The sequence below is a fragment of the Psittacula echo genome (assembly GCF_963264785.1).
Source record: "Psittacula echo genome assembly, chromosome: 3".
Classification (NCBI taxonomy): Eukaryota; Metazoa; Chordata; class Aves; order Psittaciformes; family Psittacidae; genus Psittacula; species Psittacula echo.
The window spans coordinates 51,079,702-51,319,233 of record NC_137736.1 but is presented as its reverse complement, the minus strand read 5'-3'; the positions used below and the strand labels follow the sequence as shown (position 1 = coordinate 51,319,233).

At 39.2% G+C, this 239,532-nt stretch overlaps 2 protein-coding genes across 3 annotated transcripts; both read left to right on the top strand.

Moving 5' to 3' along the window:
- Positions 1-213: 213 nt before the first annotated feature.
- WWC3 (WWC family member 3) lies at positions 214-103,893 on the top strand. The gene is made up of 23 exons (XM_080614468.1): positions 214-474; positions 41,864-41,973; positions 46,720-46,923; positions 49,968-50,044; positions 52,363-52,442; positions 58,587-58,716; positions 64,401-64,550; positions 66,631-66,704; positions 75,446-75,688; positions 78,854-78,943; positions 80,056-80,630; positions 86,520-86,640; positions 87,412-87,486; positions 88,496-88,582; positions 90,861-91,053; positions 95,164-95,331; positions 95,925-96,076; positions 96,844-97,003; positions 98,008-98,172; positions 99,450-99,542; positions 100,565-100,792; positions 101,549-101,676; positions 103,117-103,893. Exons 1-23 carry the CDS (start codon positions 257-259, stop codon positions 103,181-103,183), a joined length of 3,588 nt encoding a protein of 1,195 aa, XP_080470594.1. The 5' UTR covers positions 214-256; the 3' UTR covers positions 103,184-103,893.
- A 17,442-nt stretch (positions 103,894-121,335) lies between these two features.
- On the top strand, positions 121,336-146,322 carry CLCN4 (chloride voltage-gated channel 4; the record flags this gene model as incomplete). 2 transcript variants are annotated; one of them, XM_080613422.1, is made up of 11 exons in its annotated part: positions 121,336-121,482; positions 121,807-121,906; positions 126,502-126,689; positions 131,935-132,057; positions 133,674-133,880; positions 133,973-134,053; positions 134,579-135,124; positions 137,253-137,439; positions 139,969-140,367; positions 144,049-144,265; positions 146,232-146,322. In XM_080613422.1, exons 1-11 carry the CDS (start codon positions 121,339-121,341, stop codon positions 146,320-146,322), a joined length of 2,283 nt encoding a protein of 760 aa, XP_080469548.1. In that variant the 5' UTR covers positions 121,336-121,338. The 2 variants fall into 2 exon arrangements, with proteins under 2 accessions (XP_080469548.1, XP_080469549.1); XM_080613423.1 differs by lacking the exon at positions 133,973-134,053 and having other exon boundaries at positions 121,393-121,482.
- Positions 146,323-239,532: the final 93,210 nt, after the last annotated feature.

The window sequence follows — 239,532 nt, the reverse complement described above, 5'->3', positions numbered from 1 at the left end:
AGGAAGCGCGGCGGGGCTGGTCCCGGCGTGGAGCGGGGCTGAAGCGAGGGAGGATGAGCCCGGTGCGGAGCAGCCGGAGCCCCCCGAGTCCCGCTCCCTGCGGGGCTGTCTGTTAGTGCTGGAGGAGGAAGAGGAGGAGGAGGCGGCGGGCGGCCGCGGCCCGGGCGGGACGGGAGCTGCCCCGGCGGCGGCGGGCGGAGAACGGGTTTCGGCCGGAGCTGGGCGGCGGCGGTGGCGGCCCGGCGGTGGAGCGGCCATGCCGTGGTTGAGCGGCGGGCGGCGGCGGCGGCAGCAGCAGCAGCAGCAAGTGGCGGCGGGACAGGGCGGCGGGCCGCCGGCGGGCGGGCAGCGGGGCCGGGAAAGCTCGGAGCTACCGCTGCCCGCCGGCTGGGAAGAGGCGAGGGACTTCGACGGGCGAGTCTTTTACATTGACCATAACACCCGGCAGACTTCGTGGATCGACCCCCGCGACAGGTAAGGGGCGGAAGCCGCCGGTGAACGAGGGAGATCGCGGGGGAAGGAGGGCCCGAGCCCGGTTCATGCCGCCGGGCGCCAGCCCCGCTGCCGGAGAAGGCGTGAGGAGAGGCCTTTCCGAGGCCTCTCCGTCCCTTTCTCTGCGCTCCCTCTCCCCTTGTGCGGCGGGGCCGGGCCCGTCGGCGACATTTTCCTTCCCCCGTCCGTGGCCGCAAGGGAGGGTGTGGGCGGCGAGGCCGCCGATGCCGCTGACGGCGGGGCGCTCCGCCTCACCTCCCCCCGTCCGGAGCGGGAAGCTGGGCCGGGATGGCGGGGAGGGGGAGGTACGGGACCCTGTCACATCGACCCTCCTCGGTCCGTGCGTGTGGAGACCTGAGGTGCAGAACCCCTGCCCCAGGGGCGGGCGGGTTTGCCTGTAGCGTTAATGCTAAATCACAGCAAGAAAATAAGGGAATTACGGCGCTTTTTGCCGATGGTGGGTGCTCAGACCAAGCTCTGTCTCTTTATGGGGGGAGACGGGGAGGCTGTACCATACTGCTTCTGTTTATAGTCCTCAAATATTGGACTAGCTCCACTGTAATCCAGTGTCTCGGCCATCCTGATTTATTAGCCGTGCTGAACTAATTGGCAGCAGCAGGCTGGAGGCATGCTGAAGTAATTTGGAAGATTACCTCCTCATAAAAGATAACGCTGCGTGGAGGTAAGCAAGCCGGTAAATTCCTGCAGTTAATTTGACAAATACGTGGTCTGTTGCAAATTAGCCGTCTGCTGCGCTCTTTTGGGATAGCATTTTCACATCTCTCAGGCCTGGCGGTGTGTGGTGAGCTTGAGTTAGGCCTTTTCATTTTAATTAGTGTGAATAAATTTGGGCAGGTTCGTGTTTTTCAGTAGAATTGAGTTATAATCAATATTCAAGCATCCTAGCTTAAAACGGGTGGAAGCATGGGCTATCTGTAGCGACTGCTGCCCGGTAAATACAACCTCGCTTGGAAGCGTTCGCATAAAAATTGCCACGCGGGGTTAGTGAACACAAGTGTCAGTATTCTAGGTGTCTGTGAAATAAGAAACATATGTCTCTGTATATGCTTTTCTATATTAAACAATGTTTTTATAGTAAGTGAAAGTTGGACAAGGACAGTTTGAACCTCAGCCAGAGCTACCTTGCCAGAAGTATGCCTGGAATGTTAAGAAGGCCACAGAAGCATTTAAGCACAGTCTGGGTTAAAGACTAGTAATTTGAGAGATTTCTGTCGTCTTGCACAATGATATATAACTGTTTAAATGGTCTAAATATTTACCTACCAGATCAAGATTCTTTGTCTCATTATTTAGACGTACTTATGCATGCACATATTCTTTTGCTGATGCATTAAATATTTGTTATGTGTTTTAGATAGCACATTTTTCCACATTAAAATGCGTAGCAATGTTGTTAGTTTACTTGTAATGTGCTGTTCCAAAGGTAACCGATGATATAACAACCTGTCTGTGGCTTCTCTACATATCATCCTTTCCATTGAATTTCAGAGGTTATGTGGTTTTGTCTTCTGGAATATCTTGCATACAGACAATAATGAAAAAGACAGCCATTTACTACAGTGTTTAAAGCTCGTTTCTATTCATCTTCAATAGTATTGATAAAATTATGACTTCATGCTTTGAAGAAATAATTGAAATGCCCCACAACGCTTGAAAATTTGTTTAAATATTTCACACCAATGTTTAAATTTAGATTTATTTTTCACACTGGGAAAGAACAGGCTGTAGAGCAAAGATTGAGATGTTTACATTGGGGCAGATAGAAAATGGTGTTTTCATGAGAACTATCAGTAGTTTCTGCAGAATTCAAGTAGCAGGAGCCAGTTATGTGATTGCAGAGTTAATCTCGGGTTGAGAACAGGCTGGTGGTGTTACATCAGTGAGATAGAAGAATAGAATGGTTAGGGTTGAAAGGGACCCAACCTACCTGCTATGCCACTAGACCAGGTTGCTCAAAGCCCTGTCCAGCCTGGCCTTGAAAAAGGTCAAGAATGCCTGTGTTTTTCTGCATAGTAGAAAGTGACCAGCCTTTTTGGCTTTCATTCCAACTATTTGCATTTCCATGGGCAGCAGCAAAGTAAGAAAGGATCAGGTTAGTTGTGTTCTGATGAAGTTTGGGAAAGGAAGGTCAGAACAGTAGGAAAGGGTACTGAAGATTTTTTTTTTTTTTTTTCCCCAAAAAGAAGTTGAAAAAGCGGAGGGCAGAATAATCTATTTGTATGATATGTAGCTCAGCATTTTGAGTTTGGTGTAGGGTGACAGAGATCAGCCCCCCCATTTGTGTGTTTGTGTGGTCTTGTTTCTATCCAGGAGGAACTGGACAAAACTATGGGACCTTAGGCCATGCTGCACCTCATCAAGGCTCTGAGAATCAGCACCTCGAAGCTTTCCTATGGGCAGTAGTCTCATAGGAATCCTCACAGGCTCATATTTCCCTGTGGCTGGCACTTAGTTTGTTTTTCTTTTCGGAATTCCCCCGTGGGAATTCTCAGCCTTTTTTAGAGTTGGTTAGTGAATTTAATTTGAAGCAGTTATTTGATTAAAAAACAAAACAAAAATCTCCTGCTCCCTCACCAGCGTTTTTCCAGTTGAAGCCAAGAAGAGAAGGAAATACTAATTTGAGAAGTTGAGAAAGGAGAAATCTGCTCTGTAAAGGATTTTGGGGTTTGGGAAAGAGAAGGTAATGAGGGCAGGGAAGGTAAGTCAAAATAATACAGAGTGAGCAGGGCTAAAGGACTTGGAAGTACATCTTTAATGAATTTTGATATAAAAAAGTGGAATAAATGAAGAAAAAAGGGAGAATAGCAGATGTGTGATAAAATTGGCAGATTTGAGAAGCATCTTTGGTATCAAATCAGTAACCTAACCAGGTTGGGGAAGATACTGTGTGATCTGTGTGGATTGTGTGTAATGAATAGATTGTGAATGATCGTCTAGCAGATCCTGTAAATCTCAAAATGGAGCCATTCACTGCATGTTTTAATCTCTTAGAAGCTGTCTTTTATCTTCATAGATTGTAAGATCTTAAGGCAGCAAACTGAGTTCTTTATCTTGTGTTTGCAGAGTACTTGCTATATTGAGATTCTGGTCAATAACTGAGTATTGTAAATGGTCTTATGAAAGACTGATGATGTTTGTGGTTGATATTGATGATCCTTGTGGCACCAAGGATTTTGTTACTGTGGCTGTTTGTTACAAGACTGTGTTTTCAAGTGATTAGAGCCTAGCCAAAACTGTTGGTATTTGGCAAAAGCTTTCTAAACTGGTGAGTCTTGTTAGATTTGTTGTATGTGGAAACTTCAGCTAAAATACAGTGTTGGTTTTTTGGAACGACTCTAGGGGAGAGGGAGTGTTTCCTTCAGCTTCCTAATGTGGGTTGCCTTGTTTGAAAGTTTAAATCATCTTGCTTTGAAATGAGGGTTTTAAACTTGTAAAGTATAGGAGTGTTTCTGCCTGGAGAAATCATCCATTTGGGCCAATTTGGGAGGATATTAAAAAATTGGTATGAGCTAGGTAAATACTTAAATTTTAGCATCTGCTTTTACAGGAACTTCCTGCAAACTGGACTGCTGGTACATTAATTGTAATCTGAGAGGTTTTCTGTCCTGTGTCCTCATCAGCATCCTAATTCCAAGACCTAAAATGTACTTAATTTGTGCACAGGAAAAAACTGTGGCCTTGTAGAGGAGGTGGGTTGGAACAAGCAGAATGGGAACAAGTAGGGTTGGCCTTGGAGTTGGACGGGGTGTAAAGGGCTTTGTGGAAATCTTTGTTAGGTTATGGAAAGCAAAGCAGTCAGGAGTTGGGGGTAGGGGGAAGGAGGATGATACCTAAAGCCTGGGAATTAAAAAGTAGGGGAACTGGACTGAAAACCAGTAGGGCAGGGAAAAACAGGTAGGAAGAAACTGGTCTGGTGAGGGTTCAGGGTGTGAGGGTTTCAGCTCTTTTCTTGGCTGTACATGGAACCCTGAGGGAAAAGAAGGAGCACTGAGTTTGGATGAGGAATCTTCAGATTTGGAAAATACGCATATAGGGCAGCATACAAAGTCTAGGTGAAGAAGGGAAGATGAGTGGAAGGTGAAATACAAGAACTACATGTGAAATGTAAGGATGGGGGGCAGGAAGTGTAAGATGTTCTGGACTGATGGAAAAATTGATGAAATTGATTAAGATTGATGAAAAAAATCAGAATTGTAGAGAATGAAAATAAGCAGGAAAGGCTAATGGGCTTGAAACGAAGAGTCAGCTTGGGAAAGTCATGAGGCAGGTATCTATGTTATTAGGGTGCAGAATAGAAATGCTCAAGGGAGTAATGGCCAAAAAGGTCCAAAAGTGCTGTCTGCTTCTTGCTGAAAAATTTCAGGACCCGTTACTCTCATTTAATTGCGTTTGCAAATGTCTCTATTACCCCGTTTGCCTCTTCTCTCTGTCGGGTAGGACAAAGGCTATTACTACTGTTGTTTCCTCTGTTATGGCAAGGGGCAAGGCGAGGTGTTCAAACCCAAGTGCCAGTGTGTGTAATGCTGCACAATGTGATTTCTGTTTCCTCAGTTTGGTTTTATAAAGGAATAGAAGGTTGCAAGTAAGAAACTTAAATGGAGAGAACATTCACATCTGATATTCAAAGCTAGAAAATTCCAGACTTCATCGATAAACTACTAGTTTTAGTCTCAAACAACCTGTTCATATATTTTCTTGCCTTATTTGATAACTGGAGAGGAGCAGCTCTGAGGCCGGATCAGAGGGCTGTAAAGTGATAAGAATCAGTTCTAATTTTTTTTGCCCAAATTGGAATATGTGCCTCTCTAGTGAGGCAAAGGATCTTTTGCCACACCAGTGCATGATATGGTTAGAAACGCAGTGATCACTTTATCCATGCAAGAAAATACATTCCTATACACTAAGGAGATATCTGTCCAGTTGACATTACTCAGCAACCCAGAGACAATCAGAAGAAGATTTTTCACAAGCAGCATTTTTCTGGACCTGGCTTAGACCCCTGCACTGAGAGTTGCAATTAGTGTCATTTGGTATTAGAATATAAATACTTCTATTGCAAAGCATGAAAAAGATGAAGGCAACAGGGTAGTTAGTACCCTTGCCAGTTTTGAAAGTTTGCATCAAGTTCGTATGTGTTTTCAGACTTTTCATATCTACTTCCTTTTTGCTGTATTTTGATAATCAACTCATAATTTTGTTTTGAGCTAATGCTATTTGTGGAATGGGAAGAAAACAAAGTGATGATCATTCTTTTAATATTCCCTCTGAAAACATTACGATGACTGGACAGATTTACGTCGTGTGCTTTATTTGACTGTTGTGCAGACTGTTAATGTAAGGCATAAAATGTAACCTATAGGTCACAAATCTATTCTTGGAAGTGATGCTTTGAAAATGTTTGAAGGGAAGCACTAATTTGATCATGATTTTATAGATTGGGTCTCTAGGCTGTCAGTGCCAAGCTTGCAAGAGATAGAGATGAATGTAAAGGAAAAAAAAAAATTGAATGAGTATGGATCTGGAAAATATGCTCTCCCATGAGAGCAAAAGAGCTGAATTTATTCAATTGAAGAGGTGTTTTGGAAGTGGTTTGATCATAAAAAGAGATGATACCAGAGACTTAAGAGCTTTTTGTCTAGTTAGATACGTAATAGTATCTGATAGTCAGAAGTTGAAAGCAGAAATACGATATGTTTTTAATAGTAAGAGATATTAAATGTCAGCGTAGTTCTTCCACTCCTTTAGTTCTTTAGATCAAATTATGTAGTTCAAATTTTTTGCCTGATACAAGTCAGCTATTGCTTGAGGTCCCATTGTCTATGACCATCTATTTTTACTGCCTGCATTGCATGATATATTACTTGACCTATATATAATATATATGGCTAAATATATCTCCTAGGGATTGGCAGAGCAGCCATTCTTTCATTAGGAATTGGGGGGCCTTTCTCTCTGATTGTTTCTCTTAACGCAGCAAGGAAGAAAATCCACATTATCACCATCACTTGAGGCATCTGGGTCACTGCAGTTGCATCATTTGATTACCTCAAGTTAGCAGTGAATACAGTGGACTTGATAAACTTTATGTTAAAAGTATTACACATAAAGTAGTACTTGAAATCCAGATGTTTTGAATTTTCAGTGCAAATGTCAAGCCTGACTGCAAGACACAGTGTGGATGGGAAAGCTATGCAGCTGTGCGACTGCTTTCCTGGCATGTGACTGGGAATATTTGCTGCAGCACATGGTATTGAGAAAGGGCTGTGGTGCCCTAGGCCTCCTTGGGCAGTCTGCACATATTTGTGCTTTAGTTCTTGATCAGAATAATTCAGTAATATTTTTAAAGGCATGCTGTAGCTGACATTTGTTTTGAAAGTTTCACATGTATGTATGTCATGATAAATCTACTTCTCTGCATTTCAGGAGGGAGATACATTCCTGTTTTGTTTGGTTTTTTTTTTGTTTGTTTGTATTTTTTTTTTTTTTTTGGTTTTTTTTTTTTTTTTTTTTCATCCTGGCCAGTATCTTCAAACAGGCAGATATTTAGCTTTATATTATGAGCAAATCCCATGAAAATGTTTGTGATTAAAAATGAATGTGGTGCAAGCTTCCTAGAATTAATGTTAGCTGGTATTGGGCATGTTTTTCAAGCTTAGTCTTTCATTTGATTGATAGATTCTGATTACAAGTGAATGGTAAATAATTCTAAATTATTGCCACCCTCCTCCCCTTGACTCTAGCTGTCTGATTGAAATGTTTTTTAAAAAGTAGCTTTTAATTCTGTATCAGGTATATGTTGCTTGGGGAAAAGCAATGCCTGTATGAAGTGATCATTCATGTTTTCTTGCTATTAAACATTGTTAAAAATGAGTGCTACATATCTAATCATTGAGGATTAAAAATGTTTCTAGTTGTTTTTCAGCGTCTCAGAAGGTAGAGGTGGGAGACATCCACTCTTTCTTTCTAAAGGTGAAAGGTTTTCCTTATAGTACAATAATAGTGAATTATGGTTTATTTAATTGATCTTTACTGGTTAAAAAACATATACTTTGAAAATCTAGCTTAGGTAGCATACAGCTGCAAGACCTAATGCATGTATGCTAAAGATCAAAACAGGTATTGAGCCACAGTAACTTCATTACCAAAAACTGCTGTTAAGTTGCTTACTGTTTTGTTAAGGGTGAAGGAGTTTTTTGTGTATGTAGTTTTTACCTCTAAATGGAAGTATTTTCAGGAATTAGATAAGAAATGCAGACATCTGCCTTATTGTATTTATGTGCATGCTAGAAAGGTTTAAATTAGCGCTTGTGTCTTCAGTGTATTACAGCAATGCAGTGGCAGATGTTCTGAGGGCTTTTGCTTGAAGGGTTCTCTTGACTGCCTCATGTATGAGTTGGGTCTTATAAACTGAGGAACTGTGATCTATGTTCACAGTGTTCAAACTGTCGAAGAAGGTACTTTCCTCTTTCTTATGTATAAATCAACTTACATCTGAGTCAGTATAGGCATAATGGTTGTATTTATTGTCATTAAGCAGCACCAAGTATTGTTAAAAGAAAACTGGGTATTTGTATTAATCTGTCTTCTAAAGGGTGTGTGTGTGGGAAGTGTCTGCTTTTCAGGATCTATAATCTGCACATGTGAGAATGCAAGATTTGAAATGTCACAAGAGTAGGGCTGGGTTTTAAGTTCTACTATCTGGAGAAAAAACTCCTATTTAGGCTTGGATTCTAGTGATAAGTTTAGTTTGCGAGATAACAACTTAGTGGTTTTAGTGAATGTAAATACAGTGACAGCACTGTGCAAACAGAAGAACAAATGACTTGTAGGCATTAAAAAAAATTAGAAACTTATCTGTAGCAAAGTCCTGTTAACAAGCTTCACAAAAGTGCCCATTAAATGTAATGTTCATTTATTATTTTGTGTTTTTACTGGAAGGTAGAGCTTTGTAAAGTTGTATGTGAGGCCAGACAGAAATATTTAGTTGATCTTTTGGTGAAACAAAGTAAAACTAATACTTTTTCTGCCTACACTTAAAAATAAAACTTCCTGAATATCTTATCTGCTGCAGATGTGACAGTTCACATTCACCAGGAAAGCCAGCCAGTGTTGCAGCTTTTAAGTAATCTTCAACTTGTTTCTGGTTGAAAGAAGCTAACTAAAGAAAACACGCTCTAGGTGCTTTTCCTACCTCTCTGCCTGCTCTGGCAGAGCAGGCTGCACACTCAGCAAGGTTTCACAATATAGCACCCTTGAGCTACTGGTTAGTTGCTGCCAAAAGTAGCAGTGTCCTCCCCACCAGCTGCATGGTCTCATCACTCTTTTGCGCTGGTACCAGTGTTTACTTGACCTTACAGTAAGACAAATTGGCAAAATAACTCCTATGCAGTATTTTATTTCTCTCTTCTTGTGGAGGTTAGTTGTCAGCTGGTTTAGTTCCCTAAGCTGACTTAACCTTTAGGGCAGATGGGTATTTAAGTGGCTTATGTCAATGAAGTTTAATTCAGTAAGGAACTGGATTAGGCAAAAGCGATGAATCAGTTTAGAAACTTCTTTGAGTAAATCCTCTTTGTGAATGGCAGTCTTGACTACTGATTTTTAAAATACCCCCATAGTAAAATGCATCTCTAAACAATCTTCAAGTTACGTTTAAAAAGGAAGGATTCACTTTTCAGACACCAGATGGATATATAAAATTCAACAGAAGTTAATTAAGTATGTGTAAGTTTTTCAGCTGAGTAGCAGCACTGAAGTTGCTATTAAGAAGTGAGAGGGCTACAAGCAGCAGGAACCAATTTGGCTACTGAGTTTGGGGCATCAGCAGCAGCTTGGAAACACTCATGAAATGTTTGGTGAAGTCAGTGGTAAGCATTGCCATCTCTGGCAGGGAATGAAGTTGGTGCATGAGGGAACTGGATGTGGGACCAGACTGGGGAAAGTATCGGCAGTGTGGTACCTTGGAGGTGTGTGAGAGAGGGAACTAAGTATAAGCCAGATGTGGGGAAGATCTTGACAGTAGAGTGCTTCCAAGCAGGATCTCGGTTGGGTGTAGAAGCAGTAGCGTGTAACTGCGAAAGGGTGGAGTGTGAAGAGACATGTCAAGGTAATAACAAAAAACACAAAGCAGCTACTGGGGGGCTTTGAAGGTGGCTTTGTCACCAGTGTTTGGAGCTACAACTCATTAAAAGATTGTGGCAGTGGGACTGTGAAGTCTTCTGGAGATGTGAATGGGTCAAGGTTGAAAGTGCTAGGTGTTAGAGGAGAAGGCTGTAATATTTGAATAGGATGATCAAGATTTTTGTCTCTGCTTATGGAGAGGAGCAGGGACTCTGATACTGTATTTTTTTCCTCGCTACCAATCCCAAGCCAATTTCATTGAGATAAATCACTTGGTTCTTAACTAATGGCGAGGGCATGGAGATGTAAGCCTTGTTCTGTCATGCTAGAAGGGTCCTGATCATTTCTTGATTCTGTTTCAGATAGGAAAATTAATTTGGACTTTGTACAATTAGGGTGTGCTAAAAGCATGGCGAGACTTGGATCTGTCACTTCTAGTGGCCCATTCAGTCATTTGAGTCAGCCGTTTAATACAGCCAGCCTCCTGGTGAGGCTTGCTCTAGGTATATGTTGCATGATCAAACAAGCTGAAGTATTTCTCAGTTTGTTTCTCTGCCTTTTTGTGTATTTGCTGGAGTAGGAAAGGCTTTTGCATCCAGTGATGAGCTTGGTGGTCTCCCTGTGGTTTGCAGAACGGAGACAGTTCTGTGCTATACTGTTAGCTCTTTTGGCAGAAGGAGCTAATTGCCATCAAGGGCTGAATTAGTGAATATTGAAACTGAAGCAACTAGGTTTTTTATTTTTGTTTTCAAAGACTTCTATTTCAGTGTATCTAACTGGCAATGGGAGAAAAATAAAGTACAGTGATATTAACATCCTTGAATCAGCAACGGAGAATCAAAGGCTATCTTTCATAGCTTTCTGAAAGAGTTATTTTCAAGATGAAGTATCTATGGAGAATCTTGTTGAAACTATTTTGATTTATATTGTACTTAGGCTGAAGCTCTTTTTACACACACAGTGATTAGGATTCTTTATGGCAAAATACAAAGTTTGCTATCAAAGCTGAAAATGCATCATATTTCAAAATTAATTTATTTAATCTTGAATTACAGTTTAAACAGCTAAAAATAAGACTTTTAAAAAACCTTAATGCACAGCATGTTCTTAGAAAGTGGCTTATCCATGTTTGGAAAGGCAGCTGATGTACTGCATAATTATCTAATTCTATAACATAAACAAATAGTGGCACACTTCGCAGAGGATACAGTCCAAAGTTACTTGATTTGAACAGCAATTCCATGCATGCTTAAAAGAATTTCAGAATAAAAAGTAAACTGTCATTGTGGTGGTTGGGATTTTTTTTTTTTTTTTCAATATAGGTATAATTAGTAGATGGAGAAAGTATTGCATGTGTTTGGAAGTTACTGCTTAAACACTTGAATGTCTTCTGCTTTTTCCAGATGACATCTTTTGGATAAGACTAAGACTCATAGTGTTAAAGATGTGATATGGCACATAGATAAAAATCCCTGAAAACCAAAAATAAAAAGTGAACCGTAGAATCCAATTAAAATTGATTTAATGGCCATCATGGATGTTGGATCATAGATCAATTTTAGTAGTATCTAAATAGTCAGCAATTATAGTGTTAGAAACTAACTCGTTAACCTGATGATTATCCGTTATGAGCTAGAGAAGATATAACTGACGTCTCATTTGTATAATAATAATAAAACAATTGGAAATGCATGTAAAGACTGAAAATACAATAATTTGTCAAAATTCAGTTACAGAACATGTATATTCATATTGCATGTTAATATGCTTATTTCCAGCTGTATTTGTGTCCTGAGTGATGGCATTTAAGAAGAAAAAGTGTATGTTACTTTGTGTTGCTTTGAGATGTTTTATCTTTGCTTTTTTGCCAGATCATAGTTTATTCAAGGGAAAACCTAGCAGTGCTCTTGTGGTTATGGGTGTATTGAGATTTGTGATAAATAGGCGCCATGTGCCTTAAGAGTCTGCACAGGTATTTCAATTCTACTTCTGTGTTTAATGTAGCTGCTCAGCTGAGCCGATTGAATTTATAGAATAGAAAAACATTTGCTAGTACCAGGTTGCAGAAAGATGGGTAAAAATGCTTGCCTTTGAAATGATGGTTTAATTTCTCCCATGTCTTGAGATTACTCTTGAGTAATCAAATCCAGTCCTTCCATAATCATACCTACACGTGTGAGCTTCCAGTTTCTTCATTTGATAATGCTTCGTACAATGGATTCTTCTTTTAGAAGTACTTTGATAATCCATTGTAGCCTCCGTAATCACAGTTTGATTAGAGCTTCTATCACGTCTTCATGGAAAAAGACATTGTTCTGACTAACTCTTCATGTTTCACAGAAGTTTTAAAAAATTACTTTCCCCAAAAGAGAAGTAAAAGCTTTTTAATTAAAAATCGTCAGGTATTTTTTGCATCAGCTGTATTTTGCACCTGGACTGTCTAGATGTAAATTTGTGTTGGCTCTAGGGGAACTTTGGGAGGAAATCTCATGTCATCAAGAGGAAGATCTGTTATGAAAACTTTTTGATTTCACACAGTTCTCAACCCTTGGAAACTGCAGCTTAATGCACACATGGTCCGGGGTCTTAATATACTAATTTACATCTAAGACTTCAGAAAGAAGTGACTCTTTAGTTACCTGTATCAATCAAAAGTAGCTACAATATACTTATTTAGGAGTCCAAGAACTAACTGCTGTCTGAATCTTTTTGCCTTAGTCAGAGAAGAGCATGCACAGATACAGAGCGAGAGGTCAGAGGGCTTGGCCTGATCCTTCCTTTTGCCTTGTGTTTTAATAGTTCTCTGCACTTTGAGAGTCTTGTGTATTGATGCATCTAAACTTCTTGATTTCTCATAACACCATGTAATGCACTGAATTTAAGAAGCATTTTCTTTGATCTTAATGAGCAGCCATTTCAGTTAAGTCCCTTTGAATTGTTGTGCATTGTGAAGGGTCATTACAGTTCTTGAAGTGTGTTAGTTAAGTGCTTTCTATTCAGGAAGAAGATGATGGTGTTGAGGGGAAAAAAAATTAACTGCTAAACTCTATACTTGTCTTAAACAGTGTTAAAGTGGTAAATTGGGATTTTTTTTTGTTTTGTTTTGTATGGGTTGTTTTTGGTTTTTAATAGGGTATAGCTACAATTTTTTTTCCCCAAGAAGTTGTGAAATAAACTCCTTAATTCTTGCTTTCAAACAAATCTTTTCCTTTAGCCTGCTTTTCGGCGTAAAATGTCAAGATATGTATCATCAGGTTGACTTTCGGATCCTGATTGACTGTGGGATGAAGACACTATATTTCCAATTCCAGAAGTTATTTTCTTATTGTAAAATAAACTGCTTTGCAAATTCCTGGTTGTTTTTTTTTTTTTTTTTTAGTTTTCCATATATGCTTATATGAAGTTTTGGAGAAGTATTATAAATTTCTTCAGGTGGCTTTCAGAGCAAAAGCCCTTTTAGATCATGGAACACGAACATATATTAAAGAACACATTAATGTTTTGTAAAATGTCATTTAACCATCTGAAATTTCAAGTGACTTACTATCTGCAGTATTTCTTATAGCTATAGCCGCAGTGCTTCTGTAGGTAAACATTATTCCAGCTTTACAGGCTGGAAAGTTGGAGGTGAGAAATGCTTGTGGGAAATGATCTGCGGAAGGTGTGCTGATCCATGATTAGTTTTTTGTGTAGTAGCACTGTAGCATTTCATATCATTAGTTCTAAATGTTACTAGAATTGTTTGTGCTGGATCTGTGCTTAGGGTGTCTAGGATTCAAGGGCATCTTAGAGAATTATCAACTACTTTAATTTTTAATACATTTTCAGAAACAGCTTGTGGGAATTTTGGCACAAAGTTTGATATCCCAACTTTTTCTTTTCTAGGAGTGTATCATGTGCTTAGAAAAAGAAGTCTTTAAGTTTTCACAGAAGGGCATTTAAAAAGCAACTTGAACATTTCATTAAACTTAGATGTAAACTGGTTTTCATGCTCAGTCAGGTTATAGAATGTCCTTCTATGACTTAATAAAAGCAAAACTCTAGATGGTTTGTATTGATGAAGATACATGGTGGGTTTTTTTTTTTGTTTGTTTTTTGTTTGTTTGTTTTTTAAACAAGTATTCATCAATTTTGGCACAATATTCTGGAAATCTGACAGACTAGGTAAAGCTACAGTGGCTATGGAAAACAGTCCATTTTTGTAAACTCCCATCCACTGAAGTAATATCAAGTTCTTTGTATGTAGACCTTGTTTCAGGTACAGAGTGAACTCTTTTGTACCAGTCTGCTGTAATATCATGTTAGGTAAATTACTTCTGGGAGTAATCTTGTAGATCTGTCTGTGCCTGTTTAAGGCTTTTGCTCAATAACAGTGATGATGTAGCTGATCTTGTTCTCTGGGTATCTGCCTGCTAAGGGTGAGCTGTGTCCTCTGTTCTGCTTCACAATATCTGCCAAACAACTCTGAAGTGGTAATACATTTTCATTACTATTGACCAGGACTTGATTTGGATCCTTGAGTTCAAGCTTATTTCTCTTTTCCTCATTTCTCACTTGCATGAAACTTTTTGTCCATTACCTGATTCTTTTGGACGTAGTATCTGAAAAAGGATATTGATAATGCTGTTTTTGTTTGTTTGTTTTGTTTTGTTGTTGGGTTTCTTTTTTCTTCTAACACCTTACATGTCAGGGGTTCAGAAATTTTAAAATGTTTTGTTATTTTAAAATGCAGCTGCATCATTTTATCATTAAAACTCACTGTAATAAATTGTGTAATTATGTATGGTATGTGAACATCTGGGGTTTTGAAGTTTTGCACATATGACTGACCATTTGCCTACAGTTCTTCACATAGTTGTTTTATTCTTTCTGAAGTCAGTTGATAAAGAAAATAATGTTTATTTTTTTACATTAATCATAACCGTAAGTTTCTTCTATTTTCTTTACATTTAGAGTCTGTGGGACATTTATAAAGGACTTTTCTGTCCTCTCTAAAAAATAAATTAACCGGTGTTCAGAACTCTGGTTCCATTAGGAACACCCCAAAACTGATGTCCTGGCTGTGGAATTTTTTTCCCACCCTCCAGTCCATGAATAGTGTTCTTTAAAATGCAAGTCTTTCGACATTATATGTTCATTTTTCTATCTGTGGCCTTTTAGATTTTCATGTATGTGCTCTGAAGCTTATTTTCCAAAGTAAATGAAGATTTTAATACTAATCTCTGTATGCACATACTCTAAGGATATGTCTTCTGTAAAGAAAAAAAAGTGTAATGTTAGTACATTGCATTTAAAGTGAAATAGTTCCACTTTACTGTGATTTCTGTCTCAAATTAGGAATACATCGGGATTGTTCCTTCCCGTTAGTGAACATGGTCAGATGTCTGGACTATTAAAAGAATAATTTCCAAATAGTTGTCACAACACTTTGGTTAAAGAATTTCTGAACATTTTATTTTAAGGTACTACATCTGATAGAATTTAAAATAAATGAGTTTTAGTGGGGTTCTGGGGGTTTAGTTTTTGGTGGTTTGTTTGTTTTTTTAGGAGTGGGAAATCTGCTATGAGTAGAATGATAGTGTAGGAGATTTTCCTTGAGTCCACAGTTTACTCATTTTATATACTCTCTGTATGGTAGCAGGCATGCTTTTAAAATGTTGGGTTGGTTGGATTTTTTTTTTTCTTAATAGTAAAAATAGCTTGCAGTTTATTGAAAAACAAGGCAGACCTGTGCCTCAAAATCCAAATGAAACTGCTGCTTAGATGAGGCTGTAAAGAGGGCATTTATATGTTGTGGAATGAATGGCATGCCTGCACTAACTCCCGCAGGCCGGATATTTCCAAGGTATCAGACGAGCTGCATATATTGCACCCTTCCCCCTTCAGATCAGAAGGTTTCTCCCTTGGCAAGGTCCAAAGGACCCTGGCCCTGGTGGGAAGAACTGAGTTGGGGATGGGGTGGATGGAGTGGGGAAATGAAAATGAGCATGGTGACTGTGTGTGTTTTATTTTTATATTTCCCAATTTTCCATGCAGACTGTGCTGTGGCAGTTCATAGGCTCCTTGTACTTCGTGAGCTAGTGTTGTTTTTCTAATCATTGTTCTTTGAACAGTGTAGTTAGGAATTTCCTGTTCACGTTTTACTACAATGGTTTGTTTAAAATGATAGACCACAGTCTTTTTCCTGACCTAAAAGTAGATTAGCCTTGAATGCCGAAGAGAAGTCAGGCAAATAAAGAGGATAGACTGTATTTGCTTATGTCATGGAGAGAGGCCTTTTAACCACGGGCTCAGTTATATCAGATGCCACAAGCCATGTTTCTTAAGTATTTATTAGGGCAAATAAACATAGTTAGTGTATGAACTGGCACATCTCCAGACTTCTTTTTCTTTGATTCTCATGGATCGGTCACTTTTAATCAGGAGAAATATTTTTAATCAAGACGCTGATATCTACTGGTTTATTGAATTTAGCGTTACCTCAGTTCTCCCCTTTTCCCACCCACTTGTTGCATTTGCAAAATGAAACAAAATAAGTCTCAGCAAAATTCAAGATAAAAAAATGCAGAAACAAACTACCAGGAAATAAATTCGGAATGAACCTACCTTTTGTCAGTACATCTAGTGCCTGTGGTAAAGAAAAAGTAGCATAGCCTTTATACGTATTGCCATATGTTTGCATATTTGCAAATATTTCAAATTTGCCAAAAAAAAAAGGCCCCCAAGCCTAGCAGTGTTAGGTGCACAAGGAATTGCAGCATCCTTATTACACAATTTATGTTGATTTAGGATAAGTTCCTTGTATAACACTATTAATAATAATATAATATACAAATATATATAATATTATATAGAATATAATTATATATAATAATTATATTATTATATATAATGATATAAATAATGCACACCTGCATCAATGAACAGCGCAGGTAATAAAGCGATTGATTTTTATCTAGAAAGAGATAAAATTCCAGTGTTAAACCCAAAGTGGAAGTCATATATTGTTTTTTTATATTACAGAAAAATTACTGCAATAGAAATTGTATTATGGTGTGGCACAAAAGTTTTATATAATTCTGGAGGGATGGTGTATTAAGCTGCCTCAGTTGGCTGCTGAGATTATTGCTGACAAGCGTCACGCTCGTGAGTATACACTTCATACAATGCTCTTGGGTATTTTTAATTCAAGAATGTCTGTGAGCATGTGCATGTGAAATTCTGAGAAACCTGCTAAATTAATTTTTCAAGCTGAGAGATGTCAGATTTGTAAGGTTGTGGAGCTGATATGACACAGAGGCATGTCATTACAAGGGTGTTGCCAGTTAAAATACTCAGCTGTTACGGTATTTCCAGCTTAGCATCTAACTTTGTTCCACCCAGCAAGTAGTCACATAAATAGGACTAGCTGTGGATTTTTAGATGAAATATTTAATGTATTTTTAAAGAAAATAACATTTGGAAGGGAAAACATTTGAGCAGCTTGCACGTGAATGTCTAGGGCAGGGCAGGGAGATGCCTTGCAGGGTACTGAGCTTGGTGTGCTACAGAAGCCTGCAGGAGATGTTATGTGGAAAATGTTACCATTTATAGAAATAAGGTATTTCTGTGAGTACCAGAACTGGTGAAGTCTGATTTCCTGGGGGTTTATGTCTTACAGCTGATTGACTTCACTGTCTGGGAAGGTGAAAGTTCTGACGGACACTTTTTGCCTTGCATTTTGGCAATTCACATCCACTTGCTTCTGAGCAGGTTTTCTAATACCTGATTAGGTGTAAACATGGACTGCTTGCTCTTACTTTCATAAGCTTTTAAAGGTGTTTGAATTATCTCAGGGGTTTCCCTAAAATTTGAAACTCATCAATAGCACAAAAAGCAAGTAGACTTATGTCTGTTAGTTAATATTGTTATTAATAAAATCACATCTCTGTAGTTTTATAGGAGGTGGCACTACAAGCCTTTTTATATTTTTTTTTATTGCCACTGTTGTTTCTTACTTTCTAGTAGCCAATTCCTAAAAAACAGATGGGTTTTTTTACCTATTAAAGAATAAAAATATATTTTGTGATGACTGTGCCAGATTTTATGGTACAGGCTCGGACTATGATTGTTCTGTGGTGTATGTCCGATGAATGTGCTATTGCTCTACACGTGAAGCAAAGCGTAAGACAGATCTAAGCTTCCAGTGTAGCTGTTGGGCTCCATTGCATTTGGTATGCTGCCTGGCTTTTAGGTTTTGTTTCCAGCATGCATGAGCAACCAGTGCAATCCTAAGTAGGGATCCAGAAGATTTATCAGTGAGATACTTGCTATTAATGTACCTCCTGGAGCTGTTAGGAAGCATCTTTTGTTTGTAAGGATTGGAGATTCATTGCATGAGATACTGTCAAGGGTAGTGGGTGCCATTGGCTTTCCTGACAGCAAAGATTGTTCACTTTGGTTTTGACCTTATTAAACGTAAATTTTTCTACCTGGAAAAGCCAGAGTTCAGTAAGCTTGGGTGTGAATAAACAGGACGCTTGATCTTCTATGTGAATGTTTTTCATGTAGCAATCCGGGTGAGTAGTTTATTCCACTGGGTGATGTAAGTGAGGTGAATAAGGTGAGTAAGCAATTTCATTATGAGACACTCTCAGTTGTGTCTAAATGCTATGTTGCAAATTCGGCTCGTGCTTTGAGCTGGTTGGGAGCCAGGTGGCTGTGGTTAATTCATCACTGAACCTGAGTGAACAAGCCCTGTGCAGGCTAGGTTATATTAGATAGAGCTCCCTTGGTGCACTGAAGTAGCTGGAAGTTGTGTGCATGAGAGCCAGTGCAGAGCTGCTGTGATTCTGCAGGAGACATCCTGTGTAGACAAACTCTAGAAGTGCTTGTGTGAAGTAATTAATTTACTGTATGAATTTACAGTACCTTTTACTGTAATGTTGCTCTCTTTGGAGATCAGTTAATTTTGTGCAAGTTGTAGGCATTAGTTATTTCTCATAGGGTTGTATTTATGAACACATAAAATGTGTATTATCATAAGGTGTATCAATAGTGTTAGTTAAATGGATTGTTAACATTTCTTACCTGTTGGTTTGCAGCAGTATAGCATTTGGTATATAATAAAGTTATCTTAAGCACAGATCTTTGAAATAAAGCCATGACTTCAGGAAGATTTCTAATATAATCCAAACACAATAGCTACTTGGAAGGATAAGCTCGGTCTTCAAAGTAGACAATTAACTTAATCTTCTCAAATACTTAAAAGAAACAGAAAAACGCCTTTGAGTTTTTCTTCCTATTTTTCTGAGATCTGCTTTACATTTGTTGCTCTGTCTCTCAGCTGTATTACTGCCATGTCTTTTCTGACCTCTTCTTTTAATTGTTGTGAAATGCCAGTCCTAAAATGTTGTTTCCCTATTTTAATTATGCCTTTCCAAAAGAAGAAAGTGTTGTTCAGTGGAAATTTGGGAGATTGGGATTCAGTGCTCTGCTCTGCTACATGGGGTTGTTTTTTTGTGTGCTGTTACTTTTACATGCCTTGTATCTGATGTTCAGGTGGGTACTAATTATGGTGTTTCTTAACTTTATGGTGGTGTTCTGATTCTGAATGAATAATGTGATCGTATGACTACATATAAACCAAGAGTAATGTAAAGATTAATTTTCCTTATTTTTGGCTTTCTTTGCTAACGTTTATGCTTTTCCTTTGTAAAGCACTTCCTAAAATTGATAATACTTTGACACTGCAAGGTACAGCCTTCCAAAGGCAGAAGACCTCAGTTAATGAATCTTGTATTCCTTTGCATAAATATTTGAAATAAAGATTTGCTGATGATATGAGGCAGAAGTGTAGCATTGAGAAAACTAGATCTGAAGGTAGAATGGTGTGGACTCTCTTACACTTTTCTTCTTTCCTTTGTACCTTGCTATCAAAGGCAGTAGGTATAACGTTCTTTAGGATCAAAATAGTTGGAGTTTATTATTTTCATATTCATATTGCCATTGTGCTTGCCAAGCACAATGCAATAAGTGTAGATGTTTCTGATTATCTGCAAGTGTACTTTCATGTGTTCAGTGATGTCTTTTAGCTATGTGGCTCGAGTTAAAAATCTTTGTATTAGGTTGATGAGGGTGAGTAATAGGTGTCTGCCACAGTACAGCATGGTTGGCAGCTTAGCCTGTAGCTGCTTTGTTTGGGGAAAGTAGTAGCCATAAGGTCATCAGAATAGTTTGGAAATTAATAAGATGTGTGTGGCTGTTGTTTGTGTGAAGAGCTTGTGACAGGAAAAGCTGTATTTATAAATGAGTGTCAAGTAACCCTCCAGTTTCTCCTCCATGACAGTGCATCATGAAGCTGTCAGCATGTGCTGCTCCTGTGCCAGCTCCTGAGGTGGGAGCTGCATCCCACTCTCGAGCACTGAAACATGCTCAAGAAGCAGGTGCCATGAGGCAGTGCGATGATGATGGTTTGGTGCTTATAGAGGTGCTGCTGAAGCTGGCCCTCCATGCATAGGAACTGGCTGCCCCTCTGCTCTGGGGGATTGCAAGAAGGCATCTCTCTGCTTCCAGGAAAGAAAGATGGAGACAGTACTAAGCAAATATTTTTGTCGTTGTCCAGATAGCTATGTATTTTGTGCAGTCAGAATTCACACTTACAAAAGCTTGTGATAAACAGTATTGTAAAGGGATCAGAGTAATTTTTGCCATTAATATGTGTAAATATGTGTATGGGGAAGCAAGTGTCTGGTCTGGAAGGTGTGTTTGAGAATGCTTTTGTAGTTCACTTGTTTTGGAAATTGGAGATCAAAGTGGTGTAGGTTCAAAACAATGGAAGAATGTGCTGGGCTTGTACAAAATACATGAGGTGAGCTCTTTACTGAGGACAAGGTGAGTTCATTTTCATGGCTACTTTTGAAGGAAGCAAGAAATAAAAATAAAATTGATCTTGAATCTCTGAAGACAATGATTTTGGTTTTTTTTCCTCAACATTAAAGTTTGTTGGATGGTAAAAACTGCCAGAACTATTTTCTGGCAGTCCATGCTTTCAGTGTCTTTAATACCTGTTAAATTAAACCATGCGTTATACAAGCACCTACTGAAAATAGCGTTTGTGTAATTTGTTTTCCTTCTAAAAGCAATTACAGTCCATATACAAGAGCTCTTTAAACATTTTTTGTTATTTACTTTTATACTTCTTGGATAGCATAAAATGTTACATTGTGAAATCATTTTGGCTCAATTATCAATAAATAGTGTGTTATACTTTTAAGTGTTCTGGATTTATGTTATGGCAACAATGATGCCATCCTGTTCTTTGCCTCTGTCAGCATTCATTTTCTGGGAAAAAGTAAATGCTGCATAGTGCCCCTTTTATGCATTTGCTGGAATTTTGAGAAGGACAGATTATTCAATCAGAAATGTGCTTGCGTCCATGAACGTACGCCCTTAGCACTGCTGTAGTGCCACCTCAGAAAGCAGTGTGGTTTAAGAGATGTCTTGGATAGTTGAGACGCCATCTAGCATGTTTCCTTCTGGTTTAGAGAGTTTGGGGTTTGTTTTTTATGGTTTTTTTTTGGGGGGTGGGGGTGGAGGTTGGGTGGGATTGGTGTTCTTCCCCAAATCAGCATTCTACTTGAGACTTGACTGGTGTTTATTACTGCTTCTTTGTTAAGAGGAGCTAGGAAAAATTAATCATCTCCATGAAACTAACTTTTGCAGGATTAAGAAGCATTAACTCATTCTGAGTAAGATGTATTGCTCAATATATAGCTAAAGGGAAGGAGAGGGTCTAAACCAGTCATATCTGTAAACCTTAGGGTTCCATTAAAATGTAGCACAGCAGCAGTGTTTAACTGGGTGTACACTGAGGCTCCTTACATCAAAAAGCAGTTCTGAAAAGAGATTGAGGATGATCAGATAGGCTGAAAAGCAGTGCTGCTAAATGGTGATTTTGATCTTTTTAATTTGGGGGGAATAGATTTTATGCAATGTGATAACAATTTATTTAACCTGTGGTATCTTTATTGTATTCTAATTAGAATTTGAGGGCAGAATTGTCAAGCAAATTCGTGAGGGTGTTAAAAATTCAGGATCAGGCTTGCGACTATGATGATGAGTAGGGAAGGGATGGATTGAAGGCCTTTGCTTTCGTGGTAACTTCCATCTTCAGTAAGTCCTTGTTGTGGTGCTGCAGCAAGATGAAATAAGAAAATCCAAATCCTGTGAATAAGAATCCTGTGGATTTAACACTGGGAAGAGCTGAGAGTGGCGATGTATGTAAACATCTGGGTTCACTTATGGGGAAGTAAGACCTGCAAAAGGAAGCTAGACGAAGGGTGATGGCAGAAGACAGGCTTTCCTGGCAGCAGTGGCGGTCTAGGAAACAGTGAGGAAATCTTTTCTTCAGATCAGTAAATCAGTTGTGGCCTAAAACAAGATGGGGGAGAAAAGAGGGAGTACTCCTGTTTCTTTTTCCACAGCTGTCTTATGAGAGGCTGTCTTCTTGCTTAATGGGTAATTGTAAAATGTTTTTAGAAAACGATACAACGTGAAAATGTGTGGAGCAGAGTTAAGTATGTAAGAGTCATTACAACATTTTTCTGGGAATTTCCTGTCATGCTTGCATGCTGTCCTGCCTTTCTGTATGGCATAGTTTCCCTTTCAGGTCACTCAGGTTTCCTAATGGCCTTTGAGAAGCTGGTGGTAGGATTTTAAAGTCCTGGTCTCTTAAACAGAGTTTAGTCACAGAGTATTCACACATTAGGCATCTGCTGTCTGGAATAGTAGTTGTGGTTCTTCATATCCTCCTTTTACTGGACCTCCTGAAGCATTGCTCATCAACCCAACTAAGCAAGCAGGCTTACACCACTTCTGAGAACTGTGGATTTTTTTCTCTTTCAGGTACTCAGAGATTGAATTGGTAGATCTTTCAGTAGCTGGGAGAAGGTTGCTGCCCATCCCAAACTTTGCTGATCAACTCCTAAGTTCAGGAGACAGTTCTACCTGCCATCCTCACTTCCAAGACTGAGAGGGTCTCATTGATGTTTACGTCTCACCCAAAAATAATTTTGATTAAAGTAGGTAAATTGGAGTTCAACTAAAAGTTTAGATGCTTCCTCTGCTAGTAACACAATGGACTGTGGACTAGTTACTCGAACAGGGCTTCCTATCATTTCTGTGGGCAGGTAATTTTCTATAGTTTAAGTAAAGGAAACATTATGTCCCTTTGGCTAGAAATGAGAAGAGTTTAGATTTCTAACATGTCAGACTTAAAGCCCCAATTCTGTTCTGAATCCATCCGTCCAACCTGCTTGTTACTCAGCACCAGACAGGCCTCTTGGAAATGCAGATGTTCTCCTTCCTCCTCTACTTCTTCTCCTGCAGTTCATTTACTCTGGATTTCTGATGTCTTTGTGGTTTCTCTGTTGTTGCATGTGAGTGCTGTCTGCATTAAAAATCAACTTGATCTTATTTGAGAGAACAGAAGCTGGGTGGAGATTTTAATTGCAGTTACTATAAAAAAGTAGGTTTTTGTGAGCATATTTTTGAGGGTATGTCTCAAAACTCTCAATAGCAATCAACCATATTTTTGGTTGATATATAAATTGGTATGTTTTGGTTGATATATATATTGATATATTTTGGTTGATAAATAAATGCTTGGAGTAATGTAGAGATATTCCAGCCGCTCCAGCCAATGAGCCGGCTTTATTTGGAGCTCGGCTCAGATGCATCTATACAAATGCCTGTAGCATGGGGAACAAGCAAGAGGAATCAGAGACGTGTGCATGTCTACAGGGGTATGGTATAATAGGTATCACAGAAACATGGTGGGATGGCTCCTACAACTGGAGTGTTGGAATGGAAGGTTACAGGCTCTTTAGAAAAGACAGGCCCGGCAGACGGGGAGGGGGAGTTGCTATTTATGTTAGGGATAGGCTGGAGAGTATGGAACTCTGAGTGGGGACAGGTGAGCAGTCGACAGAGAGTTTGTGGATCAGGGTTAAAGGGAGAGCAGCGATGGGGGACATTATTGTGGGGATCTGTTACAGACCGCCTGATCAAGAGGAATCTGTGGATGAAGTGCTCTACAGACAGATAGGAACAGCCTCATGCTTGCAGGCCCTTGTTCTCATGAGGGACTTCAACCACTCTGACATCTGTTGGAGCGATGGTACAGCCCGACACAAGCAATCCAGGAGGTTCCTCGATTGTGTGGAAGACAATTTCCTTCTGCAAGTAATAGAGGAGCCGACAAAGAGAGGTGCCATACTTGACCTCGTGCTCCCCGACAGGGAAGGGCTCGTTGGAAATGTGATGCTCCAGGGCAGCCTTGGTTGCAGCAACCACGAGATGGTCAAATTCGAGATCCTCAGGACAGTGAGAAGAGCGTGCAGCAAGCTCACTGCCCTGGACTTCAAGAGAGCAGACTTTGGCCTCTTCAGGAACCTGCCTAGGAAGGTTCCATGGGATACAGCCCTAGAGGGCAGGGGGGCCCAAGACTGTTGGTTGATATTCAAGGATCACCTGCTCCAAGCTCAGGAGTGTTGCATCCCAACCAGAAGGAAATGCAGCAGGAGGGCCAGGAGACCTCCTTGGATGGATAAGGAGCTGCTCAGGAAACTTTGAGGGGAAAAAAGAGGCTTATAAAAGGTGGAAGCAAGGACAGGCGGCCTGGGAGGAATACAGAGATGTTGTCCGGAAAGCTAGGGACCAGGTTAGGAAAGCTAAGGCCCAGTTAGAATTAAACTCGGCTAGGGATGTTAAGGATAACAGGAAAGGGATTCTATAGGTACATTGCAAATAAAAGACAAGACTAGGGACAACGTGGGCCCTCTCCAGAAGCTATCAGGAGAACTGGCTACCCTGTATTTGGAGAAGGCTGAGGTTCTTAGTGACTTCTTTGCCTCAGTCTTCACTGGCAAAGGCTCTGACCACACCACCCAAGGCTTGAAAGGCAGACACAGGGACTGTGAGAATGAAAACCTTGGGTCCACTGTAGGAAAGGATCTGGTTTGAGACCATCTTAAGAACCTGAATGTGCACAAGTCCATGGGACCTGATGAAATCCATCCGCAGGTCCTGAAGGAGCTGGCAAATGAAGTTGCTAAGCCACTGTCCATCATATTTGAAAAATCATGGCAGGCAGTTGAAGTTCCCAATGGCTGGAAAAAGGGAAATATAACCCCCTTTTTCAAGAAGGGGAAAATGGATGACCTGGGGAACTACAGACCCATCAGTCTCACCTCCGTGCCTGGCAAAATCTTGGAGCAGATCCTCCTGGAAGGCATGCTAAGGCACATGAAAAACAACGAGGTGCTTGGTGACGGCCAGCATGGCTACAACAAGGTGCTTGGTGACCGCCAGCATGGCTTTATCGGTGACATGGACAGTGGGATTGAGTGCGCCCTCAGCAAGTTTGCCGATGACACCAAGCTGTGTGGTTCAGTCGATACGCCGGAGGGAAGGGATGCCATCCAGAGGGACCTCGACACGCTTGTGAGGTGGGCTGATGCCAACCTGATGAAGTTTAACCATGCCAAGTGCAAGGTCCTACACCTGGGTCAGAGCAATCCCAGGCACAGCTACAGGTTGGGCAGAGAAGAGATTCAGAGCAGCCCTGCAGAGAAGGACTTGGGGGTGTTGGTCAATGAGAAAATGAACATGAGCCGGCTTCAGTGTGCGCTCGCAGCCCAGAAAGCCAACCGTATCCTGGGCTGCACCAAGAGGAGTGTGACCAGCAGGTCAAAGGAGGTGATCCTGCCCCTCTACTCTGCTCTCGTGAGACCTCACTTGGAGTATTGTGTGCAGTTCTGGTGTCCTCAACATAAAAAGGACATGGAACTGTTGGAACAAGTCCAGAGGAGGGCTGTGAGGATGATCAGGGGAGTGGAGCACCTCCTGTATGAAGACAGGCTGAGAAAGTTGGGGGTGTTCAGCCTGGAGAAGAGAAGGCTGCGTGGAGACCTCATAGCAGCCTTCCAGTATCTGAAGTGGGGCTCTAGGGATGCTGGGGAGGGGCTCTTCATTAGGGTCTGTAGTGATAGGGCAAGGGGTAATGGATTCAAACTTAAACGGGGGAAGTTTAGGTTGGATATTTTCTGTAAGGGTGGTGAGGCACTGGAATGGGTTGCCCAGGGACGTTGTGAATGCTCCATCCCTGGTGGTGTTCAAGGCCAGGTTGGACAGAGCCTTGGGTGACATAGTTTAGTGTGAGGTGTCCCTGCCCATGGCAGGGGGTTTGGAACTAGGTGATCTTAAGGCCCTTTCCAACCCTAACTATTCTATGATTCTATGAAAACAAAGTAGGTGTCTTCTTTTGCACACCTTTCTTTTAACGGTTGTTTGGTCAGACAGTCATTACATTTGTTTCAGTAGTTCATTTCCTTCATGACTATCTAATTTTTTCCTGAGTAGCTCCTCATGTGTGTTGTTTATTTTTAACCAATCTTAACAGGTAGATTGGTTAATTAGGTGGTTTCTAAATATCTTATCCATCTGAGGTTTCTATGTTGTTAGATCTTTTTATGAGCAATGAAGGTAGTGTTCATGTAGGGATTATTGTAGGAGCAACAGTGCCATTGTCTAGCAGTGGATATTGAAAGGTGCTTTTGAGGTTTTCATTTGCTGTACACTTGACTTTCTCAGAAAAGTATCAGACTTTTTAACTAGGCTTTGTTCTTCCCTCCAAAATTTAGAAGGCACTTTAAAATGTGGATCCTGGTGCCTAAATGTACTCTTCCTAACTGAGATACTTTTGTGATGCATATGCAAGGCTTTTTTGTGTTTATTAAAGTTGCATAGCCAAATATAGACTCATTCTAAACCACCAGAATGAAGGTCTGCATTGTTATCATTGCAAAATCATACTTATGTGGCTGCATTCTGGTTTTGTTTGGGTGGGTTTTTTCAGTGTCCCCCTGACACCATGAGTGAGGCTTAGTGTACCCATAGTACACTGCAAACGGATTAATAGGTTTTTACAAATAGTAGGAGATACTGCTCACCTCCCTTCTCCTTCATATTGCCTTTTTTGCTCATCTGCTACCAAAGTAAACTTCAGTAACTTCCATTCAGTAACCAGGAGAAACCCCTCAAATTACTACTTCCCCCCTTCCCCATTACTTTTTTTTTTTTTATCTGCAGTCCTGGTGAGTTGAAGCATGTGTACTACTAGCTTACTGTATGATCAGATGAGTGTCAGAAGTAGTAGTGCTATGAAATGATGGGATTGTGCACTTCACGGCAGCAGAAGGGGACGCATTTGAGGACAACAGGGATCTCTCCATTTTGAGAGTACCAAGCTGTTAATGCTTGTTACTCTCATACAAAACTGCAGGCAGAGTTTATGGCATGGTTGGAGTGGGGTGTGCAGGGAGGACAGAGCCATGTTCAGTGTCAGAGCTGAGGGATGCAGAGGGCAATGTCACTGGCTAGTCCCATCCTGTCTCTCCCCATCCTGCTGGTTAGGCTGTGGGCTTTTCACACTGCCCCCAGTCAGTCCCTTCTGCTCCAGCTCTGCTGTTAGTTCTTCTCCTTGTGCTTGTCCTCCTCCTCTGTCTGCCTACCTACATCATAAATCATCAAAATTTATCGTTTTCTGATTGCTGCCTTCTCTTTGTCCAGAACTTGATTCCCATACAGCTCATCCTTCTGCATTGTGGCATGCCTGCTTCCTTCTTTTTCCTCCATGTTCAGGTGCTACCATGGATTGCATTGTGACTGGAAGGAGAAACTGGCTTCCTAGTCTCTTTTCCTGGAATACAAGAAGCCAGGGTTGTGCTGCAGTTGTTTTTCTGGAGCTGTTCTGTGTAGCTGGATCGAGCCTCAAGATGTCCTGGCACACTGGGGTTGAGTGGGTGTGTAGCTAGGACAGGTCCTGAGAAAGCTATCGCATATTGAGTAGAGATTGGATTTGCATAGAACAGGGCTTCTGTACTTCACAGTTATGCTGAGCATGTGCAACAGTATTCCCCTCTTCCACTCACCTGTGCCTTCACCAGACTTGAAAGTTCTTCCATGGGGATAGTGGGAAAACTAAAATAAAAATAAAATAAAATCAGGGCCCTGTGTTAGTAATACTGAGATTATCTGGGAGGCTGCTGTAGGAATTCCAGCACAGGGGTGGGGAGGGACAGCATTTTTTCCTCTGCTTCATTGTTTCAAATGTCGGAGCTGTTTTAATTGCAAGTTCTCACAACAGATGAGAATGGGGCACACCCTCAGGAGGGAGAACATCAGCCAGAAGGACTTCAGTCTAGCAGAATTAGAAGCCATCAAAAAATTGCCTAGTGAGGCAATGCCTAACGAAGCATACCAGACTTCCTAATGAACGGGTGGCAATGCATTATAGTAATGTGTAGATAATACAACTTCATACAACAGCAGTATTTGGATACCTGCTACTTTTGTTTGTTGATACGCAGTACTTCCAGATAAAGAGTTCAGATACTTACTCTGCAATGTACATCTTTGTCAGTATAAACAAACACTGCTCTGAGCACTATGGAAAATATGCTCTAGATCAACCATGAGATGTTAGGCTAGATGCGAGAATTACCAGCTGAAGTTTTATGGCCTATATTGTGCAGGAGGTCGGTTAGATGATGACAGTGGTTCCTTCTGACCTTAAAATATGGACCTGGACAGCTGGGTCCCATCTGTGCTCCCATGGTGGAAGTTAGAGGCTTCCTGCAGCTGAGACTTCCTCGAAGGCTCAGGGCCGAGGGAGAGGCAGATGAAGCTGGCTTTTTTAGGCTCTTAAGTGCTCTTTCCTAGTGCTGGATCTGCTCTTGGAAATGGGGGATTGAATGCTGTGTGCTGAAAATATCTGTATTTGCTAACGGTAAGGAATGCATAAATATAGGAAAGTATGCAAGATTACCCGCAAAATATGTTACTGTGTGGTGCAAAGGGCCTTTGGGTAAGCAATGTCCAAAGGGAATCTTTGGAAGAGATACCTACAACTTCCAGAGGGATTTGTCATTTACAAATGATAATAATAATGCAAGCCACAGAAGTCTGTTTCCTGAGTTGCTGTAAATGGAAGTGTGTTTTTAACGCTCTTTTTCCAACACAAATGTAGGAAGCTGGCAAAGTAGCTAATTTCAGTGCTCTAGAAAAGTTAAAAGCGAAATAATCTAAGGAAACGGAAGCTTCTATTTTTAACCTTCTCTGTCATGGGAGATGGGGAGGAAGAAGGGGAGGCCGTCTACTGCTGAAGTCTCTTTAGTATGTTATTATAAATTTAATCTGATTTCCACTCTTGTTTTAGTGAATAGGTACTTGTCACTTGTGGGTGTTCGATTATGTTCAAGTTAAGATCAGTGTAGGTTTCATGGCATGGTGTGGCTGCTGTAATTGTGTTTTATCTCCTATTAATTGTTTTTTACTTTTTTTTTTTTTGGTAGATCTATAATTTTTATACTGAAAAAATACATTACTTGTGTTGCCTTACTCCCTAATTCAGTTTATTCTACTGAAAATGAATTTTTGTATTAGCTTTAAGTATTTTTTTAATATTGGGTTTGAGCAGGTTGTCTTAAGATGTTTTTGTCTTTCTTATTGCACTAATACTATTAATAAAAAGTACATTATCTGGCTGGATACCTCTGGATTTTTCAGAAAGTATTTTCTATTCTGTATTTTAGCAAAACCATGGCAGTGAAATCATGAGTAATTCCTTGTGTTACTTACGTGGAAGTACTTTATTGGTCTAGTTTGAAGCTTAAATATAATATATTGCACAACTGCTGGCAACCATAGAAGTAATAGCATCAAACTTCATACCTTCAACTTCTTAAAGGATTTCAGATGAACATAAATCTGTAAAACTGTCTTTTTTCTTTAGGATATATTACTAAATTACTAATATTCATTGGGTAATACACTGTATTAGTTTGCAAGGTCAGCATTAAGGAGGGCTGCAGAAGGCAAGTGTATTTGGGGAACTGGAATAATACTGGGATAATTAGATGTTGGGAGAAGAGGGACTAAGTTTTCCCAAAAACTTGAAGATTCCTGGCTGGCAACAGTGTCAACCTGGAGTGTGGAAGTAATTGTAAGAGTATGTATTTTAGGGAATATTCTCCCCAATACCTGTATCAACACTGTGTATTTGTAGCTTGCATGAATTTGTGTTTATGTATGATAGGCTGTGAATATTGAAATATTGGAAGCCTAGAAATTACATAAACTAGCATGTAAAAAAATTGTAAATAATTTGTCAGCTATGTCTGTAATTTTACAGAGAAGAAATGTAGCAAGGCTGCAAATCATTGTAGAACCATTGTTTTTTTCCTTAGCTAGTTACTGGCCTTTGAAGAAATTACTTAGCAGGGGGTTGTTGCTCTAGTGGTATAAAAGAAGCAAAGATTTTAGGGAGATACAATTCCTTTTGTTAGATCTCCTGAAAATGTTTGGAAAATAAAGGACACGTTTAAAGCACAGTTTTCTTTAATGGTTTTATTTTTAGACCACTTTTAATACCATAAAGGTAAGCGTTAACTGTTTTTTTTAATACCAGTTAAAATAGAGAGCTTTTAAATAAGTGGGTAGATTGAGGATATCTGTATGTGAATATTAATGTATACAGTAGGCACTAGTGACTTGTCCATCACCACTTCTAGGCAGCTGAAACATGTACCCTTATGTGCTTGTCTAAGGGTCTCTTAAGTCCTGGAAGAGCGGAAAAATCTTAAATAATGAGGTGACTGCCATAGATCACCACTTGCAAGAAATGGACTCTGAAACCAAAAGCATCAAAGATCCTGTCAACGTATTTCCACTTCAGTTGCTTAGAGCTAAGTTGAGCTTAGTAACTCTTCAGGCAAGTGATTGAAACAGTGCCCTTGGATTGTGTGTGTCACATTAGTTGCACTCCTCCATTCCCACATCAAGTATTGCTTTATTAATGTATTTCAGAAACTTGAGAAGCAGTCTGGAAAGCTGGCCTTAGGGAATTGTTTTTTTAAGTTTGGGCAGGGGTCTGCTGGAGCACAGTGCAATGCTCTCACTGGTTGCAGATTTCACTCTGTGCCTGTGGGCACCCACTTCACTGAAGGGGGCTTGGGATCAGGGCTGTGACCTTTTCCAAGGCAAAATTTTTCTGCTGTACAGGCAGAGCAGTGGCATGCTAGAAGCCATTACACAGAAAATGGCACAAAAGTCCATAAAACTTCCAGGAATGTCATAATTGAACACTTCAGAAATGTCACATGTGGTACTTTTAGGAAAAATATAGGACAAATGTAACACTTTTTAAGTGGAGTAGAAGAAAAGGGGAAAAAAAGCTGTTCTGAGAGGTTAAATGAGAAACTCTCGAATTTCTAATATTAGCTGGCAGTGTAGACTTTTCTTAGTGTGAGGCATTTGTTTACTTTTTACCTTACAATTTGTTTTTAATAGGATGTATGTGAAGTCATGGTATGCATATTCTTCTGGCACTTATCTACACTTCACTTTGTTCCAAGACTTGAAAAGAATGGTCTCTTGAATATATATTTTTCCAACCATTGTTTTATACTCAGTCCTGTTGCATTTGCTTTTTCCTCCCATTGTTTGTCACTTTCTGCTTTATTTTTCTAGAAATGGTGTCTGGTAACATTTGAGTTTTCTCTTATATTAGTATCCTTGAGTAATACTTCTTGGTGGAAATAGTTTAATGAAATAAATTTCAGTAAAATTTAATTGAGTGTACTCCAAGTATAGTAAGCTTTTGGAGAATTTGGGCTTAAAATATTTTAAAATATCAAATTACTTAGATTTTCACTGATAGCAGTGCTGAGCTTGCTTGTGCACACAGACATGCCAGATGTGTTTGTTCCTAATCTCATTAAACTTAACTTTACCTCTAGGGGAACACTAGTATTTAAGTATAGTTTGGCTACTGAGTATTCTAAAACACTGTGTCTCCCAGACTACAGAAGTATAAAATCCCTTTAGCATTATGTTAGTTGTCATACATTCTGACACGATGGGCCTTCTCAGTGTATGAGTTTTCTTTGGTTAATAAGCAGTTGTAGACCACATCAGGATATAATTGTGTATATAACTCAAGATTCTGCTATTAACTTCTGTTTGTCTTCAACAACTTGTCTTCTAGTCAGCCCAAAGATTACCATTTAACATAAGATACTCAGTTTTACGGAGTAAGACTTCTCTGAAGTGATTTAAAGTGTTCACAAAAGTGTTTTACAGTGCTCTCTTAATTGAAGAATGTTTAAGGTAAGCCTCTGTCATTTGAGACCTTAAATGGTGTTTGGACAAATAATTTGCGCACGTATGTATGTACATATGTATACACACACAGGCGTACACACACATACATTTGTAGTTATTTCCAATATGGCTAGTTGGTAAAGAAAAATGATAAATTTGGGGGGGGGATGACTTATCTTTTTTATATAAGCCTGAAGTCATCTTGCAAGAGTCTGCAAGAAATATTTCACAGCATGGTAGTGTTCTGCAGTGTTTAAGACCATTTTAGTTACTTGTGATTGAGATGTAAAGCTTCTTTTGATGCCTCCTTCTATCATGTAAGTCTTCATGGATTTTGGAGTTTTATGCCCCATTTTTATTCCTCGTTCTCTGTTGGGGACCTCCCTTTTCCTGTCTGCTTAATTTTCTTCCTGCTTTGAATTCCTCCCGTTATTCTTGTTTGTGTGCTTATGGCTAAGAACTTGCTTTTAAGGTCTCGCAAATATACCTTTTCACCCTTGCTCAGATGACTTTCATTAGGAAAGTACAGGTGTTTCCTCCTTAACTGGTACTTGCATACAGAAGTTGTGACCAGCAGTCAGAAGAGAATGATTTTTGTGTGTATTTTTTGTGTATGCATATGCTTACACACAAGCACATACATAGTCCTCTGTGTGAGGGTGTATCAATTCATCCCTTTTGCAGTGACTCTTCCACAATGGTTTAGTTAACTGGTAGAAGCAGTTGTGGCCAAGCTAGTCAGAAATTTGAGTTCTCAAACCAGAAGAGTCATTGCAAAACTAAGGATAAAACTGCCAAGCAGTTTGTTAGACTGAACAGAACATATAAATAGGTTTTCATATGTACTGAGGATGTAGAAATCTGACAGCTGTGTGACTTGCTTTTCTGCAGAAGGTTGCGGAATTGTGGTTTGCAGGATGGAAGAAATAAACAGCTGCAGGGCTGGCCTTTACTAACTGGGACCTTAATGACCAATAGCATGTAGTTGGAAAACACTGTTATGACACAAATTACTGAAGCAGTTAGAAACATTGAAGTTAGAACACTGCTTTACTTGCCCAGCGAAAGCTGTGCTGTGTCTGGACAGATGTAATCAGGCTTCCTTCACAGGTGGAAGAATTCAGCCTGCTTCTCAGATTCTGAAGTTCCCCATTAAATTTTTCTTTTAGTTTAGGCTTTTTTCTTTTTTTTCCTAAGCCTCTTCCCAATGTGCAAGTCCTTGAGAATATCCTGTAAATATTTAGACATTTTGAGTAACAGAGAAAGCTTTATTAGGATTGGCAAATGAAAAGTCATAAATATCTTGCTTGTTACTGTTTGTAGCTAAGGACATAGTACAAAGGTCCAATTTGACATCAGTTTACTAGAAATGTGGTCTCCTAGTTTCCCCCCCTTATATGTCTTATCTGCCGCATATTTCTGCTGTCTTCTTTTTATGGCTTACTCTCAGCTGCCATATGTAGCTGTTTTCTGGTCTAGATGTCATGTCACCTGCTGTCCAGACTGCCTTCTTTCAGCCGATCCCTCCAGCCATTGCTTCTGCCCTGCCACTGATCGTAGTCTCTGGCTCGTGCCTTTGTACAGTTGTCTGTAAATTTGGGTTGTCTGTGCATACACAAAAAACCAAAATATGTTTTAAAGAGCTCATGGACAGTCTTACTTAACCCCGATGCCCCATTTTTTTTGTTTATCCTTTGTTTAAAAAAAAAAAAAAAAAAAGAGAAAAGCAGTTTTCTTAAAAGCACTGACTTTTAACCCAACTATGATTTTTTTAAAGGAGAAATTACAGTCGTCTTGATGAAATGTGGATATATTTTCAGCAAGAATTTCCCATAATATTTGTGTTCTGAATTTGGATATGGATCATAGCCATTGTTAAGAAATGGATAGCTGCTTGGAAGACTTGGCTGCTTGTGTGGAATTGTTTCAGCAGTTTTTGAGCAGCCAGACAAGTTATGCAAGGGCTGCAATTGGACATACTATTTTACGTTTCAACATACTAAGCCAATATTTCTTGGCTTTTTTGGTTTGGGAGTATGGTAAAGGATAAAAACAGAAGTATATTATTTCTCTGTTGTTGCTTGTTAGAAAATGATTATTGTTTCTAGAATAGTGAAAGGAGGCTAGATGGTGTCCTCAGGTCCATTTCGTGGTGGTGGTTGTAGGCAATATAAACTTATGTTACTTCTAAGTCAAGAGATCATACAGGTTATGCCTTACTCATACATGTAGCTTCACATACATTTTGTATCACAAAATCTAATTGTCAGGGTTTTTTCATGGATACCTGCCCTATTAGCATTACATGTAGCAGCGCACATGCTGTGTACAATGAACAGTTCTCATATAATATGTGTATGATACCTTGACCATCAGAAAAGTGTTAGTGAGATTTTTAAAAATATAAAGGGACTGCCTAGCATGAAAAAGTGAATTCTTCTTGTTTCGGGTTCATTTATTTAAATGTAGTGCACAACACAGGATGTGATGATCTGAAATGTTTTGTAGGAAGCAAAATTATTCCATTCAGGTTTTGGGTGCCCATATAGAGCGCTTGTGCATTCTGATCCATCTGTTGAGATTTTATAATGTTATTTCCCCTTTTCCAGAATGTTTTTCCTGAGCACAAGGTCACAACAGAGGTAGGTAGCTGATACCACTTACATTTCTTGACCTACATAAGCTGAGGTGGCTAGTGGCTATAAAAAAAGGGCAGTTATGGACTGAGGAATAGGATGGATGATGAGGTTACTGCCTATGCTGCCCTGTTGCGCAGATATTAGAGCTGCTTTTTAACCAGCTCCTGAAGCACTGTAGCTTACAGAGTGGTCTTAAAAGGAGCTGCCACCACCTTGTTTGCCCTACTATAAACAGTGGCAAACCATGGCTCGGGAGGTGGTGATCGACAAATAAATATATGTGGGAGTGACATGCTTGTCAGCTGTCTCAGCGTAGCTTGTCCAGGTTTGTAATACCATGTGTTAAAGGCAGTTTCTGTTAAAAAAAAATAAAAAAAAAATCTAATCATAAAGACTCATTTTTGACTCCGCTCGATCACCCTCACAGTAAAGATGTCGATTACTGTAGTGAGCTAATGCCGTCTGTGCTTTCTGTTTTGCGCATTTATTTATGTTCCATTGGGTTAGATTACTGTAAAAGAAATTGCACTGATTTGACACTATTAGCACTCTTTCATGTGCTTATTTGCAGCTGTTAAAAAAAAAAAAAAAAAAGAAAATTGCAGCAAAATGCAGTGCAGTCTTAAAAAGACTGTATTGCAAGTGACCTTTAGAAGAGCTGGTACTGTTATTTCCTTGCTTTAGGGTAACGTTTTATTTCTAAGGGAAATGTATCCCAGCAATAACTCTGAATACAAGTTACCTTCTTTAAGGCTTTGTCCTGAGCACAGAATCTCATTTGTGCAAGTTTCTCTCCGGCCATCTGTATTGTGGATTTATTGTAATGAAGGATTGAGTAGATGTTCAGTAAGTTATTTTATTCAGAACTCAAATTATGCAGTAAAACAAAGATATATAATTTAAGTTAAGAAAAAGTTATAATGTATTTTTAGCTTGAAAAGATACATATAGTTTGGTGGACTTTGTTGTACTTTTCACTGAGCAGTCAGTATGTAACTTGCCAAACCTTATTTCAAAATCCAGCTTGTTTTTATGACTTGGCTACTTGAGGAGAGCTGAGTCTATGGTAGAGGGTAGGCAGTGAAGAAAACAGTGGTGTACTCCACAGTGCTGTTATAGGGGATCAGGAGTTCCAGGTGGCATTAGCTGCAGTCAGCCCAGGCCTGGCTAGTGTTGTGCTGCCACAGCATGAGGCTCTGTGGGTCTAGTTAGTGTGTGGCCTGAGCCATGGAGGAAGATCCTTGCTTTGACAGATGGGCAGCATGTACCTGCTGTGTCCCTGCCATGCTTGGTGGGGTGTGAGGCAGTGGCTACCAAGGATGGGGGTGCTGTCTTTGGGGCAGCCTGCTTGGAGCAGCTGGAGGGATTGGGGCTTCTGGGGAGTCGTGGCACAGCTGGGTGACCACAGATCCTCTTTGAGTCTCACAGAGGTTAGAATCACAGATTACCTGAGGCTGGAATAGACCACTGGAGTTCGCCTAATCCAACCTCCCTGAACAAGCAGGGTCACCTAGAGCATATTGCTCAGGACTGTGTCCCAGCAGCTCTTGAGTGTCTTGGGGAAGGAGACTCAACAGCCTCTCTGGGCAACCTATTCAATGCTCAATTACCCTCACAATTAGCAGTTCCTTTTCTTGCATCCTTCACTCTGTCTCCCCTAGACATGGTGGCTTTTCTTCAGTACCTGTGGGGCTGTTTTTGTTGTTGTTGTCATCGTGTCCGTCTGTGTGTGCGTGTCGTTCCCCCACCCCCCCCGCCCCCAATTAGCCTTCAGGGTTAGTGCTTTCCTCTTAACCCAGGCCCATTTTGGAAGATAAGGTGACCCTGGATGAAATTTAGGCATCCAGGCATTGTCTGAGAGATGACATCCAGACACTGTCGGAGTTTGCAGCGGTGTTTCTACTTTGGAAACACCTTTTTGATTTTCTGGTCAAGATCTTACAAAAACAGACTCTGTTTGTCTTAATTTATTTCCTCCCAGGGGAAGTTTTGCTCAATTAGACCTAGAGGTTTCAAGCAGTCAGGGCCTTCTGATGTGGCATCAGGCATGTGGGAAGACTGAGGATCTTATCTAATATTTTCTATGCCTTGTGTTTTTAGTGATCTGATTCTCTTCTTGAAAATCCATGACAATAAAATTGCTGCTCCGTGCTATTGGTCAAGCTGTGTTTTGGAGAGTTGAAGAATGCCTTTTGTTGAATCCAGTAGCAATCCTTCACTATTTTAAGGCTGAGCATTTCGGGGGGGTGGGATGAGATGTGTGAAATTGGATTCTGTTGACAAAATACACTAAAGCTGAGAGCAGTTGTGCAGTTATACATCTAAAATGGCATCTAGCCATTGCCTTTTGCTGTCTTTCCTTCCCGCCTAGTCTTGACCATGAACTGGTGCGTTCAAGAAATATCTGTTGGTGCTGCGTATTCAGAAAGCTGTCATAATGTATTCTGGCATCCTTCTGTGTATGGGTAGTAGATAAATGCATGAAATAAGGAGGAAAAGCACCTCTTAGTTTATTCAGCTCTTCAGTTTTAATTTGTAGTTTGATTTCTGTATTCTGTTTAGCTTGATAATTGATGCAGAGAAAATATTAATAAAACTTGGATTTTCAGATATGTCTGTTTTACTGCATGCAAATATCACACTTCCATCTGTTCTTAACAAAAACATTTAATTTGGGCAGAGCTAGGGGTGATAGATCCAAGGCGTGTGACAGTGATCAGAGGTATTTTTTCTCAGTTTGGTGTGCAGGGTTTGAGTTATAGAAGCTTTCTTATGTGCTCTTTTATTTGCTTTTGAAGGATTTCAGAGTCACAAAAGGTTGGGTGCCTAATGGCTGAACAGCATCATTAATTTTGGAGAGAATAAAAATTTGAAGATAACGAAGAATTAGCAAATCAGTTAATGTGAAGTTAGGGTTGGCTTTTCAGATACTTGCAAAATTGGCCCCCGAGGACTTGTACCTGGGCTGTAGATCCAGTGGCCACAGGCAGTTAAAGTTGTAAACTGGTCCCAGAGGAATTCTGTCTTCAGCTGGAAGTTCAGAACCATCTTATTAGAGTCCCCCAGTTGTCGGGGGGACAAGAGGTGATCACTGGTGACAGATAAATTGCTTTAGTTACTCTTTATACTGTAAATAGCATAGTTCTGGGCAGTCCTGGTTTTTATTTAATTAAAGATGGAAGCATTTTTATTCTGTCTTTCTGTTTGTAATGCTTCAAAAATGGTTTGGGATTTTTTCTTTATTTAATACTTTGAAATGTTTTAACAGATGTGCCTGTACTTTGTACAGTTCTTTATGTAGAAGCAGAAAAGACCTGTCCTATTTTGCAGTGCTTGAGCTAATTAAACTCCCCAACAGAACAAAACAGAGGGTAAAGCAGTATTTCCAGGCAATACTTAATTTCAGCAGTCTGCTGCTGTAATTTGTGGCTGACCTCCAGTATCCATATCTGCATTTGCTCCATTTTGACTTTGTATTCTGGAAACTCTTAGTTTTCCTTAACTGGAAAATAAAAATGAGAAAGAAACTTCTCCTTTGAGTTGTGCTGGTTAAACAAGAAATACGTTTTTTCAGTTGACTTAGTTAAACCAGTGCAAAACACTGAGAAACTTCCAGATCTTAGTTTAAGCTTTGCATGTTTTGACCTAGGTGAAATGAATGAAGAAGGTTCAAGCTACATAAATACAAATGTGAGTGACTTGAGAATCAATGTAACATAATGCTTTGTGTGAAGGGAATCCAATTTGGAGCAACTTTGAATTCAGTTTAAAATGAGCAACGTCATGTTCATAATGGTCTGAATATCTGGAAGACAGCTTTTTACATGTTCTTTTTCTTACAAGCTTTCTTCAATAACAGGAATTAAACTCTTCATGCATGCTTTATAACATTGGAAAGAAACCGGTTAGACCAGATGTGTTTGCTTTCTTCAATCTTCCTTATCCAGAAAGCAAGCGTTGTGCTTGTCCTGGAAGTCTGAGCCCTGATGGGGTCACGGAGAGCGTTGAATTTAAGTTCTTGTAGCGTGAAAGGTTAGAGTATCATGTGCAGGTTATATTTATGAATAAAGGGTGAGGGTGTGTTTGATAAGAGGCAGGCATGTCTTATAACTCATTCCAATGAAAATCTTGTCTATGGTGTGGTAATTTAGGAACCAATGTCTAGACAACTTTGAGAAGTTCTAAACGTGATGTCTTCAGGACAAAACCATAGGAGTTTAAGAAAAAATGATGCACATTCTATTTTTAATATTTGACTGAATTCCGGGGAGATCGGAAGTATTTTGGCAGTATTTTGGTCTCCCTGACTGCTAGGTGAATGTCAGTCCATGGTAACATTTTCTTTTTTGAATATACAGCAGCTTTGGATTTATATGATTACATGATGTAAACTAAGTATTTGTCAGTAATAGAAAATTTTTACTTTAAATAGTGGTGTATCTTCATCTTATTAAACTGTTTATACATATTTGAGAATCCATTACATCTGATCAATCTGTTATTTGACCTAAGCAACTTGGTCTTCATAACTGCTGTACAGAGCTGTTAAAATATTACATTTTGTGAGTAAGGATAAATGTTTTTATTCTACTACAGTTAGTGTCAAACACTAAACTTGAGAATGCGAAAATAGTTTTAGGAGGCAGGTTAAATGCAGTTTTTCTCTTTGCTGTGTGTGAAGTCATGTGGTTTTTGTTCGTGGTTGAATGCTGTCCTTACTGGCCCATTGGAATACCTAGAATGTAGCCATAGTAGTATTTCCATCATTTGAGGTCTTTACTGTTGGATTCTTCTGGCTGGTTTTGCTTTGGGGTGGGGAAAAACTTCTGGTTCAAAAGCAGACATGTTTCAGTTCAGACCAATTTGTTGTTATATGCAAGTTGAAGTTCAGTTACCGATCATAGAATCGTAGAATAGTTAGGGTTGGAAAGGACCTTAAGATCATCTAGTTCCAACGCCCCTGCCATGGGCAGGGACACCTCACACTAAACCATGCCACCCAAGGCCTCATCCAACCTGGCCTTGAACACCGCCAAGAATGGCGCATTCACAACCTCCCTGGGCAACCCATTCCAGTGCCTCACCACCCTCACAGTAAAGGATTTCTTCCTTATATCCAATCTAACCTTCCCCTGTTTAAGTTTGAATCCATTACCCCTTGCCCTGTCACTACAGACCCTAATGAAGAGCCCCTCCCCAGCATCCCTAGAGCCCCACTTCAGATACTGGAAGGCTGCTATGAGGTCTCCACGCAGCCTTCTCTTCTCCAGGCTGAACACCCCCAACTTTCTCAGCCTGTCTTCATACAGGAGGTGCTCCACTCCCCTGATCATCCTCGTGGCCCTCCTCTGGACTTGTTCCAACAGTTCCATGTCCTTTTTATGTTGAGGACACCAGAACTGCACACAATACTCCAAGTGAGGTCTCACGAGAGCAGAGTAGAGGGGCAGGATCACCTCCCTCGACCTGCTGGTCATGCTCCTCTTGGTGCAGCCCAGGATACGGTTGCTTTCTGGTCTGCGAGCGCACACTGAAGCTGGCTCATGTTCATTTTCTCATTGACCAACACCCCCAAGTCCTTCTCCGCAGGGCTGCTCATCTCTCTGTTCCGCAGTGTATTTGTAAGCATAGTCCAAATCTGGTGTCAGGAAACCTTTATTGGGTATTATAACATATGAACAGAATTTCCATTTTATGGTATTATGCCATAGGTTATGCAGAACTTGTCAGTCTCTAAATTAATGCATGTATTTAATCTTTGCAAAGTTGTTGTCATTCTAGGCATTAGAAATGCTTCACCAAATAAATATTGAAGGTGTTTTATCTATATCCCTTGTGAAAGCTATATTGATAGCTTTTCAGGAAAGGAATTTTATGGCAGCTTTTAGAGGAAGACATTGTCTTGAGGGTTAAGTTATGATTGAAATAGTGTTTTGGGAAATAAATGTGATTTAACTGAATATGAAAGCTTTTTTTTTATTTGTATCATTTATTCTTCGTAGTTTTCCATATAACTTGATGTTCTAGAACAGTGTTGGTTTAGAGCCTTTCTGTAGGATTTATAACCCAGTACTTTCAATATTCCTGTTAATATTGAAATCGCTGGTTTGGTTTTCTGTTACCCGCTGGTCTTTCAAGTTGTTTGCGTAGCAAGGGAAGTGATATTTTAAGTTGCTAGGTAGCAATGCTGTTACTTATTAGTTACTATTTCTGCTCTAATGGCTTCAGAATGCTTTAAAGATGTTTGTTTAGAGGAAGTGTAGAGTCCTGCATCTGGGCAGGAACAACCCCAGGTTCCAGTACAGGTTGGGGAACGATCTGTTAAAGAGCAGTGTAGGAGAGAGGGACCTGGGGGTCCTAGTGGATGGCAGGATGACCACAAGCCAACACTGTGCCCTTGTGGCCAAGAAGGTCAATGGCATCCTGGGGTGTATGAGAAGGGGGGTGGTCAGTAGGTCAAGAGAGGTCCTCCTTCCCCTCTACTCTGCCCTGATGAGACCACATCTGGAATATTGTGTCCAGTTCTGGGCCCCTCAGTTCAAGAAGGACAGGGACCTGCTGGAGAGACTCCAGCGCAGGGCAACTAAGATGATTGAGGGAGTGGAGCATCTCCCTTATGAGGAAAGGCTGAGGGAGCTGGGTCTCTATAGTTTGGAGAAGAGGAGACTGAGGGGTGACGGTGACGGAACACTGGAACAGGCTGCCCAGGGGGGTTGTGGAGTCTCCTTCTCTGGAGACATTCAAAACCCGCCTGGACACATTCCTGTGTAACCTTATCTAGGTATTCCTGCTCCGGCAGGGGGATTGCACTAGATGATCTTTTGAGGTCCCTTCCAATCTCTAACATACTGTGATACTGTGATACTGTGAAGTCATTTGGATGTGTCTGGACCAAGAGAATATCATTAATAGTGAGAAATATATACTTGAAAAGAGGAGAAAGCTATTATTTAGTGTTTTTTTTAAATTGTACCTCTATCTGTGTGTATATATATATATATATATATTTTTTTTTTTAAGGACAAACCACTATACTGCTTTGACACCTTAAAGTTTCTAGTGATTTTTAGCGGTGGTGAACTCCAGCTTCATGTTTGTGTTCTTTGCAGTATGTGAGAAAAACTGGCAGGACTGCATGCCATTGTAATTAAACTGTTAAACATAGAAACTTGAAAGGAGAAGCTTGTCTTACCTGTTTGGGTAGTATCTGTCAGCATATTTAAATGAAATTTTATTTTGAAACTGTATGCTTGTAATTATTACTACATTCCTTAGCAGCGTAACTGGTTTGTGATCAAATGATGGAGGTATCTTCAAAACATGTAATAATATTTGTTACACTATAAACTCTGTACCTTTTGTATTTATTTGTGTTATTTTTATTTCTACAGGATTACAAAGCCATTGACATTTGCTGACTGTGTTGGTGATGAGCTTCCTTTAGGATGGGAAACTGTTTATGATCAACAGATTGGAGTTTATTATATGGACCACATAAATCGTAAGTAGATGTATGATTATTTTGAGGAATCCTAGCAAGCTGATCTTTACTGATGGCACTAACTCTGTTTCCAATGCCATTTATACACCTCATGCTGCAGTAAGAAAATCTATGCAAGTAATTTCTTGCAGTATCTGTTTTCTTATCTTTGAAGTGGGGGCATAATCCTTCCGTTTGTAATCAATTTTACAACCTAGGCTTGAGTTACAGTGTATCTAACTTCTTTGTTTTGCTTTATCATACTGTGGAGTATCAGTAATTTTGTTGTTGCTTTTTGTCCTCTGTCAAGAAGATTTTCATGCTATACTCTTATTAAATTTCCTATTTTTCCACTCATCCGTGTTTCACTCTTCAGTGTTGAAAACCAAAATACACTCTGAGAGAAAAGTGCTGACTTTTAATTAGGAGTACCATGAAATACAGTAATCTGCTAGGCTCTTAAGCAATGTATGTTTTATGCCTTGATACAGTACAAAGTGCTCTTGAAACAACAACAGATGTCCTTTTTGGAAACTAAGAGGGAGAAATTTCCAACATTTTCCTTTTTGGACTATTACTGAGCTTTGTATCACCATTGTCCGGCACATTTGCCAGTTCTACGTAGAAAAAAAATGCCTTATCTTGACAGCTTTGTACTACTGCTGCTGTTACTCTTGTGCTGCTATCATTCTTATCATCAATGAGTGGATGCTTTCTATATTGTAGGAATTGGCAGATGGCAGGGAAGGAGAAAAGAAAACAGTAGTTATATGGGCTATCACAGCAGTGGTAAATAGTATCTGCAGAAACAACCTCAATACTATCTACTTGAAATCTGGTCAATTAAAAAGTAAAAGTGAAGAAGTAGCTTTTGGCTTCCTGCCATCATTGGAATTCCGTGTGTATTGTGGTTTCACAATTACTTATTTTAAAAAAACCCTGACAGAGTAACAAATGTTCCCATAATATTGTTTGACCCACATAGGTACTTTATTTGTTGTGAAATTAACAAAGATCACAAATGAAATAATAAACTTTAAAGAACTATTAATGCACTGATCACAAGGATAGACAGCCGAGACAGCTGAAAGGCAATAAATACAGACTGTTAGCTAATTCTTACAGTAACTCTGTTTAAAAGAAGTAGTAGCTTAATGATTGCTGTTTAAACTGTCATGGTGACTTTAGTTAACGTTGAAGCTTAATAAAAAGTGAAGTTTACATCAGAGTACAGTAACAGAGTGCACTTGTACCAACATATGTACACGTGCGTGAACGTACATAGTAAAAAAACCCCAAAACCAGCAACTCCCCAGACAAAAAAGCCTAAATGAGCATATTGGCAACTCTTTTTCTTGAACTTTGAAAAAGGCGTTAGGAGTCCCTATAGATATAGAGCAGAACATGAACTCCTATTGCAATGCTGTAACTAAAAAAGCTACTGAAGCATCCTACCTGATAGGCATCTTTGGTAGAAATGGCAATCAGCATCATGTGCAAAATGAAATCGCTTTTGCTTTTCAGACTTTGTTATTAGCTCCTTTACCACAGACATCAAGTTAAAACTTACAGAAAGGATATTAATCATTTTAGGCATGTCAGATCTGGCTGGGTTTTTTTTTTTTTTTCTATGCATTTGAGAGTAAAAACTGTAGAAGATTGCCTTTTTGCAGGGAGAACTGAATTCCCAAATGCTCAATAGGAAGGCACAAAAAGAGAAAATTAATATAAACTGGTCTGGGAAAGCAAAAGTAATTGTATTAGGAATTAAATAAAGGTAATATATGAACAGAGGTATAGAAACTTTGTAGGGCCAGTGCTGAACTGAGTGAAAGGAATCATTCTGCAATTAACAAGGTTGCAAAATTTGTCTCTTTCATGATAACTAATTACTTGCAGCCCACAGATATTATCCTAAATGGTAATTCAACCGTCACAGCAAAATGGGTTTGTCACCCTTAGGCTAATACAGTGCTTGCATATACAAGCAAGTTTTATATTCAGAGGAAAGACACAGTTGATATTATAGCTGGTATAATATACCAGCTATATAATATAGCTGGGTAATCATTATTCAAAAATTAGTAGGGTAATAGGTCCAATTTTAAACTGTGGACAGCAAAGGTACCAATCAAGACTGCATTAACCTCCTTTGTAGAAGTAAGAACTAATGAGTAGATAACCATGTGTATCATGAGATGGTGTCAGGCAAGTGGCAGGTATGGGTTAGGGACTGAAAAAAAATGTTTTTCTGAAATGAGTCCTTTGTATTTTGAACTATTTCTACAATACTTGCAATAGCAACTTCCATGTGAAAACATTAAGACTGCCTTTTGTGGCTGACCAGATTAAATGCTTCATACAGCCTTGGAGTTCTGTGTTAATTGACAAAACAGAAGTGCTTTCTTTCAAGAAACACTGAAAAAAAATGCAAGGGATACTTCAAAGCGAGTCTTTCTATAGTTAGGCTTACTAGGAACCTCTCATGCTTTGTGCACCATCTCAAGCTTTTTGCCTTTGCACCTTCTAAAAGAAAACAGTAATGCATCTCATTTTTCCAAGCCTCTCACTATGTTTGTTTATCCAGAAAGTAATAAAAAGATTTCTAGGCAATAACTTTCCATTTATATTGAAAACCTCCATGAACGGAGGAATCTTCTGTAAATCTCAGTGGTGCTTCCAACCCTGATCTCCATCTTGTTCTGTAAATTCAGTACTTTGTTGACACCCTTACAAAGCTGCTCTTGGCTCTTGTCCAGCCATTGCTTAAAAACCTTGGCGGCTGCCGACCGCAGAATTCCTTTCCCTCCTCCTCAGAAGCTTGGGAGCCTTTGAAGTCTCCTTTAACCAGTTGGGCATTCCCCAGTGAGGAAATAATATATTCTCTGCATTTGTCTGGAACTGTTCTTGAATTGTTGTATTTATTTTTTATTTTTTAATTAGTTATAAAGAAATTAAGGAACTGAATTTTGTCATACAACATGGCTTTAGTTGTGTTGTTACATGGCAAACTTGTGTGGAAATCCAGGGCAAAGGGAAACCTCTGTACTTTATAAATCAGAAAAGAGCATCACTACTGTACTGAAAGTTTTCTGCCTCAGAAGAGTGCTGCTAGCTCTTGAGAAGCTTCTGAAATAATTTCATAAGAGACACTGTGCCCTGTAGTACAGGTCCTTAGAAGCTTAATGTGGGATACAACGTAACATTTTAGCCTTGGTGTCTGTTGAGATTAGAACCATTAATTTCCTGTTCAAAAAGAGACACTTCCTGGGTTCTAACTCTTCTGACTCATAAATATTTATTAATCTCTACATAGTTTCCATAGGGGATTAGCAGTTTTAGGAATATTAAATTTATACAAATTTCAGGAATGCTTATGGGCAGATGAGATAGCATTGGAAATTATCACGCTCTCAGTAAAGGATGGGCTGCAGTGTGAATTCTTACTTTCTTCTACTTGCTCTGCAAGCAGGGAAAGATTTAAGAGATTGGAACAAGCCGCAACACATCCTGTCCTGGGCTGCAAAGGTAGTTGGGGGCAATGGAGCCAGAAAGTGCTGCTAGGAATCAAGGGTCTCTGGGATACGGGGAGAAATTGCAGAACTATAGGCACGATCTTTATACCTTTAAAATGTGAGAAGTTGTGGGGAGATAAAAGTTACAGCTGTTGAGAGAGAAGGTTATTAGAAACCTAATAGACAAATGTGGAAGTACTGTTCATAGATGAACTTTGTTTTTGTTTATGTACATTTCAGATGGCTCTCAAATGGTAGAGCTGTCAGCATGACCTTGACAGTAGAGTGACACTAACGTGTTGCGCTCAGTCTTTTGCAGTTTCCTGTATCATCACTGATGCCAGTTTACTGAATTATGTTCACAAGATCAATACAAAATATAACTAGCTTTCATCTCTTGTGAGAAGCAAAGTTTGGGAAGATTACTTACCTCCCGACTGTGCTGCAGGTTCTGCCACTACTTTGAACATTGACATTACATCTGCAGCAACTTCTTACCAATAGAGCCTCAATCAGCAGAAATTAGCATTCACTTAAACATGAAACTTTACATGGACGTCCTTATGTAAAATATTTGCTAGCTTGAGCAGCACCACAAAAATGAACTGATAATTTTTTTTTAGGATATTAATGCATGTGTCCTCCTTAAGTGTCTTTGCAGCTCCAAGGAGATTGCTGTATGATTATAACTTTGAAAACCTGTATATATGGGAAAGATTTTGTACTGGAAACCTGTTTTTGATTTGTGTTCGAATGCAGGCTGTTCTATACCCTGGAAAAAGAGAGCATGAGAATGCTATTTCATAAGACAAAAAAGAAGCAGTTGAAATGTTTTTGTGGATTTGGGATTAAAATACTAATTTCTGTTGAATTACATTATTCTTAATTACACAGGTGTAGTCACTGACACTTCAGGATGTTATACTTGTGAAGTATGTAGTGGGTTTTTGGGTTGTTTTTAGAATTTTCAAGTTGGCTATGAGGGACAGTAAGAGTCAAAACACAGTTTTTGTTGGGTTTGCACTAGTTTGTAAGGAAAATAATAAAATTTAAATGTCTTTTATATTTGAAAGGGATTTTCCTGTTCTTCCGCTCTGCATCCTTCCTTTTTTTTTGTCCAGGCTGGAGTGATTTTGAGCACTATAGTGTTATGTATGCTAGTTGTGAACAGTCTTTAACCAAATAATTTATACTTTGTGGTACGCAGCATCTTACTTTTTTTTTTTTTTTTTTTTAATGCTTTTCTCCTTAGAGCTCACACAAATTGAGGACCCAAGGGAGCAATGGAGGAGGGAGCAGGAACGCATGCTAAAGGAATACTTAATTGTTGCCCAGGAGGCACTCAATGCCAAGAAGGAGATTTACCAAATAAAGCAGCAGCGTTTTGAGCTGGCCCAAGAAGAATATCAACAATTGCACAAAATGTGTGAGGATGACAGCTGTTCTTATGCCAGCTGTGAGTTTGCTAGCCTTTTCTTGATTTGCCCACCTGCCTTGTACAACATGTGGTGTAAGAAAGTGTGTGAAGTGTTTCTATCACTTCGTTCTCCTCTGAATGAAGATCCTGACTACAGAAGTGAGGTGCTGTCCTTTGACTGTTATTCAGAGAATTCCATTTCCTGTTAGGTCTATTAGAATATGCCTTTTAATCAACATTAAACAGGGGTATATCCCAGCTACCATCTCTAGCCATCACAGAGCCAGGTGTAATAATGATTCATGTAAGGCAACAAAGACAGGACTGATTGTTGATGATCAGTCACGTACTTGCCCTCCTAAATTCATGGATTATTCCACTCTTGACAAGGGGAGGCACCATCATCTTAGGGGAAGCCTTCTGAGGATCCATGGTTGATTTATTGCTATAAAGAGTTAGGGACAAGGTGTTGTGGTCAGGAGTACCTGTGACCACAAAGTGGGAAGTAGTGTTTCATTAATGCACCTCATTCTTGACTCTCAGCCTGTGATTCTAGCACTGGTGATGTAGGTTGTAGAGCCTTGATTTCTTGCCCTTTTCATTCTTCAGATATCTCTGGTAGCTTGAAAGTAGATGATGGACTTTTACTAAAATCTGATGTTGTTGCACTGCTGTCATGGCTATTGGCTGGTGCAAGTCAAAACAGCTGGTGCTGAAAAGTTAAAACAATCTAGTTCAAAGTGTATCAAATGGATATACCCATTTGCCATGTGAAAGTGTGGTGTTTCACTGCTCTGGTAGCTTTTCAGTGGTCATCATGTGTACAGCAATAGTTTAACTGAAGGCTTTGCTGATAAATGCCAAGTACTTCGTAAGTATGGGAAGCTCTCCTCAGCCCTTTCTGAAAATGTTCAAGAAACCTGACTGTGGAGAGGGGAATTAAAGCAGGCATCTGGGTAGAAGTGTTTAGCTACTCATCCAGTAGTATTTATGAATTCAAGGTAATTCATAGGTATGCCAAAATGTTTTCTGGGGCTGAGGTGTCCCAGATGGTCTTGACCAAGTGTTCCTTTACTCTTGAACTGGGATTATCTCATCTTTTTGTTTAGTTTTAAATACAAGAATTGTGTGATTTATTTTGTGACGTAACTGAACAGTTGTGGCTAGTCTTATTTCTCCCTGTTACATTCAAGTTTCTTAAGAATTATTAAGAAATTTTTTTTTTTCCTTATTGAGAAAGTAATTTTAAAAAAGAAAGTCTTGTTTAAACAGAGTGTTTAACTACTGGTTAAGGACTTGCAATAAGATAAAAGATAATGTGATCATTTTTTCCCACGGATTATAAAATCTGAATACGCATGTATTAGAATACTTTCCTAGGAGCTTGAGCTTTTGGTATTTTGAAAATTTGCAATCATTCTGTGGGATATTTTGTTACATTACTTCAGGTGAATATACAGAGAGAAACTGTTGATGGTAATACACTAAAAAACCATAACCTGTTTTTCATCTTTTTAAACTTTTGGAAAAACAAATTGCTTGAAACAGCAGCAAAATATGACTGAAAAAATGGAGGTTCTTTGTAGCATGTATGCAAATGCTATGTCAGTTGACTTTTAGGTTTCCCAGTCCTCTGATTTTTTTTTTTTTTTTTAGGTATTACTGTGAAATTGATAATGAAATACTGTAAAATGACTTAAAACCTTTCACTTGTTTTGAGGTGACAAAAATACTTTAATTTTCTACAGATGTGTTAATATATTTTATATTGGTTTAAGGTCATATGCATCTGTTGTGAGAAAATGATATGGGCTGATTAGTCAGATGAGCTGTTAAAAAAAAAATAAAATCCCTTTGGGGATTAATCATGCTGTCAACTCAAGATTCCCCAAGGCTTCTCCGCTTGTTTTCTTAATTCAACTTCACTTCACTCTGGAATGCTTGCTGCTCAATTTATTGTACAGAAATTCTAGGCTCCTAATTCAAGTGCAATTATATGGCCAAAATTAGGTGCTCATATTGACGATTCTCCTGCCTCCACCACTAGTTGTTTCAGTTTGTTGTGTGAAAAGAACTAAAACTTCACAACTTTCGTCTTTGCTTGTGGGTGCTGCCATTGCGTCAGTGTCGTCTGCTCATGAGTGGGAGGTGGCGTGAGCTCAGCGGTCGTGGGTTGGCAGGGAGGTGCCAATGCAGCAGTTTTGTGACTCAGTTGTGATCAGCACTGTTTAAAAAATCCAGAGAAAATCCTGGATTTAGAGAATTAGTCCAGGCATGACTACACATTTTGGCAAGTTCCTGCATGCTTGACATGACCTTGGCGTAGCAGTATTCTTTGGAGAGTCAAAAGGTTCAGTGCAATGCAGATACGGGTTTCAAAGCAGCAGCCTTCAGCTCTGCAAAGGGATGGTAGATCTAACAGCACAACACCATCCCTTCACATACCAGGCGTTTTTCAGTGGGCCAGTGCTGCTGTGAATGGCTCACTCAGTAAATCATGGTTGGTCTTCGCCAGTCTATCCTGTAGTCCCTTTACTTCATCTGTGTAGGCTTCAGCTTGTAATGCCACACCTTGAAATCATTGCCTGACTCTAGATGTGCAGTGTTAAGAGCTCACTTGCTAGAGGTTGATCTGTATTGTCGGTTCCCTATGTTGTTGCTTTAGGAGGCAGCTTCTCTCTGTAGCTGATAGAAAACACAAAACCTATTGTCAGAACAAAATTCATTTTTTACTTCAGTCCCTATCATACTGTTAATTCAACATACCTAGGAAACAATTAGCAATTGTTAACGTTACACAAATTGCTTGCATCAGTAAATCCTGTCATGGAAGCTGGTTGCTTTTAGGCAATATACAGTGCTGCTATATAAGGTTTTTGTTTTTCAGAACAACAAAAAATATAATTCAGGCACACCAAATGTAGTTCTTCAGTTGTACTTTAAGCTCAGAGGATTATTTTAAAACCTAGTGACTTGTGACACAAAGAATGAATGCAGTGGTCTATTAAATAATGCCACATCTTAACAGCTGTATTAAAGAAGTAAAAAAAATTAATGTAAAATGCTGTTTTCCATCTGTTTAGCGTTCTCTGGATTTTCAACTAATACCAAGTATGACCCGTATCAGATCAAAGCAGAAATAGCCAGCCGTCGTGACAGAGTGAGTAACTTTTTTTGTTTTGTAGAAATATGATTTGGGCATGGGGAAGGAAGGGGTCTGTGTGTTTTTATTTACCCTATCATTTACACTGTGTGTACATTTTTAGAATAGAGTACTGTAAAACTGCTTTTCTACTTTGTCCTGCTGTTCTGTTAAAACAAATCTATATTTACTACATTTCAGTAACTTGCAAAGTAATGCTTTTTCCATGTTAAAAGCATAAAGATTTTTGTCACAGATGTCAGAGGCAAACTCAGCCAGGCTTTCAGAACTGGCACAGCTAGTAAATGCTCTGTAGCCCAATTCTTCCTTGAGTAAGTGCAGTTCAAGCCCACTGGCTTCATAGTTTCCCATTTACCCTTTTTCAGTGGGGTTCTGTGGATGTCACTGAATTCTAGATTCAGCCATTTAGAAAGCTGCTTGCAATTTGGTAGACATGTTGGCCAGATAGAACTTTTTAGGTGATTTGACCAGGGCTCCTCTATGAGGGGGTGCAAGCATTCTGACGGTGGCAGGCAGTAGTGATAGGCAGTTCTGTAATAAAAATGCTCCTTTAAAAAAAAATAATGCTAGAATCATGCTTTTGGTACTGTCTTGGTTGAATAGTTTTCTTGAATTTCTCCCATTCTGCTTTAGCAAAGAAGTCTGTGCATTAGTTTCAAGCAAATTGATAGAGCAGTTCTAAAAAGCAGTTTATAATATCAAACTCTAGAACCTTTTTCCAAATGGTATGTTTCTTTTTATTAAAGGATAAAATGGGATTTAGCGTGCCAGGCACTTAGCTCACAAAATAAATAAAAAACACTTATCTTTGCAGGATAGTGTTCCATTTTTGTTGTAGTGACCACTTTTCACATGAGTGCCTCTGAAAGTAAATCCTGTTCACCACCCTTCAAAGGCATTTATTCTATCTGCGTATGTTTACTACATGCTGACTAGTGTTTGCTTGGTTTACATACTCTAAATGCCAGCGTGCTCTAAACGAGAAAACAAGCCTTATTTATTTAAATAGTATTTAAAGAAATAAACAAAGTCTTCACTTAAATGGTTATTTCTCTTTCCCTGCATTTTCAAACAAAGCAATCTTCTGAGTGCATAGGATAACTTGTTCAATTGCCTATGTGCATAGGCATTGAGTTGCTTCAGGCAATAGAATAAAATATGCACTGAAAAGTGTTTGTGTGTGTGTGATATTAGCGATGTATTTTTTCATTTTACTTTTGGTGAGTGTTGAAAGAGCTGGTGAGGTTTTAGGCGTGTTTTGGGGTCTGGTGCCACGCCCCTCACTCTTGGAATAGAGCTGACAAAATAAATCTATGCCTGGATATGGATGGATTTTTTATTTTTTTTTTTTACTCCTTTTTTTAGTAATGGTTTTGTCCTTTATTGACATACATGTAAAAATCAAGAGCACTGGATTAATTTTAGAAAAGGTACCAAATTTGATAGTTTGAGAAGAGAGAGCTTTTTTCCTTCCGTGCCTGCCTTTCTTTGAGCTCTCAGTTCAGTCTCATGGCTCACTGGCACACACTGAAAACACCTTCATTCCACCCATTTGTTTGTAGTCCCTTTCATCCTTCTCCCCCCATTGCTCTCAGTTATCTGTAAGTTTCGGAGGGCAAGAAGCTATTTCTTTGCAGATCATTCCTAGTGCTGATAGCAGTCTTCGAAGTCTGCCCAACCTACTTAGGCATTTGTTTTCATAAACCGATAAAATTATGTTTTGGAGACATCTCTGCTTTGTCACTTTTGATTTATGCTCACTGATTGGATTAAGGTAATTGGCAGGGAGATTGAGTGGGGAGGACAATATGAAAATAATGTAGAAAATCAGGCTGCCATTTCTGGGAGAGAAGCCAGTTTTGTTGCCAGTGATTTTTGTTTTCCCAGATAGAAAAATTAACAGCATTGTATGTTCAGAGGTTTTTTACGTTGACTAAAGAGTTGAAGAGAGTTGAGAGGTGCCTCTCAGCTATAAGGGGAGAAGAGAAACTGTATGGATTGAAACTTGCTGATTGTTGGCATAGGCTATTGGAGAAAGGAAATGAAGAAAATAGATGAGGAAATTGATACTTTGCAAACTGAATGTTGTGACCACTGTTTGATTGGGTCTTATGATATTATGAACAGAAGACTTAAGACTTATGAACAGAAAGTCTTCTGTTATTTTAGTGCAAATTTTAAAGCAAAAAAGAGAAAGAGAACTTAGATTATCACTTCCAGTTTTTTTAAGTAACCTAATATTCTGTATTTGAAAAATAATTATTTTATTATGAAAGTTTCTGTTACATTTTATTACTTCATTTTGTTATCTTTAGCTTTCTAGGCTAAAACGAGAATTGGCGCAGATGAAGCAGGAGCTGCAATATAAGGAAAAAGGAGTGGAAACTCTGCAAGAGTAAGTTAAGAGTTTGTGGGAGGACCTTTTTTTTCTTTATTCACCTTGGAATAATTTCTTAGAAAAGTATTGCCAAAAAAAACCCCAAAATGGTTGAAACCTCTTAATTGCTTTGATTCAGAGTTTTTGCTGTGCTAAGTGATGCAGGGGGAGAACCGTGTGAAATGATGGAAGGAGGGTTGGACAGAAGTAACTAGAGACTATAGATCCACATACAAACCCAGTTTTTATAGCCCCTGTTCTGTCATTGTTCCTGAAGATGCTGAGGTGGAATTAGATTTAAAAAATATTTTCCAAATGTTTTTTGGAGATGTGTACAGCCTGAAGCACCATACAGTAGAGTAGTTTTCCTGTGAACAGTACCAAGGCTTTCTGGCTGGGCACAAATATTCCTTGGGGTAGGCTGTGCACCACAACGCTGCTTCTTCCTTTTATATGATGGTCAGGTTGTCTTATTTCTGCACAGTGTAGCAGTGTAGTACATTTGTGTGTACTGTAAATCTGACAGTCTGTGAGACATTTGGTTTTTTTGTTGCATAAGTGCATGTAAGTGTGAGTCCTTGTCTGCTCCCTGTGAGGAAAGGCAGCTCTGGGCAATTTACCATTGCTCCCAGGGCTTTTAGGCAGCCTGTGCTCTGTTTCCTCTGTGTTCACTGGTGGCAAAAGTTGCGAACTGTTCTGGTGACCCTCTCCTTGCCACTTTTCCTGCAGACCATCAGATGGGAACTGAGTGACTTCCATCTGTGCAGTGCTTAGTCACCTACACACGTAGCAAGTACGCGGGATGCCCAGTGGAATAGGGAGAGAGGTTGCCAGGCCATGGAAAAGATGGCAGGTAAACACAGGTTGTTGTGACTTCCAGATCTGTTCAACAAGGCTAGGGGCTAGACCGTGTGTTGAACAGCTCGTGGATTTGCCTTGGACATGTGGCTGTGCGTTTAGAAATCTTGGCCTTTTTTCCAGCATGTATGTGAATGAACTGCTTAATGCAGGCGCTTCCTGAAAATATTGGAACTGTTGCATGTCTAATGTATTTTGCAGCGTAAGTACGGTATCCATGGAAAAATTCTGAAGCTTTGGATTTATTGTGTTGGTGCTACAAAGCATGGACGCACGCTTTTGCTTCAGTAATTCTGGCAAAGTTCCAGGCATCCTAGAGAAATGAGGTTACTTGTTTTCCAACTTCGATTTTGTTTGGTATCATGTTAACAAAATGGTATAAAGGGAGACACTCAGATTTTGTTTTTAAAGGAGGGTGAGTAGTGCATGCACTTCATATCTTTTGGTGGTTTTGTTTGTTTGGGTTTCTTTTTAAGCTTACAAGGTTCTTGTGACTTACAATGCATTTTAAAAGATTCAGCGAAGTATACTTGTTCAGCTAAAATCCTTCATATATTGGCAGATATAATGTAATCATTTTCAGGCATAAATACGTTTTTATTGACTTCCAGAAGCCTTTACAGCTAGTTGGTGGAGTTGTTAATGTATGATACTAGCTGAAAATTGGTAAAACAAAGCACTCAGTATATTTCATCAATAGCTATTTTAAGTAATCTAAGTGTAGTCGATGTTTTAGGATGGAGGCCTACATACGTAAGCAGTAACTGAACAAAAGCATTTTAGTCTTAAGATTCTTAATCATATTTTCTTTAAGTGAGTAAGAATTGTTTTCCCTTTTTTACTTTCTGTGTTTGGTTTCCTTCTGGTGTATTGGGTTATTTTAAGGGTGTAGGTTCAGTTGTTTTATAAAAAGGACTAACCACTTGAACAGGATTATTAAAGTATTTGACTTGAACAGGATTATTAAAGTATTTGAAGGCCATTTGAAACTCAAGATTGTTTTAATTAATCTAATTCATTTAAGATAATCCAACAAAGTAGTGCAACTTTTTGAAAAGTGAAGTCTGGAAATGATTAAGAGTACAAATGTTAGTCTTGGCTTTTAGCCCAAGTGAAGTTGCTTGTACTCCAGGATGGGTATATAGGAGAGACATTCAAGAGAAGAATTAGTTTAAAGCCTATCTGATTAGTCAGTGGTCACTCTAATAATTTAGCTTAAAAGTTCCAGCATGACAACTCAGAGCTCTGGTGCTGCTCATTGCTGCTGTTACTATGGTCACTCTTTGTCCCATTGGTGTACTAGGCCATTTGTTGTTGCTGGCTGAAGTTGGGGAGAACATTTTGCTGGTGTGTTACCTGGCATTGCAGTGAGTTTCTGTCAGTGTTTCTGCCTTCAAAGTCAAGTGCAGTGACTTTGCTTGCACCAGAGGCTGGTGGGTTTGTTTGCTTTTTATGTTTTCAAGTAATTTTTTAATTGCCTTTCTGGTGAGATCCATGATTTCTTTGGAGCAGTTTGCCACTTTGCAGAGCACTCACACTAACAAATGAAGAGCGAAGTTTTTCTAGCCTTTTTGTGTACTCAGGATACAAATTGGACTAAAAGCCTAACTGTGCTGTAGGTTGTCCCTGAGTGATCTCTCCCCTACCCCTTGTGTTTGTGAGGAGAGAAGGGTCACTCAAGTCAAGTACCAAAGCTGAAGTATTTTCTCTTTTACGTATCCACAAAGTAAGTATATTGTCTGAAAAGAAACAGCTTCTGCTTTAAAACAAAAATGCTGATATCCCCCCCAACACACTTCTTTTATTTTTCTTTTCCAAGTTTTTTGCATCTCAGAGATTTCCCCCTTTTCTTACCTTTTCTACATTTTTGGTCAGCATAGCTTTTATTCCTTCTTGTGCCAGGTCAAATCTTCAGTTACTGCCAGACTGAGAATAGTATGCATCCTGTTCAGCTTTTTTTTGAAGCCAGGTTCTTAACTTTTATTTCAAGTATAAGCCAAGAACAGTATTAGGAGCTGTCACACTTTGAGCTTTCCATTTATTTGAAAGCTTGCTTTTAAAGTCTGACTAGGATGGGTTATGAGCAGGTATCAGAACCTGCTGCTGTATGACTCTTTGTGCAACCTCTGCTGGCTCTAGCTCTCAGAGAAGAGACAAACTTTATGTGAAGGGTAATTAGGTTGCTCAGTGTTTTCATCATTTTATGTCACTGATTCAAATGCCTTCGTTAAATGCAAATCACTTGCATTGACATTTTCTGCATACAGTGTCTGCCTTGGACTGTATTTTGTTTTCTGTTCTTTTTAATTTTAGTCAAATGGCTTAAGCCATCTTTGAGAATTAAAAACCAAAAAAAACCAAAACTACAAAACAACTAGGGAAAAGGGGGGTGTTGTGAAAGGATTGAGGTTTTTTTAAATACCTCTACAACTCCCGTACAGTCAGAATTTCAAACTTTGTAGTGCTGCAGCTTTTCATTAGGACTGTTTTCTACAGTTTCATCCAAATTTGGCAATGTTGTGATAAGCCTTCGGACATCGCAGTCTGCCGTTGCCCAATGGAGACTTTCTGGAGCTCATCGTTTAAAGCCTGCAAAGATTTCACCCTGTGTGATGGTGTTTCTTGGCCTCCACAGACACCTTTTCCCCGAGGTGCGGCTGATCTTGTTGCAGTCCAGTTACAGGATTAAAGATGAGCCTTTCCTGGAACAAACTCCTTCCTCTGACCTGGCGCCAGGGACTGAGAACGAGGAGCAGTTCCTCCTCCCCTGTGTTTTCAGTGGCCCTTCTGTGTGCCGGCAGGAATTTTGGCGGAAGAAGGCATTTAGCAACAAAGGAAATGAAAACTCGGCCAGTTGGCCGAGTGAAGTGAACACTGTGGGAAGTTAGGAGAGACAGGGAGTTAGGACTGACTAAACAATTTGTAGCTGCAGACTAGTTTAGAGGATATAAGACCTGACAAAAGCTTTACAATCAAATATTAACTCAGCTACAAATCCGTGCTTTGGTGAGGACAGGGAGAGTCTTGCATTGTTGAAAGCATGTGGAGGAAAACAGAGCAACATGGAAACTGCCCTTCATGACTGAAACTATTGCAAGTGTATTGGTAGTTTTCCTTCAGAAAATGCATACTTTATTCATAGTTTTGTGTATTATCTGAGTGTTCTTTCTGTTCATACAAACGTCTAATCTGTATTTGTATCCTGTTCTTTTTTAGTAATAAAATGGAAGATTCCTGTTAACTCTGTGGCTTTCAAAACTAGAGCTTTATGAAAGGAGGAAATAAAATTAACAAACAATTAATAGCAAATATTTTTCTAAGATACTTAAGTCACTTTAGGTTGACAGAGATGCTGATTTAAGCTCAAGTACTTCTGGCAGTAGAAATTTTTCTGATTCTTTTCTTAAACGAATACCAGTTTATGATGCCCAGATACATGAATCTTTCGGTAACTGGACAAAAATATGGTTGAAATTAAATAATTTCCTGAAATGCCATCTTGGACATGGCGAGCAATATAATGAGCAGTTGTGTAGGAGGCATTTTTGGGTCTAATGTTTGGGTGGAATCTATGTTCTTAGCATTAAGGTAACCTTCAGAGAAAACCACATTATCTTTTTCATGTAACTTCTAGTGAATTGGATTCATTGTTTTATCATGGCTTTATCTAATATTTTCAGGATTTTAATTAAAAATTAGTGAAGACTTAAGTAAACATCTTAAAACCAAACCCAACTGAACAAAAATCCAGCTTTCATGTGTATGACACTTAAGTCCTTTCTTGTTTTTTGAATAAAAAACTGTAAAGGCTTATATATTTTCTTATTTAACGTGGGGAAAATTGCATGTAAGTGAAAAGCTTGCTGGTCAGACTTACTTTGTGTTGTCTCCAAAAGCAGGAACTGTCAGAAAAAAACCCAACCTACTTTTTTTCCTAAATATTATGAGCTGTATAATTAAGCCACAGTTTTTTATTCAAGCCTTTTGAGTTTTCATCTTAATATTTTAATTTTGAAGCAAATAATTTGCTGGCAAAACATGCTGGTGAGTGCGATTGACGCTTGTAGCTTAACATAATACCTCCTTGAAACTTTTAGTTATTCTCAGTATTTCAAATAGGGTATTTTTATAATAAATAATAAAATATTATAATAATATTTTAAATTGGGTATTCTTGTAATTTATGTATAGCATACTCTCTTCTACTACATCTTTCCATAAACTGATGTCCTGTTAAGGACTGATGTGTTTTATGTCTTACTTTGTAAAGCACAGACCCTTTCTCCTGGAGTTGTTAGTACTTAGCATTGGCTTAAGAACCATTGTATACATACTACCTTTTTTTCTAGATGCACGCTTTCCAGGAAGATGGAGGTTTTCTCATTTTAACAGGAATTCAGCAGGATTTTCTCTAATTGCTGTTGGTAGCCAGTTAAAATCACATAGCCGTTTGTTATAAATCCATGACCAGATGGTGGTTCTAGTAAATTCTGTGGTCTCTGGTCTTGTTCTTTATCTAAAAATCAAAGCAAATTATCAAGATGATGCATTAGACGAAGCTTCTGCATCCCAATCTGTTGTCCTTTATTATTGCAAACTGCTGGAAAAAAGTTGAAAACTCAGTGCATATCCACTTAAGGTGAGAGATTGTTGTGTCAAGATGGAAACGTGAGCACTACTTCAGCCTGAGGTAGTAGTGTTAGCACTCTTGCTCCTTGCAGAGTTTACATTTGGAATCTTCTGGGATGGTACCGTGTGATATTCCTTAGTGTGGGACAAAGATGTCTTTAGAAAAGATGCTCAATGATGCCCATAATGGCAGGAAAGCATTTGCAATAAAAGTTTAGGAATTGAAAAATTTCTTCCCAAGAAAATGAAATGCCTTTTTTTAGAAACTTTAAGGTAAGATCAGGTAGAAGTTGTGGAAAAGATGGAGCGTGTAGTGGTGCATGGAAAATATGACAGCTAGACTGCTAGTATCTTTCTCTTTCGAGTTATTACCATGTAGGTTAGTTTTAGGTTGATTTTTACTTCTGTTGCATGAAATGGTCCACAGACATTGCCTGTAAGCTGTTTATTAGGACATTAAAACCAGAAAATTTGTTGGTTCTGCAGAACCTGGGTAGATAAATGCATTGCTTTGTCTTTAGAGTGTACTTGGCACAGAGTGCTGTGTTAATTCCAAGCAGAGTGTCATTTATTCCTGGAAATAAAGTGGTACATGAATAAACAAGAGATTGTAAAACATCTACTTGCTTCCTAAATACTTAAAAATTCCTGACTTTGTCTTAATATTTTCAACAGGATTGATCGTAAGATGTCAAGTGCTCATACAAATTATAGGCTGGATGAAGCACAAGCTATAATGAGTGAGCTTCGAACCATAAAGAAAGCTATATGCACAGGTGAAAAAGAAAGGCAGGACCTTATGCAGGTAAGAACTACATAACTGAATAAATAGCTGCTAAAAAATAATAAGCTACCTCTATTTTCTTGTTCATAATTGCATTAGGGTTACCAAGTTTAAATAAGCAAGTGAGGTGGCTTAAACTGATTTTTCTGTTTGATAATTACCAATAGCAGGCAGCTCTGAAGAGGTCAGTAGTCATTGCCTATACTGTGAACACAAGACTTCAAAAGCAGTTCTGTTTTCTTGTTTCAGATACCGTACTATCCTTATATTTAGGTCAATGTCTTTGTTAAATACAGCTTTCCGTTGCTGCTGATTGCATCAAAGACTGCTATGGAGTAATTATGCTGCATTAGAAAAAATACCTTATAGTTTTTCAGTATTTGTTTTTCTTTCTGTTTAGTGTCTCTCTGTATTACCTATAATGAAGTAGGACTAATAATTCATGTGGTAAAATGTTTACCAGTTTGCCTATCACATTTTGAGTTTTATGAGCATGTCACAAAATTAGATCTCTGTCACTATGCCACAGTTTAGCAGTTTTCCTGCTTTTGCCCTGAACATTCCTCTTAAGTACCCATATCAAGATATATGTTGACTTGAAATGTTCTCACAAAACCCTCAAAGGGTATGATTTAACACAACGTATACAGAAACCATAAATGCAAGCTTTGAATTATTTCATGAATTGGAGCACAGGGAGCAAGGGAAGATACATGCCTGGGAAGTGATGTAACTTCTGAATGGATTCTGCATCCTGCTTCAAGCTTTCAGTTGCTGTGTCTGTGTTATTAATGTGATGGGAGCTTGATCAAAGAGCCATGAGCCTCTGCCACTTCAGGGACTTCAGTATAGACTTACCCAAATATGCTGCAGATAGAGAGGTGTGACAAGAACAATTCTCTTCACGTACTCTTCAAAGTACTATATGGTAAAAGGCATCTTTGTTACCTAAATTTTAGGGACCATACTAAATTAATATTGCCATTCAAATATTTTCTTTCATTTTTCTCCACAGTAGTGTTCTGGTGTTGGGTTTTTTATTATTTTATTATTGTTAAATGATATGGGTACTGTGTAATTTACGTATAATGATTTTCCATAGTTGCACAATTACACAGTTTCCAAAGCATTACCCAAAGGTCAGCTGATGGACCACAAATCCTTGTTCAAGTAGAAAGAATACTTAATTCACTTTGAAAAGTTTCTGCATTGGCATCTTTTAACCTATTTGATATTTTGTGTTGGCTGAGTTTTAAAGCAGTTCTCGGTCTTCTGTGTGCCTGGCTAGCAAGAAGGCAGTTCTTCATGGATGCAGTAACACACATTTTAGCAAAGTAACTAGTAATTTGAACATGAGTGTGTGATCTTGGAGCAGCTTAACTACTCACCTTGTTTTGACACCCCTAGTAGATTTATGCCCCTCTTCCCCCTTTTCCTTACATTTAAATTCCCCTGTGGCACTAAATAGAGCTGTAAACTTTGAGATGCCCTGAAGTCGTGTGTTAAAGCAACGCTAGGTGCACTTGCAGTTTCTTTAAATACAGTATTGAAGAACTTAGAAGTCTAGGACCAAACTTAGCACCGAGAATTGGGCAATGCTGGCAGCACCAGAATGTAGAAATTGCAAGAGACAGAAGCAAAAATGAAAGGTGTTGCCATTGTTCCTTATGGATCTGTGTGGCATACAGGAAATACTAATCTAGGAGGTATCCTTTTTGTAACCGGTGACACTCAGTTGTGATAGCATCCAGTAATAAACATGCAGTCCAGGAGAATCTAGCAAATAGTTGTTCCACACAGGCCTAGCATGCAAAACAGTTCTGCATGTTTTGTTGCAATTGTAATAAGGGACTAAATGCCATATTTAATAGTTCACAAGATTTGCAGTTGTAAAAATTGTGTATTTCTGCCAACTTACTGTGCTCTGGAAAAATACCCAGCTTTTTGCCTGATAGTTTTTAAATTTTTGACCAAAAAAATACTGGTTTTGTTGTCACCAAACTTTTCTGGGCTTTCCCTTTTTATAATTAATTGAAGATTATTGTTACAGGTTTATTTACCTTTGTCAAATAAGTGCAAGTCTATTTTAAGTATCTTCCTAGTAAGATTAGAATGTGATTTTTAATCTCCTATCGATTTTGAAATTGTTTTGCCCTCAGAAATGCTACATTTTAAAGCTGTTGTTGGTAAGACAAGCTTTCTTATGAAAACCTTTTTGTTTTGAAAGCTGTTTATAGAGGAGTTAGAAGTATTGTGTAAACGGATGGGGATTTATTTCTGAGAAAGGAAATAGACAATTTCTTACTATTTCTTAATTTAAATCTGGCCAGTGTGAGCCACAGAACTAAACATAGTGAAAGTTACTCAGTCTTGTGTAGGTGCTTGGAAAATTGTAGCTGTCAGAGAAATATGATAATGGACTGAGTTGTGTGGGAGAGAAGACTGACGAGGTAAGGAGAGGGTGGTCAGATTCAAACTGGGTGCTGTAGTTGCAAGTAAAGCCAAGTGGCAGTATCACTGCTCAAAAAAAGTGGGCAAACTTTTTATACAAAGTTGAATAATCAAGTTGCATGGTCAGGTTCCTAAAAGCAGCATGTGGGTGTCTTTTCCCCTCCTTCCCCCCTGTACTCCCCCAAATCCCTTTCACACTTTTGTTTCTGTTCCAATATATACATATGCTTTTAAAATGTTGCGCTTTATCCTTAGTAAGCACTGGAGGTTTTTGTGGTTTGGTTTTTTTTTTTTTTTTGTCTTTATTAGTTAAACAGGCTAAATAGGTTATGTGAGAGCTGCACAAAAATTGTATGTGGCAAATCAGATAGTAACAGACAATGATGAAATGGCAGTGCTCATTTCACTCTTTCTGTGTAGCTCTGGGCTGGTGTGCCTAGAACTTTACATCCATACAATAGGCTGGTTTGGCAGTTTCTGTGGGATTGCCATAAATAATCCATAAACCCCAGATTAAAGATGGATTCCTCCATATAATGTATAACTGGGGAGGATGTTACTTCTAGCAGTAATATAAATTGTTTCTATCTAAAAGTATGTGAACTAAGGTTGTAATTTTCCGTGTTAGGATTGCTGGAGGCTGTGCTTTCACTCATCCAAGTAGAAGGACTCAAAATGGATGTGCTTACCCTAGAGCATAGTCACCTATGCACGTAGTTGTAAGTTAAGGTGATGCTACTTGGTGACTGCCACCTGTCAAATGCTGTGTAATTTTAAAGTAGTTAAATCCAGGGTTCAGCAACTGTGCCCAGATAGGAAGCCTGGCCAGCAGCCGAACAGCCCTTCATTATCTGCCAAGGAGATGCTGAAGGCGTCAGGAGCACACCAGGAGTGTGTGTGAAGTAGCTGAAATACAGGCAGAAGTTTAGACTGAAGTTCTGGCATCAGGACCTTTGGTGTTTCATATGCCTGTAACATAGTATGCATTAGCCAAAGGCGACAGATGGGCCATAACCTATCTGGGATAAACCTTGCTTTCTGAATTCTCAGTTTTTGTTCTTGTGACTGGCTCTGCTTTACTGGGAAAAAGAGGACATGTTTGATGTTTGTGTAGCTATGATTTGAAACTATTGTTTCCATGTTACAAACCTGTTAGTGATTCATAGAATCATATCACAAAATCATAGAATAGCTTGGGTTGGAGGGGGCCTTAAAGATCATTTAGTTTTGACACTGCCAGGGATGGGGCATTCACAGCTTCTCTGGGCAACCTGTGCCAGTGTGTCACCACCTTCATAAAAAATTTCTTCAGTGTGTTTTGAAGAAGGGAGTTAAGCAGGAGTCTGCAATTTTTAATTTTCGTAATGTGGAAGACACTCTGGTTTTCTTTTTGGCCTGCATGGAGCAGTTCTTTTTGCAGCAAGTCTTGGAGGATAAAGGGACACTAGCTAGAGACTTCTTGACAATATAATTTGAAATAGAACTTTGCTGTCTCAGGACTGAGAAGGAACTATTTTGTTTGTCCTTCATACTAAGATGGTACAGTTCAGTTGGGAGGTGGCAGAAGAATTGGCTTTTTTGGAGGACCCAAGACAAATTGAGGTTCTGGAGGCACGTAGTTGTAGCCTTGTCCCACTGCTGGCATGTCTGGTATGTCCTCTGTCACTGCTAGTGCTGAGCACAAAATCCCAGCCCCACACAGACCTTGTAGTACCATCACACAGAGCATAAGGAGGGAGCAGCACATGCTGTCTGGCATGTGGCATTGTATGTATGTCTCTCTCTGCCTTTCTCCTTTGTTCATCTGGCACCAGGCTGGATATTCTCCTTCTTTTTCATCATTAGTGGAGGCAGGCCTGAAGGAGCAACTGGTATATAATGAGAACAAAGGGATGGACTGTGTAGGACAGAAGTGGAGGCTACCAGAAAAAGCTGTTTTTTCTGACTAGTTTCAGGCCTGCTGCAATTCCTAGGGATGCTTCTTAGACTCCAAAACCAGATGCCTCTGTCTTCAAGGTGGCCATGCTGTTCCTCTGAGCCACAAACAGTTGCTGTTACACAGGTTTGTCTTCTTGACTCCATTAGTTTGATTTGTTGTCAGAAAAGACAGCATTGATGTCTTTTTTGAACTGCACTTCGAACACTGAGAAATCTGATAATTGGATGTGGACAATAACTGGAGCTTGTTGCAAATCACCAGTTGTCAGAGCCACTGAGGTTTCTGAGGGCCAGCCTTTTTCCAGTGCAGTACATTAGGTTTGTCTCAGATTCTGTTGCTTACTGGAGTAAGCAGTTTTGAGAATTTTTACATGTATTTTTAGAAACAAATGGTTTATGTTATGATTTATAAATCGAAACACAAGTTCACATAATTTGATTATCCTTTATCTGCTGGTGAGGGGCCAGAATTTATTTTTTTAAATGAAAAGAAAAAAAAAAGTTGTTTTTAAGCATAATGGTTATAAACAGCAGCCTGTACAGTGGTTTTGTTATTGTTACTGTCTGTAAGTTTTGAAAAAGAGAAGAATGCATGATCAGAAAATAAAAGTGATGTTAACAATTTTATCCTTTTTTAAAGAAGTATTACCAGCCTGTCAGCTAAGCTTGTATCATCAAACTATTGTTACTTTTTGTGATTATGCCTTCCTCCCTTTCCCCCTTAAAGACTGCTTGAGGTTTCTACCCTCACAGTTTGTGTCATTAGGCATCTTGGAGATGTCCCTTGCAAAACCCGAAGTGTAAAATATCTCTTAATTATGTGAATCTTGGATGAGAGAGTACAAGGGTGAAATCAGCTGTCATAAAAATATAATCAATACAAGGTGTTCATCAAGTTGGAAATGACAGCAGTAGTGGCTAAGGAATGTAACCTGTGCACAAGATGGCAAAAGGGCAGATGAATTCACATTTATCTTCCTTATCAGCTAACCTGAAAGCTGATGGCTGCCAGATTTAAAGAACTGCAAGACATACAAAAGCTGAAATGGTCATAGATCTAAAACAAATAACTTAAAATCTGGTTACTGTTAGATACATCTTTTAAAATGAGAGACTTATTTCAAAGCAAAGCTTCTACATGTTAGTAACAGTACAGTAAGTTTTACTTCCTGTAAATAGCTCTGATAGACAAGCTACCTGTCATATTTCTAAAATAGGTTGGTCGGTTGGTTGTTTTTTTTTTTCCTCTGTTAATAAAATTATAAAAATCAGTTCATCTAATTTTTTTTTTTTTTTTTAAATCTCTTCTCCTGTAGAGCCTGGCCAAGCTAACAGATGGATTCAGGAATAGCTGTTGTATTACGGATTCCCTGCAGGATCTCCAGCACAATTCTAGTTCTCTCAGTGACTCCTGTTTACCTCAGCAACATTGCGATGCTTGTTCTCAAACTGACATCACTGGAGAGGTATGCATTCCTATGCGAGACATTTACTGTAGAAAAGAAGCTGCTTTTGTACTATAGTGATACGTCGTTACTTCCTGTTTTGTTTTAAGAGGTGTTGGCTGTACCAGAACAAAAAAATCCAAAGCAGTGAGGGACTTGTGTTTGCTATTGTTTACAGAGCACATGAGAGGCACCCCTGAGTGGTGATGGGCTTTGTGGTTCTGCTGCTTGAGCATGGCACCAGGGTATATCGATGTGCATGCAGGTAGTGACAGGTAGAATCACCTTCTGGACTCAGCCAGCCCAGCAGAGCACTTATCATGTCATCACTTTGGTGACCTCAGGTTCATCTCTTAAGTAACGGCTCTTGCTGAGGTGTCCACTGACCTCTTCCTTTCATGTCACTAGCTCTGACCTACTGATACGTGTAATGATGCAAGAAGGAAGAAAGCACTTTAGCCAGCTTGAAGTTGAGACGTGGTTGTGCAACAGTGTGAGATGTCAGTATTCTGGTAGTAGTGATAGATGTTTTTTGGTGCTCTTCATTTGATTTTTAAAATCTTGGTTTTATCATGCTTGTCATCATTGTTCATGTACATCAAAGATGTAAGGTAGACCTATGCTCCTTTTCTCTGAGACAAGAGAAGTGTTGGTTAGAGTCTCAAAGTATTTTTCTTAAAAACTAACAAAAATTCTCATCTGACATACCTTTATGCTCAAACATGCCATTAAATGTAGTATTTGAGAGGAGCATATTAGCATTCCCTGGAAATAGTTCTGTGTGAAAAAATTATGTATTTCAGATAATAAAAATTTGGCTTGCACTAGTACTATGGCAGCCTAGCTGTTCTTCATCAATAAAATTCTTGCTTCTGTAGATGAGATTAAAAACAAAGCAAGAAGACAGACAACCTGTTTGTAGTTTGTTGACACTATAGTTTGGATGTTACTCCACATTTGGTTAGGAATTTTTGTTGAACTATGTAACTTCTTAATTGGGCTTTTTATCATCCCATTTCTCCTCTTCTTTCACTTGCTGACTAGTTGCCAAGTTGGATACCTCCAGAGGGCCTCTGAAAAAAGGAAATCTGTGTTTTCAAGAATATATACTCCTAAAGCATCTATGAAAATTTAGCTAACACTAGGCCATCTTTCAGTGTGTTAGGTAGATGGTACCTTTGGGATGTCATTTTTCGACTGATGGTGGATGTGATCATTGAATTCCAAAACCAAAAGGGGCATAGCAGCGTTTTCCCATTCACAGTACATATTGAATGCCATCCAAGAAAGTCAAGTGTAGTCTGAAAATTGTGTTTATCGGGCATCGTTTTCTTGTCAGGAAAATAACATGAAGCAATTATGTTAATGGTTTCTCTGAATTATCAGTAGTGGAATATGAGAAGAAAAGAGGTGGATTTTTTTTCAAATGTGATGACGAAGACAAGAAAAGCAGCAGTTAGATGAGAAATCCAGAGATACAGCAATGCAGTTAAGTAGGGACTTGGGATTAACCTATTGGACCATACACAGACTTCTGAAGAGGGGAACTGCTGATGCTCTAAGAAGGAGAGAAATTGCTGTACAAACTGGACTGAATATAGTGGGAGTTTTAGTATAGATGCATGTTCTACAACTGGTTCAGGTGATGTTTTTGTAATAGTGTTTAAAACACACTAATGATCTAAGTGCTGGGTAGCACATCACAGTACAGGGAAAGTTAATGTGAATTACTTCTAATTAAAGTCCATAAAATAGTTGTATCAAGTAGTAAAATATTTCAAATACTCCTTTTATTTTAGGCTCGGATAAAGTTGAAAAGCTTGGACCATTCATTAATGTTTCAGTTTGCTAACCCTTGATTTCTGGGATCGTAATTTATTGAAAGGGCTCATTTATCTCATGTATGTTTAGCAATAAACTAGTTTTGTATTTCTAAAGCATAAAATAGATTTTTATTACGTTATTACCTAAAGTATTGAGTTTTTTTTAGTGAGTCCAGTGAGTTAGACTTAATTTATACCTTTCTTTATTGTGAGAGTGTTTTTAAATTATTTCTTCCTCTCTTTTTCCCCCTCTCTTTGCTCTTCAAATCTGCAAAAAGTTTGGGTTTGATGACAAAACAAGACTTGTAGACAGAGTAAGACTGAACTGGCAGTATGAAGAGGCCAAGAAAAGGTAAGTAAAAATAAATCTGTTGGTTTTCATTTTTACTCTTGTGATTTAAAATTTTCAAAGTAGAACTGGAACCAGCCTCCTAGCTGAAATGTCTTTAAGAAGACTAATTTGCTTACTGTTGAGTGGTTCACAGATAATAAAGGCTTAGATAAACATAAGCCTTTATCATAAGATTATTAAATTTGTTTGCAGAGATAAAGCTAAATGTCAACCCCATTCTACACTTGTATAAACAAAATTGCAGTAGTTTAATTGAACTCTTTTACTTTTTCCTCCTCTTCTTAAACCTCAGTGTAAACAGTTTTTAAATTTACATATATCAGCCTGGTCTGTCAGTACATTTGAAGCTTTGCATACCTGTGTTCTAAGTTCAGCGTACTGAAGCTGTGAACTCAGTGTAAAGAAAGAATGCAGAACCTCTTGTGAGATAAATGAAGATGTTCACAGCTGAACAGAAGGGTACACAAAAAAATAAATTATGAGAATGAAAAAGAATCTGATGGAAAAAAAAATTACTTGAATTAGATTAATTCCTCGCTTGAATCTAATTGCTTATGCTAAGTATTTCTTTTGTTGACGTCAGTCTTGCAGTGTTTTTTAATGGCTTTGTAAAAGCAATCTGTTCTTATTTAGTAGTGTGGGTATAGCTGATGACTTGAACACAGTAATTCTGTGCATTTAGGGTTATTTTAATTTGTGCTGATAGGACATTCTCTTATTAAAATTGTCCGACACTTGAAACATTATGTATGGTCAACTTCAAAAACCTTTGGTTTTAATTTTTTTTCGTTTTCAAATTTGTCTATTTTGCCAACTTTTTACGTCACGCAACAAGGGTTAAAAAATTTCTAAACTTTTTGCCTCCTTTTTTTCATGTTATGGTTTTTTCTTTGGGGAAATCATAATGCTGTCATATGGCTTGGCAGGGGGTGAAAGCTTTATAGGCAATTCACTATTTTGTTGTTCCTGGAAAATGTGCTCACATTTGAATGCAATACAGGCTTAACAAAAAAAAAAAAAGAAAGAAAAAAAAAAAGGAAATTAAATTGGTGCAAGTGTGTTAGAGATACCCAGTTAAATTGTCAGGATTTGTAACTGGACTGAAAGTCTGTGTTGTTAAATACTGCGTGTGAATACCAGTGACTGTTACCTAGTAAAGGTTAAATAATTGGGCAAAAAAAAGGCAAAACAAAAATCTGTCATTGTCCTGTTTGGACACAGGCGTAACGCTTAGCACTTCATAGCCCAGTGATAATTTAGAGGTTCATGATAGTTGCTGAAGAAAGAAGGATAGAATTTAGTTTTGTACTTTTTAGTTTAACAGAGCCACTGGTGCTGTTAAGATTGTATTACATGGTTTTAGTTTGGTTTTCTGACATAACTTTAGTGTTTTTCAAAGCAGTTCTCCTCTCATGTGTTATTGCAGGGAAAAGATGGAGTGGTAGGGCTTTTCGGGGGGGTGTGGTTGGTTTTTTGAGATGTGGGTTTCTAGTAGCAGCATTTCTTAGCTGGAAATACTGAACATTTGTTTCTGCATGGAATGCAGTATTTTTGAACATCAGAAGTGAGCTGGGGTTTGATGTTAATTAAGTGTAGAAAATCTGGGTAGCTAACCTTCTAACTAGAGAATAGTAATTGCAGTAAGGGTAGTTTTGCTGTCCCAGGATAACAGCTCTGACAATGGTCTGTTATTTTGCAAGAGCATGTTAGTTGTTTTAAAATAGTGGCCTTATTCTGCCCAGTATGTTGTACGGAAGTAATCAGCTTTCAGCTTCTGAGTGGAACTGCACAAAGCTCATTGCCCCTACCAGTTATCTCTGTGGTTGCATTCTTCATTTATCATGCATTCCTTCCCCTTAGCTTGCTGGCATTTCTGTAGGGCTTTTGTCTCTACTAAATATCTTCGTGTTTGTTCTCCCTTGGCTGGTGAAATATCTACTGTTACTGCACAGTGTGGGTGACAGAATGTGCTGTGATGGATTAAAATCTACACAGTAGAAAATTAAAATGCTACACTAAGTCATAACTGTAAAGCAGTATATTTGGACTACTTGCTCGTCAAATGGGGTATGGAAACATAGCAAATAAGTACAACAGGCAGACTGTCTTATTTCTAAGTTTAATGGCAGACTTTTAAAATACACTGTAGGAGAAAAGTATGTCCTTTTACTTTAAAGGAAAGAAGGAAAAAAGCCCCTCAAAATAAAGGCAGTGTGTTGTATTTTAGTCACTCTTGCGCATCTAACCAAAAGATCATACAGCTCTAGATATGAGCAGAATATTTGATGTATGTAGTAAAGAAATTCTTAAAAATGAAAGTATATTCTCTCTATATGGAGTGTGAGCAAGAAAATGCAGTGTTGGGATTTTTGAATGATCTTGAGGAATTCAGGAGATGAGACCCAGGGATACTAGGAAAGTTGGCTTATGATCCCAAAATCTCTCTCCTCCATCATTAAAGATAATTTGATTTTAATCCTCCTTCAAAAATCTCTAACTGCTGAGTGGTTTGGCCTTTGCATAAATTGAGATGTTCACATAGCTATTTTTTTTTCCCCTTCAGTTTCCTGCTGGAAGGAAGTTGGATAATTTGCAATTTAATTTTTCCCGTGGGTATTTCAGATGTTGTGAGCTGTGGGTTCTGACATCTTCAGCATGCTGGGGAATATCATGTCCTTTCTCCTGTGTCTGATCCAGGCTCTGGGAGGAGGCACATCAATTCTACTATTTAACTTACCCATCATGCTGCTGAAAGGCTCAGTCACTTTTCTTCTGTTCTTTACTCTTCTCTTCCCTTCCCTGCCCCCATTATTTTTAAATAAACTGTACCTTATTTCCATGAAATTTCTCCCCTCAGATCTGTCCGTGTGGCCCTCCAGAGAAGCAAGAGGGAGGGAGGACGGTCTTTTTGAACAGCCCCAAGCTGGCTGGATAAATAGCAGTTTTAGTTTCAGTTGCTATTTCAGTGAGACCACCTCTCATGAAAGCGTTTGCTCACTGGAAAGTGTACCCCTCAAGCACTTCTCTGAATAGACTGTTTCATAGAAAGAGAAGTCAAAAGCAAATTGTTTTTCTTTGATAGTGCTTAAGTTGTGCAGTTCAATATAATGACTACATGAAGTATATTAGCGAATGATGCTGAAATGTCATTGCTGTAGTGCCTCATATCCTGTGAAGTGTATTAATCAATAGATGAAAAATGATCCCTCGAAAAAGAAGCACCTAATTTTTTAACTGTGATTGTTATGTTATTTGCCAGTCTGATGGTAGCTGACTTCAGTGAACTAATATATCCATGCATCTTCAACCAGCTTATCTAATTTGGGTGCTGAAGCGGTAATTTGTATATACCTTCTGTAAATCTTAATTAAAACATACTATTTTTCAGTTCAATTGTTGAAATCAGACAGTGGCCGTCAACAAATTTATTTTAGCCTTGGAAAAGCTTCCTCCTCAACTATGCTTAATGCTTGTACATCCCCTTTAAGACTGTTGCTTCTTTCTTTTTGGTATAGTTGCTGAATAATTTATTTGTTATAAACTTGTTGTCTGATTGCCAAAATTCGTTTTCATTTGGGCTTTAAAAGCAGTAGGACAAGCAGAAGTGTGGGAGTGCAATTTGTGCTTGTACTGACAAAATACACCTTGGTTGGCTATTGATAGCAACATTCAGTACTGATACAATAACAAAGTCAAGTATTTTCCTGTTAAAGTTCATCTGGTGTAGGCAGATTTCAGGGTGTAATTGCCAAATTTCTAGTGCTTTATTCTACTCAACTAATCTGAAAATCTGATATAGCGATGAAGTATTTTGTCTGATATCACATAAATGTCTGGCTCAGGCATGTCAGCTAAACCTAAATCTCCCAGTGTCAGTTTTAAGCATAAAAAACCTTTTCTTTGGGCTATAAATGGAGCTGAGCCATGCTCTTGAACTATCTTTAAAGTTTTTATTATACCGGTTTACCTGGGAATTGGGGAAAATACTAATTTCTCTCCTCCACTGGTTTTAGCAGGCTTTGCAATTTTCCTAAAGGTGAATACCGAATTTTATATGCAAAATGCCAGTGGGCTCTAAGGGTTTCATGAGTGTCTTAAGCCAATTTAAGACCTCCTTGTTACTGAATTGGGCTGCCAAGAGGGCTGGATATTCTACAGAGCGTACTCGTGTTGTCTGCCAAAGCCTCAGTGGCACATACGTGCAGGTACAGCCAAAGTAGACACAGTGGAGAAATTTTGTGAGCATTTGGCTGAGTTCCCCACCTTCTTGTTCTTTCCATTTCTTTGTTCCCCTTTCTCTAGCCTTCTCTTCTTTGGATATAAATCATAATTCACTTTCAAGAGGGTCTACAAATACCAGAAGTTACTGAGTTCTGACTCCCTTCATTATGTGTCTTCAGTACCACAGCCACCTTCTCTGGGTATTGCACGTGAGATAAGTTCCCTGGTACCTGAAGCGGCAGAGAACTTGCTCCAATTATAAGCCCATTATAAGCCTAAGGAAAGGAGTAAGCTGGGCTGACTTTTGTTGATCATATCTGCATATTTGTGTGATTTGGCCACTGTTCCCCTCCAGATTATAATTGAATTTTCATTGTATCTTCAACAGTCTCCCCATTTGTTTCAGGTAACAAAAGCCTGAGCTATAGAGTAGTCTGATATGTCACCCAAAAACCTAGGCATTTACATGCAGAGGATTACTGGGTTGGGCTTTTTTCCTTAGAAAGCTCAAACAAAGTAAGTTGGAAGAGCTTGTTAAAGCTAGAAAGACCAGAGTTTGTAGGTTACGAAGTGCCAGCTATAGGATACTCGAAATTTGTCCATTTTATGAGCATGAGTTAGGACTTTAGTATTGCTTTGGATTATTTTTGTCCTCAGGACACCTGTCTAGTTCATAATCTGAGTAATGGTCTAAACATGGGGTTAATTGTAATTGTAAATCAAACATCTTACATCTCACAGAAAGTGATTTTTCTTTTAATTTTGCTTCTCATGCCGTGTTTTAATAAATAACTTCTTTTAAACATAAGTGTTTTCGAGCTCAGCGGTATAATTTTGTTTTGTCTGTGTGGATACATAACAATTCAGATATGCTGTAAATTCTGCAAATACATGTCTTTTTTTACCCCCATGGTGTAGTTTGTGTAGTAAACTACTGGCTGTACTGATCTCTACCCTCATGCTACGTCTACATTATCCTGGGCTAGGCATCATTCTAGCCACATTAGTATGGGCATTTCAGAGCGTGTTTGCCATTTCGAATCCATATTTAATTAAGATCCCCAGGTTAAACCTTTGTCATCCCATCTGTGCCCCTCCTGCTTTTCTGCTTAACAGGGCCTGTTACATTCATCTCCATTTGAAATTTTCAAATACTGAAATAAGCAGCAAGTTGTTCTGTCTACCTAGGAAACCAGTCATTTGCTACCACCTACTCGAGCATGGAATGCCAGCTCCTCAGCACTTGTTATGCAAGGATGGGAATGGGCAAAATGCCTGGAATGTTGATGGCTCAAAATTAACTGTTTTTTCCCCACTAGGGACCTCAGGATCTGGCATTAGGCCAGATAAAATTACCCTTTTACATTGACTACACTTAAAAAGTACTATCTTAAAAAATACCCAAAAGGAAGGAAAAACGTATTTTGAAATCAGAGGCTTGATAAAGCATCTTATTTATTTTTTTTTTTCTTAAAATGACAGTCAATGCCAAGTCATTGATTTATCTGAGTGTTTAAGGTAGGTGAATATATGCACTGAGTCTGAAAACACAAAACAAATACTTTTTTATAATATACTAGCAATGAGAATGTCTGGTGTGGTTTAGGTATAAAATCTGGCATGGATAAGCACAGTGAAATTGCCTTTTTTTTTTTTTTTAAATCCATTTATTGTGATTGGAAAGAAAAGCTTGTGTTAGGAGAAGACAAATGCAATTATGAAATATGCTTAAGAAGATTTATTATGTTTTTAGCAGAACTGAATGTATCTCCTCAGATACTTTTCTTACGTTTGAGTGAGTGAGACCATAAAAGTCTTAGGCATATTTTCTAGCCATGGAGATAAATTTTAAAATGTTTATCACTGGTAGCTTTTGGGAACAGTTTACCATACAGAGGGAGTCTTCAGTGGAAAGCAAGCAACAAAATTCCCCCAAAACTTATTTTTATTTGCAGGAAACACAGGTTGCAGAAAACTTGGCTTGTTGGTGCTGAAGTTCCCTTCCCAGCAGATTCCTGTATTATGTGGTGGTTAGCAATGGCTTTTTCTTTTCTTACAGGAAAAACATAGAGACAAGAAGAACTAGCTGAAATGCTGAGTGTTAGGGGAATCCACAGCAGTACTTTTCTCTTTAATGAAGTATAACTAAGTTACTGTACGATGATTTACTTTCAAAGCATCATCATAACAGAAATTGAGAAAAAACCCCAAACTTTAAACTGGAATGTCAAACTAAAAGGGAGTAACGTGTTCTCAGCAAGCTCAGGAGTCTAGATTAAAACCTCTTGTATCGAGAGTGGTAAAACACCACTCTCGATACAAGAGCAGATTCAGTGGTTAAATAGCACTGACAAGGGGGATCCCATCTTCCCCTCTTGCCTGCTGGTACTTCTCTCTTCCGTGTTGCCTGCATTAGCATTTATTTGCTTCTGTGGTCAGCATCTTAACCAGCTCACCCTGCATTAGAAAAATAGCTAGCAAAGCAATCGTAAGTGTTAAAATGAAGAAGAGGGTTACTCCTTCCAGTTGTCTTATAACCCAGTGACTTAATCAGATACATGTTAACTTCTTTCATCCACAAGCCGTGTAAGAGCTTATGAACATGGTCATTCATATACATTGCCAAGGGTCACCCGATTCACACTTGCCTGCAAAGCTATGATAACTCAGTTGTATCTGAATTCTGTAATTCTGTTGAAAGAATCTCAAGTCCCCATTTGTTTCATTTGGCACTGAACACTTGAAAATCAAGTTGTATGTGCCTTCAGGAGTGTTTACTGGATCTTTAACAGCGTAGCAGTCTGGGTAAGGGAGAGGAGGGGTCCTTAATGCTCACTTTTCCTGGCCCTGACGTCTTGTCAGTGGGGCGAGGTGTTCTTCAGGAAGCTGCATCTGGAATTCATGCACAATAGCTGAGGCATGAAATACGTAACTATGTGTATCGATTCACAATGGTGCTTTCAGCAGTTATTGGCAGGAAGTTGGTTATTAATGCAAGGAGGAGGAAATGGTATTGAAGGGCTTGACAAAGTATTCTGCTTTAGACTAAAATGTAACATAATACCCAAGTTCTTTAGTTGCTATAAATGAAATCTAAGGGGAGAAGACCCCTTGGACAAAATTTACAAAAATTCCTATTTGTATATGAAATTCCTATTTGTATATGAATGCACTCATTGCGAAATGATTTATACTGATACGTTATTTCCCTTCCCCTGATAATAAGATGGCCAAATACTTTCCACATGTCAGTATGAAATAAACATTGCATGAGGTTTTGTTTTTAGATGGTGAAAACCTTACCTTTGTCGTGTTTATGCTGCTTCTTTTATCCTTAAACACGTTATGACACTGTGGATCTTCTGCAGATCTGTTTTGCTTGTTATGTGCTTTTACCTTACTGTGTTATTTTCTTTCTTACCAGATATTTTGGAAAACCAAAAAGAGTAATGTACCAAAGGAATGAATGCATATTCCATTTTTATGGCTGGCTTTAAATGTGCTTTTATCTATCTATCTATCTATCTATCTATCAGGTGATAATCTCTTATCGTGCTTTGAATGCTACCATTTTAAAGTGAAGATGAAACTGAGGTGTACAACTGTGTAACTGCACAGTTCTTTAGTTTCAAATATTCAAAAATCAGACAGCTAGATGTTCTCTTATTTACTGTTCATTTTAACTGTAACATTCTAAAGTGTCTGAATTGCCTATTGCAAAAGAAGCATAAATACCTAGCAGTAGTGTTCTCCCTCTTAATGCTTATGTCCCTTTAGAATTTGCCAAAAGAAATATCTGTGAAATTTCTAGCTTCAGTCTTCTTTGTAATATTTATAGGAGTTCAAAATTTGTTTGTAGCAAAACATTTTCTTAAAATGTCTTATTTTTGCAACCATTGTTTTGTGTGTGGGTTCACCTTCCTGAGATGCAGGGTGTAGGAGACTAGTTTTGACTATAAAGCCTACTACAAAATAAAGTTAGCTTATTTAATTGCTTGATCTGATGATGGATCTGTCTAAAGCCACTTATATTTTGCAACCACTAGATCCTTTCTTCCAGACTTTTTTTGTTTACTAACAGCTTATTTACTCTTAACATTCTGCTGTCAGTCAGGACTGCCTAATATTTTCAGCCCCCTGAATCATTCCTCTGTTAGGTAGGACATGAATATACAGACCTATTGTCACGAGAAAAACATCTCCCCTTTATCTCATGCACTTTTGAAATCCCAAGTTAAAATCTGATAGTGGAAGAATGAGGAAGGAAAGGATGGTCAACTTCTTCAGCTGTACAGGCAGCAAACTTTCAGTTCTTTAATGTTTTAAAAATACCCAAAACAAAACCCACCCCAAAATGCAGAAAGACGTAACTCTTCCAAACCCCTCTGAATTTTTTTGGTTTGAAATTTAGAAGAAGAAAAGTCACAGAAGTCAACAGGCTTCACCTTTTGGTGTTTTTCCTCTTAATTGTTTTCATCTTTGTTTCTTCTGCTTTTTGAAACGTATTTATCTTCTTTTAGAGTTTCGAATATACAACAGCAGCTGGCCTTGCTAGATAATGAATCTTGGCCAGGAATGGCTGAAGCGGACAGGGACCGTCTTCAGCTCATCAAAGAGAAGGAGGCTCTTCTTCAGGAGTTGCAGCTCATCAGTCAGCAGAGAAGATCCCCAGAAGACATTGCACGTTTGGAGGAAGAAAAAAGACGCTTGGAGGATGAAATTCAGCGGGCTCGAGCAACGTCTGCTCATGGGGCCACAGAAAGGTTTGGGAACTTAAATTGTTTTCTTGTCTATTTTAAGATCCATGTAAGTAGTTTCAAAAGAAAGAGTGGGGAATTTCACTGTGTTTAAGAAAAACAACAAAATGTTTCTGGAGTAAGTTGCTTTCAAGAAAGGAAGAGGCTGCTTCTGACTGGCATTTAGTTCTGACTGTCTTGAAGGTTTCTGAAGGAGAGTTAGAGTGGTAATGACTAGTTAGTTTTCCTTTCATTCCTTTCATTTGTCTTCTGAATAGAAAGAAGAGATCAGAATAGAGTCACAAAAGATGCTTGGAAGAAGTCTGAGTGATGTTGTCTGATAATAGAGACATGAATAACAGTAACTGTAGAGTGCAACATTTTCCTCTTGTTTTGCAGTGAAGTAATATTCATCTCCAAAAACATCAGAACAAAGATGCTTTTCCTATATTTGATTTGTGCCTTTCAACAGGAAAGTTAAATGATGATTTTACTACCTTTTGTATACAATTTTTCCTTTTAATTTGCAATCTCAGCAGTGGGAGCACATCCCAACTCTGACATTCAGAGAGCACAGTGAACAGAGTCATTCTTGAAAACTTAAATTAAATGTCAAGTTACATGTAAAAACAACCCCCCAAACTTATTAATGGAAACACTGTGTTTATTTCAAAGTTGCCCAGTTTTTCCTATAGCCAGAGAAATGGACAAAACCTCTTAACCTCTTCTTGTTACTATAAACCACTTCCAGTGAAAGCACTGAAAACTTGTTCTTGCTTCCTAGACTTGCTTCTCTTAAACAGTGATAAAAACCCAGTTTGACACTTGAGGAAAACTACATGAACAGCTTTAATGTGATTTCTGTAAAGGTTAATATTTACATAATTAAGAGACTTCTACAGTATTTGAAAGTGCCTTGCATACACAGATTTTGAGAACTTCAGTTCCTTTTAAAAGACTTACTTCAGACAGTAAATTCAGGCAATAAATAGAAAATTCACAGCCAACCTACAGTTCAGTGTTCTATATTTTGCAGTTTTTGCAATATCGTTACATTGGCTTTCCAGCTTAAACTGACAGAAAAGGGAGTTCACTTTACACTGCAGTGTACTAAGTTTTACTTGTTGGTTTTGGGTTCTCAGGTAGCGCATGCTATGTTGGCAAGAAAGCCAGGCTATTTTTCCCTGTAGTTCATGCTGTGGAAACCAGCGTTCCAGTGTGATACTTGATATTTCAAATGCTAGCAAAAAGTTGAGCAGAAGTTAGAATAATATTGAAGGGCAATCTATTTTTGCATATTGAATTGGAGGAAAGCTTAACTATTAGTAGCCCATTTATTTGTTTGTCTTAGGCTCAAGAATAGCCAAAACCATTCCTAGTTCTGCTTTTCTTTTTCTACTTTCTCCAAATTGTGGAATAAAAAGAAGCTTCCTCTTTAAATAATTGTTGGGTCTGCTCTGTTTCTGAGTTGTACAGGAACTGAGTTATGTGCAGATCAGAACTAACTAAAATCTGTATGACAAAGATTGGAGTTTGTTTTGGTTTTGGGTTTTGTTTTTCTGTTGCTTTTTTTTTTTTTGGTTTAAGATGTTGGCAGCCTTAGTTGGAGGCATCTCTTGCCCCTTAGCACAGGTACCTACCTTACAGCACTGATGACTGTGGAGTGTAGGTTCCTAAATTTTGAATAATCAGTTAAGTTTCTTGCATCAATTTGTCCTTTTCTTTTTGGTTCCTGCATGCAGTGCCTTTATCATGAAAGTTTACGTAGTTGAGCTGCAGCCTTCCTTGCACCGGTTGATTAACCTGGTCTGGGGTCCACAGAAGCAGGAGAAAAGTTTCACGCTTGAACGCTGTCGGGTGTGCAGCTTCTGCTGTGTGGTTGCAATGAATGGTGCTCCCTGGAGGGTGGTGGGATTGTTGGGAGTGTAGCACTACAGCGCCTTGCCAGCATATGAATTGTTGAAGTTGGACGCCAAAGAAGTTGAGAGATTTATGTTTTTACTGGTAACAGAGACGTGTTTTTTTCACATCTTAACCATCCAAAGTTTATTGACACTAATGCTGCTGGTTTTTATCCAGAAGGACTCTTTTTCTTCTTTTTTGTTGACTTATTTTTATTTTTTAAATCCTGCCCATTAAGGTGTTGAATTCTAACAACTGTCTTTGCAGTTGAGGAAGGTCTGAAGCATTCAGATAAGTTTGATCTGTTTTCTCCAAACTTTCTATCAGAATCCTAATTTCCAGCCAGCTTATGAAAGCAGGGCTGGAGGAGTACCTTTCCTGAACATACAAATGATGTCCAATACAGAACATGTTAGCACCCTGATTTTATTCTGAAGTTCAGTGATTTGGCTTGGAAAAACAAAGCACCATGAATACCTGTAATTCTGGATTCAAGAAATTAATAAATGTCATAGCAATAGATAAAATCTATTATTTGAAGTTTTAAGATTCTCAAAATACAGAATTTAAGGTATCTTATAGGTGTCTGAGACTGACAGCATTGAAGGTACGTTCCATTTGTGTTGTGGCAGTGGTACTGAGTAATTCAGATGCTTGCTATTAGAATGGGCAAAAAAATAAGTCTCAGAGATTTGCCATAGCTTAGCATTCAAAATGTATCAGCAACTTAATTATATAAAAATGTACTTGAAACACGTAGAATTAGAGCTTAAAGTTGAGTTTTATGGCTGCTGCTTAACAGAAGTCCTCCAAAAATTTTCCATTTTATCTTTGAAATTTGACACTAATTAGCTTGGATATTAGGGCTGTTTGGAATATTTCTTTCCTGCCAAGGCAACGAAGGGCATAGTAGTTCTCTGTATTTTACTGGCACAATCAGGTTGATGCAACGGAAAAAAATTGTTGTAAACTGATGGGGTTTTTTTACCTAGGACTTTATAATTTTGCTAATTGCTGTGATGTATTTTCAACATCATGACTCCTACACTGTGCCTCAGTTACTTTCCTTGTCTGGGAATTCTCCTGGAGTCTTGGTTCGTGTGTTCTTGCTGAAATTACCATAGCTACATATGAGCTGGATGAATTAAAACTTTTCATTAAGCAGCAAGACTTACTTTTATATTCCAAACTGCAATGCAATGATATTTTTCTGTACTTGGAAAGCTCCTAGCACTTCTTGAGCGCTGCTGTATTGAAGAAAAATAGTAATATGTATCTGTTGAATTGCAGGATACTGTTACAGGAAAAGAGAAATTGTTTGCTTATGCAGCTAGAAGAAGCTACACGTTTAACCTCATATTTACACTCCCAGTTAAAAAGGTGAGTTATGTAAACCCAGGAGGTTTTGAAGTTTTAACTGCAGCAGAGAAGAATATTAATAATCTATAAAGTTATGTATGCCAAGTAAATTCATTTTTACTAAATTTATACAGTTTGGTCTATGGAATGTGATGACTTGGATGGAGTTTTATAACTAGTAATAGGGATGGCTATTTCGGCTACATTATTATGTGGGAATTTTATGTTACCTTATTTTTCTGAAAAGATACATACTTAAATCCTTTCATAATATTGTCACAGTTTTCCTAATATGAAGATAACTTTCTTTTAAGTTCTGTGAGATTTTAATATTGTCCAAAGGAAGGGGTTTTTGATCCCTTGTGAGTTGACAAAGTTTTGCCATTTAAACACAAGAATGTGCTAAGACCCACACAGAAGCCCAGAATATTTTGCATATTCAAGCTTGCAGCTGCCTTTTTAGATTCAGCTCTTGGGGATTCCCCAGCTCAACACCATGCCAACATCAAAAGCTCAGTTCCTGCTGTGTCTCACTTCATCTCTCACTGTCACTTGTATTCTTCTCTCCCTAACTGTCTGAGAGTGGTAAGAGGAACTGGAATAGGATTCATCATAAAATCTTTTTTATTTTGCACTGGAAAAACCTGTGAGGGCGAGGCTTACACAGCAGTTTGTTAGGACTTTCTAGATCCCTTCACGCTTCTGCCTGATACGTTTATTACCCATCATTAATACAAATTCAAGCTGAATCATGGTAATTTACCCTTCCCCTCTTTACATTGAAGGGAATTGATTTACACCGATCCAAATCCTGCTCGGGCCTCTCTTCTGCCAAATTATGGCTGCTTACGTGCTGGAAGAAGTAGCACACGTGTCTTGTGGAACCATTTGTCTTCAGGCATTTGGTCCTAAATGTGCTTTTCAATTGCAGTGTTCCAGTCATGGTTGTGCTTGAGACCAGGGCAAGAGACATGAGCTAGACTTTAAAATACCAAATCATGTCTCTGTGTTGCTGTACTGAATACATGTAAAATTCCTTGTGTAATCTGGATTGACATTTTTATGTCTGAGTTGGTGTATGTGATTGTCTTTGAAAGGGCCTTTTCTGTTTTCTCTTTCTTTGCCTGCTGTAGTCTGTCAGCTAGCACCCTCACAATGTCCTCTGGCAGCAGCAGGGGATCCTTGGCCTCCAGTCGAGGATCCCTGGCCTCCAGCAGAGGCTCCCTCAGCTCGGTCAGCTTCACGGACATCTATGGCCTTCCACAGTATGACAAGTCAGACAGTGTTACAGACTATGGGCAGCATCTACGCTTTGACATAATTCCGTTCGAGTCTCTCACAAAGGATGTGCCATATGCTGATCCCATTGGACACTCGAATTTCAATAAGCAGCGGAGGTCTCTGGATACCCCACAGTCCTTGGCATCCCTGTCATCGCGGTCCTCCTTGTCATCGTTGTCCCCTCCAAGCTCGCCTCTGGATACCCCGTTCCTCTCTGCATCTCGAGATTCTCCCTTGGCTCAAATGTCAGAAGGTTTTGAGGAGATGGCGAGCATAGGAGCCCTGGAAATGCTCAGGGCTCAAACCACAGCATTGGGTGATGATGAAACACAGGGAACGAGCTCATCTCAGACATCCACTTACCCTGTGGACAATGAAGTGTTGCGAGAAATGGGACCACAGCTGACTGCTGTCCAGACTGGTGGAGGTGAGTTTCTGGACATACTGTTTTGTCACATCATCATAGGAAATGTTACACAGACCTAAGCATATTGGCATAGTAGAGATTGTTTCTCAGTTTGGCTTGCTATACTATGAACCACTAATCACTCAAAACCAACAACTTGTTGTTTACCAACTACCACACATACCCACACTCACACCCACACGCACTCCCCCACACCCCCCAGAAAAACCAAACACAAGACCAGGCATGAGGTGATGATGCTGACAGTGCTTGAAGGCTGGCTGACTCCATGCTGAATGCGTACACACCCCAGACCAGATTCACGTGTCTTAAGTTCTGCGGTGGAGCAGAAGGTGGCAGCATGGTGGTCATGAGTGCATGGTGCGCTGTACTTCTGAATAGAGTTCTTTGTCAGCCAGGGAGCATCCTTTACAGGGGTGTGTGAGAAAATCAACATCTGCTTGAGTGGTTGTCTCAAGAGAACCTGTGCTGTATGATTCTAGAGGAGCAATGTGTGCAGTTACCACAGCACACATGCTGTTGAATTTTTTTCTTCTGCTTGGTTGTGAAGTTGATAGACTTGCTTTAGTTTGTATTGGTGGAAGCTTCTGAGGCACTATAGTTGAGAAATGTAAATTAGAAGGATCAAAAAAGGAAACTTTTTTTTTAAAAAAAAAGGAAGTTTCCTTTTTAGAAAACAAAACAAAACATTTAAACCCCTGATCATACAGGCACATGACATTTCTTTTCCTGTTTTAGTCAATCAAACTCAGAACTGCTGTTACAGCGAAAACAAGTATTCCTCCATGATGATGTTTTTGTGTGTTGGCTTACTCATATGTCTAGTAAGACCATACTAGTAGAGAAGGACTTTTACGAGTATATTTTTAATATTGAAGATTACAATTTCCATCCCTTTTCTATATCCAGAATTCTGTGTCCTTAATTGCGTATAGTGTTGCATTCAGGACTTAGGATGTCAGGAGTAATGTGAAATACAACCACAAAGGTATATTATCCTACCAAAATCTTATTTGTCAAGCGATCAAATGAGAAGGAACACTGACAGCTTTCAGCTTTCTATTTTTAAAAAGAAAACTTCACCAATGTGCTAAAAAGCTTTTATGGCTCAAACAGCATTTGAGTCTAGACTCACCTGCTTTCCTTAATGCAGCTGGCATTGCCAGAAGATACTGCTGCAGAATTTGTATTTTCTAGATGTAAACATTTCTAGTGCCCATATTGTAGCTTTCAGACCAAAATAAACAGAATTCTAGAGACCAGCATGTAAGCTTGTGCTTAAATTAGTGCCATGAAGAAGCTTCCTGAGGCTTTCTTTAAACCTCAGATCAGACCACAGCATGTCTTCACCCATTGTGGTAAGTGAAAATATATAGTAGTTCATTTATAGCTCGTACATGTTTCCTAGAACTGAAAGCCTAGGGAGCAACAGGATGAGAGTCAAGTTCCTGCTTTGGTTTTTCCTTTTCTCCCTTCTGTGTCACATGTTATAGATTTCACATTTCTTTGAAAGCTTCTGGCAGAACATGCCTGTACTACCTGCTGTCACTGATGTGGTCTCCAGATCCTAGTCAGGGGTTAGACTTTTCCCTGTGTACAACAGAGAGCTTTGTGTTCCTTTTTGGGGAAGAATGTATGGTTAAAAGGTAAGCCAGGCCGTAGTGCATTTTTGTTTTGTTGGTTGGTTTTTGGTTTTTTTTTTGTTTTTTTTTTTTTTTTTTTTTTGTGTGTGTGTTTTTTTTTTTTTGTGTTTTTGTTTTTTGTGTGTTTTTTTTTTTTTTGTTTGGTTTGGTTTTTTTTGTTTGTTTGTTTGTTTCTTGTTTGGTTTTTCTTTAGTTTGAAAACAGTTTCTTAAGAAAAATTTCTGATTTTTGGCTGGAGTCATGACTACGTTGAGCTTCACACTCATTAGCTGGTGGGTTTGCAATTGTAATACAGTTGTGTGCAAGTAGCAGTTGCAAATTCCTAAATAGTGTTGAGTTTGTACTCTGTTTTTGAAGAATATGGTAGAGCATCAAGCTTGTATATCCCTGTTTGGGAACCCCCAGGTGTTGAGGGGTTCTGGTTTTCACTAAGGTACTATGCATTGTGCTTTGCTGCTGCCACCCAATGGCCTGGTAGCATAACGCGATGCTGGAAAACAGTAAGTCTCAACTCTGACAGATCTTTTGTCTGTTCCTTCACTAGAAACAGAATGAGGTAATAGTTGCAAATTCTGGGTGCCTGGAGGATTAACACTGAATAAACTGCACATACTTTGCACTGAAGCAACACTTGAGCAAGTTCAAGGAGATCTTTCCAGGTCCTTTCCAACCCCAACTATTCTATGATTCTATGATTCTATCTTCAGGACTTGCAGTTTTGATATTCAGTTGCTGATCTGCTGTTTTATCGTTCTGTATCTATCTTGGACATACTGTGAAAGATGTTAACAAGTGTGAATGGAATGAATATGCTTGAGAGATTAAATCTATCATATTTATAAAGCTGGGAGTGAGAGGAAACATGTTATTAAAATACTGGGCTTAATATCTTCACTATCTCTTGCTTTCTATCCTAAAATAATCTTTCAAGTGCTAAGTTTCCTTTAATGCCTAAATAATCTCTTGTTTACAAAATATTGCCATAAACCTAAAAGATGATTTATCATTGTGTGCTTTTCATTTTGTCTTGTTTCTCATGCGGCACAAGAGAAAAAATCACTGTAAGTGAACCTGAATTCCTACTTACTGTGCTGGTTTTAGCCTGTAATTCCAGTGTGTTTTTCTGTGTGAAGTGTTGTTGGTTTTTGGGGTCTTGGTGGGGTTTTGAGTTGCATGTGAAGAAATAGGAGATTTTGCTACATTTGGTTTTGTTTGATATTGTGTATCTAAACAGCTGTATCTGTTTAATCATTATGGCATACTTAATTTTTTGCTATGACAACTAAATAATATATTCATGGCTGTAGTTAAATTCCTGGAGAAAGTGTTCTGTGACCTTCAGGTTTGTTATATTATAGTAATGCCTGACAGCATCACAGTAGGTAAGGTCTGTTTGTGGCTCTGATTCAGTTTTTATGAGTGTTTGACTCTTGTAGAAGTGCATTTTGAGCTGATGTGCGGTATTTGTAATCTTCTAAGCTTGTGAAACATGCTTATGTATTATTTAGCTAATGAAATCTTGTACATCAGCATTTCCTTTGAAGTTCACTTTTTAACTAATGATACCTGAGAACAGTCTTTTAATTGGGGCTGCCTGATACTTATCGAGATTTGCCACCTAGTAGTTCTGGAAATTCATACATATTGTTCACTGATTTTGTTGCTTAAGTAAGAAAATGACAGGTAATTGTCTATAATAGAAATTTTATTTTTAAACAATTCTTTCAGCATTGGAAGGTCTGCAGCATGTGCTGTAGCTTGTTCTGTTTAAGATCTGGTATTTCTTTCCTCTTGACCAGTTTTTCCTGCTGACACCACTTCTTTTATTTTTTTTCTTTTTTTGGCAAGGGCATGTTTTGGCGTTTGCATCTCTCCCAAATTCACTGGGATTGTCCAGATGTTATCAAATGCTTCCATGGCCTCTAGGCAGTGAGCAAATCGTTGTCAAGTTACAACATTGTTGTAACATGTCAGTTTTTCATGAGATTATATTGGTGCTTCAGATCAATTTTTCCTTCCAGACAAATTGAGAACATGAACCTCCAAAGGAGAGAGCCCTGGAGGTCTTTCATCCCTTAAATCTATACAAAGTGTTCACAAAGAGGGGTGAGCCAGAGGCCTATTTACAAAAAAGAAGTCATCCTACTGTAACTTGTTGAAATTAGTGCAGAAATTATGGAAGCACTTTCATACAAAACTTAAGTCAATTTTGTGAAGTTCGGCCTCTTTCCAGTGATGTAAAGTTACTGGGAAACTTCCGCATTAAGATACGTCTCTAAGAGTGCTGCTTTTTATTCTGCATAAATACCAGTGACAGAACTCAGAGGTGGGCTCACCAAATACAGTTTCTTTGCTTTCTGTGAGCTAGCTTGAACTTGGCTCTCCTGTGTGGTGAGGATGACACAGTAGTACTGCATGATGTGTGGTGTACGGTAAGGGTGGGATGCTGTAATTGGAGGGGTGGGAGGATGGTTCTTTGTCCAGGCACAGAAACAAATGCAGGTTGGGCTGTTCTGGTCAGCAGATTAATTTTTTGCATAGCTGAAGCTGACTAAATCCTTCATTGAATTTGGAGGGGAGGTCCGTAGGGCTACTTAAGGATCCACAGGTACAGAGAACTGGCTCCGTTGATACACAGGAGTTTGGAGTTTTAGCTCCTAACAGGACTCTGATTTTTGGGATTCTCAGCTGTTTGTGGCCTGATAACAGGAATGTACCTCAGGCTGGCATAGGACTGCTGGCCTCAGTGCATCCTGTCTGCCAGTCACATGGTGGGTTAAATCTAACCTATTCGGACACTTCTATTGACAGCAGTGGCGTGGTTGTGTTAATTTGGGGGGGATTTATATCAGGCTTCAAGCCCTCATGTCCTGTCCTGGTGGTGCTTAGGTGGGAGGTGAGATGGGTTCCATGCAGAGGGGTTGCTCACTGTCTGTACCTCAGCTAGGTGCTGCAGGTGGACCTCAGGCCAGGGGCTGGCCTTCTGCTGAAGGAAACGTACTGGTTAGGTATTAGCATTTGATTTTTGGTGCCTTAAGATAGTGTGTAACAGAGGTATTTGATAAGTTTTTATTTTGAGTAAGATGTGTCTCCTCCTTAGTTGGGGGCAGTAAGCTATAAATGTCAGCTGGTGCTTGTCTCCAGTGTGGTGCACACTGTGCTACTGTCACTCCAAATGCTGTGCTGAAACTGTGAATGCTTCCATGCTGTTTTAAGTTTCTGAGCTTGAATAGAAGCAAGTAAGATGCTTTCTCCACTTTTAAATTGGTATCTCTGACACTGCTTTTCTGCTTTGAGGATAATCATTGAGCCTTAAGCAAAAGAAAGGCAAGTCGGTGAAAGCTCTTCACTGCACAGTGAAGAAACTGCACTTCCACAAGTCCATTTAATGGTTTGCTCTGGGATTTGAAGGAAAACAATTTCAAGTTAGGAGCTATCATTGAAGGATCAAAACCCTACCTCTGCAGTTCTTGAGCATTACTATTTGTGCATGTACTTTAAAGGATTGGTAGCTGCTATACCTACTTGCCTGATGTTATACATCATTTTTGTTACTACACTTAAAACATGAAAATGATTGCTGAGTTAGCTATTTATGGTGTTGCTGGTGATTCAGGGAAGGGTGAAAGAGGGGGTTGAATATTACTTCCTCCTCCCCCAGCCAGTTTTCGAAGTCATTCACCAAGAATTTGAAAGAACAGTGGTCTGAGTGAGTTGGAAAGCACTGGTTCTTTTTGATAATGCCTCTCAGACTGTAAATAAAAGCTGCTATTATGTGATGGTATAAACAGTATGCTTTGAGACTTTGTATTAGGAAACAAATGAGAACAAAACCTCACATTGTGTTATCTGATAACTTCTTAAAAGAATTAGTCTCTGTGTTTGTTTTCAGTCTATTGTTCATTCAGTAGGTAAATGTTAAAAGTTTAGGATATCATGTGTATATATGTTGGATTAATGTAAGTCTTCCTTCAGGAGGGATTATTGTACCAGAAAAGCATTTAGTAACAATGCAATTGGTTTATACTAAGTCCTGTCAGAGAGGAATTAGCCACAAACTTCCTTCCTTAATTCTCCCACATAACATCTCCGGTCAATTGTATTCTAGGTTTTTAATTTAAAGTTGGATGAGAAAAACAATGAACTGCATTTGTGCTATTTTGCCACTGGTTTTGATGCAAGAAATGTTTCTTTTTTAACTTTTGAGAGGTTGCCTTGAGCTGATGTTGTCTTTTCTCCATGACAGCTGTAACTCTGCGAGGAGACAGTGGCAGAAGATCGGAGAGGAGAGCCAGGCGAGTTTCAGCATGTCTCTCAGATCATTCACTGGCTAGTGACAGTGGCGTGTTTGAAGCTTTAAGCAAAAGGTCAGGTGTATAAATGTGTAGTAAGGTGGAAATATTCCTGTTCTACCATATGGTCCAAAAGAATTTGTTGTGAATTTCTGAATAAGCTTTCAAAATTGCTCATTCTTAGTAACTTAAAAATATTAGATTGCACGTTTAAAGTAGCTTTTTACATGCAGTTCCACTGTCATCTTCACAAGTGCCAAGTGCCTTTTGCTTTGTTATCTCTAACATTTTAACACCATACACTTCTCCCTTGAAAGATAGTTTTCTCAGCTCATGAGAGTCATGAATCGGTAATTTTCTTTCAACCATTTATAAAAAAATAAAATTACACACAGTGTGACTTACAGTTCTTGGTAGTATGTGATAAAAGTATAAATGCAAGGAAAAAAATATATGAACTGCTAAAAATCTGAAAATGTGTAGGTTGACCAAATGATTGAAGGATGGAATTGATGATTGTTGCTTTATACAGTTGTTTTAACACAATAAACAATAACTGACAAGAAAAGGTTTTGAGGATGCTAAAGAGAAATGGAAGACAGGATTAATATTAAAATAACCTAAGTGTTTTGAAAGACATATTCGAAACCCTCATTTTTTTAAATAATGAATTACTACTTCTGTGTGTGTTTGTAAATAGATATTTCAATTCTTTCTGTATTACCAATCCCTCCTGTATTGCCAAACAGTTGCTTATGTCCACACATCATGAGATAATTGTTTGTTTCATTATGTTTTAACAGCTTAGGTCAGTATGTAGTTTAACAGTACTTTCTGTTCCTGCAGGAATGAAGATCTGGAAGAGCCTGTTTATGGTGATGCTGCCAGTAATGAAGAGCCACAAATACATGTTGGATTTCTGTGAGTATTTACTTCTCTTTCTCCCTGACAACTCAGGATTCTTGAGTTTGGTTTTTAACTTTTTAATAAACTAAACTGCAGTTGATAGTTTTAAGAAGTTTCTGAACTGACAGCCAAGTTTAGTGGATGTACAGATTAGTCAGTCACAGGCCACTTCAATGCTGGTGAGTTAACCACAGTTCAGTTTCTTTTCAGTGTTGGCTGGTAAAAGGGCCTTCATTACTTCTTTCAGTAGGATTTCTTTTTGTTCTCTGGGCCATTAGTGTGAACATGGATATAGGGATATGTCTCTCTGAGCAAGATCTCTATGCCAGGTAAAGGAGGATTACCTTATGAAAGTCACAGGTGAAGACACAGATACAATTACAGTTCCCAAATACAGCTTTGAAATCCTGTGCTTAGGGCATGCTGCAGTTGGTATTGGGAGTAGCGTGGGGACAGACAGATCATAGCAGTGCATGGCAGGATGTTGTATCTTCAACATCTCTCTAGAATCTCTAAGTGTTGGAAAATTAATTTCCAAGCTTGGCAATTTTCAAATCTCAACCAGGTTTGTTAGTTCCATTTCAAAATTTGTGTGAAAGAGTAGAGGGTTTTATTTAATTTCATTAACCCATGAAAATAATGCAGACTGATTTTGTCTAGTGTAATTGATACGTTATTACACATTTTGTGTACACACACATATATACATATGGTGTAGCTGTTGAAACCAAGCAATGTATTTTATAAAACCTGTTCGTTATCAGGAGTCACAGTAAGGAATGTTGTTCTTTTCAAATTGAATAATGTTTAATTCTCTTAGTTTTGATAAGCTCCTTGCTGTAGCTGATAATAATGTTCTGTTATTAGATGTGATATGTGTAATTGCTTTTGATTTAAACTGATTTGTGTAAGAGATTTAACAGCAAAAGGTGCTTTTTCTTGCTTAATGTTTTTAGTCTATCATCTCTAGCTGTTAAGCAAAATATTGATGCTTGGTGACTAACACAGGAAATTTATTTTCCAGGCATGACAGTGGAAGCGAATGTCTGTTAGTCCATGTATTGCAGCTGAAGAACTTTACTAGTCTAGTTGTTAAAGAAAACTGCAAAATGTAAGTTTAAATTTCACCTAAAGTCTGATCATTGCTTGTTTTGTGCCTTCTATGGTATTTACAGTTGTAAATTTACAGTTGTAAATACCATAGATTTGTTTGCTTTCATGAGAATTAAGCCATTTCTGGAAAAGCTGGTATGTTGTAGTGTACATGAGGAAAAGGTTAATTTTATGAACACAAAGTGTCCCATTTTAGAGCCTCTTTCATAATGGTCAGATAACAAGCACAGTCTCTAATGACCCATGTTCTTATGTGTTTATTATGCACAGGAAAGTTTGCAGACATTTGTGGCCATTACAGCTGTCGTTGAATTATCTGTGAAACACCCTCTGAATATAATTTTAGCACAAATACTAGCTGAGAATCAGTACAAACAATTTTTTTTTCTTAGCCTATAGCAGCCTGTGCTATTTTTTTTTTTTTTTTTTTAATTCCATGTTGCATTATGTAGAACATTGCTTAGTTTATTCTAATAAATGTTTCTTAAACAATGGTAATGTTGCCACAAAACGCCATTTTATCTACTGATATGTATCTTAACGTATTTTAAAGAAATTCAGCACATGCAAATTGTTGATTTTTATCTCTGGGAGAGGTTGTTTATAAACTGTGGAAAATGGAAGTATGATAACATTGTTGTATCTTAAAATTAAAAAAAAAAAAAAAAAAAAAGTCATTCTGTTAGGGATTTGTTAGATTGACATGCATCTCACTGAATGAGTTGATCTTTGAGAACGCTTAATCTTTCTAACCCTGAAAACTTCAGGAGGAAATTCTTCCTAGGTTAGTGCATTAGTGTTGGTCTTTTGCTTGGTTTTCAGTGTGAGTGCAAGGGCACATGATAGGGAAAAAAGTGTTGAGTTATACTCAGCCATGTTGCCTTGTGATTAGGAAAAGAAAGAAGCATCTTCTGAAGAAAGCGGAGTCACCAAAACAAAAAAAATTGTTTGGAATTTGTTTTGGGTTTGTTGAAACTTGTCATCAAGCAATTGGGCATCTAAATGACTCTCAAAAAGGCCATTCAGTTCCCTCTCCTTCTTAGTTAACTACCTGGGCTGAAATCAAAAAAACTGCATGGCTGTAGTGTAGGTCAGCTGGTTTGAGTATTCAAAAAGCTTTATCTTACAAAACAAGAAAAGGCTTTTAGCCAGTTTAATGAACTCCTCCATGCAACTGTATGTTCATTGAATCAGTTGTTGGAGGCAGCAGGGGGGAGGTTACCTGCAGCAGTCAGGTCATTCCCTTTTTACAGCATGTGAAACTGTTTAGCTGATTGATACTCCACACTCCAGTGCTGCAACTCCATCATAGTGAGCTCTTCCAGTTGTCCTCCAGCCATTTATTTGGATGTCAGTGTCAACCCATCTCTGCTGCTGTAAGAGTTCATGCAGCTGCGTAGACAACTTGAGCGAGCTTCTGAGCGGGGTTGGGTTTGTTTGGGTTTTTTTTCTCAATCTTGAGGTTTTGGGGAGGTTTTTGGTAGCTCAGACAAGTTTTCTAATCTAGTTCACAACACAGTTGCAGGAAGCTGTTTGCTGGCACAAGGGAAGCTATTGCAAAAATCAGGTTATTACAGGTGCTGTACAAGCAGTCAGGACAGGGAGAACATAGGAACACTTCTCAAGTAGCTCTGCTGCCTTCTATCAGATTAAAATGGTTGTGGATTTTGCTTGTTTTGTTTTGTTTTTTGTTTTGGAGTCTCAAATGAGATGGTACCATGTATTTAACTATGGGGTTTTTTTAGGATGGCAGATGGGTGCAATGATTGCAGATTTCTTTTGCCATCCTTTTGTGCTGAGTTTCTTAAGGGGAGGGAGAGGAAGGTATGCTTTGTGGGTGGAAGGAAGAAATGGATCAGTGACACTTACGGAGCAATTCAATAGCCTAAATGTAGGCATATGTTTCCATTTGAAATAGCATAGCACCTGGCCTCCAGCTGCTGCTGCTCGGGAAGGCTGTAGCTCTCCCGTAGACCCTGTGTCGTATCTGCTAGCCCAGTGTAGATGCCTTGGATAGCTCAAGGCATCTCAAGTGCCACTTGGTGCCTCTCCTTAAGAACAAAAGAAAAAAACAATTAAAAAAAAAAAGGCATTTCCAAACCAGCTTTGCAGATTGTCCGTGTTAAGAATACAATGTAAATTCCTGTAATGAGGAGATCCCAGAGCTGATTCTTAAAGTAGAAGTTGCATTGATGTTTTTGCTTAGCTTGATTTTGAGAAATGCAAAATAGCTTTCTTTGTCTGAATTGTGCTATTTGTCTACTTTGTGTTCCCAGTCATGTGAGAGTTTATTTGCCACCACTTGAGTCCGGCACACCAACCACTTACTGCTCTAGAGCTTTGGAATTCCAAACTCCATTAATATTTAATGAAGTTTTCCAAATCCCCGTGCATTCAAGTGTTTTGAAATTAAAATCACTGCAGCTGTATATCTGTTCAGTTGACCATCAGCAACAAGAAGAATTATTGGTAAGTGGTCCTTTTTCTTAAAAACCATTTGGTATGGGAAATTAAAGTTACTTTAAGAGTAATTTTAATATTAAAAAGAGAAAGTGAAGACTTTTTTCATAAGGATTGCTAGTACACATGTTAATGTGTGTGTTTTTTCACATATGTAAGTATAGTTCTGTTAATAAAAAAGGTGGGAATTTTAGAAAGTTGAAACATGTGCATTTAGGTTACATAAAGTCTTGGAAATGATTGGCAGAATTAGCAGAGGTTGAGGGTTGGAGCATTTACTTTTAACACTGCTTAAATGTCATGCATTGCAGAGGCACGTTGAAAATGGATATAAGGTTTACATTCATTGCTGTGGCATATAGTAAATAAGGAGTAAACTTTTTATTTCATGCATTTTCTTACAAATGTCAGCTGTGGGGAAAGTTGAAAAGTCTGCCATTGCTAAATTTTGGTGCAAGAAGGGAAAGCATTATGTAAAAAATGAAACCTTTCCCCCAAACCTTCATCTTGACAGCTTTTAGACTACATTGTGGTCAAGACTTCCATTTCTGCATGGCACTGTAACACGTAATGAAACAGTATTATTAAAAAATTTCCTAATAAAAAGGTAACAAATATACACCCTTCCATGCTATATAGCTGTAACAGCAGGCAAAGAAGACTGCTGTTGTATCAATAGTAACTTTGTTACTGGATAATAGTGGGCCAAGCAGGTTTCTGCTAGACCAGCCTTTCACTTAAAACTGATTGAGATATATCTGATGTAGATATATTTGAATAAATGTGGCAATTGTTCAAATAGGTTACACGTATTAACTGTGTTAACTTTAGATGTGGTGTTAGCTTCATTTATCTATTGCAAATTGCTTTAATAAATCTGTCTTGGGGATGATGTCATGGCTATTTTGAAGTGAATGGGCTGCCATTTCAGTGAAGGGTTTGAAAGGGTTAGTGAAATGTTTTGTTGGGGTATTTTTTTAAGCCTATCATAGAATTATAGAATAGTTAGGGTTGGAAAGAACCTTAAGATCATCTAGTTCCAACCCCCCTGCCATGGGCAGGGACACCATCGAAGTAGTTAAGAGGTACAGGCATCTCACTGTGATGCTGGACTGTGGAGAATAGGTGTTTATTTGAGCAAATCTGGTCAAGAATGTGTGTTTGTTAGTCCACCTTTAAAACTAGGTAATGTCTTATATAAACAGTGGTCTTAACATTGGCAGAATTGGACGTAAGGTCTTGTCTGCAGTAAGTTTTGTCTTTTTTACACTACGTTGTAATGGTACAGAAAGCATCTCAAGAACAAGCTGGCTATATTGGTGTAAAATGCTTTACACTGGTATATCTTCTTCCTCTGGGAAGCAGAATAGCTATTTCACTGTAAAGCATCCTTATATTGACACAAGTGCATCTAATTCGAGGGTGCTTTCATTTTAACTGCTTCTACTGAATTAGCAGAAAAATTATAGGTCTTCAGGTTGTGTTGGTAGGAATTTTTTCTCTTTCTTAGTGTAGTTTTGTCAGAAATGTCTTTGTTCACAGTAGGTGGTAACATACTCTAGGAGTAAGTTAACAGTGCTACTTAAAAAGAGAGAAACAAAGCAATGATTCTTAAGGTAGGTGTATTGAAGTACATATTTAAACAATATGTTGTTGCCCTCTTGCTATAAATTTATTATGTAAATTATGTAAATAAGCATTTTCTCAAATAGCAAAATCATTTGCTACATCTCTCTGGAACTGCTGTGATGGCCTCTGTCTTTTAAAGTCTCTTCCACTGAGATTGCATTTTTTTCCATCTATTTAATCATCCATACATCTCTGAAGTTCTTGATGACTGCTTTCTTTTCAATTAGATTGTGCCAGTTTAATGCTTTCCTAAATGCAGAAGCCAGGTTGGACTTTATCCCAAGTTACAGAAATATTTGTACATTACAAGGAATGGGAAAAAAAAATAAAATTCAGGAAAATAGTTCTAAACTTCACTTACATAGAGAACTAAATCTACTAAACTTGTGGGATGGTCTTCCCATTCCCTCAAACTTTTATTCTTATGCCCTGCCCTGCTGAAAGATCTTTTTCTGTTTTCTTACAGCTTTCTGAAACTGTGCTTCATTAAGTTGGTTTATTTCTTCCCTGTTGGCTTCATCAATGTTGAGGATAAGGGAGTTGTTATTTTCCGTGATTAGCATCTATGGCTCATGTTAAAACATCAAAGAAACGTGATTGCCTTTCTTGCAATCACATGACATTGCTGTTTCACTCCCAGTTTCTGATCTTTTACAGCCCTGACAAACCAATTCCTCCCTATGTCTTAATTGAATTCTTCTTGAATGTAACTTTTCCTTTTTCCTTTTTTTTATTTATTTCAGAGCATCTGTCCCATTTTTTAACATAATTTTAAATTCTGATCCTTTCCTCATAACTTTCACAATCCTTCTGTTTGACATCACGGAGAGCTTCATAAATGCTTTCACTATTCCACCATCCAAGTTGTTAACAAATACATCAGAACAGGCATATGACAGGCAGCTACCAGACCTACCTGGATGCCTTCATCCTTCTGAGCGAGCTCCAGATCTTGAGGTGGAGGTGAAAAATTCATTAGTCTGCTCAATACTGATAATTATTAATAGGGTTTGTTGGTGATTTTCTCCCCATTTAGTGATTCACTTTGTAGTAACAGCTTCTTTGGCCTTCTTAACTGCTTAATAAATGCAATCTATAGGGCAGTGTCAGACATCCTAAAAGTCAATATATGGTTTTTCCAGTATTGATGACAGGAAGATAGCTTTACCTTCTTCCTCTGAAACTAAACCCAGCACGTCTTTTCCAGCTCTGATGCGAAAGTGTAACTTATTTGACGTTTCTTTATAACCCTGTGTCAAAACCAGTAATTAGAAGACATCTCTGTTGTATATATAAAAGGCATCTCTGAAACCTCCAATATCTCAGTAACATGTTTTATCCTGATATGACATTATTTTGCTGCTTCCAGAAACTTTTCTCTATTGTCTTTTATACACCTGTTTAAACAGAGCCCCAGGGAACAAAAATCTTGGAAAAACAATACAAACATTTTTGTTATTATTAGTCTTTTCTAAATAACTGTTTCTTTACCTGCTTAAAGTTGAGCAGAGTTTTCTGCATACATTTCCTACTGCCTTTACAATTAGAATCATTGCATCCAGCTGTTTGTTTTGGTCCAACTAGTTGAATGGATTGAAAAAAAAAAACCCCAAAATAAGCATGGATTTGCTCACAGTTGTTTTTCATTTAGGTTACCACACAGAAATTTCTTATGTGACTGTTGTCGGATGGAGTAGGGATTCTTTAATGTGGGAATACTTTTAGTTGGAAGCCTCCATTGAACCTGTTTTCACCTGAATGTAAGGATGTAAGGGAGATGTAAGGATGGCTTGGAAGATAGAAAAATGTCTTTATGGCCTATTTGACTACCTTACGAAATAAATAGGCAGAAAAACATGTTTTCTTTTTTCCCCTCTGGAAGATGACTCTGAGGACCAGAGAATGGAAGGGTATCTCAGAATATAGTTCTCTCAGAGGAACACAGATTCAAGTAATACTGTTAAAGTAATATTAATTTAAGCAGATTTTGAAATCAGATATTAAGAAGGTTGTTTAATAAAATATTAACAATCATATCTACATCAGTCATGGAAATTTTATTTTTCAACTTAAAAAAAATTGAATATCTACTCTGATCCTTCGTGGAAGCTGGCAAGAGACAAGAACACAGATTCAAGTAATACTGTTAAAGTAATATTAATTTAAGCAGATTTTGAAATCAGATATTAAGAAGGTTGTTTAATAAAATATTAACAATCATATCTACATCAGTCATGGAAATTTTATTTTTCAACTTAAAAAAAATTGAATATCTACTCTGATCCTTCGTGGAAGCTGGCAAGAGACAAGAAATTCAGTATCTTAGATACCATAACACAACAGAAAAAAATGTATCTTTTTAAGAGATGCTGTTAAGATTTGATAAAGTGGAGGTTTTACACTATAATTAAAATATACTGCAAGATAGACACCTTCTCATTTAAGGAGTATGTTTGCCTTATTGTGGTCAATGATTCTTGTTGTTTACAGGGCATTGCTCAGATAAACCTGACTGATGCAGAGAGTTCTGGTGAGATGCAGCTTCACTGGTACGCTGTTCAGATCTTCACTGGTTCAGACCCCCAGAGAGCAAAGAACAAAAACCAGTGTGAAGAAAGTATTCCCCGGTCTTCTGGAAATGTAACTACAGTTAAAACAGTATGGCTCTAAAAAAAAGTGATTTGTTTACTTTGACCTGCTTAGTGGGTGGTTGTGATCTGATCTCAGGTGTAGAGATCTTGTGGCAAGAGCTGGATTTTAATAAAAGCTAGATCGTGTCTGGGCAGGTGACTGAAATTATATTCTGTGTATGTTTGTATGCACACTTCCAGTCCAACTAACTAAAATGTATTAAAAATTTCTGCCACTGCACTTCAAGAGGTTGTCAAGAAAGGCTGTACAGTTTCCACCTTGGAGATACGTTCAGCCTTTGGCTGGGCCCAGGGCAACCTAATGTAGCTATGAAGCTGGCCCTGCTTTGAGCAGGACATCGGACTAGGTGACCTCCAGAGGTGTCTTCTGACCTAGCTTGCTGCATGATGCAAAGAGAGAGAAACTTTGCCTGGTTTCTCTGACAAGTTGCATGCATGGAACACCACATACTTTTTGATCATTAATATTCAGGACAGATTTTGTTGACTTGTATTTTTCTTAAAAAAAAAAGGCCATGGTTTTATTTTGTTTTCTCTCAATGATATACATTAAATACATTACTTTTCTCAGTTTTATTTGAAGTCTCTTTTACTTTTCAGGATGCAGTGACAGCCCTGTTAGCCAGGACCACTGCCCAGCTGGAAGCAGTTGAGAGAGAGTTAGCAGAAGAGAGAGTGAAACTGGAGTACACAGAGGAGGAAATCCTGGAGATGGAAAGAAAGGAAGATCAGGCAGAAGCCATATCAGAAAGGTAAAAGTAGTTTAAATACCTCACCAAACATCCGAATTATATTTAGACTGTGGGTATAGTCTGAAATATAGCAGGAGAAACCGCAGGTCCTTATTCTGAGATCTGTTTCTGGTTAGTGTTAAGAGTATAAAATTCTATTATTATGTGATCATGTGCAAACAGGAGAAAACCATCTTTGGGTAGCTGTCCGAATTTAGAGGACTTGGAATTTGGAAAGCGGGAAAACATTTTATCAAACTTTGCTAAGGAGGCAACTGTAATGGGTTTGTAGCAGCACTGTGCTAAAAAATAAATAAAATTTTGTGTGGATATTGGAAAATGGCAAATATACGCATTGCAGTGCTTATGGAGAGAGCATGCAGCACAGCTCTTTGCTATTTCAGGGCTTATTACAATGCTGTTTCACCATTTAATAATACTCCTAGTTTGTTACATGAGTTGTGTTGTTCTTTTTGTTACTATTTTCTTTGTATTTTTTATGAAGACCAGAGCATAGACTTTTAGAAAATTAGGGAAGATGTTTTTTTGGGGTTTTGGGGTTTGTTTGGTTTTTTTTTTTTTTTTTTTTTTGCATGAAATGTGTTTGCTTGTCTGCATCTACAGAAGTGCAAGGTGGGCTATGTTCTCCCTTTGAAAATTCTGTATTTTCACTGGAGAAATAATACTCTTAAATGATAAACTGTCCTGGATAATGAAATATATAAATGATGCGTAACTGCATGAGTTTTTTTAATACCTACAAGACTCTTGTGGTGTTCTGATTTTAGAAGTTGGCAAGCAGAATCTGTTGACAGTGGATGCAGTAATTGTACCCAGACTAGTCCTCCTTATCCAGAGCCATTTTGTGGGGATTCGTTGGCTGGACACACATTTGCAGCTCAAGCAGGCCAGTACAGTTCTGGAAAAATGCAGCCTCTGCCACTAAAGGTAATGAGAGAAGACAATGCCATGCTGGCTGGCGGACCCAGAGCGTGTTACTGCTGCTCCTTGAGTTTGAGTCTGAGTTGATCAAGACAGAAAAGAATCAGAAATTACATTACCAACATTATATGAGCACAGCCTTCATCACAATGGTGTGCCTTTAAAGTTGTTAAAAATCCCCTCTTTAGGGCTGGGGGTATTTTATTTGCTTTCTAATTATTTCTGGCAGAATTAGGTTTTTTTATATCAAAAGCAAGCTAGTTTTACTGTGGTCTCTAATCTGTAAATACACACTTATGTCAATGTCTGTGTTGACATGAAATTGTAACAGAAGATATTATGTTTGAATTCCAGTGCTCTTAAAAATAAGAAAACTTGAAGGACTTGTGAAGAAAGAGGCTTACTGCTTTATGACTTGTGTTGTCATTTCAGTGTTACAGTAAATACAGCTGAAATTTTCAGAACAATTGTGCTGAAAGTGATATATTTAAAATCTTTTGTATTCAAGATATGAGACATTGAAAATAATCCCAAACAAGCTGAAATCAGCATATTTCCATTGAAGTAGATGAACATAAGCTGTTTATATTGCCTTTAGGGAAGATTACACCTCGTGTCGAGGAGTGAATTATCTTAAAGTTTGGAAGCTTTGCTAGAGTAGCATATGTTGTCTGTATTTCTGAATATTTTAGTGTTCTTTTATCTTTGTTTCAACAGTCTCTCAGTTCCTTTTTTTTGAGTTTCTTTTCCTTATCCTTCCACTACCTAAAGGGGCCTGATAATTGTTACTGTTGCAGCAAAGGCTTCTGGAAGGTATTCTTACACTTTTGAATGACCTAGTTTTAGAACTCTTTAAAAAGGTGATTCATCCTCAGTTCTCAGTGCTCATTCAAGCTTGAACCTAGCAGGGCAAATTGTTTACTTTTGATATAGTTGAAATGCCTGATTGTTTTTGGTGAGAGAGAGAAAATAAGGAAAAAATAAAAATTTTTCCTTCATTGAAATTTTAGGTGGATAAGGAAACTAACACTGAGGATCTGTTTCCTGAAGAAGTTGCTATTCTTCCAAAAGAGAGAACTAGCCGCAGGCCACGGGGTTCTGCTTTTGTTCGCAGCAGCACTATTGTTCGTTCCCAGACCTTCTCGCCTGGAGCACGAAGTCAATATGTTTGCAGGGTGAGTAAGGCTTAAAAAGGAGGAGAGGGAAAGGGCCTCCACACAACTATTTTGTACTTTTTTGATAAGTTCTTATCTTGCATTTATAAGAAACATATGCTGCTTTTAATACTAATGAATAATCTTTCATTGCATTTAAATATTGCAGTGGGGAAGAGGTCCCCTGGTTCTTTTTAAGAGTTTAAACCTGAATTTATTTCATTTAAACTTTAAGGATCTGTGGCAAATTAGATAATAAGCTCTTTCCCTGACAACCTTAGATGTTAAACTAGAATGATTGATTTTACAGAGGTACAGTGCTGTCTAATATATAAACAGTTGGCTTAGAAGCTATGTTTAACTTTCAGGTACGTAAGATTTTGGAATAGGGGACTGAATGCGTAATCTTAGGGTTATTGCATAAATACTGTTACGACTCTAGTTGCTGACATGAATGTCAGTCGTAGGGTGCCTGTTACAGTGGGGTGTTGGATTCCCAGGTGTATTGGTTCAAGTAATTGGGGATCAGCACAACAGTTTTTAAGCTTATGTTAGTTGATTGCTATGTTTAATGGCAAAAGGCTTATAAGCAGCTGGTTCACGGTATTGCAGATCAATACAAATTTGCAATATTGGTGGAATGCACATGGCTTTATTTTTACTCGTTCATAAGCTTTTGAGAGCTTGAGTTTAAAGGCACAGTAATGATTTTTAACTTTTATGCATTTTCCTAAACCAATTTTTGCTTTTTTACTTGCATTGCATGCGGTGCACCCTTCATATTCTTCAGTTTGATTTCTGGATTCCATATCTGTTTGTTATATAGGGAATCTGAGTAAAGCACCCTCACACACCAGAATAAAGGTAGTGCAAGAGGGGAAAGATTGTTAAACATCCTCACTTAATCTGAATTTACTTAAAATCAGGGGGGAAAGTGGAAGGCTGTGGTTTGTGCCCACGATAGTAAGTGCTTTAGAAGAAATATAAATGCCTTTAACTACTCTCTCCCCTGTTCTGTTTTTTTTAGGTCACATTGTCCTGAATATGTAATAGAATGTTTGATGAAACTTAGCTGTAAAACATTGATGGTTTTTAAACTTTCTTAAATTATTGTAACTATACAGCATGAGCACTATTATATATAATTTTTTAATAAAGCTGAAAAAATCAGTTGCTTAAAACAAGACAGTTTCAGTGAATTAAAAAAAAATAGATCTCAAAAGCAAAAGAAAAAAATACAGATTTCTTAATGTAGATGACCTTGTAAGCAATATCTTTTCAATATCTTGTCTAATCAGCTGTATCGCAGTGACAGCGACAGTTCAACTCTGCCAAGGAAATCCCCTTTTGTCCGGAACACATTGGAGAGACGTACTTTACGGTATAAGCAGGTATACTTTGGAAACTTGTTTTTGCTTTTCACGAAGTTGCTAGAGCAGTGGTACTTTTATACCTGAGCTTTAGTTGTCTGCAGGTACATTCTGCAGTTTTTTGGAAATGTATAAGGCTTCTGTAATGTAATAAGAGGAGGGGTACCTTTTTGGGTTTGGTTTGGGTTTTTTAAGCTGAAACATAGACATAGGGAGTGAAATAGAGTTGTGAACAATTACTGAGGAGGGGAAAAAGAGGTGTGGCAGACAAAAATTAGTCTAACGGGGACTGAATTAGTATTGATTTAGATGTAAAGCCTGTTACTTTAAAATCTAATTTTATGATGCAGGGTGCAGGCTGAGAGAACTGTGTGTGAATGTGATGCAAAACATCCAGCTCTCCTTCCATGTAGCCTAGCAAGCTATAGTATTTGAGGCCTAATTATTCAGGAATGAATAAGTTAATTTGTTCTCTTGCCTCCATGTCACCCTGCACGCTGCAGAAGAAGAGGGCAGAGAAGGGCAGGTAAAGCATTAATGCCTTGTATAAAAAGTGCTTACAGTTTAGCCTAGTCAGCAGAAGTTAGTTTCTTGCTGGTGTAGCAAGTAGACAACCATGCCTCCAGTTTTGATTCAGAATGTACCATAAAAGCAGTATTGAATAAAGCCCTTTAAAAGGGGAATCTTGCTCAGTACAGTATTTTCTGACATCGTGGCTCCATTTGAGTTTTTCATATTGTATCCCTTGTGTCATCATGACATGAAAAGTTAGCTCATAATCATAAATAGTTATAAGCCAAAAGGAGACTGTAAAAGGAGGTAATAGGAAACATTAATTGAAAAAGTTTGTGTATGGTACAGAAAAGCCCTACAGCTAGTAAGCAGAATTTCACTGTGGGATATAAAGAATGTCTTCAAAACTTTGTGTCAAGAAAGTCTTTGTGTGTGAAGTATACAGAAAATGTATGTTCTATACAGCTAAAGATAGACCATGTTGAGAGTAATATATTGTGCATTTTATTTGCACCCTAATAACTCAGCAGTCCTGCAGATCATCTTTGGCTGAGCTTATGGCAAGGACATCCTTAGACCTGGAGCTGGATCTCCAGGCATCCAGAACTAGACAGAGACAGCTGAATGAGGAGATATGTGTTTTAAGAGAGTTGAGACAACGTCTGGAAGATGCCCAACTCAGAGGGCAGACAGATCTGCCCCACTGGGTCCTTCGGGATGAGCGATTCCGAAACTTGTTGAAGGAAGCAGAAAGGCAGGTATGGTAACATGAGATGAGCACTCAGCGTGTTCATACACTTCTGATTTCAAAATTGCTTAATAGTGACAAGATGCCTAAAGAGCTGTTTGTTTATACAGAACTTCAAACAATGAATGTTGCTTATGTAGTCTTGAAGTTAGCACTTTACTAGTAACAATTGCATCAATTATTACCAAACTGTGTATTTATTTGAGGACAGTTACTGGAGAATGATGCTATTTGTCAATGACACTTTTGTTTCAGTTTGGACTTTTTTTTTAGATATTTATTATTGGAACTTTAATAATTTCCTTCTGATCTTCGAAAGAAGTAATTGCTGATTAGATACTTAATTTTTACAGGTATTTGGAATGTTCCCTAAGTATGTGGGTGGGTTTTTTTGGTTGTGGTTTTTTTTTTTTTTTCTGTTGGAGAAAGAAGTTATAGGCAAAAAGTGACAAAAACTGCACATCAAACAGAATTTGTCATTGGATTATCAGAGAGGAAGAGTGAGCCTAAATTTATTCTGAGGTCTTGTTTGGCAGATCTATTTGCAGTAAATTTCAGAAATCTGATACATGTATGTCTGAAGAGCATTAGGAAATGAAACAACACTGTCAGCATCTTGAATTTGTAGATCGCCTATTTCAGACAATGTATTTGTGTGGGTTTACTATGGTGAGTGGGCAAAAAATCCATTATTTTAGCGTGGATATTAATTCTTGTGTTTTATTTATTCACACAATCATTTTAACCATTATATTCTTATTTTCAGACCAGGCAGACCAAATTTGAACATCACCAAGAGCAAGTAGCTGAAAAGATGCTGAAGAAAGCATCAAAGGAAATATACCAGTTGCGTGGGCAAAATCAGAAGGAGCCTATTCAGGTGCAGACTTTTAGGTAAGTGGTAATGTGTACTGAAATAGCAAAGCAACATTTTGTTAGAGAGGTTAAAGCTCTCTGAAGCATTAAGCTTAAATTCTGTGTGTCTTCTATATAGCTAGTAATTTTTAACTGTATATTGATTTGGACACATGAGTTTCCTTTGGATTATTTGTAGTGGAAAGCGCCAAAGGTAAGGTAAAATTGCACTGTTATGATTCTAAAACACGTGAGATCTAAATAAAAAAAAAAATGGTCTTCAAGTGCAACCATAGCTTAGGTGATTTTTTCAACTTAGCCTACTCACTATTAAGTTCACATGATTTGTCAGTTCTTCAAGCCTGTGGGCATATTTTGTTTAATGTAATGCATATATATATATTACTAGTAACACTCTCTCCCTAAATATGAGTAATATTCCAGCTTTTTCTCAAGAAGCCTTTTCTTTGGACTTTTTTTCCTATTTCATATGTGTTCACATGGTCTGTGTTTTCTCTTAGCTTTATGTTTGGGGTTGTTTTTTAGGACTGTTATTTTGTGTAGAAGTGGCATTGATGAACAATATCCATTTCATGGAAAGACTTTATTACTTAAGCATTAAATTTTTTATAATTCTGACTGGGAGAGTGAGAGTAATAAAATATTAGTGCAGCATAGATGTGAAGGACAGCTCAGCTACCGTGTTACATCATGTTACTATTTCATGTTACTATTTCATCCAGTGTTTAGATTTTTAGATTTTTTTTTTTCTAGGGAATACTTAAAGTGAAATGAAAATGCTGTCTGTCCTTTAATGTACTTTTTCCCCCCCCCCAAATTATTGCAAAGGCTTTTTCACAAAGGTGGGGAAGGAAATAAGAGGAACAGAAATTTTAGGATTGCTTTTACATCTTATGTTTCTGGTACGTTTGGTGGTTTGTCTGCTGAGATATAAAAAGCTGTGGAACTGAATAAAATGAAATGTAGGTAATGAAGCAAAAGCTGTATTTCTTGTTTAAATTCTTGCCCTTTTTATTCACACATCTATTTCTTATGAGACTTTGCAGCATCTACTGTTTGCTCAGTAAAGAAGCAAAAAGACAACTGAATGCCATTTTTTTTCCCCCCCTCTTTTTTTTGGTAGGCATTATTGCAAAATGAACTTTGCTTTGCAGAAGGGGTTTATTCAGGGCTTGTCGTGTGAAACCTTTTACAGTCAGCTGTAACAGATGTTTGATGAGTTGTATAAAGCCTCCACCTAATTTTAAAAAATAGTAGTTGTGTTCAACAGAATGTTGCCAGAAGTATACAGTGAGGTTCAGTAGTTTGTATATGTTTCTTGTACTCAAATAACCATTAGTTCATTATGTAAGGAACAAATACTAACCATTAACTAGAGTAAAGAAACCACATTCTTGGGAGTAGAAAAATGTAGGCATATGTTTGACTTGCTTTCTTTTTATCTTGTTTTGATCACAGAGAGAAGATAGCTTTTTTTACAAGACCAAGGATTAACATACCTCCTCTGCCAGCTGATGATGTATGACATGTTGCATTGTAAACATGAAGTATTTATCGCTTTTATTTTAATGAAGTTATTAGGTTAGCCAAGTTTCTTAAAAAAAAAAAAAAAAGTTGTGCAAAAGCTAATATACACATTTTGTAAAAAATAAAAAAAGTAAAAAAAGTAAAAGTAAACAAAACCATATATATAAATATATATACATATATATTTTATAATAGCGACTGCAACAAGGCTTGGGTTTTCCTTGTTGTGAAACTGACATCTCTGAAGACAACTTATTTTATAAAAGATCGACTATCCTGTTAAGAGCGTGTACAGTTTTTATGCTGTTTTATTTGACTTAAAGGCTGGAAGACAGAAACAAAGTGAGTTCAGGCAAATTCACTGTAGTGTAATTTATTTATAGTGCCTTTTTTCCTTGAAGGAAAATACCTACTTTAAGATGTATTTTAAGACTGAAATTTTGTTCTTCAGTATTTGTCATACAGTAGAATGGAACCATTGAGCTGGTTTTGTTTCTGATACCTGAAATGGAAATACTATGTTCTAAAATTGTCACTTTTTTCAGCTTTATTACCTGTAGCTTATTATGTACATTGTATCCTTTAGCACTGTCTGTGTTATAGCAAAATATTATCACCTGCAATGTCTTTAACACTGATTAGAAGTGATGTTAAACATTGCAGAATTCATTTGCATGTTCTTACTGTGCACTAATAGATTGTTTTCATTTCAGTTGTGTCTAAAGTATCTTTATATTCTTAACTAGATTCTCAGTTTAAACGGAGGAAGGAAAAGGGTGACAGGTCTTTGTCTTGCTGTTTAATGAAAAGGGAGTTAAAAGAGCAATGTGAGCTAGCTGTGTGGAAAGGCTGCTAAAGGAATATGATTGTAATTTCTCAATTTTAAAGATTATGAGCTGATTCAGGAAATACATATGTGCAGATTCCAGAAAGCAGCTGCTTTAAGGAAGGGTGCTTAAACACGTGTTCATCCTGAAGAATGTATTTTGGGGTTACTGCATGCAAGTTCTTTTGAACAGTGACACTTTCCAGGAGGAAGGTGTATAATTCTGGAAGATACAGCTCACTTGATTGCTAGTTGGACCAGCTAAAATCCAGTAAGAAATATTTTTACTTGTGACCATTTTAGTGAAAGACTGTCACCCTAAATTCCCGAGAATGCCAGTTTTGTGTCCTTGCATCCTGCAAGTATGTAAAAATACTTCTTTACTAAGCTACTATAATAGAGTTCCTCATATTTTTCTAATTATATGTTACCTATAAAGAGAGGTGCCCAATACAAGACTGGTTTTGCAACTTGCTGGAATCTCTTAAAAGGAAGATCCCACTGTCTCTTCATTAAAGTAAAGGTTGAATTGGTTCCAGATTTTTGTATGTCAGGAAATGAAAGCAACAACAGCCAAAACCTAAATGTACTACCAGAACCAACCAGAATATTTTCAAGTATTTTGTAAGTGTTTTTTGTGGGATTCAAGAGCTTATACTCTGTTGCCTGTCAAAGATCAGGAAACCCTGAAACTGAGTTGCTTTTACTTGTTTAAGCTGAGGCAAAAAGTAATAGGGGAAAAGATTGTAAACCTAAATCATTAATCAATGAGGACGATTACCACAGACCTTTAAGGTAGTATTCCCTGTTTCCTAGTATGGCCTATAATCATTGCAGGCATCAAGTGATTAGATCGTACAGCAATATACGTGAAATTAGAGTATATTTAGCGTTTATCAGGCTAACCATCCTGAAGCCTGTTTTTGCCAGTAAGCTTCAGTGGGCGTATATTGGGTTCCTTGGGCACAACCGAACATACTCAGAAACTATGCAGATAAAAAACAAATCATGTAAGAAATTTATAGTGTTTGGGTGAAAGTCTAGGGACAGCAAGCTTTTCAGTGCTCATTACTTGAAAAGAACAGTTTGTCAGAATTTCACATCTCATTTTCAGTGGAGGACCTTACATAGTAGTGTTTATCAAAAGTTACCATGCAGGGACACTTGCAGAAGTACTTGCTGTATACTAAGAGCAGCCACCACCATATGTCCCTTGAGGGTGCTCAGATACTGGAAGAGATTGCCCAGGGAGGTGGAGCTCTCTGTCCACGGAGGGGTTGAGGACTTCACTGGACACATATCCTGGAGCATCCTGGTCACATTAGGCCCACTTTGAGCAGGGTTAGCGTAGGGATCTCTCTTCCTCCCTAAAGTAGTCTGTACCTGTATAACTAAGGGGCAATATCTGGTGGCCTCTCTGGCAGGGGTTTCAGCTGGTGTGTGACCACTGTGAGATGTTGTCAGTGTACCTTGTGGGTCTGTGATTCTGACTGCTGTAATGAGTTCTGTCTTGATGTGGTAATGAGTTATAGTATTCAGTATTCATCTCTCGGTTTTGTCACAGTTCTGTATGATTGTGTCATTTTTGTATTATTTGAAAGTATTTCTTCTACAAAATAAAATAATTTGCCATAAACGGAAATAGATTTTTGTTATATATCAAAGTGTAAGACATGTTTTGAGTAGTTTATACTTGCCACATTCATGATGCTTTTGTAAAGAAATTTTGTATTTTGAATAACTGTCATTTAGGTTAATGTAATGAATTTTCATGTAAAAGAGGAAATACGTGAAATCAGAGATACTAGGGAGGTTACACTGAAGACCTGAAAGGGATGCAGAGTGTAAGGAATGGCAGGTATGTTTTCCAATGTGCTTATCGCTTGTGATAAGCTGACAGCTGTATCAGAGGCTCAGAGTTGAATATTCCTGGAATTCATATGTAGCTCACTTACAACAGGTTGAACTGCTGTCTTTACCTACCTAGAGTTTGTAGGTTTGTATTGGCAGTAAGTTGACGTTATTTCTCTAATATCTTACCTATGACTAATTCCAAAGTGGAAGCCACTCAAAAGAACACTGGTTAATTATTTTAGGCTGAATTTCACTGCAGCTGGAAATGCTAAACCTGTGTAATTACAGAAAGGCAGTTTCACAGTTTCTCTCTACAACCCTAAGCTGCAGGAGCACAGGCAAAATTGCAGTACTGACATGTGACTCCTGCCTCTGCGCAGTGGTTGCAAGGCATTAAGGGTATGACAGAGTTTAGGTTATTTTTAAACAGTCAGCTAGAAATAGTAGTTTGGAACACCAATCGTCCCTGTCTCGCTACCATCAGGATCAACAACAAAAGCTATAATGGGTATGTCGGTGTGGGGTTTCTGTTACAAGAATGAAGTCTTACATGTATTTTTTGCTGCAGTTCTTGTAAGCGCTTTGCAAGACTTAAAGGTAAGTGCTGGATGAAAGGAGCAATTTTATTTATTTTTTTTTAATTAGATGAACTCTGTATTTTGTATTCAGTGGATGCAAAACTGAAGTTTGAATTCTGAGGGAAGAGGGCACTTTACAGCTCATTCTGACTCCAGTCTCCTTTTTAATTATAGTCATACATCTTTGAGAGGAGGAAAAATGTATTTACAAAGAGATTTGAGAAATTACGGGCTAGCAAAAGCAAGAACAATCTTTTCCAAAAGATCATGTGAAGAGTGTTATCTTTGTCCTGAGACCGCGCAGCTGACTGGGTATCACTGGAAGAAAATACCAAACAGTAAAGCTGATTGGTTTTGGAATCTCTAAATGTTAGTTAAGTGATTTGCTTGCACTTTGGAAAATCTCAGTATTCTTGGAGTTAAAAGCTTAGGAGCTGTTTCTGGTTTCCTATGATTTCTAATAATGTCTTAAATTTTAACATACATATCTAGGTTGCAGAAACACATTTTCTATAGAGAATTAGGTATTCTCTCCCTTTAATTTGTTTTCAGTTAGACAATCCAAGTAAAAATACACGTTTAGCAGGAGACTCAATGGGGTCAGCTCTGGTAATAGACAAGCTAAAATTAGGAAATGAATTTAGGGAAGTTTATCCAGGAGACAAATTGGGAATTGAAACCCCTGTGCTCATTTGGTGAGTGCTAAAATTGCTATTCTGTGCCTAGGGTATGGTGTTTTTGTTACATGTATGTTTTGTGGCACAGAAGTTCCAGGTTCAGGTGTTTGTGTCTTACCAATTAAATGCTGCTTGCTGTTTTCCATGTTTTCCTCTCATAAACTGATTAAGGAAAATTGCAGACACATTATCAAGAAAATAAAACCTAAGTGCTCAGTGGTTGCTTAACTTCTGCCCCAGAATTCTGTTGGCCTATTAATACTGATTTTAATGGGCACGAAGAACAGTCACTGGCAGGAAGTTAGGACTTCTCTCACTTGTCCACGCTTCATGGTTATTATAATAGGCCTGCAGCTCTTACAGCTCTGAGTGGTGAGGAACTGCCATCTCCAGATCAGATTTTTTCCCTGAAGGCATGTTCCTCACTCCAGAAAGGTGTGGGAACTTCAGGTGGAGCAAGCTCAGTGTTCAGATGTCACAATAAAATCCAATGTGTTGCTTCTGTACAGGAGGTTTTCAGCTAACAGACAGGATTTGGGCAAGCTGTGTAGCCATTCTGAAAAAAGGTTTTGGACACCTCGAATCAACTGGTTTGCTTTGCTGGGCTAGGCTGCCCTCTTAGTGCACCCATAAATACCTGCTCAGGCACAGTGGGACAAAAAGATCTTCAGAACTGCCATTCCTCAACCTCTGGAGTGAGTGGAGGTCAGGCGTGTGCCTTCAGTCACCCAGGGATATTTTCATGGGTGCTTGTGCAAAGTCTCCCCCTTCCTAGCCATTGCATCTCCTTAGTAATACAAAGCACGTGCCTGGATGCCCTGAAGGATAAAATCAGCTCCGAATAGGGGAAAATGAGTGGGAAGGTGAATGTCCCAAAATAAAACACATTGCACAGGTACAAACATGTACATGATCTTCACAAAGTACAGTTATAACCTCTGCCTTGTGCAATGCTATCCTAGTGGCTTGTAGAAAATTTGTACATCAGAAGTTTAGAAATTGTTCGTTTTTTGCAGAACTCACATGCGTTGTAGAGTATAAAAAAAATTCTTAACAAAACCAACAACCCTCAAAATCCTCCAAAAATAGGGTTCCGAGATGTAATATTCAGTTAACCAAAGTGGGGATCAGGCTAATTGCCTGCTTTTCTTTTTTTTTTTTTTTTTTTTCTTTTTTTATTTTATTAAAACATTTTGGGATGTTCTAGTTTTTAAATATTCAATGGGAAAACTGCATAAGTTTTGAAAAGTAGGCTGGCATATAGGAGAGGATCTTTTAAGCTGTGACACCTGCATTGAAAAAAAGGCAGAAGGCTGCAAGTGAAGTGATGGGTAGATGGTGGGGCGAAGTGAAGGTAACAGAAATCAAACCTCTGAGTTAAGCTTGTGAAGCTTGAATATGATGGAGAAGATGGCGGGAAGTCAGTCTGGATAAGCTTGAAATGAAGCACTAGGAGAAGGAAAATTGCAAGGGATGGTGAAATCATGGCTTGTCTTGTTTCCAAGCTGCTGTGATTATGTGTTTCATAGAGATGAAAGAAAATCTGATGCCTGGGTGTTGCTGCAGAGTCAACAGGCACAATTCCTGGGTTGCACACAGCACGCTTACTGTGCTTTTTCCCTGTGAAAAATGTGATCGTTGTTGCTCTAGCAGAACAATCCACAAACCCTTTTAAAAATAATTAGCTCAGGTTAGGGGCGGGGGGAAGCAGCCTGTGTTCTGAGGGTGACCGAATAGGGAGGGCAGGGTAAAGAGGCTTGGAGTTTAATCCTGCAGGCTTACAGACTGGTCCTGCTGCCTCTGGCCGCGTCTCCTATCAGATACCCTATAGAGGGAGGATACAGTCACATGATTGTTACTGCTTCCTCCCCATGACATCATCGCTTCTGCAGCCATACCACCCAAGGAAGGATGCTATTAGAATCTTGGGGACTGAGCTAAATGATGTTGCATCGCAGGTAAGCGACACAATGCTGCGGAAAGCGTGATTTGCCGCTTGCTTTTCTCGTGTTGCCATGCTCAAGTCCCAGCTCTGTCAGGCAGAGTTTCTGCTGGAAGAAAACAGAGCAGCTCCTGCGCAAGCAGAGGGCTCGCAGGTGCAGAGGCTGCTGCTGCCTCTGTGCTGAGCTGCCAGCTGACATCTCCAGCAGAAATGCTGCCAGATGGAGCTTTCAAGCCGAAGAAGGCCCTTTGTCCCTGTTAGTGTGGTATGGCCCCTTCGGGTGTCTGCTGAATTCTGTATGTGACCAGCCATCATCAGCCGGTCATGCAGAGACAGCGCAGCAATACTGTTCTGCTTGCATTCCCTGCCTTTTCTTTTTTCCTGGATGCCTGAAGGAAGTTGTACGGATAGATGTGTCTAAGCTCATAAAGGAATGAGGATTAACTTGTATTTGGGGAAAGAGGCTTTTCCTCCATTGTTAATTTTTGCTGACGCGGTTTGAAAGTACCTAGTCCAGCAGGTTTCCTGCATAATTTGCTGTAGTGCAAGGCAGGTTTTGCATGTTGTCCAATATGAGAATGAAAAATCCTTTTCCAAAAGGAACACGCGAGATGAGAAGCATATTTTTACTTCTTACACAAAATGCCAGTCTCCAAAAGGCTGAAAATCCCACGCTGAACTGCTTTTTTGAACTGTTGGTATTTATATAAGCAAAGGCCGGAGTCGCTTTTCTTTTCCTGGTGTGGGTGTTTAATTATGTGCTCTGTACACATATGTGAAGACATATATATTTGTGGAGTGAAAATGGGGACTCTTCTGTGGTGGGTTTTGGGTTTTTTTTCCTGTATTGCTTTTTAAATGTATTTTAGGGGTTTTTAAAAAAATATTCTATTACTTTAAAATTATTCTGATTACAGATGTTAGAATGCAAGAAGCCGAATCAATTTTTGAGCTCATAATAGAAAAATAAAATAGTACCTTTTTTTCCTTCTTTTTTAAGAATTCCAGTAGGTAATTCTGTGCCTTTGCTAGAGAACAGAGGATGACTCAGCCTCAGCTTCATCAAGCAGGCAGTCAGGTGACTTTTCACACCGAGCCTGCAGGAAGTTGTTTTTATTCTTGAAAATCCTATTCTTTGTTCAAGTAAATTGTTCCCACTCTTGGAAAAATCTGTAAATTTGGCAGGTCTAGGGTCTCACTGAGCACTCCAGGGGGAGGATTTTGGATCTCCTGTGCTGAATTAGGTTGTACATCCTAGTGAGAAATGAATTGACAGCCTTGAGAGAGCTGGGTTTGTTCAGCCTGGAGAAGAGAAGGCTCTAGGAGGCCTTATACCAGCCTTCCAGTACCTAAAAGGGGCCTACAAGACATATGGAGAGGGACTTTTATAAGGGCATTTAGTGAAAGAACAAGGGGGAATGGCTTTTAACTGACAGACGGGAGATTTAGATGAGACATTAGGAAGAAATTATTTATTGTGACGGTGGTGAGGCACTGGCACAGGTTGCCCAGAGAAGCTGTGGCTGCCCCATCCCTGGCAGTGTTCAAGGCCAGGTTGGATGGGGCTTTGAGCACCTCATCTGGTGTGAGGTGTCCCTGCCCATGGCAGAGGGGGTTGGAACTGGATAATCTTTAAGCCCCTTTTAACCCAAACAACTCTATAATTCTGTGATACAAATTCTGGTTTCCAGGGAACAGGTATGCAGTAGTGTCAGAACATAAGGGTGGAAAAAACCAAAAGTATATAATGAATGATCAAAATGAAGTAAGAAAGGGCGCCAGTTCTTCAGAACTGAAAAGAAAAACAGTTTTCAATTTTATTTTTTTTTTTCTCCAACAGAACCTCTGGGGTTATTTTTTTAGGGTTTTTTTGTCTTTTTTTCCCCCCCAAGACTGAGCCTCAAAAGTGATAGAAATACACATCTTGTTGTATGAGGTGGCAGGGGGGCTGCATCCTAACGGTGCCCATGCCACGTGTCTTCTCCTGGCTCCCTCTGAAATCAAGGCTAGATCAATTCTCTGCAGCACTGGGTGTGAGTAGAGCTGTCCTCTGGCTCATCAGGCACGTGGGGCTTGGCTCTTTGCCATTGCAGAGCTTACAGAAGGGATGCAACATGTGAGTTCTGCAAGCGCAATGTGCTTCCCCCCCATCCCCACCCCGCCAATCCCAGGTCTTGTTTGAATGCCTTATGGAAGTGTGTGCTGGGTCGTGGTGGTTCTCCTGGTCTCCTGAGTTGAGTCAGGCATCTGTGTGCAACAAAAGACAAGGTGCAAGCCTGGAAGGTATGCTGGGGCAACTCAGAAATTAAGGACTTAAGTCCTTTAACCATTATTTAGTGTATTTAGTATAAATTATATATTTAGTATTATTTAGACCCTGGAAACATCCCCAGCTGGAGGGCTCTCTGCCCAGCAGCACCGGGGTGCCGTGTCCTGGGTTCAACATGTGGCTGTATGGGTGCTCAGCCCCTGTGCACACTGAGGTCTGCCTTGTGAAGGTAGAACCGTTTCAGAGATAGTGGCTGGTGGCTTTTAAATGAGGACTGGAAGAGGAGAAGGGGATGGTGTTGGAGGGGAGCATTTGCCGTGGGGTTGGGTCTTCCGTCTTCCTGGAGCAAACAGGGCTGTCCAGAGTGCTGTAACCTCCTAGGTCTGGGAGATGCTTCGTTGTGAAGCCATTGTTGGCTGGGCTGGAAGGAAAAGTGAGGGGGATCATTATTACAGTTCAGTGCTTGTGCAGGGGTCCATCCGGGCCATCTTGTGTGTGTCGGTGATCAGTGTTGTGTTGCAAGAGCCTCCCTCAGGTCTGACGGGCTCTTAGCAGGAAGCATAACCCTCAAACAGCCATAGTGCCCATCTGTACCGGTCCTTTTCCAGTGTGCTTTTGCCATCAGGCTGCAGCTTGCAGAGTGCCAGAAGTGTTGATTTTTCCATTTAGTGAAATGGGATCAGGTTGTGGAGCAGAAGTCTGATTTGCGTGTGCATACATATACACCAGGTACTGGGTTTTCTCAGATTTCTTCATCTGTAGTCCAGCAGAACCAAAAAAACCCCACACACGATCATTAATGCCAAAAGAGAAACTCTGTCAGGGTTACGGTGAGCTGCTATTGCTAAACCACTTCTAGCATGTCGCTCCAAACGTCACCCCAAGGAAAAGTTTTCCCCATCTTGCAGGTGGGAGAGCTTCCTCTCAGTGGTATGAAGTAACTCATCTGTTACTGCACAGCCCATCGGCATCAAATGCAGCAGTGAAAACCAGTGCCTTGCAAACAGGAAAACATCCTCCATCTATGTGAAAATGGCTTACTGTCTCCACTCAGATCATGGGAAGTGACATGGTAGAACAGGCTAATGGCTTTTTTGCTGTAGGTTTATTACTGTTATTTCAAGCTGGAGGCTTAAAATGTTTTCAGCAAGAGGTGCATTTGATGCCATTGAACACCCCATTTAAGGGGAAAGCTTCTTAGGGGTAACTGTATACCAGGGTATTTCCCTTTTGACAGTGCGGGTCTGTTCTCTTTAGAGGTATTTGGCTTTTTTTGCAGTCCAAGAAATGTTTTTCCTGCTCTTTAACCCTACCACTTTCTGAGTGAGGAGACAAATAGAAGCACTGGTAATCCAAACCTGGTGCTGCAAAGCTTGGCTGTGTGAGGAGGAAAACTGTACAGCACCCCTGACCCTTCAGCCCCATGAAGCTCTGTGGCAGTAAATCCAGCTGCTCCAGGAGAGATATTCCCTATTTTTTTTGGGGAGGAAGGGGCACTAGAAGGAAATCAAGAACAGAAAGTCTGTGTGTGCTACACTGGTATCCTGATCTCCAGTCTGTCCTGTCTTCTGAAGCTTAGTTTCTCACCCCAGATGCTGAAGGCTTTCTGAGTTTTATCTAATCAAATCTTGTTTCCCTCAAGAAGCAATGATGTGTGGGGTCAATGCAGGCCCAGGGAGCTCCCCTGCCCAAGCTGATGGGCTGTTAGCAGGGGGGCATCTTTTAATAGAGATGTTTCAGCTTAGTTGGAAAAACCCAAATGGATGTGCCAGAGCCAACTATGCTTCCCTCCTGCTTTTTCCATAGCCCCAGCATCTGTGTTAACAGCTATATTTATTGGAGGAACCTTTAAGACTTGCTGGAAACAGAGATGTGAGTTTAACATATTTTTTTTTTTTATAAGGAGCCAAATTTTAGTTATGTGAGTGCAAAAATTCCACTTGAAGCTTACGGGGAAGGAGCTGGGATATTTTCCCCCCCTTCCCTTTCTGACATAAGTCAGCAGCTGAACTAATTTTGCTCAGACTTTCCAAGAAAACTCAAGGAGAGATCAGACACATGATATTTCATACCAAAATAAATTGGTTTGTAAAGAGAGAGTCATCCTGGGAAGGAGCAGGGAGCAGGATACCGGGGTGAGGTTCACCCCCTTGGAGGAAGAGAAATGTAGTGATCCAGGGGTTTCCTAGGAGGAGAGAAGGAGAAGAGGGAGTCAAGCTGTAGCCAAAGGTGTGGGAAGACCTGATGGCTGGTTATCAGCTCCTGGGGTACACTGGTGCACTCCACATCTCCCCATGCCTGCCTGGGCTCCTGGCCAGCCCTGTTACCTGTCTCCTTTGTGCTCACCCCAGGAGCACATCTGGTGGTTGAAGGCTGTGGTTTGGTCTGGAGGAGCCCTTTGTGCCTCAGTTTTCTGCCATTTATCCCAGATGTTCCCTCCTGCCTTCCCCTTCTCTCCCAGGCCCTCTCCCTTGTGATCTGGTGCCCTGTGTTTTTTTGAGCTTTGCTGTGGCTTCGTAAGTTTTTCCATAGAGGTTACTCAGGGTAAGGCTGCACATCAAAGATGTGACTGTATTCAGCTTTCCTGCACTGTCAGAGCAGGAGACGCCTTAATGTGTGGTGGAGGGGCCATACAGTAAAATACTGCAATATTTTACAGTATTGTTTCCAGTACTGCAGCCTGCCTGCACTTGTGTGGCAGGAGACTGAGGGTTTGCAATGCTATGTGCTTGCATAGGGAGGCTGTGCAATTCAGCCCTGAATTGTAGGAAAGGCATTTGCCAGTTTTAATACCCTGCCTTCCGCCTGTATCTTCCCAGTTTAACTATACTTCACTTTTTATGTGCCATAATATGTTTCCAAAAAAGGCCTGTAACTGAGTTCAGCATTTTCTTATTCTCACAGAATCTGAACCTTGTTCTGAACTGAGACCATTTTAATGTGTTTCGAACACCATCATTAAGACAGAAGGTCAATAAATCAATCGGCTTGTTCAGGCTGAGGCTGAAGACTAAGGTGAATAAAGACTTAGCTTTAAGACTAAGGTAAATAGTCTTAAATTTCCCACAGGCAATTTTCAGCCTGCAGAAAACCACCTGTTTAACTTGCCAGTGATTCTGCCTGCTTGCTTTTACTGAAGAGATCTTCCTTGTAAAAGTACCAACCAACAGCATCTTCTTGCTTAGAAGAATGCTTCATAGCCATTTACCTCCCTCCTCTATCCTGTAGGGCACAATGTCACATCATTGTTTCTACATCATCTTCTACATGGTGGGTAGTGGAAGACGAATTGCATCCACATCCCTTGGCCTTCCTGGCTTCGGGCTAAACAGAGCTTCTTCTCCAACCTCTCCTCAAAAGACATGGACTCCTAATCATCTCCATGTAATTTTCATTCATGTCTTTCCAGGTGACCCCATTAATAATCTTGCTTGCTGACTTCCTGATCTACAAGGCCCATTTTCTCTGGCTGGGTGGTACTAAAGACCTGTGGTATAACCATGCTCAGCTCTAAAAACTCTCTCTCAGCCTTAACCTCTTATGGCTGTTTCTGAACACTGACATCTTCAGCTCAATGACCTCCTAACTGCCTGGATCTAAGGGCTGGGTGGAGAGTGCTCTGCATCCATCTTTGCCAGTAGGTCTAAATCTTTTTGGATGGGGAATGGATGGATGCTGTCAGAGCACCCAGCTTTCAAAAGAAAGTGCCTTTGCTTGGGAGATCATGTTGTGCAGTTAATGGCCATGAAGCTGGGGTACCATGCTTGGCTGTTTTGAGAAAACACTACTGGGAATGGTCAATACAAGTATTATGGGCTTAGAGAGTGGCAAATTATCCGTCAGCGCAATGGGGTCTTGTGATTATCATAAATTATAATGTAAACCAGTAGATTGTATTGTTCATTAATGGGTACTATATGGAAAATAAATCCCAGGGATTTGCACAACCCCCACCCCATGCTCCTGAGTTTGTGCAGTACCTGCTGTTACGACATGCCATGTGAGCACAGCTAACCTGACCAACCGTTCAGATCAGTGGCGTGCTCAACTCTGATGGAGGCAGGACTGAAATGACCATGAATCACTTCAAAAGCATTGTGTCTGTACTAGGATCTCTCCAGTTTTATCATTGTATGTATATTGGTACCAGAACATAGAAAAGTTGTGAGGTGCACTGTATTCTGCTTTTGTGTGTTGGCTACCTACACCACATGTGGAAGAGATGGAGCAGGTGACACTTCAGATGCCATGGAAAAGTCACTCCAAACAAATGTGAACTGAGGAACTTGCAACTGGCCTTTAGGCTTCTGCTTTCTTCCGCCAGCCTTTTGCCAAGTTCACTTTTTCCTTATGCTGCAGCAGAAGGGTCACCGCAGAGGTATGCTTTGCTGCCTGTGACCATTATGTTTCACAGAGCAACCCACACACTATTGTCTTCACAGAAAGCAGCATACACATGAAAGCATGTAGGTGAATGTTCATCTGCTAGAAGCATTTGAAGTGTTGAGGTAATTCAGTAACTGTGATCTGCTGAAAGAAACTTGAAACTTGCTGGAATTACATTAAAAACTGTACTGCCTGCCTGAGTGCAATGTGTCCAATTAAAACAGAAAACAGGATGAGGAGAGCGTAGCATGGAACTAACATGTCTACTAGCAATTGACGAGGGCCAAAACTTTTCCTTTGATGACTGTTCAACTAGTTGTTTCCCATCGGTATACTTTTCAGCTTCTTTTGAACCAGGGGATGTTTTGGTCTGTGCTTGCAATGTCAAACACATTTCAGATCCTATCAGTCAGTCAACATAATACCTAGAATGTCAGTTCACCGGCAGAGCTATTCAAGCTGTGGCTTTTGCATTTGCACATGCTGTAACAGTGCTATAAAGCTGAGAGGTTCTCAGTGTTTCTATTATAAAAGTAATTTATTGCTCTTCTACAATACCTCACTCCAAGCTGCAGTGTATCATACAGCTGGTCCCAATCACATGATAGGTTTACTTACTACGAGACCTGCAAAAAATCCCCATGGTCTTAAATATGATGATACTACTACTTTTGGTTCTTTCAAAATAACTCAAAGTGAGTAAATGTAACAGAAGAGACCTGCAGTCAATGCAGTGCCTGCTGTGCGTGCTAGGGTGTCCCGGCCTCTCTGGCAGCTGGCTGTGTTCACACCCTGGTTTCTGTAGGTTGTTTGCACTAACTTCTTATTCACTTTCTGGACATAGGAGGCTTCAGTGATTCCTTAATTAATAATTATCTGGCTTTATACACTCATCAAGCTTCATGGGCTATAGACTTGCTCTTTTGACTCTCACCTCCACCAAGCATGGCTCAGAGATCAGGCACTGAACGTCAGGCTGACCTGGCCCAAGGTTTCTGGATGGTATCTAGGGTTATGTGGCAGCCAGAAGAGTCTCTATCAAGAGGCACGATTGCCTGTCTGGCTCTGCGACCTCTCTCAGTTTGTAAATTGCTCCCTGACAAGACCTTGCTCAATCTACAGGACTGCAGTAGTCTGGCATAGGTCTAATTCCAGAGAAATCTGCTAACCAGAACCCTCTGAATTGAGGAGATAACATAGTCAGATTTGTTTCCTTGTTCAGTTTCCATCAAGAACCTGTTTACAATTATTAAGGCAGAGCGCTGACAAAAACGTTTGGTTGTAGATATATTAAGCTAGTCAGTAAAAATGAGATCACGCTGTTAAGAGCTGAGGAAGGCTCTCTACCATATTGCAGGGAATAAAATGGCAGATGTAATTCAAAGTCATTAAAGCAATGGGGAAAATGTCCCTAAGGGACCATGGAATAATGGGCTCCAAACCGGCCACTTCCTCTTATGGAGCATAGCCTGGAGTCATAGCAGACTGCTGAGTGAAAATGTTGGATGTCTGCCCAAGGAAAAGCTGATGGAATGCCAGGAATTATTAGGAAAAGAATGGGTAACTAAGCAGGAAATGTTTGCCCTTGCACAAATTGTGTTGCATCAGCATCTGGAAAAGTAGTGGAAAGGATAGCAAGGACGCCTAAGACATAGAATGACAAAAGGACAAAATATGTATGTCAGACTCTTACTCAGCAAGATTCAACACCTTTCTGTGTAAATAAGGTCTGTCATTATCCACGTCTCTTAGATACTCAGGTGTTAGGTGTGACTATGAGCTGCATCTGTTACCAATTCTTCATGTGATGGTATTGCAATGTTTTCTTTCAAATCGGTAGTGTTGAACTCATTTGAGGAGATGTGAATGTCTACCTCTGATATCTCTTTGTAATTAGTAAGCAGAAGTTGGCACTCATGAGAAAGAGTTTATCTCATTCTAATGTAAATATCTGAAATACATCAGATAAATTGCATGGGAACAGAGTTTACTTCCTCATCTGCTGTGAAAGGAGTCTAGATTTTAGCGTCCAGAGTCAGATTTCTGAGGGTAGATGAGACAGTTTGCACTATAAATGCTCATACATCCTGCAATCATCAGAGTGGATTGCTGAAGTACACCTGTTTGGATGAAATTAATTTGCCCTTAACCTATGTATATTAAATTAAAATGTCTGCAACTGAGTTATTTGTGTAAAGGCTTCAGTTCTGCTGGTGCAACTGGAAACATCTCTGCAAGCATCTCTAAGAAAGAAGTCAGGTCAGTTTATCCTGAAATGAACTTTGGAGATTACTTCAGATGCCAAAGTAAAGGGAGATAAATAAATGCAGAATAGAAAGTGATGCTTAAGGCACTTGGTTCTAGGATGTAGATAGGAAATCTGTAGTACTCAGTTCAAAAGTGCTGTAGCTAGGCTTTATTTACTAAAATCGGCTTTTGCATAATCTGATATCACATCTTTCCTTTCAGAAGGGTAGTACCTGAAGTGAACTTTCAGGCTGATAACCATCCAGCCAACTGCAGTTTCCATGTGTTGGTGAGCTTACCTAGAGTTCAAAGTGTGTTTGTTTTCTTAGTCTTCCATGGCCCTGTGGTCTCTAGCACATTTTTCTCTCCCTGGACATGTTGTGTAGCACGTATTTTTGGGGTAGATTCAGGCTGAGATTATAATTATCCTACATACTTGTGGTTTGGCCTGGTATTATCCATCACAATACTGTCATGTGCTGGGCATCGACAACATAATTAAAAAGCTATTTTTTATGTGATATAACTCACATGTTGGGTAATTTTCGTGTAGTATTAAGGAAAACTTGCCAACGTTTTCAGCACAAGAGTTCCCAGAGGTTTGTTTCTGTAGCAGGCGGGCTGCATTGTGCAGGCAAGCAGTCTGAACTGCATGTTCTTTACAGGTTCTTCTTTGCTGTATGGGAAGAGTGGGATGAAGTAAATGATCTGCAAAATGTCACAGCGTTACAAAATAATAGCATGGTCTAATTCTTTCACTTCATTTCAGCTTCCCATTCCAGTTCTCAGTTATGGTTTACAAGAAACTGAACTCAAGATCCACTTGCGACTTCAGCTCCCTAGTGTCAGCCACAGCCACAGCAACCCACTTTCGGACTCTCATTTTCCTTAGCACATGTAGGAGCCTGCTTTCGTCTGTTTCCTGAAGTGCTGCTATTCTCAATTGCCACTCCTCTAAACTGATGTTTTTTAAATTGCCTCAATCCTGTGGCAGCTTACTTGTGCTCAGCAGCGCTGCCTGGGACACCTGCTCTGCATTTGATTTCCTTCCCCGGGCTGCAGCTCCTTTGATTGATTCTCTTTGAGACAAACACGCCATGATGCTTGGAGATCACTTGATTTCCTCACTTAAAAGGGCTTCTACAGCATTATAATGGTGACCTGCTGGTTGCCTCTAAGAATGCTTTCCTTGGCTGCTTATGCAAGCACATTGTCTGTGTCATCGAAGAAGTCCTAGCTGGTGGAGTGCAAAGAGCAGACATGACAAAGCTGAATAGTCACACTTGTTATATCCCTAAAATCCCCACCAGGGAAAAAAAATAAATGGAAAGGATTCAAGTAAAGCAGTTAATAATGGATAGAAGAGGGGGAAAGTGGCAGTAAATAAAGGAGGCCAAGCAGAACAGCAGGGTGTATGGACAGTTGATTAAGAGCTTATCTGCCTCTTCCAATTACAGAATTGGGAAGTTTCCTCTCAGATTCAAAGATCCAAATTCTTTACTCATGAAATCCCTGTTTCCATACCTGTAGTAGTCCTTAGTACCATGCTAGCCTCATCAATGACATGCAAAAGTTACCTTGTGTCTGTCAAGGACCTGCAGGCTCTGCACAGTCAGTTCTATAAACCCCCTGAAGTCTGTACCTGTCCTCATTTTTTTTTTTTATATGTATGTTTTCATGTGATTTCCTTTTTTTTTTTTTTCCTTTTTTTTTTTTTCTTTTTTCTTATAATCCCCTGTTAGCTGGGGTTTTCTTTTTGGCTTGCCATTTCAGGTTACAAACCTAGGTACTCTCTGGAGGACTCCCTTTCCCAAGCACCTATTTTATGATGGATGGCATTAATCACTTTCTAGAGCAACACTTTGTTAAGTGATGTAGAAGCACATGGCTGCTTCCTCCAGCCCAGGACCCTCCTGCCCAGCTAGAGTCCCTGTCCACAGCCTGTCCACACCATGGACCTGGGATCTCCGGACACACTGAGGGAAACAGCTGCCACTTTCTCATGTGCAGGTTCAACCAGTAACAAACCTGAAAAGGCGTCCCAGAGGCACACACACCATTCATAGCTCTTCATTTGGTGTGAGTGGTGAGGTTTCTTTCTTGTCATGGTCTCCATGCTTGCTTTGTCAGGCCTGTGTCTCTGTGTATTTTGTTTCTAGTTTCCCCATAGTTTCCCAACTGACAAGGTTCACAATCAGACAATCTTGCTGGAATAGACATTCTCACACTGCCATGTGCCCTCATCAGTGAGCATGACTGACCAGCTTTGGTTCCCATCTCTGCCTCCCTTATTACTTGTGTCAAATTTGTGTCCCTGTATGTTCTTATTCAGGCTTCCTTATTTGCTTTTTATCCCTTGTTACATTAAAAAAGGTCCTTGACCTTACCTTTGAAGGAGCAGACAGTCTCCTGCTACACACCCTTACATCTTTGTCTCTAGAGGCAGCCTAGGTTGTTCTTACAGTCCAAATACCGAATGTTCTGATGGCCAAAGTTAAGTTAGATGAATCCAACCCTGTCTGCCTAAGCTACTTCATTTAATAGTTTCTCATGCTACTAAGGGCCCTTCTCATTGGGAATGATGTCAGCCATTTCTGGAGCTTGTCATATTAGTGACTACTTCAGGACCTGACCTTTAAAGGAGATAACAGTCATTTTTGCACCAGCCAGATTTTGCTGAGCTTACTGTGGGAAAGAGAGGTACAGTGGTTATGAGCTAACTTCTTCATGCTTTCTTATGTGGACTGCATGAATAAGGTATAGTTTCCAGGGCTGCAGAGCAATGGGCATCTGTGTTTCTCTGTTTTAATATCTTATTATTTATATTATTAATATATTGAGCTTTGCCTTCTGAGCAGTGGAAGGAAAGTGGATCAGTGTGGGGAGCTTTGAGTGTGCAAAACTAGACAGCACCACAGTGCTATGACTAATGTTGCCATGTAAAATCTGCAGTTCATGATGAATGGTGAATTCTACTGTATTTGTTTTCTGAGCTGGTGGGCTTGCCTACTCAGTGATCTCCCTGCAGGCAAGGCACTTCCTCCAGCATGGGGTGAGGATGGGCAGAAGAAGCCCAGAACCACTCTGGGGTTTGGGGCTCTGTTTTCAAGAAAGCTGATATTCCTGCACTCGGATCCTCTAATTTTTGTGTGTGCCTTTTAGAGTTTGCTCAGCTACTGAAGTAGTCTTCAGCAAAACACTTTTTCTAGTGGCAATGTATGTATTTCAGTAAGTGCCCACCGGGACTGCTGACTCAGGCTCTCTTGAGTCTGTGGTTTGTGGAGGTATTTTGGAGAACTTAGTTCTGAAAGATCTGGCAAAGCTGCATGAACTTATTGACTTACGTGGTTTTATCTCTACATACAGACCCTAATATGGTCAATGCAGGAGACATGAACGGTTCTGGCAACCTGATGGATTTTCTGGATGAGCCTTTCCCTGATGTTGGAACTTACGAAGATTTCCACACCATTGACTGGCTGCGGGAGAAATCACGCGACACTGACCGCCACAGAAAGGTAAAGCTGTCAGGCCTTGATGTGTTTCAGCCCCTGGGTTACAGCTGTCCTGGTGGCAAGAAAAACAAGCAGTTCTACAAAGTTACTGCTTCCTGCCTCGTTGTATGACTTGAGGAGCACTTTTAAAAGTATGGATGTGGCATGTCTTTAGTTTGTAAATAGGAAAGGGCTTCTGACAAGTTAATCACCAGAGCTTCTCTGAAAAATGATTGAGTAGAGAAATTGTGCACACCTTCTAGGAGGCTGAATATTTTTTGTTTTAAACACTATACCAATAAAGCAGTGTTAGCCTGCATTGGCAACATGTCTATGTTTTAATTTCAGATTACAAGCAAAAGTAAGGAATCCATATGGGAGTTCATCAAGAGTTTGCTGGATGCTTGGTCAGGATGGGTTGTAATGCTTCTGATAGGACTACTGGCAGGTATGTGTGTGTTAGCATTACAGTTATGCTCAGAACCATCTCAGCCAAGTTTGCTGTAGTGCCATCTACTTCTCTTTTTACTTGTGTCTCTCCACTGACGTTTCAAGCTAAAAAGGCAGCTATGCACCCATGGAGTTATAATTCTTAATAAAAATACCCACTTGCAAAGTCTTCTGAGGATAGCTGACTTGGAAAAAATGTTATGCACCAGTAGAGGGATTTTTCTATTGCTTTTGGAAACATGCATCTGATTGTTTTACACTTGATGGGCTACTTTGACTTCCTGAATCTTAGATGCACCAAAATCAATTTCATTGTTAGGATTTTTTTCTTGTCTTCACTTACTTTAATTCTGCAAGCAGATATTATGATGTGGGGAAAATGTTGGTTGTATGCACTCAAAGGGGAGCTTTGTAAATTGCAATATCCACTGGGTTATCTTCTTTATATATGTATGAAGGGATAATACAGTTTCAGTCTCAGTTTCAGATCTGCTTCCAGGCCAGACAGACATTACACATTTAACAGCCTGCTTAAACTCAGATGGCAAATTCATTAATTTCCCAAACTTCTCCTGTCTTCTGCTCAGTTTAGCACATCTTCCAACTTGGAAAGCTGCACTTCTCTAACCAAGCTGAAACAGCTGCCATTTCTTACGGTTTTTCGGTGATGTCAGAGTGCTCTTGTATCATGCTGCTTGGTAAAAGTATGATGTGAAGTTGCACAGTTTCTGCACAGGCAGAAGCTACTGCTGCTCCAAGGGGAGCTGTATGTTTTGAGTAACACCGAAGTATATTGAAAATGTAGCAGCAGCCATTTAGGCTCAGACCAAAGTTTCACGAGTGACTGTGGACACATAAATTAGCTTGAGTGGAGCCCACTGCTGCTGCTGCAGTCTGATACAGTTAGCTCCCAGGCTCTTTCGGAGACATGTGCCTACAGGGTCTCGAACCCTTAGGTGCTACATGGAGGGAGAATATGGTGTGTAACTCTTGTCCAGTGGCTGGAAAGGCACTAAGGAGCTTCTGGAAGTGAGGTCTTAGGAGCCAGAGCTTGCTCATTTCAGGAAGGGGAAAAGAGCAGTAACAGTAATGAATGCTGTTTGGTGTGGAGATCATATGAAAAGTGCTCACACTATGTGCCAGAAAAAGATGCTGAGCGCTACCTGGGCCAGTCTTTGACAGAAAGTTTATGCTTTCTGAAGAAATATAAAGCAACTTATGGGGAAATGAACCTAAAAATTTTAGGTGTGGGTGCCAAATTTTTAAGGCATTTTTCATCTGTAAGGAATTCTGAGTTTCTACAGTGGCCATCCTGCCAGCAGACCAGTGGGCATGCCTCCACCTAACAATTATTACTAGCCAACTGAACGTATATGCTATATATAGATCACCAAAAGAGTCTGTGTTTTCTAAACTGTGTGACATAAAGTACTATCATACTAATGCTGAAATGCTCTGAAGCTGATGGTGGAAAAAATCCCCTTTGCAATTCAGTGCTGTGCTACTTGGGTGATGCTATTTTCTGGCACAGGTGCAGCAGGAAAACTATGTTTTCAAAGCAAAGTTTTAACACTCTTATTAGGGCATTGTAAAGGATAAGTATTGGCCAAGGATAAGTATAAACTAAAGGAAAAGGAGAGATGCAAAAGGCTAAAATGAGATCTAAAATGAAGTTCAGCATTTCCTAACTTTGGAGTGCTTTGTTGTTTTTCATTCCGGGCAGGTTACATAGAAGGAGGAACAAGTTCAATTCCTTTAGCGGGAGAAGCAGGGAGTTAAACTTATGCTTTATTGCAGTCTAGACAGCCATGGTAAGCACAATGAACTAAAGGCTTGACTTTCTGAGGTGCTGAACAGTCTGCAACTCCCATTAATTTCACTTAAAGTTGCAATGACTCAGAACTTTCAAAACTCTAGTCCTGGTCATGTGTCTTGTGAAGGTTCACTATTGCACTATTATCTTGTAAATGGTGGCCCTCCCCTCTCATTAATTTTTTCTCTGTAAAGCATGTGTAGTAAATTGCATGTTGCATTTTCCTCCTTATGTGGATCCCAAAGCATTTGGCAGAAGGGATTAGATCAGCTGCAAAATTAAGTACGTTTCCTAGAGGTACTGGGGTGCATGTGAGCTTGTTATATTACAGAACTGAATTCTTGTTCCTCACTCTGTTTATTAACTTTATTGGGGAAAAACATTCAAAAGCCTGCCTGCCTTTGCACCTTCTTTGCACTCTATGAAGCATTAATACTCAGTTGCCTGGTGTCGTGGTTTAAGCCCAGGCCGTAAATCAGAACCATGCAGTCTACTCTCCCCCTGCCCTTTCTTCCCCCCACTCACGGAGGAATGGGAAGGAGAATTGAAAGAATGCAACTCCCACAGGTTGAGATAAAAACAGTTCAGTAACTAAGGTATAACACAAACCACTACTGCTACCACCAATAATAATAATGATAAAGGAAATAACAAGGGAAGAGTATACAATACCACCTGCCAACTGACACCGATACCTAGCCCCTACCCAGCAGTGAACTAACCATTCCAGGTAACTGCCCCCAGTTCTACATCCTGGCATGATGTGCTGTGGTATGGAATACCTCTTTGGCTGGTTGGGGTCAGGTGTCCTGTCTCTGCTTCCTCCCTTCTTCCCCTCCTCCCTGGCAGAGCCTGAGACTCACAAAGTCCTTGGTCAGGGTAAACATTTGAGCAGTAACTAAAAACATCGGTGTTATCAGCGCTGTTCCCAGGCTGAAAGTCAAAAACGCAGCACTGCACCAGCTACTAAAGAAGGAGAAAAAATGATTCCTGCTGCTGAGCCCAGGACACCTGGTTAAGTGTGATGTGAGCTTTGAAGATTGAATCAACTACAGAGGATGATAAAGGTCCATGGAGAGATGCAAGAGGCACAGCATTTGGTGCTCATGTCCAGGGGATGAGGATTCTTTGTACAGTTTCCTGAAACTTTCAGAAAACTGGAAGGGAATGTAGAGCTTACTGCAAAGCTCAGTAAGCTGTGCACACTGGCATTACCAGCAACAGAGTGATTTATCATCATCTAAGAATATGGTTCATTGTTTCCATAGAAACTTGGGAAAATGGAAGTGAGTAAGCAAGAGAAAGGCAAGGTCTTCATGAAAAAAAATAATTGATACAGACATCATTACTTCCTTCTGCAGCCTTTTTTGGTGATCTTGTCTAGTGTATATCTTAATTCTTCAGAGTATTCTCATACAACAAAAAGACTTCACTGTTACCTAGTCATGTCGCTGGTCAGTGTGGGGACAAGGATCCTTAAGGGGGTGAGAATATCTACTTATATGTAACCCTCTGCAAACACTAGGGTACATGTGCCTGAATTATTTGAAGTGGTTTTCTTTTCCTCCTTCACAGAAATGAAACTCAGAAAACTTTAGTTCTGGGTCAAATAAACTGGCTCCTGAACCCACCTGTGTGCCCCAGCTGCTAGGAGAAAGGGGATCAGCCCCCACCACTGCTTCATGTAATTGCATTTTAGCAGGAGCCACAAAGCTAAAAGTTTGGAAACATTAAACCATTTTGCATTTGCCAAAGCATTGTTTTTCAGTGGTTTAGCCTCAGTAAATTCTTTCAAATCCATTACTGGTTTCCTGAAATTGTATTAAAAATGACTTTCAAAAATAATGATGACTTCTACTTTCCACTGTATATGAGAAGGGTGTGGAAAACACTAAAGGACTCTTCAATCAGTTGGTGGCTTAATGCTTTCCAGAACCTCTGGACATGGAGACGAAACACAAGTCTGCCATTCTGTGTTCTGGCTGCTCCCAGCCTTCCCCTTCCTGCTTGTGCTGGACTGTGGAGGACACATCTGATCCCAGGGGATGGGAATTACCGCTGGTGAAAAAATGCCCCAGAAAAACAGGATTTTCTTTTCTTGTGTCTGGGCCCGTCAAGTTTTCCCGTGTCTGTGACCAGTGGCCACCGGGTGTCACTGTAGCTCTGTATATACTGGGGAAAATCTGCAAGGAATCTGTTGGCTGCAGAGACGATTTGAAGGGTAATTTTATTCTGCATTCTCGGATTGCTAGTGAATGTACATATCGGGAGCCCGATTCTGTTAAGTTCATAAGTCGGAATCCATATTGTTTCTGTCCTGAAATCATCCTTCTAAAATGTTGCAGTAAGGCTATAGGAAAATGTGTCCTCTTTCTCCCATATACCTGAAATACAGAAAGCGGTTTGAGACCTGCAGCTCAGGATGCATGTAGAGATGCTGCATGAAGTCCTCCTTATCTCAGTCAAATGGTACCCCTACCTGGGACAGACTGCAGGATCAGGCTCTATATCAGTTACACCTTCTCTACTTGACAGTCAACATGAAAATGATAACATTTAAAATAAGAAGTTGATGAGAGAGTATTGAAGGTCAGACAACAAGCTGGCTGTTTCTCTGCACACATGTTATTGCCCTCTGTTCTTTGGTATGTTCATGCTTATATTGCAGCTGCTTCCTCAAATCATGGGGTTTTTTTGCTGTTGTTATAATTAGATTTATTTTCCTTGCAACTTGATATTTTTTAATGCCACAGTTTCTTTTTCTGCATTTCTTTTGCCAGGCACATTAGCTGGAGTGATAGATTTAGCTGTGGATTGGATGACAGACCTGAAGGAGGGTGTCTGCCTGTCTGCCTTCTGGTACAGCCACGAGCAGTGCTGCTGGACGTCTAATGAAACGACATTCGATGACAGGGACAAATGTCCCCAGTGGCAGAAATGGTCTGAACTTCTTGTAAGCCAGTCTGAGGTATGGGAGACCTGATTAGGTTGTTGTCACAGCAGGCCAGGCAATGCCTTTTTTCCTACTTGCTGATGTTCTCTCCAGAGAGTTGCTCTGAAAGACAAAGTAATGAACCAAGCACACTGTAAAAAACGACATTTCCACAACCATTATCTGCTTAACTTGGAAGAGGTCCTATTGTTCCAGTGTCGTGTATGATGGAAAACTGCAAGATCACTTTCTCTTTTTATCAGTATTGAACCAAAAGTGTTTCATAACACTTATAATCACCAGGGGACCTGAGCTGCTGTCCATTTTTTGTCTTTTAAACACAATTTTGTGGGACAAAAATGGTGATCCCTGACAAATACATTTAAGAGGAAATGTTTGGGATTGCAGATGGTTTTTATGTATTCAGATGCTGTGAGTAGTAGTGGGAGCTGTGTAAGATCTGCAAAACAAAAATTTAATATGACATGGAGGTGGGATGAATGTGACTTTGAAGAGAACTGGCTTAAGTATGTAATGTGGCTTTTGAAAAAATATCTGGTAATGCAGTTTGGTCAGTAATAGGAGAAGAAAATATATACTTCCGTGGTATAGATAATCTACAGCCAGGCAATTAAAAAATGGGTGACACAGAGAAGTTGGCTTGGGTCTTCCCCTAGTATGGAGGTAGTCTGGTGCTGCAGAATGAGGGCACCTTCATCACCATACAAGTTTGTCATTCATGTTTCATTCACAGTATCACAGTATCACAGTATGTTAGAGATTGGAAGGGACCTCAAAAGATCATCTAGTCCAATCCCCCTGCCAGAGCAGGAACACCTAGATAAGGTTACACAGGAATGTGTCCAGGCGGGTTTTGAATGTCTCCAGAGAAGGAGACTCCACAACCTCCCTGGGCAGCCTGTTCCAGTGTTCTGTCACCCTCACTGAGATTCAGTGCTGCTTTAGGTTTACGGTACTAGCAGTGTCTGTGAATATGTATGGCCCAGTTTCCATAGTTCTGAAAAGCCATAGTGAAAGCAGTTGAGTGCTCACTCTGCCTGAATATTCCCACCATTTAATGGCAGGCAAAAATCTCTGCACCGTTGCCAGTCCACAGCGCCAAGCTTCCCTTAGCCAGAGGTTTGCTAGGTTCGCACTAGCCTTCATCAGCAGATGGTTTGCGTGGTTGTGTCTGTAACAGTGAAGAAATATTACCCTGGTATAATGTTGCAGGGCTGGGAATGATGTTGTAATTTAAGAGGACAAAAAATATGTGGGAAGGGGAAAAAGAAGAGACTGTTAAAATTGTTATGGGATTTGGAAATCCTGTGCATGTGTTTGACACGCTGTTACTCCGAAAGGCTGGAATATAAAAACGGAGCATATCTCGCAGAAAATTTATTGCTTTTGGCTGCTACTTGAGATCAGCAGTCATGACTGTTGTATGCTGTGGCCTATAGGGAAGATATCAGCTAGGAGGGCACTGTGAAACTTCACTGTGTTCACACTGAGCATCTCATGCCCTACTCATGGTGAAAAAAAAATAAGGGTTCATCTTGGCTTAGTTTTCGGCTCTTTCTCAAAACAAACGGGCCTCTAAGATCTGTGGGGTTTTGGCTGCCATGGCCCAATGAATGCTATAAATATTAATAATACAGCTGTCTATTGCTGTTACACTGAAATCACAGGCAAAGCCCAACAAAAATGTAAATATGGAAAGTAAAAATTCTGTTTGGTAGCAAAAGTCTTAGGATTTGGAAAAGTTTTGCATGATTCCTGTAGGACTTGAGGAGGGGTCAAAATGCACTGAATTTGACTGAGATTCAGGATAATTTTCTGGATTTGTTTTGTTTTGCTGTTTTGTTTTGTTTTTTTTGTTTGTTTTGTTTTGTGGGTTTTATTTTATTTTTTTTTTTCTAATATTGCTTCACTTTGTGCCTGACATTTGCATAACACTGCTTACAAAACAGCAGTGGACGGAAGGACTGATTTGGAGCACATTTTAGACAAAAGCGCTTTGGAACATTTTCCCTAAAGGTACTTTGGTCAGAAATGTCTTCTCATCATAGCCAACTAAATTGACATTCTGAGGACTAAGATTTAGATCAGTTCTTCCATGTGATTTTGACAACTTATGGCTATGATAAACAACGTGCGCATGTTCTGACTGAGAATTGTGACATGTTCTATGGTATCTCTTGAAAAATGTTTTTAGTCCTATAAAATGAGCCCAAAGCAGAGTCTTGATGTAAATTATTATGGAAAACATAATAGCACATCAGACACGTACCAGGCTAAGTTTTCTTCCCTAATCACTGTTCGTAGGTGAATCATGTACTTATCTCTCTGGTCCTGAACTGCTTTCAAAGAGCAGGTGAAGTGGGTTTTTTTGATGCAAGATTGTTTCAAACCCTCAAATTCACTGGAGGAGTGGATGTGTTAAAACACATCAGATGCCACCCACTTCAGGTAAATCTCTGGCAAGTATCTGGTGACCCGGACCTTCCCCTTTTCTGCAGATTCAGCTAGGTCCCAACCTCAGCTTCACTAGAATTGAGGACCACATTTCTGGTGCCTTACAGCTATCCAGGGTAAAGGAAAGGACCCCAAGTCTTCCATGTCTTGTGATGCAGGATCCAGCAACAGACTGGATTCCCATCTCAGGGCTTCTGGATCTCCTATCATGAAGCTGAGACCTGCAAGACAAGAAAGCCTCTTTATACCTTGAATCCACTTCCCAGTTTTGCAGCCTTTAATCTCTCAGTCTTGAGGGCCCTGAGAAGACACATTGCTCTAACGTCCACAGGAGGGAGTCTGCAAACTGTGAGATTCCCCAGCCGAGTTACAGTAGAGATTTGAGTCTCTGGAGAAAGCAAACATTGGATAGCATCCTGAGGGATGTGGTTTATTTCAGCATTCTGAGTTTGTGAGGGTTGTTTTCAGTTGTGTTCCATTTGTACCTGAACTGGACTGACACCAGATCTGGAATACTGCTTGGTCTTGCAAACTAAAATACAACATTTTTCTCAGTTCCCGTACTTGCTTTAGTACTGTTGTTGCCAGGGTAAATCCTTCGAGCCACTAGCAGAATGGAAAAGGTCTTGGCAGGATCATCTTTACTGGTGAGCTTTTTCGGTCTCTGATTCCGGTGTACATGCCTAAGACTGATTCAGGGCCTTAGTAACGAATGGCATATAATGAACGAGAAATGAGCCATTTGCTATACTGAGTTATTATTACTTCACTTCCCAAAGGTTTGGGTTTTTTCATTATTATTAATCATTATAAACTGCTGCGGTTTGACCTGCAGAATGCCAGATATCTGGAAAATGTAACAATGAGATTTGTCCCAGTGGATAAGACTGAACTCACGATATAGACTCTTGTGGGGTCCTGCCAGAGTGTGCTAGGTGTATACGTGACTGCAGTAATACATTGATGTAGTATTTGTCAGATGTGAAAGAAGAAATAGTAAAAAGAAACAAAGTTAATTTGAGTCCAGTGAATTTAGAAACAAAACTACAGCTTTCACTCAACGTTGTAGGACCAAATTCTTGTAACGGCGTTGGTCTTTGGAGTTACTCCAGTTCACACTGACAGGAGAATTTTGCCCTGGGGCAACATGTCCAGAATTTTCTCTACAGGAAGAGTAAATATTGTCATAGCTGTTTGTAATTGAAAGCACTAGGAGAAGACATTCATGAAGACAAGACTGTCTTCAGCTGTAGCAACAAAGATCCATGGTTACTACAGACAGATGTCAATCACTGTAAGCATGGGATCCATGACTGCTCAGTCTCAGGGCATTGGAGGATGGCATTGTATTGCTGCTGTTATTCTGCTGTTATCAGCAAAGCCTGCTTCAGCAAGCACAAGAGGACCTTAACAAATTGTCGTTCTTCCAAATAAATCCATAAGGATAAGGGCAATGGTTCCCTTACTGCCTTTTCACATGGACAGAGACCTGGAAAATGAGGCTAGCAAGCATCCATGTTAAAGTTGATTCCTTGCAATTTTGCAAACAGGGAGTCTTCTCAGCTCTAGATTTTTTATGACTGGGAACTGGGTTTTGCCAGCTCTGTTAACTGAAGACACGATACAACTGAGTAATGCCTGTTTTCCTGCTTGATTTATCATAATGTTGATATCCAGGCTGCTGTCCTGCAGAGCAAAGATAGGGGCCCCCATGTTCTCGAGCAGCTGGGATTGCATCCGGTAGGAAGAGTTCACTTAAAGGTGAAGGATTCATACCAATTCATGCACTGAAGTTCATCTTGGTTTTTATTCTGTAGTGTCATGTTGCTAGAGGAGATTGTTTGAAGGCTTAATCTCCTTAAAAAGGCTTAATGTGTATCAGTTTGATGCCTCTGACTAGATTCTATCTTGTATGTGTAGGTAAAGTGCTTGAAATTAATCTAAAAAATTATGCTTGTGAATAGGGAGGGGTTCTAAGCCAGATTTTAACAACGGTTTTGACTTGGCCACTGGAGACAGGTAGAAAGCTTGAAGGTCACTATTGACTATGCCTTCACTATGGCACTGCACGGTCAACTGTTGCTAATGATTATTGGCATTTCCATTCTGTCAGTGAAGTAAAGCTATTCAGTTTGAAAATAGGTTTTATTATTGACTAGAATGCTTTTAAAATATCAGGGCAAAAATGACTGAGATGTGTCTGAATGGGATCTGCCAAGCTATTGTGTTTGTAAATGTTTTTCAACCCTATCTTAGACAGCATCATGTAGAAGGAAAGGATTTATTTATGGTTTTACCCTTACCATTTGTGAACTGAACTGGCTGCTGATATACACAGGGGTGTCGTTTTAGGAGATCAGCATCTGCATGGAGAGGTAACCTTTTGATACCAGCCCTCAGAAAAAGATGTATCCCTGTCACCCACCATGGGATGAACACAGCATCTTGCATCATTAGGTGCTTTTTTTATCACCAATTATTTTTGCCCTTATGACACATTTGTTTGACATTTTGCAACTTTTTGTGGTTGGCTTAATTTTTAAGTCCTGGAAAGATACTTTTAAGATATTTGGGTCCCTTGCAAACAGACTGTATGGACAGGGGTAGGTATATATTAGAATGCTGCTCCTTTCCATGAGTGATAAAATTGTTGGACTGTATGAAGTCATTTCTTTTTCCTGAGGAAAAGCAACAGCTATCATGTAAATGAAAAGACCAGGTTCCTTGCCATCATAATCCCTAGTAGAAGCGTGAGTTTTACCAACCTGCATTTGTCTAACAATGTTTGTTACTGTTATTTTTCTAGGGTGCAAGTGCTTACATTCTAAACTATTTTCTATACATTATATGGGCTCTATGTTTTGCTTTCCTGGCAGTCTCCCTGGTCAGAGTGTTTGCTCCCTATGCTTGTGGCTCTGGAATCCCAGAGGTGAGTTTCTCTTTGTGGGTGGATATCCAAATACCAAACAAAACAAAGAAATAATAATTTGCCACCTTTTCCCATTCCAGAACTGTCCTGTGAGATAGTATAGGAACAAGAAGATTGTCTTTCCGTCTCATCTGCCTTCATTCCTCTAGCATGCTTTTATGGTGCTTATAGAAATTCTTCATGGTAGAAAATGTTCAAATGCCACTGTGGCAGGTTAATGCACATCATACTTCACTGCCAGAGCCTGAGTTACGGATCAGCAGCTCCCAGTCATCACTTTATGGACTCCAAATTTTTGTGGCTGAGACACATACTCACTGTAAGATTCTACAGAATTTTCTTTGGGTTAAATTACTTGGGCCAGTTACAAACTCAGTCATTTTCTAGTCTAGGCTTTAAACAAAACCAAAATAAAATGAAAAGGGAGGCTACAAAGCTAAGGCTTCCTAAGCTGCTGAAGATGCAAGATGCCAATCATTTGGGATGCCTGAAAAGCGTCTGGCTTTCATCTTCTGCAAATTGTGTCCTTGTAGACAATGTTATGCTGTTGTGCCAGCATTATGGCAGCCAAAAATCTTACTTGCTTTTCAATATTTTACATACTGAGTGTCAGCCCATATTTAAGCTGTTAAAATGAGGAATCCTGTAATTCAAGCAGCATAACTACTCAAGATTTTTTCAATCAGAGAAGTCTTCTGTTAGAAGTGCTATAGGATCACTGGGATTAGTAAGAATCTGGCAGATAGAATCAACAGCCCAAATTTTAGAAACCTTGGCATATTTTTTTTTTCATCTCTAGGAGAAGCATTCAAATATTTCATAGTCGATTAGGACACCCCCTCCCCAATAATTTCAAATATTTAAATAATTTACATGTTTCAAATTAGTCATATATGTGTGTTTGTTACATATTTGATATATATATTATTGATATATAAGTGGTTTTAAAAAGTGGTTTTAAAAAGTTTTCAAGGTTAACTGTAAATCTAGTTTCTAAGTGATAAATATCTCATGTGAGGTGATGCTCAGATTCAGCCTGTTTCCAGGGCTACAGTCCAAGCCCAAATCCCAGCCTGTGTGTTATGCATGTGTGTCATGCATGTACATTGTGCTGTATTCTAGCCACTCATATGCAAAATTAAGAAGAAATCTGTAAAAATAAGATCTCCTGGACTTTCTCATTTCATAACACTTGCACGCTTTTATGTCATGACCATTCCAAATACCAAGACCTTTTTTTTTCTCTCGTTTTAACTGGGAAAAGTCTGTGGTTGTTTATTTGCTTCTTTTTCGGCTTTGTTAAAGTTGAGTCTAGTTTAACTCTGATCTATAAGCCAAGGAGATACTTAAGAGTTTCATATTTCTATTGATCTCTGCGAGACTCCTTACCAAAGTGGAGGACCACCCGTAACAAGAGTAAAAGTGTGGTCTGCTTAACCCCTGCTCAAGTATCGCTGTGGGAAAGTTGCCCTACCTACAGTTACTTTTTCTCCCTGTCTCTTTTCAAGCAGTCTGCAATTTCTTTATTTTAACTCCACTGGAATTTTAACTCCATTTGCAAGTTCAGAGTAGAAAAGGTTTCTTAAGCTCTTCAACATGTTCTTCCTGCTTTCCAGATAAAAACCATCTTGAGTGGGTTCATTATTAGGGGCTACCTGGGAAAGTGGACACTTTTAATCAAAACAGTCACCTTGGTTCTGGTGGTATCTTCAGGCCTCAGCCTTGGGAAAGAGGGGCCGTTAGTCCACGTGGCCTGTTGTTGCGGAAACTTCTTCAGCAGCCTTTTCTCAAAGTACAGCAAGAATGAAGGAAAAAGAAGAGAGGTGAGGTTGACTTCCATCATCTCTAATTTCCCTCTCCAAATACTCCGTGCTTCAAAGGACTCATACCTTGTATGCAAATATTTGCCTTGTAGGTGCTTTCGGCTGCAGCCGCCGCAGGAGTTTCTGTTGCCTTTGGTGCTCCAATTGGAGGTGTGCTTTTCAGTCTGGAAGAGGTGAGACCTGGCAGTTTGCTTGTTTCAATAAATATATTTTCATTTGATACCTTTCTCTAAGACTCCTCTTTATTTTTCATAAGTTTATGTGTTCATTTTTCTTCTGAAGCAAAAATTATCTTTGATTTCTAGTAGTAAGAAATAACCAGATATTCTAGCCTAATTTGAGTAGAGCAGCAGCATTGGCTTTCTGGAAACAAATGAAATGAATCAATTTGGAGATGTATCCCTGTGCTAAGGTTTCTTTAGTTGCCACATGGGCTGAGCTGTCAAGCATCCTTCTTACCATCTCTAGCCAGCAACTTTGGATATTGGTTTATTGATTTTTAACTGATTGCTGCTCCCTATCTGAAATCTAGAAATGCTTTTTCTCATACCTTTGTGAAAACATTCTGGCTGTGGTAAGGACTAGTGCTTCCAGTAAAGTCAGATGTAGAGCCACAGATGAAACACATGGTGATGGTAATTAAAGCAAACATTCTCTGTCACACTCATGAAGTGTTTACGGTCTCTGCTTGGTTTTAGGTCAGTTACTACTTTCCTCTGAAAACTCTCTGGAGGTCATTTTTTGCTGCTCTCGTGGCTGCCTTCACACTGAGGTCCATCAATCCTTTTGGAAACAGTCGGCTGGTCTTGTTCTACGTGGAGTACCACACCCCCTGGTACATGGCTGAGCTCTTCCCCTTCATCTTGCTTGGTGTCTTCGGCGGCCTTTGGGGGACCCTCTTTATCCGATGCAACATTGCCTGGTGCAGGAGGCGAAAGACCACCAGACTTGGGAAATACCCAGTCCTGGAGGTCATAGTGATAACGGCTATCACTGCCATCATCGCCTATCCCAACCCCTACACGCGGAGGAGCACCAGTGAGCTGATCTCGGAGCTCTTCAATGACTGCGGTGCACTGGAGTCCTCCCAGCTCTGCGACTACATCAATGACCCAAACATGACCCGGCCAGTGGATGACATTCCTGACAGACCTGCTGGCCCTGGAGTCTACACTGCCATGTGGCAGCTCGCCTTGGCCTTGGTGTTTAAAATTGTTATCACAATATTCACTTTCGGCATGAAGGTAAACTGGGGACAGGCACAGAAGCTGTCATGAGCACAAGGCACAGATGTGTTGCCATCAGCAGTTGTGGTCTATCTGGCAGGGCTTATGCGCCTCTGACCTACATGTAGCCATGCAGGTGTTGATGAGATATCTGCTGGTTCACCTGCCTGCCAGTACCTTGCTTTATGGGCCCCTGTTGCAGCAGAGGGATGAGCCCCGCTTTTTGACTTTCTAGTCATCTGCAGTTTTATTAAGTGAAACAGAAATCTGGGTGGGAATTTAAATCCATTGTTGCCAATAGGCAAATTCAAAATGATTCCCACTGCAGTAGTCTTTCAGTTCTCTTGGGGATATCGGTTATTTACACTGCTGTTTGTCTTGTTGAATTAATGTGCTAATGTGCCTCAAGGTAGCTATGCTTGGGGAAATGATAGCTTTAAATTTACTGATTTACACATTTAAAATCTCAAAAAAATATAAAAGTAGCTGAAAAGCTCTATTTTTTAATCTTTTAAAACACTGTAGCTTGGAAAAAAGAAGGAATGAGTGGCAGGACTTATGGATGTATGATTTCATTGTTCTGAGTCTGCAACCTTTTCCTTGTCCACCCCCCATAAATGGGTGATAAAAGATCCAAGAACAATTTATTCAAGGTTTCAGTATATACAAAACTGTTAGTGGCGAGTTTTGTATGTCTGAATTCTAGAATCTATATAAAACACATATCTGCCTGTGGTTCCCATTATCTGTGTATTTAGTTCTTGATCTGATTGCAGCAGACAATGGGAAGTTTCTCTAAGTTGTACACTGTAGTTTATATCACACTCAAAGCTAAAGCATCTCATCTTTCTCTTAAACACTGTGCTTGAACTGAGGATCCATCTTTTAGAAGGTTTTTTAGTTGAAATATAATAGGAAATTGTTGGAGTTTTGCTTTTCTTTTGTGTTTCTCCATCTGAAGATGAGAACTACTGAATGGTAGAAGGTCACTCAGGACCAGTGACTAAGTAAGTCCTGCTGATTTCTTGAGCAGGGAGAACAAGTAGGAGCTTAAGAGAACTTGGATGTTGCAGATAGATATAATATTTCTGGAGAAGGACTTGGAATGAGATGCCCTTCACTGCAGAAACTGATTATGTCTGGCAATCAGTTGGTTTGCTTGTTCGTTTGTTTAAAAGCTTCTGAGTTTGGTTCTTTATTTAATATACGATTCTTTATTTACTCTATATATTTAACATTTGTTAGAAGCAATTGACAGTTTCAGTTACTGTGCAAAAGAACAGACTAAATATCTTTACCCACCAAATGCAGAAGACTCGATCCAACTGTGTTAGCCAAATTAACACTATACAGTGGGGGAGATAGCGCTTGCTGTTATCAGCCCTAAGGCCTCTGCGCCTTGCTGAAGTTTAGTTTAATTCTCGAGGAAGCTCAAGGCATATTTTCAGAATTAAAAAGATATAACCACCTTTCAACTCTAAAAACAATAAAAACTCCATGCAAGCCCTTGCCACAGCAACTTAATGATTCATAGAGCTTCCTGGAAAATATATAACAAACTGAGATGAAGAAATAGCTGCCTCTGGGCTATCAGCGTCCTTTCTGTGAATTTTTATTCTGCGTTTGACACTTAATTTAAAATCTGGTCTGATTTAGCCTGAAAGAGTAGCAATGAAACTATAAAGTACTCCGTGTGGTAGAGGGGGTGAAACCAAAATGTGATTTTCAGTTAAGCTAATTCTCAAGCCCATGACAGAACCATCAGCAGCTCCCATCTTCCTGCTAAGAAAGCAACAAAGGCAAAACCAAGAGCATCTTGGCTTTAAAAGCAGACTAGTACTCAGAAACACCGTTTAGCTATCAAATTCACTGTAATGAGGCAGGTAGGATTCAAAATTACATAAAAAAAAGCATTAGTATTTTATAAAGCTGTTAATACACATGTAGCCATACAAACTTAGTCACTGCAGAAACCAGTCTTGGACGGCAGGAAACATCACTGTAGGCTGCTATAAGGTTATGGCTTTCTGAGCTAACATTTAATAAGGAAATGTGTTCTCTTACCACTAATTGTTAATTGTTCGATCAACAAGTAAATTACTAGTCATTTTTGTCTAGGTGTTTATGTGTCTGTGTTTTATTCAAGATCCCTTCAGGCCTTTTCATTCCCAGCATGGCTGTTGGAGCCATGGCTGGCAGGATGGTTGGGATCGGAGTAGAGCAGCTGGCGTATCACCATCATGACTGGATCATATTCAGGAACTGGTGCAGACCTGGGGCAGACTGTGTCACACCAGGACTTTATGCTATGGTGGGAGCCGCAGCTTGCTTGGGTACAGTACCTGCTGATCATTGGTTCGTGCATGAATAACACTGATGTTTGGAGACCTACAAATTGTTTATGAGGGCTTTGTGTCTGTGTTAGGTGCTATGCTGGCATTTCTGCATGTAATAGAGGTTGAAATCAAGATGTGATCGGCTAAAGCATGGGCAACTTTCTCTAGAGTGGTCTATCTAGGGATCTGCCAGGCAGTTAATAACAGAGGCTTGTAGTCACCAATGCCTACTCTTTGTAAAAAAGACTCCTGCCAAAAAACCACACAGAAATAAAGAAAAAAATTGAAGTTAGGTGACAGGTTTTCAAGGAAGAGTATTTTTGCTCTTTTGTTTGTTTGATTCGGTTTGGAGGTGTTTTTTTGTTTTGTTTTTGCTCTTTTTATGTAGTGAAATCCACTGTAGCTGGACTAGAGCTACTTCCATGTTTAGACTGTGCCTCTCAGTGCAAGAAACAAAATTCCCAGTTCTGGCCAAACTTTAAGCTACACAGAAGTAAAAATTATGGGTCTTATTTTGGCTGTGTGTCATATATGGTCAACTGGGCTATATCCTGGTTTAGTTTTGACCATAGGCCAATATCTGTTTGCATCCAATCAGTGGGATTTATTGAATATAACAGGAATGATCTGTTAACTATTAAAGCAAGATCATTGGATAATACCTGACATATCAAATTTCTAGTCTTAGATGCAACAGGAATGTTACAAGCATATCATCTGAACATGTTTTTGCCTGATCATACTTTTCCCCTTCTGTACTTGCATGTTTTACCTCCTCTTTTTGTTGCTGTTGACACAATCATTAGATGATGAAATTATAGTGGGGAAGTACAAGACATGATTAATATTATTGAGTAGATTTGAAATGGAAGATATATTCAGGGAAAAGCTAGAAAAATTTCAGTCTTGGAGTCTCATATTTGAAAAGCAGGATCACTTGTGCAGTCAGTTATAGAGGAAGAAAGGAAAGGTGGGATTTGCTTGTCTGAATTTAATGTCTGTAATGTAGACATCAGCATCTGAGCTAGCTGTGTTGATAACTTTCATAGGCAAAACAGAAAAATGAGATACTGGAATGATCAGTATTATCTGGCAATAGACATCTAAAACCAGGCAAATTAGCAGATGAAAAGATTTTTTGGCATCAAAAAAGCCTGTTTTCCTCTAGAGATTATAAAGGCAAGCTGGATCACCCCTTTTGATGTGAACACCTACTGCAGTGAAGGCACATTAAATAGCTAGGATGAATCTTACTGTCAAAACCACTAAAACACTTCCTCTTGTCCATAAATGATCTTAATGTTCATAAAGCAAATGATGCACAAAAATTTTGGTCTGATATTGCATTTGATCATCTAGTCAGCAATCCCTTTCTCTTCTAAAAGTTCCAAATCGAGGTGCAGTGACCTTAATGGTATGGTGAGACATACAGCAGAATGGTCACTGCTCATTCTTAAGCTCAAGACCTGTCTCGCTTAAAGTAAGAGATACAGAGTAAGTGTTAAATGCTCCTTACTCTAGTATCTGCTCTCAGCTTTTCAGAGTCAGAAGTTTAAGGCATTCCCCAGATGAAAGTCATATCCGGATCATCACATTAAATAATCAACAATTTAATTTTCCGGTATGCTGCTAGATTAAAAGCATCTTTTAATGACCTGTTTCTGATTTCTCTCATCTAAAATGGTGCTGTATTTTGAGGCCTAAAAATAGTAGATTTATTACATTTACCTTTTGAACAGAGGCAAAGAAATGTTACCTCATAATTCAGTGGTATACACATACTTGCCTGCAGTTATGTGATTATTTTTATCCTTTACTATAAACTGAAGGAGTAAGGAGCTTGCTTATGAAATTAATACATAAAGACTAGGCTGAAAAATACGGCTACAAGCCTGTCTGCAGCTGCATGCCTAGATGGCCTCAGAACAAGTTGTATGCAGTTCAAACTGTATGTTATACTGGTATCAAAAGCTAGGGTTTAAGCTGTAACATAGCTCTTGCAGTGGCCCTAAACTATCCTTACATAGGATTTTGTAACTGTGTCATGCCCAAAGATAATGCTTAGCTTTCACTCCAGTATCAATGCAATTGGTTAATCAATATGAAGTCCAGCTCCCAGTGCTCCTACCTGACCCCCTCATGGTACTCAGCTGATTCTTGGAGTGATTTCAGAAGGCTAACGGCAGGATTCAGTTTTAGATTCTCAAGTATTCAATATAGCTGATTTTTTTTTTAGCATGCTTTCTAGTTTGATAGCTCATTCTTTTAGCATTCATTGTTTGCTTTTCAGTGTTATCATCTTTGGCTTGAGCAAGTTCACTCAATCTTTTTGATGAAAATTGCAGTAGATTTAATATTCTCTTTCTTCAGTGAAATGAGCCCCAAAATACTTCACAAAGTATAAGGGAAAGTACTCAGCATGAATAATCTCATGCCTTTGTGAGTGTAAGGCTCAAAAATGTAAATGAGTTGCTTAGTATACTTCAAGAGCACTGAGGGAAACTTGACTGCTTTCCTTGTTGGCAGGTGGTGTTACTCGAATGACGGTCTCTCTGGTGGTGATTATGTTTGAGCTAACTGGAGGCCTGGAGTATATTGTACCTCTTATGGCCGCAGCTGTCACAAGCAAGTGGGTGGCAGACGCCTTTGGGAAAGAAGGGATCTATGAAGCTCACATTCATCTGAATGGCTACCCGTTTCTGGATGTGAAGGACGAGTTCACCCACCGAACCTTAGCAACCGATGTCATGAGACCAAGGCGTGGTGAAGCTCCTCTCTCTGTTCTGACACAGGACAGCATGACAGTGGAGGATGTTGAGACACTAATCAAGGAGACTGACTACAATGGCTTTCCAGTAGTGGTTTCGAAAGACTCAGAGAGACTTATTGGGTTTGCACAGAGACGAGAGCTGATTCTTGCAATAAGTGAGTAGAGTATCAGTGTACTGTATGTTGGTGGGGAAATTGCGTGGAGTGAAGATGTGGAGCCCTCACTTTAAAAGCAGAAAGATCAGATGCTGTCTGAAGCAAGTCGGAGAAGTTTGGGCAACTGAATCTTTTGATTCAGGTCATAAATGGCAACACGGCTGAATGGGCCTGCTAGGCGATGTGTGAAAATGTCCAGCTATGTACTGACAACAATGAAATCAGTTAAAAATAAACTCAGCAAATATTTTAGATCAAAACACTTTCCTGTTCGAAAACTGTTTCTTTGGCATCCACATTTTCCAGAGGACAAGGTACTGTTTCCTGATCAGCTCTAATTAAGAACATTCATAAGATCTAAGGCAGAACTGAGACTTAAAAATCAAAACCTTCTCTGCATACATTAGTTTTCTTAAAATCCCCAGCTGTCAGGGACCTTTGGTGACCCTTTTTCTCTTTGGTTGAATATGACAGCTCCTGATGTCATTCTGTGCTGACTCTGTGATAAACAGTTAATCTTTCCAGTATGGTTTGTGTCTTTGTGACTTAAAATCTGGATTTGGTTTCACTTTCCCAAAAGACATAGTACATGGTTTCAGTACAGGGCAGGGCAAAATAATAGTTCTGTACCAGGCTAACAACTTTTTGATAGCTAATCCTCTCTCACTTGAAGGCCAAAGTTGCTTTGCATTTATTGCAGAAGTCGTTGCTGCTCATTGCCACAGACTAGCTAATGTGTTGCAGACCTTCATCTCAGCCTGCTTCATAGTTGTGTTCGTGGAGCCATACACTAGGTCTTCATAAACTAAAAATTACTTACGAAGAGGTAAACATCACATATGGGAAAGCATTTTTTATGTTCATGTTCTTATTTCCTGTTCAGGTTCTTATCTCCTGCTCAGGTTCTTATCTCCTGCTCAGCCTGACAGCATCCAGAGATATTGGAGGGATGTCTGTGAACAGTAGGAGCCCCTTTTGTGCAGCACTGTAGCCAGGGAATGAGATCTTCCGAAAAGCCCACAACACTATTGCTTCTTTCAGTGCATTATGCCTGCAAAATGCCTTCTCAGTTTGAACTAGAATGACAACGCATGACACTACATGGAGATGTGCTTTCAGCCAAGAAGCTTCAGCTTCTTTCTCTGGCCCAATACATTGTGCATCAGCAGTGTGGTGGCCCAGGGAATACTCTGCAGACGTACTCCATTTCCTTCACACAACTGACTTCTTGGATGAAGGCAACAGCTATTGAGTCTCACATCAAAAGCTGGTTCAAACACTGCTCTGCCTCATGATTTACCCCTATGTAATTTTTTTCGTACTGGGTGGAGGGGTAAGCATGCTCTCGAAATGCATCTGGTCCCTGTAAAGTGAATAGCAATGCCACTTCCGATTGCTCAGAAACATCTTAAGGAGGACTGTGTCCTTCCACTGGTCTTTGTTGAGCAGGTATGCAGGTCAGGTCGGCAAAGTCACCCTCTGAGAATAGGCATCTACATTTAAGATGGCACCTACTTTACAGTCTTACGAAGGTGTGTATTTGACCCTGTAGAACTGCTCTTAAATTTGGCCAGCTTCAGAGGCATTGTAGAAAAGTCAGAGTCTTGGACACAAGCCAGGTTGCCTGTACAATGTACATTTCCCATTGTGGAGTTGAGAGAGCGATGTAGTTAATATAGGCTGTGAACTGTGAACTCCTGAGTATGAGAGGCCGTTTTGCATTTGGGAGAACTAATTCACTGTCTAGCTATGACAAAAGCCTTCTGCATAGATTACTTTGTAAAAACAGACATCATCATCCATTTTCTTTGCCTTTCTATTAAGCTATGTCTGTTTTTCTTACCTGCTGACTGCAAAAATGATCTGTTCTTCCCTTTTACCTTTACCCTAACTCGCCCATCCTGTGAGACTGCATACAAAGTCCACCATTTTTCTGATGCCACAGAATCTGCTCGATAGTACTACATCATTCAGATTTCTCCTGAGAGATGTTTGACTTTGAAGAGTGAAGTCATGGCTTTGGCTAATCACTGTTGTCCAGGGTCATTGCTGCCTTGGGAACAGCAATGTGGTAACTGAAATGCTTGGGCCTATTGCTTTGGGTGCAGCTTTGGAAAGGAAATACCGAGCTGTCAAGGTTTTTTATCAAAGGGCGGGAGTTACCTTCAGTTTGATTAATGTTACCTCTTAGCACAGATCATATATCAAAGAGTTATGCAGGCATATTCACACTTGAAATTAGATGTATGAAGCAAAACAAGATGAGACAAAGTTAGCATCATTCCTATAAATTGCAATAGGCCTTGTAATATGTAGGGTGAAAAGGTTGAAAATCATATACTGTACTGATATTAGGCTTGAGCCAGCACTGATCCAGTTCCAGAAATATTACAAGACAATGATCAATAAAGGGAAAAAAATGCAGCTGGAACATGTTGGAAACCATTACTGTCTACACATTACAAGTCACAGGAGCAAGTTTCTGCACTTTGATTGATGGCAATGCTCTCCAAGAATATATACACACGGTTTGAGTACATCTGATTTGCTGTACCTCTCAAGAACAGGAGCAACGTATATTAATCAAAGATAATTCTTCTAACCATTTCCAAGAATTTATTTAAAAAAAAAAAAAAAAAGAAATGGAAAAAAAAGGCAGAGTTAAACCCTTAGAGCCAAACACAATATGCTTATTTGGGGGACAGGGAATTTGTCTATCATTTGGAAATCCATCTCATATATTTTTTGTGCCCTGTTGTATCAAGTAGAAATCAGGTAAAAAATACAAAGAAAATAAACTCCTTCGATGCTAAGAATTCTTCTTGGAGCATACTTTTAACTAAAAGGCTTATATTGTTGATGTAAAGTCCAGATGTAGTGTGAATTTCACTTCACACCTTGATCAAAGTATGAGTGGTAGCTTTTGAACTTTCGAAAGTTGTCAAATATGTACCATTGAGGAAAAAATGTATCAGAGTCATTTGTTGGTATGTATTGCTCCTGCCTTTACTATTTTCTTTTAAGTAAGATGCTATTTTTTTCTGCCCTATTAAAATGTAGATATGCAAACACTACTTCAGGAATTAAGTACAAACCCATAAAATCGGCCCCGGCATGCCAGAGAGATTTGCTGGTCTAGAACAACACCCACACCAACCCACATCCCTGGGATGTGAATTGGTCTTTCCTTAGCTTTGTGTTCATAAATCCATTCACCATGCCCAGATTTTCCCAACTCCACTGAGAATGTCTGGGAACAAACATACTGCTCCAAGCCAGCTGGGACCATACACAGCTGCTGACTCCATTCCTCCCGGCATATAATAGAAGCTTCCGTTGTGATTCTCACAATGGAGGAAATGACATTATAATCATTTGAGTTTGACAGAAACTGAATTAGTGATGTTTGTGAATGCAATGAGCTGCATATTTATTCAGAAAAATATTATCCTAACCAAGAAAAAATATGTGTTTGTAAAAATATCACTCATGATTGCTTCAAGGGTACAATGTCTCAGGGAAACTCAAGTTTGCTGAGTAACCTGAACTTCTGGGATCTCAATACATTAAAGACAAAAAGCATCTACTACCTTTGCTTTCCAAAGGTTTCCAAAGGAGGGTATTTTTTTGTTTTGTTATCAAACCTAACTCACTCTCTGCCTTGAACTTTCTATTGTACAGAGAATGCCAGGCAGCGTCAGGATGGGGTAGTGAGCAACTCCATTGTGTACTTCACTGAAGACCCCCCCGAGCTGCCACCCAACAGTCCCCATCCACTGAAGCTGCGGCGTATTCTCAACCTGAGCCCTTTCACTGTCACTGACCACACACCAATGGAGACTGTGGTAGATATTTTCCGGAAACTCGGGCTCCGGCAGTGTCTTGTCACTCGCAGTGGGTGAGTAGATGCTGAGTCAAGCATGCTTAGAGAATGTGGGGAGATTTTCTTAGCACAAGACTTATGAGGAAAAGCTGAGGGAATTGGGGTTTTTTAGTCTGAAGCAGAGAAGGCTCAGGAGGGACCTTATTGCTCTCTACAACTACCTGAAAGAAGGATGGAATGAGGAGGTGGCTATCTCCCAAGTTATAAATGATAGGACAAGAGGAAATGGCATCAATGTCAGGTTTAGATTGGATATTAGGAAAAATCTCTTCACAGAGACGGTAATCAGGGTTTGGAACAGGCCTCCCAGGGAAGTGGTGGAATTACTGTCCCTGGAAGAGTTCAAAAACTGTGTAGATGAGGTGCTTAGTGACATGGTTTAGTGGTGAACTTGGCAATACTGGGATAAAGTTTGGACTTGATGATCTTAAAGGTCTTTTCCAACCTAGCTGACTCTGTGATTCTAAATCCACTGTTTTTCCTGTTTAAGGCCAAGTATAGACAGTAGCTAATTAATTGGCACCTTTGAGACAATCGAGACTATTTTAATTTTGTCTGTTTCGTGACTAGAAGAATAAGGGAAACTCACCTAGTGTCTCTCCAGGGTAGTAAAAGAAGTCAGATTCAGAAGCAAAATGGCACTTGCTGGGTGTCATGTTTCATTATGATTATTTCTCCGAAATCCTTAGTGTATTGTCATTTAGATAAGGTAATGATAAATACAAAACAAACTGTTCTGGCTTCCACCATCATTCAGTTTTCAACAGAGGCAGATCTGGCAAGTAACATTGTTTGCAAAGAATGTGTGTGTTTCTAAACACGCATTTCTAGATTAGATGCTTGTGAAGACTGTGATAATGATGTCAGTGGAAGAAAATTAATCTGTTCAGCTTTCTTTAATGGAAACCGGAAAGGCATATAAACCGAAAGTCCACAAAAACCAGCTGAAGAAGTGAAGGCAAACATAAAATTAGGAGAGTAAAAAGCTGCACTGTGAGCACCAGAAATAACACCCCATTATTCCCGTGGGGTTTGAGCTATTTTGGGATCATTGCTCATCTCAGGATCTAGTAGTAAGAAGAAACTTTACAACAGGATAGCAAAACCAGAGCAATAATTATTAAATGCAGAACACTAAAATTCAGTCTTCTGCAAAAAGCCTTTTTTTTTTTTTTTTTTTTTAAAACTCAAAAATACTGCATATCAGCTGTTGCTGTCGATGCAGCGTCCTCAGTATTAAGAAGATAGGTGCCTTTTTCAAGACACAGGTCGGTGCTGATTCCGGGTACCTGGATTTGGAAATTTTGATCTTGAGTTCTAGCACTTTCATGAAATGAAAGGTGGAAAAACTATAACTATTACATAGTTGCAAAATTCAGTGCCTTGTGAACTTCAAAGACTGGAAATGAAAGCCCTTGAATGCTGTAGCTTAGGGAATTTTTGACTCTTGGGGCTAGACATCCCACAGGCCTTATTTTTCTTGACAGACATATATATATGTAATTCATTTAGGTTCACATAAATGAGAAATTATCACTCAGATTTGAAGGAATTATGCTGCCAGACAGAGAGAGTTTATGAAAGTAAGCCTGTGCTTTATCTTAGCTCTTGTGTTACTAAACCCCATGCCCTAGCTCAGGGCACTGGTGCCTTGGTTTTTTTTGCTGTTAGTCCTCTGCAGCCTGTGCCTAAGGAAACTTATTTTGTTGTACAAAGTGTCAATAGTTGTAGCTCCTCACTCAATCACGTTCCCAATAAGAAAAAGTTAACAACCCAAAGTATTTCACTTAATGATTATGACTGGTGTAAAAATACATGAGGTGAGAATGCTTTTTATAAAAGATAATCACTGGGGAATGGATGAGACGGGCAGTGCTATATGGAAGCTCTTTACAAAATGTCCCTGCAGTTGAACAGGAAAAAAAAAAAAGGGATGATATATGAGATGACTGTTGACCTTCCCTTTCCTTTTCTCTTCTAGGAGGCTGCTGGGTATCATAACTAAAAAGGATGTATTAAGACATATGGCTCAAATGGCAAACCAGGACCCTGAATCTATCATGTTTAACTAGACTGGTAAAGGAGGAAGAAAGTAACCCCAAAGGAATCCCTTCTAGATTAACGCAAAGGCTATGTTTGGTGTTTCATTTTGTTTGAAGAGAAAATGTAATGTGTATGAAGAATGGCCCAATATGCCTCTGACAGAGGGAGCATATGCAGGATGGCACTTATTTAATGAGGAAGGCAGTTTAGAAAATCTGAACAGCTGCAGACATCAAGCTGTGTTTCCTTAATGAGATTCCCAACAGCTCAGTTGGAGCATTGGTGGGAGTAAGTGATGTGGTGCTTAGAGACAAAGAGCCAGGAGCACCAGTGGGATGCATCAGTGTTCAGAGTAACTCTTGACGCAGGTGTGAAGACTTGCAAGACATTGTCTATGTATAAGCTATTTAAGAGATATAAAGATCTGTGTTCCAAACTAGAGTGTACATGAGTAATCTCAGTTGTTTTTGTTACTGAAGTCATGGCTATTTATATGCTACTGAATTATACCATTTTCGTGAGGGAAAAAATTGTCATATTTTAAAATGAAAAATTTTGTCATCTTCATTTATTTTTGTAAAAGTTAAGTGAATCAAGACTGGAGGTAAAGGAGCAACAGCACACTTCAATTCACTTTAAAATGCAGTGTCCCCTGCTCCCTGCTTTAGTCCTTTGAATTTTATACAGTTTAGCATTTATGTCAATCAGCCTCCCTTTATTAATGTTGAAATGTGACTTATTTGTAAGGATTTATTATTTCTCTATGCAATTTTGCATACAGGTACTGTAATATTTAGTATTATGTGGTTTGCTGTGGCTACAGGAAAAACCATAGACACCCATGGAGGAATTTTCAAAGGCACTAAAGGGAGACTGGTATCCATCTCTCATCAACGTTAATGACAAGACATGAGATCTCCCACCTGTCTCCCCTTGTGTACACCATCATTTTTCACAAACTAATGAAGTTCTGCATTGATTCCTCATTCTCCGTTTATTCTCTTTTCGTCACCACTGTTTCTTGGCATTTGTCTGCACCTGTCAAGAGATTGCTGAAGTTAGTTTAAGTTATTCTGTACCAGATCTGCTTTTTATGCATCTGCCAGTCACAGGAGTATGGAAGCCTTCCCCATAACACTAACGCTGGGTAAGATCAAAGGGCCTGAGAATTCAAATGACAATAGCAAAGCTTTAACTACTTATCTGTTTGCACCAAGAACACAAGATTTAACAGCCCATGGAAGGGACCTCCAAGTCATTCAGGTAAAAATGGTAAATTGCCCTAAACCTTGTTCAGGTTCTATGTAAGATGCACAGAACCAGCGTTTTCTGTGTTAATACACTAGCACTTCGGTCAATACTGCTATCAGTTACAGAATACCAATGCTCTCAGTAACACATAATCCACACTGCCCAGTGTTTGCTTTATAAGCTTAAAGCTTGGAGAGAGGTTGCATCTTAACTTAGGTGCCCTGTATCTCCTCCAGACCTTCTGAGAGTTTGGTCCCTTCATTTAGACATCTAAGACTTCTGTTATTTTTATTCAAATCCATACAGATACTGGTAGCTCACATCCATTGCATCCAGATGGTCTTCATGGAAAGAGATGAGTGGAGACCTCTCATGCCAGAAGAGCCTGTTTCTTACTCCAGACAAAAGCCAGACTGTTGATCCAACTTGTAGGCAATGTGCATGATAATTTTGTGCCTGAACTGAGACAACTAGCCAGGTGTAGCCTAAGTTAGATGCCTGAAGGTACATGTCACAAATTCCATCTCTTATCTCCAGTAACCCTGCTTCCTTCTGGCATGTCCCAGTGCATTCACACAAAGTATGGCCCAAATTGTTTAAGTAAAAGAAACGGAAGTAAAGGGATAATTTTAATCTGCTAAGTACTCCATTTAACAATAGTGTTCACAACAGACTGACATAAGTATACATAGCTCTGGCCAAAGCCCATAAATATTTCAGTGTATACTTTTCGTTAACTGAACATCTGCAGTACAATGTATTATTAAAGGGATATTGTTAAAACTATGTAAACTACCGAACTAAGCAACCCTTTCCTTCTGAAAATAGGAAATACAACAAAATATTGTTGTTTCTTATGTTTTTCTGTGAAGTTGTCATCATTCAAACTTGTAAAAACCAATCTAGTCAACAATCAAGCTCATAAACATTGGATTTCCTCATTTGAACAGAGATGCTATCGTAAAATAAAATTGGTTCATTTCCACATCTAAACCCAAGTAGGGCTTAGTACAAAAGTCAGTTTCTACCCAGAACCACTAAAATCTAAGAGATTTGGGCTGAGATAAATAGCAACCTTTTACATTTAGATTGCTATATATATATCAGTCTTTGAGAACAGTCTTGTTCTGAAATTAAAGTGGAAACTGTGTTCTACTTTTCACTTTTCTAGCTCTTGATGTTAAGACATACATGTTTGATGAACACTTCTCCATCTTCCTTTATATTTACATAGGAAACAAAAGGGCGTACTCTTCCCACTTGAACACTTCTAAATACCTCTCTTGCTCATAAGCCAAGAGAAGTAAGTTGGGAAGTGAATTCATCTGCTATTTGAAGTAAAATTCAAGGCTTCTTATGTGTCAGGAGAAAGGAGAGGTCTAAAGCCTTCTCTGTTAGTGAAGAAAATTTCAGTACATGTGGCATTATAGTGTAGTCTATAGCAGAGCTAATTCTGAAGAGCATTCACAGTACTGAGGGCAATGTTTGCTAACAGGAGCCAGGATGCTCTATCAACACTGAAAAAAATTGTCATTTCCAGAGAAAAAGACCTGGAGTCACTTAACTGAGGTTAAACGAGCCCTGAATACAAACTCACTTGGGCATTTACTTGAGTTATCCGCTTAAGCTCAGCCTGTGGCTATGCATAGGCATAAACTTGTGTGGCTAATTCCCATTAACACCCAGACATCCGATCCACTAAAACTAACATTCAGCCCTGTGATAGCCTGTTGCCTTGTCTCATTAAACTGCATATGAGGAGCCCTCAGGGCATAAGAACAGGATCCATAAACCCAGCATAGTGGTTTGTAAGAAACAACAGAAGGAATTGAGATTTCTGCACTTACTGTGATTGCAGTTTGACCCTGGGACTACTACCCGAGCGGAAGGCAGGTAAAGGGGTGTACAGCTCTTTTCTATCAATTGCATTCCTCTTTAGATGGGATGGTTTAAATATCTAAGGGGTCAAGAAAAAAGCTTTGGATGTGTAACTGTGCAATGCTGCTCCAACAGACATGTTCCAATGTCTGTTCAAAATATATTAGGCCCCTTTAGAGCAGGGACAGATATTTAGATTTCCAGAAATGGCATAATCATAGCTAACTTCAGCTGCTCAGCATTATCAAGGCTGAGGTGATGCTAGAATGACTTTGGAGGGCCTTTGAAACTGGACAGACTTTGCTAATTAGAAAGCCGCCTCCATGCTACAGTCTTCATTGCTCTTAGTATGAGTATCTGAGTAGGGAACACTCCTAATACAAATTAATAACATGCTTTTCTCAGAAAATACAGTTATGATGTAATGATTCAATGTATTTCCACATAACAAACCCATTATCTGTCACTTTTTTCCATCTGTATTCCCAAATATGTCTCAGAAGTTACTGACTAGACTCCAAGAGACATAGATCTCAGCCTTAAGTATTTATTTGAAGTTGTAGAGCTCAAGATAGTCACGTAGCCTGATCAATCTTAGAGTTACAGAAGTACTTCAGTATATAGTGCTCACTTTATGCAACCTCAGCTCAATCCTCACATTCAAGCAGTTGGACTTCAAAGATGTCTGGCTAAACAAGAAAATAAAAATCTTTGAATGATGCAAGTTCAGTATTGTACCTTTGTTTTGCATGAACTATGTTCTGTTACATTCAGCTTCTGATGTGTATTTGAAGCAATCTGTACCAGAAAGTTTATCGTAGAAGTACAGAATATGGATTATACTAGCCAGAGCCAGACCCTTTGGCTGTCACAGAAATACTAATTATTAATACTTATGCTTTGTTGAAGCAGAAAAAAAATGTGTAAGAATTACAGGAGACCCACTGACTCCGTGTTAGAATGACAATATGAATACAGTATTGCTCTGTTTTCAGCTGGTTTTTTTGGTTTTTATTGTAGATAACAGTATATATGTGGCACTTTATTGAAAAAACAATGTTTGGACTCTATTTTTTAAATAAAACTGACTTACAGGACTGGAAACATTTTGTGAACTTATTAATTGGAGAAGTATTTCACTTAATGTCTCTGTATGAATTTGATGTTTCCTTGTCCCAGCTATAGGGATAACTCAAGCCTGATGAATGGTTTAGGATATCTAATTCAGTTATGGGTTAGCTAATACTAAGTAGGGAGTTAGGAAAGTTTATGCAGTAGACTTCAAAGAATCAGCCTTGACAGTTGACTGTTTAATTTTCAGAGAGAAAAGTTGGGGTTGTTTTTTGCCTCTCCCCCTTTATTTTTTTTTCCTTCAGCTTCATAAATCCTTTATTAAAGAAAAAAAAAATTTCCTGATAGGTTGTTCTGTTTAAAATACTCATTAAATATCTTTAAAGCTAGATATTGCAAAGCCCTGATGATTTCAGGTTTTGTATATATTTGTCAGTTGCAGTTTAGTTCAGAGCTAAGCTCAAAAACTGATAATGGCAAGTTCAATTATGTTCCTTTAATTGTATGAAACATCCTTTAAATCTCTGTCAGAAGCTAGCTTTTAGGTAACTAGCAAAAAATATGGGCTTAATCCTGACTGATGTACTAACCAAGTAGAACGAGACTGTGGCTTTGTGCAAATGGGACGTTAATTAATAGTTTATCCTAAAGAAGCATTGCAGGTTTCAAGACATGCTCCAGAGAACAAGTTTGATAAAATTGATATATCAGCAATATCCTAGTTTAAGTTAGGGTTACTCATTTCAGAACCTGGTACAGGAATCTTCAGGCCTTTACCTCCAGCTTCTTCGATGGATTTCCATGGCCCTAACATGACTTAATGCAGCCACCGAAAAGTCAGGAGGCATCAGGCATGCAGAAACTTAAGTAAGTGGTAGTAGTTCCTATAGCTTGTTTTTGGTCACGAGGGACTGAGCCTTAGACCTACCTGTCATCACTTGTGATGGCACAGCTGGGAAATGGGAATAAAAATGGTCAGAGAATTCAGCTGTGCACCATGTATCCTGGCCTAGGTACTCATTTTGTCTAAACCAAACAGCCCACTGCCATCCCTGTGCCTTTTTGCTCCTTTAGGAAGACCTTCCTCACCATATATTTCCTACAAGTGACATTATTCACCCGTGCTATCCTGCTCCTCTTACTCCAAACGCGATCTTGCTTCCAGCTCCTCTCCACTGTGGTGGCCTGGATGTCGAACACACACAATCTTAAAGACACTGTATCCCACACAAGAAAGGTGGTGGGTGGGCTCCTCTTATGGTGTATGGGATTTTGTATCGCTGCCTGTTGGAGGGCACGACAAACAGGATGTTAACTTGTATGCTACACTGAGTTTTTTTACTTGCTATCTTAATGCAATACTAAAAAGATTGACTTTTCAGAAAAATAGCTGCTACATTTGCACAGATCAATCTATATGTGTTCACCATCTCAACCAGTAACTACTGACTTCACAGTGAAGGCAATCAAGAACAGGAACATGACTGAGAAATGTACCCTGAAGCAGTTATGAGCTCTTAGGCAGAATGAGACAGGAATTGCTGGTCTGTAGCTGCAGCATTTGGTCATGTCTGCATCCCTCCTTTAATCTTTCTTGCATTCTAAGCATAACTAATATGCTCAGTTTGAGCACATTATAAGCACAGTTTGAACACAGTTAATGATTTCAACCCTTGCTATCCTCAGAATTATCTTGTATACTCAGGGTCAAAACAATCTGAGTGTTCCTACAGATACAGTGCTTTCCCCAGCCACAGCAGTTAAGTGGTTAGGAAGACACTACCATATGTAACAGCCAGACTGCGGAGAGTTAGTATTTGGCACTTCAGCTGTGTTTCATTTGAGAAATGATGTTGCAGCTTGAACAATCAGTGCAGGGCTCTTTGTGGGGATTTGCAAAGCCCCTGCGGTCCATTCCTGGCTTGCACAGCATTCAGAGCAATGTCTGTGTGGGCCAGCCGTGATTATAGAGCACATACCCTACAGATTAACCAGCCTTTTTTAATCCACGAAGATTCAGTAAGGGGCACGGAAAAAATGTGCAGACTGCTTAGGAAACTAGACAGTTGACTATATTAGCTAGAAAGAGTTGCTTTCTTTCCTTGAAGTAACATCCATGGGGGCATCTAACTCTCAGGAGAAACATCCCCTGCGATGTGTTCGCTGACTAGTTTCATCACTAGGAGGAAGTAACGCCTAAAGTAAAGGTAAAATCACGTCTATCAAGTACAATCAATGTTACTGTTTTTTCTTTCCTAATGTATTCTAAAAGACAACTTTTTCCTCCTTCGAAAGTAAGCTCTTTCAACAGTTTCTAGTGAGAACTGGACTGTGATTGTGCTGCACACAATTTGAGTGCTGCAGGGTAAATGCATCAAATGCTAGCTGTGAGTTTATCCTTTGATAAATGCAGAAATGAGTGGCTGTGATAATTATGCCATGGGAAAGGACAATTCTAAAAAATTAAAAAGTGAGATGAAATGTAGCTGCCTACTTCCACCAGGTAACTTGAAAAGTTATTTCCCTATTATGAAGCCTTATGATTTATAAAGCATATTTAGATCATTGCTAAAGTTACATTTTTCCTGGAGACAAATTTTACTCACCTCTCAGATTAGATTACCATTAGTCACCAAAATTTCTGTGTGAATTAAAGGGGGCAACCAGACTCTTGAAGTCCGCAGGCCTAGGAAGAGAGACATGTAAAATTTGCTGCAATTCAGGGATGAAGGGGAGGACACGAACTCTACCGACGGCTACAAAATGGTTCTGGTCTGCACTGAATTCGAGGAAAAAAAACCCAAAGTAAAAGAAATATCATCACCAGCCCTTTCCTTTTTAATAGTAGCCTCATGATTAGAGGCTGTTGGGATCTGGTAGTGATGGGATCCAATTACAGCATTAAGTAAATGCCCTAATCCCCCTAATACAGGTCTTTGAGGTGTTGACTGGGCACCTGACCTCCTGCTGTAAGCGCAGCTCACTTACCCCAATGCAGCTCCCTTACCCCAATGCAGCTCCTTCTTTGCTAAGTGTTGCTGTGTTTGACTTTCAGGCAAGCTGGGACTGTTGTCCTTCAAGCGTTTGTAGACTTCTCTTTGCAAACGTCTCAGCTCCCTATTCTGAGTGTTGGGATGCAGGCTCTGTACAGTTACAAGACCAGAATGGACAAAGTCTGAGTTTGCCTCTGTAAAATTCCTCACTTTTGAAAATCCTGGTTTCCAGACTGCTAAACAGTTGGTTCACAGTTTCTGATTCCTTAAGGTATTTCACCAGCACAGAATATTCCAATGGTCAAATGGCTGAAAAACCCAACAAAACAAGGTGAAGGACAAAACATCTAACATGCATTTGTCATTGACCAGAATGTTTAATCTTCTATGCAGTCACTGCTTGAGACCAATCATCGTTTGGATTATGGTAGTAATTAATGAGTTTTAATCTCTGTCCTATATTTAAGCACTTGTTTCATCATCATATTTATTTACTCAATTAACTAACTCAAGTGGTAATTTAATTACAGGTAGAATAAATGTGGCCAGCCCCTCAAGGACTAGTACGGAAGCTGCTTTTCTGTGGATCACACGATATGGCTCTGCAAAAGTGTGAGCTCTTTCTTCCCGCTCCTTACAGAAGGTTACTCTTTCTTAAACAGAGAATTGCAACTCACTATTGTCACAAGGTAAGGGAAAAGAAACAATCAGTTGCCCCTTTCCACTCCTGCCCCTGTCGAGGTAATGCCTTCATACTGTATACTCCTCAGCAATACATTGATGTGTTCATTCACAGAATCACAGAATCCCAAGGGTTGGAAGAGACCTCAAAAGATCATCTAGTCCAACCCCCCTGCAAAAGGAGGGTAACCTAGGGTACATCACACAGGATTGTCTTGTCCAGCCAGGCCTTGAATATCTCCAACGTAGGAGAGTCCACAACCCCCCTGGGCAACCTATTCCAGCGCTCTGTCACTCTCACAGTAAAGAAGTTTTTCCTGATGTTCACATGGAACCTCTTATGCTCCAGTTTACACCCATTACCCCTTGTCCTATCACCGGGCATCACTGAGAAAAGCCTAGCTCCATCATCCTGATGCTCACCCTTTACATATTTGTAAACATTGATGAGGTCACCCCTCAGTCTCCTCTTCTCCAAGCTAAAGAGACCCAGCTCCCTCAGCCTCTCCTCATAAGGGATATGCTTCACTCCCTTAATCATCTTTGTGGCTCTGTGCTGGACTCTCTCCAGCAGGTCCCTGTCCTTCTTGAACTGAGGGGCCCAGAACTGGACACAATATTCCAGATGCGGTCTCACCAAGGCAGAGTAGAGGGGGAGGAGGACCTCTCTTGACCTACTGACCACCCCCCTTCTAATACACCCCAGGATGCCATTGGCCTTCTTGGCCACAGGGGCACATTGCTGGCTCATGGTCATCCTGCTGTCCACCAGGACCCCCAGGTCCCTTTCTCCTTCACTACTTTCCAGCAGGTCAACCCCCAACCTGTACTGGTACATGGGGTTGTTCCTCCCCAGATGCAAGACTCTACACTTGCCCACAAAGACCCTCCAGCAAAGCCCAATCTGCACAACTCCTTTCCCACAGACCACCAGCACACCAAAACCTACACAGAGAAATGCCAGGTACTCTTCTCTACCTAGAGTGACATGCAAAGAGAAGTTGGAACTGCAGGACGGACAGCTCTCCTCCAGTACAGCTGGGGGCTGCCACAGCCACCACCTCCTCTCATCTCCATTGTCCTGGCGCTGTAAAGCTCTGAGAACAGGAACGCAAAGGAAAAAAAGTGAAGAACTGTGATACTTGGCCAAGGATCCTCTCTTTTGGGACCAACTTTTCACCTGGTCCTCAGAAGGTCTGACTGGCCATTTTCTTCCCACTGCTCCTTCCTACTAAGCTCACAGCTTGTCAGGGAAGGAGTACTCATGACTAATTGCATCACACTACACAACCGTACCAGGAATTGCAGTTAGCATATTTTCTTACAGACGCACACGGTCTGCCTTTCTCAGATCAATGGAAAATCAAATTCATTGTTACATCTACCACAGCTCCATCCGCACTGAGCAGGAAGGGCTGTTTATCACAGCCACCAGCCACCGTCTATCCTCACGTCTTTCCTGCAATGCCAAAAGGTTCCCACAGTTCTCATTGCATGTAGATTTTTCTATAAGCTTCAAAGAGAAGATCTTATAAATTGTAAGGGTATTCAAGTACCAGAGGACACTTGAGAGAAGCCCAGCTCCTTGTGTGCATGAGAAGAACTAACCAGCAGTGGGGAATGGGTGCTCTGAGCTGCCCCTGGACCAGCAGGTGAAATTTCATGCAGCCCTACAACACGCTGGGGCAAACGCTCCACCATCTGCTGCTGCTGCTGCACTGACTACTCGGTGTATTTTGTGATCGACTGCTCCAAGCTCTATATTCAGCAATATTCGTTAATCAGCGTCAGACTAATGAGCAGGGGTTTAATTTAATGGCTCCTGTGGGCTCAGGCTGAGAAGCCCACTGGGTGGCCTGCAGCAACATTGGTGCCACAAGCCATGAACAGGCTGACAGGGCATGCTGTCCACTGACTTCTGATTCATGCAGGAATCACAGCTCTTTAATTTTTTGCTCTAAACGCGTAGTTTATCTCATAAATTTTCTTAGATATGCCAATTAAAAGTTTGTTTTGGTTTTTGTGGTTTTTTTGGTGGTTTTTTTTTTTTGTGTTTTGTTTTTTTTTTTTTAGCTTGATATACTGATAGGAAAGAAAGTGAGAGGAGAGAAAGAAATCTTTTTCTTGGTTTGGACTATTTGGCAAGGCTAAAACATAACTGTCTGCTTTGGCTTCTTAAACCACATATCACATCTGTAAAAACATAGTGGCAAAAGGAGGAAAAAATAATCTGCAATGCTTTCCTGGTGGTTTCTGTAAGGCTTTCATGTAACCAATACATTTTCATCAATTATGCATTTAGGTCACGTGAAGAGTTGGAAGAAGGAATTCTTTTGCCATTTCAAAGTGGGTGTTTGGAAGAAAATATGGACAAGCTGCTAAAGCTATAAGAAATGGAGTTTTGTTCTGTCTTGATATTTTTCTTCTCCACTTTCTTTACCGTCATTCCTATTTGCACAAGCATTTCCCCCAGTATAAGAAAATCTGTGTAGGGAATGCACAGAAGCCCTTGGAGCATGGAAATCTCTTACTTTGTAATGACAATCCTAAAACATATGTAAACACCATTAGAGAATTAGGTAAAAGGCTTGTCCTGTAAAGCATCTGGACAGATCTAGAAAACAGTATAGACTCCTTGGTGGGCAGAATCACCATATGTAAAGTTTAGGCTTCTGTGCAATTTACAACCCCAAGTTAGGTGCTTAAATACCCTTTTCAAAGCGTAGGAAGAATTAAGTGCTAAGGAAGAGGTTTCATTGTAGCTACCACACAGAGCAGGCAAAAATTGATGTTAACTACTGAAAAAAAACAAGAGAAGACCTTGAAATCTCACCTCTTCCCTGTGCTGGAGATCACAGGAGTCTCCTGTGCTTCAGGGTCATATACCTGAGCAAAGCCTCAGAGAACTGGCTTAGTTTTTCTTAGGAAAAATGTCTGAGAACTTGTGGAAATCCTTCTGGTGCTGCCTCCCACATCTTACATGTACTTACAGCAGTGAGCAGGAAGCAGAAAATGAGGGCTCGGGGCTTTCCAGCCTGAGATTTTGTGAAACCTCATTTGAAGGTGTAGGGGACAAAATTACTTATTACAAAACAGGTACTCTTAAAGCCATGGGCTGATACTCTGCTAAGAGTGAAATACAGATATGCCTCTTCATTGCCAGAGCAATTGGATTTCATTTTGATTTCAGTTGATTTCATTTTGGAACTGAAAATGCTAAGAGCTACTTCAAAGGTTATATTTAGCATATTTGTGCTATATATACACAGTCATTTGGGATATTTAATTTGATTCTTAAAATAGATTCCCCAGTAAGCAGAAAAAATCTAAGTGGCTTAAAAGAAAAAGAAAAGTCTTAAATTCTGTTATAATTAAGGTTACACATGCAAAAGTTAATAATTTGTGTATGTTTAGGAAATAAATCTGTCCTGTGAGCCAGGGCATCTGGAGGCAAGGCTCTTTCATGCCTTCCTCTTGGAGGTGTCCTGCTTTCCACAAATACCAAATATGCATTTCGCAGGTTAGAGTGACTTTCTGGAATAACCTCTAGGACTTTTATCTAAGCCCTATGGTTCTACTGCTCCCTAGCTTTCTCTAGTAAATTGTTAATTACTTATTCAATGTTAACCAGGAAGGATAGAGAAAAATAAAGTTCTCTCTGATATCATCTGCTAGTCCTGGAATTCTTCTGAGGATGACTCCTAAATCACTGGGCTGCTGACTAGCATTAAAAAGCAAAAATGGCATTTCCGAGAGTAAAAGTCTTCATTTCCTTTACTTTTCTTCCAAATACAATGAAGTGAATCATGCTGAATGAAAGAAAAATCTTTTTGTGACATTTTTGTGAGGAAAAAGCACTCAAAAATATTGCGGTCTCCCCCTACTCCAGAATTCAGTTTTATTACTTAGGCAAAAACATCAGTCATTTCTACAGCCCCGCTTAACCCCTTGCAGGCGCTTTAGAGTCAGATCTTACCATTTCTTCTAAGGCCGTATCTTACTAAATTGGGGGAATAAAATTTTGTCCTTTGTTAGAGTAAGTACTAAATCATCTGTTTACTTTACGGGGGCCTAAGATTTAGAGCCTGTTTATGAAAGATAAGCAAAATCAGGCTTTGAAATGCCTGTTGACAAATTTTGCAGCAGTGAAAGTCTGAGCTTTGCTCTTCTAGTCAATTCCTTTGTATTGTTACTAGTTGAAAGCAAACTCTTCTCACTTTCTGTTTTCCAGCATTGCTATCAGCTAGAATTACCTTTACCCCTAGAAGTTTTTAATATTTCTGTGCAATAGTATATATTAGAGTGTGTTAAGTGCTTTTAAGCCATAGACTGGCAGGTGCTATATAAATATTTATCTTTGTTATGATTGCTTAAAGCAGAAGACTCAGAGGTATATAAAAGAAAAAAATTAAGTAGTCCCACCTTCTGCCCTTGGTTTTCACATCTATTTCATAATCAATTCAGCGAGATAAATCCCTCATAGAAAGAAAACACTCAAACTGCCTTGCAGCACAAGAAAAGGATAATTTTAATCCATGTTTAATTCCCAGATTTACAGTCACAGTTGATTCAATTTTGAAATGGCCTTTAAAACCATTTATCCCAAATAAATGTAACTGAACGGTTCCACAATAAAACCCACTTTATAGTCTCTTCTTTGTAATCAATCCAGGTTCTTTTTTGCTATTGTTGAAGTGGTGTTCATTCAGAATATTCTGGCTAGCTGAGATGATGGAAATGGGAAGGATGTCTGTCTCTGGGGAAAAAGACTATGTGACACTCAGCAGAATGTGTGTTTTCTGGACCATTCTCATGCTATTGTTCCAGGACCACTAAGGTTTGCTTAAAACCCCAAAAGTTTCAGAGAGGCCAGGTGCCTTATATTATAACCTTGAATGTTCCTTCCTGATCAAGTTGCTTTTTCCTTTTTTCTTTTTTTTTTGTCCCATTCCCATCTGAGGTTTCTTTCCTGTTCCTTTTCATTTCACCTTAGCTTTTCAAGCAATGACATCCAAATAGAAAGAAACTGTCATTGCCATGGCTTTCACTCTAAACCTGAACTTCCTGGCTTTTATGGCATATAATCAATCCCATCATGTCCTGTGATTTCTATGTATGAGTGGAAAGAAGCAAAAGGGAGTTTATTTTGCCTGTATGCAGACAAGCCAACTTTCACACATTAGGAGCAGCAACTAATCATCCACAACATTTCCTAAAGTTTATGGTGCTGGCAGACAGCTGTTTTCATTCTGATATGATGGTTTCTTTGCAGACTCCTGCTGCCAGCAGTGTCTCAACCACTTTACTAGTGCTCCATGCACCACACATCCTGAGCTGCTGGCTTTAAAGCTCCTTTTCTACTCTATACACACAAAAGCAAACTAGACTGCCAATAAATAGTAAGGAGACAGACATTTGTTACTACAGCCATCTGCTGTACCAAGGGGAAATTTCAGTTATCAACACCTCGAACTAAATGCAGAAAATGACAATATGTAGGCATGCATCCCAGGTCCCTCAATAAAAGCTTTTAATTTATGTTTTGATTTGCTTTTTTTGCTTCTTCCCCTTTTAAGTCTTGGCCTTTGAAGGTGTAAAATGCATTAAACTCTACCGTTTATGATAAACAAATTAAAGAAAAAAATTACCTATATTACAGAATCACAGAATATTAGGAATTGGAAGGGACCTCAAAAGATCATCTAGTCCAATCCCCCTGCCGGAGCAGGAATACCTAGATGAGGTTACACAGGAAGGCGTCCAGGCAGGTTTTGAGTGCCTCCAGAGAAGGAGACTCCACAACCCCCCTGGGCAGCCTGTTCCAGTGTTCTGTCACCCTCACTGAGAAGAAGTTTCTTCTCAAATTTAAGTAGAACCTCTTGTGTTCCAGTTTGAGCCCACTATCCCTTGTCTTACCATTGGCTGTCACAGAGAAGAGCCTGGCTCCATCCTTGTGACACTCACCCTTTATATATTTATAAACGTTAATGAGGTCACCCCTCAGTCTCCTCTTTTCCAAACTAAAGAGACCCAGCTCCCTCAGCCTTTCCTCATAAGGGAGATGCTCCACTCCCTCAATCATCTTAGTTGCCCTGTGCTGGACTCTCTCCAGCAGGTCCCTGTCCTTCTTGAACTGAGGGGCCCAGAACTGGACACAATATTCCAGATGTGGTCTCACCAGGGCAGAGTAGAGGGGGAGGAGGACCTCTCTCGACCTACTGACCACCCCCCTTCTAATACACCCCAGGATGCCATTGTCTTTCCTGGCCACAAGGGCACATTGCTGGCTCATGGTCATCCTGCTGTCCACCAGGACCCCCAGGTCCTTCTCCCCTACACTGCTCTCTAATAGGTTATTCCCCAACCTGTACTGGAACCTGGGGTTGTTCCTCCCCAGATGCAGGACTCTACACTTTCCCTTGTTATATTTCATCAAGTTTCTCCCTGCCCAACTCTCCAGCCTGTCCAGGTCCCGCTGGATGGCAGCACAGCCTTCTGGCGTGTCAGCCACTCCTCCCAGCTTAGTGTCATCAGCAAACTTGCTGATAGTACACTCAATTCCCTCATCCAGGTCATTGATGAAGATATTGAATAATACTGGCTCCAGCACTGACCCCTGAGGCACCCCACTAGATACAGGCCTCCAACTAGACTCCGCCCCATTGACCACAACTCTCTGGCTTCTGTCCTTCAGCCAGTTCGCAGTCCACCTCACCACCCGACCATCCAGTCCACACTTCCTCAGTTTAGCTGTGAGGATGCTGTGGGAGACTGTGTCAAACGCTTTACTGAAGTCAAGGTAGACCACATCCACTGCTCTGCTGTAATCCAACCACCTTGTTACGTCTTCATAAAAGGCTATGAGGTTGGTCAAGCACGACTTCCCCTTGGTGAAGCCATGTTGACTGCCCCTAATGACCCTCTTATCCTTGATATGCCTTGAGATGGCACCAAGGATAAGGTGTTCCATCACTTTCCCAGGGATGGAGGTGAGGCTGACCGGTCTATAGTTACCTGGGTCCTCCTTCTTGCCCTTTTTGAAGACTGGAGTGACATTTGCTTTCCTCCAGTCCTCAGGCACCTCTCCCATTTCCCAAGATTTGGCAAAGATGATGGAGAGTGGTCCAGCATATTCTCTGAAAGTCAATCAATGTTACCGTAACTACATGTATCCCACTTATGTTATAAAAGTATAGAAGTTTGGGTCTTCCCTAAGTAATTGTCAATAGCAATATTAACAGCTCTTTAATATTTGACTTGATTAATGTGGAGCTTAAGAGACTGGATGTCATCTCTGCAATGCTGGCTGCACAGCATTGTCTGTAATCTCATATCTGCAAACTTTTTTAAATGCTTCTTGTCTTCAAAGACTTCAAAGGTATGTTCTTGAAGCAGAGAGTATACCTCACTGTCAGCCAACAGTCCAAGTGTCTGTCTTTGAACAAAACTGGTGTTAGAAGACAGCATCTTATGCCATGGATAGCATGAGGCTGCATGCACAAATACTGGTGTGAGGCACTCAGAAATGCTCCCTTTAACCAGTTCAACCTGAAGATAAACTTTTCTAGAAATGATACATGGGGAAACCTCAACTAATCCTGCAATTCTCTGAACTGCTGTCAATTGTTAAATATGGGAGACGAAAAAACTGGACTGGGGGGAGGGAAAGAGTTCCCTTTAATCCATCCCTTATATAAATATTTATGATCTCTGAGTAATGAGGTATTAAAATCAGAACATTTGATCTATATTCACTTTCTTTCACTCCCACTGATACAAACACATTTGTAATCATGCGTATTTGTTCAGTCCAGTCGTGCTGTTTTTAACTTCCATCTAATTATTCTTTATAGGATTATAGTTCCTAACAGCCCAGTCACAGACCAGAAGGCTACCGTGCTAAGTGTGGAAAGCACGAAAAAATGTCTAAACCACCCAAAATTATGGAAATCCACCCATTAAATTCAATGTTGTTTTCCCAGCTGGTTTTATCATGCTTCTAATTAATCTGCTACACAAAAAGTAGCAAGCATAATTTATCAAAAATCAACACAAAGAACATACCTCAAACATGGCATGATTTGGCTAAACATTTAAATCTCTATACTGCTCTGACAGTATAATGAATGTCACATTTTAGAATTCATTAAAAAGCTCTAAGTATTCCATTAAAAACCTTACCAACATAGATTCAGTGAGTAATAGGTGAAGACATTATTTCATTTGTCTTTTATATGAGTGATTGTGCTGATAAGAAAAAAAGAGCAAGTCCCTAAGGTGGGAATTAGAGTGAAATTCTGTGGGGTCTTCATTATACAAAATCTCAAACTTAGCAGATGTAATAGCCCTATCCTGAGTTACATCTGAGGCATATAGATTTAAAGAAGATGAAATAAATTAATAGATAATGCTTCTTTTTGAAAGCACCTGATTCACAAAAGAAAACATTGTCCCAAAAGTCACCGAAGAGCCCTTTTCTCAAGCAGCAAAGAGCTGCTTGGCTCTTGCAGAGCTGCTGGGAAGGGTTGTTAGAGCCTACTAACTGGATGTCAGAGGATATCCTCTTTTTAGGTGACTTCTCTGATGACTCAATGGCACTGCCATAGCTTTTGCCATGCTCCTTTCCATGATAACAATGGAGTTATTGTGATTGGGCAATATCCCCTGCCTCAGCTGGAGAGCAACCTTTAGTCTCAGCAACATCTACTGCAATCTAATGTTATAGTGATGATGGGTTTGATAACCAGATAGAATGGAGGAAAGAAGATAGATCATAGCCGTGTTTTAAATGTTAACTGCAGAGTACCCTTACTTGTAGGTGCAAGTCTGGTAAGTACAGACAGGCACTGGAAACCAGTTAGCTATTAACTAGATTCCTGTTAAATACATTAAGTGCATTCATATTGGGAACTTATGGCTTGTTTTAGGACTCAGGCTGCATTAGGCAGAGCATCAATCCAGCCCCCACAGAGATGCATCCACTTGGCAAGCCCAGCAAGTGCAACAACCCTAGCAGCAGATCTGCTGAGACTGATCCATTCCTGCTCCCCTCATGCACTTCACTTTCAGCCAGTGGGCAGATTTCCCCACTGTTCTGAGGAGGGCAAACATCTCTTAATAGTTCCTTCTGAAATCTCAGGGGTTCACCTACTGTTACTTGTCTGCCTGAGGAGACTCACTATGGTCAGTGCTCCAGCAGAAGAAACATGGGTGCAGAATTAAAGGCAAGAAGCCATCACAGCTGAGGCCCTCTTATAGGATCATGTAACAGCATGAGTCCTATCGGTCAGCACAAAGCAAGAAAGATAACCCTTGAGAGGCAAATATTCACAACCTTCAAGTCAGACACCCAGCCTGGGCACCTGCACTCCTGGAACCCTCTTGCAACCCGAAAGACTGTAAGCCTCTCCTCTGAACTGTCTGCTGGATGTACATGCAGTTTTCTGCACTGGCTATCTAGAAGCCTGCATTCCTCATCTGGAAACATAAAGGTCTTAAATGCCTTAAGTAGATCATGTAAGCAACTCCCTCCTCTGCTCCACCTCCTCAGTGGGTTGGCAGTTGATGGCAATGCACACAGGTAAGAGGAGAACAAAGGAAAGTACCTTTATTTCTGGAAGAAGAAAAAGAATGTTCTATTTTTCTTTAAAAGTACGCAGGATTACTGATTCATTTATTCATAGTACTTGGTTTTTAATCTGTCAGGGAATAATGACCCATTATTTTATACTTACGGGAAATGACACTTTCTAGTACCCGGTATTTGCAGCTGTCAAATTATATATGTCAGCATCTGTCACTCTGCAGTGGTGCTTAACGAACAAGTTTTGCATATCCCAATGAGCTTCTACTAGAAGAGAGGAAAATATTAACACCTTTTCTGGCAACTGCAGGGGCTGACTACTTTTTTGGCATATTCATTTCTGCTCCATTATAGCCTTACCACATACAGCCTGGACTGCACAGCCTCCACGGTTGTAACAGGCTGATTAAATATACCAACATACAGATTTCTGCCTGTAAACCGCAGAATAAAATGTCTTATTTTCCTAATTCAAATGACTTCATGAAAATGAGAAAAATGAAAGTATGGAATCTCTAACAGCATGAGCTGTCAACGAAGATTTAAAACCTTTAGGGCTTTGTCCAGTTAGTTTGGAGTAAAGACAGTCCTCTAAGACCCTCAGGCCCTCTGTGAAGCTATCTTGTCCAACTTGCACCCAACACTTTCCAAAGGAAAAAGCAATGAGTCACTCATCATGTCACAAAAATGAGGGGGAAAGCAGCAGATGATCACATATTTTCATTTGTGATGTTGCATAAAAACTTAATTTTTCATAAGAAACTAGGGAATTATTAAAGAAAGCACTAAAATCCTATCCCAGTTCAGTGTGGCAATGCAATTTTTACAGCATCAAACATCTCTACAGACTTCTTCATGTCTCTAACTCTGACCAGCTTCAACAATTTTAAGGAGATCGTGTCCAGCTCATAGCCGATCCATACTCAGAAACAAGACTCTTCATTGGTAGGTATTCACACAAGCTCACAGAAAGAACCTTCTCATTTTTCCGCACAAATTCTTCTATTTCTGCATTGCAAACTGATACCTATTTTACAACAAATTATCTGCTGCAAAATACAACAGTTTAACTAGACATTTAACAGTGTGAAGTGGGCAAGCACATCACTAACACACAGGAACAACTTTGCTTATAAGGCTTATTGCATTACTCTGATTTATGCAGCACAAAACCGACAGAAGCCAGACGAATCAGACAGCAAGGAAAACATGATGCTGCTCTGGGGAGGAAGATGTTGTTCCCCCACTCAGAGGCATATTAGTCTTTTTTTGTTTTCTTTTCCTTAAAAAAAATAAAAATAAGAGAGGCTCCCATGGCAACTCATATTATTCACTAATGAGCTATCCAGGATTGCCAAGCCTTCTGGCTCTTCATGCAGTTCAGGGGCAGGACCCTGGGTTTGTCTTAGAGACACAAATCCATCCTCTGTCTAGAAACTTTAAAGCAACCTGGTCTAGTGGAAGGTGTCCCTGCCCATAGCAGGGGTGTTAGAATTAGATGATCTTTAAGGTCCCTTCCAACACAAACCACCCTACGATTCTATGAAAGGGGCAACATATGGGACTTTGATCTAGGCCCTTTGTTGCAGGATGGGCCATAACTTGACACCTTGATTTTAGAGAGGACAAATATGGTATATTAAAGCAGCTGTATTTTTCAATATTGGGTTGTGTGTGTCCTAACTTGGTGCGTTAACTTTTCTCACTGGAAATTCAATGGGGGAGAAGTATTATTTCCTCAAGTGAGTCATGCAGAGGAAAGTTCATACTGAACTTGTATGACCAGACACAGCTGCTCCTCATATCAGATATAAAACCTAAGTATTTCAGAATCAGAGTCTTAATATTTTAGAGAAGATACTGTTCACTGTGATTCCCTACCTTGGATGCATGACAGTTGCCAAATCCCTGTGCACTCCAGGCACTTAAAAAGTCTGTGAGCCTACACATTTTCCATGGCTGAACAAGGAGTTAGCAAGAATTTAGAACGATTTGTCAGAAGCCTATTTCTACCTTGTTTCTTGCTTAGGCATACTTTTCTACAGTTCAAATAGGCACCACAAACAAATGCAAGTTACTGAATCTTTGCTTAACCTGAACAGAAACTGGTATCGGCACAGTTGAGTCCTAGAGATTAAACAGAGCTTTCTGCTGATGACACTGGTGGGTGTCACCACCAGGCAAGACAAATCCATATGCTGCAGACCCTGTGTAAGGACAGCTGGGAGCTGAAGGACAAGGGCAGTGAGATTAATCATTGTGAATAAAGTTACAGAAACTAAAACTGACTCCTAGGTCCAATTTACTCATACCCACAAATATCTCTATTGTTACACAATACATTTAATCACAGAAATAATTTAAGTTGTTCACTTGTTCATACCTTTTTAATAACTTAGCAGAAAATCAGCCCCAATATCACAGTATCACAGTATCACAGTATGTTAGAGATTGGAAGGGACCTCAAAAGATCATCTAGTCCAATCCCCCTGCCAGAGCAGGAACACCTAGATAAGGTTACACAGGAATGTGTCCAGGCGGGTTTTGAATGTCTCCAGAGAAGGAGACTCCACAACCCCCCTGGGCAGCCTGTTCCAGTGTTCCGTCACCCTCACTGAGAAGAAGTTTCTTTCTTCAATATCTTTCTTTCCCCATAGTATTAAGTATGAAACAATATATGTCAATGAGCTAATAGCCAAAGTGGAAAGCCAAGCTGAAGATATAGTGATACTACAAAGGAAAATAAATCAGTGACGTCACGAGTTCACCAAACACTGTTGTTAAAGAAGAAAAATTATCTGAAATTCTTCTTATGTAGTTCCTTTAGCCAAAATTTGTTATCTGATTCAAACTCGTTATATGAAATTAATTTATTCCATGAAAGTCAAGTTTTCAGTAAAATTGCTATTCCTAAATAGCACTTCTTGGTCTACTTAAAGCTTCCTAGAATTGTCTGATGCTATTAGTGGAATTCACTAATAGCAGTGATTTCAGCCATTTGTTTTGGAGATTGATTTACAAAATGCTTTATCCCAAGCCCTTCATTTATGCTTGTATTGACAATAATAAGTACCAGTATTCACTGTGATTGGAATATATCTTAGCAATATTTCAGGTATTAGCCATGGGATTAATCTGACTAAACAGACCAAAACAGAGGTTTTCTATATCTGAAGTAATCATCTTTGGCTTCCTCTAGATGGAAAAGTATAGAGGCATTACAGCACAACCCACCTCATCCTAAAGTCAACATCTAAAATACATATCCAGTAAATCTCACCACGTATCTAATTCTGTCTGTTAATGAAGGAAGAAAACAGGGAGTAACGAGATGGGCTGCAAGCCTCTATGGGACAGAAATCTAAAGTAAAGTGAGAGGAGTTCCATCAACAGGAAATATTAAGATGAACATGAATCAGGTTGCATTCAGATTTATAGTGATCTGCTCAGTCCTTACATGGAAACCTGTGTCCTCATTGCTTCTTTTTATTGAATACTGAATGTAGTACAGACTATTTGAGCTGAATAGTCAATTGGGAATAACAGAGTTTTCTAGATCAATAAAAATAAGTAAAAAAAACATCAACAACAAAAATAAGTGTGTGGAAAATTGAGTGCATTTGGCAAAGGCTCAAATTAAAGCACTTCAGTGAAATCATGATAGTAACCCATGAAATTAGAGCCACTGATCTGAAGCACAGGCTAGACCTGGCATCACAACACTTTTACTCTTCTAAAATGCTTAAAGATAGTCTTTTCTGTTTTAACTATTCAAACATTAATTCACTTTATTTTAGTGCACTCACAAAACCTTATTCAATTGGGCAAATCACCAAAGTAGAATAGAAACCAGCAGTGAACTAATGTAGTTTGTGTGGCATTAAACAACATGCATGATAAATTTTGGGGTTTAAATACAATAAATCAGTCATTTAAATTTAATATAAGCTGCATAATTTCATTCTGCTTCATTAGCCTATATAAACACATTAAAATCTGTCAAATGCAAACAAAGGGCTTCCTAGAGGTGATATTTTAATTGTAATAAAACTGTCACCTAGATTAAGAGGCCAGCTGAACAATTCATTTCTTCATAGAACTCAATGCTGCTCTAGAAAACGACCATTAGGTTTAGTTTTCCTGATGTGCTTGTGCACAGGAAACAACTTTCTTTCTGCTGTTTAATGCAAGCAATCTGCCTCATGGCCCCAGCATCACAACAGAAGAAAAGCAAGGGGGGTGAAAACCAGGCTGGGTTGCAGCGTGAAACTGATTCTGCTGCCTCTTTCAAACTATTGCCTTTAACATCAGTGAGAGATTAGCTTAGAAATGGGATTCAGGGGAAGGACTTCTAAACATCCTCCAAAATGCTTTAGGCAGGTGGGAAGAGGGGGTTTTCCCTGATACCCCCTCACAGATCAGGACACCACAGATGCGTGCCCATCCTCCCTTGGCGTATTGCCTGTGACAGGAGACCCTGAGCCATTCCCCTAACCAGTGAAGGGAATTACCACTCACCAACACATGCTTGCTGACAAAATTGTACCCACGTTTCCTTCCTGTTGCCAGTAGGAGGGAGTATCTTGTTTTTCTTTTTTATCCCCTAAAATGTTAATACAACTCGTGGCTTATTTTAGCTGGCTGAGGAGCAAAACACTCAGGTTTTCCACTGATTGGCTTTAATTGCTTGACTAGATGTCTTTCAGCTGGTAACTATGAAATATTCACAAGTGGCATAATCTAATTCCAGCTGGGACAGTTGACTATCAGAAGCTAATTTCACTGGCTTTACCTCCCCCCTCCTTCTCTCTATATACATTCATGCTGCTCTTCTGTATTTTATTACTTCAGCTGAGACCCTATGCAGCTTATAGAAGGAAAAAAAAGTAGTGAGGACCTCTTTCATCAGCCTGTTGTGAAAACAGCAACCTGCGCTGAAGGGAAAAAATCATCTTTTGCTGTAAAGAATTATGTGAAGTTATTTACCTTATCATTTGAATTTTAATCCATAAAACCATTTCCTCCCCCAAAATAGAACTGCGTACTTTCTAAGCCATTTAGCAGCCAGACAGAAAAGCCACCAATGTGCTTTTGACTGTGATTTCTTAATGCCACATTTTAAAAAGAAACATCTCAGCCGCCTTTCTGAGTGATGGAAACCAGATAAAGCTTTAACAGGGGACAAGCATCATCTTAGTTTCTTCACTGAAGAAGAGAATCCGCTGGGGATTTTATGGATGCATTTACATTTTTCCAAAACTACTTCTAAAAACTGTGTCAAGTCCCTTGTATTTCTTCATCCCTGCTCTGGATATCTGTGCTGTATGCAGGGGTGAGTGGTCACTCTTATTTGACTAATTGGGCACCTGCCCCCGCCACAGCCATCAGCTGAAGCATTCGTAGCTGGGAAGGAACAGTTACAGCTTTAATTTCTGAAGGCTGCAGTTTTTAACACTGAAGCAGTACTAGCATTATGGAGGAGATGTCTCGGGGCAGAAACACTTCCCGCAGGACCCACGGCTGCCCCAGAGCCAGCACTGCTCCCTGCATTTGGGGAGCTGAAGGGGTATTTGCAGAATTGCCCATGGAACAGGTTAGACATATCCTGATGATCACTACTTCCCCACAGCATTTTTGTTTTCTGCCTCACACAAAATAGAGCCCTCCCTGCCAGGTACTGAGTCTTGGGGCAGAGAGGTTATCCATCTGCCTACTACTCAGCTGGACATTTTTAACAGGAGAAATATCTTGGATCAAACTAAGTTCCAGAATACAACATGCCGTGTTGGCCTTACTAGAAAAACTAGTGAAGAAGTCTTTCACACATGTAAGGTATTTAATGAATCCAAACCAAAACATTTCCATGTCCCTTTGAATTTCACTCTTAAGGTTTTCTTGTCCCCCAGAGGACTCTCTAATGTTCAGAAGTGAAAGGCCAGTGTATTAAAATAAATATCTTGAGGGGTTACCAGATTGCTGGATACCACCCTTGTTTTGTACTTGAAGGAAGGGAAAACACAGTTTGTTTGTGCTAAGAAAAAAAGCTTTAAGAGACAAGGACAATTTTAACGAGTTCAAGATGATGCATCTCTGTTCCTGAGGAGCACAGCCAGACAGCTGGGGTACACAGCATGGGGAGAGGAGGAAAGCTCCCCACTGCAGCATGCCATCGTGCTGCCTCGATATACCTCCCTGAGGTCACCTCCTGGTAAGTCCTCTGTGCTCATTTCTTTGCTCAGCACCAGGTGAGCACCCACTGGGCTGGGAGGATGGAGCGGGGGGCTCGGGCATCCCTTATGCCTGCATGCCCCACTCCACCAGCATGCACCAGAGGCACTCCAGAACCACTGAACCAGTCCCAAATGTGTTTACATGTAAGCCTGAATTTCAGCTTCCAGTAAAAACATAAAGGCCATCTCTAAACTGGCAGCACCCCAGTTCCAGGTGAGAATGGGGTGCAGGAGCATACATCAGCCCGTACCCCTTCCTACTGCAGCCTGTCCATCTGCCTGAAGACACAAAAGCTGACACATAGCTGAGATACACAGGATCACAAAATGGTCAAGGTCATCTAGTCCAATCTCCCTGCCCAAGCAAGGTCACCCAGAACACGTTACTCAGGACTGTGTTCAGAGATGCCTCCAAACAGGTCTTTTTGCAGCCCTTGGGTGCATCTGCACAGAGAAGTACAGCAAAACCAGGATGCCCCTGTTTTGAGGCAGCTGGCTCCCTGAAACCAGCCTGGATCCAAAAAGAGTTTGCTTGACATATTTCACCCAGCATCTTTTCAGCTGACATGATTGTGTAGCTTTCGTAAGGGAGTTTGTTTTTAGCTAGCCACTTCAGCCAGGAACCTGTATAAAGACAGCCCTGGGCAAATATATATAGCCTGTGTAAATATTAGGATATTATGCATGCAAACAGCCATATCATTAAGTTCTCTTCAAAGTCAAAGGTCCCTGGAGCAAACATTGATAGTTGCCTATGTGAGAGTATGATGTCATTTTTCCAGTTGAATTTAAGGCAGTAATGAGCAGCAGTAGAACTCAGCTTCCAAAGATTTGGTTTCAGAAGGTATCGTCACAGAGATAATCAAACTGTGGTCATTTTATGTGGAGCTTGTAGTGGTTTACTACAACAGAAAAGAGATCAATACAATTAGCTAATGTCTTCGGACTTTATGAGTGTACTATCTGCTTAAATAAGTTGTTTTAAGTCATTCATTAAAAGACTATAATTAGAAAACGTTTTTCCCTTTCTTTGTGCTGCTTTTATTTTCCTGGAGTTTGAAATCATCCTGTTTGTGTGGGTCTTTCATCTAGCAAGAGAGAGATGAAATAATTTCTGCACCTTTTTATAGAAGGAAGTAGTACTGAAAATAAATGCAGTTATAAAGCCATCATAAGGATTTTAAGTTTGCTGCATCAAGTTCTTCCTAAAATAGCTATGAGTCATTCATGCTCCCTTTGGCATATTACAATTTTTAACCATTGGGAATCTTCAAACACTCACTCACATACCTTTTGATTTTATACTAGAATCCAACCAAAGCAGCAGGCCAGCCTCCAGCCATTTCCAACTGGTTGAAATTCAGCAAGTTTTTACTCTGATCACTTAACATTACTGCAAGTCACTTGATGCACCTATATAATTAATCATATGTTCGGCACTGTTAGGTAGAGTACCAGGATTGATGCCTTTAAAGACTCTGGTAATTGTATCTTCTTAGGCTTTAGAGATATAACAAGATCTCTTAAATGTATAATAAAATTCATTCGGCGTCACACAAACCCATGTTGCTCTGCAGTTTTGCAGCATCAAGGATTTGTTCTGCGGTTCAGAAGAAATATCCCTAGCTATAGCAGGCTAACTAGGCTAGCTATTACTTACCTAACAGAGAGGAGGTTTTTTCCTGTTGTAGGACCTCCAGATAAAAGTTGAAATAGTGACATCTAGATTAATACTTATGAGAAGTCTCTCCTATCTTTTGGTGGTAGAGAATCATATTTTTGGATATTCAGCAAATGTAAGATATGATGTAAGAGCAGCTCCAGCTAAAATCAGTTGAATATTTTTTTGTACAGGCATCACTGGATCAAGATTTCACCATTATGTCAAACGTAACGTCATCAACAAAATTGAGAAGGAAAGTTTTTCCCACCCTTCTGACCATTTGTGAGGTTTTGGTTTGCTTTCCATCCAAAAAGGAATTGGAGAATCATATTTTCTAATAGTTCCATTGTCCAGTAGCTCGAAGAATTTTTGTTTGGGCAGGGAGAGAAGAAAAAAAGGGGAAAGAAAGAAGATTAATAAAATGAAACCAGGATATTGGCACAAAACTGGCACAAATGTAAAAAGGCAAGGGATGTAAGGGACTTTTAAATATGATCTAGTCCAAATCCTATGCTATGGGCAAGGACACCTTTCACTAGATCGGGTTGCTCAAAGCCCCATCTAAACTGATCTTGAACAGTCCCAATAATGAGGCATCCACAACTTCTCTAGGTGACCTGTTCCAGTGCTTCATCAACTCTCGCAGTAAAGAATGTGCAATCTGAATTTACACTCTTTTAGTTTAAATCCATTAACCCTTGTCCTATTACAACTGGCTTTACTAAAAAGGGCCTAAAAAGTTTGTTTCCATCTTTCTTATAAGCCCCATTTAAGTATCGAAAGGCCACAATAAGGTCTCCTTGGAGCCTTCTCTCCTCTAGGCTGAATAACCCTAACTCTTTCAGCCTGTCTTCATAGCAGAGGTGCTCCAGCCCTCTGACTATTTTCATGGCCCATCTCTGGACCCACCCTAACAAGTCCATGTCTTTCTTGTGCTGGGGCCCCAAGACTGAATGAAGCACTGTTTTCTGACCAAAAAAAAAATAAAATCTTTTTATTAGTTAACTGCATGAGAGTGCCCCTGTGTAGGATGATTCTAGGAACAATGGAAGAGAGAGCTAATGGCAAGGCTAGCATTTATTCCCTGGGCTTTTTCTAACCTTTCCCAGCATCATATATGTGATAAAGGGTGTATTAGCCTCTCTCAGAAGAACTGGTTCTGTCTATTGATGCTGAAAAACCAGCTTTTAATTTTGCATGTATTCATAGAGATATTTCAGTTTCAGCTGACTTCAGTATGGCTTACTGGGTGCACGTGAGACTAGAATTTAATGGCAAAATTTTTGTGTATACAACGGGAGTACAAGAAGGGAACGTAGGTCAAAACCAACAAAACCTAGCTGAGATTTCTCCTGGTTTGTTTTACCCCCACCTTTTCATGGCACAGTGCACAGGAAAACTCCTGGACTCAAACCAGTTCGCATCCATCATCTAGGAAATGTAGAAGCAGAAATGCTGTGGGAAAATTCAAAGGTCTGTTTTTTTCCACTGTACTTGGATTTAACAACAGCTGGGATTTCCCTCACAGATAAGCCAGTGAGAAAAAAAAATAGACAAGGAAAATTTGGGACAGATACACTGGAAAAAAGAACTAAAAGTCACATATCTATAAAATATTGGGTCTGCTTATATTAAAGGGAAATGTAGTTTTATAGCTTTAGAGCTGTAAATTTCATTATTTCCATAGAAGCCAGTTACACCAACTTAAATTACTTTTTAATTATTCATCAATTTTACCACAGAAGGGTTAGAAAATCCTTAAAAACCTTTTAAAAAGGTATATTCAGGGCCTTGCAGTTGTTCTAAAAATTTTCTTCTGAATCCAGACACCACATACTTTATAAAAAAATGACTTCAAGGCAGCTTGTGTGTCTTATGTGTTCTACAGTAGCCAAGTATCTGTCCAAGAGAAAAAAATGGTTCTTGAAGAATAAATACCTTTCTACTGAAGAAAATTAAGGTTCATATGTCATTGAATGTTATTAAAGCCAGGCTCAATGCCATGTTTTCCTTGATCCTTCAGATTTCAGTAAGCTTGATTGGTTTTTCCCCTACAATTAAACTCCCCTGCTTTCTAACAATCAGTTGGTTGAATGATACCAGTTAGACTAGTAATAAATTGCTTACAATTTTTTGCCCATGACTTCTGTTGATTTTGTAACACTAAGCATTTTCTTTCTTTTCTCTGTCATGTCATGTCTCTGTCATATATTTTTGGCTAAGATAAGCCATACAGAGAGTGACATGTATTTGCTGTATGAAAAATTTGCTGTTCTTTGGAAAAGCACACTGGCTATGTTGGAGGTAGGATGTGTGGTCAGGGGCCACCATTCTGTGGCTTTACCTTCAACTTCTGCTGGTCATTGCTCACAAAGACAAAAAAAAATAATTGCAGACAAGGCTATTTCTTTGAAAATTGGAAGTGTTTTTCTTTTTGTGGAGGATAGAACAAAGTCCCCATCAGAAAAAACAGCAGCACTGTGTAGGGAATAGTTGTGTGTGACTAAACGAATGGATGCACAGTTTATTTTTCCATCTGTGAAGCACTACTTGCCATAACCCCTTTAATCTTTAGCTTTATGCCCACTGTTCTTGTCTTCCTCTTCCACACCTCTTTGTCATTTTCTTTGAGTAGTTCATTGGAGCCCTTGGAGAAGGTGCCTCTCCCGAGATGGCTCCCTGAGCGCTGCCTGTGGTCAGTGCAAAGAGGGAAAGAGGGAGAGCTGTAACTCGAGTGCAGTTCAACAGGTCCTAAAACAGGTGTCCAAGAGAGGTAGCTGAGTTGCCCTTTCATGTTTCTAGCATTTCTTTAAGCAAAGCCTGAAAGGTTAAACCAGCCCTTCTTTTCAGCAAGTGAAGATGGTTCCCACTTGGTATAAGCAGTATGAACATAAATAACCTGTCCTGAACTGGAAAAGCCTGCTACAGTGATTCATGTGTGCTTCAGACAAACTGAGTTATAGAGATCTGGTTGTCATAGCACACGGAGTTGAGAAGAGCTTCAAAGCAGCTATTTCCCACTTAGACTTTAGTACAAATTCTAAGTATGAAGGTTTGCAAATTAATAATTTCCAGATGGCATGAGAAGAGCTGCTAACAACATTGTTTTTTTCTTCTTCACCTCTGTAGTTATAAGTAGAGCATGGATAACCAGCTCAGACAGGGCATCTAACCTTCAAACTGATACAGTTATGTCCATTCTGTTATCCACATTTCTAGCTGCAAGACAGCCTGGCAGCAGATTTGGTGAGTCCTGCATGCAGAGTGACTGTCATCAGATCTGACCTTATCTCTTACATCAAAGCCATAATGGTCAAAAAAACCTCGTGGTAGGAGTCAAAGACCAACTGTGTGGAAAATTCAATGTTTTTCCTCCGGCCTTAATGTAGTCCAATCTCTTTAACCTCTGTCCTGGGGCAGTTAGGAAATTTCATACCTCCCCATATCAGTAGTTGCTGGAGTGGCTGTCATCCTCTCCTGCTCTTCTCTGCAGCACCTTGCATGTGTTGAAGAGGTTGTACATTGGCAAAGTATTGCTGTTCACACAGCTTGCTTCACTTTCTTTCCATTAGTGTAGCTGTAAATGTCTTAATTACCTATTTACACCTATAGAAACCTCAGTAAATAAATTCTTTCAAAGACCAAGTGAGGGAGAGGTGAGTGAAAAACTGAGCTGCTTTGTTTCATGTTTCTTCAGAGATGGGCGTACTTGAGCTGTGGGAGCTTGGGCTGGACAAAACTTCCTGGTGATAAACTTCTGATCTTGCACAGGTTAGGATTGCTGGCTGAGAAACAACAGATGCCTTTGGCTGGAAATTGCTGCCCTAAAGACTATTTCAGCACTTCATGTTGTTGCAAACTTTCCGCTTGTATTCCTTGTGTACAAAGTCTTCCATAGGAAACTTCTACGTCTTGTGTTAGAAAAGCAGACTTGTGTACAGGCTGGGTACTGAAATTTGCATTGGAGATCTGTTTTGGTTTGTGTATATTTTAATAGCTCATTTACCAAAAAATGTGGGGATATCAACTGAATTCCTGTTCTTCCTCTTTGCCGCACAATTCAGGTGGCTCCAAGACAACTAAAAGAGCACAGACAGAAAACAATAAAAATTAACATTGCTGCAAAGGCTAATGCAGTCTTTAGTGAGTAGTACCATAAGCCTCTTCTACACTCATGCATATTCCTTTTTAAAATGCATGTGTGAAAATGTGTGTGTATTCTTTCTCTCCTTACCCTTACAGCATTGCTGCTTGCATTAAAAATTCTGTTCCTTTGACCATTTTTACACATAGTCCCCATAAAGGAAAGAAATGAGGGGGGGGAAAAAAAAAGAGGGAAAGAAATTTGGAAAAGGCTCCAGCCCTGTCATCTGGGGGTTATTAGTTTACAAACCCTCAACCTTTGACCTGGTATTTTTGCCGAAGTCTGAGTGAAGAACAAGCTCCCTTTGAAGCTCTCCGCATCATGTACTGAGGAATGCAGGATTGCCAGCACTTTGACTGTTTAAAGCCCGGATGAGTTATTGTAGCAGGTTTCACTGGCTCAGGATGGGGGCAGGGCTCTTTCCCCTCATGATCAATTAGGAGGAATTTATCTCATCTAATACTTTTTCCTCTGTAAAAGCTGTCTATCTATTCTCAGTATTCATCAAGGTACCCTCTATGGAGACACGTAGGCACCCCGAGAGGGCACTTCAGCCGACATGATAGGATGTGCCTGGAGGTGATTATTTCTCTCTACTGAATGCAGACAGACCATACAGACAAAGCCTGATCAGATGAAATCAGCCAAGCAAAGACTCCAGTTTATAGACAGCCATCTCAAGAACACCAAAATCTTGTTCCTTCAGTGTTTGCAAAACCTCTCTGTTACCCAGCATCATCACACTCAGCCTTCCAGACAAAGGATTTGTGAATGAAGACTACTTCTCCCAGAGAAATGTCTTTATCTAAACATATTTAGACAGGTTTGGTATAAGCCATTAAATATAAATTATTCTTCTTGCTCCAAATAGACAAAGACAGCTGAGGAAGCCTTACGTCTTAAAATAGTCAATTAGATTAGCAAAAAATTAGTCAAATCTTGGTACCCTAAATAGCAATGCCAACTATCACAATTTCTGACAGATCTCATAATAATTCACACTACTTATAAATGTTTTGAAATCATCCAATATGCAAGACTTTTTTAAAGAAGAGAAAATAGCCATTATGGGTGATGAGAAAAGTTAAAATAAGTGTGAGTAAAATGCACTATGTACTTTAAAATGTAATGAATGCTAGAATATCCTATATTAATTACAGTGACATGTTCATTCTATTCTATTTTGTTCTGTTTGGCTTTATTCTATTTTACATATTTAAATTAAGATTGAGCCAGGTGGTAATGTCTAAATGTTTTCTGAACAGTGAATAAATTAATTAAAAAAAAGTCAAGATCACAAGCAGTACATATAAAAGCAATCATGCATGAAGAAGTAAATATATTCCAGAAGAGATATGCAAGACTAATAGCAATTTCCCAGTTGCTTCACTGTGTATTTTAAATATGCTACTCGAGGACGTACTGATATATGCATTTTCCCACAAATGTGTATATAAGTAAGCATATTTTTCAGAGTATGAACTTCATTCCTATAGGTTAGTACAGAGAGTGAAGAAAAAGCGTTGGGTGAAAAGAATTGGAGCTGCTGTTTGGAATGGCATATTTGTAACCACTTTGCTATACTGGAAAATTAAGAATTTGTACTTGCATTATTCATGCTTGCTTTGAAAAATGACAACATGTCTACCCTCAAACAAGGACCTAGCAAGTGAATCGTACCCATGGAAATCTGGGACTGACTGAGTTTGAAAGAAGAGTGCCTTATTGAAAAGAAAACCTCCCGGAGTGCTTCCCACTTCTCCCTTCCTTGTTCAAAAGGGAATCCTAATTTAATGTGTTGCACTACATGAAGTTAAACAGCAGAGGGGCAGTGGGCACAGGAACTCTGTGTGATGGGACCACCACAACCCTGGAGCAGTACAGTCAGCCCCTGAGTTGCTCTGTCCAGCCCGAGCCAGCCTGGGACAGCAGGCAGCTCTTCCCTCCTTGTAGCAGCTCTCTTCAACCGCTGTCAGGTATAATAAGGCTTCCAATTTGCAGCACAGCCTGAATGACAAATCATCTTACATTTTACCCAGGAAATATCCCCAAACCAGACAGAAGTTAACTGTGTTGCACAAGGCAACCTTGCTAATGCACTGAGGCTGAAATGGAGATAGAGCTGTCAAATGTGGTAAAGTAAGGAAAAAAGCTTAAAAGGCATCACTTTTGGGAATACTAACAGAGAGGATGCAGACATGCCGATGAGTGCAGCTGAACACTTTTCAACCACCGGGAAGCTGGGAATATTAACAATGTCCCAGAAGGCAAAAAAATCCCTTATCTACTGGGATTTATTTGATACTACTATACCTTTAATATAAAACGCAAACAAAAACTGAACAAAATGGTGGCCTATTATGTTTGATTTTTTTGGTCAAGTGTGCAGTTCTTGCCAGAAAGGGAGAAAATAAGGATCATGGTTTTGAATGCAGGTTTGATAGCAGGTAACTATAATGTATTTACCCCACCCTTGGCACTGTGAAATTAGCACTGCTTTTACCCTCCACGTTGAAACAGTGTGCTTCGAATGAGATTTGTTAGCTGGAGTACACTGTCATGGGCTCATCATCACTGCTTTAGAATGATAAAAGATACGGATGAAAGGCTCCTGTCTTAGCCGGAAATGAGGACTGATGGTGCTTCTGTGGTATGATAAGGGTAATGTGTTTTCCGAAACTGACTCTCAAATTGGGATTCATCCTGCCTGAGATATCTACCATAAAATCTCTCACAGTTGGGTTGCTCATCCATACTTCTTTTCACAGCCAGAGAAAACAAAGAGGTACTGCTAGGATTTGGCTCTTGAAGCAGGCATAGAAATACATCTTATGAAGGAAACGGGAGGAACCTATTTCCAGACAAACTTCACCAGTTACGAGTCCTTGCTAGGTAATACTACCAGATGACCAACTCAGATGTAAACATCTACATCTGGTCAGATAAATCACATTTGAGTGTCCTGTTGACTGAACTCCTAGCGTAGTGTGGAAAAAATGCATTGATGTCTGCAAAAAGATGAAAGGGTTTAGAAAATAACTGGAATGTTAAAATATGCTTACCTCATTTAGGAGTACAAAATCAAGTTGCTAGAAACAAGTCTTCTTTCCTGGTATAAGGCATTTCAACATTTCCCCAAATGTCTTATTTTATCCTTGATATTTGATTACATATGTAAACTTGTCACCCTTTGTTGGAAGCCTTTAGAAAGAAACCTTCTGTTGTTGAAGTGAAAATGCATCATGGCAAGAAGACATACATCATTGCATTTTGTGCTCCTGAATTGTTTATGTAATTTCTCTTTCAAAAAATCTACCTATTCTCCTAAAAGTTTGTTTTGTCCCTGACTTGTTCCTTGATAACTTGATGGCAATATGTGATTACCATCTCATTTTAAAACCTGTAATCCAAATGCAGTAGACAAATGGCTGGTGTAACTGATAGGTCGGTGCTGCATACACTGGATATGGTCTCTGAACGTGGAATATTTATTCTGACATTGAGAATGCAGTTTTGCTGCTGTGCCTGCCCTGAAACTACTGGAAGCAAATCCCCGTGTCCTTAGTCTGTTTCATCACGCTTGTTACTGAACCACTTCTGTCCTGCACTGAGACTTCTTGCTACAGCAATACATTGCTTTAGAACATAACATTCATTACTTAAAAGCACATGTACCTTACATATTTCTAAATGAAGTCCCAAGAGACTTTGGCTACTTTTTTCTTTTTTTTAGTTATCTCAAATGAGTTTTGTTCGTGTGTTTCCAACTTTTTGTTTCATACTATTTCTTGTTTTACATGACTGTGTTTAGAAGCAGAGAAAAATCAATATAGAGTGGTTAGAGAATAACGTTTAAAATGGTAATATTAAAGAGTTAAAAGTAACGTACAGAGAGAAAAGTATTCAAAAGAAACAGACCAGGTGAAAAAGAAATACAGTGCATCATGCACAGAGAATGTGTTTATTGGAGTAGTCCCAATTGCAGATCAAAGATATTACAATAGTGGCTGGAATCAATATCATGTTTTCAGTGCCAGCACATGTTTCACAAAGCCATGCAGGGAGGTCTAGGATGTTCTTTTTCAGTATCATGCTAAAAGAGGAAAGAAAAAAAAATAATCAAGAAACAACCCTGACCAGAAGTCGTTAAAGGTCTGATCAGGATTTCCACTGCACTACAATGTGCTAGAAGGCAGTTCTCTCATATACAAATTCTGATGTGAAAGAAATAGGAGAAAAAAAAAAAGTTGGAATAAATGCTGTCTGCTGAACAGCAGCCAAACACTGTAGCAGGAAACTTGATACCAGAACCATGAGCAATCTCACATGGGTGCACAGCAGATCTAGGGAAAAACTTTGAAGCAAGATCTTGTGCGTGTTTAATGTGACCTGGAGTTCTCTCTGGCTGAGAGGAGAAAGGAGTCCAAAGCAAAAATGCGGGCATGCTGAAAAGGTGTCTAGAACAGGGCATGAATAAGGCCTTATCAGCTGTGTTGACTTTGGCTGTGTGCATACATGATAGCTAGAAATTATAAACCTGTCAATAGAAAGGATGTGAAAGATGAACTGGAGAAGTCTGGTGCTGGAGTTTCTACTAGGCTGCCAATGTCACTTTGGGCTACTAGAATTAAATGTTAAGGAAAGAGGACTTATGAAATATTTCTTCTTTAGCAGTGGACAAAAATATGGACAAACAACCCAGATGTACTAAAATGACATGATCTATCACAGCAGACCATGAGAACTGCATATAAAAGAAATTGTCTCCATTCACTATGCCTCATCATGCTCCCTGTTTCTTCTACAGCTTAGATCAGTGCTATAGAAACTAATTTTTTTATCATGTTAAATATCACTTTCCCAGATGAACATCAGACACGCTATAGAAACTAATTTTTTTATCATGTTAAATATCACTTTCCCAGATGAACATCAGACACTGGCAACCTCAAGGAATGTAAGCATAACTACTATGATTTTACTATGTGTTTGTGGGATGGCTTTCCCATTTCCCCTACTGTCCTCTCTTTGATCACTTGTTTTTGATATCAGAGTCAAAATATCTTTGCTTGGGAACTTTATCTATTTATGGTGCCAAAATTGCTTCTTGTTCCAAACCTCTCTGTGGTACTTGGTGTCTACTGGAAGACAGAGAATAATGTGACTGAAACAAAGAGCGTGAAGTCAAAGCTAGATAAATTATTGCACACTGCTAGATTTGATTAGATTGAATGTACCATTCTGAGTTTTAAAACTATTACATGGCATTTTAAATTTTAATTCATCTCACCTAACTTGGTATAGAGAGAGACTTCCAGGGACATTTGTCACTTCCAAAAATGGATATTTAATACAAGTAGCACAGCTTTAGGATAGGAAGACAGACTTTGACAGCTCAGCAATGGAATATAAAATAAGCGTAGTAAACAAAGTCAAACACTGATTTTTTTATTTAATTAACCTAGGGTGAAATGTGTCATCCTTAAATGCCCAGCTACATCCCTCATGGACAGTTTTCAACAGTTGCTTCCAGCTGCTCTCTGGAGCTGAGACATATTCTGTATGCTGAACTATTTGGAAATATTCCCATTAAAAAATCATTCAAAAATGTGGTATGTTGAGGTCTGAAAGTCTTTGAAAGACTTTGGATTTGATGAGTATTTGAAAACAAATACAAGATATGGTTTCTGAAGTAGTTTGGTCTGGACTTCTAGCTGGTTGACCATCAAAAGGTACATTGTTCAGACCAGGCACCCTCTTTGCACATATGGTATTGCTATGACTAATTAGGCTGGGATTGTTTATTTTAGAGGAAGTTTAGGAAAAACAAAATTTTCCATGAAAGAGCTCTTCAGTTTCTTGCCAGCACTAGCAGTATGGGCTATATCACCAGTTATCATAAAGCTTTTCTGCCCGTTTATGTCTTTAATACAAGAACGCATTCCTTGAGTCTGGTACTTGCCATTATTAAAAGCAGGGCATCTTCACAAGTACAGTATATTTCAGTGAGATTCATCTCTCCTGTTTCTGGATAGTAACAATGAAGATACCTGCACCTGAGATTACTGAATCGCCTGAAGCTTCTTTTGCAGTCAATAGAGAAAACCTCTGGGGTGTGATTCATTGTGTTTATTTGAGATTTTACAAAACCATGAATTGCATTTAGAAGAATATCTTTCTCTCTGTTGACTGCAAAGTGAGCTGGGATGTTTACCCGAGATGTAATTATCCAGTGCTATGCTTGTATCATAAAAGAGAGAAAGAAGGACAGAGGTGTCATCTTGGAATAAAGCTCCATAATGCAACGGCCAGTACTGGCCTCGTGACTAATATCTCTGATTATGATCTTTATATATAGGACTCGGTATTTCTGCTGCTTCTTTGTAACTTCTTTATTAGGTCACTTGTAAGAGCTCATTAGGTGCACTCCCTCCTCTTCTGACTATTTTTGGCCCAATTTTTCAAAACTAGTAGGATCTGATTCACAACCTTTCTTGGCCTCTCATTAGGATTACAGTTGGGCTCCAGTTTATCAGCAACAGTCTGAAGCAATTTTAATCAGTGCTGACCCCCATAGCCAAGCAAGCAACCCTGTTAAAATTAATGAGATGGCAACCCTGTAAGAGCAAGCAAAACTGACTGATGGGGAAGCTACCTGATGCCAAGCAGAGTCTCTTGACAAATCAGATGCACTCAGGTGTCTTGTCAACTTTGTACTCATTTTATTTTCCCACGTGAACCACCAGAAATAGACACATCTGCTTCATTACACCTCGCACTCACTTCCTCAGGGTACACAACTGCCCAGAGCAATCCAGTTCTATTACTCTCAAAGGATCATATACGAATTATGCAGCTATGCTGTGGCCAGGTAATTCTGACAATTTGAAGGAACAATTTGTAGGATAGTGAGATGAAAAGGAAATGCTACAATAGGAGGTGGAAGTTTCCTTAAAAAAATGTTATTCCACAATATATAAAGAAGAACATAATTTTTATTCTGTATATTTGTAAAAGCAGAATGTTGATTGTTTATGTCTGTTGAAAGTTCTTATCCAAAATAGTATATCTGGTACTGAAGAATGTAAAAAATCTGAGATAGCAGTGGTGTCTCTGGAGAATTGCATTTGAGCACTTCATGCCCCTCTACTCAACTGGCCAAGGTAATTTTTCTTCTAAGAGCACCCCATGAAGGGAATCATTTTCTACTGAGGAATAAGAAAATAAGGGATCATGGAAATTAAGTCTGATAAAGAACAAAAATTAATATGAAAATGTTTCAGATTCTCATAGGTGTTGTTCTAAATTAAAGCTTTACAAAATGTATTTAATTGAAAGGTCTTTCTCTCCCCTTCCTTCCTCTCCCCCCCAGAACAGGGAAGCTCTGTCCTCACGTATCTCTGGCAACCATGTGGAAACATCACAGAATGGTCTACAGATCCCATGCACATACAGCCCTGATTTACCATCCTCTCAGATGTCTTCCATGGCTCAGCATCCCAACTCATTAGGTATCACATGAGACAAAAGAAATAATTTTCAAAGGACTATGCTAAAGACTCAAGCCCGTTCACTCTTAGAAGAAGGTTGCGTTAACTCCACTGTAACTAGTGAAAAATGCCTCACATGTTACTGGGATGTAATTCCGAGCCCTCAGTGTGTAAGAGCCCATCACATATTCGATGTTGGAAATTCATGTTCCTTGGCTGATCATAAGTGCTGCTGATTGGAGAAATCCTCTGGTTAGCATCAGGGACAAAGCTGGTAGTCTCTGGTTTTCTTCAGCTTTAATCCTTTAGCTAGTCAGGAACGCTGTTTCAGAGAGGATTAATGGGAAGAAACATTTAAAGTGAAGAGAGGCCTCTGTGCTATGCGGCTTTCAAATCCTGAGGGAACAGACAGGTAGGCTGCAGGGGACATCTGAAAGGGTGCAATTTATAGCAAAACTGTCAAAGCTTTCATGCAGGGGGACTGGCTCCATTGTAAACTGGTGAAGAGCTGGAGAAGTAGCTCAGAGCAAAACCATCTTACGTTTCTTATCAAACACTCAATGGTTATCTCAAACAGCCTCATACATTTGTGCTGAAGGACTCCATTAAGTGAGATTCCTTCTGCAACAACCCACTCTGGCTACAGGTTTCTCTCAATAGATTTTTGTTTGACCTTATAGGTAATTGCACATGACCTATAATTGCAGAGTTCTTTATTTTCTTTATTTTAATCCAATGAACAAAAGTGTTTGGCTTAGGTTTTTGAGATCCAGCGTCGCATTTTCAGGGGCTGAAATAAATGTTAAAATTAAGAAAATAAATAAAATAATAAAATTAAATATTAAAACAATATTTAAATACTCTGTGGATTGGGTTACATTTATATTTTGTACATAAGCCATACAAAAAGAAGAGGAAGCACAAAAGCAGCAACTATGAGATTACTTTCAATTTTAATATAAGATGGAGCATGTTTAGACACCAGTACTTTTTGCAATTGTCTTAAAAAGAAACTTCCTTAAATATAGTATTAGGCTTAATATTATTTTTTCAAACTATAAAGAAAAATATCCATCACTGATAGATGCAGTGACCACGCAATTTCACATACAACTATAACACAGGCAGCTCCACTGCCAGAGAAATACTATCTTTCAGTACTTCAGACTGAATACTTACAAAGGCTCAACAGTATCACATTAGATATTTTGCAGCTCTATTTGTTAATGATCCATGGAATCAGTTGTAGCAACCAAGCTCAACCTTGATTATAGAAAGAAGGACATAACAGCCTGGGAAATTCTTTACAAGCAGCAAGGAAAGAAACAGAATCATGTTTCTGCAATCAGGAAAGATAACAGGACAACCAAAGATAAACATGGAGGACTTAGGCAATGTTTTGCAGCATCTAATAATAGTTTGTCCCCTGCACCTGGAGAAAACAGAATTGTGTTCTGGGGAGACAAAGCATGGAAGGGATAGAAGGCAAACGGTGACTAAAGGCTAAATCTTATGTTTCATAAGATCTCCTTCTTTCTTCTCTTGCTTCCAAGCCTGTGGTACTTAACTTTGCTTCCTTCAGACATTGTGAGACAATCTCCCCATCACCCACACATTCTCCCTCTCAAAGTTAAGCAAGGAAACAAAAAGACAGGAATAAATTCTGTCATTCCTAAAGATGGGAAAGAGGAATGAGGTAGTCTTTTTCTCCATAATGGTTTTTTTTCCAGCCATCTCAGATCTGGGATATTACCACAGCCTAGAAGCGTGAGTTCTCTGCTGTTGGAGACTGAGCCAAGCTGCTTTGGGAAGGAAAGCCTGCAGAGCACTGGTGACTGGTGTCATTAAAATGAGCATGGAAGTGGAGAGTATTGTACTGTGGTGGGACAAGGGACTCTGAGTGGCTACCAAGTCATATGACAGCAGCACCTATGTCCTATGTCCCTTTTGCTGCTTCATCCAGTAAAGTCATTACTCAGGTGTAAATAAGAGACACTGACATGAAGAGTCAAAAAAGAAAACAGGAGGATAAGAGCAAAGAGCATGCAAAATATACATCTAGTATATACTTAAACTTGTCGTGAGCCAGAAAAAAAATCAGTGAGACAACTCGTGCCTAGGTATTATGTTTATTGTACAAAACCCTGCAAAAATATGTCTTGTAACCAACAGGACTCATGGTACAACTAACAGTGGGAGAAAATATACGTGGATTTGACAGGGTCTGTTCAAAGGGCTGCGGGAGCCGTGGGGTGCTTGTGACAGGCTCCTTTGTGACAGCACCAAAATTTCAGCACTGCAGCTCCTAGACACTTGCTTTGACAAAATGAGAGAAGCAGAGTCTCACAGTAACCCCATTAGTGCCTTTCAGGGCCAAGGCAAGACAGCTGAGATGCAGCTAGCATCAGTTGCACTGAGACTATGGGAGACTGCAGTGGTAATAAGAATTAAAGTTAATAGGGATTTGTCTAAAATAAAATTAGTTTCCTTTCTGCCAGGCTCCAATGAGAGACTGGGATCTCTTAGGATACAGGAAAAGGAGAAAGAAAGCACAAAGCTCTTGAAAATCTTAACATCAGTTTGGCTACTTCTTTCTCAACTAATATGTGGGTGAGTGCAGAAATGAGGGAAGGAGAGGATGCGATCAACATTCTGCTGCTAGTAGTGAATAACAAATACCAGATTATTGGCATTGATTTTTACGATCAACTCTTACTCTCTTCTTGGAATCACCAGTGTCCTGGGGATTTAATGTTCCTGAAGCCTGAGATAGTTCACTCCAATATTTTAGAATAAGATTAGGAGTGGAAGGAATGCATAAAAGCAGTCTGTGTTGATTTGTAATATCATGTAGTCTTATTGCCTTTCAATATCTTAGGAAAAAATCAGTGTCAAATATTTAAAGTAGTTTGCTTAGGTTTGGGTGAGGGTTCTTTGGTTGGGGTTTTTTTGTTTTCATTTTTGCATTTTTAAGTGCACCAAGTTAAATTGAACTATGTATCTCACTGAATGTTCTGATTTATGGTGTTGGTGTTTCTGAGGGTAATGCGGTTATCTGCATTGCAGTCTCATCTTTAAACAGCATGTATACTTTTTATACTTTTTAGATCAGAACTCAAACTAAACATTTTACGTTACGAAATACTTGCAATATGTGTTTTTATGTCAGCATTTTGGCCTGACTGTGGGTGTTGGATATTTGTTCAGAATGTTTTTTCCTGAGTACTTCTCCTTACCTCTTCATATCCCTCTCAAACACATATACACTCTGCAGACTTTCCAGGCAGGTTTTAAGCCATTAAAGGTAGCTGCTCATTCAGCTATGACAGAGAGCTCTTAGTAATGATTTCTTAAAATAGTTAATATTTACTAGTTGAATGCCTGATGAAGTCATGCGTTCTTCCTCAAGTGCATAAACTCAAGGAGTGAAATATTTTCCTTTATTTAGAAAAAAATCATAAAAGTGATACTAACCTGTCTGCAAGGAAAGACAAGGAATTTATTTAAGTCCCAAAAGTCTGGCTGCCTATTTAGCCCATTACACTGTGTGGCTCTCTTCAGCTTCAAGCAACATGTAAACTATCAGCATTTTGCATAAAAACCTAACAGAAAAAACAAAGTAACTTAACCAAAGTAACTTACCTGCATGCCTGACAAAAAACTACTAGTCTGACTTTAAACAGTGTTAATCAACGCATACATGACTGTGATTGTTTTCTATTTTTCTCTCTCATCCTTGTTTTCCTTCCAGATTACTTCCTTTTCTTCTCCCTTATTTCTTCCACTTTGTAATTCCCCCTTGTACTTCCCTTTATCTGATTACTGTGGGAATTAGTAGCTACTTGATCTGTTTCCTTACAAATATATGCACTTATATCTAGATTTAATTCTTTTCTCCACTTTCTGACAAAGGGACACACTATTAAATTGCAGACTTCATATTTCAAGCAGCTTCCAACAAGCTATAAGGACTCAAAAAAAGACCTCTCCAAAGCAGCTTTGCTAAGAATTTGCTCCACTTCCTCTCCATGAGACTACCTTACAAATAACATGCAGACAGGCCATCCCAATGAGCTGTGGAGACCCTGCCCAATGCAAACTCGTCATGCCTACTTAGACAGATAGGTTCTCTTAAATCACACAAGGTATTTCTCCAGTATTCAGTGTGCACATTTGCTTATTTATTTCTTACCTGCACAAATGCCTTCAGCAGACAGGAGAGACATACTCAGTATCACCTTCTCTCTATCCTCCTAAATGGTCATCTGATTGCAAATGGATTATTGAATGCCCACTCTGTGCTGCAGCCTTATGTTACTTCTTCACCTGAGATTGGCATCTATTCATTTGGCCCAAGATCTCACCTTTTACTAAAGCTCTGATGAAAATCAGACTCCAGAAGCTTCTTTTTCACATCATTGAACCATTCCTTTCTTTTTGTTTCTTCAAAATTTAGCTTCTTTAAGGTATTTGGTCTTCCTCTTACTTTGTTATCTACTTTCTTTTTTTTTTTTTTTCCCGTGAAACCGTAGGAAGAGGTATTTTGTCCTCTTCCTTTTCCAATATGCCCTAAAATCCACCATAATCCACTGACATGACCCACAACCTGGAAAGACCCAAAGCTGTACAGGTTTGAGATGGCACTGGTCCTGAGGATCGCTTCAGTGTCAGGCAGGTGATAGCGTTAGAAAAGGAAGAAGTGCTTGTAAAGACTCTCTGAGCTTACTGTCTGGATCAAGCTCAGTGGAAGAAACTTTTTTTGTAAGCAGCACATCCAAAAGTTTGTTTTGGTTTGGCTCATTGGATGGAAGGAGAAGCAGAGAGATTTCCACTCAGCAGGTCATAAGCAAGTTCCTTTCCTGTGATGGCAATACACTGCTGTATGTGAACTTAACAGGGATCCCTCCAGCCAGGCAGCATGGTGGGACAGCTCCCGGAGGAAGTTTAGAAGTGCTACATGCCTACACTCACACTGTATTCAAAAAACCTAATCAAAGAAGAAATTCTCTTGATTAAAAACAAGTGTTATGAATCACAGGCACTTACAAACAACTGAAACTCTGTTGTTTAAGGCTTGGAGCTAGAATGGGAAACTGGAAAAAAAAACCCTGAAAAAAGAAAAGGGTTTATGGACTCTTGCACTCTTTCTTTTATTATTCAGCTGCTTGATTTAAAAAATGTACTGTTTTCTTAAGACAAAGGATCTTTAGCATGTGGTGAGAGTGTTTACCCTGAGCATACAGAGCCTTTTATGAAAGACTTAGGTGCATTTCTCTGAAGATAGCAGAAAATGAGGTTTTAAACAATTTGAACGGGGTAATGCACCAGAGTATTTGCAGCCTCCTTTATTTTTCTATGTCAGGTCACTAATTAAATTCACTTGTTCACTTTCAAAACCAAAGTTCCTCATAGTTTAAGACAATTTAGTTCTCTTCAATAACAATTCAGTGCTATAAGCAGTTAAGTTCAGAGGCAGAGAAGTATATATTTAATATCAATAAAATCACATTCTGAAAAGATATAATCTGAAAAGTGATCTACTTCAGAACAGTGCATTTTTAATAGTAATGACTGACAATCACACATTATATTTTATGTATTTAGAGACCTGTACATCATATCATGTAATGAGATCAGTAGGGATTATTGTCCCTAGTCTGATAGGTGAGAAAACTACAGCATAAAGATGGTAACTGACTTATATGATATGATGTACTATACAAACATAAAACTTGCCAATAGCTTTTTAATGCTCTAAGCATGAAGGATTATCTATGATAAAAGTATCTTAACAATTAATATTTGAATTCCCTTTAAAAAAAAGCTAAAAAACTGGGGCCAGTACCCATTAAAACAGATTAAACAGTATTTGTGCAGAAATTATTAAATCAACCTGTAAAAACATGAAATACTCAATGGTGTAAAATTCCACCTAGGACCTTTGTAGAAAATGTTCATGAGGTGCATCAGAGACGTCCAATCCAGAAAACCTTCTCTGTCAAGTAGACATCTTAGGTCTGAACATGTTTTTTGAGTAAAGTATTGCAGCTTTCCTGATTCTTGTAGTCAGCCACAAAAAACTTCCTGCCAAACACCCACAATGTTTATAACTATTCATTTGGAGAATTATTTCATAGCCATAATTGGAACAGTAGGTGAAATAAACTCCTGGAAAGCATGTTCTTTAAAATATTATTGTACATATGGATATCTAAAATCATAAAATAGAATCATTATCAATCTACTCCACATTCAGTAAATTAATATTAAAAATGCAACTAAAATAGTTAATATTAAGGCATGCGGGCAATGCTATGAAGAAAAGTACAAACTCAATGTCCCCAATGTACTAACATTTTCCAGATGTTGACACTGTCTCAGATGACTAGACAAATGCTAATTCCAACACAAATGGCCAACCAATGAAAAAATGCAGAAGCTATCCTATCGCACCCAGCCAAACCATAGATGCAGAGCTGACAAGAACATATTTGCTCAGGGAGAATAAAAAAGCCAGAGGAAGAGCCAGGAGTTATGTCTCCCCTGTGGTAGGCACTGTATACCCTTGTAATAAGAAGACTCTCTGCAACTCAAAGGGCTTATGTTTCACGCAGTTTGGCTGTAGACAGTTAAAAATAGGTTACTTCAGCCTTGTGAGGTTCCAATATTGTCCAATTCTTAGAAATTCTAGAAAAAAATCACCATGCTTTTAACTACTCACTTTAAGAGTTCTCAAGAAGCAGCATAAAAATTATGACATTTATTTTTTTTAAGTCTTGAATGCAAGGAGGAGCATAAGGAGGGCCGTAGTCAAGTTTTAACACACCTTGATTTTGCCCAGGTCAAAACAGTTATTTACTTCACACAGTACTTAATAAGAAAAGTTAAACTTATTGCCACAGGATGTTGTAGAAACCAGAATCAAATTTGACGACAAACAGACTGAGAAATCAATGAAGGAAAAAACAATTGTCGACCATGAACCCAGGGTAGGACAAAATGGAAAGAAAGTATATAAAGCTTCAGGACAATTGTGAGAAGATGGTTTTAGATGTCTACCTTACACATGATTCAGAGTACTTCACGTTGAAACATACATCCTTGTTTAATCACCGGAGAGAGCCAGGTGACTTCTGAAGGTTATTCGGCTGCCTGAAGGTAAACTGTGCAAAGCCACTGGGACAAGTTTCATTACCACAGAAGATCAGTGCTTTTAGTACTCTATGCCCGTGTAGCTAAATGGATATCCTAGTTTTGGCTAGGATAGAGTTAATTTTCTTCCTAGTAGCTGGTGAAGTGCTGTGTTTTGGCTTTGGTCTGAGGACAATGCTGATAACTGTTTTAGTTGTTGCTGAGTAGGGCTTACCCTGATCAAGGACTTCTAAGTCTCTCATGCCCTGCCAGTGAGGAGGGGCACAAGAAGCTGGGAGGAAACAGAGACAGGACACCTGACCCAAACTAGCCAAAGGGGTATTCCATATCACAGCACGACATGCCCAGTATATAAACTGGGGGAGAGTTTTGTTATTTTGCTTTTCATTATATTACTATTAATAGTAGTGTCGTATTATACTTTATTTTACTTATTAAACTGTTCTTACCTCAGCCCATGGGTTTTACATTTTGTTCAGTTCTCTTCCCTTTCCCATAGGGGAAGATGGGGGTGAGTGGCTGTGTGGTACTTAGTTACCTGCTGGGGTGAAACCACGATAATAGAGAAGCAACAGTTGAAAGACTTTGATAAGAAAATTCCTTTAATTTTTTTGCTTCACCCACCAATGCCTAAGTCTCTAGTAGGAAAGTTGTATGAAAATAGCCTTTATCTTTTTTCACTAGGTGCATGTGCTAGTATTTTCATTATGCAGCTTAATAAGCAACTTCCCTCTTCCTGCAAAAATCAACCTCTCCAAAAATTCATCTACATGGTATACAGATTTAAACATACACAAAGAGTTTTTTTCCCATACAAAGACAATTTCAAACGTAACCATATCATACCCGTTCAATAAGAGAAGAACTTTCATGTCCAGTGTAGGAAAATGCAGTCATAACAATTTGTTTTCTGTAATAATTACTCCTTTAGGCAAAGCATAATATTGCCATGTGCTTCAGTTTAACGTATTCTAGATTTGCCTTCCTTTTTCTGTAAAACATTAAAAATAGCTTATTCTTTCTTTGAGTGGACAAAGTTTACAATTAGGCTGTAAGAATTTTCCCACTTTTTTTGATAAACACCTTCTTTTTCATTTAAAGAGCTAAAACTGTAGTCTAGGTTAATCAGCATATAGATTTGGACTTCCAGATGTAGGACATGTTAAATCGCTGCAGCTTTTAAGTATCCAGGAAATCCTTTTGCAAATGCTTAGTGCATATGGTACTTTTGAAGTTGTTCATTTTCTCCCTTCTCCTTCCCTTCCCCCCAAAATTTCTCCTATGCTTTTTGTTCACATTTTATATGCCCCTTGGACGGTAAAGCCATGGACCTTTTACGTCCATTTAATTGCCTAAATACAAGCACACAGTTCTGTGTTAGATGACACTGTTTATCCAAGGTACATGCATGGCAACAGCAGGCGTGACACAGGTCCCCTAGGAAACCTGCATCTGGCTGGAGTAGCAGGACGTAGGTGAGACACCCAACAGTGCCCAAAACAACACTGCATGTCTACCTTCAGGCAGCTGAATCCTGCTGTAAATGTTGGCAACATACCACAGTGTACATCTACCTCTTATCTGAATGTCTAATCTCACCTCATAGCCAGTGATCAGAATTAGGCAGGACTCTTTCCGCTCTAAAGCTGGCATCTAAAGCGCTGTGAGTCATGCCCAGATCTGCTTCTCTTTATTGACTGTGAAAGGTGCGAACACCAAAAGCAACTGATGCCATCTGTGAAACTCCTGGCCAAGTCAAGTGTTCCTTTGCATGAACACAGGAAAATTTTGCCCTGGATCATCTTATTTTTATTTAAAATTTTCTGTGATTGATTGCCATAATTAAATTCTTTTACTTTCCCTTAATTAAGGGAAATGAAAGGTTTTCCTCTTTTCCACTCACACGTTTATTCGGCTAAATGCATTTTGCAGGACTGAGCAAGCAGCCCACTCTAATTTGCAAATGATATAAGTATTCTGGGTTATTTAACATTTCAGGCTCTCACAACCAGTATTAAATTAATTCTAGGTTCCCACTACAAGAATTTTCCGTTTATTAATATGTTTATGTGCCATGATGTGAATAGGATGCTACATGCTCTTTGCTGGGTAGTATGAACTGCAGTTCATATGGTACAAGTACTTCTACAAACACTATAGTCATTGAAAAGGTTTCACAGATTGAATTTATATGAGATCATAGAGTAACTCATTATATGAAAGAAGCTTTAATATACTGCAGTCTTCAATGTTGTTATATGAAATATGACCTACACTTTATGTAATGTATATGAAACATATGTCTGTCTCATATAAGAATTAAGGCTGCAGTTCTTTCACTATGAACACCTGTTGCCAGTCTATTTAAAATATGACGAACACAGGATGTGAAACCCTTTGCTCTCATGGTGACTCTGTGACATGTTGCTATCCCTATATTAGAATATGGGGACAGCACAGCACAGGTTGACAAAATGACATCCCAAGGCCACAGGGGAAATTTAAGCTAAAATGGGTGCTGAAAACTGTCACCCATCTTATCCTGCATCATCCATGCTCTTCAGTTTCCAAAAATATGCATCGTTTGCTTCTATCTCTTCCTTTTGCAGGTTATGGCATGATTTCTTCATCAGGAGTCTTATTAAACATTCTTCTAAAATCTTATTATAACATCGTCATAATCTTAATCTTTGGCACATGTATTACATGCAAGAAAATGCTTACTACTTAATTTTTATGATCATAAAGTATTCATAAAGGAACAATTTAAAACTACTTGCTTTTAGAAAAAGTTTGCATGCATTAGTAATTCATATGGGGTGAATATAAGAGGATATTGAAGTCAATTAATAATGCTGACAAAAGAATTCATTGGTTTGCTCTAATCTGGACAAATAAAGGTAGGAAATCATCAGTTCTGCAGTGGCCTCCCTTTAGGAGTGAATGGATTAAAAGCTCAGCTAATTTAAGGGTGGTTGCTCAGTTTACCAGAAGGATCATCTGAAACGGCAGAGGATCAGACTCAGTGATCCAGGAAGTCTTTTCCAAGCCTTTACTTCTCATTTGAACTTTTGTATTTCCTGCTGTTTGATTAATTTCTTTTTTTAAGCTTCTTAAAGGAGGCCTCCAGAATTTTGCTTTCTAGCTTTTTATTTTTATTTAGAGGGGGAAAAGATTATGTTTAAATGTTGAAGATGGGATTCACTGAACTGTCTTCTCTTGATTCTGTGCCTTATTCTCTTTTGAGTCCTCTTCTTTATGTTGGTATTTGTCTATTTCTCATTAATTCACTCAGTTCCACTGCGTAGCTTTTCCTTTCAGTTCACTGCATTACTCATTCTTTCAAGGCATTATGCATCTGTAGGAGATGAAATATAATGCAGCTTTGGTGAAGCACTGTGGTTTTTCTTCCTGTCATCTTCTACTCATCCACATGATGCATGTACCTAGGACACCAGCAGAAGATTTGAGGAGTTTGCAAAACTGGGAAAGTCACATTCATAAAAAAATCCAAGATAAGTCACTTTTATTAAAACCAAGCATCTGGGATTTTTATTTTTTTTTCCTTAATCCAGGAGAGAGGATTCATGGTCAAAAATCAGAAGTCAAAGGCTATGATTAATTCATCTTTGTCAGGTCAAAAGTAACAAAACTTTCCCAGAGACAATCTGAAGTATTAGGACCTTATCGCTCAGTGTAGCTGATTAGCCCCAAGTGCCTTGAAGTCAGGCAGAGACTCCAGAGCAGGAGCTCCTATGACAATCCACAACACTTCTGTTCTTGCTGAGGAGGCAGAGGATGGTGGATCTGAACAGTCTGAATGAGACTGTTCCAGAGTAACCTCTTTTCTAATGTGGCTTAAAAGCAACAGGCCAGCTGCAGTAAGAATATGGTCCAGGGCAGGTCTGAAAAGCATCAGCTGGATCACCATGCACTACTCAAATCTTGGAAACTGCCATTCTCACACTGGTTATGAGTTGTGCTAGTTCTATGATCACAGCCAGATCTGCCCCATAATGCTGCAAAATTTCCACAGAAAATATATGAAAATGAAAAAAGTGCTGAGCGAAATCTGTTGTTCATGACAGCTATTCAACAAGAGTGCAGATGTATCCTGTGATGTATATAGGAGCAATTAAAAAAGAAATAATGAGAAACCTATATGCTAGACTTAGGAAGCAAAAATTGAAGGATACTGTGTAAGAATGGAAAAGAAAAACTTTCAAATTTAGCAGATTTCATAAAAAGAAAATTGCCAAACCAAAAGTGGCTATAACAGAGGCTATTCAAAACAAAATGGAATATTTCAAGTACGTAATTAAAAGTTATCATACACATACTTAGAAACTCAACCCAACTGGCCTGGTTCAGGAAAAAGGCCATTCACCAGCAGAGGAGTTCTTGCCTGAATAAGCATGCTGGATTAACCCCTCTTGTATAACACAAGACACGATTCAGTTCAAGATTTGGACATGTAAAAAAAGGTGGTATTAGCAACAGGCTTGCAGTTGCCTGATGGTAGACATTTAGGCATCATTTTAGATGCTTATAAGGCCTTCTGCTTGGACCTGATCTCCAGACATAGGACGTCAGTGCCATGCCTGCCAGTTCTTTATGGGTATGCTGGATGTCCTGGCATGTCTCAGTTGACATTAGGCACCTACCTTCAGGTTGAGTTTAGAAACTGATTTTCTCCTGTAACTCAAACACAGGCACCTCACTTCACATGTCGTAATCTCAGGCTGAATCCTGCCCCCATATTGTCCAGTGCATTGCTGAGAAAAAAACATGGTGACATTACTGGTGGAGTTCTAACAAAGCAATAAATCAAGCAATGAGCAGAAGCATTACTTAGTACCTACAGTAATGACTGACAATAATTCAGCTGGAGAAGTTGCACTGACCTGCAAAAAAAAAAGAAGTGATGGGAGGCCAATAAGGCAGAAGAGATACGAAGCAGAAAGAGCATTTTGTTGACATTATTCCCTAAATTCCCTAAAAACATGGTTTTACAAGGAAAATCTTTAAAAGTATAAAATACATGAACTGAAGACCAAAAAGCTTTCTGTCCTATTTATGGTGTTTGGTATATCACATCTGCCATTCAGGCATGCGGACAGCTTTGAAGACCAGGTGGCACTTGTGTGATAAAGCCCCATACCACGAAGTCTCTAGTTCTTCATAAAAGGAAGATCATAGAAACATAGGTAGGTTGACTGAAGGAAAGTAATAGAGATGTTCACATAAGAAAGTGTACAGGACAGATGCATGAATATTATTAGAAAAATTCATGATAAGTCCCTGTGGTGAAATGAGCAGCAGGTGCTGGGCTGCTGCAGGGGAAATTAAGCAGGCAGTTTGAAAAGGTAGATAGATACCATAGCCCTGGGACACGTTCATTATAGCAGACGAGATGTGAAAGCTCCCTCAGCACATGAAATTACACTTTGCTGATTTGAAAACTGTTTATTTTATTGTGAAAAATAAAGTCACGAGTGGCCACAAAGCCAAAAGAGCTTTTGATATTTTCTGAGGGCAACATCTTTTCTATGAACTGGAAGCACCAGACAGGTCTGGAGCTATTAAAGTAGGGCTTCAGGGGGATGCTATTATTCTCAGATTGCAGGACAGCAGCAGTGGAGAGTGCTGGTCAGAAAAAATTCCCCAGACCCAGAGGAAGAGGTTTTTTTATTTCACAGAAGACAGTCACTGAAAAGGAATAAGATGATTTTGATATCAATGCTACCTCTACAGAATTTCAGTTTAGATTTTTCTTAAATGTTTCCAACACATTTATCTTCCAAGGTGGCAAATGAAATCCTGTCCTAGTGAAGGCCAAACAGTGCTCCCCAAGAGATGAATTTAGAATAAATTTGCTGACCTCAGTGGAGCTAGTGTGGATTATAATATTGTGTCATGAAATGAAAGTAGAGTTTGGCTCTTGCTCTGCTAAGCAAGGGAACTGTCAACTCTATAAATAAGTGAAACCAGCCGCATAGCAGCAGCCTGGTTTCCCTCATCCAACACACACTCTGCTTTGAATTTCTATTTGTACTAAGGAAGGTTTATTTGGGTCATTAAGCATTTCTGTATTAACACATCTGCCTTTGACTATAGAGACCAGTGATATGGCTTCCAAAATTAACAAGCATGTCAGCAGTGAAGGAAGAAAAGGGAAGACCCAGAAGAACAGTTTTAAAACATTGTAAAATGTGTTAGTTATAACTAATTGTTTTAATCCATATATTAACTGGCTGAAAATACAAGATGAGTTGCAAGATTTTATAAATACATCAAAGACTTCTGGTTACATCAAATATTCACATTCTTCATCTATTATGCTTAGGGCTTAAGGCTTCCTATTCAAACCAGTTGTCGTTTTTTCCTTTGAAGAACAGATGCTCTAAAAGAGCATTGATACTTCAAAAGAATGTACCTTGCATATGGGGTAGCACTTAGTGAAAATTTGTCTTATGCTCTTCTCTCCCCATCTTGCAGAAACATGAAAGTAGTTAATACTTATTGTCAAAAACTCCATCGCCGTTGCATTAAAAAGAAAATTCCTTATATTTTGCCCCCTTTAACCTGTTATTGTTTGAGAAATAAGGAAGTCCTGGATTGACATCTACTTGGACAGAGGGGTGAAATCACTACTCTTGCATTAGTTTCACGTTGCTAAGCCTCATGCTATATGAGGGGAACCTTGTTGTCTTCAGTCTTATTCCACTTTTACTTCTGGTATGGTCAATACATTCAAGAAAGTCAGAATTACTTACCTGAAGCTGAAATCAGATTACTCTTTTTGAGACCTTTCCCAGAAGATTTCAGTGAACTTTGAGATGGTCCCTCAAATGCTTCACAAGTCAAGTAGAACCGAGAATTACATATTAGAAACATCACAAGGTAAGGGGAAATGCTATGCTTTTCCCCATTAAAGAGTACTAAAATGGCCATAGAATTTGAAATATAGGGGTGCCAAGAAATATAATTAATGAATGTGAGGCAATAAAGAGATAGAAAAAGTTATACGAGTGTAAGTGAAAAGTAAACCAAGTCAAAACTCGACAAAGGGGTAATCCTGCTAAGGAAAGATTGCTACAAAGATGGTAGACCCACGCCCTCTCAATTTATAGTAAAGCAGAGAGCAATGCCCACAGAGTAGGAGTTCAGTTTGGGTGTTAGGAAACTCTGGAAGTCAGGATGTATGAAAAGTGCAGAAGGGCAGTGCAGTGCTGGAACAGGTGCCCAAAGGTATTGTGGGATCTCCTTCTCAAGAGGATTTCAAGATGTGTCAAGACAATGCTAAGGCTGAGGACTGGCAGCAGCTCAGCTTTTTGGGCTAGATGACTCTAGAGGCTTTCTCTAAGCAGCATTTCTACAACTGTGTGTTTTGGTGACTGAAGATCAGCATCTGCTTAATATCACCATATATTTTCTTGGAATTTCTTGCTTACAATATGGCAATACTTTGTTCATGCTGAACATGAAAGAGCAGGTCTGGTGTACTGGGGCACGTTTATACTCAATATAAACCTGTCACATCATTGGCATTTTGTTCAAAATTTGTGTAGTGGAAAGCTTACAGTCAGCTTCTCCCAGTGTCCTTGACACCTATAGAGAGGTTTCACAAGGATTTTCAATTCCAGGAGTTGCTCCTTTAAGCATAAATTGGAGCTGTCCTTGCAAGTCTTTTTGGTTTCCCCAGCTACCCATAACACTGAATACCTTAACTGTTGCATTAATTATTCTGGAGAAACTGCTAATCATGATAGGAATCAGTCATTAAAATGAAGCATCACTATTTTCTATTTGTGTATAAGCTTTTTTGTTCGTTGCCATTCCAACTTCTTATTAGAGTAGATAGCTGCCAGCTTCACTTCAGCAGAGTTACCTCATTTTTCACACCTCTTTGAATAATCCTTTTTTGAACAAATTGTTTTTATCGACAGACCAGATTACTATGAATACTTAGTATAACCTAAATACTTCACTGAATTAATTTCTTTTGTAAAACAATGCATGTAGAAAAGCATGCTGTCTTGATTTTAAAATAGCTGCTGCTGTAGAAACTTTCATTATTCTAAATAACCTGTCCCAAAGTTCACCTATTCTGACTATTGCAATCTCATATTGTACTTCTAATTTAATTTTATTTCATTTCAGATTCCATTCACTGTATTTTGTTATGTCAAAGGTTGTCTCTGTGTAAACAATGTCTAAACTAAGTGGCACTTATGTTAGTTTTCGAAGAGTTTATAAAGCACATATTAATAATATGATACCATCTCTTATGTGCTTGAAATTATACACTTTAACCACTGAACAGAAAAAGCAGTTCAGATTTCTCTTCCCTCTATTATTACACACAAATGAAGAGCAAATAAACCAAAATAAGAAAGCAATGAGAGAAAGTACATTACATGTATGAAAACTCATTCCCATGAGTTTACAATGATGGCAACATTAGCTAGGTCATTTTTAATTTATATGAACAGCAATATTTAGGCATCCAGTGTAATTCAGTCAATTGGAGTTTTGTCTGTGCTATTTAACTCTTCTACAGGTTTAGAAAGGGAGGAATCCCAGAGATGCTTCCTTTTTGAGTGATGAGCAGAAGTATAACCCTCTGACTCATATCAAGTTTAATGCAGATTGTGTCCCCAGATTCCCATCTCTCCCTCTCCCACTTCCACTTGTTAAGGATATCATGTGTAAATAATAAGAAAACAACCAACTTGGTTTGTTTAGGTGCCCATTAATGCCTGAAAGGGGCTATGGTTAGTCTCCATGAATATATTAACAAAGGAAATCCCATGGTGAAGAAAGTGTTATTTAGGTTAAGGAAGTAATATAACCTGGCCATAAAGAAGCTTACTCTGATAATTAGAAGACTTCTACACATTATTACAGTGAAGATCTGGAATAGCTTTCTACTTCGAGGCATTAAGGAAAAAAAATCTAATTAGCTGTAAAATTGAGCTTGATCAATTATAAACCTATGGGGTTACATGATGTGACTGTCAGAAATGGCAGGGGACTGAACTCATTGAAGTCCCTCTATTGCTTTGATTCTTACTGGAGTTTTTCAACCCTTCTCAACTGTTTCCTGCCTGGCTGGAATTCCTTGCATGGGACACTAGCTGTATCAATGATATGAGAGAGAAGAAACAAGACTGAAAATTTCAGGCAACATTTTGGTTCATCACATTCCTCTTCTGCTTTGATCCAAGACCTCCAGAGTGGTAACTTCATCATCCTTTTTCACAGCAAAATGTGCAGTTCTCCAGCACTGGTGTGTCTCTCTACAAGTGTGTTGACTGGATAGGTGTAGATCTGTCAGTACATTTCTACTCTATCTGACCTCTTCCTCTGCTAATGACATTACCAGCTGAAGACTTGCACAGACTTCTTTCAGTTATGGTTTTCCCCACAATTTCCTGAGGAAAAGGGAATTTTTCTGTGTCTTATTCCACTACCATGGGTACATGTATTTCATCTTGGCATGCTCAGAATATGACATCCCGTCACCCGCACTTCTTACTTGAGACAGCAGTGCCAGCTGCCCATCCACACCCTTACTGGCTCACACGTTCTCCTGCAGTGGAGAGCAACTCTGAACCTCAGGCATCCCAGGGGAAACTGAGACCATGAGTTTTTCTTATATTACCCTCCACAAGAGTTATCAAGCATGTTAATGGTAACGCCAAAGACAGCTCAGATGCATCTATGTGCCCAGCTGCAGACAAAGTGGGCAAAAACTTCACGGGATTGGAATTGTCTAGGTACTTTGTGGACATCCCAGAAAGATAAAGCTTCCCAACCTGACAAAACTTTTGGCAAACGACAGAGACACAAAATGTCCCATGCCTCTTCTAAATTCACACACATAAAAATGACAACCTGCAGCATGTTTAATAGTTTATATTTAATCTCTCTGTCCTACCTTATTATGTTCAGTCATACCCATTAATCTGTGTGAAAATAAGTCTGTGCTATAAAGGAATGGCTGTCAATAAGTTTTATCTTTCATACTCTTTTAATTTAAGGACACTTTGTATCTCAGGAATTTTGAAATAGGACAGAATAGGAATTTTGTTGTATTATATCTTAATGTATTTTAGTTGTGGATGGACACAACTGCCCTGGAAAGTGCTCTGGGCATGGTGTCTTTCAAACCTGCTTTAAACAGGATCAGATAACTAGGTAGGAAAAATTACCTGCATTCTGTAAAGCCTTGTCTGTAGGCACTTATATTCTACCCCGTGAAATAATGAGGCAGATCACAACAAGGGTAGACCAAATGGATAAAATAAAACAGCAATTTCTCTTTAGCTGTTTGTGTCTTCCTTTACCATACACTGCTTGGCTAGTTTTTTTTTCTGTTAGCCAACTCTGATTTCCTTCTCCCAGCTTGCACAATCCATCCATTTTAACAGAACATAAGCCACCCTAGAGCCATGAAGTTGGAGAGCTTACAGGATTTAATCAGCTTGTTTACACTATTCATCCTTTTAATTTTTAGCAGCCTAAATTTTCTTTGTCATCCTCCCAGGGCATTATGGCAGCAGCAAAGCTTTTCCAGACAAAGCTGCCAAGCCTCAGCTTTCAAAAGTTTTCCCTTCACAGCTCAGGATGAATGTCACCGTGGTCTTAATGGAGGAGGCTCCAGATTAAATGGGAATAATTTCAAGCAATTAGGTCTGTAATGGAAAAAAATGCTGTACTTTCAGTGGAATCAGGATACCTCCTTGTTTGCTGGTTAGTCTGCATGGAACATATCCCAGGCACTTCCCTCTTGGTGCTCAGAGCTCCACTTTTGTGAAGCCTCCTGCCTCCCATGGAGGCTCTCACCACAGTCCACATGCCTTATCTGTCCCATTGCAGCTCTCCTGGACAAGCAGGAACTATTGCTGCCATGCCAGATTTACCCTTGAGTCAAGGGCCCTAGGGGTTATTGTTATTCTTTATCCTCCACTTGTAATGTAGCCAGCTGCATGGTAGAGAAGATTTTGAGAGGACAGGCAGAGGAGAGAACACATTCACAAGCTTGACATGAAGGGAGCTCATGGGAAGGGATAAAGAGCCCCTTTTTGGCTCCAGAATGTATAACAAGAAACTAAGCGAAATAAAACAAGAAAGCATTGGAGAAAGTCAGGAGAATTATTCTCTAAAAGAAGAATTCCAGTCTGTGATGCAGAGATTTGGGATTTTGCAGTGCATAGCCCATGACTGTCAAAACCACAACTGTTTGTGAAGTAATGACCATCTGAGGAGCAACCTTCCAGCACTTCAAGCTATAAAAGCTGCAGATGTCAGGAGAATCTTAAAGGGAAATAGCTTTAAGAATGAAGTGTTTGAAGAAATCTTGTTGAGACATACCATGCTGAAGATAAATCAATGCAATCATTCCTGGAAAGCCTGGCTGACAAATTTCCCTATCGCATAGTTTGTGGGGATAGCATAAAATGTTTCCTGCCTTACTCATTGAAACATTCCTGGTAATTTCAGTAAGACCCAGACTAAATCTCAGAATAAGGAACATAGGATTCAGCCAAGAGTGCTTATGAAAATTCCCCAGGAGTCAGAAAGAAAGTAAAAGCTGTTTTAAGGTAGCCTAGAATATAAGAGGTAATACTTGCTATGAACTTTTCATGAGAATTTCAAATTTGATAGAGAAGGTGTAATTCTCATTAGATTCACTAGCTGCAGAATGCAATTTCTACAGTACTGTAGTGATTTTGGCTTTCCCTCCATATTATGAAAACAGCTTTCTAGAAGACAAAAATGATACATGCAAGAATATGGCATATAGTAATTGAAAAATTATGCGGTTTAGTCCTACATGCATTAAGCTGAAGTAACTAGACTCTTACAAACTATTCAAGATCTTCAGCAAGAGGTGATACAGTTGCATATCACAGACAATAAATACATATACTGGGGAGAAGGATAGATTCAGCTGCAAAATTACTAATCTACTCAGAAGACAGAATTGTGGTTCTGCAAAGTTTCTGTCCCTTCCAACCAGTGAAGAATCAAGCAATGCTTAAGTAAATGGGCCAATCATCATTTATCTCATTTAGGGAACATGACTACCTCTGCAGATAGGAAGTGTATTTTTATTGCTAAGAGTATCATCCTTTCAGGACAAAAAAAGTCTAGTTCACAAAGAGTTATCTGTTCTGTAGCAGCCCGGTGCCTCTAAAATGCAAGCTGCTGGCAGTTTCCTGCAGTGAGCTGGATGCAGAAGACAGCTGAGGGGAATGCTGAGAGGTGATGGGCTTCAAAGAGGCAGCACAACGAGAGAGCATCTGGCAATGGGGAACTGTGACCCCAGCCACTGGAAACCCCAAACAGGGAGTCATTTCCCAGAACTTGCAGTCACATCCTTTCCAAGGAGATCAGCAGTTCTCATTATGGACTTCCTTTAGGACTTCAGTAAGCACTGAGACTTTTCCTCTCATCCACTGTCGAATCAACTGCAGAAACAAATATCTTAGGGTTTCATGGGAATGCTTTTTTGTCTATCTAAGCAAAGACACAATATTATGTAGCTGTGGATATTAAGTCCTTTCTGGGTCAGTTTCATTTTATTAGTCAGATGTAAAGTTGTATCATATTGGTCATTTGCCAAAGTCACACAGTAAGAATTAGAAAAGGAAAGAAAAAAGTGGCATTCAGAGTACAATTTCTAGAGGAAATTATTTTGGTCCATTTAGAACATTATATATGAAAATGAAAAAAGATAACAGGTTTCTTCATGTCATCTTTCTGTGCATCCACTGCAGCAATTAAGTTAGCATGTCACATCTGCTACACATCCTAATGAGGGAAGATAGTCAGGACCTTAACTCAATTCATCCAAGAGCAAGAGATCTGAGATGCTTGTTTCTATAGCCCTGGAAGCAAAGTCATAATTATGGCTGTGGCGTATGACTGGTACTCATATTCTTGACCTTTTCCCTGTACCTACAAGCACTTCACATGATTTAATTTTCTTGTTTTCGCATTCCAACATTGATAATAATCTTTTTTCATAGAATGCTAACCTGTTTACCAACAATTGATTAGCACCACACAAGCACGTCTATATACATGTAAGGCACTATCAAGTAAGGAAGTAGAAGTGGAACCAGAAATTACCCAATGAAATGAAACGAAAAAAATGGTCTCAAGTTGCCAGAACTGTTTCTAATAAGTGATAACAGTTTGAATGTTTAGAGTTTCAAACTAATAACTCTGGCTTCTGAAAAAAAAAAAAAAAAAAAAAGAAAAAAATTAATCTATCCTCCAAATAGTTTATACCTAAGTGGGAAAAGAAAGTTTTGACTTAGTCTTGATTACAACTTCTAAAAGGATTGTTCAAGCTAATCCAGACTTCAAGAAGAACTAAAATTGTTATGCCAAATTTCTGCTTCTAGCCCAAATTGTTATATAATAGCATGCCAACAATGTGTCTAGAAGACCTAACCTGCCTGAGGTTAAAAATGTTTTCCCTGATTTATAATGTTTGGTTAAAAATGTATTTAGGCAGATGACAGGCAAAGCAGGGTGTAACTTACTTGAAAAGAAACTATTCCAGTGTTGTAAAACTCACTGAGAAGAGTCAGATTCACAAAAGGTAAAGGGAAATGCTGACAAACCATAACTATCAGAGTGCTAGTAAGTATAATAATGTTAAATAATGTGCATATTTTGTGAGGCATTCTTTTCATAATTGGCAGTAGAAACATGCATACTTTGCAAATTCTAATCATAGCAATCACTGCCAGATCAGCAAAGGTTTATATATAACTTCATCTATGTAAAGCAACTGCAGTGGGCTTCATCTAAAATTAATGAATTTACAGATCAAACCAAATATTCAAACACCTGTATTTAGATGTCTACCCTACCTTCTCTATGTAAGGTGTTACAGCAGGTTGAACTCAGTCTCTAGAATTTTCCAACAGAATAGCTTTTTAGATCCAGGGAGGCAGAAAGTTCAGTTACCTGAACAGGCCTTTCGAGATGGTAAATGTTTTCTCTTTTTAGACATTTTCAATTATTCTGCATGGTTGCAGCTGCTGCTGCAAAATGTCGGAGGCAAGATCTGCCAGCCCCAAGCAGCGAAGGTCTTGGTTGACCTTGGGCATCTCTTTCGGCACTACCTGACAAAGTTTGGGTAATTGAATCTCCCCTTTTGTCTACTGTGGTTACTAGAGGCTTGATTCAGTTGCCTAAATAAGGCTGGGCTAAAAATAGGCCATTTCAGAGGACTCAAGATGTCAGGAAGATCTACTTAGGTTTGGCAAACACCGGTCAGGCCTTATGAGAGACCCAGGCTGTGATGGACAGCCAGCCAGTAGGCAGCCAAAATATCTTACCTACAGCATCTTATAAGGCTCTAGGTGCCAAGCCAGGGCAACTGAATGGATCTGTCAATTGCCATTAATTGTAACAGGAACACAAGAGTCTTAATCTGGAACTGAATTTCTGGCTAAGCCCTGTGTTTAAGCTGGTTGTCTGAACTCCCTCCATAGTGAGCAGAGAGATGCTTCCAGACACCCTTGCCTTATCTGTTTATTCAGTGTGGAATAAACCTTTCTGCAGATAAACCTCACCCACTCTTCATTGATTAGAGGGGGAACTTATATGAAAAGCTTACAGGAAAACAACAAAGGGGACATCAGAAAAATGCCATCTGTATTGTGTATTGTTATTCCAGCACATCAACTCTTCCTTTTGTATTGGTTTGGATAAGATCTTCTGAGTTCAAAGGAAAATCTTTAACTTTTAATGAGAACAAATGTGAGTCCAGAGAGGATTCAACTCACCGATCTTAAAAGGACTTCTATGTAATAATATGCCAGTCTGTTCTGCTTTTATTGCTCACCTGTTACAAGTTAAATACTTGGTGGGCTTGTATTGGCAATGCATTCAATTTCTGGGCAATTTTAACAGAACCCCATTTTGATGCCAAATCCTTTTGCTTTTATATTCTTATACAGGCTTCCTAGAGATTGAATCAGCCAGTCATGTTCCTCTACAGTTTCTTACAGTCATTTTAAGAAAATCTCTGCAGGGAGATGCAAATTGTCCTGCGTAAGAAGGTCTCACTCCAGAAGCTGCCCAGAGGTCTAGAGACAGAATCCTACCTCTGGTTACTGCTGTTGCCAAGCTGTAGGAATCTCTTTTTAAAGAAATAATGGTTCTACCCTTTAAAGCAATTTCAGGATAGGAGCTGTTTTTCCACCTTTTGAAAACTGGAAAGAGGGAAGTGTGTTGCTATTTATTTTTTGGCTTTTTAAACAAAGACACCCAAGCTAATTTTGTGACTGCCTCTGGACAATACTTTGAATCCTTAAAAGTAGGAACAATAGCTGAAAACTTTTCATCTTTGTTTCAAGTGTTTTTTTACACAAAACACATAGGAAAAATCAGCTTGCTGCAAATCCCCACCTCTCCCTGTAAGACATAGATTTCAAAACTATTATTCCAGCTCTTTGGTATTTGGGTAGCTGAATAGTTTAGACTGAGTAGTGTGTCTTTACTTACCTAAAATATACAGTGACTAGGTGCCAGAAAGCAAATAAATCAGCATGTACTGCTACACTAAATTAATTTAAATTGCTGCACTAATTAATTTTCCTCTGTATTCCAGATAATATTTCTATGGATTTTACTGTAAAAAAGACTGAATGTCACCTGTATTTTAGCACTAGTCCAGACTCATCCTAACTTAACTGTGAAGTATTTTGCTGTCAGGAAGATCTCACACTGTTCAACTAAAAGTGTTACCAAAACAGCAGTTCTTCAAGTGATTTCTAACCATGGCATGGTCATACAACCTATGAAGCATGTATCTGGTTGATATCAGATACATACAGTTTTAATGCTGTGTATCAGTGCATAAGGTAAGGGCTTTCAGTGGTGTTTAATAAGATCAGTGCTACAATTTACTGTGAAATTGAAACGGAGGTTTGTGCCAAGGGCATAATCAATATGAGAATAAGATTGTGATTTGCTAAAAGTGAGCTTGGGGGAATAAAATGTAAAAGAAGTTAGCAATTGGCTGAAACTTTTTAGCTTTAGCTTTTAAGAAAAGCAGAATACCTAATTTTGGTTCAGAATCTCCTTTTGACGCATTTGAATATGACCAAGGACTTTGCTGGGGTGAGGCAACAGCTGAAATCAAAGTGTCATTTATTATTTACTTTCCTACAGTGATCACCCAGTAACAAGAGAAAGTGCTCTTGCAGGCTGTACTATATGCCAGGACACAGCAAGACCCCTCCAAGACCATTCTCTGTGGCAGAATTCATGGAGCAGAACATACCCTGAAGAGAAACTGGTGAGAGGCCTTTTAGCTCAGTTACACCATTCCTCCCTGCAGCACATTTCACAGCTGAGCAAGGGCATCTAATAATGGGCATCTAATGACCCAGTGCTGACAAAACCAGTAGCAGTGTACTTGGTCATATCCCCTTCTCTCTCTTTGATGTTCCTGTATTAGCCCAGTTTTGAAAACTTACAGTTTGACCTTCTGATGTAGATATAGAAACCAACTTAAATTGTGTGATGCTGGGAGGAAGAGCCACAGTGTGCCAGTTTGTCAGACTGCTGTGTACTACCTCAGATTTTCCCCCAGAAAATGTGATTTCAGTCCTCTTATACAAATATTCTCTAACTCGGTTTTAAACTCATATTTTTGAAAATATTGCCATTATGTAATTCTCTATATTTTGCAAAACACTTGTACTTGTGTTACAGCCTGAAATTGTACATTCTTGTCACTGAAGGTTTGATTTTCAAAACTTGAATCAGTAAAGCCACACTCCATACCCCATGCATTTATTTTATCCCTCTATTTTTCACTTGCAAATGCATAGAAATGAAGATGTAGGTAAAACTTTTCAGGATGCTAATGGTGAACTCTCCAGTTCCCACTACAGTGCTAGCCGAGTGCAAGGGTGGCAGGAGAAAAGGAGCAATGCCTACTGATACAAGGAGCAGCCTAATCTCAGTTGCCCTTCTAAACAGTTTACATAAAAAAGCAACAAGAAAGAAGGAAGGAAGGAAGGAAGAAGGAAGGAAGGAAGGAAGGAAGGAAGGAAGGAAGGAAGGAAGGAAGGAAGGAAGGAAGGAAGGAAGGAAGGAAGGAAGGAAAGAAGGGAGGGAGGGAGGGAGGGAGGGTGGGTGGGAGGGATGCAGGGAGGGAGGGAGGGAGGGATGCTGGGAGGGAGGGAGGGAGGAATGCAGGGAGGGAGGGAGGGAGGGAGGGAGGGAGAAAGGAAGGAAGGAAGGAAGGAAGGAAGGAAGGAAGGAAGGAAGGAGGGAAGGAAGGGATTTCTGTTGAAAATTGACAGAAATGGCTGTATTGGGTTTCCGGTGATGAAATCTCTCCACAGCAAAGGGTAAGAAGGGATAAAGGAGGTTTTATACCTTATTAGGGTGAGGGAACACAAGACATAATGATGAAGCTGAATACAATGAAACAACAATAATAGAATAAATATAATAAAGAATAACGAAGAAGTACGCTTCTCAAAACTTACGTGAATATTTGGGGATTTATCCTCAAAGTTTTTGGCTAAACAACACATCCACCAGTTTCTTTTCTTCTTTTTCTTTTCTCCTTTCCTTTCCTTTCCTTTCCTTTCCTTTCCTTTCCTTTCCTTTCCTTTCCTTTCCTTTCCTTTCCTTTCCTTTCCTTTCCTTTCCTTTCCTTTCCTTTCCTTTCCTTTCCTTTCCTTTCCTTTCCTTTCCTTTCCTTTCCTTTCCTTTCCTTTCCTTTCCTCTTCCTCTCCTCTCCTCTCCTCTCCTCTCCTCTCCTCTCCTCTCCTCTCCTCTCCTCTCCTCTCCTCTCCTCTCCTCTCCTCTCCTCTCCTCTCCTCTCCTCTCCTCTCCTCTCCTCTCCTCTCCCTCTCCTCTCCTTTCCTTTTCTGTAATTTTGTTGTTTTGTTTTGGTTTTTGGGGTTTTTTTTCTGTACATAGCTCAACTATTTGTGAGTGTCCAAAACAGAGATTATACACTATGGTCAGAGACAATAACAACTCAGTAGATTGCTTTAAATACAAATTAAAAATTATTGAAAGCAAAATGAATTCTGGATGACCATACCAGTAATATGCTAGTAAATCCAAGTTACTAACATAGGCCATAGAAATCACATTCATATATACAATCCAAATGTTTGGTCTTTACTGCATTAGCAGTGTGCAAACCAATGTATTTGAGAAGTCCCTTGAATAGAGAAGACTATATTTAGTACCAATAGATTGCACTGAACAGAGGTAAACTTCTAGATGACCTTCTGGACATGAGATTAATATTCACTGGGGAGACGTAAAAACCTGAAGTTTTAAAAGTATAAATGTAATATTCCTTATGTCATTCTGATACCACGCAGTTCAGAGATACATTAAAATACCAGTACTGAAGCACTAACAACACTTATGGAAATACCAGGTCAATGAAGAAGAGGGTCTGATTTGATGAACTGAATAACTGGTAACACACAAAATCTAAGAGGTTAATTCTTGAATATTATTTCCTAAAGCAGTGAGAATGCCAAAGAAAGTATGAGAACAAGACTTAAAGCTTTCAAAAAGGGACATAACAACCCAGGGTATGTCAATTAGAAGTTCTGCCCTCAGGAACGTGCAGGACCTGTGGTTCCACAGCATGAGGTCATTGACACCAGAACTGGCTACAAGTATTCCCATTAGGATCTGAAGTTCACCTGTGCAGCTTCTCGAATGGATAGACTGTGAAACCCATTAGGGAGCTAATCAGTTTAATACAATTTCTGGCAGGTCTTTAGGGTATGCTTGGGTGTTGTTTTTTTTTTTTTTAAGTTCAGAACAGCTGCACAAAGACTTGTGCTGCAGCATGAGGCGGGATTTCCTTCAGCCACTACTACCAATTCACACTTTGTATTACAAAATCTATTAGCCTGTATGTAAAACTTAATGTAGCAAAGCTGATGTCTTACTGATGAGAACAAGGGCATTGCATGAAGTAAATGCATTAAAATTGGTAAAAGGTAATTACCTGGGAGCATTCTAGAGGTTTGAATGCAATCTTTCTCTCTTAGCCCCAGTCAACCACCTCACATCCTTACATATGCAATTCCAGTCAGTACTTGCTTATCCTTTACTGATCGTAGTTCTGACTGAGTTTAACCAGCTAAGTTAATTTTAAAAGGAAAATTTTACATTCTTTACAAATCCAAGGATTTGTGTGGGAAATTTGAAAGCTAACTTTAAAATTTCAAGAAAATTTCCATGATATAGACCTTCTCATAGCATACCAGACATAATACAGTCATCAGAAATGCTTTCTCTAGGCTGCTATCCTGTATAACCAAACTGACCCCCTGCATCTCAGCTTGTTGTTGCCCAGTCTTGTGGGGGACATGACAAGAATAGATCAATAATCTGTTTAGAAATGCTTTTTTGAGAAGAAATTTTCTCAGGTTTAGGCAGCCATCCTAAAGTCATATTTAACATGAGAAAAGTGTAACATAAATACTTCTATAATAATTGCAAGGATTAAATTAATTAATATGTTGAAAGAGTTGCACAGAGATAGGTAAAAACATGCCTGTTGACTCTGGGTTTTGGTAAGCTCTGTAAAGGTTTCCTACTGCTATGTCAACTAAAATGCTGTTGGCTGCAAGTGGAGATACTTTTCTTCTAAACAGGATAATGCACAAAGGCAAAAGTTCTCTCACATATTTAGTTCCTTGCAGAGCGATCCATTACTAAGGAACTCTTCCCAGCTGGTGTTTCTCATGATTAATAAACTTTATCAAGGTGTTGGTTTTAGCACATCTTGCAACTGCTGGCTGACCATTGGAGTCTAACTTCTTTTCTGCACTGAGATATTTTTAAGAATTTGCTGGGTCAAAGCCAAGCAGAGGGTTTGCCTGCAAACACAGCTATCTACTGAAGATAAATAAAATGTCCTGCTCATGAACTTGTACTTTCGAGTGTTACTCACAAATTTCAGAGATCGGCTTTCTAGCAGTAAATAGAGTATTAATTTGTCTTATTTTGCAATAAACAAAGGGAGGTTTATATTCTATGTCATATTCTATATGGCTCTATGTTTGTCATATCTATGTGTTAATGTTACCCTAAGTGTCTTTAATAATTATCACCTTTCAAATACCCACTATCTTTGGAAATCTGTTAAGGTCAGGATTAGATTTTTGCAAGGAGTTTCAAATAAAAATTTAGAAGTACACTAAAGTGTATAGAAAAGTGCCTAATAAATTTTCATGAATTATTTATTATTTGTTGCAATAATTAATTCAGACAAGTTGAAGAGACAATCTGCAAATGCAGAAATTATGATAAATAGGCAGTACAGCAAATAAAAGGTACTAATTCAAACCCTCTGAATCACAATGTGATACAGATGTGAAATAACGCAGAGTCAATATATAGGAAGGAACAGATGGAATTCGTGCACCACAGAACAAATCACCATGGATAACATCTGGAAATTATCAGGAAAAAATAAACAAACAAAGAGAACCCCTTAAGCCCTAGAGTTTGCTAATCACAAGCCATTGGTTAAACACAACTGGAAAATAGAGGTACAGCAGGTATTGTTAACAGAAATTAGTATGACTACAAAAAGAAAGGTATGAAAACATTTTATAGTTGCTATATTTTGGATTGGATAGAGTGTTTTTAAGGGGAAGCTGAGCAATGCCAAGATGACATTGCATCTCCAAGGTATATGGGAACACAGCAAAAGACTGGTGTTTGCAAGGGTTAATGAAACATTTTTTAACATATTAAAACATATTGAGCAGGCAAGGCAGTGTAGAGTTCAAAAAAGATTGAACTGTTCTAGTTGGATACCTGGGCTTTGTAAGTGCCAGTACACAGCAAACAATCCTTGTATATGTGTGTCTGATCCACATGTAGTGCAGAAAACACCCACTCCTGCCTAGGCGCTTTGCAATGGCAATTGGAGGAATGTGCCGGCTAAGAAACATTCTGACAGCCCTCTGCTTCAAGGCTCTGCTTCTCAGTGGGGCTGTGCCCTCTGTGGTGACGCTCATATAGACACCTTGTCAAAATGAGCCACCTCACAAATACCTCTTGTGTAAATGAAATTCCTGTTTCTGCTAGATTGGAGGAGAATATTCAGCTTCCTCAGTGCATGGGTTTCTCTGGAAAGTTCTGCTGGAGTATCTTGCTTGACTCATGCACTGAGGAGAGATTCCAGGTCTTCACTCTACTGTTCAGTTCATGGTCTGAAAATCAAGCATTCAACAAATTTGCAACACCTTATGCAACTTCTATATGTTTTAGGTCTTTACTGATATTGGCCCTACATCATCTGTGGTTCTGATATCACAGATTGTTTTCTGAGTGATCCTGGAATGCACACAAACCATGGTCTTTTTCTTTCTGTTTTTCTTTTTCTTTCTCTTTTCATTTTTATTTTTATTTTTTATTTTTCTTTCTTTTTCTTTTTCCTTTTTACTTTTGTTTTTATTTTTCTATTTTTGGGGGGTTTTGGTTTTTTTTTTCAGTTTCACATCATATTTTGGAATTCTTGGGTTTTTTTTTGTGATCTGCCCCTGTGTAGACAAAAGATGCTAAAAGGAAAATATCCAATACAAGGTTGCTTACATGAGCAAACAAAGATAGCTTTGAGTAACAACTTTTTAAAAAATATTATAGTAGTCAAGGTGGGAAAGATGTAGTTCTCATTTATATGGTCAAGTCAAATGAAACAAATTAGGTCTCAGTTAGTCCTTCATTTCTTTACTAAATTTATAGTTCCCATATGTAAGATTTGTCAGTCTTATGAGAATGGCTAAACTATCCCTAACTACTTCTGGTTTAACTTGAATTTAAATGTTCTTATGTGCCTATTTTTATAGAAATAAAATCTCTTCAGGGTTGGCTTATTATTTTTCTAACTTCACATTTTTTATGTGTGTAACATTTTAGACCATAAATTTTAGATTTCTTTTTCTAATTTAGCTTTAGTAAAGGGGAACTTAGGCTTAGTAAAGTGTCAAGAATAACTCTATAAAATTTTGCTAGAGTAAAAAACGTCTAAGGAAAATATTATCAGAAGCAAAGAAATGTGGAAAGATATGAACTATGATCTGGGCCATACATTGTTCTTTTTAGGAAAAAATCGTTGCAATAAGAATGGTGGCGATGGCATTTTAGATTACATCAATATTCCCATGACCAGAATTCATTTCAGTTTGCCTCCTAAGCAAGTTTGTTATGATGCTCAAGGTTATACATGTGCCAGTGATGCATTGCCATATAATGAAGGTAGTAAAAATGCAATGAAAAATACTATCCTGTCTTCAGCAGTTCATTGCAAGGGTCTTGTGCTGGTATACTCTTTACAATCCTTCAAGAACCCATTTATGAGCAGTGAGCATTGAGACACACCATACAAACATGGCAAAAGGAGTATTTGGTTTTTTTCTCTATCAGATTGCTCAAAACCACTAGCTGTTTGGAGCAGGTAGGATACCTGTACATAGTTAATATGGGAAGTAAAGGCTGTATAAACTCGTGTTTTACAGACAGCTCTTTCACAGAAGGATGGAATAGCATATTTTGGTCTATATATTTATATGCTTTTACTTATACACTAGTTTTTCCTAAAAGTTTTATTGGCCATAATGAGAAATGGGACTGAGATTAGGAAATTTTACAACTGCATTTTAAGGGCTTTCTCAACAAATATCTTCAAACCACTCTGTGCCCGGGAGAATTTGGACGTACATTTATTTCCAGATAGTCCCCAGGAACTGTTTGCTCCTGATCTAACTGGGTATTCCCATCTGGGAATGACTTTAGAAAAGAAGAAATGCAAAAATTATTTATAGTTTAGTAAAAAGGACTTAAATATTTTGACAGAGGAAATTGCCCTAGAAATTTTTTGTAAACAGAGTCTAAGCAGGGAAAGTCCTCACAGGATTCAAGCTAATAGATGTGTCCAGGACTCAGGTACTAGTAACACTTCATCAGTGAAATATGCAGAATATAAGAAAATAAATGGGAAGAGTTGTTTGTACTTTTTTACCTCAGAATCTGTATTCATAGATTCATTCACTGTGGCTGTTTTTATTCTGTCTTGATATGATCTTTCTACTTGCCAAACATACATAAATTCTTTCAAGACATCTGGGAAGCAAAGTAAAGCCTGCCCAAAAAGTAGGGAAAAAAAGTAACTATAACAGCCATTGACAATGTCTGCAAATGGTCTAGCTGCATGAGGAAGAGGCATTTAAATTCAGAGAAAGTTTCTTCTGGGGTTACTAATTTCATAGTCAGTGTTGTAGGTTTTTCTCTGTTCTTTTATTTTTCTCCAGATTGCTGTTAGTAACACTTTAAGTAATGCTATAAAACTAGAAAATAAACCCATTATCATTACCTGTTCCTCCAATTAACTGTCCATCAAACTTCCCACACAGTTCTCCCAAACCTTTGTGCTGCTCCCCCAGAAAGTATTAGGCTTGTTAAAAATTATTTTTTCCTGCAGCATAATACTGTTAAAAATATATCTGATTCCATTCCTTCAGCTTGTAATGACTTTTATTCCATCTGCCACAGGTCATGTTGAAACAGTCTTTTTCAGATGAAGATTCATGGTGCCATTTTCCATTCTTGAACTGGAGAAACCAATCTTATTTCCAGCTAAATAAGACCATATCACAATAGAAGAGAAACATGCATCATGGTTTCTCCCCAGATTTTCTCTTCTGTCCTCATCCACAAAATATTTTGCTGAACAGGGAATCCTGTCTTAGCTTCTTTTGATTTTCAGTTGTATAATTATAAATATATAAAAACTGAAATATTTCTTTGTGGAGTAAAGTAGAATACTTATTTTTTTATGATCTTTCTTGATTCTAAATGTCAGAATTATTTCATGTTCACTGAGCAGAGGAAAGCACAAAAAGTAAGACTTACCACTGCCTGCTCGGCAAGACACTTTTATCACATTGCTTCATGGGATAATGACTGCTTATAACAAATGCCTAGTTGTAATAGGAGACATTTGCCTCTGAATAACATAAGAGCTGGAGCACTCTGATGACACACAGAGGTTCAAATCTCAATTTCAAATAAGCAGATAACTCCTGGTCCTAGACTGAAAGTGGATGTATATGAAGATGAAAATCCCCAGTGCTGCAATTACCTCTGAGTTTATTTGAGAAAGCAATGACCTGCCTTAAGCTTCAAGTGAGGGTGCCTGGCAGAGGTGTCCACTTGCTTAGCAGGAAGAAGCAAATCTGCACAACCAAATGTTCCCGGGGATATTTCTCACTGATAGCCTGCCTCCTGGATGGTAGCACTGCTGGGTACAACCCTCTCTCCATGAACTGAAGAGGCAGCAAGTCACCTCTATGGAAGCTACTGGTGCAAGTAGGCAGCAGAGAGCCTGAGAGTGTGGCAGTCCTGATGCTATCAAATCTGACACAACTTTAAGATTTCAGAGAATAGCTCAAGCACTTATTTTTGTCATGCTTTTCTGACATAATTCCCCAGACAGTACTCTGCTACCTGCTCAGCTCAGGGATAGTTTTTGTGCCTGTGTAAGCACACTGATCTTCGAACATATCAGACTTTATGTTTTCACTCATTCCTTGTTGGGAAGTTGCTTGGAGAGGGATGACACTGAGTTGAGAACTGAGTTGTGTCTTAGAGAGCTGAGTAGGTGCAAAGCAGCACAGTATTAGAATCATAGAATCATAGAATAGTTAGGGTTGGAAAGGACCTTAAGATCATCTAGTTCCAACCCCCCTGCCATGGGCAGGGACACCTCACACTAAACCATGTCACCCAAGGCCTCATCCAACCTGGCCTTGAACACCGCCAGGGATGGAGCATTCACAACTTCCCTGGGCAACCCATTCCAGTGCCTCACCACCCTAACAGTAAAGAACTTCTTCCTTATATGCAATCTAAACTTCCCCTGTTTAAGCTTTAACCCATTACCCCTTGTCCTAACATTACAGTCCCTAATGTAATCCCCAGCATCCCTATAGCTCCTCTTCAGGTACTGGAAGGCTGCTGCTATGAGGTCTCCATGCAGCCTTCTCTTCTCCAGGCTGATATGAGGTCTTCATGCAGCCTTCTCTTCTCCAGGCTCAACAGCCTCAACTTTCTCAGCCTGTCTCCATACAGGAGGTGCTCCAGACCCCTGATCATCCTCGTGGCCCTCCTCTGGACTTGTTCCAACAGTTCCATGTCCTTTTTATGTTGAGGACACCAGAACTGCACACAATACTCCAAGTGAGGTCTCACGAGAGCAGAGTAGAGGGGCAGGATCACCTCCTTTGACCTGCTGGTCACGCTCCTCTTGATGCAGCCCAGGATACGGTTGGCTTTCTGGGCTGTGAGCGCACACTGAAGCCGGCTCATGTTCATTTTCTCATCAACAAACACCCCCAAGTCCTTCTCTGCAGGGCTGCTCTGAATCTCTTCTCTGCCCAACCTGTAGCTGTACCTGGGACTGCCTGGGATTGGATGAAGGTAATACTTCTGTTGGTCCTGCTTTTTAAATGAAAAAAAGTACAAACTGGTCTTTGCCCAGATGAGAACAACATTTTATCTCTGGCAGGACAACTGACACCTATTTAAAAGTGAGCACAAACAGAAAACTAAAACCATCTCTGTCACTTCGCAGTAGCCACTAAATAAAAAACTTAATACTTCTTTATATATTTTTTTTTAACCTTTGATACAGGAAAGCCACATGCATATTCCCTCTACTAATCTGTTTGAACTAAAACTTCTTACTTGCTCCATTGCTGTCAGGAGAGGAGCTGCTGGCTGGACATAAACAGTATTCCTCTAATCACTTCAAGGACCACTGGAGAATGACTGCACTATTTTATTTAATACCCTGCTCAAGAGCAAAAGCCCCTCCTGAGAAGCAAGGAGCAGACCATACGCTCTTCTTTCATGCCTACAGAGGCAATTTAGTTAAATGACTAAAATGTTTGTCTCTGACTGGCTTCTTTGCCCATACTCCAAGCTGGCCAAACATGCTCCAGCCCAGAAGACATATGCCCTGTGCACTAGGGGGGCACTGTGCCCAAGGTCATATGCATTGTCACAGAGCCCACTGGCCCTGGCAGATTTAGTATAACAAGAGATGTCAGCAGGATAAGGAGAGATGTTAAAAGCAGAAGAGTATGCATATGTTGACACAACCAATATGGTTTTGAGTAAAGGCAAACTCTAAACACAAAACCACAAGTGTACAGATGGATGTTTTTATTGATGCAATGATTAAGTACAGGCAAATCTGTGAGGTGTTGAGTAACAACATTTTTTTTTGGTGAAATAAAAAATAAGAGCAGTAAATGACAAATTATTGTCAGGAATAAGACCCAAGTTCCCAGCTAAAGGTATTGAGCAGATTACGTGAAATGCAAATGAAAAGAAGAATAGAAACTGTCAGACACAATTAACAGAGCCTTCTACTGCCTGTATCTAATGTTAAAAAATTATGAGACATCCACAGGGAGACAGCTGTTAGATGCTCAGAGATACTGTTACTGACCTCAGTAGGAAAGGTTAATGTGAACCACAAATCTGAATATCATCAGAGTGCTTATGATAATGAAAGCCATATGACACAATCAATGCTTCAAGGAGATTTAAATTTAATGAAAGATCTGAAAGGCTCAGGACAGAGCCCCAAGGCTGACTGACACTCACGGAGCTTGCAACTGAAAAAAGCTTAATCAGCATGTGGCATGGAAAGGGTGGTTATAGAGTAAGACCCAAATCTCATCCCAATCCATGGAGCTTCTTGGATGACAACTGTAGAAGTGATGCCAAAGGCAGCTGCTCAGCTAGGCAAACCTGAAGAAAATACTCAGAATGTCACTCAAGATCCTCGTTTCCCTACAACAACCGGCCTAAAAATACAAATCCACCTGGTTATATGCTCAACAAATGGTTAGTTTGAGACAACATATGCTAAAGGATGTGTTGAAGGGAAGACCACAAAAATAAGTGCAAGCTTTAATGGACTATAAGAGATGCTTTGTTACAGTTGTAATGGGATCTTCATATCAGGCTTAGAACGTGAAAAACTGAAGTTTGGTGTGAATCCAGAATGACTCACTGAAATAATAAAAATGAGACTTTTTAACATAGTTTCCTTCCCTGACAGTTCAAACTCTTAAATTAGGTCCATCACAGCATGGATAAATAATCTTTCACCATTCTAACAATTAATTCCTTAGCTGTTGGTCCCCTAACCTGACAAAAGCATATGTTATGTTCCTGGCAGACAATAAATACACTGACATACTAGTTTTGGTTTGAACTCTGATGTAGACTCCCAATAAGAAGACTCAAAGTACCTTTAACTGTATGTAAAGTTTTACATAATTTAAGTCATGCATTGTTGCAAATTCCTGAATATTCAAAAGGTCAATAAAACTTTTTCTTTTACCAAGGTATATTTCTATGACTGCAGTGTTCAGCTCTGTCACCAAGATTTTTTAAAGGCTCTGAGGTCATTTGGAAGCTAGGCTGAGCTACACAATTTATAAAGAGTGTAGAGGGAACAGTCATTCGCAGACACGGAAATTACTAATTGGACTGGACTACAGTTCAGCAGTATGTCTCAGAGATATTATTTTTTGTCAATGACTTTTAAAGATGCAGAAATGCTGTAAGAAATTTGCTTCAGAAATACAATTCCGGTCTCTCTGAGAGGATACAGACATCTCGGGAAATCTCAGAATCCCACACTAGAAAAAATTCAGCACAAAATTGGATATACTATTCAGTAATTAACACCCCTCCTGTTTTGGAAGACATGACAGACAATTGCTAATTCTGTGTTTGATTTGCTGTATATAGTTTTCACAGTTAAACTTCACAGGTAAGATTTTTGTAGCACATTGATGTGACTGCGCATCTGTTTCTTTTGTTCTGTTGCTAATTAAGTTTTTCCTCAAAAAAACCAACTCAGAAAACACTTATATTTTTCTTAGATGCATAAGGAGTTTTCCAGGAAATGTCTCGAAATAATAATAAAAAAAAAGTTCACAAATTTTCATGAACCTGAAAATTCTAGAGATTTTTCAAGAATATTTCAGTGGTGGATGGATTGCTAACACTTACTGTCTCACCATTACGCTACTTGTACACCATTATAGCACGTAGCAAGAAACAACCAGCTACTAGTCCTGGCAAATATCTAGCCTAGTCTCACTTGCCTCTGACATTGTCATGGGTCCTGTGCTGAATGCCTGTCTTATTGAATGGATCCCCATGTGTGTAGGCATACATGTGTGCATGTGCGTGTGTGTACTTTCATTTAATAGTTTATTTATGTATGCAAAAGTATTTTCAGTATAAATACATTATTAATCCATTCTTTGTATAGTATATACATAGAGAGAAGAGCAAGGACAAAACTATGAGCAACGCTTCAACAGCTTGCTTGAGTCCATTTCTCTGTAAGCATGCATAAAATATGTGATGGTGTGCTATAAATATTTGGAATTTCTTGTGGAGAGGGATTTGTCAGATGACCTACATGGAGCCTGAAGAATCTATGAAGAACATGTGCAGCTAGCAAAGGCAGCTCCTCATTGGAGCCTGAGCCCCGTGGTGGCACGTGGAGGAGCAGTTAGTGGCAGCAGTGGAAGACTCCCTCCTGTGCGGATGGAGGCTCCCATCTGCAAGACCATCTGAGGAAGAAAAAGAAGTCAAGACTTCAAATGATCATGGAAAAGGGAGTCCTATGAGATTTGGAGAAAAAATACAGTAGAAAGATGAAGAAAGAATGTTTTTGGAGTGCAGAGGTGACTGTAGGGACATATTCTGAGGAGGAAGAGAGATATGGGTAGTAACTAACAAAAAGAATTCATCTGCCTTTCATCTGGTACTGCAAAAAAGGCCCATGATATACTCTTAGACATGTTGTCAGATTAAAAAGTAATTCAAAATTAGAAGGGAAAATGATGACAGATTGACAACACAATTATATAAAATCCCAACCAAAGCTGTGAAAAGCCATGGGGTAACAATGAAGGGTAGTCGTTGCTGAGAGCAGCTAGATTTAGATTTGATACACTGTAGAGAGAAATGCCTCTTGGTCCTGAGCACAAGGTGGATTTGTTTTACTTTCTTGTGCCCTGTGCTATATCTCACTAGAAGAATGCAATGACTGATACAACAATAAAGATAAATGATAGTCAGCTAAAATTATCTAGAAGGATAGTCACACACAAAACTGCAAGACCCCAAGCAGGGCCACAGAGGTCTTGTCATTCTTGGTATTGCCTTACTATATAACTCACCACAAAATGGGGAGATCTCAGCTCCTTGGGTGACCATAGCTTCTGCTGGGAACACTCATTCCTTTTTGTGCACATGCAGTGGCTAGCTGCTTAGTTAACAGGCTAGCTAAATGTTTTTTTCCTTCAGAAAACTGATTTTTGGCAGTGTAGTGATAGAAGATTTGGAACTGTGCAGTGTAGGAAGCTGTATGCATAACACATCTGTGTACAAGCTGGTTTTGTGTGTGTGAATGTATCTATCTAATCTATCTATCTATCTATCTATCTATCTATCTATCTATCTATCTATCTATCCATCTTTATCTAACTGTATTTTCACTTCTGCTTAAGTATAGTGGGACCAGTAATCAGTGAAGGCCAGTTACAGCTGACATTCAAAGACTGAATGTTTTTGAATTAAACCTGAGACCAGCCTGTTGCAAAGAACTCTCATCTTACTTTGCAGAAGAAATAAACTAAATGTGACAGGAACTCACAGGGGCAGAAAACTTTCAGTTGGTCTGGTAGGTATTAACCACCTCACTACCCCAGCATAATGAAACTCAATCAAACACAATGAAACTCTAGAAGCCCCTAGGATTATGTGAGCTGTCTCCTACAAAGCAGATTTGTACTCTCCCTGGCTGGTGAAAGCCAGCGGAAAAACTACTGTCTGCTGCTAATGGAAATTATCAACACCTCCTTCAAAGAAGCCAGCTTGTCAAGCCTCCAGAAAACTGACATAGTTTCAAAAAGAATAGGGAAGTTAGAAAAGCCACATCACCCGCTTTCTTACATCCAACCTGGGAAAGGCAGAGAATGAAAAGCATGTGACAATCTGCTGCTTCATAATTGGGCTGAACTTATCCTCAAGGTGCTATATAATATAATTTAGGATTGACATCTTAAAGCTCCTATTCTTGGGCTCTCTGCAGCTCCAGAACTGCAAAGTGTAAGTTCAAGAGTCACACCTGGAGTAATTGGCATTACCTTGGTTCTAATTATTCCTCCTTAACAAAGTCCATGACTCTTGGCAGGCAATAGTCTTTCTAGCTCAAATGTTCTTTTTTTTTTAATGTTTTCAAAATATAAAGATAATATTTAGGATTGTGAAGGGATGTTATGTCATGTCAAGCCCACAGAAGGCTGATAATGCTCTGGTGTAGCCAGAAACATTGTAAAATTGCTTTTCCCTCTAGGGGGAATCAGCATCTGGAGGAAAAGCTGCTGACTCAGACTATAAATGCCAGACTTAAATAATGCTACCTGGAAGAAAAGAATGAACTACCTGAAATACCACACTCCAGTTATGAAATGGATGAAATTTGACAATTGCCTGGACAATTTATGTTAGCAATGAAAAAATGCCTTATTTTAATCTCCAGCAATGAAATTAAAGTCATCTAGTTTAAGCTGACCTAAAATAAAGTTGTGCATTTAGCTAATCGTTACACTAGATCTCTATTCTGTGGTCTTACAGACATTTATATAGGTGATTCAGCCCACCCTGGGTATTCAGTAGAGGGTGGCATAATCACTCTTTAGAGGTGTCTGTCCTTCTCCCTTGGCTACAGCAGAAAGCTAAATGTTAGTTTAGGCTAAATGATTAGCTTTTAATTGGTAAGCAGGATTAATCCCAGTTTATTTTAAAACTTCCCTGGCTATAACATGCTTAATGCCTTCCCATGAATTCTGTAACCCACTTTGCTATTGCCTAGAGGTGCAAATAAGGCATGTTTCATGGTTTGGAACACAGAGGCATACTGGAGCCATGCTTTAGCTTAACTTTCTCCTGGGTTCCAGTTTTTGGTCATGGCTGGTTTGAAACTTGGATTTTACTCTTCAGTGGTAACAATGAGCTAGGTCTTACAGAAACACAAAGATGTCCTAAGCAAAGGCCCTAAAACAAATGAGATTTTTTTAATCTGGGGTTCTGTTATTTAGAGCTTTATGTTGTAAAGGGTAGTGATTTTCCTGCTTTTTTTCAGGACATAAAACTGAACCACAGACATTTATGGCCATGATCTGTCTTGCGGGATAAGGATTAAAAATAATACTAGATTGAGAGAGGATTTTTAAAATCATGAACAACTTAGACTCCTGATCAAGAATGTCACATGAGAAAGAGTGCAAATCACTCTACCTTCTGCCTCTGGCCTTTTCTTCCTTTCACTCTTCCACTCCATTTTCAGCTCGTGCAGAATTTCCAGGGTATTTCAATGACATATTTTGCCCCTCAAATTTGGCTTTCAGTGAGAATCCACTTTGATAATAATAATTAAATTATTTCCTCAATACCGGTACATTAAATTGCAACTGTGTAGTACTAGTTTAGATCACCATCCTTCCTAATTTTTTTTGTAAATCTGGTGCTTCCTACTGTCATTGTGCAGCACCAAGGAAAGTGAATCACTGACCCTTCCTAGAGAGCACAGCTTCAGGTTTCTGTTACTGTTTCTAACAGTAGTAATGTGAGAATTTATTGCTGACCTGATATGCAGGAACAAAATCTTGCTACTAAATAAAGCTATTAAACCCTCTGGATTTTTCCCACATAAGAGATCAAACTTAAAACATTAGCCAAATTTTCCTGGCACTACTAGTCAGTATTTAATTGAGAACAGCCCTGAGGAGTAAGTCTTGGGAGTATTGGTTGATCAGAAGCTAAAAGTGACCCAGCAATGTGCCCTTGCAGCCCAGAAAGCCAACCGTATGCTGGGCTGCATCAAAAGGAGCATGACAAGGTCAAGAGAGGTGATTCTCCCCCTCTACTCCACTCTCGTGAGCACACACCCGGAGTCCTGCATTCAGCTCTGGGTCTCCCAACACAAGAGGGACAAAGGCCTGCTGGAGCAAGTCCAGAGGAAGGCCACAAAGATGATCAGAGAGCTGTGCAGACAGGCTGAGAGAATTGCGCTTGTTCAGCCTGGGGAAGAGAAGGCTCTGGGAACACCTTAGAGCAGCTTCCAGTACCTAAAGGCGGCCTACAAGAAATCTGGAGAGGGACTTTTTACAGGTACATGTAATGATAGGACAATGGGTAATCATTTTAAACTGAAAGAGGGTAGATTTAAATTACATATACGGAAGAGAGTTCTTTACTATGAGGGTGGTGAGGCACTGGCACTGGTTGCCCAGAGAAGCTGTGGCTGCCCCATTCCTGGCAGTGTTCAAGGCCAGGTTGGATGGGGCTTTGAGCAACCTGGTCTAGTGGAAGGTGTCCCTGCCCACAGCAGGCGGTTTGGAACTAGATGATCTTCCAACCCAAACTATTCTGTGGTTTCATGATTCCATGATTTAATGCCGTTGTACAGAACCATATGGTTTGCCCATAGATTTTATAATCCCGGGAGATACTGTGTCTGGAAAGTGTTTTTATTGCAATTCAGTACATCCTAGATATTACAATCAAAGATTAAACATCACTCTATCAACAGCACTTGTTAAGGAAAATCATCTGGTGTATATACAGCAAAGGCTATTAGATATCTCTTTCACAGAAGATGTTTTACCAATGGACTAGCTTTTTATAGCTGAGATTAAAGTTGAGAATATGAGAAGCAGAGAGAGGTGCTCTTCTGTTTTTGAATTATCTGATGATCTAAACAGGAGGGGGAAAAGATAATTTTCTCCAAAATGCTTCTTTTTTTCTCTCCAAGCAATCATAAGTATAATGCCAAGTTCTAAAAATATTATTCTTCTAAGAAGTTTTCCACCTCCACTGTTTCAGGTATGCCTACTTCTCAAAAAGGGATTTTTGATTTGTTGAAACCTTGAATTGTGTTTTTTTTCATGTAAAGCTAACACTAGATTAATCAGAAGTGCAATTATGGTAAGATTTATTTTTTAAAATCATAGTTCATGACTAGAACAATTTTAATATAAAAACTCTCCATCTACTGAAATCTTTAAACCCACCCTGAGTGCACGCTTAGGAGACATGCTTACACTGGAAGGTACTGGTGTAAATCAACAAATTAAAGTGCGTTTTAATGCCAAGGGTAATATAAGTCCAGGGCCAGCTCTGTGAGGCTCTGCTGTGAGCCTGGCTCTGTGCTGCTCCTGCAGAATTGCTGCTGCTGCTGCTGGGGGTCCATGAGCAATCTCCTAAGCTAAAGCTAAAGAAGGCTGTAAAACCGGGTGGATGTGATAAGCAGAGAGTGCAACTGAGCAGGCTAAAGCTTCAGCCATGCAATGAGGGATGGCCCTTCCCTGACTGCATGGCCATGCATGCTGCAGGGCCAGCAGAGCTTCACCAGTGAGAGGTGAGCATATAAGTACTTACTACCCAATAAATACACGCTGCGTACTCACAAACTACATGTAGTCCGTCCTTAAGTCTTTGCACAGGCTAGATATCTATCCGCATGAAATTTTCATTTATTTAGGCAAAATATTAGAGGTAGGTAATATATAGCGTGAATATATACACGTTTATTTACGGAATCTGTGCCCTCATTTACTAGTAGACTAGAATAAAAGTGTTCCTCAAATGGCTTAAGACCCTCATCAAGGTTCTGCAAGCACCTTCTCCTCCCAGACACAACTCATCCTACTACCGAGCACTTCACAAGGTATGAAGTGCTAACCTGGCAGCATCTGGCCTGTGGACACTGAAAAAAAAGAAGAGGAGCCTTCTGCAATTTAAACAGCTTCACAGTGAAAATTATGAGATTCTTCGCAAGTAGAGCACATTAAAGATTGCTTGGCATGTTATAGCTGTTGATTGATCAGGAATCATAGCATTCGCATGCCTCTTCTGTTTCTGATATTAAATAAAATTAAAATTGATCCTGAAAAAAAGATAATTTTTGAATTTTCTGACTGTATTTTTTAACTTTTTTTTTTTTTTTCCTGTTAAAGCACAAAAAAAGACATCTCCATAACAGATGGGAAGTTGGATTCAATTCACTGATATAACTCTGGAAAAAATGTGAGGCTACAAATTTGTGGCTTTTTTAAAAGAAGCATATTTGGAAAAAAAGTTGTTATGTCTTGTTGCTAAGACACTTAAAAATGTTTTTGTTTCAAATCCATTTTGTGAAGACTTAGCTTGTATTTCACTTATGTCGATGGATGAGACAGACATTAATTGAAGCATGGATGCACACACAGTCAGAGAAGACCCACACTCTGGGAATGTCATCTGTAAGCCTGCCTCAGCTGGAAAAGTACACAGCTCAGTTAGCATAGGAGTTACGTTGCAACAAAGCAATTCACCTCTTCCACTTTGCCTCCTAACATTATATGTTAACTTGGGAAAGTCCAACATTGACAAAACTCTACGGCTTCCAGACCACAACTGACTTGTATATGGTCAGCTTAAAAACTGGGCATTAGCCAAAGTGGACATACATAAAAAACCATGAATACGTGTGCAATTGGCCCTTGCTGCACAGATGGTCTCCCTGCTAATGCTGAAGGCAACATGCAGCCATCATTAATTTTGATCCCCACACGTGTATGGCACGTGGGAGACAAGCCCCAAACTGTGAGAGTGCATGGAGGTCAGCAGGAGCCCCGGGCTGGGGCTGACACCCTGGCAGTAGTGCTGCAGAAGATGTCTCCCCCACAGGGCTCTCCAGGCTGTAAGCAGACAGGACAGCCAGCCAGCCAGCCAGATCTGGCAGCTGCATCCTGAGCACAGAAGTGGCTTCTGTTAGGGTGCAGAAAGAATATTTTGCTTTTCTCATGCGGAGCGTCTGGTTCCCTGGCGAACACAAATCAGTCTACCCCTCTGCAGCATGTGTGGAGGAGAGCAGCATGAGGCAGTACCAAACCTCTGTGCACCTCCAGCCATCGCACTAATAAAGATCTGGCCTTTAATAAATCATACAATGTAGATGGAGGAATTTGTGCCTTCTGGTTTATACTTCTTTAAGTGTGATAAAGGGGGCCTGTTATATTCTTCTGCGAAAGTAAAAATAACTACAGCTGGCTCTTTCTTTTTCCTTATCCATATTCTTTTCTTACTGTAAGATTCTCCATTTGCAATACAGTGCTGTCAAAGATTCCCAATGGTATGAGATGTCTTTTCATGTTTTCTTTTCTTCCTAGATTAGGCTAGTGATTTGTTGTATCCACTAAGGACTTTTCTAAACTCACATGGGTATGTGAATCCCCTTTCTTTCCTTTCTGCTTTTTTTCAAAACTTGAGAGAGCATCAGTAATTCAAATGAGAGCAGCAGTGCTGGGAATGGTTTCTGACTCACTGTAATTACCGGCACAAAGGCAGTTAAATAGAGCTACTGATAAGTCTGCTATGAAGAGGATAAAGCAAAGGGAAAAGATTATTCTCCTCCTTTCCATTGTACATAAAAATAACTGTATTCTAAAATGACAAGAAATAAATAAAATGAAACTTCTGGTGTTTTTTGTTGTTTTTTTGTTTTTTTTTTCTTTTAGCCTGACTCTCAAGATGTATACCCAAGAGAACCTACCAAAACCAGGGGGTCAAAGTTCAGCAGTAACATAAAACTGAATGAGCAGAAATTCCATTAGAGATTAAAATGACAAAATTAAGTTCAATTAATATAGTTTAACCAAGGAATGACCCAGTTGTTAACTATGGGTCGTTTTATGTGTCTGGAGTACATTGCTCGCTGCTCTGGTGAAGTCATGTCTCCTACAGATCCTGTGGCACATCTGCTAGCCCCCATCTCCCTTGTCCTGGGGTTTCTCAAACGGCTTTAGATGCCTATGCTTAGGCACTAGTCACTTCCATGTTGGCATTTAGGTGTCTTTATTTTGAGCTACGTATCTCATAGAATCTGTTTCCTCTTTCATCTGCTCTGAAAAGGTTTGTGTCTTTGTTTGTTTTATACTATATATAAAGCTGGAGAAAACATTTAGCTTTTGAAAAAGAATCACAATTTTTTTTAGGATAACAGTTGTCATTGTCAGCTCTCTGTGTGCTTGTTCATGTAAAATGAATTGGTAAGTACCAAGAAAATAGCTTCAAAATGAGTAGCAGTTAACATGCATTTGTCAAGAACAAATATATCTGACAAACCTTATTTCCTTCTACAGTAGGGTAAGGACATCTGGGAAGAGATGACAGGCAGTACTTGTCACAGATCTAGTACTTAGTGAAGCTTCTAGCAGTGTCCCCTTGACAATCTTAGAAACAAACAAGGGAAATGTTATCAGACTGAAACTATCAGAAGCAGGTCTAAGAGTCATTAGAAAAACTCTGCACAGAGAGTAGCTATCATTAAGTTCATTGTCATAAGAGTGGCACTTCCTCAGAGGAAGAGAGGGTCTCTCTCAGGCTGAACACTTTTTGGTTAGGTCTCAGACACCCCAAAGGGGTAGAACAGAGGATATATTTATTACATTCACAGCTGAAACAAAGCCAGACTGTAAATTCATTGCAGCACAGGACTGAAAACAAACATGATCCTGACAAGGTGGGATTAAAAGCACACATGGTCCTGACAAGGTGAAGACAGACTGGAAGTAGCTCTCCTGAAGAGTCTACAGGGATTGCAGTGACTGTGATAGTATGGTATTCAACACTGCCATGGTGTCATGAGAAAGGCAAGCACTATATTGGGGTTTGAAGACTTGAAAGATGATTGTTTTTATTCTTTTGCTCTGAAGAGCTGCTGAAGCTTTGCACCAAATTTTGTATCCATTTTCAGGCACTGCTTTTGTAGTAGCAGGAACACTGAATTCACTGAGAGTTTCCCTTGACTAAAACGATTATAAAACATGCTAATTCCAGGAATGATTAACTACGTATCATGTCATGCCTCTGCCAGGAGAAAGTGTTGAGTTTATAAATCTTGTATTGTAGTTGGCTCATATATTTTATATTATTTTCGTTTTCAGTCATAAAAGGTGACAATAGGTATGATTCTTCTAGCACGAGCTTGCAAAGCAGTTCTGAGCAAGTTTGGATAGGGTATTTCTAAGGCAAGGCTGCAGGAATGTGATGAAAATCTGTCTTTCAGCTAAAAGTGAAATTAAACTTTTTTTTTTTTTTTAATATTGTTGTCTGGAATTTGTGAGTCAGAAATAATCCCCAAACTATGTTGATTCTGAGGGAGAGAAAAAAAAATATCTGAACTTCATTTTACTCGTCTTGCCCACAGATTATTAAGCCCAGCAAAGACCCTCTTTGTTCTTTCCCTTACCTGTGCACCTCTCCAAATTTAGCTTTGCTGTTATTATCCTTGACTTCAATAGTTCTACACGACAATATGATTTTGCTCCAAAACTGTGTCACCTCCTGTGAAATTATGTGAGGAGAAAGCTTGTGTGAGCAGGGGAGAGTGGCTTAGTTTCAGGAAGTCACCTTGATTCCATGTGAGGGTGTGAGGCTGGGAGCCCTTCCCTTCCCCTTGCCTTGAAGGCTGGTATCCTTGGTCGTAAAAAGCTCAGGCAAATCTACTCGTGTTGACCTGAAGTTTTTCCTCACTAGAGCTTTCACTGTTTTCCTCATGGCTATCTCTGGGATAAATTTCTGGAAAGCTGCCTCCAGCTGCATATACCATGTGATTTGCCTTCAGTGGGAATTCCCTATTGAGACAGTGATTCATAAACAGATTACTAGTCTGTTGACCATTATCTTAAATTGAGATCAGATAAGTCTTAACTGCCACTCTTGCTTTTGTTAAGACTGATTTTGACCAAATTAAAATAATTACTGAAAGTGACGGGTTTACTTTAGCAGAAATTAAGAGGTAGAGTTAACATTCTTTATTAGAAAAGCAAGACACATTCATACAATCCAAAACTTATTAAGTTGATTCTTGTCATATCCGCAGTTTCCTTAGCCTGATAGAAGAAAATCACCAACAGATGGCTAAAGCACCATGTTTTGTAACCCAAATAATCTAGATTACACATTCATTTATGTATATCCCACAATACATCTGCAGTATCTTATTCCAGTAACTAAGCATCAATTCGTTTATATTTACATAAAGTCCATATTTTAACACCATTCAGAAAACAATAACTTTCCAGAGATTTTGTCAAAATCCTTTAGGATTACAGTGACTGTAATTACATTTCATTAACATCTTTGATAGTAAGACCTCAGCAACCTTGGCAAAACTTCCTCATCACCCAGCATCAAACGTCCTCACCACCCTTCAGACACATTCCATTCCATCAATTCAGCAAAAAACCATCCACCGTTGCTTTTAACCATTTAATCAGTGCCTGCTTCTGTGTAAAAGACAAATCAGCCTTACATCTGCCAGATCAACCCACTAAGCTCCCAAACCTACAGACCTCACAGGGACACAGTACCCGCTTAGTTACATCATTTACCAAAAACTTTGGTAGGGTCAACTACAGCTGGAAAAATGTTCCTGCCATGGTATTGTAAGGGCCCACGGCTTGTAAGTTTTTTATCACTGGTGACTGATTTAGGCAGCAGAAATGAAGGAACTTTTTGTTCCAACAGTGAAAACTAACAAAAGTAATGAAGCAAGTTCCCATAACCAGTGAAAATAAATTACAGTTTAAAAGCTGTCTCCAGTTTAATAGCCATTGATGTTACAAATCACAAAGATAAGAAAACTGTTGTTTTACAAGAGCTTTTCGTGTTGTGTTGTTTCACAAGAGCTTTTCGTGTTGTGTTGTTTCCTGCTGTTGGATATTCCAAATCCATTTTTTTTTTTTAATGAGTAGAAAAGGAAATGTTCCCAGTTCCTTCTTTCTTGACTTGTATTTCATTTCCTTTGTTTCCTGCTGTTGCTTCCAACTCTGAGACCCCTAAGCAAGATAGGCTAGTGCAGTTTCACAAGTTATTCCATATTCCCTGCGAATAGAAATCCTGAGATTGGTCCCTCCAAAGCACATAAGACTGTGTCAGTCGTGTCCATATTCTAATTTTCACTGTGACTTGAACCCTATTAAATCCCTCTTTGCCAAGCCATTTCCAAAATATTTGCCTAGTTTGGGTGATTTTCTGTCAGTTTTCCTTAGTTATTCTTCCTGGAGCCCTAATCCTTTTCCCATCAGAAAGTGTTTCCTGCAGAAACTCCCACCTTTTATTTGAGCAATTCTTTTTCTGTCAGCCTGAAGAGCACCAATAATCTTTACTATAACATTTCTCCAGCCTGAGTAATTTCCTTCCCTTTTATGAAGCACAAGCAGTTAACAATACTTTGCATGTGAAGGGCAATTTCATCTGTGCAGTCTATTAACCTGAAGGATGAATCACACCTCACCACAGAATCATTAGATAAATACTCATGCTGTTTAGAAACAGATAAAAAGAAACCTCTGAAAGTAACCTATACAGTGTAAAGAGGTGGGTCTAAGATAAAGTCCTGGAAAAAGGGATATTTACATCAGTCCACAGAGTATTTTTCTCTCACCATTATGATTTTCTGGATGGTAGCCATCCAAAACAATCTGCCATGAATATCAAAAAGACTCTCAGTTACGCTTCAGAGAACCAACCCTACTTCCTTTGCAGAACATGCAAATAAATTGCGCAGTAAAAGAAGTACTTTTGACCTTAGCATTTGACTTAAATGTTAAAGAGCCAGCACTTCTTAGCTCTCTTATACATTCCTTTTTACTTCCAATTACTGTCGACTTTACCATTAGAAGAAAATTATGCTAAGGACCTCTTGATGCCATAAAAAAACCTGTTTGGCACAGGCACTGTGAGTTTAATACTTGCATTCAGTCTATCATATTGATACATGCTTACTATAGTGAGGAGTGAATGATGCAGCCGTGTCAAAAGGTTTCAAACAATTCTAGCTTTGATACAATCTTCCAGTTACATGTTGAATTCAGGAAATGCCAGAGGAGATCTGATTGTGACATCTATTAAAACAAATTTCAGGAATAATGCTAGAACAACACCAACTATTAGTACACAGCATTTTGCAGCATTGGATAAGCAACCCAGTTTTGAGTCGAAAATACCTGTGCACACCATCAGTGCAATAGACTGTATACAAGCACATATAACCTCCAAGGTGGTTTGTTCTGTGGTCAGACAGATGCATTTTTACTTGTTGATTTTGCCTGGATGACCATATTACTGAAGTATTATTATAAATTACTAGCTTTATAAAAACAAGGGCTAAGGGGCTAGAACATTCTTTGGTTACGAGAGATACCTACATTTAATATGACTTTGACTTACAATATTTTGCCTTGTTCATGTTTAAGAAGCACAATGTAGACTTCACTGAGGCCAAAGAAAAATTGTCTGCTTGCTTCAGCACAGCAAGGTTTTTAAGTCAGAAGTGATCTATAAATTTATGTATTATATCCAAAGAAATGGCTTTACTCTATAATCACCACTATAAAAATGTTGACATCCCATATTCTACATACATAGAATGGTAGTCTTTTGATCTGCCTTTAGGTATCTAAAAGGCAGGTATTGAGTACGTCAGCTGTCTGTGACTCCTCATACGGCTAATGGTGAAAGATCGGTCACAGAATGGGATCCTTCCTGTTACAAATTAAGTTGCTAGAGTATCTGGGATAAATATTTCGAGATGCTATTTGCTTCCCATTTGTTATAGAAGATGCCTAGAAAATATGCTGAGCCTAGTCAACTAATATTTGGGCATTTAGACTGAAATATGATTAATCTCACTCACAAAGCTTTGTCTCAGAAACAGCAGGTTCCTTTTTTCCTCTTGCCATTCTCTAAAGTAACCGTCTTTATTTCTACAGACCTAACTGTCCATTAAACAGGTTGACTACATTTATTCTTGTATCAGTATTGACTTTTACTTACAACTGTTACGCTCTTTTCCTGGTGCTACCCCTAATCATATATTTACGGACACAACTTTATTTCCATTCAGCCATCAATTGCTAGACTAACTAAACCACATATACATCTCCTCTTCTAACCTAGGCTCTCCCTTGGCTTTCCCTTATAATGATCCTTTTTCTGATCCTGTGTTACTGAATATTACCTTTCTTAATGGTAAACCAGAATTTGCAGTCTTTCAGGTTAGCTTCTACCAGATTCATTTTCCCATAGTAGCAATCTTTTCTGGTTTTGCCTTCCTAGGTGCATTCCCAAATTATTTATTTCTGTCTTCAACTTCTAGCTTTATTTTTCATTATCAGAGTTCTAGTCATGATAAATCTTCCACTTTGTTTCTGTTACTATTATAATGTCTGTCAGAGATGTCAGATATGTCAGTTGTAACAAATAACAATTTTGCACACACAAGTTTGGCTGCTTCTTTTTGCACTGTCTTCATTTTGACAATGAAGAGCAGTGATATGAGCCTTCATGCAGTGGAATCTGACAACTTTTTCTTCCCATTTGTCAAACTTCTAAGAGAGTGGGGAGAAAAACATAAGACACTCTTCAAAATTAACTGTGAGGCCTGCCTGTCCATAAATGCTACCAAACCTGAGGCATACGGAGGCAGCTTTCCATGCCTTCATGGAAACATGGAAAGATGTATCCCAGCCTTCTTAGGCAAACCTTCCTATGAGGATGAATGCCACTTAACATTTTCTTTTTGAGCCTTTTGGACATGCCTTTAGAGGATGTGTCATCTTCACACTCTGTCCTGCAGCAGATTCCCTTGCATTTCCTGACTACAGCAGAAGTTGATGAAGCTGCTTGAGAAATGTCCGAACCTTGCTAGTGGAGCTAGGTTAACCTTTCTTTCTGTGAAGTCAGGTCCCTCAGCTAGAGGAGCCTGATTAGTAGCCTAAATCTATTGCCACACAAGATGTGGAGTCAAGGACCACCTGTTGCCTTGCTGTTGCTGTCATGAGAAAGGTCAGGGAAGTATTAGAGCTGTAGATGTCTGGGAGCTGGCTTGCCTTTACTTCTGCTTTCAAGGAAGCAGGAAAATGTGGGCCAATGGAAGCACTTTTAAGGAAAGTGGTACCCACATGCACCAACCCACCCCTCAGCATGATTTGCAGAGCTTTTGAATTCCACAGACAGATTAAAGACTGTCAGGACCTAGGGCTACAGCAATTATGTGTGCACGAGAACAGCACCAGTGCAGGTGCTTTATACCAAACCCATAAAAATATTTTCCTGTCCCTGTACCAAATAGCAGCTTTGTAACTGGACAGAATGATGTCTATTCCCACACCTAGTTAAAATTTGTCACTTTTTTGTTAATGCTACATGTTTCTTCTGGCACAGTTAAAAATACATTAAAGCATTCATAACTTCATGGTAACTCAGCCTTGAAACTGGCTAATGACTTATTCAGGCTCCAAGACTGGTGACAGCTTTATATCTATTCCTACTAAATCTATTCATCCTGAGAGATTTCCAAATAACACTAATATTGAGCACTGACTTTGTAAGAACAGAAAGAGAAAGCGTTCTTGCTTCATCATCTTCATGAAGAGAAGCAGGAAAGCAGCATCTGGATTCTAATAAGAAAGGATGGTTTGGGTGTAGCTTTTGTTATCAATTGCGAATAATTTTTTTTTTTGTATGTCATTCAAAGATTCATCCTAATTTCCTCAATTGGTCTTGCATTTGTAAGAATTTACAGCATAACTTGGGAAACTTTCATAATAATACTTCCTGTTTGTCTAAATATATGCAATGTAGGGATGTTATGACCCAACTGTTAGAAGAGAAACAATATCAACGATTAATTTTACAGAAGAGAGCCCTGTTTTTCAATTGTTTCAGGCCCTACGTTACTTTGTACTGAATGTTATTCATGCACATGTCAAGGTTGAATTCAGTTGTGTTTCTCTCTCTTCACCTATATGAATAATTTCAGCTAGGGTGGATGGAAATTATATTTATGAGCAGTATTAAGCTGTTCCAAACTCAATCTGCACCTGTATTTATTCTCTAGGTCCTACGCTGTTCCTCACCTCCACCTCTTCCACAAGCCACTGACATCGTATCAACGTTTGTTTTCAAGTATTTTGACAAACCCCTAACAGTTAAAAAAAACCCCAGTATTAACACAGGTTTAACGAGCATGTGGATGTAAACTAATGGAAAAATTAAGAGAGGTCACAGACACTTAAAGAAATTAAAAGGGTATGTTACTGATTGTATTAAGGAACAAATCTCCATTTGCGAATTTCTGATCCTAGGTTGAGTCTGCCACTGGTTGTAATCATTAGTTGTGATTCACCAGAAAGGCCTTCCACTTCTTCCCCCAGCCACAAATCTGGATGAACCTATTTCATCCTCAGTTTGACCATCACTACTACTCACACAGACATGATAAGAGAAATTGCCCCGACAGTGGGAGATGTTCTCACTGTGCTAGCACCACATTCACACTTGCCATAAGGAGGACTTTTTCCCATTCCATAAGGAATGAGACCCTATGCTTTCCAAAAGAGACAAATACTTCTAGGCTGGGAACCACTGCTAGAGAGGACACGCAATATTTAAAAATGAAAAAAACCGCCAGAAACAACAAAGCAAACTGACATTAATGAGGTTGAATATAGATACTGTTATTAATGGTATCCAGGCTTATCCTTAAATAATCTACAATTCCTGTGCTTGTGCTCCTTAACCAGATCTCATAACATTGAATTAGAAAGCAATACTATTAAGCCTACAATAATGAAACCAAATAATTCAGTAATTTTAGCAGACTGACAAACTTATCTGCATTCCTTCTTTAAATTCCAAGTCAAAAATATTCTTGACTTTCAAGTTGCCATATTGCAGTAGTATTTTGACTTAGCATTTTTTTTTCTGTGAGCTACCTGAAAAAAGGTAATTTTCAAGGAAATAAAAAATAAATCCAACTTTTAAAAACACACACTTCTTGATACTCTAATACTTAAAATCTGAAAATGAGACTGAAAGCAGAAAAGAAAGGTCAAGAAATGGAAGGATAACAGAAATATTTTCATGTGGAATAGTTTGTTTTCCATATAAAATGAAAATAAGGGAGAAATAAAAAAATGCTAATGAAAACTTTCCCATCCTCTTGTGAGGCAGTTGGCTATCATTTTTTAAATGCTTCAGTGATCTAAACAGCTATAGCATTTTTTTCCCTGCTCAATGACTAGTGTATGCAAAATACAAAGCTTCCATTTGCTGTCTTTCAAAGGCTTCAATATAAGCTATTCTGTGAATTCATGGATTTTCAGTAATACTCCTAATTACTATGTATTAAATAGGTATTAAAAAGAAATAAGGTGATATTCCTTAACAAAAAACATCTCTATACATTCAAATAATTATATAAATTAGCGCAAACAGTTAGAGGAAGTAGACTTTTACACTTCTATAGTTATTGTCCATTTTTAAATGGAAGTCCAAGAACAATAGTCTTATGTTGCAGCATTATATCATAACTTATGTATCTGATATTCTCATGATTTTTGGAAAAGTAACACAGCACCTGTTAAGAGAGTTGTCCTCACCCTGCTTGGAGGAAATAGCCAAGCATTGCCTGAACAATTTACCCAAGATGAATGTTATTAAATCATACATTTTAAAAGAACCATACATTTTAAGACGCACCTGGGTTGGCCTTGGGAAATAGTTCATAAAAAACCCCATTTTTGCTAGCAGCTGATGTGCTTTCTCCAAAGACATGATTTAATAGGAATGCTGAGATATTTGCATAGGGGCTCCTGCTTCACTTGGACTTGACCCTTTGGAAAATGAAGTTTCATGGGCTTGTACCTATCTCTATGTATATCAGGACTATGTCCTTTGAAGTTAACAGATGTAAAATCTGGGTGAATAAAGGAGAATTAAGGCCTGGGGCTGTCATCCCTGCCCTGCTGCTTTTATTCAGGTTAGGATTTCAAACATATAATTGCAATATTTTATTTCCTGTCATTTGGGAATGTGGAAAGGGGCTGAGCTGTAACAAAAGGAAGAATAAGTGCAGGCTTGCTTTGCAGAGTTGCAGCGTGGTGCCGGGGCAGGTAGCAGTGGCATGTTTCCAACTGTCCTGTCACTCAGAATGACTCTCTCATCACTGCTCCAAAACTCTCTCTTTTGCTACCTCCGTCCCTCTCTCAAGCAGCAGTAATAATGACTACATAATAGTCATAACTGTTGATCACACTGTAGTAAAAGACTTTGTGCCTTCCTAATACATGGTGATGCTTCTAAACATGGACTGCCTCAGTGCTGATGATATTAAAGCCTGTGTCTTTCCTCTATGATCTTTGTCAAGTATATGAGCCTCTCATCTTCAACTGAAAACACCATTTGTCCTAGAGTTCCTTACTCAAAGCAAGATGAATCCCACGTGGGAGAGTTATATAGGTGGTCAACGGCTTAAACATCAGTCCACATCTTGGAGGTGAGCTGACAAAGGTTGTGGTTGCAGCTGACGTGTTCAACGATTTGCCAGAGGCATGTGATATGGTAGAGCTTGCTAAAATAAGTAATGTGATGGAAGTTTATATTATCACTAATATGGTCTCCACTTGAATAAGAAAACCAATTAAAAAAAACAAAAGCAAAACCAAAATATTCCTCTCCAAGAATGGAGTTAATGCAAAAGCTTAACTCAGAAGAAAACGCTTGCACCTCTCCTGTTCAACTCCCACAAATCAGTCTAAGCTGGCACAGATTTATGTACCCAGATGCCTTAAGCCTCACAGTCCAAATCAAGAGTCTCATCTACACTGAAGCATTGTTAACATCATTGCTCTTTTGTCTTTCTCTCCCCTTTTTTTTTTTTAATACATAAATCAAGTGCTAAATCAAAGTTTAAAATGTAGAGAGCTTTTTTCACTTTAGAAAGCACAATAAAAACAAAGAGCTCAGCATAATTCAGAACACTCACCATCAGCACTTGGAAGTAACCAGGGCTTTCCTCCATGTCGAGGAAACAAAACTTAAGGCTGAAGTTCAGAACACTGTGATAATTTCTAAATGGACAACCAACCCATTAACACAGTAAAATACTGAACTTATATATTAATACACACTTCCACTACTAGAAAGATCAGCATGTGAAAAGACATTAGAGATGGTGTTACAAGAAAATTGCCAGGACACCACTACATAAACAACATGTGCATGTTTTTTGTTTATCACCGTTTATCAAGCTGCACCATAAATGACCTGCAGGCCAGGCATGCCTTAGCCAGTTACTGAGGTGGCCACAGTGTACTTTCTATGTGGGTCCAACACTCCTAAACTAGAATTGAAGACCGTGTTTACAATTGAGAGAAATAGCCTTAGTTTTGCTGATATATGTAAGAGACATTAGCAGTTCTTTGTTTTGGTGTATGGGCTTATCTGGAATTTGTGCTGCTGTAACCAAAAGCAGAATCTGGGAACTACTAGAACTCTGCTTTATCAGACTAGCTTTATTAGAATAATTAAGAAAGAAATACTTACTTATGTCAAATAGTTTAATGAAATTTCCCACAGCAAATAGTTCTTCATAATGCTATAAAATCTGGCTATCTCAAAATGAAATAGCTAAAGTTCTGACACTTTAATCTGCACCATCAATAGTGTCCTGGTGTGTTTTCTAACATGGAAAAAATAGTCTTTGCAATTAAGACGCAGGATTAAAGTGTGTGATGTATACTGCTGTTTAGTGACCTACTATTATTGATATAATGAAGAACATCCATGTGTTTTCACCTGTACTTGCAGATTTCCAGCTTTTCAAAGCGTATCCATACCTGAGGGATATTTATGCTTGCTACCCTTGGGATCCATTCAGTGGGGGTCTCTTTGCTGAGCAATTGAGAAATGGGATACCCAAACCAGATAATGAATAAACTCATAGCAAAAAATGCAGCAACTTTGCTGCTGTCTGAAAACAAACCATGGGAAACCACAGTGTGCTGTAGACAGTCTACTAAATGATTTATGACATACAGCTCGTTCATGAATGATTTTTTTCTCCATTAAATGTGCATTAACACATGGGAGCCTAACACATGGAAAATCTTATTTGGCCTCAGAGATAAAAAGTTTCCCACCTTTCCATTACCTCACCTTTGACTACTCTGAGCCCATACTACTGTCTTCTAAAGAGATTGTGCTATAGTTTGCTTTAACCCTGCTGAATCCCAGATTGGGTTTTAAATACACCTTTAAAACAATCATTATACCAACACAGGCTTTATCTACTACATTCATGGCTTGCAACTCAGCAGACTATTCCTTAAAAATCTGCCTCTGTTAAACATGGCATTACACAATGCTACCTCATTCCTATTCACAAAACTTTAAAAAATGAGGGAAAACTCCTCATCTAAGACTGCACACTACATTACAGTACCATGTTTTATTTTTTTACACAAGGATAATTGTTACCCCAGATTTTGATTGATTACTATGGACCATGCAAAATGCCACAGACCACAGAAGCTACATTTTCAAATGGATGTTTTTATTTATTAATCAGGCATTGAATCAAGTTTTGTAAAATAAACAGGTTTTGTTCGTTAAAAAATGTCCAGAATACCATTCATAGCAAACTTGTTTCCTTGTAGTCATACAGAATGTGAAATTGTTCAAGAAACAAGCAAAAAAAGAAATACCTGACTAATTACTGTCAGTTTGTATGTGTATATATGTATGTATCATATCCACAAATTACACACTATATTTGTGCGTATACTGGTGTGTGTGCACCCAGACATATGTGTACATATATACACAAACATATATGCACAAAGAGCACTGACTGACTTAATAGTCCACTGGAGAAATGTGGCTTAGCCCCAAATGAGTATTCCGTGGTAAAATAAAAACGATACAAGGCCTATAGATAACAGACCACTCTTTTTCCTCTGGCCAAAACCATGATCTGTCTTTAGACTCACGGTCTATCTTTACAATGAAAATATGTGAGATCATTTTGGATCTTTCCAAATTCATGGTATTACCTCCACCCAGCTCAATCTCTGCCAACATTGTATGGCCAAATGTTGATCAGTGTTTTCAGTTTGTCCACTACTGAAATCAGCTTCTATATTTAATATTTCTGGCAAAAAAGAACATAGCCTTGCTACATATACTTTGGTAATACACCCTTTCCTTTTAGGCAGAAATTTGGCAATAATCCTAGATTAAAACTCCTTTCTGCCTGCATCTCTTTATCACTGCTTTGTATCAGTTGTCACCAGTCAACTCATTATAATTATTTCATGCCACTACAGCTACCTCCCAGACATTCCAGGCCAGATCATCTGGGCTATGTACATCAGATTGTATCGGTAACATTGTGCTCAATTATAAAAAATAACGTTTGGGGTTTTATTAATTTTTCATTTTGAGGATATATGTTTCTTGCTTGTTAAAGATGCTACGATAAACGCTGCAGGTTTGCTATACGTACACATATTCCCTTATGAGTATGCCAACTCAGAAAAGATCAGTGGCTCCAACCTGTGAACATTGGGATGCTGTCCCAGCTGAAACCCATGGTTCCAGCAAATTTATGCCAGACTTTTCTCCATTTATCTCCAGTTATCAGGACATGTAAAAGGAAAATAAGCTTTCAGTACAGCTAGGCATTTATTTTCTATTAAAGAAAGGAAAAAAAACCCAAATACGCATTATGTATTCTTTGTCTTGCTATTAAGTTTTCCATATCATTACAAGGCAAACTGTAGTACAGCTTTATACCTAGAGAATTAGTATTTAAAAAATCTGAAGCTGGGCTTGGGACCACTTTATCTTGGACTCATTAGTGAAAAAAGTGCATTAAGGCATCCTTTTCAAAAGACACCTAAAGCATGGTTATAAATTACTGAGCAAATCTTTTCTTAAAGCTGATATTCAATTTATCCTTTTTCTATACTGGCAGAATTTTAACCCTTTGCATAGTAACAACAAAATACTGTAGAAAAACAATTCTTTTGAAGTTGTCATATGCCTCAAGCATCTCCCCAAAATTA

What these genes read in the sequence shown, in the direction of transcription:
- WWC3 (XM_080614468.1), top strand. Translation starts at nt 257, where the DNA reads ATGCCGTGGTTGAGCGGCGGGCGGCGGCGGCGGCAGCAGCAGCAGCAG. An exon ending in TTATATGGACCACATAAATC is followed by an intron (nt 41,974 to 46,719) that starts GTAAGTAGATGT and finishes TTTTCTCCTTAG; the next exon opens with AGCTCACACAAATTGAGGAC. An exon ending in TTACACTCCCAGTTAAAAAG is followed by an intron (nt 78,944 to 80,055) that starts GTGAGTTATGTA and finishes TGCCTGCTGTAG; the next exon opens with TCTGTCAGCTAGCACCCTCA.